The following is a 288,358-nucleotide window of genomic DNA, read 5'->3' as shown; positions in this document are numbered from 1 at the left end:
TCCAACAGATCCATGTCCTTTTTATGTTGAGGACACCAGAACTGTACACAATACTCCAGGTGAGGTCGACCTGTTCTGTAAAGGCTGATGTATGACCTGTTCTGTAAAGGCTCTCAACTTTCCATACAAACTCTAGAGACAAAGTTGGAGCCCATTCATTCCCAGGCCCCTGGAGAACCATCAGAGAATGGCAGGGACTGCTAGAGCATGATTCAGATCTTGGATGGTCTGAGTTGCCCTTGCCTGGCCCCCAGTTCATTCTGGCTTGCAAAGGAATACAAGGTGACCAGGGTCTTTAATTAGTCCATAAGTGCCTTAAGACAAACTAAAGAAGTCTGTTCTTTGACAATTGTGGGTAGGAACAAGCCTACAGATGTGTTACCAAGGTATTTCTTAGGGCTTCTGTAGGGCTCAGTTACAGTAACAGACTTTATAAATCCAAATCCAGTTCCTCTTTTCTTGTTCTGATGCCAGTAACACACAGCAGGAGGGTAGTAATAGAAGTTGCTTAACTGATGGCTAGGGAAAGCAGACAGCCCAGTGCAACCAGAAATCAAATCAGTATGATACACTGGGAAGCATGTCAGACACCACAGTACTGCCAAACCAAACTCATAATAGTGACTAAAAAAAAAAGATTTATAAACCATTTTAATAGTTAAAATTATTATTTTCTTTTTAGTTCCATTTTGGTTTCTGAGCCTTTTATCTGTACAGCCCCTGAGCAGAGTAAAGATTTGAACTGCCACCTGTATGACTTCAAATTTGCATTTGGAAAAGAGTCTTCACTTATCCCATGACTAAAACATCAGGATTTCAGAAAAATAGGTCACAGTGTTGTATTCACGAAGGAGGCCGCCCATGAAGAACACTAGAGCCTTTGGATACACTTTGCTGGATGCATTTTCATGCAGCTAACCTTCCCAGATGTTGAAACAATCTCCACATTCCTGTCAGGCTGCAGTGGGGATACAGATTCGATGGAAAGGTCTTGGGTTGGACTCAATGCTCTTGAAGGTCTTTTCCAACATAAATGATCCTGATTCTGTGGGTAATCAGCTGAGCAAATGACCTGCAGTCTGAGACGAATGCCTTCCACTATCTCTTGAAAAAGCACACTAGCACTGGCTGAGTTAGAGATATGTTTGTACACGTAAATGTACAATCATAACAGAAAGTGGAGGTATGACCTGTTCTGTGGTGGTGGATGGACTGCAGGAGGTCACCTCGTCTGTCCCCCTGCCTAAGGCAGAAGCAGCCAGAAGCCAATGTCTCCTAACGCAGGTTTCTCAGCAGTCTGCAATAGTGACGACCATGATGCCTGCAGGCAGTCTACTCCAAGGCTTTGTGCACTCTGCTGCTCTTTCTGCTTCTGTACTTTCAGCCCTAACTACGGCAGAACAGATTAGTCCTGAGAAAGCACATGACATTTTAAAATATAGGCTTCCAAAAAAGAAACAAAAAAGGGCAGTGAATCATGACACCAGTTTGTTAAAAGTCTGATTTACACTTCAGCAGAGTGGGTGGATTATTTTTGGAGAAAGCTTCCAGCAGTCAGGACCTGCAACCACTTAAAAATTTTTACTGGCGAAACAAATCGACCTGCCAACATTAAGCACAAGGTATTTAACAGCATTAACCACCCCATTATCCATTTTCTCACTTATCATGTTCACTCGTATATAGAGTTTTATTGTGCTTTTGCTTCCAGCTCCATTAAATGATGGTGAAATCACTGTCTTTGAGAAGATAGAAAATGCCATGCTGTTAAGGACACAGGCAAAAGGAACCCAGATTATATTTAACTCACTTACAAATTTGTCATTTAAGCTGCTAAGACCATTAATTTAAAGCCATGATATGCCCATCATTTTAATTTTGGTTCATTTAAGCTATGTGTACATAAAAGAAATAATTCCCAGGCTTTTCTTCGTGTTATCACACAAATGCACTGCAGAACCAGTGCTGAAAGGATACTAGAGCAGGCACCCCTTAACTTTGCTCTAATGTAACAGAGTGATAATTAAACTCAATCTCATAGCATTAACTTGCTCTATGTGATCCAAAATAAATTCTGAAAATAGCGTTACTTTTTAACAAAATAATGGTAAAAGCTTGAAGTCGGCTTTACCACTGGAACAGCCATGCCATGGCACTGACCCTGAGGGAGCAGAAACACCCTCTTTGCTACCCTGTCTGTAATGCCAGGCCAGGAAATCGCCCACTGCCTTCTCTGAAATATGCTCAAAGGTGTTCAGGGTTTACACCACCCCACCATGAGCAATGGGAGCTGGGCTGGTGCTCCTGATGTCCTCTATAGCCCTCCAATAGTTACAACTCCTGGTCATACAACTCATCCATACACCAGTGCATGAAGGGCCACTTCTAGAGAGACTTTAGTGTCAAAGAAGATTCCTTAAAGATGGAGCTGAACTATCCACATCTCAGCTACAAGGAACTTCAGCAGGATGCAAACTCCTCAGGTGAGAAAATCATGAGCCAAAAATGCAAAGAATTACTGCAGAGCACCTTGGTCTCTTCCCAGGGGAAGAACAAATCCTTCCCCACCTGCCTTCACGCTAAAGCATTTCTTTCAGCCAAGACCATAATTTTGTTTTATGTTATATATTCGAGGCCTTTACCACTGGGAAGATGTGCAAGAACAGCTGGCTGTCTCAAGCCCTGGTTGCACAAGAAAGTAAACTTGAGGCACTTCCCCTGCAACCTGGCCAACCTTGATACATCCTTTTTCTCCCTCTTGTCATCCAGTGTGAAGACAAAATCCTCCTCTAATGCTTCTGCTTCCTCTGAACAGCAGACCTTTGAAATGATCCTTCGCATAAGCAATGCTCCAATCATTGTTCATGGGAAACTCTTTCAGTAAAACCATAGCTACAGATACCCTGCAAAATTCTAGGAGAAATATGACAGTTGTTGATCCATTTCTTAACGTCATGTGCTGTCAATACCAGATGCACACTCAGCCCTGACAGACGTTGGAGGCTGCAAACATCAATCACTTCTTACAGCAAACTGCCACTAGCTTTTATTGAAATGAATCCTTTGATCACAGTAAAACTTTTCTCCCTGTGTGGATCATTTTTAAATTAAATTTAAAATAAGGTAATTGCCCACTTCAGTTGTTAAGATTCTCTGGGGGACACTTACAATAATAACCACGATTACCTAACATGGGGATTGCCATATGCAGTGTTCCAGATTGATCCACAATGGGGCACATTAAACATCAAAACCCAAGGAGAGATTACTGTTCCTTTGCCAATTTAACATTTTAAAATGACTGTTTAGAAACTTCTAAAGGCGTAATGAGATGTGCATTATGGCTGATGAAATAAAAGCTAACACAAATTGTTAGATGGGAGGAGTATAAAGTGGTCTGGCAGAAGCAGATGGACCCGTCCCAGCTATCAGGTAGACCAGGCACTAGATATTCAGTTTCTTGATCTCACCTGCCTTTCACCAATGCCTTTCTACCAGATACCAGCAGCTGGTTTCATTTGCCAGCTTTCGTATGAGTACTGCAGTAGTAGTCAGAGCAGCTAGAGCCATCTGCAGTTGCAGTGACTCCAAAACTGGGCTGTTGCAAGCTCAGAGGATCTGGGAATACACAGGGGTTTTGCAAGGAGATAATTTGAACATCCAAACTCCATCTTATCAGGGTGTTATACAAGAGAATTAACTAGAGCCCTTCACAACTTTGCAAGAACCTAGTATCAACAAGCTGTGCCTCCTGCCCCTCTGTTTCAGGTTGCTCTTCAGAACAGATACACCACAAGTGGCTTAATTATTTATTTCCTTGCTATGTGCAATCAATCTGTAGCACCATCATTGATAAAAAGTACGCAGAAAAGTAGGTTTAAGAGTACCAACACTGAGAATGACTACTTAAGAAGTATATACAGCCTCATGTCTTCAGTGCATATCCTTCCTTCCTATTAATGTTACAGTGACGCTAACAGAGATATAATGGAGTTAAATAGTCCTATCACTGGAATCAGGATTTTTGGTGGTAATGAACACAAATATAATACTTCTGCTCTACTTCTGAACACATAACACTTTTGGACAAAGCACTTGAAAACAATATGAAATACAGAAGTTGCCTTCATGTCACCACATCCAATGCCTGTTCTGAACTGGTACCACCCCACTGAAGCCAAGAGCAAGTAACTGAGTGATCTTGAAAGGTTACAGTGGAATAAGGTATACATTCAGTATATCATGTACTATTTGGTATTCACATGAACCTTCTCCAATATGAATCCAGTAATTTTGAAAGGCTTTCCACCAGAGTGCTGAGGCACACTCCTACATGCTGTGATATCTATATGCATGTGCTCACTTCTTCTTGGTTTCTACCTGTGAAAAATCAGCACTCACATGAGGAAGAGCATCTGAAAAACAAAAACCAGGTTCCTAAAGGGGAGAGGTTGTTTGGGTCCCTGACACTTTCTCTGCTCCTCTTGTTACACAATAGAGGTTTGTCCTGGGTTCAGCAATAGCAGTCATTTTTCTCCTTCTCCTTCTTAGTAGCCAGTGCAGTGCTGTGTGGTGTGGCTGCTGTGGAGATGGCAGCCTCTGTAGGGGTTCAAGCTGCTTCGAAAGTGATTGGCACTGAACCACAGCTCCTCCTGGCACCCCAGTTGCCCGTGCTGGGATGGATGTTCAAAGGCAGGGTCTCCCCTACACATCATGCAACCGATGCTACATGGAGTAAGTGGGCTGCACTAATTACACAACACACTGGGGCTTGGCCTATGCTTACAGAGCCCTGTTCAACACTACCCAGCACCTTCAAAGGGAAAAAATGTCTCTGGATCTAATGGCAAAGCAACAGACAATGTAGCTAATCCAATTCCAAGCACAGCAGCTACACCAACCGCAGCAACAAGTACAGCAGCTACCCAAACCCCGACAACAGATACTGCAGCCACTCCAGCCACAGTGATAATCACTGCAGCTAAACCAGAGGACTAATTCATGCCAATATCAATTGCCCCTGTACACAAGCGGAAAAGCGAAAAAGAGACAAGAAAGATGAAGCAAGATGAAGAAACAATGCACTTACTACCCAGGACAACATCAGATCAGGAGTTATTATTACATGAATCAGAGGAAAAAGAAGAAGAGGTGACTTCTCAACCCCGGGCCTCTACTGAGCTACAGACTATGCAAAAAGATTTTACCATCAACCAGGGGAGCACATCATCACCTGGTTGCTCTGATGCTGGGACAATGCAGCCAACAGTCACAGACTAGAAGGTAGGGAAGCCAAGCAGCTGGGATCACTTGCTAGGGAAGGGGGAATTGACAAAGCAATTGCAAAACAGAAACAGTCCCTCAGCCTTTGGAGGTGGCTCTTGGCAGCTGTGAAAGAAAGGTTTCCATACAAGGATAATGTTACAAGTCATTCGGCCAAGTGGCCTGCTTTAGAGAAAGGCATCCAGTCTCTGAGGGAATCAGCCATTGTAGAGATGATCTATCTGATCTACCCAGCTCCCCCACATGTACCAACCCATGTTTCAGCTATTAACAAAAGGCATCCTACTGCTCGAGAGAGCAGATACAGGTGGTATACACCACAGGTCATACTCCGGGATCACGGAGAAGACATGGGCACATGGGATGGAAAACCTACCTCAGCTCTGGAGGAACAGGTATGTGAATTGAAGAGGAGAACAAAGGTCAAGGATGATCATCCCATAAAAGCTGCAGCTTCAGTCTCTGGTGAGCAGGTTCCCAGATGGAGTGGAAGAGCTGGTTTTACTCCACCTCCTGTGATAAAGACCAATCCCTGTCAACAAGGCATAAGTGACCAATGTTGTGATGACTATTGGAGGGCCCCTGCCTCCAGCCAGGTGGAGGTAAGGGATGATTGAATTTACTGGACTGTGTGGATCAGGTAGCCTGGCACATCAGTCCCACAGAAGTATAAGGCTCTAGTAGATACCGGTGCACAGCGTACCCTGATGCCATCAAGCTGCCAAGGGGTGGAACCCATTTATATTTTTGGAGTGACAGGAGGATCCCAAGAGTTGATTGTACTGGAGGCTGAAATCAGCCTGACTGGGAGGGAATGGCAAAAGCACCCTACTGTGACTGGCCCAGAGGCTCCATGTATCCTTGGCATAGACTACCTCAGGAGAGGGTACTTTGAAGACCCAAAAGGGTACTGATGGGCTTTTGGTATTGCTGCTTTGGAGACAGAGGAAATTGAGCAGCTGCCTGCCTTTGCCCCGTGCAAGGATCGAACTTACAGCCTTCAGATTATGAGACTTGAAGGTTTCCATCTCCACTAGAGAGGTCTACACAGATAGCATCAAGCTGTAAGAACCCCTAAGGTATTTAGGGAAGCAACTCTTCCTGCTCCTAATCCTGACAACACCAATTTCAGGTAAAAAAAAAACAAAACATTAACTCAGCAGTTTCTATTGGAATGGATTTAGTTATTATGCTAGCATGTGGGGAGGGAAACAAAAAACAAAGCAGAAAGCTAGCAGGAGGATGCATGTTTTGATTGTGACTCATGGGGTTTTCAGAGGAATAAAGGAAATTATCCCCTCCAAATTCCTTTGGTTGTGTTTTATGTTACAGCACCAGGCTATTAACTGTGTACACAGAAGAACAGAAATGAGCTCTGCCTGTTCTAGGGAACAATTAAATAGGGAAGTCATCACCCAGATTTAGAGCAATGCAGCTAATAAAAATCAGAATGGCACCATGTCTGAATTTCTTCCCCCCCAAAAAAAGAGATGGGAAGCAGTAAGGTATTCCTCAAAGCTCTAAAATCCCTGCAAGCAGCAGAGAAGGTAATGGTATGATACATAAACTTGCTGGTAGAACAAAGAAGCAATATATAGTGTAAGACATTAGGAAGCACCAGAAATAAAGGAATTTTACAAATACTTAACCTGCTCTGTTGGTTTTGCATCAAAATGGGTTTAATTTTGTTGGTTTGTTGGGGTTTTTTTTTTACATTTTAAGGGTTTTTTTAAATTTTCCTTTTCTATTGCCTCCATTTGGAGCATAATCTAAATGTCTTTTGCATTTGGTTGCAGAGACCATCATCAGAACTACAACCTCGCTCTACGTTATCCCTCTGCTCCAGTAAACTGCAAAGCTGCTACGTAATCAGAGAATCACAGAATAGTGAACACATAATAATGAGTTACAGAATTACAGAATAGTTTGGGTTGGAAGCTCACACATTTTCAACCCCCCGCCATGAGCAGGTACACCTTCCACCAGACCAGGTTGCTCCAAGTCCCATCCAATCTGGCCTTGAACGCTGTCAGGGATGGGGCAGCCACAGCTTCTCTGGGCAACCTGTGCCAGTGCCTCACCAACCTCACAGGGAAGTAATCCTCAGCCAATAATTTCTGTGTGTTGATTTGAAAGCGTGGGAAGAGGAATCACTCTCAAAATCTGCTGTCAGTTTTCAAATGTCAGCTGGTTTCATCCCTGTCAAGCTGGAGGGGACCTGCTCACCAAGGCTTGGATCCTCTTGGTGCCCTCTCTGCTACTTGTGAGTGAAAGCACCTCTGTCACCTGCCTAAGGGGAGTGCTTCAGGAAAAAATGTGAATGCCATCACCTACAGAGCAGACGAGAAACCCACTGCACAGACAGCAAGAACAGCTTCTCTTGTGAAACCTGTAGTGGAGAGAATTGCTTAATAAAGAGGTCTCTCCTTCCACAAACGTGCATGTGTTTAACTATAGTCCTGCTGCAATCAACAGCACTTTTTGTGGATGTAAAATTAAATGTTTGTGTTTGTGCCTGTGGAGCCCAAGCACACAAGCATTTATACCATCTGAAAGTTGTATTAATATGGAGATCATTGTGGAAAGCACAAGGGATATTATGCTTTTATTATATCTAACATATGGAAAACATTTTATTATATGAGGCCCAACATAATCATTATAATTGAATACTATCAAATGAAAAATCCCATATGCATCTGAAAACTGTGCACCACTGTAATTACAAATGGAAACTAAGAACATTAAGAATAAAAGGCTGGCAAAAATTATTGGTTTGCTCCATTTTGTTAGCTTTGCAATCCAGGCAACATTCCCTCAGCAAGATAAATTCTTGCTGAAAAAGCAGTTAAGAAGAGCAGCAAGGGAGCAGAAAACGTTTTATACAAGGAGGAATTTTATTTTTTAAACTCCAGATATGTGAGATGACAAGTGGCCCATCAAAACCTTGCTCTTGGAATGAAAATTTACACTGGCAAAGGCCTTGATTATTTTATAATGAACGTAATGGTCTCTTCTGTCCTTGCTCTGTGTGTTCAAAGTGATACAAAAAAATAAGGTGAAATGGGTTTGGATCAAAGGCCTATTCTAATAATAATTTTGTAAAACACGTGTTTCATAAATGCTCAGCCCACCATAGTCTCATACCCACACAGCATAGCGGGAACATGCCCAAGGGTGCTGCAGCTATGGAGTATTCTACTACAAGTGCTGGGGTGGGAGGTGCAGCGGGTACCCAGGCCCTATTCCTGTTCTACCTGCACTAAAACTATACTGGCAGAGCTTTTATCCCTTCTCATGCATGCCAGTGGTAGAGTTGTAAAGGCAGTGAACAAAAGTAGGACAACTGAAATAATGGGAGATGCAGTTAATGGAGAGCTTGGTGACACAGCCAGCATCCTGGCTCTCACAAACAGTGAAAACTGAAGTGAGAACTTACGAGAGTAAGTAACACTAAGGGAGGCAGAATGTAATTGTCATTGTATCCTGCATGAATACAGGGAACAACAAAATCCCCTCAGAAAAGAAATGTGCCATTTAGGACACCAGAGGCTGCCAGGACTGTGAAGCAGGAATTTGAAGCTGGCAGTTTGTTTCACTCTAGACAACCTGGCATTTACATTAAAGTATGATACAAGGTTTTCAACAGCAGGGTTTGTGCCACCTTCAGAGGTTTCTGTCTCCTCATCACTGTACTGTCTTCCTTTTCTTCTCTCAGCATGGTGACCCCAATACATGGGATTTATTCTTCAAGACATATAGGTGGGAAGAAACCAGGACACATCTACAGCAAACTTAAAGTATTCCCCACACTTGTATTTGGCCAAGTGCTGTTAGGAAGCTTGGTTCCAAGCAGCTATGAGGTAGGTCAACAGCGGGGTGATCCAAGGTGAAGTTCAAGATATTTGGAAATCATTACATACACACACCCTCCTCACCCTGTACAGGTGCCTCTGCACTGCCCATGCTGAGGTCACCCTGGCTCCAGGGTAAGTGCACTCTCTCAGATGCTGGCTGAGTTCCTGTCACCTGACTTTTGCTGTTTGGGCTTACGGAATCACAAGTGTCAAGTGACCAGCTTGTCCTGTGCAGGCTCGTCCCAGCATCTTCCCTCTGCACTGGCAGGGGAGGGATCACTGGAGCACCACAGCTACTCCCCAGCTTCACCAGGTACCTACTGCTCAGGCAGACACAGCCTGGGCTTAGCGCAACCTCTGCACTCACAGGCAGGTTGGGTTTTTTCACAAATCAATTGAGTTATAAATTTCATTTCAGTTTGGATACTCTTGATTACTGCTTGCAGTAAAACATAATAATTAATTGCATTAGAGAACTGTCACTCAGGCCCAGTTTTGCTTCACCCAAAGTAAAAAATGACCACTTTAAAGACAAAAAATTGGCAGGCACTTAATCTTCTGTGCTGCTGTCTTTTGCCCTGCTAAAAAAAAAACCAAAAAAAAAAAAAAAACAAAAAACCCAAACAAACAAAAAAAAAAAACTGCTTCTCCACGTAGCCAGGTAATTATGTTTCAAGAGTATTAGCCATTCTAACTCACAGTGATTTATCAGCAGTGATAGAATGTTATCCCGGTTTGATCCTATAAGAAGAGGAGGATGCCACCAAGTCTCTTATGAAATTAATAGCAACAATGTCAGCCCTAAAAGGCCTGTAGACTTTTTCTAAGACTGATCCACATCCAGAATCACTTCAAGACCACTTTTAAAGGGCACATAAAAGCTGTGTTTTTTAATCTTACAGCTAAAGCATCAAGACTTGGAGGGGACAGAGGAGGCTTGTTTGAGTAGATCTTATTCCCAGAAGCAGAGCTTCTTTTAACCCTTCTCAGCAGTAAAGGTCACTTCATTAATGGATTAGCAAAGAAGTAAATTCTTCTGCAGCCTGTGAGCATGGAGATCCACACTAACCTGTTGTGTGGCCACACTGACACTAACCAACTTTAGGCTTCTAAAAATTTTGCACTACACCATTTTCCATGAAGGCTGATGGAAAATTAAAGGAATGATAGTACGCTGATGTCACTAGATTCCACATTTCTCTGCTGGGCACTTCGTACTCTGAAGCAGAAGCTGGGCAATGATACAAGATGAAATGCTTCCAGGATCTGAGAGCTGATTTGCAGCTTTGTATTTGCCACATCCTCCTTGAGGCCAGACATACAGTCACACTTCACTTCATTGTGTCTTCCTGGGGGAAGAACATACTAAATGTGGCTTCCTACCCAAACCAGAATAGTAGAAAATTGAGTTTTACACACAGAATTTGCAGATTCAAATCTCAAAGAAGACCATACCTAAAATAAAAAGCTGGAGACTCATGTTGATTTTGACTCTTGTGACTCTGATGCTAAAACAGCCACTCTTCTTGATGGAACACATACTGTAGGACGTTTCCCAAAGGGAATTGTTTAAGCAGTGGACTTACTGTTAGTCCAGCCCTTTCCCTACAACCAAGGCTTGCAAACATAGAATCACAGAATCATAGAATAGTTGCCATGGGCAAGGACACCTCACACTAAAACATGCCACCCAAGGCTCTGTCCAACCTGGCCTTGAACACTGCCAGGGATGGAGCTTCAACTTCCCTGGGCAACCCATTCCACTGCCTCACCACCCGTACAGTAAAGAACTTCTTCCTTATATCCGATCTAAACTTCCCCTGTTTAAGTTTTAACCCGTTACCCCTTGTGCTGTCACTAAAGTCCCTAAGGAATAATCCATCCCCAGCAAACCCTATAGCCCCCCTTCAGATACCGGAAGGCTGATATTAGGTCTCCAAGCAGCCTTCTCTTCACCACGCTGAACAGCCCCAACTTTCTCAGCCTATCTTCATATGGGAGGTGCTCCAGTCCCCTGATCATCCTCGTGGCCCTCCTCTGCACTTGTTCCAACAGTGCCATGTCCTTTTTATGCTGTGGACACCAGAACTGTACACAGTACTCCAAGTGAGGTCTCACGAGAGCAGAGTAGAGAGGCAGAATCACCTCCTTCAAACTGCTGGTCACACTCCTCTTGATGCAGCCCAGGATACGGTTGGCTTTCTGGGCTGCAAGCGCACACTGAAGCCAGCTCATGTTCATTTTCTTATCGACCAGCACCCCCAAGTCCTTCTCCGCAGGGCTGCTCTGAATCTCTTCTCTGCCCAGCCTGTAGCTGTGTCTGGGATTGCTCCGACCCAGGTGTAGGACCTTGCACTTCGCATGGTTAAACTTCATAAGGTTGGCATCTGCCCATCTCACAAGCGTGTCAAGGTCCCTCTGGATGGTATTCCTTCCCTCCAGCGTACCAACCGAACCACACAGCTTGGTGTCATCGGCAAACTTGCTGAGGGTGCACTCAATCCCACTGTCCATGTTAGCGACAAAGATGTTGAACAAGACCGGTCCCAACACCGATCTGTGAGGGACACCACTTGTTACAGCTCTCCAGCTGGACACTGAGCCATTGACCACAACTCTTTGCGTGCGGCCATCCATAATAGATACCATGGTGGATGTAAGGTCCATTCAGGTCTGTGGGAAGGGGAAGCTTTGCTTGAGTATGCGCTGATTCATCCTTTCTAGGACTGTGAAAGCTCAAATAAAAATAAAGCCACTGTTGCATTTTAATTTGGGAATGGAGGTAGAGTTGGCAAACTTAAAAGTAAGAGAATGTTTCTGAATAACAACATGGCAAGAGACACCAGAATTGCAAATGATTTGTGCTAACTGTAAACATAGGGTGGCTTGAGCAACAGCCTCGGACTTCACTGATTCCCATCACCTCTCCATATATGTCCTGGGGTGAATTATTATTGAGCAGAAAGAATGAAAACAAGTATTAAACTGCAGAAAAAGGTTTATTACCCTCACAGTTGGAAAACCAATACACTTCAGAAAGGCACTTTTAACTTTAGACAGTTTCAAATTAGAATCTTTATTAATCTGTCCATTTTGCAAAGTAACTTCACTCCACAGAAAAAACAGTCCATCTCAAATGCTTCAGGACAACATGAACAACAAGGCAGCCAAAGTTGCTTGCTACCTTCTTGCTGTATGCAGAAGCTTTAGAAAGCCTGTCTGAGAGCACCCCACAGTCTCTTCCTGTAGTAAGCACATAAATTGATCTACATCAAAATTACTCCCTGTTTTATGAAGTGAGGCTGTTCTGAGGATAACATCTATAGGTACTAGTTCCCAAAGGATCCTGTGCTTATTCAGACATGAATTCAAGATTACAGGTTAAAGGATAATTAATATATTGTTTGGAAGAAAGTGAAATGGTGCCTCTATCAAGAGAACAAACCACATGCCTTAAAACAGTGCCATTTTAGAGTGATGCACTGAAGATATTTAATCCAGTATTGCATCACATTTCCTGTTTCACCTGATAAATGAGTCTCCTTCTACTTCTAATCTGCAGGGGAATTAAAAACTTCAGACTATCTGTACTACCACGAATAAATTACATGTTTGTTTAGTGACTTTGAAATTTCTCTCTGAAAAATTCTAAAGGCATAAATAATCTCAGAAGTCTTCCAGGAAGATAAACAGTCATGCTTTAATAATCATAAATTCACAAAGCAAACAATGCTTGGCTTTAAATCAGAATACAGCATCATTCTGCCAAAAGAGGGAAAGAAGGCGTATGACAGTATCCTAAGCACATCAGGTTCAGATGAGTGCTAGGATGTGGAGGATGTACCCTGAGATGTCTGGATATAATTTACGGGTCCCAGAGGAAGATTTTTGGGCAGCTCTCCCTCATGCCATAGCCTCTGCATTGCAGCTCAAGGGGCAGAGCACTGTGGGATGGATTGCACAACCTCATGTCAGAGCCAGCTTGCCAAAAACTAACTTCTCACTAACATGACATGAAGGACTAACTCATAAGGCATCTCTTTTGGGAAATACATCTCCTAAAAAGTGGCCACTCTGTCTTTATCTCATTGTCTCTACCATGAAACAGAAAAGCAGAAATAGCAACTCTTCACTTGGCATCCAGCCCTTCTTTGTGTATGGAAAGATAATTAAGGACAAATGCTGCAAAGGTTCATTATTTTCCTGCATAAGAAGATGTAAAGTAGTGTGCGTACTGGAAGAATCCTGTTTCACCCCTATGTTGGCTGAACAAGGAACAAGGGTCCTAAAACAAGACTGTCTTGATGAGCAAGGGGGAGTCCCTCACAAACCAATCCTGAAGCAATGTTGGCTCTCCTAGATTGAGTACCGTCTACTAGCTGAAGAGGAGAACGTGCTGCAAAGTAATCTATACACAAAGTTCTTTCTTCCTTACCCAGCGTCCTCACAGTAACTCTTTCCTAGTTTTACACTTGAAGGTAAGATCAAAATAGACCTCACCATTTACCCTGAGAGTGGTGAGGCACTGACACAGGTTGCTCAGAGAAGGTGTGGCTGCTCCATCCCTGGCAGCATTCAAGGCCAGGTTGGAGGGGGCTTTGAGCAACCTGGTCTAGTGGAAGGTGTCCCTGCCTGGGGCAGGAGGGGTGGAACTAGATGGGTGGAACTTTAATTTCCCTTCCACCCAAACCATTCTCTGTCTCTATGAAATACACTTAATTCACCTTTCAAAGACACTAAGGCCAAGGTATGGGCAGATGCACAAGGCTTTCAAGCGGTACTGATATTCAACAGAGAGATTGGGGCTGCAGGCTGCTCCTCCTTTCCTTGCACCTACAGCCTCCATGTCCATGGAGTGCAGGGCCTTGCTGCACACCACAAAGTGTTTGTTTGACAGAGAAAAGCATTATCCTGCTCCTGGTTTGCAGGTGATCACTCCACTGCAGTAGTGCTCTTCAGGCAGGGTGAGCTGTCGCCATGTTGCAAACTAATGAGTCACCCAAAACAACTTTTGGAAGCATGGCCCTCTGCTGTTTTGCCAGGAAGGAGCAGGTCTTTCCAATTGTGCTGCCAAGTAAACTTGGGATCTCCAGAGCTGTAAGGGAGGAGCTACTCCTCATTGCTGTAAGAAATCACTGCTTCCTAAATAAGACCAATAACCATACAACTGAAGACACCGAGTAACATGCACAATGCAATCAGGCTTATGAGGGCTGGCCAGGTCAATAATTGTTTCTAGTAGAAACCAGCAGTTTTCAACATCAGTTTTCCCTGGCCATGGTATCAACACCAGACCTCTCTCTCTCTCCCATCGGAAGAGCTAAAATCAACCTTTAGTTTCAGTGAGGAAGAAGTCCAAAATGTGCTAAAAAAACAAGGTTTGCCTTCAAGACCAAATAGAAGCATTCAACTTTCATTGGCAATGAAGTCAATTTAACCAAAGGACAGATTTTTACCAGGTTATTAAATCCAGAACTCACAGTATTGGATAACTCAGTTGCCTTTTATTTCTGGTTTTGAACTATCACATGGCAGAACAGGAAATGAAAACAGCCGTTAAGTCTTCCAAGGACATAATGGTCCATTAAGCAAAATTTTAAACCAACTTGTCTTTAGCTCTCTACTGCTCAAATGCAATTCTGTTGCTTCCCTTCAGGCTGTTATTAACACTTTTGTAATGAGTAACTAAAATAAAACTCAAGTGAATAAATACGCTCAAGGCATTTTGTTATTTCTGCAATTAGAGACAAACTGCCACAGTAAAGCTAAAAGCATTTGAGAAATTATATTCAAGGAAACATTTACCATAACTACAGTAATCCTTGGGCTGCTCTTAGCAACTGCAGCAAATGCTGTGAAGAAGCTGGGTCCCTGTCATTAGCCACTGTTAAAAGACAATTTCTCATCTGCTATGGCACTGTGCAGGATGGCAAAATTCAGCAGTGATGAGGACTGAAGTTCTTCAAAATTTTGTATTGGCACCAATATTTATAAATTGCCATGCAGTTTAAAAAAAGAACCCCAAACTATTTATTCCTCAGAAGACAAGCATTTGCTCTGGTGAGAAGTGGTTCTTAAAGAGAAGAGCCCCTTAACTAGGTCACCTACACTGCCCAAGTACAATCCTCACCACATAAAACACATACTCTGAATAAAACCCAACCTGCCAGTTGTTGGTTAAAGTTCTGACTTGGTTTATTGATTATAAATCTTAAGATAACCAGCAAGAAGATGGCCTAAAGGCTTTTTACATAGAATCATAGAATAGTTAGGGTTGGAAAGGACCTTAAGATCATCAGCTTCCAACCCCCCTGCCATGGGCAGGGGCACCTTACACTAAACCATACCACCCAAGGCTCTGTCCAACCTGGCCTTGAACACTGCCAGGGATGGAGCATTCACAGCTTCCCTGGGCAACCCATTCCAGTGCCTCACCACCCTAACAGGAAAGAATTTCCTCCTTATATGCAATCTAAACTTCCCCTGTCTAAGTTTTAACCCATCACCCATTGCCCTGTCACTAAAGTCCCTAAGGAATAATCCATCCCCAGCAACCCTATAGCGCCCCCTCAGGAAGGCTGCTATTAGGTCTCCAAGCAGCCTTCTCCACATTGAACAGCCCCAACTTTCTCAGCCCATCTTCATACGGGAGGTGCTCCAGTCTCCTGATCATCCTCGTGGCCCTCCTCTGCACTTGTTCCAACAGTTCCATGTCCTTTTTATGTTGAGGACACCAGAACTGCACACAATACTCCAAGTGAGGTCATACTCCAAGTGAGGTTTTGACATGATACTGATCATAAAGACAAGACTGACAAAGCACTCTGACCTCTGGTCTGTGGAGCTCTGAGGGGTCCCAGTACTCAGCATTCTACACGTGGCTTTGAGCAACCATGTCCAGTGGATGGTATCCCTGCCTGTGGCAGGGGAGTTGGGACTAGATGGTCTTTCAGGTCCCTTTCAAGCCTGACTTCTTGGTGACAAGATTTTATACCAGATATCAGAACTCGCTGTGGTGAGTCTTGTACTACATGCCCCCAGGGCACCATGCCAGGCATTGCAGATAACTATTGCATTAACTTAGTAATTATTTATTACAGCAAAACTCCAAGGGGACTTATTCTTGGAAGAAAAGGTGGTAGAAAAAGGAAAATAATTGGCAGGCAGGTTTTACAAAAACCTATTTTTCTTCTGTGACTGGCTAACAGGCTTTCAGAAAACAGAAAACAGTAAATGTCATTTATTTTGACTTTAATAATGCTTCTGAGGCTTTTTGCGTGACATTTCCAAGCAAGCTAGGGAAACATGGTCTACATGAAACAAAGAAGAGGAAGGAAGCCAGAACATCACACTGAGAGATCAGTTATCCATGACCCAGGGGGCATGCTGACTGCGCTTCTGCATTTCTCTCAGTCTGATACTATCTGACATTTCCCTAACAGCTGGCATGAGGGAAAACAGCACATGTGTCATACGCACAGCTGAGACTAACCAGGGGCAGCCTGTAAGTAGCTTGGTCAGCCAGACTGAGGATTCAAAAGAATCATGACAACTGGAAAACAGATTTGTAAAAACACTTAAATTGAAGAATGAGAAGTGGGCAATATTGTGCAAAGCAGTATAAACTGCAGAAGTACAGCCTGGGGAGAAAACGAGCTAGCCCAAAGCTCCTCAGAAAGGGGCTGGGTTTACAGTGGATTGCAAGTAAGCGACAATATTAGCCGTTCTCAGTCATAAGGGAAAAAGGCAAATCTCAGTCTGTGGTACAAGAACAGCAGTCTGCTCAGGGAGGGCTGTGGAGCCATCTTGGTCTCTTCAGCATCTTCCATCTCTGCATGGTATGGCCCCACAGAAGTCTCACTTTCTTTGGCACTGCCTTGCAATCTGTGCCTGCAAACACCTGATTTTCCACCAGAAAATCTTATCAATTTGTCTTAAAAGCTTCTATTCAATGGACATAATCCAGTTATAACTGCTGTATGCAGGTGACTTGTGTTCCTTATTCTGTTTTCAGGAAGACAAGACATCAGGAGCACAGCGCAGTTGAGTCACTGCATTTTTAACACATGTTGATGATGGACTCTGATTGCCTCTATAGTAATTTGGGTTGTTCTTTCATTTTATGGGCTTTACATAAATTTCCTTAGAGCAAACTGCTGTCTGGGAAATAAAAGGGATGATCCTTTTCTCTTTTAGATTCAAATCTTGAGTTCTTAGATTTTGCCTTCTTCTCCTTTTGCCTTTAGCTAATCAAGCATTTTTTCAATTTTGACACTAATTTCTCTTCAAAGGAGAAAGTAATTGATCAGGAAGCCATTTGCAAATGTGTTTCAAACAGAGTGTAATCTAAATGGGAACATCTAACTGCATGGAAGTAGAATAGCAAAAGCTTACCGATAATTCCTGTTTCCCCAGAGCCAGTACAGATGGAGTTTCTGTGTGTGCTAGCCCTCAAGCTGGGTGCCCTCATGGACAGCACTGAGACATCTCACAGCTGATGCACATCTAGAAGGGATTTGACTATTGCTTCACAAGAGCTGGGAACTAAAACTCGTATCCTTCAGCCCCTGGATAACTCCTTAGCACCTTCCCTCTCACAGTGAATACCGTTTGTGGCAGGCACACAGAAGACATGTTTATTATGGCTTTGCATGATGAAATGTCACTCATGGCAGGGTTCCAGTGAGAGGTGTGCTCCAGGGTATTTGGAAGGCATTTCAGCACAGCCACAGCTCAACCCGCCCAATGCCAACCTGAGCACAAAGAGTAGCTTCTCACTCTGACAGTGAAAACAGGAGCAGAAAGGGGAGAACAATGCTGAATGCACGTGACATGACCACAGTCAGGAATGAAAGTTTCAGAGGCTGCAAAAAGCCAGTTAGATAAATCCAAAGAAAAAATAATCCATTAAGATCTGTTAAGCAAAAAAGATGCCATGGCTAATTCAGAAAGTCCCTAAGCCATAACGTGCTGAGCGCTAAGGGAATATACTGCAAAATCATCATTATAGACCGACTGAAGCAAAGATGTCATTAAGAACCTCAGCCTTCTCCAAATCCAGGGTAGCTAGTTCTCCTGAGAGCTTCCTGGGAGGGCCCACGCTGTCCCTAGTCTGTCTTTTATTTGCAAGGTACCTGTAGAATCCCTTCCTGTTACCTTTCACATCCCTAGCCAACTTTAATTCTAAATGGGCCTTAGCTTTCCTAACCTGGTCCCTAGCTTCCCAGACAACAACCCTGTACTCTTCCTAGGCCGCCTGTCCTTGCTTCCACCTTTTATAAGCCTCTTTTTTCCTTTGAATTTTCCTCAGCAGCTGCTTGTCCATCCAAGGAGGTCTCCTCGTCCTTCCTGCTGCACTTCCTTCTAGTTGGGATGCAACACTCCTGAGCTTGTAGCAGGTGGTCCTGGAATATCAACCAAGAGTCTTGGCCCCCCCTGCCCTCTAGGGCTATATCCCATGGAACCTTACTAAGTAGCTTCCTGAAGAGGCCAAAGTCTGCTCTTTTGAATTCCAGGGCAGTGAGCTTGCTGCACGCTCTTCTCACTGTCCTGAGAATCTCAAACTCGACCATCTCGTGATCACTGCATCCAAGGCTGCCCTGGAGCATCACATTTCCAACCCACACGAGGTCAAGCATGGCACCTCTCCTTGTCAGCTCCTCTATTACTTGCAGAAAGAAGTTGTCTTCCACACAGTCAAGGAACCTCCTGGATTGCTTGTGCCAGGCCGTACCATCATTCCAACAGATGTCAGGGTGGTTGAAGTCACCCATGAGAACAAGGGCCTGTGAGCATGAGGCTGTTCCTATCTGTATATAGAGCTCTTCATCCACAGATTCCTCTTGATCAGGTGACCTGTAACAGATCCCCACAGTAATGTCCCCCATAGCTGTTCTCCCTTTAACCCTGAAACACAGACTCTTTGTTAACTGATCACCGGTCCCCAGATAGAGTTCCATAAGCTCCAGCCTATCCCTACCATAAATAGCAAATCCCCCTCCACACCTGCTGGGTCTGTCTTTTCTAAAGAGTCTGTAACCTTCCATTCGAACACTCTAGTCACAGGAGCCATCCCATCATGTTTCTGTGATACCAATGATATCATATCCCCATAAACATGCACACATCTCTAATTCCTCTTGTTTGTTCCCCATGCTACGGGCATTTGTATAGAGGCATCTGAGCCCAGCTCCAAATGAAGCCAGCTCATTGGCTGGAGCGGCTGGAATATCTCTGCATTGCTCCAAGCATTTATTATAGGTGCTGGCAACTGACTGGGTGTGTTAGGATGGAAGGATGCCCCCCTCCCCCAACATATCTAGTTTAAAGAATCCTTGATCTGTCTGGCAAGCCTCCTACCAAAGCTGCTCTTCCCCTTCGCTCAGACCAGCTCCACCAGCCTCCAGTAGACCTGACCTCCTAAATTGAGTCCCATGTTCTAAATACCCAAACCCCTGACTACGGCACCACTGTTCTAACCATTTATTAACCTGGCCAATCCTCCTAGATTTTTTTAGGTTCTCCCCTGTATCCTGGAGAATCAATGAAAACACAATCTGAGCTCCAGAGCCCCTAACCACCTCTCCCAGGGCTCTGTAGTCCTTCTTTATGTTCTCCAGGCTACTGCTATCTACGTCCCTAGCACCCACATATATCACCAGAAGTAGGTAATAGTCCGTGGGACTTACTAGAGCAGGCAGCCTCTCTGCAACATCCCTGATCCATGCCCCTGGTAGGCAACACACCTGCCTTGAGACCAGGTCAGGCTGACAGACGAGTGCTTCTGTCCCTTTCAAAGCAGAGTCCCCTACTGCTATGACCCCCTGCTTTTTCCTGGCAGAACCAGTAGAGATCTTCTTTACCAGTGCATCAGCCGGCTGTTTATGGTGCAAGTGCATTTCCTCATGAGCCCCCTGCAGGACAGCAAAGCGGTTCTGGGTGGGGGCAACAGATTTAGGAGGAATCCCCTTGCTTTTAATTGTTCTTTTCCTCCTTTTTTTTTCTTACTAATTCCCAGCTTCCCGGGTTAACGGCCTCTTTCTTCCCTCCATGAGCTACAGGGGAAGCTTGAGGACTCTGCACAGTTTGGGCAGGGAGCAAGCATTCCTGCTTCCTCTCAGCTACCCTGACATCTTGCAGCCTATTAATAGCATCCTACAGCTCAGGCACCTGCTGCAGGAGGACCTCCACCAGGGAGCACCGAGTGCAGCCCTGCCCATTGTGCACCCTCCCCTCACCAGAGCAGTGCAGACACTCTCTACACCCCGGGCTCTGCACTGCAGCCTCCCCTCTCATCGGCTCTGTCTGGGTGCCTACACTGGCCGCCGCCGGGGCAGCCAGAGCAGAGCTCCCAGACCGGGCCCTGGTCATGAGGCGAGTGCTCACCACCCCGCTCGCCTGCCCGGGCGAGCTCCCCCGACGCGCCCTGTTCGCCGCGCTCCCTGGGGCAGGTTTTTACCCACTCAGGGCTGGTGCCGCTCCTCCTGGCTCCGCCCCCTGTGAGTCCCTGCCCGCGTCAGCTGAGCTGCCGGCTCCTGGGCAGGTCCTGGCGAGCACTTGAGGCTCCCTCGGTGGCTCTCCCCGCTCTGAGGTGAGGCTCCTGAAAGCTGAGCTTCCCCCGCTCAGGTGCTGAAGGCGTCCTCTCTTGAGCTGCTCACCTTAGTAATTGACAGATAGATTACTTATAGCATAGTTCCTTCAGGTATTACTGAAAAATATGCAGAAAATATCTGGATTCATATTCAATCACTCAAAATAGTCATTCCATATAAAAGGCTAGTTTCACTTTAGGCCTTAAACCTACATATATATTATCAGACTATTTCCAGGAATCATGACTTGCTCAGGCTGTAGATGATACGCGCAGAGGCCATGTCTGCTGAAAGCCAATGGCTAATATAAGTCTTGAACACTAAACTCGTCTTTTCCATCATGCTGGGAATGATGCCATTGCCTGTCACCTCCAGGTTTGAACTTGCAATAGGCTGAGGCAAAACCTGATGCAAATAAGTCTAAAAGCATCACACAGACCAAGAAAAGACACAGGAAGAAGGAGCTGAGTCTCTTCCTCCTATTCAGCACCATAGTATGAGACCCTGAGCAAATCCGAGAGGTTCAACCACACCTGTCAGCACAACACCCAGGTTAAAGCAGTTGTCACTGGATTTACTATTTCCGCTAGAGCATGAGGAGTGTAACTTGCCTCTGTCCTTCACTGCAACCAAGTTTGGTTTGCTGCCTGTTTCAGTCTGTCTGCCCTGAACAGTGATGCATGAGGCATGAAAAAGCACTCTCACTTGGGAATTGAAAGTGCTGCTCTGTTAACTGTAAGGTGTTGGAGGGTAAAGGTCCAGTAGGGGCATTCAGCATCTGCTACTCCTGTGGTGGATGTTGCAGAGAGAGATCGAAGGGACAACTCCGTGTAATAGGCAGGATCTGTATTTCCAGGGCTACATTTGCAGGGGGCTCCAGCCTTATGGCTGCAAGTTTGCAGGGAGCCAGTAAAAGGTGTGCCTGGCTGTAGCAGAGACATGCTATTACAGTCTTATGTGATGTGACATATTATCTGACACATTTTATTTGGTATGTCATACCCTCACTTGCAGAGGCTAACAAATGAAATCACAGCTGTCAACCATCCAAATTAAAAATAAATCACTCCGCTGACCCTTGAGCCCAAGCTGACAAGTCATTCCCCCACCCAATGGCATCACGTTCGCTCTCAGTTTCCAATCCTCTGCCATCATCCCTGCCTTGATTTATTTTTCATTTCTAGCCTGGCAAAGCCAGCTCTACCCACCTTTAGCTGCCTGGGTGCAGCCTCCATGCAGTGATCCGCAGCCATGGTGGGGGGACTAATAGGAGGTGGGACAAATGGGATGTGCTGAGACCAGGCTGGGGAGCCCTGGGTCTGGGCACAGCTCCTGCTTGATGTGGGTGTGTTCTTCAGGTGGCAGTTTGGGGAGGAAGAACAAGGGGGATCCATAGAGGCAGCTGAGCCCCAGTCTAGTGCCCGTGGACCCAGTGGATCAAGCCCTGTCTGTCTGGCTTCTCCAGGCAGGTGGAGAACACCGTACAGACAGGCCCTGGTCCTCATGGATCACTTCAAACACTATCTTCCTGAGAGGCACTATGGCTTGGAGAAAGCAATCCATGCCACTTCTAAAGTATATTAAAGATAATTCCTTGATGCAAGTGATCAATGAAATGACCAGGGTAAATGTTCTGTTGGATCTGCTACTCAAACAAGGAAGGGAACTGTCCGATGATGCAATCTTAGATAGTGACCGTGAGAGAATGTGGAGTTCAAGATCCTAAGAACAAAGAAGATAAACAGTGGCAATAGAACTGTGAGCTTCAAGGAAAAATCTCTTCATTGACCTTGGCATCAGAGCTTGGCAGGCTCTGATGAGAATATGCCCCAAGGGGTAGGAGGGAAAACAGCAAAGGGGCTGAGGAGAGCTGGCTAATGTTCATGGCAGCCTCCTTAAAGCATGGGAATGGTTCATTCCAAAGCACCAGAAGTCAAGCAAGTGTGCCAAAAGGCCAGCATGGATAAATGTGAAGCTCCTGACTGAGCTCACATGCAAAGAAATACACAGAATGTGGAAGTGGGGACAGGCTGGTTGGAAGGAAAACTGAAGACACAGGAATGAACTCAGGAAAGCCAAAGCTCATCTGGGGTGGAAATGGGCAGGGCAGGACACAGGCAGCCAGACAGGTTTCTGTAAGTACACCACTAGCAAATGGAAGGCGAAGGAGACCTCGGGCTCACTGCTCAGCAGGCAGGGAGCTAGGGACAAGTGATGGGGGAAGGCTGAGGACTCAACGCCGCCTTTGCCTCAGTTTTCACAGGAAAGGCTTTTCCTCAGGCCTACCAGGTCCCTGTGCCTTCTGTGCGGGAGGCTGTGGGGGAGAAGCAGTACCCAAAGCAGAGAAAGAAAGAGTAGCCAATCATGTAGCCTACTTGGATACACACGGTCCATGGGACTCTCAAGGGCTGCAGCAGCTAGTATAGCCAGCAGACCCAGAGAAGTGATCCTCTGCAGCACTTGGAGCAGCACAACTGGAGTCCTGTGTCCAGCTTTGGGCCCCCTTGTGCAAAAAAGAATACAGACATACCTGCTGCCCAACAACACGTACAGCAAGTTTATTTCTAGTTATTTCACTTATTTGTTTGCCTTTCTGTCCTGTAGACTGATGTTCTGAACCCATAGTCACGTCTCTCCATAAATGAAGGCAACTGAGAAGAACCAATGTTTTTAATAAAACTATTTCAGACTGTATCCACAGAAAATGATATCATGGTTACAGAAGAAAAGTCTGAATGGTTTTCCATTTCAGACACATGCTTTGAGTAAGAAAAGAAACTCCTGTATATTTTAATAGTGAAACTCATCAAGAACTCATGTTTTCAAGTAAACTGTTGCTAGGATGTTTAGCAGCATCAAGAAGACCTTCAAATAGACTATTTAGCAAATAGCCTTGCCTATGAAAGCTGAAAGATTTGGTAACATTTAGTAATTTATGTCCTGCTTTTTCCAGGGGTAGGTGATAAATCAAAGCAGGTATTTTACCTGAAGACATGGAGAGAGAAAGTACTCTTTGCTCTGCACCTTCATTATTTGTCTTCAGCTTCAAAGCATACAGTGGTTTAAAGCTCCAAAAGGGACATATAATGATGCCCCATAATCAGCAGAGTAATCATGAGATGGCTCTTACATTACTCTCTCCAGAATATTAATGGAGTGAGGACATTACAGACTGATGTGCAACAAGAGTTTAAAATGCTTACAAATGGTTTCTTAGTCTGCTGTTTCTGATGCTGTGCTGCTCTGCTGTCAAGCCTGAGAACAGGAGGAGGAAGGCAGCCACATGCTATATGCAGCCTGCTGAGATGCAGTGCAGTCTGTATCTCGTCTCTGCTGCATGTCCCTTCTTCAAAGAGCCACATACACAGACTTAACCTACAAGCAGCATGGCTTTGACCTCCAGGACTGATCCAGCACTTGCTTAGGCTTTAAGCTCCAGCCAAGTAGCTGGAGATGAGAACATCTGTCACAGGGAGTCAAGACATACTCTGCCAGTAGTGAACCTCTGGTCAGCCCTTGCACAAGCATCCACACCACCTTCTGAGCAGACCCTGATGGGCTGGGCCCTGATGTGCCCACCTCCACATGGGGTGGTAATGGTCTGGTCATGATGGCTGCATCCGATTCAAAGTAGATTCTTGGAAGACAGCACTATAGCACTAATCTAATCAGTGCACCCACCTAACCAAAATGATGGTCAAGCTCCAGCTCAGCCAAGTTTGAAAGAAACTAACATCTCTAATTAGCAGGCAAATATGACTGGCTCACGGATCTCACTCCATAACTTATGGGCCCCCCAGGGCCCATGGAGCTCTCCTGCACAGCAGCGACTGCACATCAGGATACCCCCTGGAGGAGGGATGCCTCTCAAGGTTATGCCTCAAAGCTGAGAGATTCCTGACCACAACAGATCCTCAGTAAGTGACTGACAATGTGCTGGACTTTGAAATCTTGGCTAAGTGATATAAAGGATTGGTTGTGCACCTATAATCCTTTGGATGTAAACTGTTGACCACATCTGGGACTAAGTCTGGATCCAGCTTCATTTTGACTGCTCTTTGAGGAGTTTAGAACACAAGGGTGTCCTTTCTGAACCTCATGACTCAACAAAAGGGTCTCCTGACAGTTTAGTCTGACCCTGTCCTCTATGCAGTAAATACTCAAGTGCATCTCACCATCAAATCTTGTTAAACCACTGCTGCATTTACTGACAAACTCTGTTAAACTGCTGTTTTATGTTAATAAACATGTTGCTACTTCTCTCTTACCAGTGAAGTGTGTCGTTCCATCTGTGACACTATCAGGAAATCAGGGCTCTCAGGGACACACTAAAAATAAGGGGGATGATTCTGTGGACAAATTTAAGGTCACTGCCTTCTGCTCAGAAGAACAAGTGGTCTCCCAGAGGACATCGGATATTTTACGCACTGAGCAGATACCCACACATTTCTGCTGGGAGCAGGGGAACCATTCTCAGCACTGGGCAGCATTAGTCAGGGACAGGACAGGAAGGTGACATGACACTTGGTAAAGACAACCAGTCTTTGGCAAAGCATCTTCACAGGTCCAGATCCAAACCACAGCTCATTTGGTATTGTTCAGCTGTACAGTTGGAAATGCAATGGAAAAGCTACTCATTCTGCTTCTATCCCTCCATCAGGAGGAAGAGGATGTACTAATGCTAAGAGCAATAGCTGGATTATCCGTATTGTAAACTTCACCTTCACTACAGAAAACACTAATTTCAAGTTAACTTTACAGGACATAGCAGCTTTTATTTAACAACAGCATACAGAAATCCACTCTAGTTACTGCAGAGCAGCAGCTGTGGTGCAGAACAGCACAGGAAGAGCTGGGACGCATCTTCAATTCTCCTGGTTCTGCCCAGGGCTGCTGCTGTCACACCATGTGCCATGGGGCCATCCATAAGGAGAGGCTCTGCGATGTGAGCAGGGGAGCCAAGACAAACTCACATCTCTGTCCTGACTATTCTTTTTCAATGAAAGCCTATTTTCAAATATAGTATTCAGAAAAAATTATTGTTTTATGCCGAAAGCCCTTATTCCCACAGCATTCCAGCTGGTATTAAAGCCAAAGCACGCCAGCTAGAGCATGTCAAACAAAATACTTTCTATCACAAATGCTGCTCTTGCATCTTAGTGCATCCATTCAAATACATGCTAATGCCACCCCACCTACACATCAATCCCTCATGTGCTATAATGCCTCACATAGAAAGAGATGCCATTAAATCCTAACAAGAGGGACTCACAAAGCAAAATGGAATATTAATCCAACCCAAACCCTGCTCTTAAGAGTCAGCATGACACAACACCCTGGCAGCTTTTCCAGCCTTAGCCAAATGTTTCTGGTTTTCACATTTTGCCAGGAAGTCGAGGTCATCCCTCAACACCTCTTGCAAGAAACTTTTTCAATTTCCCCATTGAAATAATCACAGAAAAAATATATTTTAGAAATTTATTTTTGAAACCTATTTCAAATTAATTTGTCAGGGAAATGAGGTTTGTGGCTTCACTGTGTTCTGGTTATTTCATTCAGTGCCATTCTCTAAAGAAGCCATACTAATAACTTTATAACTTGCCAACTTATTTCCTTCTGTGAGTCCGAACAGGGATGGTGAGCAGAGTAACACAGACTCGCAGGGATGCTCTCTGACCTCTTTTTCTTCACTCCAGCAACATCTCTGACCTCATCTAATTTATTCTCCACAGAGGGATAAAAAAAAAAATATGAAAAAGAGCAAGTCAAACTGCTGGAGAGGCTTCACTTAGCTGAAAACAGCTCCACAGGCTCCCACTAATTGCACCTTGCTGTCGTTGTCTCTTTGCATGCCACTTTGACTCCCTGACAGGAAGGCATTTGCAGAGGTAAGACAGTACAAAAGACAGCCCTGAATGTTGTCTGCATTGCATGTGTTGCATCTCTGTGCCAGCGATGTGGGTGCTGCTGCGGCTGAGTGCTGTGCTGGTGCCCTGCAGCCTGCTGTGCCCACCCAACCCCAGAGTCCCTCAGTGGTGGAGCTTGGAAGGCACCTCTGGAGCTCACGTGGGCCAACCCCTGACTCCAGCACATTCTGCACCAAAATAGATTTCACCAGCTGAGAGCTCACCTCCCCGGCAGTCCCCCAAGCACTTTCAGGCGATTTCAAAGCCTTTAAGTGCATGAGGTGAAGTGGAGCAGAGAATCCATCACAACCTACCACACTGTACTTAGGACACTGCAGCTGAGGTTAACGCTGGCTGCTTGTGTTGATTTTAAAGCCCAATCCTCTGTGGGATGAACACTGTTACATTTCTTCCCCAGGGTGGAAAAGGGTGGGAGGTCAACTCCATGACATACTGTGCCCGGGGAAAGCGTTTACATTAGGATCCACACGAGGAGCGGACACACTTCGTCCCACCTGCCTTGTGCTAAAACAAGTGGGAGAAACAGCTATTTTCTGTTCTCTCCAAGTTGCCTCGTTGCTGCTATCAGCGTTGCTCCTGCAACTACCGCTTGGCACTAAGCGCGACGTGAAATGAAGGCTGTTCTCGCCACCTGGTGCTACTGATGGTAATTACAAGAGAGCAGTTACGGAATGCCCTACTCTGACGCTTCACCTGCCTTCCCAGGGAAGTTGCACATGGGACTGGTCTATTGTAAGTGCCATCAGGAGAGCTAGATGGAGAGAATGGTGTTAGAGCCCTGTTCAGTGCCACAAAGCAACAATGCCGATGACACTCTTTTGAGAGGAAAACAAACAGTTGCTGTTTCTTCCATTTGTATCAGCATTGCAAAGCAGATGGCCTGGGATACGTGGTTTGGCGCAGAGGCATTCCACCGGCTGGGAATCTGATTTGTTTTCCCAGGCAAATCTGCTCATGTGAAGGGAGCTCTGCATCTGAAGGAATGGACCATCTTCTAGATTCCAATACGCTAAATACCTTCCTACCGTTACAGAGTGCTTTTGCTGGAACTTTGTGTGTGTCTGTGTGCCCACCATGTACATTCCCATACCCATTATTGAGAGGAAATAATTTCAAGCCCCTTGAAGCTAGCAGAACACCTCTCACTAATATGAACTGGCTCTGCATCAAGGCTCCAGTAGTTTGACTCTGAATTCCTCTGGGACCACAGGCCAACCCACATCTAGAACTCCTGTCTCCCTCTGCTACACAAGAAAAAACATTCCAGTATTCCTGCATGACACAGGCTCAGTACAGGAACTGGCTACACAGCACTGTGATACACACTGAACTCTTTGCCAGTCTACCACCAAAGCAGGAGAAACTCTAGCAGAGACATAATTTGTATTCGAGTAGCCACTCTCCTCCTGCCTGCATACAGCATAAAGGAGTGAAGCGCTGCTGCCTCATGGCAAAGGACCACACAGCCCTTCCACCCGATACCCTCATGTCTCCTCTCCACCACAGCACTTTCATGCATTCGCTGTTGAAATGGCCCCTTCTGCAACGAACAAATCCCAGAGTGTGATTTGCATGGGAACTTTTACACTGAGACCTCTCAGCATCATCCCTACATGACTTCAGGGTGACAGTGGCATCCTAAGGATTTTATGGATTCTCTGAATTCCAGTGGTTTTAATTTCTTCATTCCAGTGACTGTGTACTCTGTGCCCTGACCACAGATCTGGGAAAGGATCCCAGGGCTACCATCATACACTATTCAGACCACCTGCAGAAAGGCCAATGAGGTGTGAAGACCACAGACAAGGGTGGTCTCAAGGTTGCACCACATGTACTCTCTTCCCCACTGGGGACTCTGGAGCCAAACTGTCCACCAGCAAGCAGGCCGACCAAAACTCAGTGCAGGGAGCAGACCAGAGAGTGGACTTTGGCCTGCAGCTATTAACGACACTGGATTTGACAGGAAAGAAAGCAGCAGACAACCAAGAGGGCAGAATCAGCATCTGGAGCAATTCAATTTGGAATTAATTACATGAATCATGTAATGAGAAAAGATTAGCTAAATTAGTGTTCCTGGGTGAACTCAGAATGCAGATAGCATGACCACAGCCTGTGTCTTGAGTGCACTCTTACTCCGCATTAACACTCTCCCACTACTGCACACAGTATCTCATTTGGTGTATTTGGTGACTGCAATATTTCAAGTTTCAGACAAAGATAAATTGAGGTCTGCAGCATTTGCTCTTTCCCCCTAGTTAAGCTCCTGCCAAGTACCTGATGGCACCCCTGTGACACCAAGACTGTCAGTGCCAGTCACTGCAGAGCTCTAAGTTCAATGCGAGTAAAGCGTCATCTTGAGCTGACACAGCTGCATAATGGCTGACCTTGGGCTGGTTCTGAGGAAAATGAATTAGCTTACAGTGGTAGTCAAGTGGAAAGTGGAAACTATCATTTTCCAAAGATATTCAAGGTAAAAAGCCTCAGGGACAATCTTTTGTCAGTTTCTGACTTGATTAACTGCCTTAATTCCCTATGATTAATGGCTTTCAAATCTCAGGAGACCTGAGTGTCTGTACACATCATAGGGCTGGAGGGTCTTCAAAAAATCCAAAGACCCCTATGAGCTGCTCAAGAGCCACGGTCACCAGTGCCCCCGACAGACCACACAACCGCGTGCCTTCCTCATTGAAGGTTTTCTTCTGCTGCCCTACCCACTTCACACACAGAAGGGATGCAGACAGAGATCACAGTTCACATGATCTGGGAAGAGCTGTTTGCCTCCAAACCTGGACAATAGGAACATCTCTTTTCGCTAGGATCAACTCAGCCAGTACAAATGGCTACATCAGCACCAGTCTCGCCAGGAGAGGAGTTTGCTGGACTTTGGTGGATAACCACAAGACACAGCATACCTCTGTGTATAGGAACCAGGCCTCTTCTATTTTAGGAATGTCAGCTTCTCTTCTGCTCTCCAACAGATATGGCATTAGAGTGTAAGAAAGGTGTTCAGAGTATGTCTGTATTTCCATGTCCCTCTGAGAATCATCAGGTTCTTCAGTGACCTGGTAGGCAGACTGTTGTGATGCCACTCCAATTCTGCTCACATTGATCTTTAGAACCATACATGAAACTTTTGTGTCACAGGTGACACCTGTACAAGAGATCTGTGACACAGAGCAGAATAAATACTAGAAAGAAACCTTAAGAATTATCAAAACTCTACTGAAGAGTTAGCAAAACTCTGCTGATTACAGCTGCTGTCCTCATATGCAATAATGATCAAAACCAATTTCATTCTCTTAAGTGATCACTAGCAGATGCTCCCAAACAGTCAGAAGTGAGGGGAAGCTTTGGCAGTATGTTTCAGCCTTGTGGCCTAAAGTGGTGGCTAAAATACAAAGAGGAGAATATGAAAAGAAAGAAGCATTGGCCTCATCACCTCCTATGACTTGCCATATCAGCATGTGTTCTTCAAATGAATAATGCCTGTTTCACAGTTCATGGTAAACCTAGTGATGTTGAACATTTGGACTTATTATTATAAGCAAGATCAAATGAATATATTGAATAAGTATGAAGTGGTTAAGTACACATGCACCACACAAGCTTTATACAATATGTCAGTAAAACACTGGTAGCTGAATCATTAATCACTTGTCAGAGGTTAAACCAGTAGGGCCTCCAGTAAAAATGCATAGTAACTTATGCAGCACAAGGTCCATAATAGGTAAAAAATTTATCCTGTTTCTGTCCTTGTTAATAGAATGAGAACTGCATCTATGGGATCTATAAATAAACTACCAAGGCTGACTTACTTCTGCTGTACTTAGTGGCAGGAAATTGCACAAAAGAGTTGCCCAGGCAGCCAGTGACCTTGAAAGTTGATGTGAAGAGAATGCACATGGGCTGATGGTGCTCTCCTGAGGTGGGTTTCTGAGCGAGACTATCACAGCAACTGTACAGCAGAGCTGCGATTTTCTCATTTGTGTTACAGAAAGTCAGAATGTAGCTCACATGAACTGAATGGAATTGCACATGGATTGGATTATTACTTTTATTTATATTTGTACAGAAAATGAAAGTGCTGCAGGGATCAATAGAGTTTGTATTCCCAGAGCAAAACACAAAAACATGTTCTGTGGAAACAACTATTGAACTTCATTGAGCACCCATTTGTGCACTCAGTTATTTGTACCATTTTCCACTAAATGTCCCTAATCTTCTATTAAATTAACCCCTGCTGACTAAGGCACAGGGCATATAGCTTTAGTTAACATACAGGCAACAGCTCATCTCTCTAGTAGTGCTTCACTGCTTTGGGCACTTGTTGGACTTTCCCACTATGCCCACACATGTAAAGCAAGCAGAAATCCCAACACACTTGGGAGAAGAGTTTGAGGTTGAATTCATGATCCTTGCCTGGGTGTTACTTGACACAGCCCCACAGTGCCCATGTCTGACCCTGCCCTCCAGCAGGGAAAATATGTGATAAAAGGAGGATACCATTACATCCAAGGAAGTTACTTGCTGCTTCCTGCTACAGTACCTTGTTTTCATTACTTTATACCTCAGATAAGCTTTTGGCATGTCAGTTTACAATTTCTGTGCTCGGTCAGTCCCAAGCTGATCTTTCTGTAACATTTCCACTGCAGCAAGTAAGCTATTTCTAACAATGACAGTAGATTAAAACATGAGGAAGGATGAAGGCCCAAGAGCAGGCTGAGAAGCTGGGAGACTGAGGATGGGAACTAGAAGAGAAAGGAGGGAATGGGGCTGAGAAACCTGGATGGACCAAACTTATTTATAGAAAAGCGCAGGAACTGGAATAATGAGAAAGGATGAGGACGAGCAAAGAGAAGTCTCATCTCATCTCATCTGCTATAACTAAATCACCCACCCCATCCAGCAATTGGTTCACGTGTTCCTTACTCAGTTTATTATTGCTAATCTAGTGGTAGAAGCTTTTCTTGTTGCTTTTGTCAACTCTTGCAAGTCTCAACTCCAGGTAGTATTTGTCTTTTGTGATACCACCCCTATGGCAGTGCTTCTAAATTCCTCCTTTGTAGCCTAGCTCTGCCTCCACCTCCTGTGTGCTGCCTTTCTGACTCCTCTGCTTACCCAAGCTGGTCTTGTCTCCTGATGCATCTCCTTCTCTTTCTGAGATTGAGCCCCTGAGCTTCCAGTTCTTGTGCTTGAAGGGTGCCCTCCTCACAGTCCTGCCAGCTTCCTTAAACTCCTTTGTCCTTCAGAGCTGCCTCCCACAGGATCTCACCTATCAGTTACCCAAAATACAAAAAATCTGCTTTCTTTTAGTCCAGGTTCTGTATTCTGATACTCTGTCACTGATTCTTCCATGACCTTGAATACTTCCTGGTTGGTTTGGACAAGGCTTACACTGATAACCACATCCACATTAGCAGTAGTTGAGCTCTGTAAGACCTTGACCATGTTCTTGACTAGACTGGAACTGCATTCACTAACAGCTTTAATCTTCATAAAGAAATACTCTTTTTTCTTTTGCATAAGGTCGAGACTGTGCAGTGGCAAAGATCTACAAATGAATGCTGTTTCGCTGTACCCTTTGCAAAACCCAGGGATTCAGTGTTGCTAAAACACAAAGCAGAAAATCACAGGAACACAAACCAGAGCTGAAAGAGTTGCAGATTGTAAAATGCCATTGCCTCATGGAACCCAGAGATAAAAGTTAAAAAGTGCACTTTCTCTCTGCTGGCTCCTCAAACTTTGCCTGTATATATCTGCACTCCATACTGCCTGTATGTATCTACTGACTCACGTATCTGCAGGGAACCATGACTGCAAGTCAAATTCTGCTCTGTTTCACTAGCAGATTCTCAGTAGCCTTTGAGAACCCAGAGGAAGCTGACACAGCACCTAATCTCCATTGTTTGCTCCAGAAATGCTATTTCCATCTGCCTTCTGCCCAACCGTGTCTTAGAAAACAGTAACCACAAACACTTTCCGCTGTTCCTACAATGGGAACGTTTCACATCAGCAGGGAAATGGCCCTCTGTGGACACCCAGAAACATAAAGCTGCTTTCCCCTGAAGCCTGCTGCTGACTGCAGCACTGCCTGCAGGCTCCCTGAATTAGTCACAGCAACAACTCCAGCTTCTGCAAGATCTGGTAATCTGCTGCTCTCTCAGGGCACTGTCTAATTTTGGAATGTCAGCTCCAATCCAACAACTATCTCTCAAAACCAGCAACACAAATGTTAACCCTTAGTTAACAGATGCCAACCCTTTGCAAGACAAAGGTTAACCTTTCAACGAGTCTTACCCCTTTAACTTGGAGTGAACCTGGAATGTTCAGAATACTGTGCAAGAGCAAAGAAAAGAAGCATTTAAATATTTTTGGATGTAACCTTCAGTTTCACAGATGCGTGGGAAACAAAGGCATCCCCAAATACTGATAGTCAACATGCAGATGGTCAGTGCAGCATGGTGGGACAGGCATTGATACATGCTGCCACTGGTTAGTTAGATAGTTTTGGGATGGTCACTCTTGTACCCCTAGCTGGGCTCCTCTTTCGGAAGACAGTGGAGAAAAGGATCAGTGACACCGGACTCACTTGCAGCATGCTGGGGGAACTGCAGATGGTAAGCACTGAGCAGGCTCAGGTTTTGCTAATGCAGGGTGCTTCCAACAATGAACTGGTCATTACACTGTGCTGTTACCAAAGTCATGCCTCTTTTTCTAGGCAACACGGATCTCACGGAGACAGAAATGACTGTCCATTTGCAGTTTAGAGTTACCACAGGCTTTTTATGACCACTGTACTGCTTCCCAGTCCTTGCGCTATCATGAGTTTTAGTGTCAGCCCAAATGAAACTCATTTTACAATATGTATTCATTTTCCTGCTTCTTAATAGAACAATTTGGAAACCGACCAGACACTCTGAACAGCACCACTATTTTTTCTTTATGGCAACAAAATGGATGCTTTGCCTTTCTTTTCTCAGGGAGAGAAGGCAGCAAGGGCAACACCCCAGCTTGCACAAGGATGTATTTTTTCACATACTGATTGCACACAAAACACATCAGCATTTTAGCACTTCCAATCTGTCATTTTGTCACACTACTGTCTGTTAATTACATTTATAATTCCTTATATGCTGGGGGGTAGGAATTGAATATCGGGTGAAATTTACTTTGTCTCCCATGTAGTGGGCAAACAAAACTTTGCTTATCGTATTGTAATTTCATCACACAGAGCATGAGCTGGTGTAAAAAAATCCTCAGTAATGTTCCTTATCACTGACATGGAGTGCTGGACTCTTCCTTTAACCTTTGCTATAACCAAGGCTATAGAAAGGCTGAAGAATGCATGGCTAGGAACAGAGAGTCTGTGTCTGGAAAAGCACCAACGATGCTTCGAGATGGAACAGCTTCCACATTGTTCTCCCTTCACTCTTCTCTCTCCATACCTTAAATACGCCTATGTCTATTCTTTCATAATAACTTTTTACAGCTATTTCCCAGTCTTAACTGATAAACCTACTTGTGATACTCTGACGATTTTTTACAGGTATCCCAAACTATCTGGGGAAAGAGAGTACACTGAGATGAAGAGAACACAGGGATGAAATGATCTCCTTATCATGCCAAATGTCACTATGAATAAAGACCTTGGAAGAAAAGCTATCATTAATGCAGCTGAGGTGATGTTGCTTTTGCAGGTGTGCCAGCATCAGGGGCATACACTACAACGAAGGTTGGTTTTCTCTGCTGAGGAAAAAACAGAAAGAGTTGACAAGAGATCTTGTGGAAATTCCAATCAGATCCTTCTCATTTTGTTTCAAAATGGCTCTGTGTCCTCAAGAGTGCTGCACAGCCTGCTACAGTTCAAATGCACAGTTCAAACAAGTCGTAACTCTGGCAGCATAAGTGGATAAACAAAAAACAGAAGGAACTTGTCCCATCATTATTTCACTCCAAAGGATGTTTATTGTCACCAGAGTGATGATTCAGCTCTGACGTCTGTGGCACTGAAGGCTTCAAATACACATAGACAATTTTAATGAACAGGAGTAAGGAAAGTGATTCTTACATTCATTTTACAGGCAGAACTAATACAGGAAGCAAGGAATTATCCAAAAGATACTTGCTTTTATGCATTAGGTTCCTGCCCCTGCCTTACAAGGCTGCTGACATGTATAGTGTGTGTACCAAGCTGTCTGTCTACTCTCACATAAAGTCCTGCCAGTGCAGAGAGCCCAGTCCAAGATTCAGATGTCCCACAACCACCCTGACACTAGTCCCAACCTCCCATTGCTCCAGGCTACACTGCTCCTGAGGACACAATGACGCTTATGAAAAAATGTGAAGGGGCTGTTCTGAATTTCTTATCTAAAAGAACAAGTCAGAACACATTCCCTGTGGACCCAGGAATTCTGCTGGGGCAGAGAAGTGTCTCTTCAAAAGCCAGTCAATTCATGTGTGATGGCACCCAGGAGAGAAGAGTTGCCACAGCTGGATGAAAGGGGACCTGCCCTGGCCATGCTGGGAAGGCCAGGTAGCTGCAGTATCCCTCTCCACAGTTCCCTGTGAAGACTTGTGCCAGATGACAAGTGAGGGCATGGGTCCCAAGCAGCCACCAGCCACGGGCACAAAACAGGGTTTGTCACCTCATCTTCCAGCAGCTGGATCTCATGAATACATCATGGGTTGGACAGTCCCTGGCAGCTCCCCATCTGTGAGGGGTCTAAAATGGCAATGTCATTTAGCAAAGCAAACTTTAGCTTATAGCAAAATTAATGTGAGGCAGCTGTGAAGATATCCCTTAGGAGGATTAGCCACATTCACCACAGTGTTAAATCTTGCTGCCAGTGCACTGTGAAATACGATAAAAATAGATTGGATCTGGTGGCAGCCAGCACTGCCTGCATGAAGCAGTCCTGCCTGCATCCCACATGCTGAGGCTGGTAAGAGAACAAGATGGCATATTTCTGCTTCCTCAGATCTGCTTCTACTGCTCTTCGTGTTTAAGAGGAATACTGCAAGTGAAAGCTGAGCTATATTGAGATTTCAGTGGTTTACAAAGCAATAATTTCAGAGAAAAGCATGTACCATGAAGTTGCAATGTTCTGAAATCCTTCACAGCTGTGAAGGAAGGTAGCTGTTTGCCCAATTTAACTCATCAACCCTGAGGAAAGAGATCTTGCAAGGGATGCTCTCCTCTCAGTAGAAAAACATAGATTTGATCTGTCAGCATCTGTATCAATCAAATGATAGTTCATGCCTTTATTTTGCCAGAAGGGATCACTCTGAGTAACTGAAAAGGCACCACCAGACAAGTTTTAAGCCTTTGTGAAAATGGAGACCTCCTCCTTATTGTAAAAGACACCTCCAAAGAATAAAACTACTTTCAGAAAAAGGATCATTTACCACTTCCTAAAATAGAACCCTTTGGTTCTGCAGCATCTAAAAGACTAAAATTTCAGAATCTCTTTTTATACATTTTGCTAATTCTTTAAAAAGAAGCCAGAGAAATATTCAATAACTTTCTACAGCCAGTCTAATATTTGAATTCTATTCCTTTTTTAAATTTATATTACTTTCTCATAGGCAGAGCTGATTTTGTGTAGTGAAAGGGCGAGAATTAGGAATACTCAAAAGAAATCCAAACCAATGCCACCACGGATTACTTCATGGGATCTAAAGTCTGGAAACACCATTCCAGGCTGGTCAGCACAGGATATACCCACGACCCAGAGAGTGTCCTTTGCACACTCACCCTTACCTGCACTTGAGCACTGTGCCCCAAACTCTCACCTTATATATCACATTTTGCCTGTCTCAGAGTGTGCAACCTCAGCCTAATGTGTTGTTCAGGTAATTGCTGCTTTGTTCTACCTACCTGTCCTGGTTTGGGCTGGGATATTTTCTTCCCAGTAGCTGGTGCAGTGCTGAGTTTTTGCTTCAGTCTGAGAACAATGCTGATAACACACTGATGTTTTAGTTGCTGCTCAGCAGTACTTACCCTGATCAAGGACTTTTCAGTCTCTCATGCTCTGACAGTGAGGAGGAGCACGAAAGCCAGGAGGAAGCAGAGACAGAACACCTGACCCAAAGTAGCCAAATGGGTATTCCATAGTATAGCATGTCATGCCAGTATATAACCGGGGGGAGTCACCAGGAAGTACAGATCACTTCTTGGGCCAGGCTGGGTACTGGTCGGTGGATGGTGAGCAACTGTACTGTGCATCACTTGTGTTTATTGTTCGGTTTTCCTTTTCCCTTTAAGTTTCATATTCTCCCCCCTTTTTATTTCCCTTATCATTACTAGTAGCAGTACATTGTGTTTTAGTTATTAAACAGTTCTTATCTCAACCCACGGGGTTTACATCCTTTTGATTCTACTCCCAATCTGCCCAGGGAGAGGAGAAGGGGAGGTAAGCAAATGGCTGCATGGTGCCGAGTTACCAGATGGGTTTAAACTACATCACTATCTCACAGAATAAACCCCAAATTAACTAATAACCATTACTATGTTGTTCTGAAAAGTACAAGAAACCCTGAAGATCCATAATGTATCAGGCTCTAGCAACGTTTTCACAAAGTATTCAGAATGTATTTTTCTGCATTTACACAGAAAGACCTAATGTTACAAAAACCTAATTTCTACAAAACAGCTCCACAGTAAATAATGCAACAAATTTTTTTTATTTTGTATTAATCCTGTTCATTATACAATTAAGAGCACTACACAAAGGTTTTCTTGTCCCAAATATCTTTCATCTCTGCCCATTTTGCAAACATCTTGGGCTTCTATTCAGTAAACAATAAAACTTGACTAAGGCACATAGATGCACTGCCAAGTCATTATTTCTGTCATTATTAAGGTAGAAAATTGGCACCCTTAGCAAATTTGGAGTACCAAACCCAGTGACTGGTAAACTGTGAGCCATCAATAATTCCTGACTCCTTCCAAGGTTTTTTGCCAGTTGTCTTGAAACCAACAAAAATAATGCAGGATGGTAACGAAGATGTGTCATCTCTGTTGTTGAGATGTGAGCCTTATCTGCCCAGCCAGCTCATCTGTTTCAAAGCAATCATTGCCTCATGGATGGTTTGTATTCCTGTGTCTGCTCCAGGAGCACTGTGTTATTTAGATCCACATTTTGAAGTTTGAAAATAAGCTATCACTGAGCTTCTCAGACATGTAGTGCCTATGCAAGCTGAGGCAGACCAGGCATCCTGCTTTATACCTTCTGACTCGGTATTTCAGGTGCACGAACAGATGAAAACATATAAAAAATACAGAAGAGTTTTCAACAAGTGAGACAAGAAACAGAGAACACAAGAGACCAGGAACAGAAGAGCAGATTGCTGTGGATTCCTGCCAGAAACCCTGGCTCCGACAACATTGACACTGTTCTCAGTCTAGCCAGGATGACCACAGCTTGATCACTTTCTGGTGATCAGTGGCCCCGGAATTAGGTTTCAATCCTTACTCTGCCTGTAAGAGCCCCTCCAGCACAGAGCTGAATGCCCACACTCTGAGGACTGCAGCAGACCTGATGTACCATCCTTTTTACATGGCTCAGTCTTGCACAACAGCCTTCTCATCTAGGTGATATAGAAAGGGACCCAACGTCATTAAACACCATATTTGCATTGAAATGAGCTGTTATGCAGTAGCTCACTGTACAGACCAACCCTAAACAGAACATATGACATTCATAGTATGATACCGTCCCCAAAATCTCTGTAAGTTGGGCTCTGTGAGTAGAGATCTGTGTTAATGACATCTTTTTGACAGGGTGCATTTTCTGTCTACCCATTCCAGTTTTAATACAGTACCATATTACCAGAGCCCTTCCTAGCATTTCGGAACATGGGACTTGTCTAGAGGGTGTAAAAATAATTCTAAGATATTTATAAAAATCCAGACTAGTTCTGAACAAACTTCTCTGCAGAGCAGATTAGCCACTAAAGACCTGAGTGCTAACACAGACATCTTGCAGTGGCAACTGAGTTCTCCCATGCACAGAAAGAAGGTACCAGCCAGACATGGATCTGCATTCCCACAGCAATGCTTATTCCTGCCTATCTCCCCAGAACATGTATGTCACCTGAGCTCCACCTGGCTGGGAGCAGGAACAAAGGAGGGGTGTTTTTGTGGTGCTGTTGCTTCTTCTGGAAACTGAACAACAATTTTAGAAAAAGATTAAAGAGTGTTTTAATCAACTTCAGTCATACAACAGATGTTGGCTTTAATAAAAAAGAGTTACAAAAGAGAAGGGAATAACAAGAATTAATTAGACTTTGCTGAGCAAAGAAATAAAGTCCAGAAATCTGACATTTCCTCACAATTAGTTTAGAGATTAGCATCCCCTAGGACAGGTGGATAATCTTTCCATACTTGTTTTTAATAAAGACAGTATCACATTGCTATTACCAGTATAGAACACGCAGATCATCAGCTCTGCATTTCAGCAATGGAAACACAGCCCCAAAAGTCATCACTCAGCTCCTAGGAGCATCTCTTCCTCAGGCCAAGCACTGTGCCAGCAGCATGCTGAATGTCTCCTGAGCCCCAGTGCACTGGATACAAACTTTACCACAGTGACAGTAAAGGAAAACCAAGTTGCCCACACCAGGCCAGCAGGGGAAAGGGAATACTGGTCCTAGTACCTTGCCCAGCAAGGTATGAGTAATCAGCAGAGAAGAGAAATACTGCCAAATGAATGATGGAACACAGACAGACTGCAGATTTATTTTAAGAACATCTATCAACCCTATTGTAGGTCCCTGAACAACCTCCTCCATACAGTGACTTCCACACGTTAATGGTGAAGAAGGATCAGTGATAGACACCACTGAAATTACAGACTAAGGCACAAACCATTCTCTGCATAAACTGTAGTCAGCTGCAGCAGCGCAGAGCTCTCTCCTCTAACATGGAGAAGCAGTCCAGCACAAAATACTTGAGTGGGAAAATGTTCATAATAAAAGGATATCCAGAAGCATCAGATATAAAAGCAGTACAGAAAGCTAAATTTAGCGCTTTCAAAACACACAGATTTGGAATAGAAGGCAGAATGACTGTAAAATATCATAGAAAGGAAAGTGCTAAGGAGTAATTCAGAATTATTCAATGTCCCAAATTACCTTTACCATAGTCAGGACAGCATGGGATGCCAAAACTTGAGTCAAAGAACCCAAAAGACTTTGTTCAGCCCATTATTTAAGCAAAGTGTCCTGGTGCAGTGGCTAACAGCATTCATGAGTAACAGGCCCAAGGAACACAGGGACTCACCCAGAAGGACTCCAAGGGTATAACCTAAGGGAATCTCTCACCAGAGGGAAACCATATCCTTTTGTACCCCACTCCAACATAGACATCCAAAGTTGAATAATTCCTTGAAAATCCAGGCTCTGATGCTTGTTGGCATGATGTGGCTGGTGACATCAGTGTCACTGGAGCTCTAAGCCTGATGAAAGTGCTCTGCTAAATGAAGGCTACGAACTGAGGTGGGGGAGACAGGGGAAAGAGTAGTGCTGCAGGAATAAGAATAAGGTCTCATACAGCAGAAAAGTCACTGGGGAGGTCCCAATTTGGCCAGAAGCACAGCACTCACCCTGTGCACATTGTTGACCTCTAACCAAGCAAGGATGTTTTCCATCATCAGGAGCAAACACCAGAAGCTAGCCACAACACCAGTCTTTGACAACTGTGGCGAAAAGGACTTAGTTCCCTGAAATATGAGGGTTATAAAGACCTGACCAGTTTTGCCCCTCCTGCCCCAATCATGGCACTGATCAGCAGCAGCCCTGACTCAGAAACCCACCACACACCCTGCTGAACCTCCCCGTCCACCAGTAAGCTGCTCTCTTCGTCTCCATGAGAATCTATCCCAGCAATGAAGGGCACTGCCGTTGTGGATAACATCACCAGCTCCAGATCACCTGCTAGAACCTTACTAGACCCTTACTACACCCATTACTACATGTGTTACTTGGGGAGTCAGGTTATCTCATGGTCACAACACTGTTCCCAGTGACCCTTGCTTTGAAGTAATACAACATGATGGAATGAAGACATCCAAAGGGACACAGGAACAAGATGTACCAAGTAGCCATAGCAACCCATAGTGGCTATCTATTTTCCTTCTTTCTGCATTAGTGCTTTTCTCTTACACCACTGATTTTCTATCACACTGTATGAGCCAGAGGCCCAACTGATCTCCAGCCAGCTGCAATGCTAACATTCTTTGAAAATGATTTTATCAACATTTTCTTCCTGTCATTGTAAAAGTGCTGCAGTGAACTTGAATTTTATCTAAAAAAGAGAGAGAAAGGTAAAAAGATGCCACCAGTGCTTAGCTCACCAGAGAGAAAACTGGTAAAACCGTTTCTGTATGTGCACAGCACCCGATCACAGGCAGCCACAGGCACCTCTGCTGCCCTGTGACCAGCTACTGGCCCTCCTGGAGACAGCAGGAATAATGGTGGAAAGACTGCAGCTACTCATGGGCCAACAGGGCACAGGAGCTCCTTTGGGCAAGTCATACAGGAAATGCAGGACTCAGCCTCTGCATCTCATAGGAGCAACGGAGGCTGCCAGCTCTTTCAAAGCTTTATCCCTTGCACTTGCTGACTTTTTCCTCCTATTTCACTTCTGCAATGCAAAAGGCTCGTATAAAGGTCAGCTTTGATCTGTGGCCCAAACAGATTAACCTAGCGCAAAATTAGGACAAGAGGAAAACTATGCAACTGACACTAAAGTTCACTAAAAATGGGCTGATGAACCTCACCCTTACAAAAGAGGGAGGTCACTGTTGCAAGAATTAGCCGCAGTATCTTAATGACTTATTTATTTACTATTCTTGTTAGTATGTGAGGAAGAGGAAAGGAGTGAAGAAAAACATGAAAAGCATTTGAAATTTATAATAATGTGTATCTGTGCCACACTGCATTAAAGTTCTGCAAGCACTAAATTGGGCTGTTCTGCAAGGTTTAACTAAATGTGAAGAAACTAATGTGTCATTTTTTGATACCTAAGGAGCTGGAACACTTACTGGAGCAAATGGTCTGCTGTCAGCACATGTATTTAACACCAGCTGTGCCCTGATATTGCAGTGAGTCCACATGTGACACTGCAGCAGCAATAGCTACCACCTCCCCATAGTGGAAGTTGCTGCATGTTACCATCGTAACATGAAAGTAACCCCACTTTTTCTAGATAAGACTTTAACTAGAAAGGAAACCTTCCTCCTTCAGAGTAGATTTGGGGTACTTAGGTTTTGGCAAAGAAATTACAACTTCTCCACTACAGAAAGGAAAATTTCTCTGAAAATAAAACAACAGTGCTCATTGATGAATGGGACACACAGGCGTGATGATCCCTTGCAACCTGTGACAACATGTCCAAATCACACATAGAATCATAGAATGGTTTGGGTTGGAAGGGACCCAGCATCACTGTGTGAGGCCATGGCTCAGGCATGTCAAAGGAACAAAGTGTTTCAAGATCTCTGTCAAGCAAAACCTCTAAGTAAGATATCTGAGACAACCATTTTACCATGTCGTGCCTAGAATGGCACTGGCTAACATTTTATAGAGGACAAAATTAGCTAACCTCATCTCCTGAAAGAGGCTGTAAATTAGGTTTGTGAGTCTGTAACTACCTTCTAACTCTTTATGCCTTTAAGGGAGTGGAAGCCTGAAACTTCCTTAAATAGTAACCTGGGGTGACATGAGGGAAAGGGTTACTATCTACCACTACAGAATCACAACGTTGCTGTTACTGAAAGGATGCATGACTGACAACTAGTGAAATTTAATTCCCTTAGATACTTATTACTGATAGTTTTCCTGTGCAGTACCAACAGCAAGCCATCTATGTCACTCTGGGACCCCCAGAAACAAAAATACAAACATATTTACATCTTCTTTGCATAGCTGCTTCATGAAAATAAATTGCCGAAGAGCATATAAATGAATTCATTTTTAAAAGGCTTGTTTGCACTGCTTCCCTAAAGGAATTTGAAAATGTTCTTTCTCCTTTCCCTTTAAATGGCACTTTGGAATTAGTATGCCATTGTGCGGATCAAGGCCATTTGCACAAATATAAAATATTCAATTAATAAGACTCTGGAATATTTAATCATGACATTGAAATGCTAAGGACTGCATTAACATTTATTATTCTCTATAAAGGAATGATGCCCAGCACTCTGCCTGCAACTGCTCTATAATAGCTCTTTGGAGCTCGATGTGGGTTTTTGGTCTCTTTCCTAAACCAATGCTAAAAGGCAGTGTTAATGCAGATTAAGCTAAATTTCATAACCACTAGAGTAACACTCCAAGAGAGAGTGAAATTACTAGCTCTTAATTTAAAAAACTGAGAGAAGCATTTTTTTTTCCCCATTTCCAATTAGTAAAGCTTACTTAGATGGCAGAGAATTATGCTCAGAGAAGTCGTGGCTGCTCCATCCCTGGAAGTGAAGCATACACCTCATGCCTGTGGGACGTTATTTAAATAAAGCTATGCTGAACCCCTAACAGCAGTTATGTGAGCAGGTAACTTGATTCCTCCATCTAACTTTATTAAGTTCCTGTACGGTATTTAGGAGTTCTCTTCTGAGTGACAGCAAAACTGACTCTAGACCCATACAACTGAACTGTACAGTTTCTCCTATGTTGCAAGGGAGTTAAATTCAAACCTGGAACAGGCTTCCTAGAGTGGTGCTGAATGCCCTAACCTTGCCAGTGTTGAAGAGAAATTTGGACAATGCCCTTAACAACATGCTTTAAGTTCTGGCCAGCCCTGAAGTGGCCAGGCAGAAGGAAGGATCCTTGCAGGCCCCTTTCAGCTGAAGTAGTCTATTCTATTCTATTGGAAGTGAAAGATATTACAGATTACTTTAAATACCTTTTTTGGAAGAAAACCCAGATCTTCCTAGTAACAGTAGGGCCCAGATAGTGCACTCACTATGTACCTTCACCAGTGAATCACCAAAACAAAAATTAGCAATAATATTTAAACCTTGGTATTGATAAAAACAAGAGCATGTCAGAGACATGCTTGAAACAAGTGAAGAATTGTAGGCTTCATTCAATTAAAAGGTCTGTAAATACAGCTCTTGATCTCACAAGTTTCTTGTTAAAGCAGCAAACTTAAATCTTGACTGAGGAGTTTGTACCGATTGGTAAAATGAAAAATCTGAAAATGCTAGAGCAAGTTGAAAACCAAGTAGCAGTATTTATATGAGCCCTTTTTGAAAAAGGGTACTAGGAATACAGCATCTACAATTGTTGCTTCGAAAATTGGTGGAAAATATATGGACTGTGTTACATCTTAACGAACGCATAGGGGAATACACGGGAATGTCAGAACTGTCAAAATCAATTGAGTTCAGACCTCAGAAATAGCAGAAAAACACCAGCAAACACATCAGATGAAGCATGGAACTAACCTGAGTTGGGGAAATTTTCCCAGCGAGCTCTGGCCATATATTAATATTAATACTACCATATTGATGCCAGGCTTGATCTTCTAAACTGAACGCTTTAGCAGGATTTATTAGCTTTGGGAACAAGGTCATCCTGCATCTGTCACCAGGCCAGCCAGAGCCGTCTCCTGCTGGATGAGAGATTCCTGCACCACAATCATAACATGACCCAGGCAGACCCTCAAAGAGCTTGCCTCGTTTCAGTCAGAAAAAAAAAAAGAAAAAAAGGCTGTAAGAGGGCATTTTTCCTCAGTGCATTCAGGAGTACAAACATCGGGGAAGGAGAAGTGATGTTAAGACTAAAGGCAAAACTGCTTACACAATACCAAATGGTATAAAATAGTCATAAATCCAGGATGGAAACCTGAAGATTTATAACACCAATGACAGTGAAATTGTGAGACAGCATCTCAGCAGCAGTGGTAGAGATAAAAAACCCTCTGCTGTGGTTTAAGATGCATTTTGCTCAGCCCACAGGGATAATTACATGAGAGGAGCTTGTTAAAAAGGTTGACAAAGACATGCAAACCAGAACTATCTTACATTAATGCTAGTATTACAGAGGTCCCATTGGGATGCCAGGTCAGTACATGGTTACCTGTATGTTTACACGCAGTCCCAATGCAGCAGAATTGCTCACACAGTTGAAGTCAGGCATCTGCTGAAGCCAGATTTATGCCACCACACATAATTCAGCTGGTAATTCAAGCTCACTGCCAGGAGGTTGAGGCCAGGAGGTTGGCTATTTTCTGGATCACCAAACAGCTCTCCACATTTCTACTTCAGTTTTATGGTCTGAATGGAGTTACTGATTGGAAAGGTTTCTTCACTGCCTCCCACTTTCACACCAAGCAACCCCAGACATTAATCACCAATTTTATTCTAGAAAAGGCATGAAAAAACTAGAGTTCGGTTGAGAAGTAGTCACATGGGGAGAAGAGAGGCAGGAGAGACACCCTGTGATCTTGGCCCTACTGTCAGCCTGCCAGCATGTGCTTCTGCTGCTTCCCTGCCCTCTCAGACTGAGCTGTTAAGGGAGCACACCACAGCCCAGGGGTCAATACTTGGGTTAATACTATCCACCACCTTCATGAGTGACCTGGATGGTGGTGCAGGGCACAGCTCAGCAAGCTTGCAGATGATACAAAACTGGGGGGTAGAGATGGGCATGCTGCCATTCAGATGGAGCTAGGCAAGCTGGAGACGAAGGCGAGGCTGGAGAGAAGGCTGAGAAGAACCTTATGGAATTCAACAAAGAAAAGAAAAGTCTCATAACTGGGAAGGAATAACCCCATGCACCAATACATGCTGGTGGCTGACTGGCTAGAAAGCACTTGTCAGGGAAGGACCTGGAGGTCCTGGTGTACAACAACTTGAACATGACCCATCATCAGCATGGCAAAGACGGCCACCAGCCTCCTGGGCTGCATCAGGCAGAGGTTGCCAACAGGTCAAAGAAGGGGGTCACACTGAGGGATCCCAGCAAAGGCCCACCAAGATGAGGAAGGGAGTGCAGCATCTTTCATATGCAGAGAGGCTGAGAGAGCTGGAATTGCTCAGCCTGGAGAGGAGAAGGCTCAGGGGGGATCTCATCAATGTGTATGAGTACATGATGGAGGCTGTAAAGGAGACAGAGGGAGGCCCTTCTCAGGGGCAGCCAAGGAAAGGACAAGAGATAACAGCCATAAACTGAAATACACACAATGTTAGCTAAACATTAAAAAAAAAACAAAAAAAAAACAACCTGGTTTTGAGCCATGGTGATTGAACACTACAACAAGGCTGCCCAGACAGGCTTTGGAATGTTCACCCTCAGAGACAGTGAAAATCGACCTGGACACAACCCTGGGCAACCTGCTCAAACTGACCCTGCTTTGAGCAGGATGTATCTGCAGACATCACTCCAGCCCCAGCTCCTCTGTGATTTAATCAGGTCACGGCTCTAATGCACCATAGAAACTGCACCAGGCTGGACTGCCTGAGCAAAGCAGCCCAAGAACGCACTGCAGTTGCTCAGAGAAGTCCATCTTCCTGCACAGAGAAACTGCATTGTACGAGCTCTCAGACCTGAAAGAAGCTCTTTCCCAGGCAGATGCCTAAGCAAGGCAGTGCATTTGGCAAACACCCAAAGGACTTGTAAAATGATGCACTAAAACTTGGCAACACCAATTTTAAACTCTTTTAAGTGCTCACCTATGAATAATCTGCAGGTAGAAAACATCTACTTTGAAAATGGCTTTATAATTTGTGTTATGTATTAGCACACCGTAAGATTCCTGCATTCTACCTGATCAAAATGGTGACAAAGTGACAAAAAGTGACAAAACCAGAAAGCAGCACTGAAGAACCCATCCCTCAGACAAAAAGACATCACTTTCCTTTCTCTAATGCACAGTGCACATGTATTTTAATTACAATTAACATCCACAAGTATCAATGCTATTGCAATTTGCTATTACTGAAAAGAAGCTGAATATAATTCACAGGCACTTTGCCTTTATTTTTAAATTGTTTAAAGTTTTTAGCACATGCCTTTGCCAAGGGGTCAGCCTGGAACAGTGTGCGAGGAGAGGGAATGCCTCCATCCTTCCTGTGCAGCAAGACGACCAAGATCCATGGTTCAGGGAGCTCCTGTGAGCATCAGCCACAGGCACAAGAGAGCACAGGGGGTGAACAGGCTGAATTAACCCACTCCAGGCCATGCTAGGGTCACTGATGAGAAGCTATAATTACTCCCCAGCTAAGAGGGGCTCAATTGCTGCTCACAGGGGAAGGGAATACCCACTACAATTTGTCCAGTGCCAAGATGAAAGCTGCCTCATGGAGTGCAGGAGTCATGGAGGTTCTATATTTTCCTCCAATGCCAGTATCAAGAAGCTTTTTGTATGCCCACAGCTTCCACCCCACAACCCATGCCCACTAGGGGGCTCACTGCCTCACCAGCAACACCAAGCCTGTGTACTCCAGCAACTAGCATTACATGCTGTTAATTTTGTGGACCCCGCTAGTTTAGTCACAATCTGCAAACATGCTTTTGGATTTCTCTCTTTTCAGCACTACCTGTCAGGCCATGATGGCCTCTGGCTCCTGGGAGCTGTGCTACTCCACACCTCCCAAACTGGGACACTTCCTCTGCTCCCACCTTGGTCTCACCTGCTCCTGCTGTGAGCGGCCCTTACTCTCAGCCCTTTTCCTAATGCTCGCTGCCTCCCCTGGACATATTGCCACATCATACAGACAGATGCAGGTACAGAGGGATGAGGTGCTTGATGTTGCTTTAAGGCAACAGCAGATGCAATGCCAAGTCCCACATGGCTTTCTCAGTTGTAGAAAAAGGCTGATCAATTAGAAAGGGTTCATCAAAGAGCCAGGAGAACCAGTAAAGAATGTTGAAGTTTGTCTTAGATTATGAGACTTCAGGAGTTGATCTATTCTGCTTATAGAAGAAGATTAAGGAAAGACACAATGACAATCTATACAAATCAGCATGTGAATGAAACCTGCAAAGCAAACTCTCCTACGTTAACAGGGCAGGCAAGGACCATAACCTGCGCTGTACAGACAACCAGCTCCCCTGATCCTGACCAGCCCCTTTCTGCCCTCACAAACCATTTAAAAATACAGCCTATTTTTCTTAGGCTCCTTCAGATTCAAAGCCTCAAGGCTGAAATTATACAACTTCAGGATGTCAGTAACTGGAAAATTTTACTAGGGAAAGGGGGTGGCAGGTAGTTGCTGGAGCAGAAGAAGCATGGATGTGATGGCATCAAGAACGTGAGCACTGTCTTGCAGGGTGAACCTTGGCCACCCTTGACCCATCTCTACTTATAGCAACAGGGGAAATACTGTCTGGTGGGGCAGCAAACAGGACCACTTTTTGTTGCCTATCCTCCACCCAGCACCCACCACCACTGAGCCAGGGATATCAGCAGGTTGGCCCTGACAGTTCCAGTTTGGATTGGTCTCCGTCAGCAGTGATTTCAGATTATCCATTCAGAAACACATCTGATCAAAATGGAACAGAGGAACTGACTTCATCACATGAGAGACTGGACTGTGTGATCACACTCACCTCCCTCTGCCCTCATCAGAAGTGAAAATACAGGTCTGTGGTAAGTGCTTCTCAGGGACACTGCAAAGCAATTCCAAGTGGCTCCAGGGCCAAAGCAGAGCAAACACAGCATTGTTGTTACACAGCTCACACATAAGAGCACCTCACACCACAAACCTCTCCTGGGTAAGTATTTCTCAAGTGAAAAGAACAGATTTAAAAACACAAAGCCATGCCATAATCATAATTTTCTCTGAGATTTCTGCCATCTACCTCATGTGCTGCCCTATGACACTAATGCAAACAAAAATGCACTTCAAGAATGGTTCTGGACAGGTAGATGGGTTTGTGCCCTGAGACCATAGCAAAGAAGCATCCCTGCATGCTCCCCTTGGCACTTACTCATCAACTGAGCTATGAGCTACAGTCAGAATAAGGGCACTGCCCTACAAGGACCTCAGCATCAACCCACAGTGAAGCCATTGTGTCGATCTTAAAACACTGGCCTGAGGCCGCTAGCGCTGTCAGTCTCACATCAGTCACTCAAACTGACCTGTGAGATGATGTGAGATCAGTACCTTTCTTCTCTTTGATTCAACAAGGCTGCAAAACCTTGGACCAGGAATTCACTTACTGGTCTTTGTCCAGCATTTAGGACAAATCACCTTTACTAAATACAAGAATCAAAGGTTTGTGTAGCTCAGTGCCTGGCTCTGACACTGGCCTAAGCAGGAATCATGGCAAAAAATACAAACCCAGGAAAAACACCAAGTATTCTGCTCAGAGCAGTGCCTTAGTTTGCACCCTTTTAGGTCAGGGACTTCTTCACAGACACGTAAGTTTCGATATATTTGTTACTTCCCTTCCATGAATGGAAATACTGCAACAAAAATAACTGCTAGGGAATTATTACTGCAGCAAAACTCAGTTTCTGTAAGACAGCACTAATTATGAGCCAAGAGCATTTATCAACTCCTATGTTACCTCTGGATAATTCCTTGCAAAATTCTGGCACAGGATGTGACTCTGTGAAGCCATCTTACCTCTGAGGGAAATAATGTCCAACTCTGTGTCATGGCTTAACCCCAGCCAGCATTGAAGCTCCACGCCGCAGCTCTCTCACTCCCCACAGTGGGACAGGAGAGAGAATTGGAAGGGGGGAATTGAGAACCGTCATGGGTTCAGAAAGGGACAGTTTAATAATGGAAATTAAATAAATAATGTAATAATAATAATAAACTGTAATGAAAATAACAAAAAGAGAAAAAAAAAACCAAGAAAAACAAGTCATGCAGGCGATAAACAATTGCTCAGCAGACACCAACCAATGCCCAGCCTATTGCCGAGCAGTGGCACCTGGCCAGTTTTCCTGCCCCGGGTTCACAGAGCATGATGCCATATGGTCTGTAATATCCCCTGGGTCAGTTGGGATCAGCTGTGCGCCCCTCAACTCCTTGTACACTCCCAGCCCCCTTGCTGGTGGGGTGAGAAGCTGGAAAGATCTTGATGCTGTGTAAGCACTGCCCAGCAACAGCTAAAATACCAGCGTGTTATCAACATTATGCTCAGACTAAAGCCAAAACACAGCATTGGACCAGCTACTAGAAAAAGAAGCAACTCTATCCTAGCCAAAACCAGGATACACTATAATCACAATGTGCTGTTTCCTAATAACAGGCATAATAAATATGTCTCTCCTACATAAAAACCAGACATACTTCCTTGCAATCCATGGAGATCACTGGAAACAATTACATATGAAATTCACACAAAAGGTAAGGAAAGTTACAGACATAAGTAAAAATAAACTCTTACCAATAAGGTAAAGGGCAACAAAGTTGTTTTAAACAATAACAGGGGAAATTATTGTAATAGTTTACATCCATTATAGGGAATGAATACAGTAAATATTACTGTCAGAGAAAGCATTCAACAAATATTTATCTTTTGTGCATGTAAAGACACTGAGTGGGGCATTCCCTTTTTACAGTAATTACAAAATATTTCCTATTCAACAGTGACTGTTTAACTGAGCAGATTATTAACCAGCCACAACCAAAGCTAATCACAACCAATTTTCAAGCAACTTTAAAGCCATTTTTGTGAGCAGTATTTAAAAGCGTTCCTTGCTGATGACAAACGTTTACCAGACCTTGGCCCCCTCAGGAGAGCAGAGGGCTATAGTCAGAGCATTGAAAGGGGCAAACTGAATACCCCCAAACTGTCAACATGATTAATGTGACAGACTGGACAGGTAAAATGAGTCAGCCTAACAGTGATGGAGTTCGGGTGGTAGGATTAATTACCAAGATGTGGCAAATTGATTGGGTTTTATAAAAACTAGACATGAATAAGCCAAATTCTCATGTAAGCTGTTTCAGAAACATCTTACACCAGAACTGCAATATTAACCAAACTGGAAATTCTCCCATTGAACTTGAGGACACGGAGAGAAAGATGTTCCCGGTAAGGACATGAAATTCCTACTTCTGTGCAAACAAAATGCTGCTTTTGTTAGAGAAGAACCGAGTACAGCTCTGATCTTCTGCTCCAAAAACACACACTCAAGAGACAAACTGGTCCAGAAGCAGCAGCAAAGGGACATGACTTAGTGCTTCAAGCGGAGACAAAGGCTGAGACAGATTGTGACTACTCCCTAGAGGTACACAAGGGAGAAAACAATAATGAAAAACAAGAATCCAGTAAGCAAAGCCAGCACAAGAACCAGAAGTTATAAATAAGCTATAAATACACTTAAACTGGAAACAAGAAGACAGCATCTAATCACTACAGAAGAAATACTGAGGAATACACCCTTACAGCAGTATGGCAACAGGAAAAATAAGCAGCTAGTTAAAAAATGTGCTCAGCTTATGACAGCAGTGGGATAAAACTGAAAGCAACTACTCAAGAGTCCTTTACAGTGCATGTTCCTAAGGGAAAGTCATGGCTGAGCCCAAGGGAAGATGCTGAAGGACTAGCTCAGCTGTTTTAAGAAGTGAACCCTGGATGAGCTGAGACTAGGGGGTGGGACAGGCACTGCTGTGCCTAGAGACCATCTTTTATGGTCTAGAGACCATATTTTATGAAAGGGCTGAAGACCCAGGATTCAATCTCCACGTAGCCTTTGTAAAAGGAATGGGAAGATCCGAGATATGGGAAGCCTGTTTCACACAGGGAGATGAGAGAAGCTTTTCATATTTTGCTTATCAGAATGAATAAGCCCACCTGCATGGGCTGAAAGTTTCTGTCATTAGACTACTCTTCAGTCTGGCTAACAAAGGAAGTGCCTGGAAACTAGAGTGAAACCATTTCAGATAGGAGGTGAAGTACACAATCTTAACACTGTGGTGACAGCCATCAGAACAACTTCTGTAAGGGTTATGGCTAGTTTCTTGATCAGAAATCCTTCCACAGAAGGTGCTGAGTTCTCCTACAAGTCAATAGCTCCAACAAATTAACCAGGAAAGTAATTTCGATGGCTACCTGACAGCAAAACTCAGACTGCATAGCCAAAATACTCCTCTTTTGGGGTCTTGGGATCAAGAGCAGAATGGAGAGGGGAGAGGAGGCACAGATTTCCAAATCCAAGACAAACTTGTCTGTGTCCCACATAACGCATTTCCCTGAACTCTCACTCACGTTTGTCTTTCTAAGAATCACAGACGAGAGCAGATTTAAATGCTTAACATCGTAAGCGTTATGTATAACTATGTTTTTAGCAGAACAGGCAGAGCTGTGTGCTGGCCAGGGACAGAGCCGGGCGAAGCAGAGAAGGCAGCTCCTGCCATCTTGTGGACAAGAGCTCTCGGCTGCGCTTCTCCAGCACAATACAGCCGGAACAAAACCCAGGGCTTCTTCAGTGCTGCCGCTGGGATGTGCTTGGCAGTCTGGCCTTTCCACCTGGATGCAGAAAGAAACGTTCTCTCACCTGAAGAACACCCCTACCAGTGCACCTTCCATGTATGGCATCCAGGAGAAACGCGTGCTCTGCATATGGATTCTGGGAAATACCTGGCATCTAGCAGCTGATCCCAAGAGCTCTGCTATTTTTGCCTCCACACCTAAGACAGTGGAACTGTTACGAAAAAATCCAGTTCTGAAAGGTTTTATGAAGCAGATGGTATTTAAGCCTTAAAATGTTTTAAAGACTCTTCTTATACCTTACTTATGCAAAATGTTTCACAGGTCAAGCAGTCATTTTTTGTACATCATTCAAATGTACCTTCATAAAGCAAATTATGAAGTAGCTCATTTTAGAAGTATACAACTAAAATCTTGATAATATTTGAATAACAGCACTAATTTAGTTGTTTTTGGTTTTTTTTAATATGTTTAGCCAAAACAGCACATTAGCAGCTTAATACAGTAGCTGAAGATGTTAAGCTCATTAATGAGATCTCAATGCATGAAACAAAACCGGATCAGAGTCCATACTGGATACTTTTCTATCATGGCAATGAATAGGCCTTGGAAATTCTAACTAGCATACTTAACAAAAGCAATTTTAAGCTTTAAGTGGTTTTGCTTCATCTGTAAGTTACAAATTGCCACACGACCCCCTATCCCCTCCCAAGTCCACTCCTAAGCCAGTAACCCAGAGCTCTCAAGCTGTGGAATCAGCATGTACATCTTCAGATAAGTAGACATTCCCTTATTCCTACTTCCTTCTCCTTTCTGCCTTCCCTGCCTGGTTCTCAACGTCACCTGGGCTAAAACCCACTTATTCTCCAGCACTTTTTGCTGTCACCCATTGGCACTTCACTGGTCCTGCCCTTGGTCCTAATTTCCCTTCTACACAAGACTGGTTTCATTCAGATGCCCGAATTCAGCCACCATTTCTCTATGCTGGTTTGCAGATCAGGCAGTAGATAGGCATCTACCTAATACTACGACAAATGGATCAGATAGGAGTTTTTTCCCTCCTATCTGGTCACTACTGTTTTCCTTCCAAACTTGAGTTTCTCCATCAGCTGTGACTGACACAAGCAAATGAAAACCAAAAATCTTTGACCAGGAGTATAAGAGAGTGATAGATGGAAGAGCAGCACAGCTGTAGAGACACAGCACACCAGCTCATCCTGCTTCCTTATGAAAATAGCCAAAACCCTTTATATCTAGACTGTGGGGAAGGTGAAAGCACTGCTCACCACCCTGACCAATGCTGCCTCACTGCTCTCCTCAGTTCCATCCCATCCACCTACTGTCTTCCATTTTGTAAGTGGCTTATATGCCTCTAGAGCACTTTCATACAAGCGCCTGGCATAAGCAGCCCTGACCATGACTGTAAATTATAAACAGAATTCTAATAATAAACCAAGTCTGCCCTGGATTCCTGAGGAGGCATTTTCTCTTAGCCCTGATTTGCTGAGCAGATGCTCTGAAACAAAAGTATTTACAGATTTTGTAGTTCTTCAGCTTATCAGTCACATAATCAAGCTATCCCAGGCACTCCTCTGGAGGTCACATTTGTTCCTCTATCAGTATTCCTGTGATGATTCACCAGAGAAAACTAGTGAAGCGATACACACCCCACAAGTAACACCAAGTGCAACCACCTGGTAAAAGCAATTCCAAGGCTAAGGGAGAAATATGTTTCTTATCTCAGTGTGACCCTGCCATCAAGTCAGTCTGTGCTACTGCTTGGCTCCAAGATTCATTAAATGGTTTTCCTGTTGGAGCAAGCCAATGCCAGTGATGTGGCTGTAAATGCTCCAGCCAGTGCAGGCTTCCTGTTGGGCACAGGCAGGGAGGAATTCACCTAACTTCAGCCGTCTGCAGCAGACTTTCATACCTACATTGACCATATCTGCATACCCAATGGAAAGAAACAGGTATTCAGAGACCTGCTTTCACACGGCTTCACAGGCTACTCCAGTTACCTCTCCTTTAACTCGAGAGGAAACCTAGGGAAACAGGCTCTGTGAGTGTCCCGCTGACAACTCTTACCTGCAGGGAGAGCCACAGCCTTAGAAAATTCATGCCCTCAGGAGACAAAAGATTCCCTTGATCTGTTCACGGGTAGGGAACAGAAGAGGGAGGAACCCTCTTTGATTGAAGCTGTGTAGACTTGCAAAATGGAACTTTTAGTTTTCTAAAGTAGGCGTTGATGGGAAAGGTGTGAAAGGGTGAAACGGAAGCAATTCAAACACAAATTATCCTATCAGTCAATGAAGGAACATGCTAGGACCATCATACCAAACACAGAAATATAATCCTGATACCACAGTGAAAACTGCTGTTACAAGTTCGATCCCAGTGCCTGGCAAAACAGGGATGTATAGGCCATTCGACACCCTCTGACCTCTAAAACGTGAAAGCAGGAATTAGGAAGGGAAAATGATACAGAACACAGCTGAAAGGAACTGAGAAGAGGAGCAAGGTCTGTATCATCGGAGGACATACAGACAGCTCTCTGACCCTTGCTGTGAACCACAGAGGGACTACTCAAGCTCCTTTTCCATCTTCCCTTCTGCATGCCCCACTCCTACACACCCCATTACTTCTTCCTGCTCTTCCAGCTTTTCTCATCCTGAGACCAGCTGCACTGTGTAGCATTAGCAGAACACAGCAAAAGAGCACAATCTGGGTAGCCTGGGATTTCTTGTCCTAGAGAAGCAGCTAACCATGAGATACAGGCATGTCCCAGATCCGGGAAATGAGTCTCAAACACTGGCTATCATGGCTGGTATCCGTAGGCCCAGAGCATTCAGCTCTGTTGCCACACTTCCTGACAGTATCACCAGAAAGCTGTAATCCTTTTTATCCTCTCTTTTTACTTTTTTTGTAAGTGCTTGTTTCATCAAAGCCCTGAAAGGTAATTATCACTGGAGACTTAAACAGAGGCAACCCCATCTTCCCTGCTAAGAGCTGGCTTGATAGATGAAACTTTTTCTACAAATACCCTTGCTCAGAAGAATGAGGAGTAATTTGATGTATCTGAACACTGACTGCATGTCTGTTCCAATCTGTCTGCAAGGTACTCTATCTGGTCCACTTTTTCTCTTCTGTATCTTAGTTTTATCACAGCTCTTCTCCACTTTTTCAGGTCTTCGATCTATTGACCAATGATGACAGCATCTCAACATCCAGAGCCTATGAGTCTGATGTATAACCTGTGGATGTACCAGAGAACCAAAGGGCTCAGTGTGCCACTCAGCCACCCCCCTCAGTGCCTGCACTTTGCCGCTTTCCTTTCTGCTCAGCACTGTGGGTTTTGTTCCTGGTCAGCCCACCCACTTCACATCAGTCCTTCTGGCTCCTTTGTCTTGGCGTTTACCTTAAAATATAGGTCCTTCAGCCTCCTGACATTCAACCAAGAGCCCTGATCATGCTTCTGTGTTTGATTCAACACACCTTTGGCTCCTCTGGCTTCTTGCTCAGACCTTAGGTCTTAATTTTGCCTTTGGCTATCTTCCTTCTCAGCCTCTAATCTTTGACCTCAACTGCTCTCAGTTCAGCTGGGATTCCCTATTAAGGAACTTCCTCTCCAGGGTTGCAGGGTATCTCACTGGCTTCAGTAAGCCAACCCCAGCCAATCCTCCATAACGTCTTCCAGGAATGCATTAGTTATGTTTCTAGGTTTAAGTTTCCTGAAAAGGGTAACAAATATATCACCAAATGACAGGGACACAGTAGAGGAACTTAAAAAATTAACAGGGGCTATTAAGAGACTCTCATTAAAGAGCAGGTTGCTCAATGAAATAACAATGAAAAGGTTGTGAATGGTAATCAAGGAAGATGGACCCAGCACTGCAACAGGTGATACTGATATGCCAAGCAAAAGAATGGACAGGAACAAAAACGAAAGCCCTAGAGAAAAGCACACAGCACAGAGTTCTGAGCACCATTTCTAAATCAGCAGGAGGAGACTTCACAGAAACCCAATTAACAAGGCCATAACCAGGAAGACCAGAATGTCAATCAGCACATGAAACAGCCAGTGTGAAGATGGAATGTAATACATATCCAACTGCAATGTGAAGTACAGGTAAGCAAAAGGAAAGCATGTGTACTAAGAACAGAAATGGTTGGCTACTCCTGAAGAGTTAAAAATGCTCTGAAATGCTTGAAATGAAAGAAGGAATACAGCAGCAGGGGCATAGCAGTGAGAGCTGTACAAAGCACTTATCACACTAACCACAATCTAACCCGTGACAATTGCACAGACTTAAACAAAGTTCTTGGGATAACTTTTGCAGCAAACTAATTCTTGTGCAGTCCAAGAACATTCCTCAGAGCTCCTGATAGTCTCCCCTTGACTGACAAAGCTTGGCCTGTTCCAGGTCTTTCACCAGTCCTGGCCTCTCTCCAAGCTCTCACAGCAGATAATCCCATGTCATCCTCATGCTCCTACAGGCTTCTCCCACACGTGCCAGAAGACCTAGATATATTTCACATATTAGCTAACCAATTGCTTTGCTTCTAAGCACCTTTCCTCCAGAAGGCAATTCTTTTGATCAAAGGCAGGGATGCAAAATGACCCCCACCCCTCCTAGGCCATATCCTTTCTTACAATAGCAGCACCACCATCAAAACAACAACTGTCTTCACAAAAGAGCAGAACTTTGCTAACAGCACAGTGAGACAGATTCCCGATGGGCACTAATTAATATCACCTTCTCTGCTGATGTTGACATCCTTTCCAGCAGCTCCAGAACTGGTCCAATAGCTTTAAATCTGGTTGCTGATTTTGACAAATAGAGCCAAGCACCACTTCAATCACTAGTCCAACAGCTCCATCCATCTTTCCTGAAGGGTTGAGAACAGAAGCATGTTTCTGAAAGTCATTTTATTTTAAATGTAAATCCAAGTGGTCTGATGGTATGGTGAAAAGATCATAAACATTGCGAGCATTCCATCTGGGAAGTCTTCTGATAAGGCAATACAGAACCAGACCCACTTCCTACTGTTCTTATTATTTCATGACATGCACCTACTGCAGAATACTCCAAAGAACAACATGTTAGCACTTGGTGAATACAGTCCACGTGATTCAAGCTTTCAGTCCATTATTTGCCTGAATATTTCTTCAGTCACAAATAAAACTTTAATATACAGCAAATCTTTCACAGCAAAACAAATTAGTTCACTCACATTCAAACTAAAATGACTAACCATGAACAAGATGAATGCAAATAAATTCACTGTTAATAAAATAAGATTTATACACAAAACAATAAATTCCATATATTCACTGCTGAACAGTACTGCCTGCAAAACTCTTTTATGGTGTCTGCCTAGTGATTTACAGTTGTCAAAATCTCACATCAAGTTTTACTTACCATAAGGCAATACACTGCTCTTAAATGACTGCAACTGCTCCATTAAAATAGTGTTCACAGTAATCTTGCTTAATATTTTACATGAAACAGAAAGAAGGCTACAATAGACACACAGTGACGTACTGCAGCAGGACAACACACCAGTACAAATAGAACAAGGTTGGCTCCAGTGTGGTCTCCACGAGTCGAAAGATTCTGTTTCATGAAGAGCCTGATTCCAGTGGCAGAGTGAGAGCCTGAGAAAGCAGTGTGTAAAGCACCAGCAGAAGTGTTCAGGGTCTCATGGGAAACTTCACCATATCAAACGCACAGCGTGCTGTCGATCACAACACAAAGACACCGATTCTTAAAGCACTTGTCTATCGCAGATCCGCCTGCAAAGAGCAACAATCAAGTTTAATTTCAAAGTAAATCTATGACATTTTCCAAATAAATATGTGGCCAAAGAAAGTCTTTTCAAAAGATTTTCTTCACATCAGCTCCTCTTTTCACCGTTTTAGAGTTCTGTACAATTCGACGTAGCTTGGTGTCATCAGCAAACTTGTTGAGGGCACACTCAATCCCACTGTCCATGTCAGCGACGAAGATGTTAAACAAGACCGGTCCCAACACCGATCCCTGAGTGACACCACTCGTTACTAGGCTCCAGCCGGACATTGAGCCATTGACCACAACTCTTTGTGTGCTGCCATCCAGCCAGCTCTTTATCCACCGAGTGGTCCATTCATCAAATTGGTGTCTCTCCAATTTAGAGACAAAGATGTCATGTGGGACAGTGTCGAACGCTTTGCACAAGTCCAGGTAGATGACATCAACTGCTTTACCCCTGTCCATCAGTTCCGTAGCCCCATCACAGAAGGCCACCAAATTGGTCAGGCAGGATTTCCCCTTAGTGAAGCCATGCTGGCTGTCACCAAGCACCTCGTTGATTTTCATGTACCTTAGCATGCCTTCCAGGAGAATCTGCTCCAAGATTTTGCCAGGCACAGAGGTGAGACTGACTGGTCTGTAATTCCCCAGGTCATCCATTTTCCCTTCTTGAAAATGGGGGTTGTATTTCCCTTTTTCCAGTTGTCGGGAACTTCACCTGACTGCCATAGGAAGATTGGCTGAGAAAGTTGGGACTGTTCAGCCTGGAGAAGAGAAGGCTGCGTGGAGATGTCATATCAGCCTTCCAGTATCTGAAGGGGGCCTGTAGGGATGCTGAGGAGGGACTCTTCATTAGGGAGTGTAGTGATAGGACAAGGGGTAATGGGTTAAAACGTCAACAGGGGAATATTAGATTGGATTAAATTAGATTGGATATAAGGAGGAAATTCTTTCCTGTTAGGGTGGTGAGGCACTGGAATAGGTTGCTCAGGGAGGTTGTGAATGCTCCATCCCTGGCGGTGTTCAAGGCCAGGTTGGATGAGGCCTTGGGTGATACGGTTTAGAGCGAGGTGTCCCTGCCCATGGCAGGGGGGTTGGAACTTGATGATCTTAAGGTCCTTTCCAATCCTAACTATTCTATGATTCTATGATTTCTCAAATATGATGGACAGTGGTTTGCCAGCTCCTTCAGGCCTGTGGATGGATTTCATTAGGTCCCATGGACTTGTGTACATTCAGGTTCTTAAGATGCTCTCAAACCAGATCCTCTCCTACAGTGGGCCCAAGCTCTTCATTCTCACTATCCAGAAAGTCCATTAGAAGAGCAAACAATTGGGAAAACAGAACAACATTAAGAAACTTTGAACTTGAATGATGGAACATTTTTTACATGTGGAAAAGTGGTAAAGAGCGGAAGACCAGAACACAGAGGACATTTAGGAGAAAACCAGAGTGAGGACTTACAGCAAATATTAAGGAATGTTATAGCTGATTTTTCATGGTGAGGAGAGGACAGAAGGGAATTGTAAAACTTCCAGGTAAGAAAAGCTTCATGTTCCTTGCAGAAACCTTCAGCCAAGGACTTTCCTGCACACACAGCTTTACAGGGGCTTACTACACTGCATACACTTGTGCACACCCAAGTTACCCCAGGGCAAGCACAACTGGTTTTACACACATCAGCTGCTCCCCATTGCTGCCTCTGCCTATTCTGACCCCACTCCCTCAACACAGAAGGAACTATAATTTTTCCACTGGATGTGAACATGGTTTTGAGAAGCAAATTGCTCACACTGATTTGCTGCATCAGTTTTTTTTTTAAATGTTAGCACCTGCTCATAAATCCAGTGCTTTTCCAAATGAAATCCAGATGTCTCAAACCTCACAAGTGCACTCCTGGTTAAGGAAAAATCACAAAGCTACATTGGAAATCACAGAACAATCTCTTTTATGCATAAGCTATTTCTGAAAATCACCCAGCTTATTTTGATAAGCAATACGCATTATGACCTCTGCCAGGAAAATCATCCTTCAGCTACATACGAGAATAAGAAAGAGACAACACTGGTTCAAAAGTTTTATTCCAATTCCTACAGGCTTCTGAAAAACTCCTTACAACAAGCAATTCAGGAACCACAGTTACCACACGTAGAAATCACTACATGGTATCAAAAGGTGTATTCAGACTCAAACCACATTAGTCAGTTTTCATGATGTCAGATGCTTGAAGAGTGACATTTTATTTCTTCATCAATTTAATTATTCTTCTGATATCCCTAAACCACAGCCATCTTTTCTATTCCCTCTGAGCTGCCGGCTGAGAACAGAAGTAATATTACAACATTCAGAAGAGGCAAAAGAATAAACTATAAAAATAACAATAACAAAGAAATGAAACCTGATGGCAGCAGCCCATTGTCACCTGAAGACTAGTGTGATGGTGTTCTGTCAGTGACAAGTAGTGCTTTCACTCACAAGTGTTTGTACAGAAAAATCAGTATTTGTTTACTGCTCAAGCTGGCAGACATACAGACTCACAAAAGACATTTCAGCTTTTTCAGTTGATAAAGCACCTGCTGCTGTGAGCAGCTAACACAGTTACTGTTTCCACACCACCTTCATCCTGACAAAGTATCAGTGGAACTTTCCAGACAAATCAATACATGTATTTGAAACTTAGATAATTCCAAACTGTGCTAGACTGAACTAACAAGAAAAAAAAAGTCAAACCAAACTTGTTCGACATTTTGCAAGCACTGAAACTTAAAAAGTAAACTGGATTGTTCTGGTAACAAAATCTGGAACAGCTTCTTCACTTTGGTTCACGCTCCCAGTACTGACGAGCAAGCCTTTCCAGAAGCCCCATTTTAACCAAGCTGAACGTGACCCTGCCAAAGGTAACCACCCTGTCACATGTTATACAAAGCACACTCCTGAAGCTGTTGGGTTTCTTTCTGGCCTTCCTTCGAGGGAACAGTAGTGTTCTATACAAACAAATACAAACAAATTCTATACAAACAAATTCACTGTGTTGAAGAGCATTTAAAAGACTCCAACTGTATGAGAGAGAGTCCCCTCAAGCATATAGCCTACTCACATAGAAGATTTAATCCTCAGTTTTGGAAGGCTCTTCAGAATTTACCCAAAGACATTCTGAGCCTGGCAGGTGGAAAACAATGCTGATGAAGAAATGCTAGAGGAGCTGCTCTATTAGACAGCTAAATATTACTATAGTATAAAAAGAAGAAGGAAGGTATTTACCAAGACCAGTTCTCAGCGTGGATGTTTAAATCTGTGTATTACATTTAGAGCAAGGGCAAGTAAAGAAGCCAATATGTGAGTGCACTTCAATTAATCACCATCTTTTAAGTTGAAATGTCAAATCTGATCTAATTTAGTATGGTTATAGCAAGTCCTTTATCTGGGAAGTCTTGAGCAATATTCAAACTAAGTGGCCATTAGCACATGACAGAGAGGATACAGGCAGGGCTAAGGGTTAGAGAATCAAATGTTCTTATAAATATTTGTTAAATGAGACCTTTAAGTAAAAAAATAAGAGATAAATGCTATAATAATATCCTCAGAACAGTCTCTCCAGTTGCAGGCTTTGCATGGCATCCAAGATCCAACCTTGGACACTTGACCAATGTCCTGCTCTCTACAGAACAGATACACATCTCTCTGACAACCAAAACCTGAAAAAATTCTCATATTCAAGAACAGAAACAACTAAAAATCCTCCAATGCTTTCACAAGTCTTGGACAACCATTACACTGTCTGAAATACAGAGTTCATGCTGCTCTATTTTGATGCCAGCAAAGTCTGACTGAACCAGGCTTCAGCCTGAGACAATGAGACAACTCCAAATACAAATTGGATAAAATTTACCACAGCTTTCCACCTTTCCTTCTAATGGTTTGAGTGGTTAAACTTAACTACCTCAAATAGTCCCATGAATTCATTAATTCTGGGTAGTGCTGAGAAGAGCAGCTGGAATGAGTTTTGTGGAAAGTCAGCTGAGAACACAAAGGTGTTTCTACCTGGGAAAGAAGGAAGAGGAAGTTCCCTGTCTTTGGAAAATGGAGTACAAAATACTAGAGATTTCTCCCAGCAGAGACACATAGACAGACAGGCATGAATGCCTTTGGATCGATCACACTTCTCAAGAACCACAGCAGCAAGCGCAGGGAAATGCAGAACTCACTCCACTGTGCTTCTTTTAGACAGAGTACTTGTGTTTTCTAGTGTTGCTCCTGGAGTTCTTTGAGCATTGAAAGGCTTCAGGCAAACCCTCAGGCTGAAGGGAATCCTCAGTCACAGCAGGATGCCTCCACCAATTGAGGCAACTCCTGTGTTTGTAGAAGCAATGTCCTTTCCCAGCTCAGCCCCTGCAGTACTTGGCCGCCGCAGGACTCAGTGCTTCTCTGCCACAGAAGGGGTAGGTCGGCCACGCATTTTCCAGCACAGCAGGTGGCACATGCTTTTCCTACAGGCAAATGAAATCCAGTGATCAGAATTTCTTCTGGTAATTGCACCAAGTTACTGGCATGGGCTTTCATGTCTCTAAAGTAATCAAACTATTACTCCAAAATTTCCATTAAGGTCACCAAAAGCCATCCCCAGTTCAAGAAGAGAAGACTAAACTGCTATGGCTAAGACCAGAGTGATACAAAGGCTGAACAAATGAGCAGCCAGCTTGAACGGAGACAGCCACACTCCCCAGACACTCCATCCCCGCAGGTCAGCCACATCTATTCACTCCAGCAGGTCTCAAATGTTTGGGACTTTTAATAATCAGGGTCTCAGGAAGCTGAATATCCTCTGTAAGACTGCCCATGAAAAGGTTGCTTTAACACACTCTGAGCTCTGTCAGAAGCAGACACACTAAGTTCTCACAGGGAATACTTCCCTGCCTAACCACAAGACTCATCTGCCTTAAGGTCTCTCTTAATGCACTGAATGCCTTCCAACCCTCTGGAAACCAAGGAAAGCTTAGACAAGGATTCCACAGCTAACAGCTTTATGGTTCACTCAACTGCCTCAAGAGCACCCTATAAAGGAAACAGGAAAATAAAATAAAGGCTAGAAATCAGAGATACAATGAAATCTGTCGGCCATTTGCAGCACGAAAAGGTTAAATAGGTTTAATGATGATTATTGTGCATTTCTGCATTTTAAAGCCAGTAAGAAATCACCCTGTATATACATATATGCAAACATACATGAAATATACAAGTACTTTCTTCTGCCACCACTCCTCCCCCCCAAAAGGGAGCAGTAGGGGTTTCTTTCACCCATAAAAATAGTTGATTTAAGATCACAAAAATCTGAATGAAGGATAAACTGAATGATAAAAGTGTGGAAAACTAAAACAAGCACTGTTTTTCTCCCAGAAATGAGAGTACACCTTTCATAAGACAACGAGCAAAGCACAGTAATGACATTGCCAGAAGGTCCACACTAGTTCCCCAGGCAGATGGGTAGATATGACCAACATAATTGCTAAGCTGCCAGAAAAATAGCTCCAGAAAGGAAAGGCGCAATAAAAGGCTAAGGTCCATCAGATTCGCAGTAACTACAGGAACACAGAGCAGAAAGACCTGAGGACAAGATGACATTTCTTTAATTATCAACAGTATCCTACCTTGACTAAATAGGATTTCAAACACATTTCCCTCCATTTGGAACCTTGTTTTGGGATCACAGAACACTTGGCATTTTCTCATGGGTGCTGCAGATGACAAAGGCCTAACAGAATCTGTTGATCTTCTATTTACTTGGTATCTCTCCAGAACAAAAACATGACACAGAAGAGTGATTGACAGACTGCACTGAGGTTAAAGCATTCGGAGGATTCCAGACATTTATTCTCACAGCTCTATATTGATATGTGTATATAATTTGCAGGATTGTTTCACTGACAGCATCTGTTAAAATGACCCCCTCAAAAAAGAGAAATCCTGAAGTATTTCCTGGCAAAACCAAAGTGAGGAAACATGCACCCCTCAGCCAAGCAGCACGCAAGGTGTGCATTTCGGGTTCTTTCCAGTTTAAACCCACACTACAGATCTGGCTCTGAGGTTACTGGACTTTGCAATCTACAACACACTTGACTTGTAATTTTGCAGCTGCTGCCGAAATAGCTTATATGAGACCCATCAGGAGAACGGCACTTTAGTTCTTCACTGGAAATTAAACAGAGGCAGAAAGTCTGAAAAAAATACCTCGGAAATCCCTTTACAATGCAATCATGATCTGTCCTGTGGTGAATCCTTTTCTCCATGAAGACTGGCATCAGCAGTCTCCAAGAGAACCAACTACCAGAATGCCAGTTTTCAGGTCCTTTCTCATAATTGCTGAGATTTAAATAGATGCATTCTAATTGGCAAAATACCAGGGTCTGCTTTTAAGGCCACAGCACAAACACCAGACAAGGCTACCAGGTAGCCTGCACTTAGAGGTGTGGCTTTAAGCTAGAGAACATGCACCTTCTGCCTCCAGCAGAGTAAGCTCTTCTGCATACACTGCTGCTGCTCCAAGTATCTGATATCATGCTACCCAACAAACACCAAATTAGTTCTTTTTATTTTGAAAACTTTCTGTACTTAGTCTGGATTATTCTTTAACCTCTATATAATCAACATGCTCTTTCTTTTATGGAGCTAAGAATTACCAAAGCAGCTTAAAAATTATCCAAGAAATACTGTTTATGAAGCTCCATTGTTTCTGGTACCATGCACAAAAGGGGACTTGCTTTGCCCTATTAACAAAGATTATAAGAAGTATGGGCATTGACAACTTTCTAAACTACACCCCCAAATCTCACAAACCTCTCATACCAGAAAGAAGGAAGTACCACTTACAAGATTTCTTGAGGATCCCATTTTCCACCCCCTGTGCCCTTCCCCAAAGGGATGCTTGTGCAAGCAACTAGAACAAGACAAATGTTCTTTGCTTTTGATTACTCTGGTGAAAGCTGATAAGTATTTAATATATTATTGTAGCAATAAGATATCATTGGAGATATGGAATAAATGTGGGTTGCTTCTTAAGAAGAACTGAACCATTACACTTCAATGCACACCATTAGAAGCTGCCAGCATTACAGGGCATCAAACCAATTGCTCTTCCTTTGGCCTACCAGCAGTGTGCTGGCTGGGCTGAGACCATGCTGGCTGTAAGGACAGTCAATTTTATACGAACCACCATCAGAAACACAACTAATGCAGAACATAAAACAGAGCCTTTTCTTGGCATTTCCATTTTAATTTTTTCCCCGCTCTTCTTTCGTTTTCCTCTCTGCCACCTTCAGCCTGATTACTTTCCTCAGGAAGCCTAGCTCCACAAATTGCCATGAAAGGACCAGCACAGGAAGCCAGGGCCAGCTGCAGATAGCACAAGAGCTGGTCTATCTTGAAGAGAATCCCTCTGTGACTGAACATCTTGTGGAACACTTGCTCTTGGTCCCCACGCATCCAAACACCACTGTGTAACAGGCAGTATTTGCCCAGCTCATTCACTCACAGATTTCAGTCTCCGTAGCAGACGCTCCTTCCTTTCTTTCATTGGGGAGCATCTCAGAAGAACACAAAGCCCTCACAAAAAGGCTTCAAGGCCACATAACCAACTCTTACAAAACTTTCTGCTAACCGAACTACTTTCTTTACAGCTCAGGACCCCGCTTCTCACCAGAGGCATGCTTACCTTTGGCTCTTAATGCTGACAATGGCTCATCTAGGTTCTTCTCCTCCACATATGAATTCTTAAGATTTGGGTAGCAGCAAGCACAGGATCATTGTCTGATATATAATCTTGGCTACTAAGTAGCATCTGCATTTCCTGTAAGAAGCCCAAACACTTGAATTATCAAAAAAAAAAAAAAAAGTCACAAAGCACCAAAGAAAATCCCAAAATATCCAGCATTACTAGGCTTTTGGATGTAGTTACTTTTTATTCACAGTATCACAGTATGTTAGAGATTGTAAGCGACCTCAAAAGATCATCTAGTCCAATCCCCCTGCCAGAGCAGGAACACCTAGAAAAGGTTACACAGGAACGTGTCCAGGCGGGTTTTGAATGTCTCCAGAGAAGGAGACTCCACAACCTCCCTGGGCAGCCTGTTCCAGTGTTCCGTCACCCTCACTGAGAAGAAGTTTCTTCTCAAGTTTAAGTGGAACCTCTTGTGTTCCAGTTTGTACCCATTTCCCCTTGTCCTATCATTGTTTGCCACTGAGAAGAGCCTGGCTCCATCCTCGTGACACTCCCCCTTTATATATTAACAGGCATTTTGCCAATTACAGCGAACACCAAGATAATTTCTTACGCAAAATTGAATTTCTGCTGAGGCCCTGGCACAGGTTGTCCAGAGAAGCTGTGGCTGCCCCATACCTGGCAGTGCTCAAGGCCAGGCTGGACAGTGCTTTGAGCAGCCTGGTCTAGTGGAAGGTGTCCCTGCCTGTGGGAGGGGGCTAGAACTGGATGAGCTTTAAGGTCCTTTCCAACCCAAACCATTCTGTGATTCAAAACCTACCTACTGGGACTAATCTTCAGTCAGGCTCACCTGACACCACAAGCCATTAACCATGCCTTCTTATTAGCTGGAACAGCCAGGCTGCTTTGATTCATTATGCATTAATACATATATTTTATGTATAATGCAAGTAAATTCCCTCGTTTCCCACTTGAAGTATCTAACTCTACCACTTACTCTTTCTGCCAAGGCAGAGCACAGCTTGTTTTCAGAGCTCTAATTAAACTGAATATACACGGCTATAGACCAGAATCATTGCTGTCTTTTAGAACATCTGCACGTAGTTACAGCTCGGGTCCCTCCGCAGACCAGATCCCAGCAGCGAGCCCGGACTGCGCTCCAACGCGCTCTCACCGTTACCCCTGGCTGGGCTCTGCCCGCTGCCCCATCCCGCCGGGCCCGAAGAACTGGGGCACTCCGCCCCGTCCCGGCCCGCCTGCGCTGCCCGCCGCTCTGCCGCAAGCCCATCGGCTTTCCCAGGCGGGCTCATCCTCCCTACACGGAAGTGGAGCGCATTCTCCACGTGTGCGCGGCAAACAGAGGCCCGCCCAGCTCCCCCTCTTCCCGCCCGCAGCTCAACCCGGCTGCCATCCCCTCCACACGCGAAGACCCGGCCCTAGGGGGCAGCCGCTCCACCCAGGGCCCGCCTCACAGGCCGCACCCATTATGTGGTGCGCACTGAGCGCCCTGCGCAGGGGCAGCTGACACGGGCAGCGCCGCCGCCATCTCCCTCAGTACAGGGCCACTACATCCGGGAAGCGGCGTTTCCCGCCGCCCCGTTCTCGCCGTCCAGCGGGCAGTGACGTTCGGGTCCTCTCCACCAATCAGCGTGCGGCGGCTGCACTCAAATTCTCTAACAGCTAAGGCAGGCTACGCCGCGTGCGCGCGCTTGGCGCCGCCGGCCTCTGGGAAGGAGCATGAGCGTTTGAGGCTGTGAGGGACAGCGGCGGGGCTTCTGCGGCGGGATGATCGTGACCCCAGTCCACAGCACCGGCGGCGGCTCTGCCCGCGGCCGGGGAGAGCTGCCTTTCCGGTCAGTGCCTCTTAGCAGCGTCCCAGATATGCTGACCCCCTTGAAGGAGCTCCTGCGAGGCCAGGGCTCCCACGGAGCCGCCGCGGAGCCGGAGGGCGGCGGGGAGAGCTGCTCGAAGGGGCCGGCGGCCGGCAGCGCCTGCGGCGGAGGGATTCCGGGTGCCAACGAGGTCAGCCCCGGCTCCGGTCCCGTGCGGTGGCTGAAGCGAGCGGCGTGCGAGCCGCCCGCCAGCGAGTCCCCGGCCAAAATCTTCCAGCGGCTGAAAGCCGCGACGCGGCAGCAGAACCGGGACTTGGCGCTGCCCATGGGAAAGGCGCCGCAGAGGGGCTGCATTAGCGACCTGATCCTGACGCCGATGCAGGCGCAGGAAGGCCGGAGGCAAAAGGGATATGCCTCTGGAGAAGACTGGCAGAGGCCCGCCGAGGTGCGCGGTGCGGACATCCAGCCAGAAAAAGGTGCGTCCCATTGCTGTTCCGAGAAAGCTGTCTCCTGTTTAAGCTTTCGTTCGGTATGATCTCTGCATGTAGGTTATGAACCTTCCGGGGGCTGGGAGAAGTACCCAGTGAATGTTTGCAGGTGTAGAAAATATCGGTACCAGTTGCTGTCTTTCCCTCAGATTAAAAAAAGTTTAGATTATGGGCTTCTTAATGCGAAAATGTGCCTGTGGCATAGTTGATTTCACTTCCCCTTTCTTTAATTTTGAAGAATCCCTTTCATGGTATCTTCTCCCTCTTTTAGCTTGACTTTAACTGCTTCCTCTGTTGTGTTTGTGAATGAAAGGGGTCGACCCGTTGCAGTGTCTTGAAAAATAGAGAATTACACTTTGTAAATAAAAAAGGCAAAGCAAGCAGTTACTTCTGCTACTTCTTAAGGCTTTATTAACGTGAAACACATCCCGCCTGTAAGGACCTCCAAACTCCTGTTGATCCATGTGGGTTGGGTTACATCAAGCACACCTGAGGGTGTTTCTGGCATGCAGCTGAGGCAGCGTAACAGCTATAACCCTCTGAAAAAAAGGGAAAGGTGGGATTGATCATCCATTTTAGGAAAGAAAACGTGTTGTATAGTGGAGATTAGTATTTCATGAAGTATTTGTGTTGTTTCCACTGCCCCACGTAAGAAAAGGTTTTGCTCCCCAAATTCAGAAATACATTTTTTTATACTGTTTTCCAGAACTACTTTGCACTCGCATTCCTGAGCACCAGATCACAAAAGCTGTAGACCCTCTTCTGGAAACCCCTCAGAAATTCTTCTTGCGTATAAAGAAGAAGCTGCAGCAGCAAAAAGGTACTTGGTATTGCTCTGAAAACTCTTCAAAATTCCCTTCAGGGTTTCCCTTCTTGCTTATAATCTCTTGTGCACTTTGGCAGAGCATCACTCTTCCTTCGTAGTCTGGGCACAGTGAAAATGGATAAAGAAACTTGCAGATGGCACTGGGTTAGTTTTTGGTTTACCTATGGCTTAGGGATGTGGACTTCTGACCTGAAAGCTTGGCATCATTAGTCCATTTGAGTGCACTGACTCCTCTGACAAAAAAAGCCATCTACCTTCAGGCCCATGATGCGGTTAAGAGTTCTGTAGTGACTAGGTATGATAGATACTTTGTCATTTAAATGAGAAACTTGGTGGAAAAAATCCCAAACCTCTTGTTTGTTGGCTCTGCAAGAAATTCTCCTGGGGTTTTTTTGTTTGTAGTTTTTTTTTTTCCCCCCCATGTTGTTACTTGATAACAACCCTATATATGCTTCTGTCTGGTAATCCAGTTTGGAAAATGCAGATGAAGAAAATTATGCCTGTCAAAGTCTTAGTAGCATTCAAAACTGAATTTATCTGAAAACTCAAACCTGATGCTTGTGGCTCCCAGCCTAGCAGAAGCAGGGTTGCAAGCCCAGATCTTGTATTCTGGGAAGATGAAAATATTTGAGATTTGGGGTTTTGTGAAATGATTTTTTGTTCTGCCAGGAGGTTTTATTAAAGGAAAGATACTAAGAATGGTAGAGATACTATTAATAGATATGGTATGCATTCACCTGGACATGGAACATCTGTAAGTCTTTAACAGCAGGGTATTGGTGTGATGGTGAGGAAAAGGTAGTTTGAACAACTTCAGAGGTGGCTTCAATTGACACAGGCAGTGCTTTCACAGCTGTTGTAGTGATAATCAATACAGGATCCTCTTATTAAAAATGGAGTTAATTTATGACCCTGTTTATTAGTTCTCAAATAACACTACTTTCTTTGTTCCTTTTTTTTTAATGGGCAGATTCAACACCTTCAAGCCCAACCAAGCAGAACATTCCTCCTTCCACAACTACAGAAAAGCCATTAGTCAAATCTGCTTTTCCTGAGCAGCTTGGGAGTGATCCTTCAGAGTACCTGGACACTGATAAGGATAGTGAGGACAATTTCATTATGGAAGCAGTGGATACTGATGATGAAATGTCTCAAGATACAATGATTAATTATGTGAATTTAAACTCTACCCCTTTTAAAAATGGGGATGAGTTAGAAAAAGGGCAGGGAAATAGAGAAGCAAAAGAAACTGAACCTCACCAAGGCAGAAGAGGGTTGCAGGCAAGTAATAAGCAAGCTGCTCATGGAATAGAAATGGTGCTGGAGACTAATTCTCAGAAGCCATCTCAGTGCTTACGCAGTATTACATGCTCTTCTCCTGAAGTCCACGTTCCGCAGAAACAAAAGGCGAAAGAAGGCTCTAAAGTCCCTTTGGATAAACCTCACACAGACCAAGTTGCTGGCAAAGCAGACAAAGAGGTGGGAGAACTTATTACTTCAGGGCAACTGATCTATTCCTGTGGGCTGCCTCTAGCTCTGAGTTGTGATTTATTGATTTAATTTTTTTCCTATGTCAAGAATAATGAGCACTCAGGATTCAGAAGAGAATATATGTTATTGTATTAGATCTTACTGGTTGTGGGTTATTTTTTCCCTTTCTTTTTTGTTTAAAAGAAGCCTTTTTGTTTTAGTGTTCACAAGCTACAGTATGGGCTGAAAGAATTTTCCACCTGAAGGAGCCTCCTACATCATCTCTTTTACATGTGAACTGCTGTGTGTTGGTGTGATGGACATAAAAACAGATCACTCGCCAATACAGCCCCTGGCTATCAATGCAAAGCCAAGGAGGAGAGATCATTGCTGGCTGTAGGCTGAGGATGGTTCTAAGTTAATTGAACCTGTACAGCTGGTGAGGAGGTAAAAGTCTTGGCTTTCCTACAGGATATCCAAACTTTCATTAAATTAAGCAGGAAAAAATTACCTAGGAGACTAGTCTGCAGATCTTATTTTCCATTCAAGACATGCTTGGCAGTATTTACATCTTGCTGACTAAGTCTCAAGGAAAGCAGTGGATTTTGAATCGTGTTGCATCCCTCTGTGACTACCCTAGGAGGCTGGTGGAACTGTACCTTCCCAAGGGCTGTTTCCTTTCTTCCCTGGACAAATCTGTGGAATTGCAGTCTTATTGAAGTTAAGCAGGTTAATTGCTTTGTTCTCCCTCACCTTTGCCAAGCATGTTTGATGTTTCCCTGTATTTTTATTTTTTAAGAGAGTTTTGATTTGGATAAGACACTGGAACAGGTTGTCCAAAGAAGTGATAAATGCTTCACCCCTACAAGTATGGGGGTGTGAATGGGGCTTTGTCCAACCAAGTGTACTGGAAGGTGTCCCTGCTCATGGCAAGGGGGTTTCAACTAGATGATTGTTAAGGTCTTTTCCAGTCCAAACCATTCTATGGTTTGTAGCTAAGTAGATGTTGGAAGAGATGTTATTGGACACAATGGGTCTAAGCATCAGAAGGTGCTGTCTGTAGGGTTAAATCATTGGTAACATCTTCAGTGAGACCAGGGCTGGTGGTACAAGGGCCAATGTAACTCAAGACAAGATCAGGAGTCGATTAACTGAAGTTGTGAGGAGAAATAGTGATGGTTTCAGATGTTAAAAATTTCCAGCGAGCTTTTTTAAAAACAAAGGAGTATGCTTCATGGTTTTCCAAACTGGCTCAAGTACAGCTGGCTTTTTACTGCAAAATGAAGTCTTTGCAGCTGTACATATGTCAGGAGTTTGCAGGATTGGATACAGGCATTTCAATACTGTCTGAAGTTTAGCAATAACATAACTAACAAATACAATTTTTTTTTCTTCATGGATAATTTTGGACTGTAATGGAGGACAGATGCCAAAGTGTAAGAGGTGTGGCATAGTGTTGGTATCTTTTGTGAGGAGCTTTCTGGATTTGCTAGAGGTCTTGGCTAATGACTTTGTATTCTGAAAGTCAACATTAAATTACTCAAAGTTTATACAATTTAAATTCCTATGTTCACTTGTACATTCGACTTCAGCTTGATTATGCTTCAATACTTATGTATATAACTGTGCAGTTTCTCTGGTCCAGAAGATGATGCCTAATATCTCAGGTTATGCATGAGTTAATTTCTATTTTGCTAAAGCCTTGGGGATGTTTCATAGCTCAGTCTAATTAAACAGTGATGTACTTATCATTTTTCGTTTTTTTTTTTTTTTTTAAACAGAAAAACATCTGCCTAACCAGCTGGAGAATTAAAGTGATGGATGGTAACACTGCAATATGTGTTGAAGGAAAACAGAAGTAAGGAATAGTTTTTTCATTTAAATGCAAGGTAAAACATGCTGATGTGCTTTCAGCATCTGGGCTAGAAAGGTTGTGCCACCTTTCCCTGGCTTGAATATCTGCTGGTTTGAGACTTGTATTCTTGGAGTATCTTGCTAACTGTTGGAAGCACTTCCACATGTTTTTGCTGCTTTCCCCCCCCCAGCCACAGGGAACACAGCCCTCTGCTGCATCTGAACCCTTGTGGCAGTGCTTGCAGCTCTTACTCTATCTTATAACCATAGCTGTCTAGCTTCTGGTTGAGCACACTGAACCACTTTGCTCAGATACTGCAGAATGGCAGAGTTGTGCATGGGGGGACGAGTGGCTGTGCAGCTGGATGCTGAGGAGTGCTGGGAGAAGGAGCACGTGGAGCTGTGCCTTCATGGAACTTAGGCTTTGGTAAATACAAAGTGATGTTATCACTTAAACTTCTTTATCAAGGAAGAGACTAATTTCATTTATGGGTGCCAGAGGTAGAGTGCCTATATTCAGGAAACTGTGGGTTAAATAATTATTTCAAAGTCCAGTCCCAAGTCAGTCAGAGAGCTTAAGAGGAATAAATGTGTTTGGTAGATCTCCCAAACTGGTGTTTATTTGGGGTCTTATGAGCTTCTGTTTCATTTCACAAAAACTGTTTTGTGTTTAAGTCAAACTTGGTGAGGACTGCCATCAGCCAGGTATCCCCTCCATATTATTTGTGATGGCACCATTACTCCTACAGCAGCACCTGTTCCATCTGAAAACTGACTCTCTGGGGGGTTTTTGTTATGGTTTTGGTCAGATTGAACTCAAGCAGCTGGAAAACAAGTGTCAACAACGAAGAGTTTTAGCTTGCATCATTCTGCTTCTGCAGCCTAATGCTAAGCCCATTTTCTGTGACTAACATTTGCAGTGGTGGACACATTTGTTCTGTCTCCTGTCCAAGTATTAGACAAGGCCAGAACTGTTTCTCTTCCAAGCTAACAAAAGAAAACCTAGCACAGTGTCTGTATTTCTCATAACATATGTTACATTGCCAGTCTTATGTGGAATATCAATAGTCTAGATTTAAATTATTTCTTCTATAAAAACAATGTTTTATTTCTGTTTTTCATGTTATCTGTCTTAGAGGTACGAAAGATGTGGTTTGGCATAGTGATGCCATTATTGAACGCATAGCACGCAACCAAGTTAAAACATCAACTGGCAGTATCTACTTGCTACAGGGAAAAATTAATTCAGCTTTGATGAGAAAAGAAGGTAAGAAGATGATTGTAACATTACAAACTGAGAAGGGCTTTAGATTTATGACTGAACACACTACTGCAGTAAATGCTTTGTCTTGCCCTGCTGATTGGGCTCGGTGGTAATTCAGCACATGCTGGGAAGTAACTCCACCAACAGAGTTCTGAATGCTATCTACTGTTAATGGTAGCTGGCAGTTTTAGGGTGCTGCAGTTATAGACAGGGTTCTCAGGGCATGAAGTTGACTAATAAGTACATTCTTCTAAAGAAGCTGGTTTTGCTAAGATAAACTTTATGTAATTTTAGTTAATATTTTGGCATTTAAATAGCACTAGGACATTCAAGTAGGGATTTTTATACACTAGTGAGATTACTCTGATGGTTGTATTCTATCTGTGACTTACTAGTCAGTAAATAATGACTAGTTCTGCAATGATACATGGTATTTCTGTTAGCAGGCAGTTCTGATGTCAGTGCTTTATAATTTAGTAAACTGATCCACCTTTAGAGTCTAAGTGGTACGTTGCACCAAATCCAGCTAAGCGTCCTGCTCCAGATTGTTTTGAAGCCTGTGGAATTTTAAAGGAAACTTAATCTATACGTAAGTTAGGTCAGGCTTTATTCTTCTTGCTTCACATGCATCCTCTGTCATGTTCACTAGTAAATGAGCTGCCATGTTAGTGCTTAGAGGCAGCTCTGGCAATGTAAACATTGTCCATCTTATAGATGGAGTAAAGGTGTGCCTTGTGTGTGTGATCACACTCTTTAAAGCAGTGCATATGCACTCTTTGGTCTTCCTGTCCAAGCACAAGGCATCCAGAGATATGTCTGTAGCTTTAATATTTTTCTTCTCACTTTCCTTACTGTGATGCATTCTGATAAATACCTGACTTGGCTGCTCTCTGACTTGGTTTTTTTTATTAGTTCTGCTAAATACTTGTATTTGGTTTTATCCCAATATTTTTGGAAGGAAAAGTGAAAGGAATAGACTTCTGAGCAGAGTGCTCAAGTACCACAGAGATTTCCTAAGCCTAAGTGGTAATCGACTACTGGGTCAGTTCTTCTGATCTTTGGACTTAGTGCAAATTGCCCTTCCTTCTCAGCTTCCCCTTTGTCTCCTAACATACCCAACGCACAAAATCCTACCGTGGGGCTTGTGTGGAAAATACTCTGAACAGATTCAGTATGGCTATATGAATAAAAAGAGAAGTTAAAGACAAGCTAATGTGGGTAGAGAGGAGAAGAAATGTTGCAGCTAAAGCCTAACATGAGGATTTCCCTAAATGGGCAGTGCTGGCAGCCAGGAGAGGCTGGAGGGGGCAGCAGTGGAACCATCAGTCTGTGATCAGAGCTGCACCCGTACAGAGCTTCTTCGTTGTGGTTTGACTGATGTGTGCCGAGATGGCAGGTGACTCTTCAAAGCACTGAAATCATTAATGAAACATGTTGCAGTAACAGCACTGGCTAGGCACTTGCCTACTTCTGCCTCATTATCCAAAGTGCTGTTCGCAATTTGGTGTTCCAGGTGTGCTCCCAAATCTGTCTGCTGGTCACTGTTGATGAAAACATGTGAGGGACAGCACAGGCTATTAGCTGTCCATGCTCTGCTCCAGGAAAGATGTTGTCTATGGCTGATGTCCCACAGTCTGCCCCGCAGCAGGGTTGAGGTACACAACCTTGTGGTACTCACTGCATTCCAGGCTGTACTTCCCTCAATAGCATTTGCTGTGCTTTATCTAAAGCTTGTCCTGATCTTCATGAAACGTTTTATCCAGTCTGTGTAAAGACCAAACCGATGTACTGCTCTTAAGGGGCTGAAGGATGAAATAACTAGCATGTAACACCTCACAGGAAGCCTGCTTTGATACCTGTAGGCCTGAAAGGTGGCTGATACAAAGCTTTTTAAGAAAGTTGTTTCTCAAGTCCCTTGAAATTAAGGAATGTGGCATTTGGCATTTGTATAGGGTAAACCCATAGAAACTAGTATTGTGTGGGGTTGATGGATGTATAGTGAGATACTGAAGCAGACATCTACACAGATCATATGGATGAAGTAATAACTCACAATGGTGAAAGACTACTTTGGCAGGGCCTGTACACTTTGAGTCTCTAGAAAGACTTCTGGGAAGATTAGTGAGGGTAAAAAGTATTGATGTGATGAGAAGGAGGAACTTCTGTGGGTTTAAATAACAATATAAAATGGGAGGAATAAAACAAATCTCATAAGCATGTGGGCTGTGGAGCAGAAAAGAACATGAGCTGGGAAGCAGCAGCTGTCGCCTCATGCTGCTAGGTTTCTCTGGGTGGTAGTGATGAGTGCTGGCCACAAAGCATGTTGTAAGAGCTTTTGAGAGGCCATTCAAATTATGACAGTCAGTCTTGGTAAATGTAAAATGTTGCACGAGGTGGTGGGGAAAGGATATTTTTACATCTGTCACAGAATGGTTTTATAGTTAGATATGGGAGGGAACTTTAAGGATCAATTTAGTCCAAATCCTGTGCAAGTCGAAACAGCTAAGATGTAACTTGAGCCTGGAAGCCTCAGGTTTTCTGTTGGACTTGCGGTACTCTGCCACAAAGCCTTGTGTCAATACAGTGAGATGAACAGGAAAGTGTATGCTCCTGGTTCCTGGAAACTTGAGTGCTGTCTCCAGAGACTGACACTTGTAACTAGTGTAATTAGTCAATTCTCAGTTAACTTTTCTATGCTGTTCTCTGCAGCCTGTGTCTCTAGTGTGTTTAAAGACATGATTTGCTTCTGAGGTACTTACAAAACCATGATTGTACTGGATGTTAGTGCTACCCTTTGTGATTAAAAGTATTGCTCAGCTATTTTTAATGCTGATTTTGTTTCAAACAGGATTTCCTTACCATTTCATCAGAAGATTTACATATGGTTTTTCCCCAAAATGGAAGGAATTCGTGGAGGAATTTCTTGAGGAAAGAAGAAGGTATTTCTTTGGAGATCCTGTTTCACTGCAATGTTCTCTTTAGTATTCATTGAGATTTTGCTTTTTAAGAATACTGTACTAGAGAAGTATAAAAGCTTGTAGATGGGCATGAAGACTATGTTCCAGGCACATACTTGCTGCTTTTTGGAAGGATACCCTTTTACCTTGAAGATGTTTTATTATTTCTTTCCTCCAAATTGTTAGGAAAGAACGAAAACAAAATAGTGCTGAGAATGAAGAAAGTGATTCAGTGGTAGGTGCTGATGTGTTGAAAAATGGAAAAGACTCAGCAGGAGGTGTAAAGACACCTGAAGCCAGGAGTACCGCCTATGAAGTATTACCGAAGAACAGTGAAAATGCTTGTGAGTATTTAATAATCCTTTCTTCAGAAAAAAAGTTGGGGTGCTTTTGAGAGCTGTTGTCCCCATCAGAAGATTATACTGTTAATCAGGCTGTATGGAAGTGTAACAGACTAGTTGGGCGGAGTTTTTTATTTGTGTTCCCTTAGACCACAATGATCAAAAGCACCAACTTCTTATTTCTGGTATGCTGCCGTACACCAAGTGAGTCAGGGCTACCCTCAGGGTTGACCCTGGGAAAGGAGCAGCAGCCTGGTTGGTCTGCAGTAGCTGAAAGCAATGACTTCAGAGCCATTTATCCTGACAGCAAACTTGACTGAATTTTTTTTTCTAGTTGCTATTTTGCATAATGTATTCTTTCCTTAGTCCCTCTGGGGATGCCTGTGGGATTTAATGTCTCTATCACAGCTCCATGCTTGGACTTCTCCCTGCAGTGCTCTTTTCGTCTGGGTTAATTTTAAATCATGAACCTTGAGCAGGTTCATTTTATGGCATCTTAGTGTTTTTGCCACAGTGGAGGCATAGGGAGTGCTAACAGTCAGGTGTGGATGGAATTGATTGTGGAAGAATTCATGGCATTGGCTTTGTTTCCAAGGGAAATGGGTGTAAAGCCATAACCTACTGATCTTCTTGTTTTCTCCTTTGCCTTGTAATGCAGTCTCAGCTTTGTTCTGGGCACAAATAGCTTTCAGATTTAACTTTGACTTGTTTTTAATGTCTTGTCATAGTTCCAGCAAGGCTTTTGCCAAACTTCCTGGTACTATTTGTTAATACTGTAATCAGGTTTTCTTGCTAACACTATATAAGCATTTTTCTTATATTTTTTCTCTCATTGCAGTTAGGGTATGTTCAGTGTGATAACTTTTCTTTATCATTCTACTTCCCTATATGACTTCTACAGTGTTTATAAACTTCTAAACAAAACAAAGTTCACAAGAGTAAATTCTATAATTTGTGAGGGTTATAACTTCAATCATGTTAAGCTGTGCTCAGTGCTAACCTGAGCACTCTTAAAAGGACAACAGAACACTGTCCTAAGTTTTATGTTTTCTATGTAGTCAGTGCAAATGGGTTGGTTTAAATGCAACATTGTTGCTATGATTGGGAAGTCCACAAAGCTGAATTTTCAATGCTGGGGACAAAACTAGATTCCTTGTTTTTCCTTGCAGTTACAACACCAAACCAAAAATCCGTAGTGAGTGACCAAGTGTACACTCGGAGTGGCCGTCTTGTTAAACCACCACTGAGTTTTTGGAGCGGGCAACGCGAGTTTGTTGATCAGGAGCTAAATGTTACTATACAATATGGTGGAACTGATTATTTGAGCATTGTAAGACTCTTTATTGTTTACTTAAATGTATCTTAAATATAATATATTTGGCTAGGATGAGGTAATTGTTGTCTGTAGAATGGGAATCATTGGGAATTACTTTTGCCAAAAGTGTTCTTTTTTGAAAGATAAATTTTTCTGAGAGGAAGTTGCAGATGGACTGGCTTGTATCATCGGGGTTCACAGGTAAAATGTTTTCAGTAGTACCATAATACAAACTCCCTGCCACAGGGTTGTCAGTGCTGCCATGGTGCACCCCTTACCATGTGGCGTTTCACATCTGTTAGGACCAGATATTTCCTCAGTTCATTAACCACCAACTCAAGCAGTTCTAGGTCTTGAGATATTAATTTAGGGTTTAGGATATTTAAATTTAAAGGAATCCTGGCAAAGTTGCTTTGGTTGTATGCATTTGCATAAGCACCTATGTCCTTCACATAGTATTTAATAGATACTAGTCAATGTAAGCGACTTAAATCTTGTAAACATTTGGTGTGTCTTGTAAACATTTGGTGTTTTCAGATTTGGCATCAGTAGGCTTGATATGTAAACTCTTGCAGAAGTTTAGATTAAATTGTTTTATTTTGAAGCTGTATAGTAGTAAAAAATCCCAAAGGAAGACGAGCTCCATCTCAGGGAAGAATAAAAGAAAGAAACTAACGAAGGCCACAGAAGAAATGTCAGAAAGACAAAGTAAAGGTAAAAAATGTTTTGTGGGTTTTTTTTTCTTTTAAAGTTATTGACTAGAATCAGTGGGATTATGAGTTGGGTGCTGGAGTGGTATGGTGATGTCCTGTTAATGCAAAGAGATTATGTTAGTCTTTTAATGTTCATAGAAGCAGCAGTCAACCAATTACCAAAGTAGTGTAAATGCCCAGTTTTACAGCTCCAAATATAAACCATGTTTGTAAATCATGTTATTTACTAATGGGAACAGACTTCTTACCAGAAACTGGAATGAAAGGATTATGAGTGTTCCGAAGTTCCTGCTCCTGTAGTTTGGATGTCTCAGTGTGAGTGTTACGTGTAGCTGCAGAGAACCTGAAGAAAAGCAGAGTTCACTAGTCCTGGGAACTGCTGCTCTTGCTTTACTTTTTAAGTTGGATGAATTTAAAAAAAAAAAAAAAAAGCCTATGTAGGCAAAAAAAGTATATTAACAGAGGTTTAAAACATTTACTTTTAATAGAATTTGGGAAGTAACAGAATCCTGAAAACATTGTAAGATATAAAGCAGAAGTTTCTCTTGTAAAGCAACTGTCATGTTCCCTGCAGAAAAGTTCTGTGTGGCACAAGTAAAGCTTTTGGGATGTCAGTGTTTGCTCAACCCCAGCCACTGCATTTTAGCAACATTTTCTGTTTACTATTGTGTTCTCTATCTCTTCAGTAATTTAACATGGTTTAGTGTGAGGTGTCCCTGCCCATGGCAGGGGGGTTGGAATTAGATGATCTTAAGGTCCTTTCCAACCCTAACTGTTCTATGATTCCCTTTTGAAGCCTTGATAATCCTAATTCTTTCAGTCATCTGGGGGCTATCTGTCATGGAAATGAGCTGGGCAGGTAGAGGATGTCTCCTGTTGGCGAGGAACCCTCCCGCTACTAGTTGCGCTCCCCCTGAGCAGAGGGACACTTGCTCAGTACACATCCAATGCTTATAACCAGTTTTCTGTGATGTGCTCTTTACAAAAGTTGTGTAAATGGCTTTTCACTTCTTGACGTCCATGCAGTGGACTGGCCTGCCTGCTGGGACATGCTGTCATGTCTGTATTGTGTACCTTCTTGTTCCTAAAAAACTGAATCCCAAATACATTGGAGTGTATGTGTGAGGGCAGAGGCCTCTACTCAATCCTTCCAAGATGCGTGTATGGGAAAAGAGGTGTGGTGATTTCAGGAAGCTTCACTAGATGTGGTTTTACTCAGTCATGTTTGATAACATTAGGGGCTACAGTCTGTTATAACAAAGCAGTTGGCAGATCTTAATCAGCGTGTGTTGCCTGGTATCCTGCAACAGGCTAGTCTTTGCTTGCCTGAGAACACACTAATGATATATGTTAAAATGCATGGTGTTATACTGACATCATCTCTTGCAGGGAAAAACAATAAGAAAGGGATGAGTTCCAAAACAGAAGCCAAATCCACTGGAAGCAATAAGGCCAGGCACTTTGTTTCAGATGATGATGCAAGTGATAATGCAGCCAACAGGGCAAAAACTAAACAGCTTTCTGTTAAGCTGACTCCTTTAAAGGCTGGAGCACTAAACAAACATAGTAGCAGAACCCCAGCAACATCAAAGGAAAACAGAGGAGTGGAACATAGAGAATTGACTATGTATCAGTACTCCTTAAGGTCAGCCCAAAGTCAGCAAGATAAGCGCTTAACAGAACCGTCAAGCAAAGATGAGGAAGAGGAATCCAGTGAAGATATCCCACTGTCTGTCAAAAGGAAAACTAAACCTTTATTGAAACCAGAGATTCACAACTCTAAACCTTCCTCTAACTGTAGAAGGTCACAGAATGATGCAAACAAGGTGTCCTGTGAGCAAAGGACAGTAAAACACATGTCTGCCACCTATAATGTGCTGTTGAGGCAAAATGTACCCAAATCCAAGGATGGTTCCGATTTACTCGAAGAAGAAACACCTACTTGGTCTAGAACTTCTCACCTGCCGGATAAGGCAGTGAGGAAAACAAGCAGAATCAACGTGCCAACGTTGATTGAACCTGACGCTGAGTCTGAAAGCAGTGAAGAGGAGTTTCATGTAAAAGAAAAGGGTTTAAAACTATCTGATAGAAAAACAAACTACAAAGTTTCTAACCCTGCCAAGCTTTCAGCAGAAAAATCAAGAGAATCTGAGAGGGAAAAGGTGCAGAAACCTCTACAGCTTTTCCCAAGGGCAGGTGATGCTTGGTCTGAAAAGGAATTACAGAAGCTCTACAGGCAAGTGGTTGTGCTGTCCTCACAGGGCAAAGGTTCTCTTGGGCATTGGGAGGTATATGCTGGGCAGGGGGTTGAGTGATCTCCATTTGGGTTTTTAGGATTCACACTGTAGATGTGTGAGCCTAAACCAGCTCCTTCCACAGTGATCAGTGTGAAGTGAGAGGAACACAGATACTAGGTGAAATTTTGTGAATCTACTCCTCTACCTGTTTTTCAAGAATTGTACTTGTTAAAAGTAATAAGCCTTCCTAGGAGTAAAATTGAGAAAAAAAAGTAGGTGAATAATGCAGTGAAAGTGTTCATATTTGTGATTTAGACTGTATGTCAGAGGGAGTGTATTCTCTCCCCAATGGAATAAAATGTTAAACGTAATGTGTTTATGTGTTTAAGCTTTGTAAAGGAGAGATTAGCTGCCAGAATGTTTAATTAAAATGTCATCCAATTACTTAAACTCTTGGGCAGTATTTAATACATACACCAAGTAGTAAAATGACCAGTTTGAGCTTGTTTCTTTTAGATTAGAAACCTGAAAAGGCATGAGCTCCTGTCTTGTGGGGGGAGAGGCTGCAAATACAGGAGAATGATAGGTAATGGCACCATTACCTTAAATGGTCCCAATAAATCTGCATGCTTTAAAGCATCTGAAGAAGATACCAGAGACATCAGTGTCCTTTCCAGGGAGGGCAGCTGGTCTCCAGATGCTTTCCCTGGCAGTGCTGTGCAGGTCGTGCAGTGTGCTGAAGGCTGTGGCTGTGTTCTCTTGGCAGGGCCATTGCATCACTTCCAAAGCACAGGAATGGCTTTTGGGTGGAGGTCGCCATGGCGGTGGGGTCTCGCTCTGCTGAAGAGTGCCAGCAGAAATACGCAGAACAGCAGGCAACAGGTTCCAAAAAGAAGGCCACAGCTTCAGGAAAATCAGAACAGAAAGGTACTGACCTCTTGGTTTTGGGTATTTTGTCATTTTAAAATAATCTAAAATTCAGTATTTATTATGGAATGACAGATACAGACATAAATGGTCATCAGGGTCTGACAGTGAAGACTTATCTTCTGCAGTGTAAAGCTTTGTTACAGAGCTTGGAGGGCAGCATAAATGACTGCAAAGTAACAAGAAGACAAAAAATATTCTTAGAATTTTTCCAGTTTTTGCATGATGGGAAGTCTTAAACTGGCCTTGGCACCTATGGGAAAACAGCTGTTTGTGCCTTAAGAGGTTCTTGGAGGCCTAGCAGATAATGAACTACTTGTAGAGCTGTCTCTCAACAAAAGATAAGGGGCACTTGGATGCACTAAGGGCAACGCAGAGTAAGAACAGCGAGGTTGCGTACTGGGGCGTCTGGCACTGACATGCCTGTTGCTATTTTGTGTCCAGTTCTGGAGTTAGTAGTTCATGTTTGCAGAGAGCAAGTACACTCCGAAGTGAAAGGTGTAAGATCTTCAATCCAGTTATTTAATGCAGGGAATAAGTGCCTAGGGAAGGAAAGCTGTTTGCTAGCAGCTCCTCTTACTGACAGGATATAAGTGTGTATGCTGAAGCCTGAGATGAGCATTCTGTAAACCTCGTGCTGAGGACACTAAATTGATCTCTGTGCAGCAAAGCCTTTGTCTGAGCACTTTATTCCTCTTGAAACAGGTGACAGGCCTTAGGATCTTTTTCTCTGAAATGCCAATGCATGGATAGTTCTGTTAAAATCATAACAAAATGGCTGAGGTATGACACTTGCAACAGCTATGTAAGGCTCTGGAGTAAGCTTCCACTTAAAATATAGTAGAGAAGTTCTTTTTGAAAGCATAAATTGTTTAAGAACTGAAAGGATCATAAATAAGCCGAGACATTGCCACAGAGGACAGACTGGATTCTTTATCACTAGCACTGATTGTATTTAGTGAATTTTAAAGTGATGTCTTTAGAACAATTACTATTTTGATTTGTGTAGATAAGAAAGAGCCGGTTACAATAACTGCCAAAGTGGCAACATTGAAAAGAAAGCAGCAGATGAGAGATTTCCTGGAGCATTTGCCAAAGGACAACCATGATGATGTTTTCACTGCAACACCCTTTCAAAATAGAAAAGTAAAGGTAAATCTGGGAAAAGAGTGTATATAGGAGTGTGCTTTTTTGGTTGGTGTTTCAAGGGTGTGTTACAAGTCTGATGGTTCAGCTCAATCAACAAAATCTTGTGAATTTGGGGAAAGAAGCTTATTTCCTTAGTTTGTTATTGTAATATTTGAATTGCTGGCAGTGGGAATGTGTGGCTCCTGCAGACAAGCGTTGCTGCTGAATGGATGTTTAAACAGGTCGGGGGGGCGGGGGGCCTCCCTTCTGCCTCTGTGCGAGAGGAACTTGTGCTGCTGGAAGGGTTGACTGTGCAGTGATACCGCTGTCCTCGGAACAGCGGATGCATCCTTGTGCTGCAGAACCAGGGACTTTATAAAGTCAGGCTCATACTCAGCATGAAGTAAGGTAAGATCTTCTTTCTTCCTCTTCTCAGCACATCTAGCATTCAAAAACACTCAATGCTGCCGGGGAGTGGGTTTCTCTGTGGGAGTTCTGTTATGCAGTTGTCCTGGTCCTTGCCTGTTGTTTACTTCCTCCTTCCTGTTTGGGCTGAAGAGCTGCCCTGTTTCCTTGCTTATGTTCAGTTTTAGCATCCAGTGCAGGCTGGGTGCATTTCCACCTGCTCCATGTGCAGCCCCCAACTGCACCAAGCACCCGGTGCCACAGCTGGTGAGTGCTACCGTTTCTTTGTGATAAACCTCCACTTCACTGTGGTGAAGTGTGAGTATCTGCTCTCCCAGAGTAGTAGAATAGAATCAACTAGGTTGGAAAAGACTTGTAAGATCATTAAGTCCAACCACTACCCCAGGACTGCAATGACCACCACTAAACCGTATCGCCGAGGGCCTCATCTACACGTTTTTTGAGCACTTCCAGGGATGATGATTCACCCATTTCCTTGGGCAGCCTGTTCCAATGCCTGATCACTCTCCCTGTGAAGAAATGTTCCTAATACCCAGTCTAAACCTCCCCTGTCACAGCTTGAGGATGTTACCTCTTATCCTGTCACTTGTTACTTGGGAGAAAAGACCAATCCCCACTTCACTACAACCTCCTTTCAGGTAGCTGTAGAGAGCAGTAAGGTTCCCCCTGAGCCTTCTCCAGACTAAACAACCCCGGTTGCCTTAGCCGTTCCTCATAAGACTTGTACTCCAGGCCCTTCACCAGCTTCATTGTCCATCTCTCAGTGTCAGTTAAGCCTGTTTTAATTTGTAAAGAGAAAGTCACCTAATTAGCAAGAGAATTGTTTTTTTTTCCTGTAGGGAATTCTTTATGTATAGTCCATGATGCATCTTTGCTGTTCTCTGCCCAAGCTAGCTCTGCCTATTAAAGCTGGTGCCTCAGCTCCAGACGGACATGACAGCATGTCTGTATCTCCTCATATAGTTGTTTGTTGGTGGATTTTCTTCTTAGCAGCAGTGCATTTCTTATTCTGGAACACATCCATAAGTGGAGTAATACTCATGGGGAAGTTAGACTTTAAGCAGTGGTAATTGCATTGCTTTCCATAAGCAGTGCTGTGGAGAAATCCCCATGATGAGTATGAGTGGGCTGGCCACGAAAAAGGCCATGCATCCTTGTCTAAGACACCCTGGTTCTGCAGAGGGATTCTACAGGAGACTCCTCTTGTGGCAGAATACAACTTCAGCCAGTTGTTCAAGAGTTCCCCCTTTTTTTTTAATCCTTTCCCTCTAAAATTCATTTTTCCTGGCTTGTGCCATGTGTAAAATTAGGAGTCATTTGTGGATGGATTCCTCTTTATGTACAAGGCCAGCTCCTCCTTGAACCTGTACAGCCTCTTTGCACCTGCAATTTCTGGTGCTAAGTTCCAGCAGCTCCTGAGTGGGGGAGTTGTGATTTTTATCATCATGTCTGCTTTTCTCTGAGTCTTTCCAGTTCTCTGTCTTCAAAATTAAAGAAGTTCACTGAGCTATCCTGAAATCCTCCTCCCAGGTAGTGATGGTCAGCTTTGAGCTTGTAATTTTAATCAAAAATTATTTTTGAATGTGTAGTCACAGCCTAAAAGGCCAGGAAAATGTTGGGCATCAATGAGAGGAATATTAAGTGCTGGACAGAGGCATTGTGTGGCCACTCTGTCGAGTCCTTGCATACCTGTGTTCTATCTGCTGTGCACATTGCTGGTTTCTGCATCTCCAGATGTCAAAAAAGCAGCTGAAGTAAGCAAGGAAACAGAGCAACTGCCTGTTGAGGAGAGAATAGAGTCTGGGGCTCTCTGTGAGGAAGAGGGGCACCATCATGGTCCATAGTGTTGTGCAGGGCCCGTGGCCTATGGCTGCTGAGCCAGACCTGTGAGGAGCCTTTTCAGCAGACTTCTGTTACAAAGGGCAGGTCATTGATTGCTCTGCTGTGACTTTGTAGTTGCCAACATTCCGGGGAAGCCAAGAAGATGATGATGATGCTTTTGCACTTACGGACAACCCAATCACACCTTCCTCAGGTGTCCTCCCTACGGCGAAAACTCCTCAGTGTGAGCATATCAGCCCTGGTATGCTGGTACCCATCAACAGGTAGGAGCTCCTACAGCTGGCTATTCCTCTGCTACTCTTCCTTTCGCACTTCCCCCAAGATTGTTTTTTGTCACCCAAGAAGATCACTCTTGGAACTTGGACACCAGTTCACTTTCAGACTTGGAGCACACATAGCAAATCCTGTGGTCCTTGAGGGAATTGTTTAATGAAAGCCCTTTCCTTTGGCAGTGTGTGCCCTTTAAGCTACTCAACTAAGCATGCGCAGCAAAACCTATGTCAACAATTTGTCCTTTTACTCTTGGAGAAGGCAAGTGATTTGGGCTTCAGCCTCAGCAGTGGTTTCTCTGTTCATTTTGAGTCTGACCCTGTTAACCCAGGTGCTTCAGGCTTTTCTGAAACAAACTGAATCATCTTGAAACTTGTTGTGTGAGTGGAGTTTTATCTAATGGACAAGGAATGAACCTCACCTGAGGAGCTGGTGAAGCATTTAGAGATCTAGCATGTGATCTGATCCAATGCTGCTGTGGTGTTACATGCCCAGAGCTGCTGTGATACTTAATTGCCCAATGACTGTTTTTAATGGAAGTGCTGAATTAAGAGTTGTATGTAACATCTTTAACTGTGTCCAGTGGATTCTGTGCTCAGCACACTGGTGAGATTAACTTGCTCAATTACACCTGCAGGAATGATTACGACAAGTACGTGTTCAGAATGCAGAAGAACACACAGGGCAGCAGAGGCACCTGGGCCAATGTCAAGAAGAAGGTAATAAGCCTGGTTTCCTTGAATGCCCCCTAGTTTCACCCTAATAATGCAAGGTTTAGCTAAGCAATAGTCAGGAGAATCCCGGGACCACAGACTGGTGTCTGTGCAAGATGGAAAACAGGAACATTACCCTACTTCCTCCCAAACTGCTGGGTCTTGTATCTGTTTTTCTCAGAGAAAAGCTCTTTTTTGCTATAAAAGAGCTATTTATTGTCAAATGCTTTTCAGGATTTGCAATGGTGATCTATAGGTACGTATGAAGTTCCTGTTCTTTTTTTTACTGTTCTTCTGTACTGTAGGAAACAATTCTAATTTTGTATCAGTTCCTCAATTTATGTACTTACTCCTTCAGTATCCTAAACCTGGTTATTTCTGACTTTTCCGTGAAAAGCTCAGATCCCAGAAGCCAAGAAATGTCAGTGATAGCATTTATGGCAGCTGAACAGTTCAAACCTTTAGTGAAAATGTAGCACAGCAATAGGGTAACTGAATTCCAGCACTGTTCAGAACCTGTGTCAGCCCTTGGGGACTGTGCTGTCCATCCTGTGCTGTGGTCTTACCAGGTCCTTTCTGTCCTTCTGTCAGGCTGGAGGTGTGCTTGATACGCCAGCATCCCGCAGGACCTTCCCAATCCATACAAGTAAGTAGCTGCCATCGTTTCAGGCTCCTTCACCTAACTTTTACATTGCCACTAGCTTGTTGGGTTTCCCCAATCTGTGTTTAATAATTTTTCTGCAGTCTGTTTCTCATAAGCACCTTTGCTTTTTGGACCTTCTGTAACTGCTTATTGAGCTCGGGCACACACACTAATAACCCTGTTTTTCTTACAGAAGTGACACAGCCCTCTCTGTCAGGGAAGCTCTTTGTTATGGATGCAACAGACTTATCAGATGAAGAACAACAGGATGATTCCTCTTTTTCTTTTTGATGAACTTTGTGGATTTCATTAGCTCAACATTTACTGTCCCTCTCATATACAGCAAAGGGTTTGGCCACCCCTCTGCAGCAGCATGCCTGTGATGGTACATGGCCTGCAGTGGTTTTACATGTTTTAGCACCAGGCTTGCCTTACTGCCTCTCTGGCACCATGTGTCATTTCTCAGGTGTACACAGTGTCTCTTCTTTGCCCACGCTCCTCTGTGCCCTGTTCCTCCTAAGGGAGGAAGAGATGTACATGGATACCAATTTCAATTTTTGGTTAGTTGTAAGTTAAAGTATGTTCCTGAAATACAGTTAAAGTATGTTCCTGAAATACAGTTAAAGTATGTTCCTGAAATACAGTTAAAGTATGTTCCTGAAATACAGTTGTACAATAAATGTATAATGGTAACCAACTGGAATTGTTTTTTCATTTCCTCTGCTGAGAGTCTGAATTTTTACATTTCCTTAATGTAATAAAAAGGGACAAGCTGATTTTACTCACATATGACCTGCCCTCCTTTGCACTCCTTGGAATCTTTACAAGCTGCCTGTCAGTCTTGTTTATCTTGTTACCCCAGTCTACAAGTTTTCATTCCCCCCCCCCTTTTTTTTTAATAGGCATGAATGGCTGATAAACAGCCTTCTATTGGTCTGTTAGACCCACACTGGTTATCTACTATTAGGTTATTTATCTTGTTTCATTTCCCTCACTTCTGTACATGCTCCCAAACATGATAAGAAGACAGAAAACAGTTTGCTAAGCAGCCACAGTGTGGCAACAAACTGCCGCCTGTCCCACAGCAGCCAGGCTCCACCTGGGGTGTCTACTTCCATCACCACAGTTATTTTAAAAGGAGTTTTGGAGTGATCAGACCCAGATCTGCTCGGAGCCATGTGTGCGGCACAGCTGGCAAGGGTGGGAGGCAGAAGGGACACAGCCTTCCATGAGGTAACAGTCAGAAGGGGAAGTAGTATGCCAAAAGCCCCTCGTTGTTCTGCAAGGATTTATTTACATATTTTACAGTAAATCAGAACTCAGTAAAGTGCAATTAAAAAAAATGGCCTGGGGCTCCAAAAAGCAAGTTTAATTCCCCTCAGCTCCTGGCAGCTGCACCACTTTCCCTTTGGTGCAGAGGTTCTCTGGTAGCATCTGCATGTCAAAACCACAGTGGAGGTAGCGGTAGATCTCCTCAGCCTTCTGTGGGCTGACCTGAGCCGCGGTGGCAATGTCGGTGGGAGAGCTGTAAGACACCACAGCAGGACATCTCACCTGTGGCTCTGGAGAGCAGCAGGGAATGTCTGAACAAAAGCGGAAACTGCCAGTGGGCAAGAAGCACCCAGTGTGAAGAGAACAGCAGGAATGCTATGTGTTGCTGGCAGTCACCTCTCCCTGCATTTCTGAGGGCTGTGAGCACACCAGGCTAAGGAAGCCAAAGAAAGCTGCAGTGAAAACAGGGAATGCCAGGCAAGGAGAAAGGAAAAGGTACAGCAGTAGGAGGGATAGTGGAAGCACAGCCCCATCCGCTTGGCTCAAAGAGACAGAAAAATGCATAAAGAGCAGGACTGATGCAGGGACAGAAAAATTGGGAGCTCGGGTAGAAACAGAAACACACAGAAAGAATCCACCTAAGCAACTACACCAGCAGGAGGCCCTGGAGGAGAGAGGAGTGAAAGGGAAGTGAGGCCTCAGCACCTGGTGTACATCGTGGCTGTTACCTGTTGGCCATCTTCTTTATGGAGTCAAAGTAATGGCACATACTGAGAGCAGCAGGGTAGCTGAGGTTGGGAATGCTCAAATAGAAGTTAAGTATTTCCTTTTTGTGACCCTCCAGCTCCACTGGCACATGAATGGCAGCGTTTTTCCTTTGCTCCACCAAAGCCAGGTCTTTCAGCAAACTGGCAGTTTCCTCTTGGCAAGAGCTAAAAAGAATTCTGATGCCAGCCTGGACAAAGGCTGAGAGCATGCTGTCATAGTACCGCGTCCTCTGGAAAAATCGGGAGGTTTCTCCTGCAGAGTAAAAATACAAAAACTCAGTGAGATTTAAAGGCTAAATTACTGTGAAAAAAAGAACATTAATTACTTGCAAAGTAAAACAGTTCAAAGGTTTTTTTCAGTGATGTCCAGTGATAGGACAAGGGGCAATGGGTGTAAACTGGAGCATAGGAGGTTCCATGTGAACATCAGGAAAAACTTCTTTACTATGAGAGTGACAGAGCACTGGAACAGGTTGCCCAGGGGGGTTGTGGAGTCTCCTACGTTGGAGATATTCAAAGCCCGCCTGGACAAGTTCCTGTGTGATGTACTCTAGGTTACCCTGTTCTTGCAGGGCAGACTGGACTAGATGATCTTTAGAGGTCCCTTCCAACCCTTGGGATTCTATGATTCTGTGATCCCCTGCCTTGAGAACTCACAACCAAAAACGAGATGGGGAAAAACATCTCAATGAAGCAGTAGGGGGCAAGGAGCAGAATTTATTCAGTTTGCCTGAATAGAGTAGGTAAAGGTACTCTAAAGGTCGAGTTTAGGAAGTAATAATGAAATTGCAAATTAAATGCCATTAGGAGAAACACATGATAGGTGACTGACCAAATTAGAAGAGGTTTAGTAAAGCTACAAACAAGAATGCACAAGAACATTGTCAATAACAAACCAGCAGCACTCTGGAAACTGTGTCATGACAAAAACTGGGCACAACCGATGAAAATGGATAAGATGCCCAGCAATGGGGAAATAAAGCAGATCAAGGGCTCATCTGCAACCCCTCTGAGAAGCTACACCACCAGCGACCAAGTCTATCATTGTTTTCATATGTGAATTAGTGATAAATTGGATTTACGTCACTAAACAGAGCTGCATCCACAACAATTTGATTTCAGGTAGTGGAGTTTTACTCCACTAGAACATCTGTAATTTAATTGGAGCTGTGAGCTCTAGTTCCCTCTTCTGCAAAGCAGGTGCAAGCAAGGCACCTCAGTTATCTTCTACATGGCACTGAGAACAGCAGTGTTAGTAAAATGGTTTGATTCATAATTTGGATTTTAGGATTAAAACAAAGGGCTTGTCTAAACTATACAAATTTAAGAAACAGTCTTGAATTTTCCACAAATGTTTAACCAAGTCAGGAAGTGTCTTTGTAACTCTGTTCTGTGCCTTGCGATGCAAGGTGATAGCTCAGCTGCAGCCTTCCCAAAGTAACTCCTTGTAGGAGTGCTGCTCTTTTCTTCTAAAAACTGATTTCATTCGCTGATTGCCTTTCACTTGCCCAAGCAGCAGCCAGCACGTGGTTTGGTGTGTCCAATTTGGAGGCAGAGTTACTACACTGTGTAGGTGGTGTTCCCACACCAGTTGTCATTCTCACTGGGTATGGACTGTGAGAATGTTCCTTTTCGGTGTGACAGAGGACTCACTTTTCTTGAGTCCACTATTATTTTAGGACAGAGTATGGAAAAAACTGTCCTTCTTCCTTTATTCTGCTGTTCTCATCTTGGCTGAAATCTGTCTTGAAGTTGGGGGTTTTTGGACTTATTAATATGGTCAGTTAATAATGTCTGAATTAACTTGCTTTTCACTGCCTCAGCAACTGGTAAGCAACATATCCAGCTGGATCCAGTGTGCCTCTATTAAATGGCCCTCAAAAGCAAAATGAATTTTAATCTTCAGCTGGTTACCTTATTAATATAATACTGCTACAGAGACTACAATACAGGGTTTCAATCTGCTTTCTGCCTGTGCCATACACAAAGCTAGTGTGGCCAGTGAAAGCCCTGAGCAGACACCGGTGCATCCCCCACCCCTGAACACCTACCTGGTTTTATCCTGTCTGTTTCCACAACCACACACGTTCTCTCAAACATGCTCTGCAGGCACTGGATCCTCTGGGTGACTTTAGTCCTGTTCATAGAGTTCAGTAATTCTGACAAAAACATCCTTTCCACTGCCATGCGGTTGCTCACGATGTAATCGCTGCTGCTCAGAGTGCAAACCTGCACCTTCACAGCATGAACTGCCTTCAAGGAGGAAATCACCTCTGCTCCAGAGGAGATCTCACGACTATCTACCAGAACACAGAGTGAGGGCTTTTTCTCCAGAGGATCTCGTGAAGAGGGGGTTTTGGAAGTAGAACAAGATGGAACTGAAGTGCTTCTACTGCCATTCTTCAAAGAGCTCACCACCTGTAAATGATGCAAAACACACTGTATTTCTCAGAAATCACAGAAACATAACACCAAAGAACAACATGCCCATAAAGAAAATAAGTTTTTCAAATACTGATGCTTAACAGATGCACTTTGTTCCACTTTTTTCTTTTTAATCCAATTATTTAGCAGCTTGAATGACAAAAGCATGCAGCTTTCATAGAGTCATGGAATCATTTAGGTTGGAAAAGACCTTTAAAATCAGTTCAACAAAATCTGATCCTGTAAATGATAGAAGTCAGGCAGAAAAGTGTAAGAGATCAGGAATCCAACCTCAGACTATGAAGGTTGTTCACTTAGGACAGCAAGCAAGTATTTTATAACTACAAAACCCAAATAATTAGTGGACACTTTCTGCAAGTTGAAATAGATCCATATTCCTCCATGATTCTTATTACTGACTACTAAGATACTCTCCAGGTCAACATGTGAGTTCAAATGCTTCCTGTATCACAGAAAAGGGAGACTGTGCAAAGCAGTACAAGCAGAACAGTTCTACTCCTTTACCACACTACTGACAGCCCTCAGAACAGCAGTGCAATACACCAGGGTCCCGCCAAGGTTGCTTTTTTAGCAAACATGAGTTGAGAGGAAGGCCCTTGCATTGAATTAACACCAACCTCACTGGAAGCCTGGAGATTCTCTTTCCCCAAAGCAGAGCTAGTGATGGCTGGTGAAAAGCTCCTGACTTGATGGTCTGGGTGAAAATCCAGCATTTCAGATACTGAAGCTTTCAAGCCAAGAAGCATGTTGCTTTTATCGTCTGTAGAATGATGAACAGTGCTTTCCCTAGCGATTTCTTTGTGCTGCGCAGAAAAGACTGAAGGAAATGACTTGGGTAACTTAGCATTTTCCTGTTGTGCCTCGACACAGTCTGTTTTCATGGGCTTTTCATTTATTACACTTGTTTCTTCCCCACTAGAATCACTGAGAACAACAATTCGGGATAGTTTCTTCTTTTGCATTGGGGCTGAATAGTTCTCTTCCATGCTGGCCTGGTTTACTTTTTGTCTGCGTCGAGTGAGGTACTGTTTTCTTCCATTAGTAAAGTTCTCATTGTTTAGGAAATCAAAATTAATGGATACTTCCTCCTCACTGGATTCACTTTTTTTGCAGGTTTCCTCTTCTTCCTCTACAACACAGAAACTATCTTCTGCATAAGCTTGGTCTTGCTCAGGAATCTGTGGGGAGAAAAAACCCAAACCCAGTAAGCTTTGAAATACTGTAATGATTTTGCTCCTCCTCTCCATAAAGCACATTGCTTATACAATCCATAATGCACACAAGTACTGCGGAGCCTGGGGGCTTCCCCACCTCCCAAAGCCTCCCTTGCTCTGCAGTTCCTGAGCTATTTCCCAGAAGGGCTCAACATACCCTTAGCTAAACCCAGAATGAGCATACGCTCAGATTTTGATCAGGGATTCATCAGCAGAACCTTTTAATGCAAATATTAATTGTAGTATCACCAATGAAGCAAGACTTGCTCACTAGCACTAACACCAAACAAGCTGAATTACAGACAGGAGTATCTCCCTCACACATGTCTGCACAGGGGGAAGGACACTGAGCCACCGCTCCTGCGCAGGAAGTCTGAGAGAACCGGGTTTGTTCAGCCTGGAGAAGAGAAGGATCTGGGGAGATCTTACAGCAGCTTCCTAGTACCTAAAGGGGCTGACAAGAGAGATGAGAGGGGCTTTTCACATGGGCATATAGGAATAGGACAAGGGGGAATAGCTTTAAGATGAAAGAAGGGAGATTTTGATTAGATATTAGGAAGTTCTACCCTGTAAGGGTGGTGAGGCACTGGCACAGGTTGCCCAGAGAAACTGTGGCTGCCCCATCCCTGGCAGTCTTCAAGGCCAGGTTGGACAGGGCTCGGAGAAACCTGGTCTGGTGGAAGGTGTCCCTGCCCATGGCAGGGGGTTGGAACTGGATAGTTCCTTCCAACCCAAACCATTCTGTGTTATTCTATGATCTATTATTTCAGGAGCTAACTTTCTAATTGCTAGACAATTGTTATCTCTTGTCACTACTGCCTGTGCGGCATCAAGAGCACAGGGCAACCTGTCAGACAACCATGTAACATCTGAACTGTTACACCTCCATTTGGGGGTTGCTTGCTTCACCAAACTGGGAAGTTGTGTGACAGCCTCGAAACATCACATGCTGGGTCAGAGGCTTCATCCTTAGGATGTGGCAGTTGGCATCCTTTGTGACAGTGGAAGACAGCGGAGAGGGGAAGATACATTGCCAAACCTGGAAGGACTGTGCTGTCCCACACTGATCAACAATGATCACCTTCAGTGAAAAGACAACTAGGGACTGGGATGCTTTTGCTTCAGGCTGATGGACAGCCTCCCTCCAGCTGAAGAACAGGGTGTGTATGCTTCTATCAAAGCATCAGTGTCTGCACATATTAACTTAAAAACCAAAATGAAGTCAAAACCAAATTAGGTCTTGTGTTAGAACTTTTTATTTATCAACTATAGGCTGCAAACTACACTTCCAAGTAGGATTAGAACCTAAATAGAGTCACACACCATAAGAATTTCACAAGGACAGATGTAATTTTGTTTCATACCTGTGAGAAAATCTCCATGGCATTGAATTCACGATGAACCATTTTGTATCTATTGCCAAGAGCTGGACTACGCACAGATTTCAGGTAAATTCCTTTCATCTCGAAGTCTGCATTAAAACAAGATGATAAAAGAGAATACAGTATTATTAAAGATACATTTTTAATTCATCATTATTACACTCTGTTTTCTACATTAAGTAATTCCTTTATAGTCTTCCACAAACCTGGAGAATTTGCAATTCTCCAGACAACTTTCAAAATCCTGAAGTGAAGGACTAGATCCACCCATGGTGCTGTCATGAGGACTGCCATGGAGAAGGTTTTCTCAGCAGGCAGAGCCTGGGATGGCCATGGCAGGGACAAGGGTGATATCTGCCACAGGAACCCTCAATCATTCAGTTTTCCACAGTGCAAGTCTCTCCCAGAATAAACACAACTTATTTCAGAGACTGTATGGGAAAGTGATGGGTGTTTTGAAATCCACACAGGGTCTTACAGGGAACAATTCACAATTTCAGTGGAGGGGGGAATTTCTTAGCAACATCTGGGAATCTTAAATGGCAAAAAGATAGTTGCATCATGCAAATATCCCAAGGAAAGACAAGGTTCATAAGCACAAGGTAAATAAAGCATCTCAGCCAGAAAGCAGCATTATCTTCTCAGCTCTGTCAGTACCAACACTGTAATGTTATCTATTGTTATTTCATACCATATTTTAGGTTTCTCTTTAACAGAACACCTGAGAGGCTCAGAAATTTCTATGTGAACTGGCAAATTAAGTTCAGTCACAATGGCACAGGAGGAGGTGGTTGAGGTTTAGTGAGGGTAAACTCCTGTCCAACAATCCTCAAAGAACTGATTCCAGCCTGCCCAAAGCTATCACATAGTAGAGATTCCAGTAAAGAACTTACTACATAAGAAACCTATGAGAATAAAAGACAAGGTACAAACATATAATGGAAAACATCTGATTTACCACAGCTGAGGAGGTTACTGCTAATTAGCTGACTGAATGTCCATGCTTATCACACACCACTTTCTAAGCAACACCCCGATCTTAAAAGCATACAGAGCTTTTCTCATTTACCATTTAACACTTGTGTGATTTCCACGTCATCATTCAGGAACTGAACAAGTGAAGAGTTCAGCTCGTTCTCTGCATCATCAGTCTCATCAGAAGAAACACAGTCTGCATCCTGCTGGGACAGCTCAGCTTCTTCATCTAAAAACTGTCTTGCTGCAGTCTAAAAAAGAAAAAAAAAACCAACCAAATTTTAGTTAAAAGCTGGCTCTCAATTAACTAATATTGCCTGTGAGACCTCTGATTAAATCAGCTTATTACTTCACAGCATCAGCTGCTTCGATGCTCACAGATATCAGGCTCCTGTCTTTGAAAAGAGAATCCATCACTGGGAGAGCTGATGTAAAGAACACGAAGTTCGGTGCAACAAAGGACAGCACACAAACATCTGCCTACCAGTGCAGGAGGGTGAAGCTGGTTCTCATTTCAAAGGCCTGGCCAAAGGTAACCACAGTGTGCAGCACTGCCTGCTAGTTAACAGCACAGGCAGTTTACAAATGTAACGTTGTAGCTGAGCTACTCCAAAATACTAATTTATTTTGTGGCTTACAAGTGTGGTTTTACTCATTTTATTTTCTTTCAAGAATCTGATTTGATTTTGAAGTGCTGCATTACTTTGAACCCAGGTCCTCTAAAAACTTCAGATACAGATTTCACACTGGTTTGTTCTTTTCTGTTTATGACCTGGGATTATTTCATAAATACATAAAACAATGCAACTCATTGAAAAATGCTTGTCTTTCAGGGAAGATGAGGCACTTCACATGTGAACTGCAGCCCAGGAGACAGGATATAAACCTTGGTACCTAATTCTATCAAAACTGGAAAACAAAATGTTCAATAGAATGTACACGGAAACAAAACGAATTCAGGAAGATGTTTTGTCAGAGAGACCTTGTCTCAGCTAACTTTTTCTCTTAAGTTTTCAGCTATAAAGTACTAAAGTAAAACTTGAAAACAAAAACCAACCCCAAACCATTATTATCCCAATTACTCCAAAGGAATAATTATTTGCCTTCAAAATACTTTGAATAAAAAGAAAAGGTGTGGATTTTAGTTTAGTACATGGAAGACTGGCATAAACTGTGCTACACCTCTGATTTTCAGTTTTTCCAAGTTTTAATTATTTCCTTACACCAATTAATAAGCCTGAATGACAGGCATTATTACTAGCACCTTTTCTAGAACAGTTTTGACTATTCTGAAACACACTGGAGGTCACCTGTTTACAGGAAAGAACTCTCAATGTTATTGCCAATTAGTCTTAATCCTTCTTACTTGTGAAGGACTACAGAGGGGACAAACCCTGCAGTGTGAAAAGCCCTGTGACACCAGAAAAGCACTGTGACGCCAGAAACTGAGAGTCACGAGTATGATCACACCTGGGAAACAAGTTACCACATTCTTCTATTATTTATTGAACCTCTGAATCCAGTGCCAGTCACTATTTTAGTTACCTTGGGCTTCTCATAATCTCTGTTATTTTAACTGCAGGTCTCTCCTGCATTTACAACTCCATTACCTGAACTTCTGACAGAACACTGTAACTGGTGGTGGACTGATCAGAATGATTTTGATGTCTTGAACCTTCTGTGGATCTGGACTTCTAATATGTTCATCACTGTTGTTTAGGTAAGACAATATGGCCTTCATATATCATCTTACCTAAACATCGGTATGCTTAGGTAAGATGATACGTGAAGGCAGAGTTGAATTTTGTAAGTATACAAGGCTCTTTTTCCATGAAGCTTTTGGTCTCACATTAAAAAATAGGTTTAAATAAAATTACAAAATGGACTTTTCATCTACCTCTTTCTTTGTATTCCAGAACATAAAATATTGATGCTATAGGGAAGTCTCCATAATGAAGATTAGCTTTAAAACATTAAAAATATCCAACATAATGTGCCCCAGAGCCCTGATTATGGTAATTTTTGCCCATCAGAACCACATCTATGTATATTTAAGAGCTATTAAACTTACTACATTATTCTGTCCTACATCCTCTCCTGCATCCAGTCCTGCGGCAGTGACAGATTAAAGTGTAAAGCACTAAGTTAAGGTTTAAGCTTTGGGGTCGAGGGACCATCTCTGTCTTAACGTATCCAAAAGTGAAAACCACTAGAGTAGGTGGCAAATCCATATGAGTAAGTATCCTAATAGCCTAAATCCTGGTCAAGAACCTGAGCTTCCCGAGTTTGACTAATCTTTAAGTTCTACTTGCAATGTAGATTGTTATTTTGCTTGTGATTATTATGCAGATTCTTCTGAAAGTCAGGCAATGGATGTGAGGGTTAAGACCCTTTATCCAGTGTTTCAAGATTTCACATAAAATGTTTGTAAGAAGCTTGTGTAAAACAGCTCTGAGCCTTGATCCCCCTAAATAATGTCTTAAAACCAAACAACTGTCCAACTGCATGCCTACTATGATACAGTTTTATCATGAGATCCTACAAAGGCCAAAAAAATACACAGAAGCTCCATTTTTTAGGCCATAAAATACATATGAGCTCCAGAATGAGTCACCCAATGACATGGGTCACCCAATGACATGGTGAATTTTCATCTTAAGTGTCGCGAAACCAGTGCTCAACATTTCTGTCATTTTCTTTTTTTTTTTTTTTTAAGTTTAAATATAGGCAAATTAGAAAATATTTTCAATTCATTCTTGCAGTTTGGACACCAAGTAGAATTTCACTATGTCTCCTTCTGTCTCTTTTGTTTTGTTTGGTAACATGGAGTGCTGCTCGTGTTCAAAGACCAATTCTTCTGACCTAGACTTTGTAACTTTGCCAACATGCACATACCTCCATACACATACATAAGACAATGCGTAGCCATTATCTACATTGCAATTTAAACACAAACCACTTCAAATACAACCTTCAGCATATTAAGAGAGACTTAATTCCACAGACCTTGTTTGTGAAACTGCTCTTGACCTTTGGCCGTTTTGTACTTCTCAGCTGGTTTTTGTTAGAGGCTGTAGAGTTATTTATGGTCCTGTGTGAGTTCTTGTGAAAATCCATGCTGTCATCACTGGACATGTCTGACTAGAGGAACATTTCACAAACACCTCAGTAAATAAAGACTAAAGCAAGCAATACTTTGATTACACAATCATCCTTTGACAACTGGGGGTTTTAAGCAATACCTAATTTTCATGTGGCTGATCTGCTATGGCAAAATAATGCAATCATGCTAATCACCTTAATAAAGACAAAAGGAACAGAAAAAACAGGTTAATTGGAAGAAAAACCAGGTCAAATGTGACAAGAATTGGTTTTTTTTTTTCCTCAAAGCTTTGCAGCAAAGATTACTTTACTGCCTTCCACAAATGGAGAGGCGCAGCTCTCCTGCCTGTAACAGTATTTCACTGCCAAAAACCACCTACAAAGTCATCTTTGGAGACCTTGAGAAAGAACTGAAGGAAGGAAAGCAATTACATTCTAATACTCCTTAGGTCAAATGGCATAAAATATTTTTATAAGAACACTTGCCTAGTGATTGAGAAAGTAAATGTTTAAATATATACTCCAGAAATGAACTTGCATTACTTCTCGCCCTTACCATGTTACGTGGGTGCCGACGTTTTCTCGCACAAATTGGTGATTCAAAGTCACTGTCATTCATAACCTGTGTAAACAGAAATAAGTAAAATTGCAATGAGGGTTTGGGGTTTGGTGGTTGATTTGGCATCTTGTTTCTCTTTTTATTTTCTTTTTTTTCTTTTGCGAAGACTCACATCAGGAGACTTCAAAACATTCTTTTTTCTCCTGTTTTTTCTCCGGAAAACTAACTCTTCTTCACTCTCACTGCTGATTCCTACAGAAAAAAATAGTAAACAGCATTCACAAGAAAATTCATTGTTCAGAATGTAATATTTCTATAACTGAGCAATCAAAATCAAAATCTGTCTCTCTTATAGAAGTACCTGCAAAGGAGATTACTTATTGATTTATGTGGCAAATATTGTTCTCTTTAGCCTTGGTAATCAAAATAAATAATCTCCAGCTGAGATATACAATAAATCCTGCTTCCCTGGAAAGTCTCTGAGTGAAAGTGATTATCCCAGGCAGTACAAACACAGAAAAAGGTGTCTTGAAAACAAGAGCAAAAGCCCTTTAAAGTCGAGTAAGAGTTGCACTTCTGTAAGCATTTTTTAACACATCTCCCTTTGAGTCCACAGAACAAGACCAGAGCTCCCAGAAAAGTCCTCTTTCCAATTCCTTTTCAAATTATTGCAGCCTCTGTGGTTTTACAAAGGACTGCTTTTATAAAAGCCAAGATCTTCCTTTGTGTACAACAAAGCTCCAGTTCTGTTGGACAGATCCTGGATTTGGTGCAATAGATACACTGCCTGTTTAACATCCTTCCCACCCCAAAGCAGGCTTGATGCTACTTGTGCCTACAGCATTGTCTTATTTTGCCCTCTGTTTCTTTAGGTGTATAGCAAGATAGGGAGCGAAAGAGAGCTGGTTCTGACTGAATCACTCAAAGTTTTAATTTCTTTAAGGAAAAGTACAAAATACCCAAACTTTTCACTTCTACAATAACTTATATAAAAACCAGTAACTATTCATTTCAACAGCATACATTGCCTGGAGAGGTTTTCAAGACCTGACTGCATCAAGCTCTCTAACTCAGTGCCTCCCAGGCCACACCTGGAATACTATGCTCAGTTTTGGTCCCTGCCCTGCCCCCCTACAAAAAAGATGTGGACAGGATGGAGAAGGCCCAGAGAAGGGCCCCAAAGATGTTCCAAGGACTGGAAAACTGTTTGAGGAAGGGCCAAGAGAGGTGGGCTTGTTCAGCTTAGAGAAAACAAGGCTCAGGGAAGATGTGATCACTACATTCCAGTATTTAAAGGGTGGCTACAAAGAGGATGGAAACTTCCTTTTACAAGGAGCCACATGGAAAAGATGAGGGATAATGGGCACAGGTTAGTCCTGGGGATATTCCAACTGGACACAAGAGAAAAATTTTTCACACTGAGAACAATCAGCCATTGGAATAATCTCCCTGGGGAAGCAGTGGATTCCCCAACACTGGACACTGTTAACATTTGACTGGACAGGGTGTTAGGACATCTAGTCTAGGTCATGCTTTGACAGAAAGGTTGGACCAGATTCCAACCTTGAGGTTCCTTCCATCCTGGGGTTTTATGAAACAACCTGATCCAAGTTCACTATTAACCCTGCAACTCTAAAACAGCAATTTGGTTTTTTTTTTTGTAGTTTTGGGGGTTTGTGTGGGTTTGGTTGTTTTAAATTTATTATTCTTGCTTATTAAATCAATTAGAATTTTTTAATTCAGCAAACTAACAGTCATTTGAAGGTGTGATGATGATTCAGGAAGAAAGGTAGCATTAAACAATCAATCAGCTTCAGAAAATACATTATCAGACAAATTCAAAGAGAAGAAGAAAAAAGATGTTTTTAGCATCAAAAGGACTGTTTCTGCTTTGTTTCAATGTCTAAGGACAGTAACAAAGCCAGTCAAAACACCTCAATGTGCCTTATGAATCAGACCAAGTACCATTATGTCTCAATTATTTTGAAAGCAATTCAGGTTTGTTAAGAGAGAAATACAACAAAGGGTGTGAATATGACCTGTAAGTGACCTACAAGTGAAGAATGACAGACGCTTATATATTGGCAATATCTGAATATGTAATACTTTTTTTATGGTATGTTGGTCCTAAACCAGAGAAAGACAAAAGTGGGGGAGAAAAGGGAGGAAATAAAAATAGAATAGAGCCTACGGACAGTCAGTATCTTTAAGACAACCCTAGCTTGTGCTGAAGTTATAATCAGAAAATTTTGAATACAAGTCAGTTGTCAACAAAACAGAAATCAGTAGTTTCGACTCCTCCGGAACAATGATAGGAAAATATGAAGGCATGGATTTGGGGATCAGAGTACAACAGATCCAGGTGATTACAAATCAGACACTGAGAATATTAAGAAACGGCTTTAGAGGCAGCTAAAGTGGAAAGTCTCCCCACTGACCCAACTTCTTGTATTTAGAACAATTTACATTATTCCCTTTCCCTTTCATCCTTCCCACCTTAGTCGTAAAACTAAATTGAGGATCCAAAAACTACTGGATTCTATTAATTTAAACATGAAGGTATTAACTATCTGTACCCTTGAAATCCCTACCTTCAGCAGGAGACACATGTGAACTAGGAATGTTGGTGGGGTCCAGGTTTTCAGTTCTTCCCAAATGGGAATTAAATGCATCCACAGCTGAACTCCCAAAGTTCTGCTTACATAGGCTTTTATTTTCTTTATCTGTAAGAGGCCCCTCTGCAATTTCTTCCCTGGCACTAGAGAAGGCATTCAGAAGAATTCTTCTGTTAGCTTTAATATCCATAACCTTTCTACATGGGGTAGAAAGTGCGGGAGCCGAAGCTTTGGGTGATCCACTTCTTTCACCTCCTGACTCCAGGAAAGGCACCACAGCAGAAGCACCCTCAGCTCCTTCTCTGCCATTCAAGCTCCTACTCTGGAATGGCAATGGTGTGGAAGCATTTCTTTTCTCAAGACCTTTGCAATCCCACTCTGGCGATGTTTCAAGTTTGGAGTTATCATTCAGTAATCTTTTTTTATCTTCAGTGGATTTAACATCTGTATGACTCCATAAGGCACCATTTGATTTTCTGGTATTATTAGTATCTATATTTTCTTCAAAGATTTGATTCTCACACTCTTGAATGGAAAATCCCAAATCAAAATTAACAGAAAATAGTTCTTGAGAACAGTCATAAAGATCATCGTTATTCAGAGACTGCTCAGTCACACTAACATCACCTAGCATTTCCATGGCTGTGGTTTTACTGCTTCTTGGCTGCTCCTCACAGGCTGTATCAGTGCTCCTGCAGCACACCTTGGAAGAAAACCACTCAGAGCCCTGCTCTGCAACTGGCCCAATAGCACTCTCCCCCGAATCTGACCTGACTAAATGCTTATTGCTTGTAGAAAAACTTCTATTATTTGTGTCATAAAGGTGTTCATCTTCAAATAAATGTATACTCTTCTCTTCATCCACTACTACTTTTTTCTTCTCAAGTTCAATATCTTCTTTTTGAGCAAAATATTGATTCTCTTTAATTTCAGTGAATTCTTTGTTGTGAAATAGACTATCAAAGCTGTCATTCCAGTGAAGCTCCTTTTTGGCTTTAACAGTGGTCTCAGAAGACACAGTTTTTGAAAAACTGGTACTTAAAGAGCCACACAATTCACTGGTGACCCTCCCTTCAGGATTTTCAAGGTGCAGCAGTGCATAATCAGCTTCTGAGGGTGCAGGGAAAACACTGTCCTGCAGTCTTGCTGAATAACTATCAGAAATAACTTTTTGAAACGGACGTATTATTTCTTCATTTCTCACCATATTTTCAAAATCATTAACTTTATTCAAAGAGGGAGGAGATTGTGATAAAAGCCTTTTCACATTGGAAAATACTTGTTTCAACCAAGAAGGCTCCTCAAGTGGTCTCACAAGTGCAAATGAATCCACATAGGATTCCGGAAGATAAAATAAGTCAGAGGACACAGGTGATTTCTCAGCTGTGAAGCTGAGATCTGTGTGTTTTGTCTCCAGTGACAAAGCTTTATCTACAGTTTTGTTTTCATTCATTGCTGCACTTTCATCAATTACAGTACTGTCACTGTTGTCACATAGGTCAATAAATCCATTTAAGTCAAATGTCACCTCTAGTTCCTTATCCTCTTGACTGCCCTGGTCAGCATTTTCAACCACAGCAAGCCTTCCTGCTGAGTAAGAAGCGGAAGTATTAGTATCTGTAGTTAACACAGGCATTTCCAGATTAGATCTGGAAGTTCCTTTTGGAGTCTTTGGCTTTCTTATTTTAAATGTGGTGAAGAATTCACTCTCATTATCATCTGTATCAGGTAAAAATGGTTTTACTTTTGATCTGTGTGCCACCTCTTTTTTAGATGAGCATGCCTTCTGATCAGATGTGGAGCTGGTCATGAAGGGGTGATTTTTATTCCTTTGAACATTGACATCTTCAATACGTAAGTGAGGCTGAATCTCCAGTTCATAGTGGCAGTCTCCCTGGTGACAAACACAGTATAATATTTACTATAAACATATACAGGCTTACAGGAAGTCGCCATAAGGATATTTAAAACAAGTGACAAAGGTTTTCTTACTCCTAAAGGTTATTAGAAAGGACGGAGGAAAAAAATAATGTTTTGGTTTTTATTTAAAGTCACAACTTGCAAATAAAACATTTGCTGGCAGTAACTGCAAATCCATGCTTGGGTTGTCAAGCCTAAATGTTTCAGAAAGACTGAAAGACACCATGTGTAAATAAAGATGGCTTTTAACAGAGCACCAAAACGCAATATTCAGTACTGGGTGACTGTGCCGTGCAAGACACCATGTGTAAATAAAGATGGCTTTTAACAGAGCACCAAAACGCAATATTCAGTACTTAAGACACAGTTCTCAGAAAATTAACAGCAAGCAACTTCACTAATGAAATGTGCAAGGTATTGTGTCCTCAGAGAGGCTTTACCAGCTGTACTTCTGGGAGGACTAGCAAATAGAGGAAGGTGCTTTGAGCAGAAGAAACCCTTATTCAAGCACAAGTAAGCCTGGAATTCTCCATTCTCTTTCTACTAGCATTTCTAATTTAGCCATTGCCATTGATGGCCCATTAAGAACTTCTCACTCACATACTCTGAACTTATTTTTCTTCCCCATGCATGCTTATTAATCTTCTGTTCAAAAAGACACTGACTGAGAAGAAACTTCTTCTCAGTGAGGGTGACAGAACACTGGAACAGGCTGCCCAGGGAGGTTGTGGAGTCTCCTTCTCTGGAGACATTCAAAACCCTCCTGGACACGTACCTGTGTAACCTTATCTAGGTGTTCCTGCTCCGGCAGGGGGATTGGACTAGATGATCTTTTGAGGTCCCTTCCAATCTCTAACATACTGTGATACTGTGACCTAGGCAACTAGCTCTTTTCAAAATACACTTGAAAAAAGCACAATAGACTTTGACATCATTCCCAGTTAGGTATCCATACAAGGACTGTCTGGATTGAAAAGCTATTTATTTACTTATTGTCCTTCTCTCTCTTTTAAATTAAGATCTCAAAATGAAGGCATGCAGTAGATAAAGCATACCATCAATTATTAACAGTGTTTTTTCACTCTCAATAATAGTTAAACAAATTGATATTTAAATTTGATCACTAACTTCATACATGCCACCAAAAGGATAATGAGCAGAATAAATAAGGAAGAATGTGTGTATAGGTTGTTTTGGTGTCAAAGATACACCTGGTTCCAAATCCCGTTTACAGCAATGACACTTGTGTCTCAGTGACAATGTGTGCAGTCTGTGTGTGGTCAGCACCACAGTTGTCCAGCAGGGGAAGGAAGTTCAGCTGCTAGAGACTCATCTTTAAAGGGCTCTCAAACACCTACTCCCATATGTCACTATAGAAGATGCTACTCACCTGCTACATACTTAGTGCCTATGCTTAGGCTATCCATTTATAAATGCATCCAAAGTAACTAAAAGTAAAGATTTTTAAAAGAGAGATCTCCAAGGAGACCCTCACAATATACCAGCTGACTGAAGTCAGAAGTCTGAAAACCAAAATAGCAAAGAAAACAATTGCTATAAGAGGTAAAAGGATGAGTTCCATATGTGTGGTTGCTAAATAATTAGTTTCCCTCAAGCTCAGTCAAAATACAGCATCAAGATAGGAAGGCTTTGGAAGAAATCAAAGAGGAGTAACAAACAATAACCAACACAACTTGGTCTAATTAACTTCACAAATGTAATCTGAGGAGATTACACATTTGGTTGACAGGATAACGGCATTAATAATGATATGTAAGTAAGGACTGAATGATGTGCAACATTTCAATTAAAGCATGCAAGCACTGTAAGAATACAATATATATTAAATGGATTAAAGATTGATTAGCTGCCAAACCACTAAACCTTATTAAAAGAGAGTAGGTGATGCTCTTGCCCACCCCATACTTTTAAGAGATACAGTGCAGATTATTCATGGCCCGAAATTGTTCTGCATTTTTTTAAGTAACCCAACATAAAGCAACACAAAACTAATCAAACATGAAGGAAAAGAAGAGGGTTTTGAGTACATAAAAGGACAATTCAAATCACAACTGGACCAGAGGCAGAGCAGATAAGCACAGATCTTATGCTGGGCCTCCCAACATAAAAAGGACATGGACCTGTTGGAGCAAGTCCTGAGGGGGCCATGAAGATGGCTGGAGCACCTTTCCTATGGAGACAGGCTAAGAGAGCTAGGGTTGTTCAGCTTGGAGAAGAGAGGGCCCTGGGGAGAACTTAGAGCAGCTTTCAGCACCTAAAGGGGCTGACAAGAAAGCTGGAGAGTGGCTTTTGACAAGGACATGCAGGGATAGGACAAGGGGGAATGGCTTTAAACTGACAGAGGGGAGATTTACATTAGATATCAGGAAGAAGACAGATTTCTTTAAAGAGACCAGCAAGAAAAAAAAAACATTGAGATGCTCTCATGCATACCATCTTCCAGCTTTCTGACAAGCCTTCAGAAAGTCCCCGCCAAAACCTTTAAAGAAACTTAAGAGAGAGCAAAACAGGATTTCTTGCATGGATAAATAACTGAGTACAACACAGAAAACAAGAGGAATGAGGAGTTCTTCCACTGAAGAATTTCATTAGGCCACTGCATATACCCATGATTACGTTCTAACTTGACAGGGGGAAAGAAAAACAAAAGTCTAGTAGAGCTGCTGTGTGCCAGGACAACAGTCCAGAAGACAAATTTAGCATCTAGGACAAACTTCAGTAACCTGATTTCAAGCTTACACGGAGTTACATAACTGTTCTAGTTCAACTTAGTCATTCAACATAATTTCTCCCAAACAAAATACTTTCTCCCAGTGAGCTTAGTTAATACTGATAGAGTGAAAGGTCAGAATTATAATTATCACATTTTAGCCTGAATGTTATAACTTGCAGAATCTTACATTTCCTGATCAGCTCTTCTATAGCCTAGCAAGCTCCAGTGTGTACCAGCTACTCAGCAACTAGGTCATGCAGGAATAGAAAAACAGGCATCTCTTATGGTACTAAATCAATGACCTTGCTCAGAATTATTGTTCTGCTTAAAAAGCAATAGGGTTTTTTAGTATCAAAAACTAAAAAGGAAAAAGTAAACAAGATATTACAATTTTTATTTTGAATATATTAATATACATATAAATACACACATACAGAAGCATATTCTATTTTCAAGCATCTCAAATTAAGGCATCTACTAAAATTAAAATTAACCTCTCTCCTCATAAGCTGCTTTGCATGTACATTTTCTAATGAGATTCAGATGTCTGCCAAAACCCTGGTGATTTTGCTATTTAGAAATGAAAAGCTAAGTCTATAAACACATACAATATAGATTTTTAACAATCAGAATTTCTTTACTTGAAAGCTTGATTGAAATGGAGGTAAAACTGCTGTGCCTCAAATGTTCGTAGCCATGACCATTCTCCCCTACTCCCCACAAATGCTTTTTTAATGTTTACAAATATCTCCTAGGCTATAGTATTGCTTTTAAAATACTGGATACGTTAACACATACTTGCTAAGGAAGCTAAGCTACACTTCAACTGCAATGGAAGACTTCAGGAGGATAGAGAAATCGAAGTGTGCAGTCCACTTCTAACTCCTCTCACTCCTACAAAGAGAGCTTCTGCCTTTGGAAGAATCTTGCTCACTTGCCTACAAACTGGGTTGTAGTCACTAAAGTACTGTGCTCCTCTGTGAAATGTTTTAACATCAAAGTATGTATTACAAAGTATTTATCAGTGCCCAGTAATAAGACTGAGGCACAAGAATGCAAGATGACAAACACAGCTGCTGGACACAGGCTGCTTTAACCCAGCATGTTTCATCTGACCAAGAATTGAGAAAAGCATAGAAATAATCATAGAATCATAGAATAGTTAGGGTTGGAAAGGACCTTGAGATCATCAAGTTCCAACCCCCCTGCCATGGGCAGGGACACCTTGCTCTAAACCATATTACCCAAGGCCTCGTCCAACCTGGCCTTGAACACTGCCAGGGATGAAGCATTCACAACCTCCCTGGACAACCTATTCCAGTGCCTCACTACCCTAACAGGAAAGAATTTCCTCCTTATATCCAATCTAAACTTCCCCTGTTTAAGTTTTAACCCATTACCCCTTGTCCTGTCACTACAGTCCCTAATGAAGAGTCCATCCCCAGCATCCTTATATGCCCCCTTCAGATACTGGAAGGCTGCTATGAGGTCTCCACGCAGCCTTCTCTTCTCCACGCTGAACAGCCCCAACTTTCTCAGCCAATCTTCATATGGGAGGTGTTCCAGTCCCCTGATCATTCTCGTGACCCTCCTCTGGACTTGTTCCAACAGTTCCATGTCCTTCTTATGTTGAGAACACCAGAACTGCACACAATACTCCAAGTGAGGTCTCACGAGAGCAGAATAAAGGGGCAGGATCACCTCCTTAGACCTGCTGGTCACACTCCTTTTAATGCAGCCCAGGATACGGTTGGCTTTCTGGGCTGCAAGTGGACACTGCTGGCTCATGTTCATTTTCTCATCGACCAGCACCCCCAAGTCCTTCTCCGCAGGGCTGCTCTGAATCTCTTCTCTGCCCACCCTGCAGCTGTGTCTGGGATTGCTCCGACCCAGGTGTAGGACCTTGCACTTGTCATGGTTAAACTTCATAAGGTTGGCATCAGCCCACCTCACAAGCGTGTCAAGGTCCCTCTGGATGGCATTCCTTCCCTCCAGCGTATCAACCGAACCACACAGCTTGATGTCATCGGCAAACTTGCTGAGGGTGCACTCAATCCCACTGTCCATGTCACCAACAAAGATGTTAAACAAGACCGGTCCCGACACTGATCCCTGAGGGACACCACTCGTAACTGGTCTCCAGCCGGATATTGAGCCATTGACCACAACTCTTTGTGTGTGGCCCCCCAGCCAGTTCTTTATCCACCGAGTGGTCCATTCATCAAATTGATGTCTCTCCAGTTTAGAGACAAGAATGTCGTGTGGGACAGTGTCGAACGCTTTAAAGAAAAGACAGAATTCTCCTTCTCCAAAAAATGTCCCTGTGCCCACCTAGGCCACTTCATGTGAACTTACACTGGCTAGATAGACATTTCATCTACACCAATAACCATAAGAGCAATGGATGAGCTTTCACTATACACAAGATATGGGCATACAACATATTGTGGCTCTCATACAATGCTTCCTGATTTATTTTATATTCCTTTCTTACTGACTTCTGAAATTCTAATCAATTTTTTGAGCAACAGTGATCACTAATGTTTGCACAGAAGTACCTAGAACAACTTTTTCTTGGCTAAGGCAGCTTTCTCGTTCCTTCAACTTTGAACTTACTGGGGCAGAATTTAATTCACCAGCTTTTTAGATTTTGCTCACAGGCTAATTCTTTAGAAAGTTTTGTTATCCTTTATGGCCATCTTTTACTATCAAAATAATTTTCCACTCATGTAAAAATTACTACTTCTCCAAACCACTTACAAACAGGTTAAACATTTTGATGCTTATGTGATTTCACTGCTTACCTACCAGCCATCTGAGTACAGGTCACTGTACCTTTCAGGAATGGGTTAATGAACAGAATAATCCATCCATCCTATTCCATGATGGCTTAGTTTCCAGAAGATACTCCAGGAGAAGGAAGACTATCAAATACCTTTTTCGGAAGTTCAAGTGCATTATATTAGATGACATTTCAAAATGTGTGGACTGATTTACAAAAGAAGTTTAGGGCCACAGAAACCACAATTTCCATCTACAAAAGCTGTGATACTTCTCTTCCTAACACATCACATTATTGATGTATCTACTAATTATATTGCTTTTTTGCTTTCAGGCAGTTTGCCTGGAATGAATCACAAACACTCTCATGCAGCCACCCAACACCTTTCTTCAAACCCCAACTCAGTGTCTGACACCTTATACTCCTGCGACACCCAGGCTGATCTCCACAGCTGACAACTCTTGAAGAACCACCATCTGCTCCTGCCTAGCAGCAACTGACTACTATTCCTCTATCTGCTTGTTCTTACTCTGCTGATGCTCTAATTTGAGAGAGTGCCTGGCTATACAGCAAACAGCTACACAACAAAAACACTCAAAGATCCCTGAAGATTTATTAGCAAAACATGGGCTATGTACCCCAGCAATTATACGAATGACTGTCATTAAATGACTGTTATAATGTAAGGAGTGCTTGTTCAAGAGCATCCGAAGTGTCAGAAAATAAATTAATCTATGGTTTAGTAACTGCTTATTTTACAAAAATTCCTGAATAGAAGTGATAACTAGAGAGTACTAGAGGTGTCTAACCTGGTAACTGCAGTTTATTCCGTTATTTGACATTACAGATAGGTGAAAGTTGACATTTCCTATTTGACTTCCTTAGCTTTGGATGTCCCCATGCTAAGGGTTATAAAAATGTACAGAAGGAGGAGGAAACCCACCACATTACAGAGAGATATAGAGCAAGAACCTGGGTACCACTATGTAATTTCCATGAAAAAACGGATAGCAAAACATTCCTGAATTCCAGTGACTATTTCTTAAACTTACTGCATTTCCATGCCAATACTAAAAATACAAGCAGTAACAGCTAGATCCAAACAGATAGCAGGACTGCTGCACATAAAAGCAGTTTTTCAACTACAGTAACAGTTCAGTGTTCTAAATAAACATGATTGTCAACAATGCATTATTATTATTATAATATTAAAAACAATTTTAAAATACTATCCCTCTCTCAAAACATAAAGACATTTGGTGTCAAGTAGCTCCTGCAAGAGTTCCAAGAATATAAAATGCTGGTTTACACGTGACATCCCTATTGTAAAAGCTTTGCCAAATCAGTCTTCTGTAAAAGCTTAAAGAACAACCAGCCAATTACTCTCACCCATAAATATGTTGATGCTTTGTGAAAAGAAGCATACAACTATTTTAAATCCAGAAAACTAAATGCAAAATACCTGTACAAAGGCAGACACACCCAAGTAAATCATATAACAATAGAGCAAAACCAAGAGAAGTCAACAGTAGCACAAACTGATATGTTCTCTGGCTGACTGCAAGGAGGGAGGTGGGGAGTGGACACCTTAGCAATAAAATCCTGCAAAGGCAGGCAGCTGTATATGAGGGTGTTAGATACACCACACCACAGAACCCACACCAAGTTTCTCTTGTCCATAAGGTTTAAGTTGGCAACCCTGTACCCCATACTTAATATTTCCTGTGGTTTCCATAAAATGTAATATTATGATGTTTCCCAGAAAACTGAGATCACTCAGCTTGGGAGGAAGGAGTACTTCTGGCTTGTGTGACTGAACCCTGTGGCACTAGGGCTATTGGAGGCTTTCATGAGGTGCTGTACAGGAACACCAAGTCACCCTTAAACACAGCAGCTACTCAACACAGCTAAGGTCTTCCAGGTGCCACACAATCAGCTCAATGCCCTTGTCCCTTGCACATGGCTGACACCCCAAACTACTTTGCCTAATTACTCTTACTTCTCTGTTCCTGCTGTGAGTACAAAACCCCTACAGGATCATTAAAAACAGAAAGCATCTGCAATTAAAGGTCTGAAAAATCTAACACAGGTCTCAATTAGCATTCAAACTCAAATCATTGGCAACAAGATCAGAAGATCAATACAGCACAAAGAAACTATTTTAATTGGAAAGCTGAGACTTCTGGTCTTTCAGGTTCTCCCTGACAGTCTTGCCATCTAAGAAACATCTCTCATGCTTGGAAGCATGTTCCTGTTGGGTTTTGCTAGAATAAAGAACAAGCTAGGCCACCTCTGCACCACTTTCTTTTGAGAATCCCAAGAGAGAGGATTTGCTTTAATTATCTGCTCTCAGCTGTTTAAGCCAGATTCAGTGTCCCACAGTCCGAGCCAGCAGTTCCACAGATAAATTAGTCCACCTGTCATAAATACCTTACCTAAATGCTATTTCCTGGTTTAAATTACCCCTGAAAAAATGCACTTGCCTTTAATATTTCGTTTTACTTATCCTCAGAAGCCTGCACAAATGTCATTTCAATAACAATTACTTTGCCCTGACCTTGTTTACAAACAGTCTGATTTAATTTTCAAAAATGCCTAAAAGCTATTGAATTATTTTGCAGAAGGACAACTTAATTTGTTACCATGTTACACAGAAAATCCCTGCTCATAGCTAGTACAAAATCCAACCCCATCTGCCCAATTCTTGTTGCTGTAGCAATAAAGCCACACAGGCATTAAAGGCTTTTCTGTCATGGATGTGCTTGTCATGGGGTCCATGTTTGGGATTTCTTGTACTTTTTTTATTTTCTTTTGATTGTGCCAATTTCCAAAAATTACTAAGAAAATATAAATACAATATGTATATAAAAATATGAGCATTTTCACTTTATCTATTTAAAAACATCTAAGCCTTTAAAATTACCTGTTATCTATTATGCAAACACAACTGCATAGGACACTGCTTAGTGTCACTAAATGAGTACAAGGAAAGGGAAGCTGCACAGCAGTGAATTCCTGAGCCTGCTTTTGTAATAGAAAACACCCATAAGGAAAACACAAATACCTCCTGAGTTGGCTCGTATGAAGTTATTATGAATATCTAAATAAGATTCTTCCCAAGAAATAATTAGTTTCATCAGAAACTTCCAGATCATTTGGTTATTCCTAGTAAGACAACTATTTGCCTAATTTTATATTTTTATCCCTCACTAAGAAAATAACCAACAGAACTGTGGTTTGAGGTTCAATATCTTATTTACTTAAAGAAATAGCTTGCATTTGTCTTAAATCCCTCTGCTGTTAAGAACTATAAATTAACATTGGACAGATTAGCATGGTATATTTGGCAATAGAACACTTCTAGCAGGAACCTGGATGCATAGTGCATTTATGCAAATTGTTGGATTCACTGCTAAACCAATTACTGCTTGCAACCACTTATTTTCATATAAGAATGACATTTTAGGAAGTTTTTAGAGGCTTCATTTCTGCTAAAGGTTAATTTTTCAGAGGCTGGAGTTATATCCCCTTACGCTACCCTACTGTTTAATGACGATGCTTTCTACAATTTCAAATCACATCTAAACACTATGATAAGGCAAAGTTTCTGAAAGTTTACACTTCCTAAAGAATTCAATTTCTATAGAAACAACCTTCACCAAGAATTCCTAGGTCAAAGTAGTCTGTAAAACATCAAACCTGAATGAGGACCACCCCAATTTGTGTATATGGAGTACATGTAACTCTCCTAGGGCAACATTAATCCAGCACAGCAGAAGCACACTAAGCTAGGGCAGAGGCAGAAGCAGCCTTTTCCCTGGTCTGCCTGTGCTTTGAGCAAGCACAATGCGTCAGTGGGGTCTCACTGGGAAATGGAGCAGGACACTAAACAGAGTTAAATTAAAATCCAGCAGAAAAACATGACTTGAAACCTCATGGTTTTCACAGTCTTATGCTGAACTACTCATGAAAAGAAAGTGGCAAAAAGCCTGTGGAGCCAGTGTTATATAGCCCTGCATTTGCAAATACAGACAGATCTGGATGTGAATGTGTTGGATTGAAACCAGAGGAGTCCATAAAGATACTCAGAGGGCTGAAGCACATCTCCTACAGAGAGAGGCTGAGAGAGCTGAGGTTGCTCAGCATGGAGATGAGAAGGCTCCAGGGAGACCTTAGAACAGCCTTCCAGTACATAAAGGGGCCAGTGAGAAAGCTGGAGAGGGACTTTTCATAAGGGCATGTAGGATTATGACAAGGGGAATGATTTAAACTGGAAGAAGGGAGATTTAGATTAGATATATGGAAGAAGTTCTTTCCGTGAGGGTGGTGAAGCACTGGCACAGGTTTCCCAGAGATGCTGTGGCTGCCCCATCCCTGGCAGTGTTCAAAGCCAGGTTGGAGAGGGCTTTGAGCACCCTGGTGCAGTGGAAGGTGTCCCTGCCCATGGCAGAGGGGTTGAAACTGGATGATCTCTAAGATCCCTTTGAATCCAAACTATTCTGTGATTCCATGATCTTTCTGTCAGGGGAATTTCATGCTTACAGCTACTCACACGTATACACAGCATCAGACTCAGGAACAGAGTTGAGACATATCCACCTACATAAACATGCCTTAGTATGCATGTGAAAGTCAAAATGTTACGTACAAAACTCCAAGTTCCTTTAATTTTACTCTACTTTTGCATTTTTAATCAATATTTTCTTCTAAGAACAAGCACTTTACAGTATGAAAAAGAATCAGTGTAGTAGTTACTGTTAAAGTAAACTATCCATGCCTCCTCATAGCTGTGGCTATGGGCAATGGAGCATAATGAGGTTTTGGCAAAGCTTGCTTAATTTCAGAAAGATCCTGATGTAAACAATTTTATATGCATTAGTGTTGGGAATACCATATCACAGGGAAAATTAAATGTGTGAAATCAGAATGCTACATGAATGTTTAATGTCTTTGAAATTTAAGTTTAAAGTACAAACTTCAAATCAAACTAGTAAGAACACATTCCAGTTTTCATGAGAATATCCCAAAACCATGCAGAACACATGAGGATCAAGAATTCGAGACTGGATTTTATGAAGATGTAACCAGCTTTGGCAAGAGAAATGCAGTTTACCTTGACTTAAGCAAAGTTTCTGGCACAATCTCATAGCTACACTTGTGAGATGTGGTTAAATAAGTCAACAACTGGCTGGACCTCTGTAATTAAAGTGGTCTGAGGACTAGTATGAAGTCCAGACAGTGGCTGGTTGCTAGAAGTGTTTCTCAGAGGTTTTGAGTGCTTAACCTTTTTATTACTGATAGTGATTATAGTACAGAGTGCACGATAGTGATTATAGTACAGAGTGCACCTCCAGTAAGTTTGCAGATGATACCAGGTGAGGGAAAGCATGGTTGAGGGCAGGGCTGTGGTCCCGAGGGTCCTCAGCAGGAAGACAGAAACCTCACAACAGAGAAACGAGACAGCAGTGTGCCCTTGTGGCAACAAAGATGAGCACACTCAGGTTCCATCAGCAAGACAGCTGCCAGCAGGGCAAGGGAAGGGATTATTTTCCTCTCTTCATCATCTCTGAGACCATACCTGGAGAGCTTAGTCTAGGTTTGGGCTCTCAGTACAGTGTTCAATGCCAAGCTGGACAGAGCCTTGGGCAACACGGTATAGGTGAGGTGTCCCTGCTCATGAATGGGAGTTAGAACTAGATGATCTTAAGGTCCTTTCTAATCCTAACTACTCTATGATTCTATGAAATATCTTGGACTGAATCAAGTCCAGCAGAAGCAGCCAAAACTGCCACAGGGCTGGAGCACAAGGATGTCCAAGGAAGACAAAGGAACTCTGTTCAGTCATAAGAAGAGAAGATCTTACTACCAGCTACATCTTGTTTAAGAGCAGAGTGAAGGCAGAGCCAGACTTCTCAGAGGTATGCTGAGTTAAGGCACACAACACAAAACAAGAGAAATTTCCATCAGATATTAGGAGAAATTTTTCCGCCATGTGGGTGATCAAATGCTGAACCAGGAGTCCAGAGAAGTGGTGGGATTCCAGCCCTGGAGATCCCAAAGACTTAACCTGTCAAGGTCACAGCTGCCTGATCTACACAGGTCCTGGACTAGATCATAGCTCTCAGGTCCAAACTGAACTGCTCTGTGGTAATAGTGATGCCCCTCAAATACCATTGACTAACAGAAATATTTTAGAAGAGATTTTTTTAGAAAAGAAGATATTTTATAACGAAAGTTTCTATGGTCTGATTCAGTCTATAATTATACTCATTTTTCTCTATATGCCTTTTCTGATTCACCAGAATTGAAGCTGTAAGAAGAGTGAATTAAGACATGACTGGTGGTTACAGGAAACCAAAGCCACTTCCCCACACTCACACATGCTCTCCCATTAGCAGTATGGAAGATTATTCTCTGCCAAACTGCAGGGCAACAAGTTTTTGCTGGTGCAATCTATATGATGAGTAAGGACTGCCACTGCACATCGACTGCTCCAATTACACTGTAAAAATAACATATATCATTCACTTTCGTTCCCTTTGGTGCATTTCAGTGGGAACATATCTTGCCTTGGGATTTCCAAGAAGTCAAGGATGACTTAAGAAAATATTAATGACATTTGCAAACAAGAAATCCCTTGTCCGTGCTGACAAAATAGATGAAGACATGTTGCATCTCTGTTCTTTGTGAAACAATTATAATGAAACTCTGATGTCCTTGCACCTTGACAATTTTTATTTAGATAAGAAAGAAGCAAACAACTGAAGTTTAAAAAGTGGGTGCCAGTGCCGATTACAGCTTCTATCTTGTCAACTATGTCAGATTACTGATAGTGCTCTGTTTTTCCCTGGAAGCATTCAACAGGCTGGAGTGATGTGTCATGCTGCAACCTCTCCTATTCATTGGAGTTATTACAAGGTGATTGTGGTATGCCAGTGACATCCCAATTACGATTTCTCTAGCAGATGAAAAAGTTCAGCATCTCCACCTATGACTAGTTAAGACAGACCAGGGAAAGCTGGCAGGAAATCAATCCAGATAATGCCTGAAACTGAGCTGGGAGGCAGCGGAACAAAAATAACAGGCAGTCCCAGTCTTTCGACTGTGAGAGCATTACCTACAATATATCACAATTAAATTGACATTTAGCTGTTACATTAGAAATAGTGAAATGCAACTGCTTATCACTTGTTATCAATTAATAGGTGTACCCCTTCTTTTCTGACACAGATCTTCCAGCAGTTTGCATTGCTGTTTGAAAGCTCTCTGCAGCACTGCAGCAGGCTATAAGCAGGACTGCCCTACAGTACTCAGGGTGAGACCTCATGTGCTACTGTGGCACATCAGAAATTCTGAGCAAAGAGCTACACAGAGAACACAGCACCAACACGTCCTGCTTGTGCTTGGTCGCCATTATTGAAGCTAAGCAAAAAGTGAAGTGATGACCACAATGTGAAAAGCCATAGTTTTGGGGTGGAACCACCTCTATTCACAGCACAGCAGAGAGTAAAGGTAGGCGAGTTGAACTGTCTCACTCCCATGAGGGACAGTAGGTAGACCTACCTCTGTAAAAGTTCTGTAAATGCTTCCTTGTGAAAGTAAGCATTTGATATTCTGCTTTGCTTATAATTAATGGCACTTACTTCGGCAGAGTTTGGGGGGAGAAGACTTGCTTGGTGACTAATATATTTGCTCTGTAAATTATTTTAAGGGTGATGGATGTTGGTTTAGCATCTATAACCCTGAAGGTGCTTGGGAACCTGAACAGACTTCTGATATTAATGCAGTTTCACAAAAGGAACTTAAGTCACAAACACTTCAAGTGCCTGATTTGGTGGTGGGGAGGGAAATTCTCAATTAGAAGAGCATTTCTATATTTTGTAATGATTTCTTTACCTCTTGACTTTTCAGTTCTCCATAGCTGAACTGTCCCCAAAGTCCTTGCTCTGGCAGTATGTTCTTGACCCTATCTTGGGAACACAGACTCTCAAAGAGGTCAAGAATGCCACTGTTCTGTGATGAAGCAGAGAAGCTTATCTTAGCTCTGAAAGTTTTATTTACAACCTTCCATTAATACACTTCCCTAGCAAGAAGTACAACTACAATGTCGCTATTCTCTTCCTTGATTAGTCTTGTTATTCAGGAAACTGGCAGCTTAGCAACAGCTCCTGATGACCTAGAAAACTTCTACGCACTAAAAAGCGGTATTTGTGGCACATAGAAGAGACAAACTGGGGAAAGAAAAGGGTGGGGTGAACAACTAAAGTCTTCAGGCACTGTCAACAGATCCAACCCTCTACTCACATTTTCTTGTCTGTATCTTTCACTACAAAGGCATATCTGCTATCTGTAACTGTTAGTAAACAAAATTCTCATCTCCCACATGGTTTTAATCCATGTTTGTTTGACTACCCTCCTCTTATCCTTTAATTCTTAGAAGCAATTAGGTTTTTAACTAAAGCTTTCAAAGAAAACAAACCAAAAAGCATCAAACCACAACTACGTTCAAACATACAATACACTCCTGAAATATTTTAATGGAGTGTATATGATGTACATACAGGACACAGAATTATTTCCAATTCCTATTACACTCTAGAATAGTTTTAATAGCCTTTGTGACTTCCTTCCTTGACATATGTAGTTTTTTTATTTAATGTCCTTTATAAAAAGTTGATACTTGGATCCATTAAAGAAGGGATGATGTGGGGTTTTTACTGTGTAGGGAAACACTGTTTTGAAATAACTTCTGTGGAAAAAATTAGGAATAACAGAATACTAGTGGGAGATATTTCAAGCCAAAATTAAATACACATTATTCATTTCACAATGACTAACTTGGTCCCACACAAATACTTCCCCACTTTTTGTTTCAGCTGACTAGACAGAACTAGAGCATTCATTTCTTAAGTATTCTAATTGTGCATTAAAGACCGCTGCATGTTTACAGCCAGTCAAATGTAAACCCCTTACCTGTTCATGTCTCATCAGTTCTATCATTTCCATAACACTGATAAAATGGTAACAACGATCCGAATGATCAACCACACATATAGGAAAAGGACGACTCTGCCAAATTCTCCATTCAGATAAGGAAAGTTCACGCGTAGCCTCCTCTTTGTGCTTCTGCAGTTTGAAATTAAGATGGGTTAGGAGATTTTAATCAGGAAGTTGTTTCACAAAACTATTTCCACTTCTCTGAATCAGAAAAGAGCTTGTAAAGCTTGAGGTTTTCTTTCAGTAACTCTTCCACAATTCAATAAACAAGGGAATGAAAAATTGTTGATACAATACCATCACAAATACAGCATCCTGCATGAAATTAATAAAAAAAGGAACAAAAGTTTAATGGATACTGAAAGAGTTCTTAATGTATTTTTTTTTAATCTACAGATCTAACCTCAAAACCTCATTTCAAACATTTAATCCTAAATTTTTAACTGCAAAAATTTACATATAATTCTCAAAATTACTTTTTAATATAGACCTCCTTCAGCTTCAGGGTTAATTCTGTTACATAGAGTATCCATTAGGCTTCATGTCAAAGGAAACACCACATTTCAGTTAAACTCACTGGTATTTCTTCCAGGTTTTCTAAGGTTTCAAACTGAACTTGAGGTAAGACCGGTTCCTTTATTCCATCACTTTCCTTAATCCTGTAAAGTCTGTCCCATATTTCAAATTCCTCAGATGACAGAGACCAATTCTTATCACAATGCATTTGCTTTTGTCCTATGGGAGGGGAAAATAACAAAAGGAAAATGTTACCTGCTTTAAGAAAAAGGGTACACAGAATAAAAAGAACTTTGTATGATAGCAGTCAAAAGAAAAAAATACCTTTTCTGTACCACAAGCAAAACCAGATACAGAGAATCTGCTGTCAGAAACAAGTATCAACACAGTGTTGCATGTTTTATGTGTTATAATTTGGATAAATTTATCTATTAAATTATTGTTTGGGGGGCAGGCATCATATAAGCAAAGATCTAGACAGACAGATTTAAATAGATATGTCAAATACATAGGCCCTTAAGACCACGTAGAAGACACGTAAAACACATGGCTTGAATTTCTAAATGTTTAGACAGGAAAGCAACATTAATTTGTTGTGGCAAAAACATTTGTTAGTCATTAGGGCAGAAACAAAAAGAGGACCAAAATTCCCCAGGAGCAGGGAAAGAAGAAAACAAACCTCATGAGCTTTACTTAGACAAGTGGGAGTGGTATTTAGGCAAGTGGGAGTATAGGTAAAACCAAGATAAGTGATCATATGGCAGCTGCAGACAACAGAATCCTGAGAGTTCAGAGTACTAGGTTTAAGTGCTGTTCAAAAAAAGTCTTTCACTGCAGGAAAAAACTAACCAACACTGAAGTTCTATTAAGGCCATCATTAAATAAACAACAACAAAAACCAAACACTAAAAAAAACAAACAAACCCAGAAGATCAATATTGCTATTAAGATAAATTTGACTCAAGTCTAGGACATGGTACACTCCTTTATAGCTAACACACTGTTCAAGGACCCGGTAGAGAAAAAAGAGACATGAAGAAAATAAAAATTAAGAATGCTTATCAGAAAATAGCCTTTCATATTGTTTGTAAGAACAGTTAAGTATTAGGTCTGCTCCAGCAGTTAATATTCAGCACCCACACACCAAGACAGAGTATGTCAATCTTGGATTAGCCTGGAAATCTGGACAGTATTACCTGGACAAGGTAGAAAGTAAAGGCCAAAAGAAGTCCACAGTTGTAAACAAAAACTAACACCCTTGTCCAGTTCAAAGTGACTTCTGCTGCCCCACTTAAGACTTATCTTCACAACCAAGAAGCAAAAAGATGGCTTCCTACCAAGGAACCAAAAGATGGCCTTCCTACCAAGGAACCAACAATGTATTTTCAAACAGCAAGTTTTTAGGTAGGAAAAAACAGAGAGTAGAGGAAAAACTTTTGAGAAAAACAGGTCTGATTTGGGTTCTGTCTTGCTCTTAAGGACAGATGGTAATCCAGACAGTGTATCAAAACTTTCCCAAACAGCTCAGGTGGTGAACTGCTGCCATCCAGACATGTTCAAGGAAACACCAAGAACAACACATAGCTTCAGTTCCCTGTGTTACAGCTCTAGAGGACAAGAACTTTTAACAACAACAAGGAGATCCTAGGATAGCCACAGTGCAACACCATACAGGCATGAATACCTCCAGCAGCTGGCAAAATTCAGTAACAGGTATTTCTCAAAAGCTCTGGGCTTTCTGCTTCTTTTTTTGAGCCAAGCAAGTGTTTCTGGCTGTCAAGAAAAAAGACGGTACATGAAGAAAACACAACAGATCTCCCTGAGGGGAATGGAAAGAAATCCCCCTGGCTGGTAAAGCAGACAAGCAATGTGATCAAGAAGGTTAATGCCTAAATTACGGGTTGCTCAACTTTTCCCTTCACTAGAAACAGTAATTTCTTGCAGTGCAGAGAAAGATACCTGGCTAAAATAAGAAAGCAGGGACTGAACTCTACTTTCAAATTCTTTTTCAGTCACACAACCTAGTTGCTGTTACACAGGGAGGGAAACTAAAGCAGATCTCACACTGAAGGAAAATGACCTTTCAGCAAACTATTCTGCAAGTTCTCACTTCTGCATTTTAACTTTTTTAACCCTCGCCATTGTTGTTGTATTCAAATGAGGAAACGCATTATAAGGTCTGACAGGACTGAGGTTGTACATCAAGTGAAACCTAACAAAAAAGAAAAGAAACAGGGACCAGAGACTGGCAGAGAACTTACAATAACGCTAAAAATGATTATCCAGACTTCCAGCACTTCCACCTTTTCAATTATACTGTGGGATTGTTGTTCTCATTTTATAAAGAAAAGCATAAAAACCATGTCCTATCTCCAAAGATACTTGACCAGAGATTTTTCCTCCAGTGAGTACAAGCCATTTTAAGAACAAAAATATTCTCTCAAGTGCTTTTTGATTTTACTGCACTTACTAAATATGCTCCATTTTAGCAAGCTCTTTAGAAAAACAGAGAGTAAAGAATCTCAGTTTAGAAGAAACAATGTAAGATGTAATGCCAAGTAATGGGATTTTTGCTCTTGTTGCTGTACTCTTCGCAGAAAAGCTCCTACGAGTGAAGAACACACTGGGTTAGTGATGGGGCAAGACAAGAATAATGTGTCCTTCTGGTACTGAAAACAGATACAATTTATGAAAGGGGGTTTGAAGTGGAAGGATAATGTACAATTAACAGAAAAGAAATTCAAATCAAGAAAAACAGGAGACATTTAATTTTAACTAGAAAAGAGGAAAAACACTTGAGATTGCTACAATACTTCTGCCCATGGCACTACAATATCTGTGCAGATGTATTCTTTCAAGGACAAACCTGAAGATCAGCTGAACCTCAGCTGAACAAGTGAAATGTAAGATGGCATAAATAAAAACATACGCAGCTTATTCAGTACCACTACTTCAATTTTCTAATGTGGAAAAGGGCACTGAAATAAGGAGAGAAAAAATGCAAAAAAAATAATAAAAAGAGATCTTTCTCTTTTTTTTTTTTTTGAGATTTATCTCAAATATCATTAAAATCAGAAACAGACCCTTCATACACTAATGAAGGGGACTTCAACACGAAGCTGGTGCTTAATGATTTACACTCACATAACACGTTCGCAAGATGGGCAGTTGATAGTGTTCACCTTTGGCAGCTGATAGATCTCCACACACGATATGCACTTCTGCTGTGCAGCTGCCAGCCTCTTTCACACAAAAAGAACCTGGTAATTACAGGCTTGGAAATGCTCAGCAGGAAACATGCTCAGCATATTATTTTCTTTATGTACTTACTGCCTCTCATTTCTGTTTTCTAGGACAGGCTTATTTTAATTCCACGTTTTCCTTTGCTTGTTTTCTTGCAAGTTGTGTCTGTTTATTCCACCACTAATTTTCCTCACTGGCCTCCATCTGGGTTGTGCAAAAAACCCAGATAAACATGAAGGCACCAGAGGCATATCAGGAGACAGCATGGGCAGGGTCACCATCACAACCGTGCCACAGCTGTGGCTCCATACATGCATACCTACAAAGAACTTGGGCTGAAGATGGCATGAACAGATTGACTTATCAACACTAACTCTTCCCCATTACATTTCTACCCTGCAAAATGGGAGATAGCATGAACCATTCTGGAGTCCAAAGGGGAAGTGGATTTTTTTCTGCACGATTTTGTAGCTTGCTTCCCCTTTTTATGTTTTGATCAGAAGCATTTTAAAAACCAGGAACTCTAAAGTCGAACTACTCAGATACCAAAATACAAAGTTTCCCAGGGCTTTCAGGAGTTTCAAGAGGTTGCTATTGGTCTTTACAGAAAACACATAACCAAGGAGATCTGGCATGTGGACTTCTAAGCATCTAAAAAACTTAGCTCTTTCTTGCTATCTTTTAATTTTGTTCCATTTACTGAGCATTTCAGTGCCATGCAACTGCATTAGCAAAAGAACCATTTCTCTTTTTAGATTAATTTTCCTCCAAGGATGTGTGCAATTCATAAATATCCTACCCTCAATTTCTCCTTTTCCTCCCCTTAAAAATCTTTTAATTTTCAAGCATTTCTGCTTTGTTGTGATTTACAAAGGTATAAGACATATTTTTCCTGCATTAAAAGACCCCCAAACATTAAATCTAACAGTTAAAGCTCAAAACCAGGTTTGGTATATAGTTATCACAAAATATTCAAGAGACAATGATACCACCTGGCATAGATATAGCAGAAGGCTTCAGAAGACATCATTTACATTTGCCTCTTCTGTTTGTAGCTAGTTTCTGACCTTCAGTCATTGACTCCATGAGCAGCTCAATAAAGATAAAACATGTCTGATTTGAAGTACAGGTATTTAAGGACTGAACTGTGATTTTAGGATGTTAAAGGATGAGGAACTGAAGCAGCAGCCAGCACACTATCACAGTTGAAAGGCCACAGCTGACAAAAACATTGCTAGAGAACCAAAACTCACATGAGCACACAGGTTTGATATAATGACATGACATAGCAGCTTACGCAGTACTTAGGAAAGCGTCATAATCCTCTTACCAATGACACAGGAAAAGAGAGCAGATTTATGCTGGAGGGAACTAGATCTTCTCTCTTTGGAAAACACTCTTGAATTGCTTGGTTCGTATTTTTCAGCGGTAATAAACATTTTATGCATCTTTGGATTTATGCCTTCTGGAATCATACGTGGGCTATGCTGGTAGAAACGAAGCATTTTGTTCCCTGAAATAGCTTTGTCGATGCTCCTTTTGTTCGACTGGCTTTGATTGTAAGTCTGTAAAAGAGAAGACAAATCATATGTTGTGTGACTGTTTTTTCACATGACTTAAAAGTAAAAGAACACCTGAGTGTCTGTGGGGCATCTCATTACTTTATGTTCCCTCATCAAGATGGTTTTTGGTTTTGATTTTGTTTGGGTTTGTTTGTTGTTTTGGTTTTTTTTTTATTCTCTTCCCTAAACACAACTAAATAAAATAAAATGCAAGGCCCCGGGAGCCAACAGTACAGTTGCTTCTTCTGTGAATATCATCAGTTAGGTCAGCATAACGGCTGGTTTAAGTTCTTGAACTTGAAGTTTAAGACCTGCTGGATGCCTCCACATTATGGTAACCAAAGCAGAGAGGGGAAAATAACTGAAGGATATAGAACAAAACAACAAGGCAATGAGGTTGGATTGAAAAAAATTGGCAACAAATACATTAAAATATAGCTACTCATTTTCTTTTTTTTTTTTTTGTTCCTTTTTCTTTTTGAAGAGCTTCCAGTCAAATTCCATTTGAATTATCACTGTTTTGTGCCTAGGGAAAACAATGACAGCAAATGTAGAAAAAAGCGAGGAAGTACCAAAGAACAGTGACTGTTACTTAAGTTCCAAACAACACAAAGTATAAAACAACAGACAGCTTTTCATACTCTGTAAATAGATCAAAAGTAGCCACAGCACCTGAGAGAAAGGAAACACAGCCCTTGCCTTGGGGAATGTACACTCTGCATCAGATATAGGGATGATGTAAATTAAATTACATAAGAAACAAGGAAAGGAGGTCAAGGAAGAAAAGGTGTAATATTATTTGTTAATGTCATATGTGCTCCAAATCCTTTCAATTACACTCTATTTTTATTGCACAACAGAAACACCAAGAAAAAGATGGAGAAACTAGGGGAAGAAACTGGTCCCCCCTCAGAAAGAGAGTCTCCCCACACCATCCTGGGTATTTCTTGTCTTAATACTCTTCTCAAAGTCTCTCTGACATGTCTCCAATGGGGACGGTATGCCCAGTCAGTCTGCCTAAGTGCTCTGAGTATGACATTATGGCAGCTATGTTCTTTAGAGAGATGATCTTTGGAAGCTGGAATCAGAGGAGGACATAAAAAGATGCTCTCTGACTAAAACTAAAAGAGGTTAACAGCTAGCTCTAATGAACCATCCCTCAGGCGTTCCAATAGATGTCTTTTTAGTCCTAGAACAGGCAAAAAGGTCTTTATTTTTTTTTCGGGGGGGGGGGGGGGGGATATGTATTACCCAGTGCATTACTTAACAGAACTGCTACTGTGCTGTACAGACAATATGTTTCTGTTTTGTTTGTTTCAGGGAATGTCAGCTGGTCCCAAGAGCAGCCTGAGAGGCTGTGAGGTTCCTATGCCTCTGAGCCCTTCCCTTCCTATCAGTTCAAATCAGCAGCTAACAGCTCCCTTCCAGGCTCATGTACATACACCTGGGCTTTCCAAAGATGTAAAAACACCCGAATCAAATGCAGCATATCTTAGAATACAGCCGAGATAGAAGGTTCATAAGCTGACAGCTCAGGGAAGCAGGGTGCCACCGTGTGATGTGCAGTGCGCGGCTGAGACACAATGCACTTCCACACAGGATGGCTGAACCAGGTGCAGAAATACAGAGACCAGAGCAGAGTAATAAACACTTCTGTAACAGAAATTCTTGTCAAGCCTCAAACTTCCAGACCTGCATTTGCCAAATTTTCCCAATAAAATGTCTTCAAAAGCTTTATAACTGAAGTGGTTTGATTTAAAACAAACAAATTCACATGAATTAACATGAGACCATTAATTACTTAGCTGCAAATCACATGATGGGGAAGAATCTCCACATTGATAGATCTGAAAGATGACTCCATCAAATAAACAAACAAACAAAAAGAAAAAATAAAAACCACCAAAAAACCCCAATCACAAACCTCCCCCAAAACTCAAGCAAAACCAACCAACCAAAAAAAAAAAAAAACAAAAAAAAACCCAAACAAAAAACAAACCACAAAAACTTCCACCAAGCCTAAAATTACTATCCTACCTAGGAGAAGGTACTACTTCAAAGATTTCTGAGAAAATCTGAAGAGCCCAGTAATCCAACTACTTAAGTCAAACTCCAAGGAATTTAAGGGGCTGTTTTAATATCCCAGTACAGGGCAGAGCTTTCAGTAGCAACCTGTCTTTATCAGCAGCATCAGAAAACACCTATTTACAAATACCATTCACTTCTTTTGACTTTTCGTCCCTTCAAAGCAACTTTTGCCCCCCCCCTCCCCCCCCGCAGGGATTCTTTGGACAGTCATTTAGAATTAAATCCCTGCTGCCTACAAAATTAAACCACAGGCAAACAGCAACTGGAATAAATGAAATAAAAGCAAGACTCTGAAATCTGGGGTTTACAGCTAGGTTACACAGACCTCAGACTTCTCTGTAATGAAACCTGATCCAACTCAGAACCGACCTCACTAGTAAAAACCAGCAAAGAACAAAATCAGTTTGCAGCCAGAACAGTGAGCTGCACTCTAAAAATGCCTTGCATTCAAACAGGCATTGCATGATGAAGCTGTAAAGACGCAGGTTCTTTTTCCTCTGCAATCACCCTCCCTAGAGTGATGTCAGCAGGGATTGCCTCCTCCTACCTAAACCCTGCCCTGTCTGCTTCCGTGGGTCAGGCTTTGAAGTGAAACGGGGCAGCAGCCTGGTACAGCTCAAGATCGGTTCCCGCAGCTCACAATCCAAGGCTTAGACTTCCACTGGTACATTGATTTCCCAAGGGGCAGCCTGCACTCAGAGATGATTAATTATACTCCGAGTTGAGTGCTGAGGTTCAGGAATTTAGCAAAAGTAGATTTCAACTTAAGCTGATCTCTTCAGACCTCAGACGCAAGTCTGCTACCTCTGAGTACTTGTCTAAAAGCATAGCATCATCAGGAGTTCAGGGCAAAATGCTTCCAGCCCTCCTGTGCTCAAAGCTCATCTCTATCTCTTCCACATATCGCACTGCACCCTTGGCAAAACCCCTGTATATATTCCGAGTTTCATTTTATCATTTACAAAATGAGTGTTACTAAGAGGAAAGGCTTGAAACCCTTCATGTTGAGAAAGTGCACATGTTTTTAGAACAGTGTGGACTATTACTTCCCTATAGGACAGTTCAAATGTTGCTAGGAGTAGTCAGGATTGCTGTGGGGCTTAATCCACAGAGTAGATTTTCCTGGAACAGGCTATTTTGTTTTCCCAGTGAGAAGCAAGCTACACACTCACCCGTTCCTCCCGTCCCTCAGCGAGGATGACCACAATCCTGCCTTGCCGCCTGCGCCCCGTTCGGCCCATCCTCTGCACGAGGCGGACTGGGCTTTTCTGAGCGTCAAAGCAAATGATGAGATCAACTTCTCCAATGTCTAAGCCTTCTTCCCCAACACAGGTAGAGACCAGAGTGTTATACCCACCTTCACGAAAGCGTTTCACCACCTGAATAAACAATTTAAATTAGATTTAGCAGAAGAGACAGAAAGCCCTTTATACAAACTTTGCAATCATAGAGTCAGTATTTCTAGCTTAAGACAGAAGCTTAAAAAATTAACTTATATTTTAAAACTGCAAAGCTTGGCGTTTCTGGATTTGTCGCATGCTGATGTTAACATCAACATATCAGTTCTTCAATTCTAAAATAAAGGGAAAAAAGGCACACCTTATTCTGACTCCAACCATGGCATCCTTCTAAAATTGATCTTCCCAGCTTTGCAATTAAATATTTGGGTTGATTGGTTTTTCTTTGGTTATTGGGGCTTTTGTTTTTTGTTGTTGTTGTTTTTTTTTTTTACTTTTCTAGATCAGAATTTATGGATGTATCTTATTTTTTCTACCTACAAAAAAAAAAAAATAATCCCTAAGTATTTGAATATTTCTCTAGCTTCTCAAATACATGAAAGTTAGCAGTTGCTAATACAATGTAATACAGAAAGTATTTCTATTTCTACATTCTGTTCAGTGAGTATAATTTTGGAAACTCTGAAGGCAACTAAACTACACAGAAAGTCACTAATAGAATCATAGAATAGTTAGGGTTGGAAAGGACCTTAAGATCATCAAGTTCCAACCCCCTGCCATGGGCAGGGATACCTCGCTCTAAACCGTATCACCCAAGGCCTCGTCCAACCTGGCCTTGAACACTGCCAGGGACGGAGCATTAACAACCTCCCTGGGCAACCTATTCCAGTGCCTCACTACCCTAACAGGAAAGAATTTCCTCCTTATATCCAATCTAAACTTCCCCTGTTGAAGTTTTAACCCATTACGCCTTGTCCTATCACTATTCCCTAATGAATAGTCCCTCCCCAGCATCCCTATAGGCCCCCTTCAGATACTGGAAGGCTGCTGTGAGGTCTCCACACAGCCTTCTCTTCTCCAGGCTGAACAGCCCCAACTTTCTCAGCCTATCTTCATGTGGGAGGTGCTCCAGTCACCTGATCATTCGCATGGCCCTCCTCTGGACTTGTTCCAACAGATCCATGTCCTTTTTATGTTGAGGACACCAGAACTGCACACAATACTCAAAGTGAGGTCTCACGAGTTCAGTCGCTGCCATACTATCTCTATTGATAGTAATGTAGTAATTTAGACATTTAATATTTAATATATGTATCTTTATCACTATTTCCTAATACAAGTCTCATCTTTTCTTTACCTCAAGTTGTTCCTTCTGTGTGAAGCCTTTTGTGCTCTTGCCTGTGGAGTGGCCAAGAAACGTCATCACTCGAACCACCGGAGAGAGCCGGGAAAGCATTTCTGCAATTTCTTGCACACTGTCCCGAAATGATGAGAAGATCATCACTCTGGTACCCACAGCGTCCACAGATGGGCTTCCAGTCATCACTTGGTCTAGTTCATTTAAAAAAGCCAGAAAAGCCTTTTTATGCACAATTTTAAAATAATAACCAATGAAACCTTAAGAACAGGTAATCCCACAAGCTACATATACAGAGCTCTCACCTCGCTTACTGGGAAGGTTTTTTCCAACTATACAGCATTCTGATCTTGTCAAATAAATTTGACTTTAAAAGAAATTTCATTAAAAATATATAAAATACAATACATTAATAATAATAAACAAATAAATAAACCCAGTAAAGACAACTGACTATCAGGAGCCTCTCAGACTGTTTAGACCAAACCCCTAGAAAATGCTCTGAGATACACCTGCTCGAACAATTCCAGTATCATAGTTTTGGAGAATTTACACCAACTATGGCAAGAGTGTCTTACATCTGAGGTACCATTTCTACTGTTACTTTGAAAAGCTCAGGTTTGAGGGCAAGTGTGTTGTTGAGGGCAAGTTTAAGATACCTTCTTCCAAAGAGCCTACAATGTCGCTTTTAAATCTGCTACTTAACTGCCCATATACTCAGCTGAGGTCAGCAATATATACAAATAAAACCACTGTTACCATTAGTCTAGGATACAGCATAGTGGAATATAAGAGATCTGCATCAACTTTGTATGATTTACTACAGCAAGTTTCCTCTAGTTTTACAGCTTAGGATCCTCACGAGAGCAGAAATATGAGAAAACTTCTCTTAATACAATAATCTGTTGGTTTTGAATGATCTGTCATAGCAACTGGTTATATCTGTCACTTCAGTAGAAAAGATTACTTTCCCTTTTCAAAGAAAGGGGGGAAATAATTGCATTGATATGCAGTTTCTTTACAAGGTGCTTTTGACCAAAACCACGATTCTTATGTTATACCATCATGGATTTTGTCTTCTGGGTACTCAACTTGCTTTTTCTTCTTCTTTTTTAAACATATAAGGATCTGCCCTCATGAGTACAAACAAAAGCTAAGCAACACACAAGTTTTGAGCAGTCATCTTCTGTTTATCCTTTCCAAATGCTAAAACAAGACACACATTACTGCATGCAGCAAAGTCAAACCAGAGTATCTTACAAAGGGGAATCTCAAAAAAGATACAGTGAACAACTGAAATTGGCACAGTGTGCATGCCTTACTTAGACATAGCCCTCAGATGAAATCAAATAGATTCCTAGGGATAAAGGTCTCCTCTTTTATACAACTCTTCACAAAACAGCTTTATGCCATTGAAAGAAAGGTTAGATAAGGAATTAACATTCTCAAGACTGAATGTAAGCTGTTTCCCTGAAATATAAAGAGCAGGCACTTGGTGCTTGACAACAGTTGTACATTATGCCTTTAATTCCAGCATCAAGCCGTTTCTTGATGTTAAAGCATTAAGTGTAACAAATAAGTGCGTGTGTACATATATCTTTCCGACCAACTATCAGAAAACCCAATATAGTTTTCAGTTGTGAGTATCTATGACATGCAGAAACGCTTTCAGTATCTCAACTCAAAAAGGAAAAGCTGAAAAGAACCATTTTTCCACATTTCTTCTTAAGATGAGCACTTAATTCACAGGTAGATCATGAAGGTGGCTTCCTCCAGTCAAAACAGATTTCACTCTTGAGGCTGACAGCCAAAGACATTAGATGGGGATCTCCAGAGGTCTCTTCCAACTAGTGTGAATTACTCTATGATATACTACTACAACACTGATAGAATGTATTCTGCATAATTTGCCATCCTGAGCAGACTAACAAGCTAAATATTCCAAAATAAGTGCAGGCTGGATATATATTACTCACATGAGTTCATATGATTATTATCATTACCCCTTGTCCTTTCATTGTTTGCCATTTCAGTGGCAAACAATGAAAGGACAAGGGGTAATGGGTACAAATTGGAGCACAAGAGGTTCCACTTAAACCTGAGAAGAAACTTCTTCTCAGTGAGGGTGACGGAACACTGGAACAGGCTGCCCAGGGGGGTTGTGGAATCTCCTTCTTTGGAGACATTCAAGACCTGCCTGGACACGTTCCTGTGTAACCTTATCTAGGTGTTCCTGCTCCGGCAGGGGGATTGGACTAGATGATCTTTTGAGGTCCCTTCCAATCTAACCTACTGTGATACTGTGATACTGTGATATGATTCTCCTCTTCTGAATTTGTTCTGAACAACATTTATTCTATACCTACTTTTAGCGCATTCTCATGACATGAATAGCAATAATGCTCACTATTATCTGCCCCTGTGCTATAAGAAAAATACATGTTATGCTAATGCCATTACCTCCTTGACCATATCCAAACACAGACTTACAAAATTCAAGACATTAGCAGCCCATAATCAATCTGACAAGTATTCCAGGTATTGAAGATTAGCTGGAAGAAGCTCATTATGCTGAGCCAATATTTCTTAAGGTCTGGCCAGAACATTCACCTGAATTGCTGGTAAGTGCACCTTGCAAAGCAAGGGTAATAGCTATATTGTCAGGAAGCTCAGACTTAACCTGGTTTATCACCAGTTAGAAACAGTTCAGTTTGACCAAGCAACTTGGCACTACAGCCAGATGTTCTCATCTGAGAGGGTGCATTTCAAATGAAGAGCTGCTGCTGTTCCTGATATAGCTAACAACTTAGGTTACTAATAGTCCCTTTTCCATCTCAAATGCCAGGCTTTTCAAGGAAAATGCTTTACAGAGTAGTTATTAATTAAACAAACAAACAAACAAAAACCCCAAACAAACAAACAACCAACAAAAAAAAAACACACAGGCATTCACAAAGTAAATCAAGATTTGGAGTAGTTCAACAATGTATAACCGGAAAAAAGCACAATTAAGTTCAGGGAGTTCGTTTGCTTTTGTTTGTTTTCCTTAGAGACAACACACACTTGCATGAGTTCCTGAAACAAATGCTCAATGTATTTTCCACTGCTTACCAAAATGATTTAGGCTTTTTTTTTAGAGCCTTCTAATGGAGCAAAGATACATGTGATTATGTTTGGAATCTTAATAAATATTAAGGCTTTTATTGACAGACTTGTAACAAATTCTTGTCTGGAGGAGGGAGAAATCAGGACATGGGTTGTACTCTATTCCATCAGAATCCAAACCTGGCATTTAGGGTACAGTTACTTGTGTATGTGTAAATTTAGAGTTTACCTGCAAGAAACAGGGAGCAAGGGTAGAATCATAGAATAGTTACAGTTGGAAAGGACCTTAAGATCATCAAGTTCCAACTCCCCTGCCATGGGCAGGGACACCTCACACTAAACCATACCACCCAAGGATTCGTCAAACCTGGCCTTGAACACCACCAGGGATGGAGCATTCACAACCTCCCTGGGTAGCCCATTCCAGTGCCTCACCATCCTAATAGGAAAGAACTGCTTCCTTATATCCAATCTAAACTTCCCCTGTCTAAATTTTAACCCGTTACCCCTTGTTCTATCACTACAGTCCCTAATGAAGAGTCCCTCCTCAGCATCCCTACAGGCCCCCTTCAGATACTGGAAGGCTGCTATGAGGTCTTCACGCAGTCTTCTCTTCTCCACGCTGAACAGCCCCAACTTTCTCAGCCTGTCTTCATATGGGAGGTGCTCCAGTCCCCTGATCATTCTCGTGGCCCTTCTCTGGACTTGTTCCAACAGTTCCATGTCCTTCTTATGTTGAGAACACCAGAACTGCACACAATACTCCAAGTGAGGTCTCACGAGACCAGAACAGAGGAGCAGGATCACCTCCTTCAACCTGCTGGTCACACTCCTTTCAATGCAGCCCAGGATACGGTTGGCTTTCTGGGCTGCGAGTGCACACTGAAGCCGGCTCATGTTCATTTTCTCATTGACCAGCACCCCCAAGTCCTTCTCCGCAGGGCTGCTCTGAATCTCTTCTCTGCCCACCCTGCAGCTGTGTCTGGGATTGCTCCAACCCAGGTGTAGGACCTTGCACTTGGCATGGTTAAGCTGCATAAGGTTGGCATTAGCCCACCTCACAAGCGTGTCAAGGTCCCTCTGGATGGCATTCCTTCCCTCCAGTGTATCAACCGAACCACACAGCTTGGTGTCATCGGCAAACTTGCTGAGGGCGCACTCAATCCCACTGTCCATGTCACTGACAAAGATGTTGAACAAGACCGGTCCCAACACCGATCCCTGAGGGACACCACTCGTTACTGGTCTCCAGCTGGACACTGAGCCATTGACCACAACTCTTTGTGTGCGGCCACCCAGCCAGTTCTTTATCCACCGAGAGGTCCACATATCAAATTGATGTCTCTCAAATTTAGAGACAAGCATGCTTTCCAGGAGAATCTGCTCCAAGATTTTGCCAGGCACAGAGGTGAGACTGACTGGTCTGTAATTCCCTGGGTCATCCATTTTCCCCTTCTTGAAAATGGGGGTTATATTTCCCTTTTTCCAGTCATCAGGAACTTCACCTGACTGCCACGACTTTTCAAATATGATGGCCAGCAGCTTAGCAACTTCATTTTCCAGCTCCTTCAGGACCCGCGGATGGATTTCATCAGGTCCCATGGACTTGTGTACATTCAGGTTTTTAAGATGGTCTCGAACCAGATCCTCTCCTACAGTAGGCCCAAGGTCTTCATTCTCACAGTCCCTGCATCTGCCTTCCAAGACTTGGGTGGTGCAGTCAGAGCCTTTGCCAGTGAACACTGAGGCAAAGAAGTCATTCAGAACCCCAGCCTTCTCCAAATTCAGGGTAGCCAGTTCTCCTGATAGCTTCTGGAGGGGGCCTATATTGTCCCTAGTCTGTTTTTTATTCGCTACGTACCTATAGAATCTCTTCCTTAACATCCCTAGACAAGTTTATTTCTAACTGGGCCTTAGCTTTCCTAACCTAGTCCCTAGCTCCCTGGACAACATCCCTGTATTCTTTCCAGGCTGCCTGTCCTTGTTTCCACCTTTTATAAGCCTCTTTTTTCCTTTGAATTTTTCTCATCAGCTCCTTATCCATCCAAGGAGGTCTCCTGGCCCTCCTGCTGCACTTCCTTCTAGTTGGGAATCATAGAAACACAGAATCATAGAACAGTTAGGGTTGGAAAGGACCTTAAGATCGTCTAGCCCCCACCTCGCTGCCATGGGCAGGGACACCTTCCACAGACTGGGTTGCTGAAAGCCCTGCCCAACCTGGCCTTGAACACTGCCAGGGATGGAGCATTCACAACCTCCCTGGGTAGCCCATTCCAGTGTCTCACCACTCTAACAGCAAAGAATTTCCTCCTTATATCCAATCTAAACTTCCCTTGTTGAAGTTTTAACCCGTTACCCCTTGTCCTGTCACTACAGTCCCTAATGAAGAGTCCCATCCCAGCATCCCTATAGGCCTCCTTCAGAAACTGGAAGGCTGCTATGAGGTCTCCACGCAGCCTTCTCTTCTCCACGCTGAACAGCCCCAACTTTCTCAGCCTGTCTTCATATGGGAGGTGCTCCAGTCCCCTGATCATCCTCATGGCTCTCCTCTGGACTTGTTCCAACAGTTCCATGTCCTTTTTATGTTGAGGACACCAGAACTGCACACAATACTCCAGGTGACATCTCACGAGAGCAGAGTAGAGAGGCAGGATCACCTCCTTTGACCTACTGGTCATGCTGCTGCTGATGTGGCCAAAGACATGGTTGGCTTTCTGGGCTTTGAGCATACACTGCTGGCTAATGTTGAGCTTCCCATTGACCAACACCCTTAAGTCCTTCTCCGCAGGGCTGCTCTGAATCACTTCTCCACCCAACCTGCAGCTTTGCCTGGGTTGGGCACAAAAGTACAGGTTTTGCTCAAACGGTATCATCAGAGACGCTATGACAGTGAATAAGAAGGCAAACAGAGAAGTTCACAGTGCCTCACTATTTCTGTCTGGTGCCCAGTGTATTTGGGTTGAAGATGCATAAGCTTAGTGACTAGAATCATAGAATCATAGAATAGTTAGGATTGGAAAGGACCTTAAGATCATCAAGTTCCAACCCCCCTGCCATGGGCAGGGACACCTCGCTCTAAACCATGTTACCCAAGGCCTCATCCAACCTGGCCTTGAACACCGCCAGGGACGGAGCATTCACAACCTCCCTGGGCAACCCATTCCAGTGCCTCACCACTCTAACAGGAAAGAATTTCCTCCTTATATCCAATCTAAACTTCCCCTGTTGGAGTTTTAACCCATTACCCCTTGTCCTGTCACTACAGTCCTAATGAAGAGTCCCTCCTCAGCATCCCTACAGGCCCCCTTCAGATACTGGAAGGCTGCTATGACATCTCCACGCAGCCTTCTCTTCTCCAGGCTGAACAGTCCCAACTTTCTCAGCCAATCTTCCTATGGGAGGTGCTCCAGTCCCCTGATCATCCTCGTGGCCCTCCTCTGGACTTGCTCCAACAGATCCATATCCTTTTTATGTTGAGGACACCAGAACTGCACACAATACTCCAAGTGAGGTCTCATGAGAGCAGAATAAAGGGGCAGGACCACCTCCTTCGACCTGCTGGTCACACTCCTTTTGATGCAGCTCAGGATACGGTTGGCTTTCTGGGCTGCACAACTCTGATCTGACTGTGAATTGTAAAGTGCTTTCCGGCCTTGCTTTAGACACAGAGATGTCAGGACTGTTTGTTTGTGTTTGCTTTAAATTTAACTGCATACATCTAGAAAACTGTGGTCAGAACGTTGCCTTGTATTCCCTATAGCCTTGCCTTGCATATTAGTTATGAGGATAAAAGAGGTTACAGGGATCAGAAAGAAGAAAAAAAACCTGACGTACCTAGCTCAAGGTATGACTCAATACGCTACCATAGCTCACCCATTATGCTATAAAATTTGATGTATTTCTTCTTGCAGTTACTGTAATTTTGTATTTAGAACAGTAAAGATTTATAGTCCATGCCTACTCACATCTGAGGTTCATGCATACAGACACAAAAACAAATTTGAAATATTTGTAATTTATTACCTGTTAATAATACTAAGAGACATGTCTGACCAACACTGCAAGGAAAAACCGTATCTAATGGGATTCCATGACAGAAAAATCCATGCTACCAAAAGAAGATAGAAGAGTATTAAATATGAAAATCAGTTAAAGTAACTCCAGCACAGAACACAGAATTTGAGGCAATAGCTTAGAAACATGTTAGAGGAAACAAGACAGAGGTGTGGAGGGAGGTAGGAGGGAGGGAGGTAGGGAAGACAGAAGTATGAATGGGAAGAAAGGATGGGGGAGAAGAAAGTAATTGGTTTAAATACATTTGGACATATTCTAAGATAACAAAAGCAGAAATGAGGAAACTTGAAGCTGTGTACTAGAAAGAAGAAGTCATTTAAAGTGTATTCTAACAATCAAGCATCTGAGATGGGGGGGGGAACAGAAGAAAACCAAAACAAACACACACACAACCCTCACAAAACAAACAAACACCAAAACCAAACCAACAAATAAAAAATCCCAGCCCCAAGAAAAGCAGAAGGGTGGGTCAGAAATTACCACAACTTCACAGAGCACAACAATCCAAACAAAGGAAAAAGTGAAGAAGTCGCAAAACAAATTTATAGGTACTACTGTCATCATTCCACAAGCAACAGCTGGATCAAGAAGCTGAAAAGAAGTTTCAGCAACAGCTGAAACTTTCTAAAACCACAGACATCTGAATGATTCTAATTCTTTTCTTCATAATCTCATACTAAGGTATGACGTGCTTTTGTTCTCCCTTTCAGTTAAGATGAACAAAAATGAAAAACAGACAAATGTAATCAAAGGTTTTAAACTTCAAATGAGTGCCTCAGTTTGTTATGCTTGGCAACAAGGCTGGATATCAGAACTTCTATCCTTAAGATCTATAAACATGTTGCATCATAACTTTTCAGGAGGCGTAGCAGCACTGCACTGAGCAATGTTTCCAGAACAAATTAAATGATTATGGAAATCATGAGACATAGTAGCATTAGGAATGAGTTTACGACATAGTAGCATTAGGAATGAGTTTACTATCACTGTTTTACTAAGCTGCTAGAACAGTTTATATGAAATGAATAGTGATAACTTACAGAACATTTTTCTTAAAGAAATGTCATGGTATAATTCTTCTCAAGAGAACTTCACACAGAAGATATACAAACATACAAAACAATATAGAAGCACTTGAAAAAATGAGAAAATAAATCAGTAGAAAATTACTAGTTTTCATCCACAGGTTCAAATGTTCAGATGCTTTTTCCCTGAGTTGTTGGTACTTACCAGAACATCCCTTTTTCCAGGACTTGAAGTGTTCTATTACAATTTCCTCCAATTTCTTCAGTTTTGGATGGCTATAGATAAATTCCTTTTTATTTTCAAACACTGAAAAGGAAATAAAGCCATTAAAGATGTAACTAAACCTGCAACAAGTATGAAGGTTTAGTGAACTTCATTTCTTCCCATAATTATCTGAGTCAGACATACAAATCCCTGCCACTAGTTCATATTGCATTCCCTAAGCATATTAGTAAACTACTCATAAAACACATCTGTTAAACCCATTTTCTGAGAAAGTGTGGCTATTCTTGTTATAGTCACACTGCAAAAGATGCACTGTCAAACAGTACTGTTTTAACCTTTCATCTTAAATCAAATTTAAAACTTCAAACATAATAAACTTGTTTTAAGGGAGCTAAAACCACCAAAAGAAGATGGATACATGGATGGACAAATGGATACATGGATACAAGTCTGGAGAAAACAATCTAGAATATAGAATACTAGCTGAAAAATATCATAGCAAATGCATTCCTCCATCTACAAACTATGTAGAGGTATCTACTGTTTCATTTAAACAGAATGTAAATAGTCTCCCTTTGAAAGGGAAATACTGACCTGTTTTATTCTTGTGAATATTTCCATTCACTGAAGATTTGTCTGAAAACATGTCTCTGAGCTGCTGATAAAGCTTCATGAAGTCCTCATTATGACCAAGTTCATTCTTCGTGCGGGTTAACCCTTTGTAAAAGGTTGAAATAATTTAGTATTTAATCTCTAGAGTGAATATATTTTTTCTATCCAAAAGAGAAGCTTTCTCAGAAGCAGCAAGCTCCTTTCATGTTAAATTTAGAAAATAACATTGTTTGGCACCAAATTATTATTATGTTTTTTTCAAAGAAGACACCAGTACAGAATTTAAGCATGAAAACGTTAACTTGAGCATGAAAAATGTAGGTAAAGACAGAAGCCTGGTCCTACTACTGGGACCAGGTAAACTAAAAAGTGTTACATCAATCATTTAGCAGTAGAAAAATCATACAATCCACAGTGAGGGTAGTGATACACTGACACAGGTTGCCCAGAGAAGCTGTTGCTGGCCCATCCCTGGCACTGACTGTTCAAGGCCAAGTTGGACGGAGCTTGGAGCAAACTGATCTAATGGTAAGTGAGCTTGCCCATCACAGGCAGGTTGCAACTAGATCATCATCGAAGTCCCGTCCAAGCTGAATCATCTTTTGAGACTATGAAATGCTGCCAGATACACAAAGAGCTTAGCTTACCCAAAGCTTAAATTCAGAAGTTTCTTGATTGATTTTATGTCAATGCTAAAAAGAATTTAATCCTGCTTAGATCAGAAATGAAACTTAGTAGGACACCAGTACAGAAGACCTACTTATTAGAACTATTTTCCATCAGTCATCTTTTAGTAGCAGACAACGATTTTAAGGAATCTCAGAAACTATAAAATTTGTTGTAGGCAAATCACCTTTTTTAAGTTACCACACAGTTACATAGTGAAGTATAAATCAAAATGAAGCAAGAAATCAGACAGCCACAGCATGGGCTAATCTAAGTAGCTGGAACATCCCACACTCAGTGTTTAAAAGAAACTTGCAGTTGGACTGACATTGCCATGTTGAAATTTATCCACTCAAAAAAGGTATCAGTACCAAACCAGGTCTTCCAGGGAGCAATGACAACCCAACAGGTCTAAAAAGGACTGTGCAGAGTTGCAACTCACAATAGTCAGTGACAGAATTAGGAAAATAAACTGAGGCCAGAACATAAAGTATCTTTGCATCACTGTATGAATTCATGCTGTACCCACATCTGGAATAGTACACAGTTTTCGTTTGAGAAAATAAGAAGAGGTACAGAGAAAGATCACAACAACTTTATTTTTAGCTTAGTGAGCATGGAAGATGTTGCACATCTGAGACAGAAATATCTGGTGTGATGTGACTAAATCTGTAGTCTTCTGGCAGAGATGCTTAAAACTCATGCATACATGAGTTTTGCTGCAGGGAGACGAATTGCTTTACAAGACCAAACAATTTCTCAGTTTAAATTGTTTAATGGTTATTCTGTGTCTCGCCAGAGATATTACTGGCACTTCCTCCAAGTTCAGTTTGTGGCTTTTTTTTTTTTTTAGAACTACTGCCATAAAAATACATTCACTCTATCAAATGTACTCTGACATTGTGCTAACACATTTCCCATGGGTATGAATGGGAACAAAATACCAATCACACTGGCAACCCCGTTACGTAAGCTGTTTTGTGCAAACCTAGCCATGCAGATGAGGTAAATTAAATGAGAAGGACTGGAAACAAAAGAAAGGATGTTTCTAAAGACATCTCACCTTTTGATCCATCCATAATTCCACAAAGGTAGATAAATAATGACCGTAATCCCATTTGTAGTAGCAGCTCATAACCATGATATAAACTGATACAAAGTGCAAAGTCTCCTTCAATTATGCCTTGATGTACTCCCTGTGAAAACAAAACAGACTCATCATTAAATTAGGAAGTTAATAAGCAGTAGAAATCATACCACAATTCTCCTAAAAAAGATGACTGACATCTGAGAAATAGAGCCAAAGCACAAACTAATGCAGAGAACAGTCATAGAATCATAAAATGGTTTTGATTGGAGGGGAACTTAAATATCACCTAGCTCCAACCCCCTGCCACAGGCCGGGACACCTTCCACTAGACCAGGTTGCTTCAAGCCCTGTCCAACCTGGCCTTGAACACTGCCAGGGATGGGGCAGCCACAGTTTCTCTGAGCAACCTGTGCCAGGGCCTCACCACCCTCACAGAAAGAATTTTTCCCTAATGCCTAACCTAAATCTACACTCTTTCAGTTTAAAGATACTCCAAAACCTTCAGGAAACACATTACACAATTCTTTATAATCAATGAATACAATCTTTTCCCACCTCCAAAATGATCTCCAAAATACCTGTATTATCTTCCAAGACTAGCTCATTACTTTTCAGTGCAGCACCACTGAAAATCTGACAGCTGAACCACCCATCAGTATTTGGCAAAAACAGAAATTTCTGACAGAACTACCAAGGCTACAGAATTTCAGTCAGAAAAGCTGGCTTGCCTACTTCAAAGTATATTTCCCAATGTTCTTTTCCAAGCACTCTTTTTTTCTTTTTTACTTTTATTTATTTTTTAAATAATACTCTTTAAGTTTAAAAAATCTAAACACTATTGAACACACAATTTACAGAAAAATGGGAGCAGCAATGTAGTTTTGTGTGAAAAAGTTTAAACTTGGCAGTCAGTAATGACTTAAGAAAGTAATTACTTACGTTCTCAAAACAATTTCAGTTTGGAAATGGAGTTCACCTTTTCCTTAACTCCCTTGAATTAGCATCAAGAAATGTAGAAAAAGTAGATATATTTTGTTGTATATTTTATTTGAGGGCTAAAACCAGAATGTTACACAGGAAACCTAACTTAAAACTAGCATGAAAATTTGTACACTATGGAGTATTACTATTTATTCATTACTTTAGTAACATGAAATAAAGACATTTACCGCACTTTGTGAAGAAGGGTTTTTTCTGTATTGATCTCTTGCTAGAATTATCTGGTACTTCGTAAGGCTGGGAATATCCCGCCTTGATAAAACTCCTATTCTAATCAGGCGTCCAGCAAATGTTTCCAATACCTGCAAACAAAACACGGAAGAACACAAAAGATATAAAGGAATGACTATTTAGCTCATTGAAGGAGTTTTATTTTTAAAGATCTTACACAATAGAACACAAGCAGCAGCTCATTTATTTTATTTAAAACACAGAGGTTTTCAAAACAAACTGTACTGGTTTGCGAAAAATGTGTTACTGTACCAGATGACACTTGGGGTCCCTGTACCTCACTGTAACATTATCCAGTACCAGGAGGTTTCTAGGATAGTTTACAAAATCTTTCTAAGGGCCGTAGAACTATTACAGCTCAGTTCCCTAAATAAAGATTTGTGCCCTCTACTCTACAGATAAACATGCTCCTGCCCCTAAGATAACCCTGCATCAATCAAATAACTGAGAATTGGAAGCACACGCTGTGCTTTTGTAATCACACAAGTACCAACAACGCAGAGAGGCACCAAAATGGGATGGGCAGCCAGCTACTGAGCTCCTGCTGCAGGTGGCTCTTAGACTGGTAACCCTAACTACAATGGCACTGGTGTCAAGAAAACCTGCATCGAGCTTTAAGAAGTTTAAATTATCACAGGCAAAGGACTAGTCAACAGATTAGAAAGTTGTGTGGGTAAGGAACAGGAGTCAGGAGAGGTGAGCAGAGAGGAATAAGCACCCAACAGCAGCAAACCCTGTTTCCTTCAGAAACCACACCAAAAGACAATTTGCTTTTATACATCACATGTACCCACTTTCCACATGGGTGAAACAAGGAAACTGACCTGCACTAATTCATCTTAATCCTGTTTTTCCTATTTGTTTCTCCACCTTAGGTGGTCAGGATTTTTTTCACAGACTTAGTTTTGCATGACTGCTAACTCTGTAATAATTGGAGTAATCAGATTTGTTCTATAAAAATTGCTTACAATCTGTTGGCCCACTTGGCTAGTAGCCCCAAAAACATCTTAGTGCACAACAAGCTTTTTCAAAGGCAGTCTTGACATAGTTTGACAGCAGATGGCTCCCAATAGCTGCTTACATCCAATGCATTTCCCAAGTTTTCTGGGTATTTTAATACTGGTTCAGCTGAACTGCGCAAAAGCTATAGCATAACAGATGCCTAATCTGTTTACTGCTGTTCTTCCAGCCCACTGACAACCAAGTCCAACTGAAGCAATAAGAACAGGTCTAACCTTCAGGCCTCAATACTGATCTCAGGAGGTCTTCAGCTTGCAAAGACAAAATACTCTAACAGGAAAATAAAGCCAACTGTGAAAGTGCAGTGTGTGTTTATACACGAAGTGACAACATTCTGTTTGTCCTCTTCCCACATATGCTGGGTTATTAGAGCCTGTCAGGATGCAGACATTACTAATAACCACATTCTACCCATACCCTCTCAGTGCAGTGGCAGCTTAGTTTAACACATTCTCTCTGCTTGCTTTGATTATTTTTATAGTTTGATATTCCTTTAGCTTCTTACTTTGCATCCAGTGCCTATGTGGCATTAAGTGGCAAATACTGTGAAAAGGGTGGGGAGAGGGGATAATTGCCATCATCAATTACCCCAGCATTAATGCCCCAAAGAACCAAAAAGCAAAGTGAACTTTGGAATGGTGAAAGAAAACTTGTGAAAGCACCGGCCAAACTGGGGAAACAATGTGCTGGGGAATTTCCACAATGCCCCCAGCTCCATGCCAGCAGGACTTTGGAAAACAGCTAGCTGAAGTCAGCAGGCTAAGCCGATTATAACAGATAAAGGCTGACGAGAAATAACAGAAATAAAGCCTAAATTATGAATGCTTTGGTGTGTCTCAGGTTGCTCCTCTACTCTGGGCCTTCTGACTGGCAGCTTCCTGCTTTTGCTGAGAGGAGCCCAGCTCAGCTCATTGCTCCTGGCTGAAGGGGATGGGAGATGCCCACAGGAGCAACGTCAAAGGCAGGATGGTGCTGAGGATCACTGCCCACCCCATGCATCCCGGGACAGACCTGCTGCAGGGGCTGAACATCCATCTGCAGCTTAAGAGCCCCAGGGCACTCCCAACCACCTTGATCCCCAGGAAGCCTGGTGATGGCCTCAGGCAGCTCCCCAGGAAAAGCAAAGCAGTCCCCAAGCACCCCTTCTAATTAAGACTAATGGATTACTTAGATCAAATAAAGCACCTGTACCACCACCAATAAGCAGACACAAATTGGAAACCACAATATTGCTGGGAATTTCAAGAGGAAAAAAAAAAAAAAAGAAAAAAGAAAAAAGAAAAAAGAATAGGATGTCTTTTCTTAAAATAGCCAAAAAACTTTCATTGAGCCACTTGGAAATCTAAACGCACAATAACTAAATTTCTCATATTTGGTTTAGTGTTAAGAGTTTGAAATTCAAAAGTTCATCTTTTACCAGTTTGTTATTGTTATGTTGTTTTTAAATCTGGCCTGTATCTGAAAAGTCATTTTAAAAAGCCAGAGACAGAAATATCTATGCCAGCTTATAAAAAAAAGAGTCATTGAATATAAACAAAAAAAGGTTAACCATGCAAGGGGATAACTTAGTGCTCTTTATTTTAATGGGATACCACTGACATAGCTTTCTAACCTCCCATCAAACCCTAAAGAGCTAGACATGAGCACAATTGAAATGCTGAAGATGAAGCTTAAACTATGCCTCAAGTAGTGGAAATGGAGTCAGTCTCCGAACACAAAGATGTTTCTCTAGAAAAGAAATTAATGTTTTCATTGAAAAGTAATGGCCACATAGGTATAATGCTCCAGACCTGGTTTATTATTTCTTGTACTTGTTGCATAGCTTTTTTAAAAAAAGAAATTTCCATTACATGTACTTTTCTGTTTCATCCCTTGACCTAGTTTATAATATGTAAGAAAATTACATTGTCACTGTTCACTCAGTGTACAGCCCTGTCTGATTTAATCATCTTCTGCAAAACAAACCAAGGAAGACTATTATGAAAGACAGCAGGATCCAGTCACCTGGAGCTTCAAAACTAATAAGGAACAGTAAACATAACCTACTTAGAGGAGATACAGAAACAAACGCTGCTCAGAGTGATTACATTTATCTTGCCTCCATACCTTTATTTTTAATTAAAAAGATAATACTTCTGGAAAGTCTGCTCACTTTTTCCAAAACATTCAAGTCTTATGTTACCTATTTGAAAACAGAACTGTAGAATCCATTTAAATTAATTGCTTAGTAGGACTCAAGGCTTACCTCTAGTTCACAGAGTTCAAAAAACTGACAGATTTACTACCAATATATAAAAGACACCTGGTAAAGTTATCCCATACTGCACTAAACTTGCAAGAAAATAAGGGGGTTTGCTGAATATCTTCCACAGCAAAACACACAGTTTTTTTGAAACTTGTACCTGAGATTAGCTTAGGACCTGCTGTTTGGAGCTACATTAGCTGAGGAACAACACCATGTGCATTACAAGCACAACTAGCAGGGCAAAGAACTGTTGCTGTTTCAGCTACGCCTCACCAAAAACTGCTGTTAATTGGCACAATAAAAAACAAAGGCTCTAAACAAATGACCCAGACTAATTATTTCACTGCAGGTTTGCAAGCATTCTGTACCAAAGAGGAACAAGAAATTTGCCAGGCATAAACAACTGTTTTATTTCAAAGTGGGGGAGCAGGTTGAGAGAAAACAGCCTCTACATAGACTGTTCCTTTGCAAAACAAAGACTCAGAAGGTTCGCTTCTGTCCACAGGAAAGGCAAAGTGCCAGGAAACTTTCTGAGTGCTCCCAGCCTTGACTGGCAGATCTGACCGGGGTTCATACAGTCACACTGTACATAAAAAGAGCTGCCATTTCCTTCACCTCCTTCCCCCGCTCTCCCAGCCAACCCAGCTCCAGTGTTTTCAATGCCCAAATAGGTCGCAGACCCCTTCCAAATGAGCTGGACAAGGTGCAGAATTGGTGTGGAAGAAAATCATAGAATTGCCGACTGTTCTGTATTGGAAGGGACCCTAAAACTCATCTAGTGCCAACCCCTGGCCATGGACAGACACCTTCCACTAGACCAGGTTGCCCAAAGCCCTGTCCAACCTGGCCTTGAACACTGCCAGGGTTGAGGCAGCCACAGCTTCTCTGGGAAACTTGTGCCAGGGCCTTGCCACCCTCACAGGGAAGAAATTCTTCCTGGTATCTAATGCAAATATCCCTTCTTTCATCTTAAAGCCATTACTCCTTGTCCTGTCACTATAGGCCCTTGTAAAAAGCCACTTTACAGATTTCCTGTTGCACCCTTTAGGTACTGGAAGGATGCTAAAATGGAACTGGTCTGTGTGTTGGTGAGGTAAGGTCACACCTATAGCTATATGGAAACATCAACGCACCCACTTTTCTGACTTAACAGAGGACCATTAAAACCAGGACTAGGGAAATACTTTCCTCAGAAGGGAAGAACTTCTTCCTTATACCTGAACTTCCCCTGTTTAAGTCTGAACTCATTACCCCTTGCCCTAGCATTATAGTCCCTCATGAAGAGTCCCTCTCTGGCATCTTTAAACTCACTTTAAACAACAGAGAGGAAAGTGCTGTTTTGTGTGAGCATTCGTTCTATTGACACTTTCTTACCTTTCCAACAACAAAAATAAAGTATCAGGGACACAGCAGGGTACACCAGTTTTAAGCAGATACTGGAACTCTCCCAAACCAATACTGATCAACCTAGTAATGATCTCTGTGCCTTTGAAAGTTCTGTTCCTAAATTTATATTCACTTCTTCATCCTTCACAGTCTTCCCACTCCCCAGGGAGCTGTTCACACTGAAGATACATGGTTCTTCCCTAGAAGCTGGCACTTATCAAAAAGATACGATAGTTTGGCTTCTTCTAGCATCTGCTTTCTCCTATTACAGCATTTTTCACTTCTTAGAAGTTACAGAAAAAGCAGGCCTGCACTTTTTACCTTTCAACTAATTTCATTGAGAATATTTTTACTCTTTAGCTTGCAAAGTTATAAGAAGGAAGCGTTTTTTTCTACATCCATCTGCCACTCAGAATATGTCATCACTTTGCACAGCACAGAAAGCATCGTACTGAAGCATCGTACTGAGGATGTATCATATCCTCAATTTGCAAGGCTGAGCATTTGTTTTTCTTTATGTTCAGCAACAGAACCTGCCAGGAAAGCACAAAGAATACCAAACTACCAAAATCATATTATGTCAAGAGTGACTATGAGCCAACAGTCACCCATGAAATTACAACAGCAAATGGCTTTGTTCAACTCCTGTAACAGTTATTCTGTTATCTAAGCTGAGAGCAATGTCTTCTTCAGTACTCTATCAAACACAGCCCTTTTCCTGTAATTACTAAGGACATCACAAACCAAAGGCAAACAAAATACACACAGAGTAATCTGTGCCAGTAGATCTTTAAAGCATGATCTGAAGCTCCCACTGATCTCTTTCTCACAGGTAGCCAGTCAAAACTCAGTGGCATTTCTCACAAATAGAGAAATTTACCTGTGATTTTAGACAATTCTTCTGGTTGTTGTTTTTTTTCCCCCGAGTTTTTTTCCTGATCTCCACAACAATGCTTAGCAATCCTCTCAACAGAAATAATTAGCAACTATCCATTTGCATAATTACTGCTTGAACAAACGAGTTGAGACTGTTTTCTATGAGAAAGTGCCAGAATTATTTCTGCAGAACAGGCAGAAGAAGAGCCTCTAGCAGGTTGGCCTCAAAAGGTCAGCTCTTCTCAAAAATCAGTTTCCTGGAAGAAATCACCCAGAGCCAGGGTGCCCTCACTGAGTAGTAATAATCCAACTTCCAAAATTGCATGAAAAATACCTTTCCCACAAAAGTGAAGCCACTGTTTGCACTATACTAACATGTGATTAGACATTACCTGTGACATGGATTGATACCCATTGTGCCTTCCTTCAAGGTATCTACCCATGGCCATGTAGCTGCCCCATAAGGGAAGTTCAAGAAACTTCCTTTTGCGAGAAAAACCAGGTAACTGCCAGAAAATACAGTGCTTCAGCATGATTTCAATGAATCCTGCAATTCTGTATACTAGGTAGTTGATCTTGAAATCAAATCATAACCCAACCAAACCCTAAAGCATTATTGCCAGCATTTGGCAAGGATTTGCCTTCTCAGTGAATTTTAAACAAAGAAGAGCCTGTGATGCTGACACACTGCCCACAACTAAGAAGCCAAGCATCCTTGCAGTAGAACTATCTGCTTCACTTGCTACACCCATTGCATCCCGCGTGCTAAATCCACTAGATCAAGACTGTTCTCTGAGAATGTTCCCACTGGTAGTTGTTCCTATATTTCTCAAAGAAACAACAGTCATTTGCTGGAGAGCTTTGACTAACAGAAGAAACACTTTATAGGAATGACAGGATTTCAACCTGTATTGTCAGAAGTGCGCAGTCAGGACTTGCACAACTCTGTCTTCTGGGGCAATTAACACTTCATTTTCACACCAGGATTGTGCTCTGGGGAACCTCAGCTTAAAGATACTGGTCAGAAAAGAAAATAAAAGTGGAGGTGAAGAGATTAAGCATCACATCACGGAGTCAACAGTTACACCCCTAACCCTTGGTATCCTCTTGCAAGCATCTCACTAGTGGACATGAGAAGACTATTTTCCTATTATTCTAAAATTCTAAAAGCTCAGAGGTTCCCCTTTCCTGCCTGCCCACTTACTTCACATTAAAGTTGCAATGAAAGACAACTACAAATATAATTACAGACTCCACATAGAGCCCTGATTCAAATTCAGATCCTACTTTAATTGTCATAGCCATCCACAGGACAGGTCTGCTCATGCCCCTCTTTCTCAGAGAGGCTTGCCTCAGCAATGGCAAAATCATGTAGCTGTCAACTTCCAAAGATGGACTTTCAATAATGAAATGACCCATGGTTTTTGCACTCCAGAATGGAGCCAGTTTGGAATGACCTCACAGACACTCCCAAAGTGAAAAACATGTATTTCAAGCTTTATTTGAAAACATTAAAAGAAAGTCACAATAAAGGACTAACAGAACCTGAAGAGCAGCAGGGAGAAAGAGATGGTGAAGAAAATAGCTAAAAAGACTTAATAGCGAAAAAATATACGAAGCAAACTTCAAGACCTACACTGCTTGGTTCCTACACCAAGGGCGAAGCTACAGAGCATCGGGCTGGCTGGCAAAGTCCTGCTGGCAGTGCCGTGCTCTGCCAGCCCGCGCGGGAGGGCAGTGGGGGGCCAGCGCGCCTCCCTCCGTCCATCCCTCCCTCGGCGGGGGCCGCCCCAGCGTATGTCAGTGCTCACCCCCCCGCCCGCAAATCCCCGGGCAGGGAGAGCCCTTCATAAGGCGGCACGGCGGCGGCAGCGCGCCCAGGCCAGCCCGGACCAGCCCAGCTCGCTCCGCTCCCCTCCTGGCCGGGCGCGATGGAGACAGGAGGGTGCCGCATGGGCAGCGCGGAGCCGGGCGCCCCAGCGATGATCACGCTGGAGGACCTGGACGGGATGGCGGAGGAGAGCGCCGACTCGGCGTACCACAGCAACGGCAGCAGCCCGGACGAGGAGGCGGCAGAGCGCATGGAGGACGAGGAGCAGGAGCGGCTGCTGAGCTACTGGCAGAGTGTGGGCAGGGGGCACCAGGTGGACGTGCCCCGCGGTAAGAGCCGTCCGGGCAGCGCCGCGCTCGGGCTGGGCTAAACCGCTTACGCCCGCAGCAGCCGGCGGGGTTTTACGGGTATTAGGGAGGCGGGATTTCTGAGTTTACCGGCCGACACCGTAACCTTCCCGGCTATTCCTGACCTTCAGCCTCTGGGTGCCCCCCTCCAGCCCCGTGCGAAACGCTCCTCGGCGGCAGCCCCACGGCCGTTGCGCGGGGCACCGGGCGGCAGTGGCAGAGCCCGGGCCAGCCTCTCCCGTCACCACAGACTAGAGGAAGCTTGTCCTCGGGGCCGGCACCCTGCTGGTGGCCCCAGAGAGCTGTGGGGAAGGGCCGGGGGCAGCGGCGGGCGGCCGGGCACGGCTGGTACAGGGGGATGCGCGATCCCGCCGGGGAGGGCCAGGAGTAAGGGCGATGACTATCCCACCGCAGGTCTGTACGCTTCCGAGGCATAAAGTCTGAGCAAAGCTTTGCGCGGGGCAATTTGAGAGGCTTTTCTGAGAGAAGTAGATGTAGTAGGGGACTGACCTATTTACACTTAAAAGAACTGAATATTTAAATGACTACCTACAAAACCATTCTTCTTAATATTTAATTACTACCCGAAAAAAAAACATTAATTATTAAATTGACTACATGCAAAAGCATTCTTACGAGTAGCTCCTGTATCTCTCCAGAAAGTTAGTTCCAAAAGTTAGTTGGACCAGTTGATCTTTGAGGTCCTTTCCAATCTCAATCTATGATTTTATGATTACTGAGTTCTTTAAAGATGGTTGAACTGAAAGACAGTGCAGAGTAAACAAGTAAAAGGATTGACCTAGCTTTCTGACAGTAAGCCTCCCAGGCTTGTCTAATTGGGAAATGGTTTACTTTCAATTTAAGAAAAACTTAAGAATCTGAAAGCCTGTAACCACTCAGATAACAACAAGCAGAGTAACTGGAAACTTAGCTCGCTGGGAGACTTGTGAGTTTGAAAGTTACTTTGTGTCCTACACAGAAGCAGAGGTCGGTCTTCAGCATCTCCCCTGTTCAACTTCTCAGAGGTCAGGAGGCAGTAAAGCCTCGAGCAAATACTACTTATGACCACCCTGAAACAACTGCTACTTAAAAAGTTTTCTATATCCCAACATAACAAAAAGGGTACAGCCTCCTCTTCAGTCATGCCTAAAAGCCTTATCTTCTCTTTCTAATGTTTTAACAATGAAAATTAACACCCCATCAGGTACTAAAAGAAAGTCTGAACAGAGTTCTCAGGCTTGCCCTGCTCTCCCTGCCCCCTGAGGAGGGGTCTTGGGCTGTCCCACAACAGCGGTGTCATCCCATGGAGTTCAATACACACCCCAACAGCTGTGGGTTTGCATGTGACCAGTGCATCAAACCTGACAGCTTCACCTTCTAGGAAAGAAGAGGGGATCCCAATTTAATGCACAGATAGGCACTAAGCTGCTCCTCAAGAGGAGCTTTGTGCATAAGAAAACCAGATTCCTTCCCACAGAATGATCTGGTATTCCAATACATGAAACGAGGGATTGAAATTCCCAGTATCTATTAGACAAGCTCTCAACTCTAGAAAACACATCAGAAGTAGTATTTTATCACATTTAGTTACTGTATTATAAAAGGTTTACTTTGTAATGCTAAGCAATCTCTAAAAAAATCTAAATAGATTTTCCTTCAGCCTCTGTTCAGGGCTGCATGTCAGGAGCTGGTTACATCTCAAGTGAAACTGATCTGGCAAACCCTTAGGCTGTTCACATGGTCCATTCAAAGTTCAAGTCATTTGTTAATATCTGTTTAGCATCCAGTCAGCTGTAGTGTACTTGAGCCTCAGGGAACAGAGAGGCAATAGAGAGGACTTTTCAGGGGAGAAATCCTCCCTGGCAATCAGGAGCAGGCAGCCACTCTGGACTAGTGTGTCCCAATCAAGCTGCTGGCCTCACAATAAGAAAATACAAGAAATTTACTTGGCTGACTACTGACTGCCAGTCTGGTAACTGCAGACACACATCCTGTTGTTAAGGTCTCAAGTGCTGCATCTCCTGTAGTCTACTGGTGAGGTCTGCAAAACAGGAACACTGCCAACCCTCTCATCAAATAGTTACACACTGCCACAAGCTTTTACACCCATTTCATTCAACAGCATACCTTTTAAAAAGGTGACTTGCTTTGTGGCTTGTTAGCACCTTTTACAGTTAACAGCAACACTGCAAGCATTCTAAAAAATTAAAAACCTAAGCCTTTGGGAGATGTGAACAAGAAGAATCTATATGGCTGCCACTGCAATTTATCTCTGCTAACAGGATCTTAATCCTACAGACTGACTGACTGACCAACCTATACCAAACCTTGCAATAAAAAGGTAAAAGAAAACAAAGGGTGCAGAAAGGTATAACCTAACTTTCTTGGCTTGAAAACTCCATTTTATGTGTGTAGAGTACGCAGAAAACATACTACAGTGGTTACTTTTAAATTCCTTAACTCTAGTTTCTATACAAGAACGTTCATTAACAAACAAGCTCAGGGAAGTTGCCGCAGGAAACGTGCAGGGAAGGAGCAGAGTCTCCACCCCTGGGTCACTGCACTGAAATCCAGCAGCAAGCCTGCTGCCAAGGTGGGGCTCGCACACATCTCTTTCTCTCCAAGGTGCAGTTCTAGCAGTTCTCTTCAGCATGAAGATTTTGGTTCCCTGCATTACAAAGGCTGTCTCCTCCTCCAGAATCACAAAGTTCTGCGTGAACTTTGTACATTATGTACACTATGAAGGGCACATCTGACAAGTACATCCCACATCAGTCAGACTCCCAGCAGGTCCAATTAGACACCAATTAAGATATTAATTTAAATACTGCTCCGTCTTGCTGCTATGAACGTGTCTTGTCAAGCATGCCTCATTTACGTAAATCCCTTTGTAAACATTTGCCTCATTCGTAATACCCATAGTAGCAACTGTCATTAGAAGTTTGAAATGTAATTAAATCAAGCCTTTACCTACCTACATGGCTACAACTCCCCTTTGCCTTTTTAGTCACACCAGTATTCAAGTTCAGAAGCGGGGACAGACAGATGACATGTAACCAAGCAGCTCATTTGCTTTTAGGCAGTATAATCTCAAGTATTTTGCAGGTTAAAATATTTCTAATCCGAATATTATACTGTCATGCCTAACAGACATGGATTCACCAACTGAAGAATAAAACTCCTGAAAGGACTTTAATTAATTGTAATCCCCCTATCCCATGCATTAATATGGAAGAAAAAAGGAAAAATATAACACCTCCCCATATTTATTGGTAAAGGAATATGAAAATAGAGTTAATTGTTCTAGAATCCTAAAGTGTTTACTAGTTCTCTGCAGAAAATTCACTGATGAAGTCTAGCCTACTTTCAATTTTCTCTCAGTTACTACTTACATTTTAGTCAGTTATTACTTACATTTTAAAACTTTCCCAATGACTTAAAAAAAAAAAAAAATTAACATTAATTGAAGTGCAGCTTTCTCCCCTTTATTAAAAGGATCTTTACTACTCCAAATAGTCTTAAAGCTAAAACCCCTGCACTGGATGCCAGGGGATGTAGGTTTGATTCCCAGCTCAGCTACAAATATACTAAGCAACCATGTTAATTCTACTGCATCTTAATTCTCTTCTCTGAAACATGGATAAGGCTCTCTTCCTCCAACATCCTGCTTTTTCCACTGAAAACACCGAGGCAGTTAAAACTCCCAAGAGAAAGGCTCTTATTTCATTGAAACTCTTCATATGTATGTCCAATATATATAACAGAAATTCACATCCAGACTTTCAAACACTACACATGAAGATACAAATTTCTAATCCTCTATCAAAGTACACAAACGTCTGGATTACTTCAACTTTGAAAAGCAAGGGACTAACTCTTCTAGAAGAGAGGCTTTCCATTCTTAAGTCTAACCTTATATTTAGAGTTTCAAAGCCTGTCTGTTAGGGATCACCTTTTAAGCAGAATTTGTTTCTGAACAGCAGCTAAAATTGATGTCAGGGCAACCAGAGTTGCAAATATACCTAACCCACTCATATTTAAATGACAAAACTAGAAGTACTAGAATATGCTAGTATTACCTATGCAAGTATAATATACTTGCTCCTTCTATCCACGTGAGCTTGGCTGGGAAATGTAACGGTTAACACAGACAGAAGGATTGCTATCATGACTACACGTGGGAACAGGAGAGGTTTGCTCCTTCATTTCTTATAAAGCGTGACAATCTTTCAAAAAGTCACTGCACTTTTCAGCTCCATCACAGAAGTGCGCATGCAGGTGCTTAGAGTTCTTCAGTAACAGTCACCTATTAACACTCTCCTTTACCTAATGATCCGCCACCAAAATGTGCGCACTCAGACCATAGGTGACAATACATGTCAGACTCTGCTCTTGAGTCCTTCTTGTTCCAAGGAGCAAGACACCAGGCAACAGCAAGCATAAGCAGCATGCAAAACAGTGTCCCTATGAGCCAAATAATCTTGCATCCCATTTTATCTTTACCAATGCTTAATGGTGACTGTGACTATTTGAGAATTTTGAACCGCTCTATGTTCTTCTGTTATGTGCAATGGAACCTGACAAAAAGAACACTGAAACTTGTTTTGCTCTATTCCCACCTTTATACAAGTTATGCTTCAATTTTTCTAGAATGTTAATATTTATTCTAAGTCAACAGTCTTCTGTCCCTTCCAAACAGAAATAAAACCTTTCATCTAATGTATTTGGTGTCTACTCAGACACTATGTAGGCATAAAACTAATATGCAACAAAAAGCAATTAACACAAATCTACATTCTAATTTTTTTGTTAAGCATTCACATACCTTTAAGATACAGTTCTTCAATGAAGTATACATTGAGGAATTTTAACAGAACACTTCTCCCCTCCTTCATCTACAGTTTCTGCACTTCAACCCACCCCCCCCACACACCCTACCTTCACTTCCTCCCCTCCAGTGTGAGCACATCAGGTATTCCCAGCCGCTCCCATACTTCATCCTGCCCTAACCAGATGAGTGGCCCTCCACTGAAGTAATACCAGGTGACTAGTAATGAAATGTGCATAATACCAAATGCTGAAGTAAAATACTGGGCATAAAACACAATCTGGAAATGCAAAGTCTCCACAGTAGTATTTCTTTGCAACGTGTGACTGAGAGCAGCAAACTCAGTTTATTTCCTCATGTGGATACACATGAATCCAACACTGAAAGAGTTTCTGAAATGGGCAGCATCATCTGCACAGATTCAGAAAACCAGTCACTGCCAAAAGCTTTCCATGGATGCCTGTATAATTGCAATAAATGAGGAGTGAGTGAATCTGTTCCTAACAGCACAGAGACAGAAGCCAGTTAACCTTTTCTGTCAATATTGAAGAGTTGAACTGAAATTGTTACAAAGTCTCCTGAAGTTTAGCTAAGAGAAAGAATGGAATGCATTTCATCCTATTTCTCCCGCCTGATGACTAAAACCAGAAATGTTATTTTGTTGCAGAAATGGCAGAGCCAATTCAGCAGCTGACTAGAAATAACAATCCCCAGGAGAGACAGACTATCCCATTTACTCTGATCCAGCGCAAAGAAAAGGTATTGCTTCCCTCCCCAGCAGAGGTTTTGACAGCGTTTTCAGTATGCATATCTAGCTTCCAAAAGTATATTTCTTTATAAAGTTACTTTAGCCATTTAGGATGTTTAACATCATAAGTGCAAAGCATTCTAACTCTCAGGAAAGTCAGAAGATAGCCAGGAATTACAGTACTTGTGACATTTTCTAAATAATTGAACCAAAAGACACCTAATTTTTTATATTCCTGTTTCCTTCATTTAAATCAATGCATTTGCTTTTTTACGCATTCATTAGCGTATTCATTAGCAAAAAAGTACTTGAAAAAGATAAATATCTGAGTTTAAAACCAAGCATGTACTTTTGCATGATGGGTTATAACCAAATAAAGCAGCAATTTGTCAACCCATCTTACCAAAACAATCTTATCCTCTAATGAAAACAGAAACCCAGCAAATTTTTTACCTCTCAGGAAGTATGCAAACATCCTTAAATACATGACAAAACAAGAAAACCTTTACTAACCATATATCAAGTTTTCTTGTCACATTTATTTTAAATAAATCCATGTAATGCAAATTTATAAATATCTCTATTTGATTGAGTGTATTTCATCTAAACAGTTTGGGACTCCTGACTGATGCAATTAAATTCGTGCAGGACAACACTGTAAGTCCAAAAGATGACAGTTCCTTATTTTAAAGGAGAATTGCCTAGAAGTCTGTTGAAATAAATTCTGGACCAAAATCAGCAGCATCTCCCCTCTCAATTTGTACGAGGAAAGGCTTAAAATTCACATCTTCCTTTCAAGATCATTTCACTGACAACTGAAAAAAGATGCAGTTACTCTTGTAAGAGACATACACTGCATTGGTTTTGGATGCACACTTATGCCAGCTTGTAGATTGAAATGAAGCACATGCAAACTAGGTGTTAAAAAGTATGCTCTTAACGTAGAGGCTAGCATAGACTTAAAATCATTCTCATGCTGGTCATACACCTAGAGAAGCGGATGTCTTGATGCTGTAAGTAAAGCACTGAAATACTGGTTGATTTTTATTTGCTCAGGGGTTTAGATAATTAACTTCAATTAAAAATTATCTTACTGTGTTTGCAGCTTGGAGATCTGCTTTATGAAAAACGTCAGTATGGAAAAGCCAAATGGGCTTGTATAAAAATGAAAGAAAAACAGTACGAACAGAGCATATGCCTTGGATTCATGAAGCTGATGAGATATATTTGTGAGCAGAATTCCTCAGGTAACTAGTACCACAATTCTACATTAATGTTAAAATGTTATGTTTATGCACTACCTCCTCCTAATCTGGGAGACTTTTATTTGCTTTTTCTAAATACCCCATCCTGTTTATTGGGACAGTTCCCTGTAACAGCCTCTGCAGCAGAGTCTGAACCACAGGGCTGCTCCCTCTGCGTACAGGCAAGAAGCAAACATATGCGGGAAACCATCCCTGTTTCTAGGGTGTTGTCACCACCACAACTGTCTGGGAATTGTCACTGGCTATTTCTGTAGGCTGTCAGCTATAAATTAGGTCTTTGTTACAGAATTTTAGTGGGTTAGTTTTCCCAGCAGTGCTGAAATCGCCTATTCTAAGAACATATTCAGAGCATAAGACAAAAGAGACCATAATATTTTGCATCCTTCATTTTGCTTTATGATTCTCCAACTGTGTGTGTCTGAGTGGACACCGAAAAAGCATGTGGTTGCAGCCTGTTTTCCAGAAAAATAACCCAGTTTTAACTCAAGTACTTTAAAACAACAGCAAGTCCACCATGTCTTTGATAGCTTGTGCCCACATAACAAATGTGCACCTAGTTTCCTATCTATCTTAATCTGGTTTCAGCTTCCATACATCACTTTATTCCCCATTCTCCAGTCGATTCAGAAGTTTTGCAACACACAGCGGTTTGTTCTGTAGTAGTACATGTGCTGTAATCAAGTCAACCCTTTATCTTCCTTCCAAGAAACCAGAAATACTGATCACACAAGCTCTTCCTTAGTTAGGTATTTCCCCCACTCTCCCCATTCTTTTAACACTTTGATATGGATTAAAAGCAATTTTGGCAACAGAACATTGCAGTTTTGTTTTCAAACTGCGCACAGAAGCAAAGTTCTCACTCCTAGTCATCACTGCTACTGCACAGGCAAAATAGCCAACCTTCTCCTACAGCTTTGCAAAAATACAGCAACATTTTTAGGTAACTGCAAATCCTAAATGAATTCACAATGCAGCTCCCTTATCTTACTTCCTATGTTGTTCTTTGTTCATAAATATTTAAAATGCAACACAAGGTTAGTTTACAAGATAAACACAACCATCTCCTGAGGGAAAAACAGGTCAAACTCCCTGACTTACACAAAGACAGAAGAGCTCACAAAATACTACTTTCTATACACACAGCACCCATATTTGCACATGTAGGTTTTTTACATATATATACACACACATACACACAAACTACAAAGCATAATAGAATGCTTGTTTCAAGTTAGAATACACAACTTCATTTTCTAAAACATCCTACTGAATTCCTGTCTGTCTCCTCAGGACTGTACTTGGGGATAACAATACCCATTGTGACCATAGTCCATACAAACGAATCTCAATCTGAGATGAGACAGTCAGTGACAGTAGCATACTACCTGCCTGAACTGCTGCAGGATGAGCCACCTCATCCTTTTGACTCTGACATTATCATTGAAGAATGGCCTTCTACTATCGTTTATAGTAGGTAAGCAACATTTTAATTTTGTTATAGTAAAATCAGTAAAGAGATGCAGTTTTCAGTTTGGGCACATTACATCTTCTCAGTCAAGTTCTAAAAGATAACAAACAGTAAAACTTGGCTTTCAGTAATTGTTAAAAGCTGCCTGCTTTATGAAACAGGGATATTCAGGAATTAATGGTTACCAGCTTACTTGGTAAAACAATGCATACGCAAATGTCAGCTATAACAGCATGTTAAAACACAGGCTACTCTGCATAACTGGGAACAAAGCACCTAAGATATCACTAAAATTTTAAGAAAAAGCTGTTTGCTGTTCAAGATCAGTAACAGTTAAGTAGTATCATGTGTGAAACATGACTAATTTAGAACAGACATTCCTATACTCTGGAAAAAACCATGGATTTTAAAAAGAATTTGATATCCAGTTGATTGTTACAGGAGCTTCAGAGGAATCACCAATGAAGACTCTATAATGAGAGAAATAAACCTGTTGGCAGAAATTCTGGAGAGCCCTGAGTTATGCTTGCAGGATACATTCATCATTGCAGGATACACAAATCCAGCTGCTGCCAATCGGCACAATGAGATATGGTTCCTTCAGAGACCATAGCTTCCCATTCCTCACGCTTGTCAGTCACAAAGTTCAGCTCTGATTTACTGGCAGAATCTTACAGGTGAATTACAGGAGACTAAATACCAAACCCCCAAAGATTTTATAAAGTGTTTTTTAGCCAGGTTAGCAAGGTAATCACTCCAACCTGATAATTCAACAGAGGTAAACACCCAAAACACACACACTTTCCCATGTCTGCTTTTACAGTTTTTACACTATTTTTATGGAGATCTGTAGCACTTTAGAAGCTAGTTCACCTTTTTTTTTTTTTTCTTAACAAGATTAAGGGAGGCAGAGACCTCTCTTCTTATCAATTTCTAGTATCCCTAGACTGCTTGTGGCTTGGGACAGCCCTCAGGAGCCCCTGGCCTGCTGTGGGCACCTGGTACTGCACCAGCTGCACAGAGACCCTGCTGGGGCTGCCCATGGGACACATGAAAGCCACCTCACATGTGTAGGCTCTGCTTTGGAAAAAGAGCATTCAGGTCTTCATTTCAGAAGAGAACTACCAGGTTTAGACCACTGGGATTAAATCAAGGACTAAGAGTAGGTCAGTGCTGACTGCTTTGAATGTCTTCATCCGTGAAGCAGATACTCTTAATGCTTACCTCACAAAGCATTCAACCAAAGTACTTTTAACTTTGAGAAGAGGCTGAGGTAGCAGAATAGACCTAATGCTCATTAAAGATTTGATAGCAAAGGTTACCTTAATCACACACTCAGAGTAATCTCACTACCGTATCTGGCATTCTTAAATAGAAAGTGGTTATTCCTATCACTTCTGTTTTCTGAACACTTTCTTCTTGCAGTTTTGCTGAATGTTAAAACACTGCAGCTGAAGTAATTTGTTCCATACATTTTGTGCTCTTCTAGCCATTACACACTATTAATGTTATAAATAGCATAGTATTTCACAGAATCACACGTGAAATTCCCAGTCATTGACCTGATCCAGCCCTCTGCTGAAGAGAGGCCAGTGCTGCTAGCACAGCAGGTTGCCCAGGGCCTCACAATTTGATTTTGAGTATCTGCAGGGAAAAGGAGCCCATAACCCCCCTGGGCCCTGTGTTCCAGTATTTGACCACCCTCACTGTGAGACTTTTTATTTCTGATAGCTAAATTTTTTCTGTCACAGCTTGTTTCTTTTACCCTTCATCCATATGGTAATTCTCCAAGTAGACAACTGCTAGTCTAGCATGCTATGATTGAGAGACAAGCTCACAAAGTCCTACACACATCAGATGGTCTGAAAGGAGCATTTGTGCTTTGCTGTTTACTACTTCTACTACTTTACTACTAGCTTCAGTTACAGAACACCTCTCAAACTTTAGAATCAGGGTAAGAGTGTTCTCTCAGAAAACCTTTCTTAATGTCTCCCCTTGCAGATACGATGGTAGAGTTTAATCTTCACACTTCACAAAAGTAAACATCTTTTTATATAAAAAAGTTCGCATAGCATCAGCATTATTTGCCAATTACAGGATTTAGGCTTTAAATAGAGCTTTTGTGTTCTTCAGTTACAACATACAAAACAGCAACCAGAGCCAGTGTCTGCCAGCCTATGGTAGAGTTAATTGGAAAACAAACTGGATTTATGTAGTCCATTATGAGGAAGGTCTCAACAACTTTAAGCCTCCTGGTTCCAAAAGGCACTCTGCTGCACAAAACTGGCTTTATGCTTAACCTAAACCCACTGGCAGAGCAGCAGGATCATAGAGTGCTGGCTGGCCCTGGCTGAGCAACCCCAAGCCTGATCAAGGTTCCCTCCAGTGGCTGCTGCCCACAGAGTCCTCAGGGAGACAACAAGAAGGGAGGGCATGGACTGGGATGGATAGAGAGAAGAGCCTTAGTTTTAATGCAAACAAACTGAAAGTCTTTGTGGGGAGGGAAAATTATTTGTAAAAAGCAATCATCACAACCTTCTTCTTAAGGTCTGCTATCCCTGACTGTCCAGATGCCCTGTACTAGCCCAGCACAAACACTTGTATGGCCACAAATGATAAACTGATGGGGGGAGGGGATCACAAAAATATTTGTGGGTTTGGGACCTTTCTTATTCCAAACAGAAAGCACTCAAATCTGGTCTGCCAGATGACAGCACAAATGCTGTGCCAGTTGTGGCCACAACTAGGAATCACTTTGTCTGATGTGCCAATTTAAATGCATGTAAAAGTATTTCTTTCTTAAGGACAAGGCAATGAAGGTATCTGTCATGTCTTTTATCCCTCTCAATTTATCCAAGATACAGGATAATAGCTGGGGGAGGGGAAAAAAGATAACAAAACAAAACAAAAACAAACAAACAAAAAAACCCACCAAAAAAAAAAAAAACAAACAAAAACCAAACACCCCCCTCCCCAAAACCCCCCCAAAACCCAGACTTCTTTTTCACTATCTTGAATTATTTCCTGCTTCATTTTTATTTATTTTTTTATTTTTAACATTTCCTCAGATTGTTGGAAATACCAGACAGTATTGACATAAAAGCTAGTAAGTTAACGGAAAACAACAAGTTTTTTTAAAACTGATTTGCATAGAGAGTCCAAGGAGCCATCAAATAACAAGTTTTGTTTTGCCCTTGGCCCCCTCACCCCAAGGATTTTTTATTAGAGCAAATTAAAACTATTTTCACCTTTGACAATATTTTATGGCAAATTAAAGAGTTTCTGCAATTCGATTGCTTTCGCCAGTTAGAGAAATCATTTTAATGCTTTGGCACAGCAAACATCAAATAGTCATTGAAGTAGTTGAATCACCTCTCACACTGATACAGTACATACATGCAGTACTAGGTTGTATCTAGTTTACATTTTAAGCATGTACCACAAAAAGCATTTGCTGTATTTTATGTCTCTTTCCATAGTCAATCTTCACCTAAATACTGCTTTGACTCAGCTAGTTGTGGGTATGTCACAGATACACTTTTGTTAGTAAAATATAAAAATAAGGTATTTATCTGAATGTGCTGATATCCTAACTGCAGCAAAGTGTTCAATGTTGTTTTATGTAAAACTGTGAATTTCAAGATAGTATTTATTTTGACTTACGTTAGATGGCTTCTGCTGATGATAAAGAACCAATTAATCTCAAGTTTGAAGATACACTTTATGGACATGAAACATTGTACCAGCTTCTGTAACTGGCCCTCACAAGCACAGGCAGAGCGACTTGCCATTTCTAACTGACACACAATAAAGTTTACTTAACAGTTAATCCAGTGACTGCCAAGGAAAATTTACTATTACTCAAAACCAACATTTCAGAAAGTTTAAAAATGTCATATCAAGCACGATTACCTAACTCCTATTATCAGTATAGGTCTTGTTACCCACCTGTGGCTCTACTTTGTAAGCCATTAGTTACTGGATTGTCATTTTTAATTTGAAGTTATTAGATTGCCACCATTTAAAAGAGATAATAAAACAGAATTCACCCATATTTTTTTTAAGACTAAATGATATAGCCTTAATAAACAAATGTTGTCCTGCATACTGTGTATTTTTCAAACAAGCTTAGTGCCTAAAAAGTTTATTCCAGCTATTGTGATACTCAGGGCCTTGCTTATTGTATGTATACAAATATAAATTGTGTTTTTTTTTCTGGCATCGTTGCATTGTGCTGTTTTACACTGTCCTCCTTTTTCACTGGAATGTCATCTTGTTTACTGTTACTGTTTGTCAAAATTAAAGATAATCTTATTGTGCAGATTACACCTGGCTTTCATTTTTGTAACAGACACACAAGTATACACCTTTCCTTTGAATAGCAGCAGTCATAAATTGCTACTTTGATTTTACAAAGGCTGTTTAAGCCCCAAATTTGAAAAGGTCACTCTAAGTTCCCCCTCCCCCCCCCAAATTAACTAACTTTAAAACCCTCATGCATTCTTTGAAATAAAGATGTACAGTTGGAGCTATGCATTTACATGCTGTAGTTTGCAGGTCTGCTAGGAAACTTGCTACTCCTCACTGCAGAAGCCGTCTGCAACCCCATTTTGGTCACGCATCAAGCACAGCCTCCCACAGTCCTTACCTCAGCACAGACTAGGGTAGGACTGGTTTCAGAATCACACAGAAACAAAGCAGTACTGAAAGAGTGATGTACATGTTTGAGTTTCCTCCCAGATCCTGATCCCATTCAGAACATGCTTCACAGCTGATTCTATTGTCAAGGGACAAGGATAGTGCAACATGTACTTGATGAATATGTAACTTAAGTGCAGGGCATCGCCCATGTCCATTGCTGTGCTGCAGGAAACTGCACAACTATAGAAACTGAAGAAGCCACATTGCTGAGGTCTCTAAGACTAAGGCCTGGCTTACCCTCAAAAACTGGAAAAGGCTGGGCCACCATCCTTTGACATCCTCTGTGCTGTCACAAGTTGTATTTTCTAGGTAAAGCAGTAGCAATACAAATGTAAATATCAGACCAAAGAAAGGAAATAGAAACCACTGAAGCCACAATGACAATTTAGTCAGCATCTGTCTGTGCTCTTCAATTACACCAGCTTAGCCAAACCTACCTGCTTATTTCAGCATAAATCTCACAGCGTAAAACACCTCAAATGAAATCCCTGCACTCAATACAAGCATTCAGAGGCACCTATAGTAATAAAAACTATCTTTAAAGGTTTTGCTATCTTAACAGTGGAACTTCCTCATTTAAATGACTGGTTTGAAAACAGCTGACCTAAATCAGTCTAGAAAATGAACAAACAAGTTTGCCTTCCAATGATCTTCACAAACAACACCAAAATCATTTAACTTTAACCAAAAGCATACTCCAAGGTCGCTGTCTGATACTAACCCAATCCTACTTTTTTAATGTTTCTTACAAAAAAAAAAAAACACCAAAAAACCAAACAAACAAAAACCCAAACATAAGTTTTGAACTTTTCAAAGTAGTATCTTATGTAGCACCATCTGTTTACCAATACCTTACCAAGATGACAAGGACCATTAAGTCATCATTGACTGGCCAACAGTTCTAGCCCCTGCTAATCTGTCCTAAAGCTGGACATTACCTACTGATAAAAAGAAAAAAATTAATCTCAAGAGAAAAATAAATAAAACCACAAGACCAAAACAAACAAAAAATCAAGGAGAACTAGGTACCCTTACAGGTGAATTAAAGACCTACAGAATATTCTTAAACCGAGAAAATGCTTCCGTCAATATAGAGTTTTCACAAGGCTACTCTCAACATCTTAATCCTACTAACCTCAATCAAATTGAGAAACCCCCAGTTTAGGTTTCATTTTAATTTTGAAAGGACTCCTGAAAGAGGATCAGAAAGCTAATTCTACTGTAAGTTTTCCACGAGGGCTTTTTAAGTTATTGCCAGGTAATAGGTATCACTGGTACAAAGTGGAACAGCAGCTGCTATAGTTGAAATCATGGATTTTTTTTCTTTACCTTATAGTCAAAGGTGAATTGCCTAAGAAAGTATTAGTTTTAAAAGTTATTGCTAGTCTAAACAGAGATGTTAAAATAGGAAGGGAGATTATATATTTAAAGACACTGCCCATTTAACAACAAAAGAAGTGCAACAACTCACCTGGATGTAAGCATTCCGAATTCCTACCAATTCTTCACCAAGTGGAACAACAATTTTCTCAACTTGCCGCTCATGAGAATAAGGCTGAATCTCTGGAGAATCTTCAGCACAAAGCTCTATCTGAGCAATGAGTAAGTTGGAAATAACTTGCTGCACAGCCTATTTGGGAAGCCACAAAAAAAAAAAAAATACCATATTTACTAAACATTCCAACAATGCATGTTAGTATTGCAGGAAAGCAATTACTGCCATATCTTAGTAGGCCTTGAATACAATTGTAAGGAAAAGGTAGCTCCTACCTACAGATGGAAATATGAAAGACTCTCCACTTAAAGATCTTGAACAGTACACAAAAAGCCAATATGGCAAGTTCATAAATGCAAAAAGGATGCTATGGCACGAGGGCTGGAGGGACAGACCTCTCTCTTTGGCTTCAGGTGCATCATAAAACACCTGATGAAAAATAACCTGGAACTAGAAGCTTGAACTCAATTTGGATGACCATCTGCCTTTGACTGAAAACCTAACCTTCACATTTATTTTTACCCAATATATCTCACCAAACGGAATACAAAAGCCATTTTGCATTGAGAGTGTGTTATTTTGGTTCAACTAGGTTTGTATGCTTAAAAAGGTATTATTCCTTTTTAGAAAGGTCAGGAAATAAATAAAGCCTATAATATGAAAAGGTGAACCCTTAACAACTAACAGCTTGTAAAGAGATTAAGTTTTTATGTGGAATTCTAACAGACTTCCACATCCCAGTTTAATACCAAACTGGTATTAGACACAGCTTCTACTGAAACTTTTTTATTTCAACAATGCAAGTAGGTCTGACTCACCTTTGTGTCACTGCCTGGTGTGGCACTTAGGGCCAAGATCCGAAACTGATTTGTGTATTTGCTCAGTTCCCTTACAACCTAAGAAAGGGAAAGTTGCTGTCAATATCCTTGGAGGAGATTACTGGCCTATACAAACTACACCAATGAAAACACCCATAAACTAGAAAAAAATTTAATAAAATATTCTGAATAGTGTACATCTAAAGTCAAATGGGAAGCACAAAGTGTTCAGTTTATAACTATTTTATCCAAGAACACTTAATCTTGATGAAGCGTGTTACCTCAGTCCCATTCTGCAGAACAACCTTGGTAACAGGAAATTATTTTTCACTTATTTCACAAAAAGATTAACAGCATACTGACTCAAGAGGGCTGCCAAAAGTAAATCATGGATGATTAGTTCCGGCAAATCCAAACCGAGACTGGATGGCAACCACCATGCCAACCAGCATTCAGTTGAGTCTCACTTGAAAATGTTGCATTAGCAGCTGGGAAAATGGTTAAATATTCCTTAGACTTCCCATGTTCTTGCTTTATAATCCTCCCCAAGACCAGACCTGGGACAAGTACAATAGCTGCTGAGCATTCAACAAAAAGTATTTCCTTCCCATTTCATGTTCCCATACAGCTGAACTCTGTTGGTGCCATTAGTGAACAGTGTGCCCCCGACCAGCCACCATGTGTGGCACAGGTTGTGGAAAACCCAAAGAGTTACAAATAATAGAACACAGCATAAAATATACAAAGAAGTGAACAGGGACTAAAGAGGAATTCAATTTGTGCTGATAGTTCTGCTGAAAATCATGTGAACACACAGAGAAAGCAGAGAACAAAGCCTGCCAACTTCATAGCCATAGGGACTGACATGGGGGGACAGAAGATATAAGCAAGACAGCACAGAAGTTAATGAATAGAAGTCTTGGCTTTGTATTAGAGGACGATTCACATAACAGTAAAATATTTTAATAAAAGATTTTTATCCAGTATTTTGAAGAAAGAAAACCTATAAACTTAAATTATTTGAAAATTAAAAAGCCATAGTCCTGAAAAACAATATAAGAAAATTGCAACGCTGCCAAACACAAAATTTTCCACCATGCAAAGTTAGACAAGCACTAAAAACCTACATTACCTGACAGTAGGCGTGATTTCCAAGGGCTTTGTGAGCTTCATCAATAACTAAACATTTAATCTCTACAGCAGGACATGTCCCACGAGAAAGATCATTCACCATTATTTGAGGCGTAAGGAAAAAGACTCTCTTGGCAGTCCATAGATCCCTCCGACTGAGAGCCTGCGTACCTCCTGGAAATTAAAGAAATAACGTTAGCAACAGTTCTGCTGAGAACACGCCATGGCCTGAGAGGACAGCAGAGGGTTGACAGACACATGTCAGCTTTGGAAAATGAGTGCTTTTAAAAATAGCAAGCACCTTGATGCTAGTCCTATTTTCTGGGGAAAAAAAAAAAAAAAAAAAAGATGGATACAATGACTAGGATTTTTATTTTTATTTTTTTTTAACTACTAAAGTCAGAATCACAGAAAACAAGGCGAGGAAGCTCCAGACACCCCGCAGTCACCTGCAGCCTTATACCTAATCTACACCAACTTTGAGAAAGGTTTGCGCTTAACAATAGGTTATTTTAAGCCATTAAGGTGATTACCTCACTAAGCAATAAACTGCAGTGTATGGTCCTTACAAAAACTTTAAGGAAAAAAAAAAAAAAAAGAAAAAAAGCGCCATTCTTTCTGGCTTCATAGAAAGCGTATTTCCTGCGCATTCACACCTCTGTGCAAGGCACTGTGAACCACAGGGCGGCACACAAGAGCTCCAGAAAACACGTTCTAACACTTCATCATGCTGGTAATAGTAACCTGAGGCTTTAACTGTTGCAAAACCTGAAGTTAATGCCTTAAAAATCTTCTTAACTAAAAAAAAAAAAAAAAAAAAAAAAAAGACCTCTTTTCCCCCACTAGGGCTTTTCACGCTCTTTGCCATGGCCTCTAAGCCTCGATGTCTCCGGCCTCTCCGAGGACGTAGCTCCCCGGCGCAAGCCCGTCCCGGTCCCTGCTACCGCCCTACCTGTCATCTCGGCCATGTGCCGGGCCGGGATGCCCATAACGCGGACGCAGGCCTCCATCTGCTGAGCCACCAACGGCTTCGTAGGGGCGAGAAACAGCACCTTGCCGGAGGGGAACCAGCGGTAGAAGTTGTACATGACGACGGCGGCCACGAAGGTCTTACCCAGCCCGGTAGGCAGACAGACCAGCGTGTTCCCCAGCAAGGCGGCGCGGGCCATGCGCACCTGGTAGCTGCGCACTGGATAGTTAGTGGGATAGATCCAAATGGACCCCGCGGCTGCACAGAAACCCGCCACAGGGCTCGTGTCCGGGTCTGCCGCCGCAGCCGCCGCCAACAGCAGGTCATCGTCTGCTTCTGCTGATTCCTCCTCTTCCTTCTTCTTATTCGGCGCCTTCCTGCCCGCCGCCCACCAGGCCCGAGGTAAAGTGCACTGCCGCCCTCCGCTCATTCTTCTTCAGGGCGCCGCCGCTCGGAGCGGCTCCCGCCTGCTCTGAGGTAACGCTCGCTGAGGTACAATACCCGCCATCTTCTCAGCGCCACCGCTTAAAAACCCCGCGGGAGCCACCACAGGAACAAGCAGGGGGAATGGAGAGCGGAGAACTAGGGGTTAAGACTCCTCCCGGTCCCGTCTCCGTCTCCGTCTCCCGCCAGTGGGGCCGCTCCCGCGGGGCTGACGGGAAGGTTGGGCGGTGCTTGAGGGGGAGGTGGTGGCTGGCGGGAAAATGGCGGCGACGGCGGGTCCGGCGCAGCCCTGGAGCACTGAGGAGCTGCGGAGCGAGTCGCTGCCTAAGAAGGATATTATCAAGTTCCTTCAGGAGCATGCAGCCCAGGCGGTAAGGGCGAGAAAGGGGGGTTGGTGGTGATGTGTGTGTGTGTGTAGAGAGGGGTGCCTCTCCGTTGTTCACCGGCGTATCTTGCAGTTCCTGGCCGAGCACAAGTTGCTGGGGCAGGTGAAGAACGTGGCGAAGACGGCGAATAAGGAGCAGCTCATCGCGGCCTACACGCAGCTTTTCAACACTCAGGTACGGAGCCGCGGCGGCGGGACTGGGGGCCAGGACTCGGGCGGTGGGTGACGGTTGCCGCCCCTCTTCATCCCTAGCGGTTCAAGGGCACGGACGGTGCGGAGAAGGCGACTGAAAAGGCAAAGCCCACTAAGGCGGAGGAGGCCAAGGGGAAAGCAGCGAAGCCTGAAGAGGCCGTGGAAGAGGTCGGTGCTGCACCTCTGCTTTGTGTTGGTTTGGGGATTGCGTGGGGCAGCCAAATCATCTAGGTCTTAAAAAACTTTGTTACAGCAAGAAGTCTGGTGTTTATATCAAACCTTAGCCTTGTAAACCTTCTGTGGCTTACATTAGCAATGGGCCCTTCTCCCAGATGTACATTTCTCCTACAGCCTCAGTCTTTGCTGAAAACTGCATCAATGCTGCTATATTTGTGCCCAAGTATGACTGCCCCACAGTAGTACGTGAACATGCCATTTGCTGACATTGCATGTGTTCATTTGGTGCTTCAGCTAAGTGGGGTTCAGTCTTGAGTGTGGTTGGGCCGAGCCTCGTTAATGCAGCAGTCATAACTCTGTTTTTATAAACTTAGGGGCCTCCAAAGTATACAAAATCAATTTTAAAGAAGGGTGATAAGACGAACTTTCCAAAGAAAGGAGACACTGTTCACTGCTGGTATACAGGAAAGCTGCAGGATGGAACAGTCTTCGATACCAATATTCAAACAAGTAAGGTCATATATATACTGTTTGGCTTTTGTTGTAAATGCATGCAGAGGAAATTAGCCATTAGTGTGTGGTGGGAGTCCTGATGAACTGCTTTTGCCATCAGGCGGTTGAGCTGAGGGGGCTGTCCCTGCAGCCACTCCTGATTTTCCATGAGGCAATGCAGGGCAGTATTTTGGGACTGGCTGGTGTCAAGTGACACTGGTGTATCTTGCCAGACCTCACGCTTGGCATTCTCCAGGCCACAGATAATGTGAAATGCATAGATATAATCAGAAGAAAGATGGCTCCTGCTTGGGAATTTCCCTTACCTATGGAACTTGACCACCATCAGTATAGTTACCTTCTCTAAATAGCCACATCATAGTGTACTCCTATAATAAACCTTTAAACATGGAGGCACTGTAACAAGAGCGATACAAGACAGTACAGTGATTTGAAGTAGTCTGTGGAGAAGTCTGCTGGTATTTTTGTAGCAGTTTGTAGATCAGAGGATTAAGGGATATGAAATCCTGCAGTACTAGAAGCGCTTTTCCAGCAGTGATACACAACACTGAGTGGAACAGCAGGGCTATCACTGAATACTGAGTCATTGCACATGCTGTATGATGTTGTACGTTCCCTATAGAGTTATATTTGCTTCACTAATGTGTTTATGACTTGTATCATCAATTTCAGAAATTCACAAATGAGTCTTTGATGTTCGCTGGATCAGTATCCAAAACATACTCAACAGCTTCAGATCTTGGTGCAACTTCAACATTTAATGTTTCTGGTGCACAGCACTACATTTCCCCCTAAGTATCTGATAGTGGGCTAAAAATAATATTATAATTAGATATTTGTATAAAGCATGATCCTAACTCTGATTTTAGACAGTAGAGTGTTTGCTGGTGCGATGTTAAAGCAAATGGTTGTAAAACTTGTCTTTCAGGTTCAAAGAAGAAAAAAGCAGCTAAACCTTTAAGTTTCAAGGTTGGCGTAGGAAAAGTAATCAGAGGTGTAAGTAAAACATTAATAACTCCCTCAGAATTCTGCAAGATTTATGATCAGGCTGCATGATTTGAGCTGCTGTCCTTGATTCTTCTGGAGGTAAATGGCAAGTTGAAAGCATTGCTGACCACAGGATGTAATATTTATTGCTTATAGGTGCTTTCATCCATCAGCAGTGTCACTCCTCTCACAAAGTGGTGTGTGGGGAACAGTGTAACAACTGAATGTTCTCAGGACAAGCAGAGTCTCTTGCACATGCCTGCAGAGCTTTGCACAACAGAAAAGTTTGTACGTTCCTGGGTGTCCCATCGATCACTATGCAGTCATAGAGTCATAGAATCATAGAAATGTTTGAGTTGGAAGGTACTTTAAAGATCATCCAGTTCCAACCCCCTGCCATGGGCAGGGACACCTTCCACCATACCAGGTTGCTCAAAGCCCCTTCTAACCTGGCCTTGAACACTGCCAGGGATGGGGCAGCTTCTCTGGGCAACCGGTGCCAGGGCCTCGACACCCCCCATAGTAAAGAACTTCTTCCTAATATCTGATCTAACTCTCCCCTCCGTCAGTTTAAAGCCATTCTTCCATGTCCTGTCCCTAAAGGCCCTTGTAAAAAGCTCCTCTCCAGATTTCCTGGCAGCCTCTTTAGACACTGGAAGTTGCTCCAGTGTCTCCCCAGAGCCTTTTCCAGGCTGAACCCCAGATCTCTGCCTTTCTCATTGTGTGCTTTAGTCTGTCAGAACATTGTTTCTTCTCACCGTTTTTCTTTTTTGTATTTGCCTCAGGGCCTCTTCACAGTTGGTTCAGTTCATCCCTTAACTCTGAACAGAATTCTGAAAGTCCAAACTCTAGTTGCTGTTGTGCACTGAAATGAGTTGCAGTTTTGATGCTGCAACTCCTCTGCCGCAGCCAGCAGTAAGTGCTAAGGCAGCGCAGGTAGAAGCTGCATGAGGAGTGGTATCTAGGTAGACCAAAAGCACTCAGTAGAAGAGTGTTTTGCACACCCTGTTAGTTTACAACTTGAAGACATGGACACTGGTGTGAACTTAAAAGTGTCCAGGAGGTTCTGACTTATGTGCAAAGCAAATGAGGTGCTTAAATCTGGCAGCAGCTGCTGCTGTGTGGTGAAATCAGTGTCTGCCTGTACAAGGTAAGGACATAGGAAGGATCTTATACTTACCCAACTTTAAGAACAAAACAAATCCAACCCAACATCATCTTCCATGTTGCTGCTGGGCAGGGAAGAGGCCTTTATGGGTGACAGGAGTGTACTGGGAGGGGAAAATGTCCCTGGGCCTTGTGGCCAGCACTGCAGCAGCAGTTGCCTGGGTTTTGCTTCAGTCCTTTGGCATAGCACTTGTGTCTGTGTGGGTGCCAGGTACCTTCTTTCAGCTGTTACCAGACATGGGCAGCAACTGTTTGTTGTGAAATGCTGATATGGTGCCACTCTGAATACAGGCTTTAGGCAGCACGAATGGGTCACAAGAGAGACAAGCATAGAAATGAAATCAGTCTTTATGCATCAGCCTTAAATAAACAGTTGATGCAGCAGAATGGTGTGGAAACATGGGGCACAGAGACAAGCCCCTTGGTATTGTGTGTGTGGTGGTCTGCTGGGAAATGCATTCTGAAACTGGAAATACTTCCCTAGCAACAAGCATCATCATGACAGTGTAAAGGCATGAATAAATAGAATGTGAAACTGCCCAACATGCACACTGGGGTGGGCTAGGGGGTTGCAGAGAACAGTGTGGGCTGCACAAGTATGTGTGAGCATGGAATATGGTGGTTCTGTGGTTGGTCTGAGCTTGTTCTGGTTTTGTTTTTCAGTGGGATGAAGCCCTCTTAACAATGAGTAAAGGAGAGAAGGCTCAGCTGGAGATTGAACCCGAGTGGGCATATGGCAAGAAAGGCCAGCCTGATGCCAAGTATCCTTCCACAGCTGATTACCCATTGAGTAATTTGGGAATGCTTGTTGCAGTCAGGTACTTTACAGAGAGAGATACAATCAGCAGCATTCACTTGTTACTTGTAGCAGGCTTAGAAGGTTAACAGCCTGAAGAAACTCAAGTGCACTTAATAGATGGGGAAGGAACAGGCCTGTAGGGAGCCCTGCAGTGGAGAAATGAAGACAACACTCAGGCAGCTCAGGTGAGACTCAGCTGCTCCTCTTCTGAGGAACAGGAATAAGGAGCAGCACAGCCTCATGAACTGGGACTGCACATCCCATAACAGCTCACATCAGACAGCAGCTGTGGTTCTGTAAGGATTCCACATTAGAATTTACCATGAGGTGGCAAGTCATTCACCAGTGAGTGATGCCTATAGAGGGGGCAGGGTGTGAGGTTGTTTTTAAGCTTCCTTAATGTGTGCAAACAGGATTCCACCAAACGCAAAACTTTTCTTTGAGGTGGAACTGGTGGATATTGAATGAAATAAAGCATTTCCTTTGCTGCTGGGAATCTGTTTACGATCAAGAAAGCTTCTGTCAATGCTCTTGCAACTCCTGGATACAGTTACAGCTGTGGCCTTGTACTTGAAATTGTTTGTTGTCCCTGCCCCCAATGCTGTACAGTAACATAGCACTAAAGAAAACATAGTTTGTACATGCACCACGTCCCTTCACGGTTTTGTCTGTATGTTCACCTCGTAACTTCCTTCTGTTACTTGGGAGGGGAGAATTGCGCAGACCTCCAGCAAACTGTTACAGGATGAGCATTCCCACCTCAAACTGCCACCTGTGGTTTTATTTTCCCTCCTAGGGCTGAGCAGGCTGTTACAGAGCAGCATGTGCTTCAACACCCTGCTCAGGCCTTCAGCCATACACTTCCTGTCACCTTTGGTGAAGCTGCTACATTTTACAGAAGCACTTGACCAACAATTTTAGTTAACCTAAATAAGAAGGAAACATTTACATTTATATCCCAGGCATTTGTTTGAACAGGAGAGGGGTGGAACTGAGACTCCAGCATTCTTACTCCTGGCTTGAATGAGGCAATCCAAGAAAGCTCAGAGGACTACTGAATTCCTTGCTTTTATTATAAAAATGGGAATGATCACTTTGATCAAAATGAAAAAAAGTTTGCTCACACTGTGTACATGAAAAACTCTAAATACAAAAATCATCCCAAACACAGTTTGTGCTTTTTAAAAAAGAATGCAACATCATTTTGCACTGCATTTTAATTGTTGACCCCCACATGGAATAGAAAATACGTACCGCAGCTTGCAAAGGCTGCCAGTGTCATCAAAGTTTCAATCTTTACACCACAAAGCAGTCTGGGTTGGCTCATGGGCACAGAGAAGATGTTGTGATAGAAGTAGGTCATTACATACAGCTGGAGAGCAGAGCAGGAGAGGAGTGCTGTGCACCTGAGTTGCTGCATCCTGCGGCAGCTGGCATGGCACAACAGCCTTGGGGGAAACCCAACCAAAGCAAAACCCCTAGAGCTTTACTGGTTAAATCCACAGCATCAGCCTGAGACCAAAAAAATTCTTCAGATACCTCCATAAATTAGTGCAGGGAATTAAAAAAACAAAACAAATGCATTTATGGTAAACTAGAGTTGTACAGAGATACCATTTATCGGTTACCAGCACACAGATCTTGCTTCACACATACCCTGGGAACACCAGCTCACTTCACATGCAGAAGACCAAAAAGCAGGTATTACAACAGTTCTTCCACATCCCTAATTTAGAAAAATATAACTTCTTTGTATTCCATCTTTGTTGAAACTGCGGCACTCACTCTTCGGATCAAGTTGCATGATAGTACTGTCCGTAATTCCATGCATTCTGGTAATTGTACTGGAAAAAAACCCCAAGAACAGGATACTGTAAGTCAGATTGCCCATGCTCCACATGGAATCCCCAATGAGCAGCTGGCTGCCATTCCAGAAAGGAATGTTATATTGCAGTGGCCAGCATGGTCACCATGTTACAGCCACCATAGTGAGGTCTCTGTACAGAGAGGTCCTGCATGCAGCTGGTGCCTCAGGTCGACATGGAAGGCAGAAGAACACCCAGGGGTGCTCTCCTGCAGCACAAGGCCCATCAACTCCCAACCACCCTGACCCCCTGCTGCAAGGCATCTTTGTGAAACAAGCGGCTGCAGTCACAAGGCCAGGGCCAGACTTGTACCAAGGGCCAGCATGCAGGGAGTACTGCTGTCCCTCATGGTTTGAGTCACTTAATAAAGACTCAAATGATGAGTCTTCCAGTATAGGAGAAGTCAGGGGCCCCCTCTTGTTCCTCAGATACCCCCTTGGTACTTGCTCTGCAGCTCCCTGTCACTTCCCTGTCAACAAGACTTAAAAGGCAGGGAAAAAGAGGGAGCAGGTGGCGAGGGACGCAGGAACAGCCTGTGTTCTAGCTTCATGTCCCCCATCATAGCATGTCCCTCGGAGTGGGAGCGGCTGAAGTGCCCCAACACCACTCCCTCACACTGAACCCAGCTGTCTGCTGCCAGCAGAGACTGTCACCAAGACGGTTCCCATGGCTACACTGCCATGAGCTGTGCCCAGGCAGCAAAGCCTTCTGGGGACAGCAAGAACACATGCCTCTGCTATTCTCAAGCAGACTGTAAAATGCACAGCAGGCAGACAGTGATGAAGTTACTGTCTCAACCACAGGACGCAGATCACCAGCACTATCAGCCTGCCACTCCCACCATTCTGAATCTGGAAACATGCAGCATTTTTCCCGGCCCAGTGCTGGGCAGAGTCTTCCCATGCTGAGGGCGTGAGGCACCTTTCACTGCCTGACTTGGAAAGAACACTTAACCTTGACACAGGCAATTTTAAATCACAGTTACACAATGGCTGTGTCACGTCCCACCTGCAAATGCTTTTCTCACTGGCTTGGCAGGCTCCTTACAGCCTGAACAACAGTTTTCATTAAAATGCTTGAGGAAAAGCTTCAGCCAGACTCTTAGTTACTCATAACTCAAAAGAATTAACACTACAAGCCTGCATTGCTCTCATCTCAGCTGAGAGGGCACCAACAGCACCCACCTTTACCTTGCACAGAAAGACAAGGCTCTACAGCCTGCCCCTTGGAGAAAACCACACCATCAGTCTAGAAGGAAGCAGGACACATGCTGGAGGTTGCTGCTGTCACAAAAGGAGGAAATCAAGGTGTGGTATTACCAATTCCCTCTTTAAGCCCCTCAAGGGGACAAAACAATGCCATGCACTAGCAGACCCACGGGCCAAGCTGTTGAATGGGCCGATTCTGCATGGACACCATACGAGTGCAATGGAACCCATACCGAGATGTTATGGGAACCACTAGTTAGAGAAGTTAACTCCCAAAACACACAGTATACTGGAATCCCAAAGTGAGTTTCCTGGGCAAAGCATTTTGCCTTCAGCCAGCAACGTCTCAAACAGCTGTAATGCACCCCTTCACGTGAAGAGCTGGCACCAAACTGCTCCTCCGGCTGCACAAGGACAAATACCTTACACTTGCGTAACAGGCTACAGGGGAATCAACAAAACCAGAAGCTAAATTTCTACTCCAAGCTTCTGATGCTGGGCCACAGTCACGGGGAAAAGCACAACGTGTGCATACAGAACATGCACGCTGAGCGCAGCACCACAAGTGTGCACCCACCTGGTACCAGGCATTGTAGTTGTATGCTGCCTGATTGACTTGCATGTCTCCATCCATCATCTGTGCTGATGAAAGTGTTGGGTCATCTGTTAGCATTTTCTTTTCATCTGGCTCCTCTGACCTGTGAAGTTAACACACGCTTGTAAATGGTACCTTAGATTAAATGCCGAGCTTCTGGGTGAGAAATGTTGTAACGGATGAAATTAAGCAGTATTTTCAGATGTGGTGCCCTGTCCAAACAGGGAAGCAGAATTTGATTTAGAGAAAGACAGTAGTATATTGTGCTTCAGAACAATAGTTTGGGTTTTTAACTGTTCTGGTGAATCCAATGGGACAGCAGAAGCATATTTCTGCTTAAAGATTGAGTTATTTTTCCCAGTATTGTTTAGCTGTCCTGAGAAACAATTCAGAAAGTTACTTTCCAATAAATCCATTTCCAAATATTGAAGCCAACAGTACAGCCCTGTTTAGTGTATTTTAAGTGATTAAAAAAACATAGTGGTTTTGCTCTAGCAAGCAGTAGCTTTAAAGCTAAAAAAAAAAAGTGGTATATATATCATAGACTAAAGAAAAATACAGTTTCCAAGACTGTTCTCTGAACTATTTTTCAGTCATCTCCAAAGTGCTTTGTATCAGCTACAGCTCAGTGTAGTCTATGTCCCAGCTACCCTGGACTGCATCAGCCATTGATCCAGCTTACTCCCCAGGTGAGCAGGCTGCCTACCCGTTCTCCGCTCTCCTTTTCAAAGAATCCTGCTCCTTGAGAAGGGCCTGATGTTCATCATAAGCATCCAGAAGCCTGATGAGGCAAAAAGGAACAGAGCTTTGCTCACTATTTTCATGCAAACATTTAAACCATTCTAAAACATCTACTTGAAGCTGTAAAAATGCAAAACAATTCTAAATCAAACTGAATCATAATCAATTCTTTATCAGTGATCCACCACAGAGATGGAAAAGCCAAAAAACTTAATTTGGCTCCCCAGTGCATAGTGAAGTATTTTCTGTTAGCTCAGGAATCCCCAACTTGCTCGTCTTTTATCATGCTTCATGTGGTTTTTATAAAGTTCCCCTTTATGATGTTTTCCTAAACTTATTTCTGATATGGCTGCTCCTTCCAGCACCTGCATTCCTCAGGTGCATGCTGATGCCATCCACAGCAGCACCGAGATTTAGCAATCAACACTTCTTTAAATACTGGAAATTAGTATTACACAAAATTATTACAATTCTAAAGCAGCACCTATAGCCTTTTGCCAAACAACATGGGAAGAATGTGTATTCTGTGCAGCACAAGAGTGCTAGCTAAAATTCCCACTAATAGCAAAGTATTATTTCCCAAAATAGGAAACACAATTTCAGCTGCTGCAGACCAGTTTATGAAAACTGCTGCTTCTGTTCGTACTGCTCTTGGTGGAAACAGTTTTTTGTGTTTATTCTGTGTTCTACTATTATTTGGGAATTGAAAACTTCACTTTGTTTTGTCTACCCAGGATCCCAGGCTGGCAGCACTTGGCTGCCATGCCAGTTAGAATGGTCAGAGTCAGCAGGAACTAAGGATAGCTATTGTTAAAAGCATACAAAGCAGAAAAACTAACTCGTGGTTAGCTCTTCCAGGTTATTCAGCAGCAATGTGTAAATAAAAACAAGAGCTTGTTTTGCAATAGTGAATTAAGAGGAAAAAGGTGTATCTAGTATTAAATTTAAAGGTTGGACTTCTAGTACCTGATCCCCCACATAAGCACATAGCATTGTTAATACTTCCGAACACAGAACAATCACATCAATGTGGTTTTGGAAACCTCAAGCAGCAGCTCACAGGGTGTAGAACATCAAATCACACCCTTGTCATAAAACATGTTCCCTTGGAAGAGCATCCTCCTCTAAGACTTAGCAAAACCACAGCAGAAAGTTACAGGCTTTACTATATCTCAGGGAAAAAAAAAAAAAAAAAAAAAGGATAATTTTCTGAAAAGAGATTCCAATTTAAAAAAAGGAATTTCGTTTTGCAAAGCAGCTATCCCTCAAGAAAGAGATGATAGCACACAGGAACCACCTAAAGGATACCACTGACCCAACCCGTCCCTACCCCTTCCACAAGTGCTCTTTGGGTGACCCTAATTCGGCTGTTGCACAGATCACATCTTACTTCTTTACATCGGAACCAAAATCTTCAAGGAATTCCACTTTTCGCTGAGAAAACGTAATCCTCATTTTTATAGACAAGGCGCCATTGACAGCTTTATCAAAGCAGCTCAAGATGTTTTCTTCATTCTGCTTGAGATCGCCGCTGTACTCCATTTCAAGCAAGTTGAGGTACAGCTTTGTATTTTCCTGTGCAAAAAATGCATTAGAAGTTGCAGAGCTGTCAGACTTGGTATTTGACACTGTATCTACGTCTACCAGATGCAGAGCAGAATGCTTAAACCACAAATGTAAGCCAGAATAGTCAACAAGTTTTTCTTTTTACATTGGTCATCTTTGACCTGGTTTGTTTCACAAACAGAAGTGACACTTCAGAGACATGTTTCATAGCGTGACACTACAAAGACAGATGTCACACTTTGCTGAGAGTAAGCTAATAGTATTCAGAGTGCCAAACGTTTCTGTGATTACACAAAACGGCCTGCAAGTACTGCCTACATGATCCATTCAGTTCACCTTAAGGTGTGAACATGCCTATATTTGAGACTGTGGAAAGGAAAACTGAAAGTATGAAGCACACAATGCTTCTGATTAAAAAAACCTGCAAACTTCCAGATCTGCAAGCTGCAAGTATGGCAACATCAGGTTAGAGGGACTGTTGTCTCCATGTAGTAAGGGAACACCACATCCAGGTACAAACTCCTGTCATCATTGTTGCCATGGTTTAGAAAGAGAGAAAAAAAACACAGTCTATTTTTTGGGGGTGTTTTTAAGATAGCAAAGAGGAAACACATACTTTGTCCACTTCTATGGCTTCTGACAGCACTTTTCTTGCCTTTGGAAGATTTTTCTGTACTTTGAAGAGGTGTCGAGCTAATTTGATGGCATAAAATGATGATTCACTAACTGATTTGGCATTTCTAACAGCTTCTTCAAGCAGGTGTTCAGCATCTTCCATGTTTCCATGTCTGCGTTCTAAGCTCACTCTTCGCAAGCGGATCATTGCTAGCCCTAGAATACACTCTTCGAAGGTTTTCAAGATTCTTCTTGCTTCGTCGATGTTGCCTAAAACACCGGTAAAGACGCTTTCAGATATGAGACATCCACAGCCTCTTAAAAACAGAATCCCTCCCAGGAAAAATGACTGCTGCTCTCACCTTGCTGTTCCTCAAAGGCAGCCCACAGCATATGAACCATTGGTTTCTTAGGAAGATGTATAGTGCAAGCCCTGCTGTAGACATGCCTCACGCCTTCAATACTATGATTCTCCATGTATTTGGCATACTATAGTTGAAAACAGAGCAGAGATTGGAAAATTTAAAGCTTATAGTTGTCTTAAAAACATGACAGAACGATAAAATTCTTTTGTTTAAACCCATTCAGCACCTTTATGGAACCACTAGACTAGTTTCTGTAAGGAAGGACGTAGAGAGGCAACGAAGTTGGCATATGCAGCAGTCAAATCTGGTTGCAAGCAGACCATCTCCTAATGCAACAGATATAGTTATATATGAACAACGTTCCACAAGAGTACAAAAGGTTAGTCACTAGATCAATGTATGCCATTGGCAGGAGATGGGTGGTAAACCCCTTCCCTTACCTTAATCCAGAAGTCCTCATAGAGGGCACATGAAATAACACATCTTTCAAAGAGGACCACAACTCTCTCATGAGTGCCATTTTCTATCTCAAATTCTAAGTACTCTTTCCAGTTTTTCAGCTGAATTTTCTCCAGAGGTTTTACGTGAAAGTAAGGCCTCTTTATCTGCAAGAGTCACAGCATGGCAACTTGTGACTAATAAGCACACCACCGAGTTGTGTTAAAAAAAACCAAAACAAACAGCCACAATACCATTCAAGTAATGCCATTTAAATAAACGGGACATCATTATCTATTCACACAAGTCTGCTGGGGTTACCCAAGTACTGATCAAGATATTTTGCCAACAATTATACTCTATGCTTGTACCTTGGTTTTTCTAGGAAGATTTTTGAGTGCAAGCATGTACAGAACTGAGGAAGAACTCACCACAGTTCAGTCCTTGCAAACCTGTGGTGACAACAATTGCTATTGGTCACATATACACATACATACAATTGAAGTACTTACTGTTGTACTAGCGCATAGCCTACAAATTAAATGCAAAATTTGGTTGAGACAAAGAGAAGACAGAGCATTGAACTGAACTTCACATTAATTATGTACATGAAACTGGTTATTCTAAGATTGTGCATTTTCTGATGCCCACAAGAGAAGCTGGGTGGGACAGAGTTCAGCATAGCAAAGCAAAACACTGCTTTGAAATAACCACAGCAAAGCATCTTTCCAGAGATCTTGTGATTTTTCTCTTCTTCACCTTTAATTTTACCTGATCATTTCTCTCCTGTACTGCAGTATCTCCGATACAAATAAATGAGAATGGATAAAGAAGGTAATCAAGGAATAACATCCAATTCTTCAAGGCCAACTGAAATTTAAAGCCGATCACCCCCACCACACTCCTCACCGACCTCTGTAAGGGAGCCCAATACTCTTTTTCCACTTTGGCAGATTCACAGGCACATTGTTCCCACTAAAATAAAACTGGTCTAAGTGGCCTCCATCACTTATGCGATATCCTGTTGCTTAATAACCTCATTTCTGTCCATTACAAAGACTTCTTTAACTTTGTATTTTAAACTCCTCCTGGATCCAGCACACTGGTATCTAACGACCAGATAAACTCTCTTGATAGAGAAAGTACTGATTCTGGCCAGCAGAAAAGAGGACACCCTCTTTCTGGCATATTTTCTGCAACATGTCCACAGTTTCATAATTCTTCTATATGCCAACCATCTGTAGCTAGTTTCTCTTAGTCAAGAAGACCTTACTCACATAACCACTTTCCACACATATGCATACCTGAGCCTTACATACTCCAGGGACACACTCTGCTGCCTCCGGAGACACAAAGGGCTGTAACAGCCCTTCAGGCTGCTGTGGGACAGGAAGGGCAAACTGCCACCACCCCCACCAAGGCACGCCTTGTCCTCCACTACAGTACTGCTACTGGTCACGTACCATGCTTTCAAGTTTACATCAGATACTGGTAAGATCTGGCTGGACAGAGTGGTGAGACACTTATTAAGCCTATGTCATGCTTTGCTAGAAAAGCTGGACCTGATGATCCTTGAGGTCCCTTCCATGACACCTGTGGTTTACAAGGCATCTGTACAATGTACTCTTTAAAACAAAAGTGAACTTAAAACAAGAACCATGTTATGCAACATGATATTTGCCAGGAAGAAAAAAATCAAAAAAGGCTGAGAACGAAAAACTCAGACTGATTTTCGAAAGTAACCAAACTTCATCCTACATAGAAAAAATTCTGTATGTAAAGTGATCAAACAATTAATTACTGTTAACACATTACACACAGGAGCTGCACATTATGATTGCTAATTTTGGAAAACCTAACTGATTTCAGGTTTAAGACTGCAATGTTAAAATAGAAAACCACACAAACTTCGTTCTCCTTTTAAAACAGGCTTACCTTTTCAATGAGAATCATCTTCTTGACCTTAATCTGTATCACCCCAGATCCATAAAGCAGCACTCAATCAACACAATTTTTCATGCAAGGCCACTTACTAATCACCACACCACCCTGTCTCTCTCCATATACCTCTTAAAGACTTTTTAAGCCATCACATGACAGAGTTGACCTCACAAGTTGCCTTTTCACAAGAAAAATGGCAGAGAAGTGAAACTTGGTCTTTGTTCAAAGCCCACAAGAGTTTAAATTGTGTGACCCGTTACTCAAAAATTCCTAGCTCCCAGGCCTCTGTTCAGAGCTCTTGTGCACGCTGCCTTACACAGGAAAAACAAACTTACCGCTTCTTCAAATGTCCACCTCTTACTGACTTCATGTTCATTGTGGTTAAACATTTCTTGATGAATCTCAATGATCCTGTGCCTCATGTTTTCTATCTCAGTGATCAGCTAAAACATAATTTTTAAAAAGATAACTCAGGTAGACACCATATAACCTTTGTAAATGCATTTCATGATGACAGAAATACGCAGAAATTAAAACTATCACAGATGCATTACACTCTACCCTGAAGATCCAGGGGACAGGATGGGACACTGCTCCCAGCACAGCCCTGCTGAACAGGGTTTCTATCCGAAGCTTTGCTCCTATGCCACAGATGATTGAGATCAGAGATTAATTTGGACCCCCGTCAAACTTAGTGTCAGTATGTATTTGTTTTCAGTCAGCAATTCCTTTGGATAGTCAAGTTTTCATATGCCCATGAAGGCTCTGACCTGCAGAGAACATTGCTGATGAGGAGGTTTCTTAGACCACAGTTTCTAACCTCTTAATCTGGAAGAATTAATTAATTCCAAAAGTTCTGCACATCACTTATTTCACTTCTAAATTCCATTTCTTTAATGCCTATGAAAACACCGGAAAGGTGAATCCTGTAGACAGTAGTTATCACACAAGCCAAAGAGCAATGATAAGCAGAACTATGAAAACACCTCAGCTACAGATATGCTAAACTCTTGGCAAACAAACTTGTCTTTCAGGCACAGAGTAAGGAACAGAATACCAATGAACACCCCCTGCACCTGTACCTTGGCAGGGTCAGTTATGTCTTCAGCACCAGAAGGCAGGTCATCATCAGGCTGCGCGTCCTCCCCGCTGTGGCCGTTCACAGACGCTAATTCTCTGCGCAGCTGAACAAACTGCTCAGTAGTCAGAAAGTCTCGAGGCAAGTTGTTCTGTATGTGTTCTTTAAACCTAAGAACAGTTAGAAACAAATCAAGTTTCATGCTGCAACATTCTGCTTAAGCAGAGCACAATAACAAGTCCCTGTGGGATCCTGCATTACTTTATCAATCTAGAGCCACACCAAGAATGCAACTTCTGACAACATATACACATAAAATGCAACTTCTACCACTATCAGACTTCAAAATTCAAAGAGAAATGGAAGGATGATGAACTGCAGTGACAAAGACAAATCACTTGCCATGTAAAATTAATGGCTAAGGACAAACCAGATATAATTCACTTTCAAACACAAAAGATCTGTGGCAACTTTGGGAAAGACTAGTGTGTAATATAACTAAGGTTTCTCGTTTCCTCTTAACCAGTCCATTAATAATGCAGAATTCCCGTCTAAAACTTAACCAAGTATTTCTCTCTTGTCAATTAGTTTCAGGAGAGCACTGCATAAAGAATTGAATTTCAAAACTGCTCATTCTGATTTTTCAACCACATCCTCTGCTCTTCCTCACAATTCCAAAGCCTTCCTTTATTCCACAGCAGAATTTGTGAACTTATCTAAAACCTAATTCCTACAATGTGGATGAGTACTTTGAAGCACTTAAAAAAGTACATAAACTTAAGTAACTATTTCAAGTTCCTGTTCCGAGTGAGCATTTCCACGCTTACAGAAGTAGATTAGTGTGTACTTAAGAAATGCACAGCATTAAATCTTCCTTTTCTCTTTACCTCTGGAAGTGATGACTGTACAGCTGCGTTGGAATTCCAAGGATGCGGTCATAGATGGATGTAACTTCCCTTAAGTTTCCCTGTTCATTTTCCCAGTTTATATACATTTCCCACAGTCTGTCAGAACGGAAGTCTGTCCCAGCAGCTAAGACTGCATGTTCATAGGCGCTGAAAAACAAAATAATTTTACAGTTTCTGGATGCAGTGACAGAACAAGGAGGAAAACTTCTGGCTCTTCCTTGAAGATTATGAGCAGCATCCTCTTTTACTTGCAACCACACTTATAGTCATTATTTAAATTATTCAAAGTATTTTCTAGACATCGGTAGCAAGATCTCTGCAAAGTTTACACTCACTGCTTTTTAACTCCAGCACTACCACAACAGAAAAAATACAGGCAACACAAAAAGCTACTTGCAGGAATGCAAGACATTAGGGAAATACACAACCTTTACCACTTTTGTCTAAAGAGTCTAAAGGCCTTACTTGAGTTTAACACTCAAAAGTCATATATCAATCATGTTGCTAGAAGCTTCAGTTAAAGCTCAAATAAGGTTTGGGATCAAACTTCAGTCCATCTTACTCTAACAAGGACCACTGCCAGCAACAGGTGAGGTCAGACACATTCTAGCCATACCTTGAAAACCTCCAAGAAACTGAATTCCAAAAATTCTATGGAGAACCTGCTCCAGATCCCCATAGAATAATGCACAAAGCATTTCCTAATGACTAGTCTGAAACTCTCAAGTCACAACTTCTGACCCTGGTACCACATTGTATCGTCCACCCATTCTTAGGGAATATGGCTTCATCGTCTCCTAAAAGTCCTTACAGTAACTGCAGTAACTACCTTGCCCCTCATCTTAAACATATTAATCTGATTATACTGCTATATAACGTACATACAGGCTTTCTATATCACTCAGTCTGTGTTCAACTTACCCTCGAATTGTACTGCTCGTTTCAGGATCAGCAGGGTCCAAAGTCTCCTTTAAGAAGTTTATATAATGTATCCAAAGATCGACACTAAGAGGAATTGCCTGAAGCCCTCTGCGATAAACCTATGAAGAGAACATGAACTGTACTTCAAATACATAATGGTGTCCTAATAGAGAGGCAACACTGTGTTATCCGGTGAACCTTAGAAATACTAATTACTGGAATTTTGTTTAAATAATCTACCATTACCATTCGGGTGGAGGTTGGATAGAACATGGCAATGTTCTGATCTCCACGTGCAGAGTCTTGATCTTCAAAGCGCAGCGGTCCCTGCATTCTGACCAGGTTGTGTGGGCAGGCTTTGGGGTACAGACCATAGGGCACAGACCCATTAGAGCATCATTGACAGCGTCTGACCAAAAATGCAATAAGATGCAGCAATTGTGACCAGCAAACCAACTATATTGTTTCGAAAATGAATAATAAATGTAAGTGACAGAAAAGCCCTGCCCTACTTGTTAAGCTGCAGTGTAATACAGAGGCTTGCACTGCAAAGCTTGACAAACTGTAGAGGTTTAACGCACCTGCCAACAAAGAGAGAAAACATTAGCTACAAATGCCACAGATGTGACAAGTGCAAACAAAATCCCTACAAACCTGGCCACAGATGGCAGGTACTGGCAGCCAAATGACTTGCGGTAGGTTAGTCATTGTTTGGCTAACAGGACCAATGGCAATAGCTGCATCCAGCTACCTACATACCTCGTCAGACTGCTTAACGTTGTCATGTCGCTTCTCAAGGTCTGCATACTTCTTCCAATATCCATAGCAATATGGATAATGTGTGAAAAATCTGTCAAATGCTTTCCTGGCAGCTGGTAAGTGGTTCTGCAAGAAATGCACAATAAAAGCAATGAATCCATTCCTTTAAAAACCCTTCATGTTATTTTGAAAACAATTACTACTTTAACATTTTCTTAAAAGCAATAGTTTTTATTGTGTGATCTCTTCTGGCAACACTGACAAGGGCAACTTCTTCAAACAGTACCCATGAACACCTGATGTACAGTTCTAGACTGGTCACTGGAATATCCGTGACTTGTTTGGGTTTTCTTTGTTTATTTCTCGAAAGCTAAGGAGAATAGGGTGCTGTACTAACCTCCTGCTCTACGTACTGTAGTAGATATACCCATCCTGTGAAATCCTGGGGATTGTCCTCTACTACTTTCCAGAACTTGTCAAAATCTGGAGGAAAGCCAGCCTCAGTATCTGTTGCCTGTAAACTTTCGATAGCAGGAATTTCACTCTCTTGCATGCTGTCTGCATTCAGGCCAGGGGAACTATCAGGTGATTGTTCCATCTCAGTGACACCTATAATTTCTGTACTGAAGTCCATCAGCTGTTCTTCTGTTGCTGTTTCGGTGCTATTGTCTGTGTTCTCGTTGCTTACAGTTGGCTTCTCCTCCTCTGTATTTTCTGTGTTGTTCTCCATAGCTGACATTACTGCTGTTTTGTAGTACTAGATCCTGTAGAAACAAAAAGATTCAGTATTCCTGCAGCAAAGGTTCAAGTAGAACATGGGTTTGAATTATCACCTGAGACTCTCCCAAGTGCTTCAGGCATTCATGTATTTCACCACAAACCCCCAGCAACTGGATCTGCTTCTCACATGAGCCTTATTCACAAATAAGATAATTTACAAATAATAGCAATCCTACATTTTAACATCTGCACATACAAATCATTGTGGCTTTTCTAAAAACCTGTCACAAGTTGCTATGGAGGTATAAAAGTGAACCAACACAGCTTTCCTATGCAAGTTGAACAGTTTATTCCATATAAAGGATTACATTCAAATTTATTCAATTATCCTACTTAATACAAATTAATAATTTCTTTGCAAAAGAAATATATGTTTAGCTGTTCTCTCAAAGCCAAGCTGAACCAGATTACATGGTAACTCTGCAAAGAAAACAATTCTTGTCCTCACTCAGTCCATATGTAAGATGCCTAGATAAGCTAACCAGCAGAGGGCTAACCACACATAGCGTCCAGGGTAGCCCCTGACACTAGCTACTCACCCCTATGCAACACTCACTCATCAAGTGCTTCCTCCTGCCCCTCAGGACAGACTCCATCTTCCTCCCACTCTTTATTTTGATCTTCCTGCCAAACGCTGCTGCCCAGCCTTCCCCTCCTCCGCAAACACCAGTCCAGCCTCACTGCCCAAAGCCTGGCCACAAGGCACTCCACTGGACCTTCTCCACATTCGAGCCAGACCATAATGACCTACGGGTTAAAGGTAATGCAGCACCTGCATAGAATACAGCAGCTTTGAGCTTTGAGCTGTGTGAATCTATTCTGGATGAACAGCGTTGAGACTATCAGCCTCAACCACACTGTAGCAACTGCCACTCCTATTTCCCTTCAGTTTCCAGAGCAGAAGCAGGTAAGTTTGACATTTAAAAAAGTCCCCACCCCACTCCGCATTGCCAGAAATCTTTCTCACTGAAAGCCTAAAAAGAGACTAAAACGTTTGCTTTCACTTCAGCAAGTACAATGATAGGTCATCAGTAATGTAACAGGAGCAAAATTCTTGACAGGAAGGAAAAATCTCTCTATCCTATCTTTAGCAGCTTCAGTGCATGAGACAGAGTTCATGCTTCCAAGCCAAGTACCTTGGTGTAGTATTAAAAAGTCCACATGGTCCACTCTGAAAGTTTTCTAATAATTGGTTTTTTAAAGTAATTATTTCTGTTCTCCATGGTATGTATCACCTGGTAATCCTAAACACATAATTTCTTTCCTTTAACATAAACAGTTCATAAGTTTGCAACTTTATGTGGTAACTGCAGATCTGCATCATTGAAAACAGCCGCTACCATTCAGAGCTCATCTGTAAAGATGATAAAATCAGGGTGTCAGAAGCATGTGCTATACAAACAGCAGCCCCAACACCTGAAAAAATATAAAGGATGTTTAGAGCTCTAAATTTTTGAGAAAAACACAATTGTTTTAAAATATGCAATAACGCACAACCTAAAATTATTCTAGTATTTGACAGACGTTTTCTCCCTCTAGCTGATTCAGATGTATTCCAGCTTAAAAACCTACCCCCCCAAATCCATCTTGTCTTCACATTAGGGGGAGAGTAAAAAAAAAAGACGGAGGATGGTACTAGACTACCTCTGCATATGAGGCTTCAAACAAAATCTTAACGTCTGCTTTGCAGTTTGCTTCCAACTCAAGGTGCTCTAAACCCATCCCCAGAAACCAAGACATCCCCCAAACTCACTAAGGGTTATAGCTGCCGTGAACAACTGGTTCCTGGAACCAGATGAATGCCCTTGCTCCAGGCAGTTGCGAAGGCAGCAGGCACAAAGCCAACACACACCAAACACAGACAACCACGGAGCAGAGTAACTCAATTCCAGTTTTTACATCACTCAAGCTAAATAACTAAATAGGCATATCAAATAACAACATATCTAATTTTAAATCTTTTATGCCAACATATATTATTTAGCCTGTTTCAATCAAACGTTTATTCTTTGCAATACTGGCGTTTATAAACATGAATTAATACAAAAACATCCCGGAAAGCCCACAAACTGGCAACCACAAGGAGTTTCCGGCCTCAGCTTACACCTCCGCTCAGACCAGTGCCACAGCACTGATAAGGGAGCCGCCTGGAAGCTGCTGGCGCTGGCCTGCGCTGCACTGGCACTGCTGGCCCGGACCATTCTGCCCAACCTCTAACGTTTCGGTGGCCAAAATCATAGTCACAGCATCACAGAACGGTTTGGGTTGGAAGGACCTTAAAGCTCATCCACTTCCAACCCTCTGCCACGGGCAGGGACACCTTCTACTAGACCTGGTTGCTCCAAGCCCAGTCCAACCTGGTCTTGAACACTGTCAGGAATGGGGCAGCCACAGCTTCTCTGGGCAATCTGCGCCAGCGCCTCAGCACCCTCGCAGGGAAAAAAAAATATATATATAAAAAAAAATAAAAGCTAAAGAAATACAGTGGCAATGTAACAAACCGTGAAGCACTTAAAGACTTTGGGCTGGTCTAATGTTTGTCCAGAGATCTCGCAGCTGTTACAGCACATAAGGATCACACAGGTTTCTCTACTCACAACATTCGTTCCGTTAAGCGCCAGCTGCGGGCTGATTTACTCCGAGTGCTCGGCAGCCGCTGGCGAGGGGAACGGCTGAGGCGGCAGCGGGTGCCGCACGTCTGGCGCGGCCTCGACAGCGGCTTTGGCCCGGCCCGGCCCAGGCCCCCGACGCCCGACTCAGCTTCCCACCGGGTTGGACGGAAGCCAACCCACCAGAGCAGAAAGCGGGGACCCGGCCTACCACTTCCCTTCCCCCTTGCAAGTCGGGCGCTTCCCGCAACTGCTCCATTCCCGGTCCCACATTCCCGGTACCTGCCACAAGACTGGTAACCGTCAAGCCGCCGCACGTTTGCCACCGCTAGGCCTCAGGAAGAGCGCAGTGCGCGTGCGCCGCGCATGCGCCCAACCTGCCCCGTCCGCCCTTCCTCCGGCAAAATGGCGGTGGTCTGTCCGCTGCCGTTGGCGCTTCCCCCCTCGGGCACGGAGGCGGCGCCCGGAGGCGGCGCCCGGAGCGCTACAGAAATAAATTCTTTTATTTGAAGCAGGTTCCCTGTAAAACGCGACAGTAACGGCGCTGGGGGACGGCTACCACGGTCTCCGCTCTACCACTGCTTCCCGAGAAAAGGGAAAGGCTCGTTTTCCTCATAGCGGTGCCGTGCTGTCCGTACCAATGTGCATGCACAGCCAGCAAGCAACGTCACAGTACCGTACCAGCAGCCACAGCACGCTAATACCACACACCTGCAGACAGAGGCTATAAAAATACATGTTCACAACTGCCACACCAAACCCTGTTGTGCTATTTAACTGCCTCCAGGATTTTCTTTCATTTACCGATGTAAAGCTCAGTGCTAAAACCAAGTCAAAACGTGTCAGATGTATTTATTCATTAAGTCTATCACTAGACCTAGGGTGCTGTGCTGTGGTCTCTAAAGAAACACACAGATTAGGGGTGACTTCTTTCGTCCATGCTCTCCCAGCGACGACCCTTCTCCACTAGAGACACCAGCACAACAAAAGAACGGGATGGCGTGGCATGTTTCCATATAAACAGCAGTCCATCTGCACGCATAGGGATCGTTACTTTAGCTTTCTGTCTTTAAAAGTTCTTCTAAAGTCTTCATGATATGTGGTGACTGAGCTGCAGCGCGAGTTAAGAGTCTTGGTCCCATATGTGCAAAAAGTGCTTTTGACAGTTTTGCTGTGGCTGTCCGCATGTTCCCTCCGGTTCCAGGTATAGAGCCACTGTTCGTCACGTTTCCCAGGAGGTGCCAAAGGACAACTAGAACTTTCTGCTCCACACTCTTTGGCTTCCGAGGATATAACTCCATCACAATATCTGCAAGAAAGACAGCAGGTCATCAGTCGGTGTTTGAAGACTATCTTTAAAGCACAACTCAGAAGTGATGCCCTGCTTTGAGAAGTGTTTAAAATCACTTTATGTCAAATCATCTTCTCAAGCACTAATGAAGGAATGCTGACTGTACACAAGAGCTTCTCTGTTGCAACACCATCAGCACTCTGATTAAAAATACCAGCTTTGCCTACAAACGCCCCTTTTAGCCTCTCTTAGGAGTTCACACAGTCGTACTTGTACTGCTGATAATTACACTTTTCCATTCTTACAATTGAAACAAGAACTTGTTTTCAGGTTTGGTTCTTTTTTTGGTTTTACAGTGGCTTTTTTTTTTTTTTTGGTTGATTGGTTGGGTTTTTTTAAGTTAGGATTATAATAGGGACCTGTATTTCTCTCAGGAGCGCTGTGTAGCATCTCGTATTTTATGATTTCCCCTCTGTCTATGAAATACTTAGTAGGTTTTTGAGTTTAAGGAACAAAGTAGCCTTATACTAAAGCATTTCCCTACTTAGACCATTGCATCAGGAATTGTTTCGTTTGCAAATGTTTGTCTTTTTGCTAGAATGGACTCCTCTGATATACAATACAAACTACTCCCCAAAAATACCAGCAAGAGATGGACTGTTTAAAAGCTGGTTTCACATATAGAAAGCAGAAATTTAGGAATATTTCAAGAACAGCCTGTCTGTTATGTTTAATTCAATTTCACAGCCACTATTACAGAACTACTCTGAAACTAAGCCAAATATACTGTTCGAGTCAAGCCCATTTCCCATAAAGATATCTCTTGTTCGCTTAAAACAGCAAAAGGAAATTCAGCACTTCTGCTAGTAATAATCCCCAATATTAAAATGTGTATATAAATTTTAATCCAAATTTGCCTTTAATTTTTGAGTAAATTTGTTCTTAAGCTTTAGGAACATGACCATTCTGAAGTCTGCCATCTTTGTGGTGACTGCAGCTCAGCTTGTGTCCTTTATGGCTCAAAGCCAGTACGTATTACTAAAAGCCTTAAAATGAGAAAAAGAGCAACTGCAAAAAGCAAAAAAGGTACAGAACTGAAACTCAGGAGTTAGTAGGAGCCAGCCTTAGAGAACAGTGTATTTTCTGTGCTGGAAAACCCCAGAAAAAGCGGATGCTCATTCTTCAAGGCCAGGCTGGACAGGGCTTTGAGCAACCTGGTCTAGTGGAAGGTGTCTCTGCCCATGGGTTATGTGGGAACTAGGTGATCTTTAAGGTCCCTTCCAACCCAGTGTGATTCTACGATTCCTAGTAAGCTTATGTGGATGTGAGTACTGCTCCTCAGTCAGCTCCATGCCTCCTGCCCTACACAGGAAGAGGTGCTTGCTGACCAGGCAGAGGGCGGCTTGTGGGTACCCAAGTCTTGATACTGACATAGTGAAACTCATTACAAAACAAACCTCATTCTCTCTGATTCCATACTAAATTATAAGCTTAAGGTATTTATAAATATCTTCCGGGTATTTACACATCTTCCATCTGACTCCATAATAATAAGCTATTGTTTGATCAGCAGTAACTCCAGTTTGCATTGGAAGGAGCGAAATTTGACAACCACTACATCGTTAATGCCCACAATCTATTGTGATAGAAGGGAAGATGTATAACCATCACCATCCCACAATGAATTTGCCTAATAAGGATAGTACACAAATAAATATCCAAAGTAAAACATCACTTTACCAGCAAGCTTTTCTGTTATGTCTTGTTTGGCTTTTCCAGTCAGAAACTGGGCTTTTGTGCAGAATGGCTGAAGGAGCAAGTAGTTGTCTAAATGCAGAGAACAAAATGTGTTACAATTGTTAAACAGAAAATTAAACAGTCTGGAAATAAACAGAATATTCAGAAACGTAAATAAGAACCTTACTTATATCAGCTTCAAAAACCACAGTGATAGATTTAAAGGCATAAAAGCATAAAAGCGTAATCTTTTAACAAGGCCTAACTCCTAGAATCTGGTAGAGCATAGCATATTCTTTTACTGAAAATACTGAGATTCTGCTCCAAAGCTGAAACAGTTGAGGAAGGAAAATGGTCCTGGCATACACAAATCAGCAAGAATCTAGTTCTTTGACCTCTTGGAGATTAAGCAGTGTGACAATGTTCTGCATAATGAAACACAGAATCACAAGAAATGGTTGAAGTCGGTGAAGGACCTCTGGAGATCATCTGGTCCAACCACCTGCTCAAGCAGAACCCTCTGCAGCTGGTTGCCCAGGACTGTGTACAGGCAGTTTTTGAGTATCTCCAAGGGTGGAGACTCCACAGCCACCCTGTGCAACCTGTGCCAGTGCTCTGTCACCCTCACAGCCAAAACCATCTGCTATGGAAAAAAACAGCAAGTTGTATTTCTGTATTGGACCACCAAAATACTGAGATGATCTGTATGGTGTAGAAAGTGCGAGAATAAAGCCAGTGATTTGTTACACAATGTAATGATTGGGTGGAAACTTGGAAAGAATGATTCTTTAAGTTTAGAATTTAATACAATTAAAACTCTTTAAAATTAAGAGGGAGTAAATTACTGACCTAGGTGTTGACACAGAGCCTGAATACCATTTTTGGCAGCTGCATAAATCCCCGGGTTTCTGGAGTTCAGGTTGTTGTCGACCATAGCGGGAATTAACATGTTGATCACAGGTGATAGATTGTCTTTCAGCAACGGAATTATCTGGTGCATCGTCTCCAAAGCAATCCGATTTACTTTGCCGTTTAAGTCATTTAAGCGACACTTGAAAGCATCAAAAATCTGAAAAAGCATCCAAACAGCATTCATCAAAATTAACAATTCATGTTTGAGGTAGATACTACCTTTCCTGCTTTATTGTTATACCTTGATTGTCCATCTTAGCAAAAGATGGCTCTGATGTGCAAATACCCGAGATACTTTTTTGAGCAAGTAAAGCAACATTTGATATCTCTGTACTCCGTATTATTCAACTATGCCTCACCTCATCTCAATTTGCATCATTCCTGTACAACGTAAAGAAGGCAAACTAGCCATCTGTAACTTTTGGTATGACTAGTATTTTCTGAAAGCAAGTATTTTTAGCAAGACACAGCGGTATTTAGTAGAAAGTATGTTTTAAAGATTTCAAAACCATTCACATTTAATATACGGTGAAGGTCCACAGAAGTACTTCATAGTTCCACAGCAAAGATGCTATACTGTTGGAAGACAATCGTGGTTTTCCTTTCATTGTATCTGTCTCTAGTTTACAACTCTTGGACCTCATCACAGTATTTTTCCCCTACAGAAACTCCTTTCCTAATACAAAGGATACTTCCTGTAAGCTTTATCATAACAAAGACCTTTCCTCACATTCTCCTAGGCAAAGCAAGCAGGCAGAATTTGCAGCTGTGTTTCAGACAGTTTTTCAGATCTTGATTAATCCTTGCTGTTCTTTCTGTAAGCTGTTCCAATAGTTTGATATTTACTCAGCCATGGCATGAAAACTGGCCTGCAGTATGCCAGGAATAAAGAGTGCTTTCTCTAAGTGAAAACTTCCAGCTTCTTCGTCCTATTTACTTCCTTTACTACCTTTGTAGCTCGCACAGCTCACCCTGGAGCATATCTCACCTACTCCTCACTATTTTCCTGTTAATCAGACATTCTTATTGAATGAGTGAGCAAAGATTTTTATCCAAAAACAGCTTTAAAGACCCTTGAAATAAAATATTTTCATACACTTACCTTCAGGATGTTTGCAACAACAAAGCCTTGATTATTCTGTGCATCAAATAACAGCTGCTTAATGCCACGTATTCGATCACGGAAGTCCTTTGCGTTCAATAAACCTATGATGTCTTTAACATATTCTTCATTTTCTACTAAATTACGAGGAGCTGCTTTTCTTATGACTCCATAGGCCTCTGTAGTCTCTCTGTTGGAAAGGAAGAAGTTACTTAGTGAACACATAAGCACGCTGAAATAGGAGTTTTAACCTCAAAAATGTCAGTGTTTTCAGTAAAAGAATATGTTATCCTCTACCAGATTCTAGGAGTTAGGGCTTGTTAAAAGAATATATTTTTACGGTTTTATGCCTTTAAACCTATCACTGTGTTTTCTGAATATATGATAAGTAAGGTTCTTATTCACGCTTCTGAATATTGTGTGTATTTCCAGACCGTTTCATTTTCTGTTTAAAATTTTAACATTTTGTTCTCTGCATTTGGACAACTAAAAAGCAACACAGTATCATCTAAAACCTTCAGCATCCCCGGTTAGGATCTAAATACCTGCTGTCCAGGAAAGTGCATGGATAATCTGCATTGGGGCTACCACTAGAGATGTTTTTTCTATAGAGTGTGAACAGCAGTATCTTTAACTGATGACAACATGGACTTACTATGAAATCCAAGTGGTTTGTCCACTGTGTGTATATTTCATAGGCAGTCGATAGGCAAATTAACTTCAAAGTGCAAAAAGCTATTTTAATATTACCAATTACCCCATTTCAAAGAGCTTAGCTGGGACATGTCAAATTTTTCCATTTCCTGAAGGTACGTTTACTTTTCACAACCCTGTTGTCAATGCTTGTGTGCTCTCTGCTTGCAGTGAGGCTACTATCCTAGAGTGTAAGTTGCTAGCAAGTTAAAACAGTGAAGATGATTACCTGTCAGTGCCATTGGTATTATCTTTCAAATGTCCAACGCTACTAGTATGGGAATGTCTTCTTTTTGATAAGAGTTTATCTGATGGCAGCCCATCCAAACCCTGCACAGAGGAACAACTGTTAATTAACATGGCTGGTACAGTTCTGCTCTGCTAGAGAAAAAAAAAGCTATAAAAAGCAGTAAAGTACATCCCCTTCAGTGTATCTGCAAGCAGTAAAAGCATGAAGAGGGCAGCTAACAAGCAGCACCTTGCCATGCTGCAGTGACTTGATTACCTGGCTTGCTTTGAATGCTCTGCCCTCCTTCACTTTAGGTTCATTGTCTACCTCTAACTGCCACTAGTACGCGTTTACATTTCTCAGCTGTTAAACAAGAGCTTTTCCACATACCTTTTTACGTAGGTTGGTAATAGCTTCCCTAATATAAGGCAAATCCTTGGTTAACACATACTTCTCAATTGTTTTATCAAAATCAGGATGAGTCATCATACTGAAGAGCATCTTTCGACCATAATACCTGAAGGGCAACAGACCACAATATCTACAGCTGTAAACAGGGATTTGCTTTGTATCTCTATTGATAATTATAGATGTGTAATTCCAGAATACTGAAGTACAGATAGATTGCTATCCATAGATACAGAGACACATTTCTTTCTCCCACAAAAAAAACCTGTGCTCAAGAATCACTATTTAATCAACAACTGAGCAAATTAATGAAAACAGTCTTCCATTTCAGATGTCTTTAAATAGGATGGTCAAGCCTTATCAGTCAGACAGCGTGGATCCCAGTGCCAGCAATCCCTCTGTGTCCTGCATCTCATCTGTGCCCAACAGAGTATGTTCTTTGAGTCCCTGTACCATGTGTGCTTGCAGCCCAGAAAGCCAACCATATGCTCGGATGCATCACCAGCAGCGTGGCCAGCAGGTCGTTAGAAGGGATTCATCCCCTCTACACTCTGGTGAGACACCACTTGCAGCACTGCATGCAGCACTAGGGCCCCCAACATAAGGAGGGCATGGACCTATTACAGCAAGACCAGAAGAGGCCAAGGAAGATGCTCTGAGGGCTGAAGCACCTCTCTTATGGAGACAGGCTGAGAGAGCTGGAGTTGTTCAGCCTGGAGAAGAGAAAGCTCTGGAGAGACCTTACAGCAGCTTCTAGTACCTAAAGTGACTGGTGAGAAAGCTGGAGAGGCACTTGTGACATGGGCATGTAGGGGTAGGACAAGGGAGAATGGCTTTAAATTGAAAGAGTGTGGATTTAGATTAGATGTTAGGAAGAAGCGCTTCACTGTCAGGGTGGTGAGGCACTGGCACAGGTTGCCCAGAGAAACTGTGGGTGCCCCATCCCTGGCAGTGTTCAAGGCCAGGTTTGACAGGGCTTGGAGTAACCTGGTTTAGTGGAAAGTGTCCCTGCCCATGGCAGGGAGGTGGAACTACATAACCTTTAAGGTCCCTTCCAACCCAAACCATTCCATGATCCTGTGACTCTATGATTCAGCCACCTGGAATGTGCTTAACTATTAAACTTACTAACCTTGTTTGTTGTGAACTGTCCTGTGTAAACCTGACTATTGCAGGGAAAAGCCGATCAGCATCACCTTTGGTTCCAGACAGAATCCGGTCCGGGCCCATACGTTCTACAGTGTCTGACAGGTGCTGAGCTGTGCATCTTCTCACAGCTGAATTCAGGTGGCTAAAGAAAACACAGCTGCTTAGTAAAAACTCCTCACAGGAGTCAAACAGCAATATTTATGTGCTCTACCAAATAGATTATACAAGTTTTCTTTTCTTTTTTCATCTTTAGCATAATCTGCAAGTACTATACTGGTGAAATGAGATCCTTATTCTGGTCATATAGAGATGTGGAGCACAGATAACTTTATTTAAAAGCGTAATCCATTTGATTAAATTTCACTTAAAATCTCAAACACCTATGCTGATGAAAATGAGAGAAAAGCTGGAATTAAGTTTCAAACTTGTGTAGCAAACTAACCTTTCATATAAGTTCTGCTATACCTACTGTTCCCACACGTCAGGGTACACAATTCTGCAAATTCAAACTTTTCCAATTTTATTTTTATCTTTGGATTAAAAACTCTTTTTTGAGGTCAGTATCATCACACAAGTCAATGAGACATTTGTATGGTGCATCAGGAGATACAGGTTTGAAGGAGAGCTAAGGCACATAATTGCCTTTGAAGCCACATCAGTGTCTCCCAGCTTTTCGGTTTGACATGAATGTCCAGTGCTCTTCCTGAATAACTGTGTTCCCATTTCACCAATATTTCACTTTCTCTGGTTCCGCAAATTACCACGGCCTTACTGGATCTAAAACTATCACTAGATTATACTGCACAAAGCAGCCATCCTCTCAGCTGCTGCTGCGCTACCAAGTTTAAGACTAGCTTAAGACTAGTTTTGGCTCATGCTTAGTACATGCAGTTATGTCTATATAGCAGCCACATGTCTCAGGAGAAGGGAAACGGTAACAGACTTAACTCCTGCTGCATGCACCAAATGGAAAACAAGAACCATGAGGTGCAAAGCCCTCACTCCACAGAAGCAAACAAGCCCCTGTTCCCCATGAACGCCTGCTGCTCATGCAGAATAGTTAGAAATCTTTTTGCATGCACGTAAGACCTTAGAATTAAACTGAGTTCCTACAGGTAAGAAACACGATTTTAAAATTTCTGAAATACAATCATTTTGAGATTAGTCTCGCAATCATGCTCTTGGATCAAGCACCTGTTTGTAAATATGAGTTTACAGCAATAGTCCAGTATCTTTACAGCAAAAATTGCCCAATTTAGAAAATATATCCTTTGTGTAATTGCAGTTGTGTCCAACAGAACCTTTCCACCTCATACTGAAGACACATAATTTTTCTCCCGGATTTCCCCTTTGAAAGGTAATTCTCACATTCACTGTTACAGCCTCTGGAGGCAACGGCTCTGAATGTGCTGCATGGGCTTCGTTGCTCATACGGCCAGAGTATCATGAGGCCAATACTAGAAAAGCTGTAACTCACAGTGCTAGTTAGGCCATCCACTGATAACACATTAAAAACATCCTGTACTCCACAATTTAGACACCGCTTTGACTCAAGTCTTCTTAGCTGTGAAGAATTTAATCCCTGCTTTAAATGCTGTATTTGCGCTCACCGCTCAGGTAATTTTGATGCCTTAGATGCCTGAGTTCACAAATTGGATGGGTCAAACCTTTATAAGTCTAGAAAATTCTTAAGGGTAGCTCAGTGTATTTAAATCTGCCACTGAAAATGGGGAGATCAAGATGTAGCCAATTATGATCATAAGTATTGCTTGTCCAAGGATTTCTGAAGACAATATGAAAGTACCTGAACAGACCACTTTATATGGCTTCTGAACTAAAGCAGTGTGCAGTAACTGCCTGCTGCTCTTAAATTCACCAAAAAATCCAAACCAACCCTACATACAGGCATGACTGATAACTAATTTAAGTCCTGAGGCTGCTATTTGCCTCTCAGCAGTTTGAAGTTCAGGTAATTGCAGTATGGTTCCCACTGGCTTTCAGGAGACAGAATCAACATACCCCACAACAACCAACTTCCCAGGAAACGAAATAGGAAACAAACCATTTTGAATCAAGGCTAAGTCTTAGATTTTCTGCACAGCTACAAATCTTAAGGATTGATTAATAATGTGGCATCTGAAATACTTAATGGAAGGGATGAGAACTGTAGCCTATTAAATGTCATCTAAGTGATGACAGAGAGATAAAAGATCAAGTACAATTAGATACATATATATCTAACATACTGGAATGCTTGATTAAGTGGATATATGAGGATATAAAAGAAAAAGAACAACATACTTTACAGGGAAAGTGAAAGAAAGGAAGTCAACTTCTACTACAGACTGAGGCAAGCTAATGGTCAAAATCAAAGCATGCAATTGGAAACAGGGGCTTGTTGTGTTTCAGGTACTGAAGAAAATAATGGCCACCACCACTGTAAAGGTAATTAAAATGCAGACAAAAAGACTATTAATCAGTTAAGGGTAAAGAACAGGAAATCAACCAAGACAGCTGCAGCTAAAGAACTGTAAGTTATAAATCATCTTTCTGAATAAAACTTAGGGCTGAAAACTGAAAAGACAGTCGTGTTTTTGCAGAGCAAATGCAAAAAGAATGCGATGTGAGCTTTAATAGCGTATGTATGTAGTAATGTATGTATGTAATGTATGTAATGTAGTGTATGAGCTTTACTAAAAGCAAATAAAATTACTTCAGTGTTGCAAAATTACAAGAAAATATAGCAAGCTCCAAAAATCAACAGCTAACTTTTAACATAATGTATAGAAAGAGAAGGTTGGGGGTCTACATTTTACTTCTACACCAACAAACACTGCCCTGGGGAGAAGTTTTGCAGAGCTGACTTATATATTTTCAAATTTCTGCCTATTCTATTTTTATTTTTCTTTTAAAAAGACTATATTAGGTAAACTTAACCTATTCACAACTTTTTTCTATATAAAGTCTATAAGAATTACCTTTGCCCTCCATCTATAAGAGAAGAAAGTGCACGTGCTGGAGTCACATTATTAACCACAGCCTTCAGTGCTTTGTCTACCTCTTCCCTTAAAAATGTGTTGGATTCACCAGCTTTGTGCAAAAGGACTTTTACTGTATAATCTAGTTCTTGATCCATGCTCTTTTTCAGGTAGGTGAACAAATCCCCTAAACAGATCACAGCAGCTCGAGAAACACCTGAGCGTAAATTCTTGACCTGCACACAGGAAAAACCCAAACAAACAATGATGAATGTTTATAAAATAGACTTTAAAATAAATACAACTTAATATTTCCCTTCGTAATTTTTAACTAACATTAAAAGCAACTGAGAAATATATGTCTAACTTGATGCACAATGTGTGAGAATTAAAATACATACACATGAAAAACAGCATTGTTATCTAAATATTTTCAGTCTTTTAGCAAATCAGATCAAGTGTTGGTATCTGAAGTATGAGCTCCTTTGCTGAACACAAACTCATCCTTACCAGATTTCAGCTTATCTGAGAGCTATACAATACATACACCCCCACAGTCAGTGAAATACTCTGATAGTAAAGTATAACCTCTTGAGCCACAGCCATGCTTGTTTCATGTAGCTTTGCAGTCAGAGTAGTCGTGTGGTAGGCAGACAAACGTCTAATGAAGTTCAGACCTTCAATCTTCTTCTCCCTATGGAAAAAAAAAATCAAATGCAATTAAGTAATTCAATTTGCATTTTTTTTGTAAAAATATTAAACCTTAGAATGCCAAGAAACAAAACGGCAAACAAATTAGATTGTAAAATTAAGCAATGGCATATAATGTACAAAATTCTTTCAATGCAAGTTTTTCTTTTAATGTAGTAGCAGGAGTATTTTAGCATACCAGTCTCTCAATTCTTTCCTACAGTTCTGTTCACAGCTTGCACCAGTGGCAATTAAAGCATTACTTTCCTTCCCCGAGTTGAAAAGGTAGCAGCACTGTAGCCCCATTTCACCAGTCAGAGCCCACTGAAGAGACAGACACTGAAGAGCCCACATTCAACAGGAAGAGACAGGAAGATATTGATGGGGCCCCTCTCCAGATCAATGCTTAAACTTACATAGGTCCACAAGCCTCTGAAAGCTTATCTATCAGCCTCAATTTACAATAGTCACTGTTTAATCTAGGTTTAGATTAAAAAAAGCACCTTTTTTTTTTCTTTTTTTCTCATATATGACTGCAATCCTTCTCACTACTTTTTATGTTATGCCCTTTTTGCTGTTTTATTTTGGGGGTTTTGTTTGTTCGTTTTTAAAGTTATCAAAATAAATGCCTTCTACATTACATCCAGGTTGCAGACAGATGTTTACACCTACCAGTCATCATTAGCTAGAAGTGTCAAGGCTTCTGTCAGTGCCGTTTCCGGCTTTGAAAAGGGACGCAGTTCCGATTTGTCCATTGCTCCTGTGACTGATGGCCTCTTGCCTGTATAGTTTCCTTGTGCCCTAAGAGGAACTTCATCTGCAAAGTCATGAAGCATAAGAAATAATTAGCATAATCTGAAAAAACTAATTCATTCTAAGAAAGGAAATATAAGAAGTTTAAGCTATAGACTGCTGCTACTAAGGGACCAGGTTTTCAAATGGACAGCTTTCCCAGTTACAACCTTGATCACTCACTAGTTCATTCATGTGAATGAATGTTTTTTCAAATAGTCACCACATTAAGGAGTCACAAGCACAAATATAGTGGATTGTTTAGTGCAAAACTAAATGCACATGGTTATGAATTCAAATCCCCTTCACCACCACCCCAAAATTACTAACCTTCTGGAGCACCTCAGGACTGTCTGTTGTACAAATAACTCATAATAAACCCAAGAGTATTTTGGAACTGCTCCACTCCACATGTCCAAATATTTTAATAGTATTTAGTTAACTTAAAACAACTTACCACATTGTAGCAAGGCTGGATGTTTTGTCTTCTTGAAGTTGGATGTTATTTTTACTGAAGGATTCACGGCCACATCTTCTAATGACAAGGATGCATTTCATAGAATCATAGAATAGTTAGGGTTGGAAAGGACCTTAAGATAGGTCATCAAGTTCCAACCCCCCTGCCATGGGCAGGGACACCTCGCTCTAAACCCTATCACTCAAGGCCTCGTCCAACCTGGCCTTGAACACTGGCTGGGATGGAGCATTCACAGCTTACCTGGGCAACCCATTCCATAATAATAAGATAATTTTGGTTTTGTAATACCCTTACCAGCAATTACAACTGCATCTTCAGATGGGACACTTTGTGAGATGAAATCTAGATTGTTTGTCTGTGGAAAAGTAGATGCTGGCTCCGCAAGACCTTAAAAAAAATAAATCACATAATATAAATAATGTAGTTTACACTTTGGTACATGTTTTATTCTTCTAAAACGTTATACACTGACATCTGAAGTTATCGCTTTAATGAATCAGTATATTTGCAAGTTCCTGAAGAGGAATTATTAAATATTTATATCCCCAAAACCATGGAAAGCATGTATCAAACAGAATTGCTGCTAAAAGATCATAAAGAAAACCAGTGTTTGCAAGAGGATTTTTAAGCCAACTTATTCCACTGAAAAAAAAACCAACTAAACAACCAGAAGTTCCTAACGCACTTACTGGAAGGATAGCACTGTTTCTTACATGATTCAGCACAACTGAAGCATAACAGAATTTGCAATGTATTTTCCCCCAAGCAGCACTTAATGCTGTTTCCCACCTAAATTAGCAGTCCCTCAAACTGTTCACCAAAGTGGATGACATATATGATATACTTCTGTATTGGCTGCACTAGTTGCAAGTAAAAATTATAGTTTGTGACAAAAGAAGGGCACAATTTACTTTTGCTATTTAATCTGGTTCATCTGAAATTTCTCAACAGATGATTTAGCAGAACTTGATTACTTACACTTTCTACCAGAATGTGCAAAAATGAAGTCAGGGGACTACTGAACCATCTCAGCTGAGAAGTATTCTGGTAAACTTCGAGCCCACCACCTACATCTGTGGCTGCTGCAAAATGTCCTTTACCAGGCAAGCCACAGCATCTCAACAACTTGGGGCTCTTGACAACTCTGTTGCGCTTTACACTCTCATCTCAGGCTTTAGTTTGCCAAAAATAGTCACAGGTAAGAGTCTGGCAGATAGCTCTTTACTTTACAAATTATCTGATTCCACAGTTTTAATTTTGGAGCTCTTTTCTATGCTTTATGAGAAGAAAGTTCTGCACTGATGGCTGTCACTGTCACCGCACCCACATCCTCATGAGATAAACAGCCATACTGAAATCTTTAAGAAGACTTCTTGTGTTTTCTTCTTCAGCTGAGAACTCAGATCAGAGCAGGGTTTTTTTGTTCTGCTAGGGAATATTTTGCTTTGGGATACCCAAGATGGTGATGCTCTTCCAGCAAGGAATGCTATGGACGGTGATGAAGGGACAGGAGCTCATTGAACAAATAAGAACAGACACATCAAGTGAACATTCTCCTACATAGAATCATAGAATAGTTAAGAATGGAAAGGACCTTAAGATCATCCAGTTCCAAACCCCCTACCATGGACAGGGACACCTCACACTAAACCATGCCACCCAAGGCTCTGTCCAACCTGGCCTTGAACACCACCAGGGATGGATCATTCACAGCCTGCCTGGGCAACCCATTCCAGTGCCTCATCACCCTTACAGTAAAGAACATCCTCCTTATATCCAGTCTAAACTTCCCCCGTTTAAGTTTTAACCTGTTGCCCCTTTGTGAAGAGTCCATCCCCAGCATCCTTAGAATCCCCCTTCAGATACTGGAAGGCTGCTATGAGGTCTCCACGCAGCCTTCTCTTCTCTAGGCTGAACAGCCCCAACTTTCTCAGCCTGCCTTCATATGGGAGGTGCTCCAGTCCCCTGATCATCCTCGTGGCCCTCCTCTGGACTTGTTCCAACAGTTTCATGTCCTTTTTATGTTGAGAACACCAGAACTGCACACAATAATCCAAGTGAGGTCTCACGAGAGCAGAGATCACCTCCTTCAACCTTTTCACGCTCCTTTTGATGCAGCCCAGGATATGGTTGGCTTTCTGGGCTGTGAGAACACACTGCTGGCTCACCTTAAGTTTCTCATTGACCAACACCCCCAAGTCCTTCTCTGCAGAAGGAAGCAAGTTACTTCACATCAGTGAAGCAAGGTTTATTTTGAAAGGCACAACGCTATACCTGTGCTGGTGTTATGTTCTTCCACATTAGGGTCTCTGTTTCTTGCAGAAAATGTTCTTGCAGTCTGTGATTTTTTGCCAAGTAGTAGAAGATTGTCTGACCTGTTAAAATAGAAAACACATCTGTATAGGTACAATGCCACACCCTCGTCAGAGTCCAGATAAATAACACCATGTAGCAAAACCAACAGATTTCAGTCTCTCCTCCCCAGTGTAGCTTATGGACAAATATTTCCAGTATGCTTCCACAAATGTTCACTTGAGTAGACAAAGAAAATTAACTCAGTAGAGATTATTTGATGAGCAGGTCCATTACAAAGAACACGATAAAGACAATCCTTGACAGTAAACTTTACACCGGGATTAAATTTAGCATACACTCAAAAAAACTAAGACTTGTTTGGCCTTGGGGCTGAAAATGCTGGTTCTGTCTAGCAAAGCATGGCAAATCAGAGTGACCAAATCCATTAGCCTTTCACTTCTAGAAATTAGCTTGTTTCAGCTCAGTGTCTAGCAGACAGACATTCACCAGAAAAATGCTGTTATTTACCAGACAATCTTGATACTTCTTGTTTAAAATGATGTGACTGAGTGTTAAAGCTGACTGGAAAAGCCCTGCGCTGTTAAGTACTGTGCCTAACTACATAATAGTCACATGGAAACAGCAGCTCTTCCACTCTCTGCTAGGACTGAAATACACAACTAGAAGGCTTGCTTTTAAGACCCTGAGGAAAGCCCATGCTCCAGAAACATCACTAATACTAGTGCCAAGCTCCCATTTCTCACGGCAGTTTACCAGTAGATAAACCGATCCTTCGAACGGTAAATGCACAAAAAAAGCCCACATTACTGTTGCCAGATTTTGTTCTGGAATATATTTTGTCACTTTTACAAATTCAGTCTTAGTGCCAGATGTCCCCTCTTTTCCTTGTTAGTTCAGAATTCCTCTGTCTGTGAATCCTGTAAAACTTTCAGTCTGTGTGTCACTGAATAATGGAAAAGGCATGTTGGTTAGAGTTATGCCCTCGGCCAAAACCCTGCCTGGAAGAACATTATACACAGAAGCTTATAGTCATGGCTTTTTAGGTATTCTAGCATTTTAATATTTTAAAACTTATTCTTAAAACTGTGATTCTGCAGTAAAGCATATTACTACATATATGTAGTAATACATATAAATTAGTTCTGAGATCACAGAACTGTGCAAACCTTCTGTTTCTGAATCCTTCCAGTCTCTTTGTCTTAAAACCCTTTTGTTTGCATATTCCCTCTTTTCCTTCCTATTTTGTTAAGACAGTTTTATACCAGCAATAAAAAGATGCACTTAGTACACCAAAAAAAACCCAGAAAAATATCTTCAGAGCAGAGCTACAAGCAGCTTTATCATGGGCTCCAAGAGCAGAAAAGGAGATTCTGTACTGCAAAATTTGAAAAATCCTTCAAAACCTTTTTTATTTCATTAAAAAATAGTTTATACTGCTCATAACCAACTGGGTCATTGTTCTTTAAAGTCAGAGGAGGATGTGTCATCATACAATTTCTTTTTAGAAGAGCTCTGTGAAGGCATTTTAAATTAACAATAGCCTGTCAGGAATAAAATGGAAACAGTTCATGATTTGCAGTAATAAGAAACACGTCTGCATTGTCTTCCTCTTATCATAAAAAATCAACCCATTCCTTCTTAAATTTCCAGGCTATAATAAGCAAACTATATCCTTCCTATTAACTCATTCTCCTTCTTACTCATTTGTTTAGGCTATGGTTCACATACCTTCTAAGGGAGACTAAAGTCTTAATAAAATATTCACTACTGCAGGCAGCACTTCACTGCACTGTGTTACTATGGCTGCACCGGGAAACTCTTGCAAATTAAAAGCCAGCACAAACTAGAATAACATAATTAAGCAGCTGCCCTGTACAGCAGCATATTTTCAGATAGGAAAATAATTCACCTATAAAAATCAAGCTATTAAGCAAAGCAATCTTATATACAAACTTATTACAGGTTTCACTCCCTTTCCTATTTAACTAACACCAGCAGAGACTATGTGTTAGAATTTCAGAGTAAACACACGCGTTCAACTCACATTCTTCTCCTTCTGTGGGGGACTGTGGACATGGGTGAAGTTACAGAGTCCTGGCTGTAAACACCGCTTTCGCTGTAGACATCCACACTTGGGCAGGACACATGGGAGGGGGAACCCCCAGACAGATCAAGTTTAAGAGCAGAATTAGGACTTTCAAGACCTGAAATGTTGCTGCTTAACACTGCCCTTTTCTTAGCGGCACTGTTTCGTAGAGATCTTAATGAATTCTTCATCTAAAAAGGATTGAAAACAAAATGACAGGGTTTATTCAGTGCACAGGAAAAAAAATAAGCTTCTGTAAACAGAAGAAAGTATGTTTGTGAGTGTTCAGTTCAATTCACAGGAGTGCACATGCCCCTGTTGGGCAATGTGACCAACCATTTACACAGGTCATGCAATATTATAACGATCTCTTTCATTGTTTTACTTCACAAGAGTAATTATCCTGCAAGTAAATGCAAAGTCACAGTGACACTGTATCCTAGCTTCATTCTGCAAAACACAGGAAGAGATTCCTGAAGAAATACCTCAACTCTTATCTTTTTTTAATAGACTAAAGGAAGCCTTTGATAGCTGCAAGTACAGGCAACTGGAATCTCAGGCTTTTCACAACAGAACTGCACAAAGCTGCAAAATACACAGAAGTGAATCCTGAAAATGGTGCCTAGTAAGCAAAGCTCCTACTCAAATAAGCAGGAAAATCTGTAATCACTAGAGAATCATGTTACTGAATATTCTACACTCTTTTTGCTGAATATATTTGATATTAAAAAAATTCTTCCCATCTGTTTACCAACGCAAGTTACTTTCAGAAGTGACTAGAGTATGGAAGATAAAGGCAGTAAGGCAAAGACATTAAATCCTACTGCAAATGCTGTCAGATCCACAGGTGCTAAAGACAGGACCTGAGATTCAGACAATCTATGAACTGTGACAGAAATTAAGGATGTGGCATTGGAGCATGTGGGTAAGACCATAGCAAAATCCAGTCATGGTGATCCCTATGCTTCTTGTGTAATTGATGCTGTAATAGTTTAGATGTGTACTGATGTGGATGCTGGGGATACAGCTCCACCTCCCCTCCATCCCCGGAAATAACCATAGGATCACAGAATGGTTTGGGTTGGAAAGGACCTTAAAATTCATCCAGTTTCACCCCCCTTACCACGGGCAGGGACACCTTCCACTAGACCAGGTTGCTCCAAGCCTTGTTCAACCTGGCCTTGAGCACTGCCAGGGATCGGGCAGCCACAGCTTCTCTGGGCAACCTGTGCCAGTGCCTCACCACCCTTACAGGAAAGCACTTCTTCCTCATATCTAATCTAAATCTTTTCCTGTCCCTACAGGCCCTTGACAACTTTCTTGCTGGCCACTTTAGGCACTGGGAGCTGCTCTAAAGTCTCGCCAGATCTTTCTCTTCTCCAGGCTGAAGAACTCCAGCTCTCTCAGCCTGTCTCTAGAGCAGAGGTGCTCCAGCTTTGTGGAGAGCATCTTCGTGGCCTCATCTGGACGTGTTCCAACAGATCCATGTCCTTATACTGGGGTCCCTGAAGTCACAATAGTGAGAACAGAGGCTGTATAAAGACCTACAGTTTAGCACTGGTACTACAGCAACTGAAAATAGTACGACTTCAGCTCTGAGAAAAGCAAGGGAAATTAAGATGTCTGGAACACGAGAAGTGTGCTTCCACATCAGTTTTTGTTGCTTTATTTAGCAGCTATCAGACACCCAATGGTATCTCATGGAAATCTGCTTACTGATGACAGTGTCACAAAACTTAAGTCAGAAACATTATTTTCTGGCTCTTGACTGGAAAAAAAACCTCCACAATTTATATGCTATATATTTAAACTAACCTCTTCCTGGTCCACTTCCTCACCATCCACATTCAAGGCTGAAAGATCAGCTGCTGCAAGCTTCCTGTCTGTTTTATTCAGCCTCATGTTCTTGCACTCTTCATTTCTGCACTTTGTCAAATTTAACTTTATCTTATCTGGCAGCAGGCGGGGAATGGGAGGGATGGGTTTTGTCCCATTTAGGCCTCTGCAGGGGACTTGTTGCCTCGCCAGGGTGGGTTTCAGCTGCAGAGGAGCATGTTTCTCCTGCAAATTCTCCCCTGGAAGAGAGACACAAGCAGATGTCAGTCCATTGTAGGGGTGGGCAGGATTACAGCACACACCAGAATAAACCTGATGTGTCGTTTCTATATGACACCAGAAAACGCCCTTTACAATGAGATGAGCATTAAAAAAAACCATACACAATTTAATTTACTATTATAAATACATTTCAACAACATCTTGTTTGGTACCTTTAAAAAGTACTTAGCTTCCTTAGTTAAGAAAAAAGAATAGTGCCCTGACAAACTGTCCTATAAGCTGTTGTAATGACAATAAAGTTACTCCAAAGAAACAGGAAAAAAACACAAACAAAATGCATATGGACAACATACACAAAATCAGCAAGTGATGAGCACACACGCTATTTTTAATCTTAGATTGCCTTTAGTAAGTATTTGAAAGAAATCAGCTAAATTGGTAAAGCAACTGTAATTAAGTCAACACCATTTCAGGTTAACCAAAATCTACACGAGGTCTTCAAAGACAGTAAATCACACCACAAACAGCAGTCTCTACCACTAGCTGTCAGTATAAATTGGGATGAAATCAGCACAGATTCTACTTATTAGAGACATAGTTGTTTGTAAGCAGCTTTTAAAGAGCTCGTCTGAGTGTGGAGAATTCCATGTTTACATTTCCAAATGCAAATAAAGAGGCAAGAAGGCCAAATGAAATGAGTAATATTCTTCTTGCACAGGTATTAGAATATTAGAAGTAACAGGTATTTCTATATTGGCATTAGGACCTTGGAAGGGCGTCGTATTCTCTGCTTGATTGTAAAAACTTCTCTGGGTCGTGTTGGAAAAATTTAGGCTGGTACAACCTGAGCAAAGAGAAAGAAAATAGTATTTGTGGTAATTAGCCTCTTTGACAGCTCTTGTAATAAAAGAACACACCATCTTCACAGTCAAAAACTGAATGTCAGCATTCTATCCACACAAACAAACAAATCAGCTAACTTTATTTTGCAAATTGCATTGTCCCCCAAAACATCAATTTCCTTTTTTGCACTTGATCCCATGAGTTTATGACTAAGCTGTTTCCCAGTCATTTTTAAAGAGCTAGATTTTGAAAAACAGATTACGCAAGAGGATTGAACAGTTCTGTTGCATGCTGCTCCATATCCCAAGGCTGCATCGCATAAAATCTGCAACCACCACTCTCAAAACTCAGTGATACAAGAGTACAAATAAAGCACAAACGTTATAAATTCTACTTCCTTAAAAAAACAAACAAACAAACAAACAAACTATAGTTGGGTTTTTTTTCCCAAAAACCAGTAGAACAACAATAGAAAGATAAGTGTAGATGTGGAACAATACCATTTTAATTGTTTCCCATAAAAAACAGACACATGTTCCCCCACATGCAAGTAAAAATCAGGACAAGTTTTATCAAAGTTCCTGACGGCCTCTGGAAGCGCTGGGCCACCTCAGCTGTCGTGCTGAGAGAACTGCCCTGCAAACAATTCCACTGGCACAACCAGAAGAATGGAAAAGCATAGCCTGCGAGTGAGAGCAAATGACAATGTCAGTCGCACTCAGAGAGCCTCTTAGTCATCTGTGTCACTCCAAAGCAAATCATTCTATTGTGCTTTTAGTTACAGCACACAAAAAAAAAAAAAAAAAAAATCTCTTTGTGAATCAGATCGTTATAAGGTATCTGTCTCCTGCTGCTTTCCAAAGCTACAGCATCCCAGTGCTCTCCAGGTATCCTGAGGCAGCAAAACTAAGCTAAGTCAGGTGTGGGTTGCACTACTGAAGAAAGGCTCAGTTAACAGCAATATCTGGCACAAAAGTGTTTGCAGAGAAATAAATCAGCAAGTGTGGGCAAAGTACCTGACAGCCTTCTGAAGACCAAGGCTAAGAGAATAGAACATTAACTACAGTTACAGAGGCAAAACACAAGGAAGAAATTTCTCCTTTCTTCCCGTAGGCAGAGAAAAACAGTGTCTAGAGCCCATCAGTGGCTAGCAGCAAATGAAGTGTCTACATATCTTCCGCCAAGGCTGTCAGCTCTACCCCCTGTACAACACATCTGGACCACTCAAAGCATCTTTGTCCATAGATTTGGTATCATTACCATAGACTCATAGAATCACAGTGTGGTTTGGATTGGAAGGGACCTTAAAGCTCACCTGGTTTCAGCCCCGTGCCATACACACGGATGCCTTCCACTAGAGCAGTCTCAGTTCCCTAGTCTCACTTTTGTAGCTAGCAGCAAAACCCACCTAACACAACAGCACCCTGGTTATGTGTCTAGTGAAAACGATAGAGAGACGACCACAAATTAAAAGAATTAACAGCTTTGCATGCACCAACACAGTGTTTCTGCAGCACACCAAGCTCATTTTCCCGTACCTGCTGTGCCCAGCAGAAAGGAGTACCCTGTGCCTCCTCCTGAACAAGTTTCTGCTGAGACACCCTGCCTGCGCCCACACCTCAGAGGGGACCAAAGGGGGTATATTAACCAGGGCAAGGCTCAGCCCTGACTCCTGCTGTTAAACAGTTGGGGCTGATCTGACTATAACAGCAAGAGAACTCTAAAAATCAGTTCTTCAAAAAAAGTTCCGATTCTGTTACAGTGCCACTTTCTGTACAGCACCCTGACATAGGCAGATATCAGAGATGTGAGTTGCAAATTAAAACCACAAATGAAAAGTACTACATGGGAGGGAGGCACAATTTGTCTGAATAGGGATGGAACAATGTTTTAGCAATAGGTTGGTTTTTTTCCTTAAGGCAGCATAGAAGTAGAGACTTTTCCAAAGCAACATGCACTGACTTACGATACAGTTAGAACTCATATACCTTTGTCTCGCTGACTGTTACTTAATCCTAAAAATTGTAGTTCAGATTCTATGCTACCACTCTTCTCGCGTGTCTGCGTGTGTCCAAGTGTTCCACATTTCCCTGATATTTGTGGCTGATGAGAGCCCACAGGACCTGTCAAAAGAAAAACGCAAGTAACTAGATAAATACTTAATATATGGTACTCAACAAAAAACAGTCAATAATATTTAATAATGCATTAAGACTCTTTGTCTAACTTTCAGTGTAAAATACAACTATTTTAAAAGTACTTAATTCAAGAGTTTCTAAGCAACCTCATAATACTGTTCATAAGCACAAACTGGAAAAATGGCTGGCCATTCTTCCAGGACACTTTTCCAACTGCGAATTGCAGGGGTCAAAAGAAAAATCCTGAACAATGCCCCCCCTTAAGACAACACCTTAAAACCCCAAAACACAAAGAGTTTCTTTAGACTTCACTCACAGCATAACAGTGAGCAAACTTGGCATGCCACAAATGTGCATGCACCTCAGAAAAAGCTGAGAATACAACCTCCTGCCAAGTGAAGAGAGTAAGTCAGGTCCGGTCTTGCCCAGTCCTTTCACGTGCCTTTTGGCCATTAAAATACAAATCACTGAGCCCATGCTTCTAGTGTAAATGGAACACTATACTGACAATCTTCCACAGACCTGTTTTTTAAAACCATGATATTTTCCTTTAAGACAGTCTTTAGAGCTCACTCTAAAAAGTCTGGGTCTCCTTTTAATTTACGTCTTTATCTGCAATTCATATGGTATTTTACAGTGTGAAAGAACATTGACTGCATTACTCTGTTGCTTACCTATACGGTACATCTTTTTCCTAATTTTGCAAATGCTGCAGCAAGCTCAGGCCTTTTGTAGTTAGAGAGGCAAAAAACAAGGAAGGCCTTTTGTTCCCCTAGCCACACTATTTGTTTTTGTACTTGCCATCTGCAAAACCCCTGATCTATACACTCTTTGGATCTATCTAAACTAGTGGATATCTGTGTGTGTACAGCAGGACTGGAAGAGAACATTCTAATTTTTGAGATGGCATACACTTCTCCAGGAGCACAGATGAGACCACTGCTTCTTGCTTCATCTGGAGGCATAGCCCTGTGCCTGGTACTCAACTCTTCATAGTAAATGAAAATAAATAACAGAACAAATAATAAACAAATGATAAATCATGCTTATGAAGCTACAAATTTATACTCTGCTTCTTCTAAATCTGTTTTGCAAATGGCAGATGGAACACATTTCTGTGTTAATACTTACCAGCACAGACAGAAGAATGCTCCGACTTAAAATCTACGCTATTCTGAATGAAATTCCCTGAAGTTCTTTTTCTACTAAAATGTAACTCATCACTGACTGGTACTCCTTGACAGGGCCTTAACTCTGGAAAATGAGGTAAATCACTGGATGTAGGGAACTGTAGGAAAAAGGAAAATAATAATAAAAAAAAAGCATTCATGTGTGTGAAATGACTGTAGAAACCTTTTCTGTATTAGCAGCAGATTGACCCGCATAACTTTGTCACTGAGACCCCACCACAGCCCAGACCAGCCTCACAAACCACTGTCAGCCCAGACAGCTACACAAACCACTGTCAATAGGTGTAGTAGGGAGAGAGAGTTCACGCAAAATAAAGGGGTTTCCTCCCTATAACTTAGACAATGAAAAGCAGGAAAGTGTGCACATGAGCCTTTTCTGCCACCCACAGAAGCCAGTGGGATGCCTGCATATATTCACAAAGAAAGCACAATGAACCAAGGGGGAAAAAGCCAAAAAGGCTTCTACAGAAAACCAAAGCAGACATCGAGAATGGTGCCACTGGGCCAGACCAGAAGCTCCCAGCTCCAGCTGTCCCAACCCTCCTGTGCGTTTATTGCCTGTGCACTGCAAGGCAGGTGGACAGGAACGGCAAAATGCACTGAAATGACAGCCCATGGACAGAAACCACTTGAGTACAGGCACATGCTCTAGCAGCCTTATTCCATAGCACCCTGGAATGCTGGCTGCAAGGATGGCATGAGAACACAGAGGAGAGGAGGTCTGTCCCCACTGCCCTGGGCACTGATCAGGGCTGGGACATGGCTGTGCGCCTTCCACCTCATCCTCTCACAGCCACATTGAGGCAGGCAACTGCCTAAACCCAAAGCACTACTCAAGTTTAAAAAAATAACCTAATTCTATTTTCCAGCGTTAAACAGTCTTGCCCAACCCTTTATTGCAAGATCGGTAATATAAGATGGGAAGCCTTTCACTGCCGTGAAACTAAGCATTAGGTTTGCTGCAGTGTGGCCAGGTCAGCAGTTCAAAAATTCAGATCTTTCACACAAAAAAGACACACTGGAATTTTCTTAAACCTTAAAATTTAGCACTGAGCACCATGGTTCTTCAATGCAAACTGCTGAGACTCCCTTTGTTAATAAAAGGCAGTTGATTTTTAAATGCAAAACATTTGGATGAAAGCTTTCCCAGCTATGCAATAGTTTATGTATTTTAAGCATTCTATAGTTGGTTTCTATGTCTTACTGTAATACAGGCTGACACTACTCACACAGAGGGGAAGAAGAAAATAAAATCCAGCAACAAAAACTGGTAGAGAATTGCACTAGTTGTCACCTTTAAAAATTAAACATGAACATTCTGAATTATGTACATTAGCTGTGTAAGCATTTAAATAGCAGCTATTTGAGGCATGAAAACAGCATGCCTCAGATTTAGTGTAAAAGCTGTACCTGGTAATATTAGTACCTCATAATGAGAACCTGTTATAGGTGAAGTCTGAGTAACATAAAAACTTAGCAAAGAAAAGTTCATGTTTTAAATAAAGGTGTATTGCTTTCTGATTTAATTAGTAAAAATCAGTAATTTAAATCATTTCCAGGCTATGTTAACTCTGGTCTCCTCTTTTACAGACAAGGCTCCACACAGAGGCCAAAAGAGAAGACTGAACAGAAATGGAAATATTTATGCAGCGCTGGAAAGAACAGCATCACCTGAAGTCTAAAAAACTCCTTTCCTCAATATACTGGTTGTGCGAGTGGAGAATTTGTAGTCTAGCACATACACAGTGCATTCATTTACAAAAATATGTACATGCATTTCGCAGGCTTCAAGTTCAGCAGACAGGATTAAAGTCATCCCCGTAACAAGTCCTGAGTTTGAAGCATTTCAAGCAAATCCACCAAAATGCTCAAAAGCTTAAAACTTTACATAAAAATCTTCCTCCCTGAAAGCTGGTGCTAATGCAGGACTAGACTTTGTAATCAGGCATGAGGGATTAGACTCTCACTTAGAGTATTTGCAGACAACTGCTTAAAGTACAAGGCAGCAAGGGAGAATTTAAGGAGCCTTGACACAAAATGGATCAGTTTGAATCCCATTTTTACTGGAAGATGGCAGAAGGAGTCCAGCAGGTATGAAATGATTTCGTAAGAGCAGAACAGGGAATATGAAGTTTTGAAAAGAGTTAAGAAACAAGTTCTGATGGCTATACAGCAAGAAAAATGGCTTCAATCACAGCAGCTGTACCTGTCAACATTGAGCACTGCTGTCTTTCTATAACCTGAGTGACACCAGTTTTACTGTACAAATGAGAAAAAAAAAAGAACAGCAGGTTCCAGGTTAATACAAGTCAGGATAAAAGAGGAGATGAGAACTCAGCATTCTGCTTCTGCCATTAGCCAGCTAGAAAACGCCATTTTCAATCTACGTATCTTTCACTCCACTAATAAGTGTTACTTGTACAAATTCCTTACACCCCATTTCTCCATACAGACAAAACCAGATCTGCAGAAGAAGCAAACTACACAATGCTGACATGATTGCACAGCTTTGCTCAGTTGTTCCAATTCTAGCTACAGGAATAAAAACTGTCTGCTTTCTTGTATGCAGATTCTAGTTACAGCGGTTATAAATTTGCTAAAAACAGGTATGCAGGCTGGTGGCAAATAAAAGCAAACCCAAACTGCCAGATTTTTCACTGAGGTAGATGACAGAACCTGGCAAAAGGATTTCTTTAAAGGTTTCGGTTCATTTAAATCCCAATAGTACCACCAATGTAAAAAAATATTTGAATCTCTCCACTAAAACAACTATTAACTTGGTTACCAAAGCACAGCCCTTGTAAGGGACCCATCCCTGACAAACACTCTGTTCTTACATTCTCTTCACAGCTGAGCAGAGGCACTTGCTGAAACAAAAGGTGCTCCTAATTAAAACACACTACCAAGAAGAGAGCAACAATAGAACCAATATGGAATCATGTACCTCCAAAATACTCTCCCAGCCTCCACAAAAAACACAGCTCAAATCCCACTTCAGCTTGCAATGAAAGGAAGCTTTATCAGACAAACAAACAGGCCAACTTCCATGTCCCTTTAATTCTTGTTATCACTGTGTAAAAGAGAGAGCATTTGTTTCCTAAAACTAATCTCACAGATCATTTGAACAGTCACTCAGGTCTTCATAAAGTCCAGCTATTAAGTTCTCTCTCTGGTTAGCAGATCAGTATGTAAATGGAGAAGAATTCCACACATATTGCCAAGCAGGGCAGTTTTGGGAAATTCCATCAGTGGATGCTTCATAACATAGCTTAAAATATCATTAGAATGTTCAAAAGCTTTTGCTTCCCTCCAAAGTCCAGGAGGAAGATGCACTATTTTCAACAATGGGTACAGGGACCCACAGTGTATGTATTTCACAGGGAACATGATACTAGTCAGAAATAAGACCCGCTGATCTAATAAAGACTGGTATAAATGCTATATACCCCACAAGTGCCACATTGTGGTAAGTGCACCTCAAGGCAGAGCACCGCTGAGCTGTGCCACTGGTGCTGGCTGGCTCCCTTTCCAGCAAACCTCTACGCCTGCATGCCTTATTCCAAGTTAGCCATAGCAGTGGGGCAAGGAAGTTCCTCAGGTGACCAAACAGCCCTCTCTAGGCCTTTGATAGCCCTCTGGCTCTGAAAGAGGTTGAACACAAGCTACAGTCTCATGCAGATCTAACAAATAAAGAGGAACTGTGCTGGCACCTCTGGTGTCCAGCTCGCCACCAATAGCTGGTGATACCACCACTGCTCGAGGTGGCAGCCATGTGTCACCACAGTCACAAATGGACTTTGTGTGTGCTGTGCAGAAACCTACCATGCAGGATGGACTCACAACTCTTGGTTGTGTTTGTCAGTGTCAAATTGCCCTTCTGAATCCTGCATCATAGCTGGGAACTGTCAGTTTGCAGATGGGAACAAAACAAAATCACTTTCAAAGGACTTCAGGGATTACAGAGAAATATTTCATTTAACTTCTCTGACAGAAGCTGCATTTAGACAAACCTTTGAAGGCAGTGTGCTTTAACTACAGTATATTTGTAGTACACATTAACTTACACATGTTCTACTTCACATCTTATCTGATCAGGGAAGTCTAGACATGGCCTTGGGCAATCACTGTGGATTGTGACCCTAAAAATACTAGTAGAAAAAAAACTTTAAACATTAAGCTCATTTCATGCATCCTTTCAGACACAGAATTTTTAAGCAAATTCACTTCAAAGGAATGTCTGAATTATTATTTTTTTTATATTTACACAAACAACTTGAACACCCGAATTTTATGCAGGATATACCTTCCTGAAAATAGTTCTGAAGAGACACAGGGCTAACTTACTCTCTCCCCCCCATTTTAAATGCTAAATGCCCCGAGGAAAATATCTTTATTTCTGGAGCTTACAGCAACTTCTTTCAGTTAAGAAGGAGTATATTCAAGTACAGGAAACACTGTACAAGTTTACTTGTCCCAGCGTGCCTTAGGTGAAAACACAGTTCACTTACTGGCACTGCAGATACAGACACACCACACGATAAAAGCAGTTTCATGGCACAGATGTAACAAAACAAGCACCATCAAGAAGCTAGCAAACACTGTACCAAAAATCACAAAGCCAAATAAAAAGTATGTCCCCTGCCCTGGAGAGCTTTATAATCTGTTCAGACAGATGTAACTGTAAGGTAAGACAACTAATCAGGATGTGAAGACAGGGCAACAAAGCTGTCAACCTGCAGCAATCGCACAAATATTTCAGTACTTGAACCACAACGTTGTTTAAATTTCCTTTACAGTAAATGTGGAACTAGCCCCTAGGACTCAAAGTCTCAAAACCAGAGAAGCCATGGCTGCCCCATCCCTGGCAGTGTTACAGGCCAGTTGGCCTGGAACAACCTTGTCTCGTGGAAGGTGTCCCTGTCCATAGCAAGGGGGTTGGAACTGGATGTGCTTTAAGGTCCTTTCCAGCCAAACCATTCTGTGATTCTATGATATAATCCAAAACTCATTTATCATATTACTACCAAGGATGTTCCCTACTAAACAGGGTACCTCATCATCACTGAATTGAAGCCATGAGTATGTAGTTACTTCCCCAGGTCAAATTTAAGTTCGTATCTTTTGTAAATGCACTTTACATACACAGCAAAACAGAACCCATAAATTAATTGCTTTCTCTCCCTCTTTTCACAGTTGGAAACTTCCACTTACAGGGATAAATACATATTAATAACTATTATTTCTAGAGGTTGCATTAGTTAATACTGAAAGGCTGTTTCAAAAAGAAAACCCTTCTCACTCTATAGAGATGTTTTCTATATAACTTGTTTTCCAGACCCCATTTGGATTGTAGATGGCCCAAGAGAACTTAATTGTCTGATTCATCAACTGAAGGGGATACAGATGACTTCAGGAGTTTGAATAAAGGCAATATATACACCAAAGGAGGAAAAGAGCACCTATGCATACATGAACTTCAAGGTTTTTTACACTACAATAGTGTTCACTCACATTTCTTTTTATTAAGAAACTGTATTAACAGCTAGGCTTCACAAAGTAGCACTGTTTGAGACCTCAACCGACACAGAAACAAGTTACTAAGCAACTAAGAATTAAGTTCCAAATATGTAAACGTGATAGTGAGGAATTCTACTCTACGCAGCTTTCGATCTTATAAAAAGATCTACTCACTTAAACTCCCTCACTGGAGATCAAGTTATGATAAATGAAACCTGTCCAATTAAAAAAACAACAACAAAACAACAAAAAAAAACCAAACCACCCAACAGAAAACCCAGCACACACAGATGCACTCCCAGATCTTATAACGCACGGATGGTATCCAAAACAGATGCCACAGAACAGAAAGCCAAAGTAAAAAGGTTCCTTCCCTTTGCAGCTGCTGATATGGTCAGTGATAAAAATCAAAGCTCAGGTCAGTCAGAACTGCTATTTCAGCCTGACCTACATTCTTCCTAGTTAAATCAGACTGAAACAACAGACATTTGGCAATTTTCTGGTTTAGTTTCAGGTCTGGATGCTGCCAGGAAGTGCTGGCCTCACCACACTCCAGAGCTGCGCCTTCAAAGCCCAAGCTGAACTGTCAGTTTTCCTCCAAACAGCTTTTGTATTTAGGAAAGGTTTTGCAGTCAGGAACCTTCAAATGCAAATATACAGACAGAAGCTCTAAAATAGCTTCCCCACTTCTGTACTCATTCCCTGGGTTTTATCTGGCCATTGTAAGCAACAAGTCACTAGAGTTAGATGCCAGGAGTGCCTCATGAAGTTCAGCTAACTGCAGAAAAAGATTTTTTTTTTTCTAAGTGGTAAGTTATCTGATCTGTACTAGTTTTAAATACAACATAAGGAGTTATCAAACCTTCCCAGGTTGATGTATGTATAAAAATCTTCACACATAAAATATCAGAGCCATACCAGTCAGTTAACAAACCTTTGACAATTTTCACATCTCCCTTTGAAACACGCCTTAGGACATAGGAGTCCAGTGAGGTATAGGTACATACCTGCTCCACACCCTGTGTGACAGGCATCTTGACTCCTGCACCAACTTCCTTGTATTCAGCATGCTTGTTTTCCCAAGGCAGTTTGTTTTCTCCTTTATATGCATTCAAGACTTTTCTTGAACATGCTATTTGATTGGCATCTGCACTGTGAGAACTGGAGTGCTGCAGAGCATCAACCCTCGCCTCATACCCACAGTAGCTGTGTGCACTCCGAGTCCTGTCACACATCAAGAGCCAGTCTGTATCTGCTCCTGGGGGTAAACAGGACGCCCTGTTATGACAAGATGATGGCAAGGGCACAGCATACTCTACAAACCCTTGGTCAGCAAGCTTTGGCAAAATCTTCCTGGCCAGCCTAGCTTGCACTGCATGCATCAACCCATCCCCGTTGTCCTTCAGTTCCATAGCATCCACTGCCTTGAAGAGAAGGGTGGTTTTGCCTGGGCCCATGGCAGACGCCAGCACAGCAAAAGCTTCCATGGCAGCATGCCGGACCCTGTGCTTGTTGTCCACCAGTGCTGGAGCGAGCTTAAACGCCAGCTTGGCCAGGTCCAGCTCCTCACTCGGGTAAGTGAGGAGGGCCACAATGCACATGTTGATCACCTCCTCACGGACTTTGGAATTTTTGTTCTGCTGGTACTCCTGCTGCAGCAGCAAGTCCAGCACCTGCTGAGGACCCACTGCCTTCATGAGCCACCGGAGCAGGCGCCTGTAACCCTGCCGGATGGCCAGCTTGCTGTCCCCCAGGACTTTAGTAGCAGCAGAGAACAGAGGTGTCAGGAAGGCCTTGACCTGATTGTCCAGGCGCAGAGCCAGCAGATAGATCACCTCCAATGCTCTGAGCACCACCTTGAAGTTGAAGTCACCAAGCAGAGTGCAGAGAAGGCTGATGAACCCCAGGATGCTGGGGGCAGGCACGGAGGTCACCGCGGCCTGGCTAGCATCTTCAACCACCCTCTTCAGCTCCTCCACAGCTTGCATACGGTTCTTGTAGTCCTGGTCCAGGAGGCGAGTGTGCAGCTCCGGCGCCAGCAGCCCGAACTTGAGGCCGGTGCCGCCGTGATCAGCGGAGGGCAGCGGCGCCGCGTCCTTACCAAGCGGCTGCTGACTGCCGGTGGGTGGCAAAGGCTCAGCTCCAGACTCTTCATCCCGCCTTCCGGGGGTCACGGGGCCACCCAGCTGAGGGGCCAGGATGGGGTCGAGCTCACCGGCACAGCGACAGGCAACGGGCGGGCAGGGGAAGCAGCCGCTCCCGCGGCGCCGCTCCCGTTGGGCTTTTCTACATAGCACCGGCCGCAGCCCCCACGGCAGCTCCACGGCGGGGACAGCAGCAGCATCAACAGCAGCAGCAGCATTCCCCTCACTCATCCTCCCGGAGCGCTTGTGGCCGAGTCTTGACGGGATCCCAGGGTCTGGGGGCTCCTCCATAACACGGGAGCACAGCGACAGCGCAGAGGCCGCGACCATGCGCAGCACCGTACTAAGCCACCCTGGCAACGGCGCACGCTAGAACGCTGCCGTTACTAAGAGCCGGCCAGCGCCACGCCCACTCGGCACCGACCAAGGCGCGGCGGGCGGGGGAGGGCTGGCACACCCCTCGCCACAGCCACACACCCAACCCGCCGCCGGCCCTGGGGAAAGCGTGTGCGCCGCGCGGAAGTCGATAGCCGTGAAGTGTAGCGGTCGGTGACAGGCTGCGCCGCCTGGCGCTACTGAAGCAGAGCCACCATTCCCCCCCCTCCGCGACGTGAGGAGTGGCACCGCCCGTGCCTCTGGGGTTGTGGGGGCGCAGAACTTCCCCGCCGCTGACTGGCAGAGAGCGCGGGGCGGTGGAGCCCGGAAGTGACGTTTGCCGCTGCCTGTGCTACCGTACGAGCGGAGGCGACCGAGGCAGTGGTGATCGCGGGCCGGGCCTCACTGCGGCCTGCGCTCCCTCCCACCCGCAGGTGAGCCCGGCCCCGCTCCGGAGCGGGCCCTGTGCAGAGGCGCCTCCGGCTTGGCCCGGCTTGGCCGAGGCCGCCGCGGCGTTGGTAGCGTTCCCGCAACCTGTTTGCAGTGCGGTGGGGAGTGCTGTTTACTGAGTTGATCTGTGGAGTGAAGGCGGGAGGGAGCGCTTGCAGGTATAGGGAGGGGAGAGAGGCCCCGCCTGACCTGGGGAGGCACTTGTACCAGGAGAACGGCGACAAGAGGGTGACGGCTCCGTCTCAGAGCTGTCGGCAGGGTGGCTGGTGCACAGACGCCGGGTGGCCACGTCCCGCCGGCTTCCTAGAGGGGCGGCGGAGACGTGCTGCTGGCTGTTGAAGCTTTGTGCTCGTCCGGCCGCTGCTCTTCATCCCTCTACCGCGTGAAACTGGCTGGGGTAGGAGCTTGGGCATGAAGGTGAAACGCAGTAGTGTGGGGAGCACGAAATTTCTTATGAAATGCAAACCAGTTTCTCCTTGTACGTTATACTTTGCTTCTTTTTTTGTCATGCAGTAAGTGGTTTTGTGTGGTATGTCTGGTGTTTAGAACCCAAGTTAGCTCTGTGCTTTGGGCGGGTGCTGCTGAGGTTTTAAGCTCTGCTGTAACAAACCCAGGCAAGTCGCTTGCTGGCCCCAGTCATTCTGTAGTCTAAATAAGGAACTGGCGAGCACTTAAACATTACCTTGGAACAGAAAAGTGCCTGCAGCTTTTCCTGCTGTTTTCCCATACAGAAAATGCTGTGTTCTGTGTCTTACCAGGCATCATCACATACTGTGGTTTTTAGAGGAATAAAAGCACTTCAGTAAGCGAGCTTGGGTGTTTACATTTCTGGTTAAACTTTTAATGTCCAATAAGTCTTCCCCTGCTATTCAGACAAGTTTTATTGGCAGACTGTGAACAAGATCTGATAGCCCAGTGCTAAAGGACAGCCACTTGATTTGTGTGGTGATCAGACATTGTTGGACTAGCATATGTTCTCTGGGGCTGGTAATGTTCCCGCTTCTGATTTCTTGTTCAGCAGTATAATAAATGTATGCAAATATGAGGTGTGGGTGAGCATTGCCATTCAGGAGATGCACATCAGTAGGCATCTCTGTCAGGTTTGTACAAAAAGTTTTATTTCTGTGGAATAACGTAGCTGTCATTATTTATAACTGCTCTTACAGGCTTTGGCATCTGAACTGTAACTGTTCCTTTTTCCTTCCATGTGGTGTTACCTTGTGTTTTGTGATTTCTGTGTATATGTGCAATCAAGTTACATACTGAGCGTGAACACAAAAGGAAAACAAAGTGGTTTAGCTTCTGAACTGTTCCTCTTTTCCCCCCTCTGTGCCTTCTAATATAATTTATGCTGCATATATATTGTTAGGTGGAAAATGTTATTGTATGGTACCTTGCCTTAATGCAGATACACTTTAAATACTTTCTTTTAGATACATTTGTTTTTTTTTTTTCCAGTATAGAGTTGTAATAGGACAGGGAGGAGCTTACTTATCTTTAATGGGTAAGAGGTTTTCTGCCTCTAGCTTTAAGCCCTTACTTCTTTGTCAGTGCTATTATGTTCTATATTTAAATGTTGGCAACAAATTTTATTCTTTCAGATTAAGCACTTTCTAAGTAGGCTCACTGCAAATTAGATGTCAGTTAAGGAGCTATAAAAATGATGAACTCATTATTAAGATAAAAGTAGTGAGATCTTGAAGTGTAGTCATTTAGCAAATCAAAATTAAATCAGGTTTTCAGTTCAGAAATTGAATTGTTGCAGAACAATAGTTATATTTCCTCGTGGTCCAGGATCCTGACACATCCAATACCCTCCGCCCTCTCACTGCTATAATAATTCAGTCAGAATAAAGACCTGCTGCGCCAACAGGTAGTGGTGGGCAGCACTGTTTGAATTTTAATGATGCTGAAATTAGAGCAGGTATCCTTAATGCCTGCTCTAAGTGCTTTTAACCGTCATGATGCAAACTGAAACTCTTGGAAAGAAGAGTTTGTGGGTTTTGTGGAGCTGTAGGTGGGAATGAGGATCCTTTTCTCTGCCCTTACTGGTGATGTTGGGAAGCATGGGTAGCTGCTGGTGCTGTGCGGACATGGAAATAGTGATAGCATTTCTGTCCGCTCAGCATGTGTAACTAGGACCCATGTGGTTGCTTTCCCTGGGAAGCACCTCCTCACCAGCTCCCACCTCTTGTCTCTTGATGGTGGAAGTAGGCCTAGCTCCTGGTCTTCATCATGATCATTGGGCCACGAGGATGACCAGGGGACTGAAGCACCTCCCATATGCAGACAGGCTGAGAAAGTTGGGGCTGTTCAGCATGGAGAAAAGAAGGCTGCATGGAAACCTCATAGCAGCCTCCCAGTATCTGAAGGGGGCCTACAAGGATGCTGGGGAGAGACTCTTCATTAGGGACTGTAGTGATAGGACAAGGGGTAATGGGTCCAAAATTTAACAGGGGAAGTTTAGACTGGATATAAGGAAGAAGTTCTCTATTGTAAGGGTGATGAGGCACTGGAATGTGTTGCTCAGGGAAGCTGTGAATGTTCCATCCTCGGTGGTGTTCAAGGCCAGGTTGAACAGAGCCTTGGGTGATATGGTTTAGTGTGAGGTGTCCCTGCCTGTGTAGGGGAGTTGGAACTAGATGATCTTAAGGTCCTTTCCAACCCCAACTATCTATGCTTCTATGATTGAATCATAATGTGGTTGGGTTGGAAGAGACCCTAAAGATTATGTAGTTACGCCACCCCTCATGCCACAGGCAGGGACGCTTTCCACTAAACCAGGTTGCTCCAAGCCCTGTCCAGCCTGGCCCTGAATACTGACAGAGATGGGACAGCCACAGCTTCTCTGGACAATCTGTGCCAGTGCCTCACCATCCTCACAGTCTTCCACAGGTCTGACCTCTCCAGAGGGTGAGGGCACGTCCACTAGGCATTTCCTGTCACAGTGGAAGCCCCTCAAGAGGTGAGGCAAGGATCTCCTTCTCCTGTCTTCCTGTTGCTGTTCAGAGTGCAGTAACCTCTGTTCTAGCACCTCTTTCCCTGCAGCATAGGGCTCCAGTGGCTCTGTGAGTCTTTTTTGCCTCTTTGTGCAATGAGGGATTCTCTTCTCTTGGATAGGGAATGTGGCCCTGCTGACTGGTAGGCGCTACCCAGAGCACAAGTCGGGGGGGAAGCACAGCAGGGCTTAGCTGCACCACAGAAGCACTGAGTAGGCTGCAAGGCAAGTAGCACAAAGTAGTTAAAGAACTTTTGAAAACTTTGTCTTAAGTAAGCCAGTTCTATTCTTTATCCATCTCTATTTTTGTTTCAGTCACTGTTAAGTTGTCTTAAATATCTGATATACAGTCCTGTTATGTATTCAAAGCTTCATATGATACACATTTTATTCCAGGACAGAAAAATAAAAAGTGGTGCTTCTTTTGTTGGGTTTTAAGTCATAGGTGAATAGAACATGCACTATTAATAAACATTTGATTGTCCTGGATTTAACTTGCATGAAAAATCGTAGCACATAAGGATTGGAAAAGTAAATTGAGAAGTAATAAACGCAATTAAGATAAAAGCAAAACTGGAAAATATTTTGTGAATGTTATGTGTGGCATGTCTAAGTAACATGACTAATGAAACTGTTGAAATGAAGCCCTGAGTAATGCCTTAAAAATTCTGTTTGTCACAGATGGACCAGTCGTCTCCAACCTACATGCTTGCCAACTTAACCCACTTGCATTCGGAACAGCTTCTACAAGGCCTGAACCTCCTTCGCCAGCATCACGAGCTCTGTGACATTATCCTTAGAGTTGGTGATGTCAAGATTCATGCCCACAAAGTGGTGCTTGCCAGCATCAGTCCATACTTCAAAGCTATGTTTACTGGGAACCTTTCTGAAAAGGAGAACTCGGAGGTGGAGTTCCAGTGCATCGATGAGGCAGCGCTGCAGGCCATCGTGGAGTATGCCTACACAGGAACCGTGTTTATCTCGCAAGACACAGTAGAGTCACTTCTCCCAGCTGCAAATCTTCTCCAGATCAAACTGGTAGTGAAGGAGTGCTGTGCGTTTCTCGAAAGCCAGCTTGACCCTGGTAATTGCATTGGGATTTCTCGTTTTGCAGAGACCTATGGATGTCATGACCTCTACCTGGCTGCTAACAAGTACATTTGTCAAAATTTCGAAGATGTTTGTCAGACAGAAGAATTTTTTGAGCTTACGCATTCTGAATTGGATGAAATAGTTTCCAATGACTGCTTGAATGTTGTGACAGAAGAAACTGTTTTTTATGCACTAGAGTCCTGGATCAAATATGATGTGCAGGAGCGGCAGAAATACTTGGCACAGCTGCTACATTGCGTTCGGTTGCCGCTGCTGAGTGTGAAGTTTCTTACGAGGTTATATGAAGCAAACCATCTCATTCGCGATGACCATACTTGTAAACACCTGCTGAATGAAGCCCTAAAATATCACTTTATGCCTGAACACAGACTTTCCCACCAGACCATGCTGATGACACGACCTCGCTGTGCTCCTAAAGTTCTTTGTGCTGTAGGAGGAAAAGCTGGACTGTTTGCCTGTTTGGAAAGGTAAGTAATAGTAAAGTCATTGCACTGAATTCAAAATAGATTTTGATTTAATGAGTAATCTTCAAAATTGCAGGGTTTTGTTTGTGCCAACAGAAATAGCTAAAAATCTTATAATTTTAATTCTGTTGATTTGAGAATTTGGTTAATAAAAGTGGTTAATAAAAAGTTTGTATGTTACAACTTTGTTGTTCTAGGTCTTTTCATTTTACGTATTTTTTGCCTGATCTCTTATTTTTCCAGACAATAAAATCTTAAATTTAACCTAACACATGACAAATAGGCTTCCTTGAAAACTTGAAAGTCCTTGGGATTAAGATAGACTTAATCAGAGAAGAGTGAAGAGGTAATTCTTAGAAATGACATGTTCTTGATCATAAAGTAATCATGACTTCAGGCTCTGCTGCTGAGTAGCTATCCACATCTAACAGGCTGGGAGAGCTGTGTTTGTCCACCCTGGAGAAGAGAAGGTTTGAGGGAGATCTTAGAGCAGCTCCCACTGCCTAAATGGGTCAACAAAAAGGCTGGAGAGGGGCTTTTTCAAGGGCGTGTTGTGATAGGACAAGAGGAAATGGCTTTGGACTGGCAGAGGGGAGATTTAGATTAGATACTGAAAGAAGTGGGGGTGTGAGGCTGGTGAGACACTGGCACAGGTTGCCCAAAGAAGGCCAGGTTGAATAGGGCATGGAGCAACCTGGTCTAGTGGAAGGTGTCCCTGCTTGTCGCAGAAGGGGATTGGAACTGGATAGTCTTAAAGGTCCCTTCTAACACAAACTATTCTACAAAATACAGTCTGTGGAGTAATCTTAAGACTTGTCTTTGATGCTCATTTGCACTTCACAGAGCTTCAGGAGGTTAGGTATACTCACGTAATCTTTGTTTTTCTATTTCAGTGTTGAAATGTATTTTCCCCAGAATGACTCCTGGATAGGCCTGGCACCTCTTAGCATTCCCCGCTATGAATTTGGAATATGTGTCCTAGACCAGAAAATATACGTTGTAGGAGGGATTGCAACCCATGTGTGTCAAGGCATCAGTTATCGAAAGCATGAGAATTCAGTGGAGTGCTGGGACTCTGATACGAACACTTGGACGTCTCTTGAAAGGATGTTTGAGAGCCGGAGTACTCTGGGAGTGGTGGTTCTAGCAGGAGAGCTCTATGCCTTAGGTGGCTATGATGGGCAGTCTTACTTACAAACTGTAGAGAAATACATCCCTAAAGTGAAGGAATGGCAGTTAGTGGCCCCGATGAACAAAACAAGAAGTTGTTTTGCTGCAGCTGTCTTGGACGGCATGATATATGCTATTGGTGGTTATGGTCCTGCCCATATGAACAGGTACGTACTTTTGCTGTGTGTAGCTCAATGTTATAAACTGGAAATCAGCAAAACTCCCTGTTAAGCTTGTGTTTGGCAGCCAGTTAAAGATAATTCTAAAATAGATCGGCAATCCACAGTGGACCTCATTAATCCTTGTTCTGCAGCATCAGTCTAATAATTCAACTGGGAAGTCTTTTAACTTACCTTTATATGTTCCAGCTCAGAGTATGTGTGTTTGGGGCTTGTTTTTTTTTTTGGGTATTTTTAATCCTTAAGAAGGGAAAATGGTAAAGACAAAGACATACATGTGTATTACTAAGCAAGGTGGTACAAGACACATGACCTTGTAGATACACAAGCTGGTTAACTTAGCAGGTTGGTATTGAGAGAGCTTATTTGCTCAGACCTTGATGTAGTGCACTTGTAACAATGTGGTGGTGCTACAACTTGGTTACTGAGCTCTCAGGAGAGGGCTTGCTTAGCACTGTACCAGTGCTGTGTGAATCCTTGTATCTCAAGCCTGCAAAACACTAGGATGCTGCTTAGCTTTACCATTGAAAACACTGATTGGAAACAAATAGGGGCTTAATATACAGAAAATAAATATATACCTCAGATGGAATCTTAAAGTAGTCTTAAAGTAGTAGTGAAGAACAGGGGCACTTAGTTGTGCAAAGAAATCATTTGCCCTCTATTAAAATAGGAACAAATTGGCCATTAGTCCCTTCAGGAAGCAACTTAAAAAACTACAAGTGTAAGTAACTAAATGAAGAATGGAAACAAAAGAATGGAAACAAAAACCTTGCTTACAGGAAGGGATACACTGGTTGTTTAACAGTGTAGTATAACATCATAACACTAGTCGTTAATGATACTTACTTTTTATACTTGATACGTTTTTATCTAAAACAGTTTGTGAAGCAAAGGATTGGTTTCCAAATAGGAAAGTGTAGAGAAGTATTTTTATCTGGAAAATGCAAACAATTTTTTAAAATCACTAAAATACAAAACAGCAATGTTAAACTCAATTGTAACAGGGTTTCATGAAATTTAGTGGCATTATTCTAATTTCTTATATTTTAGATCATGAGCTGTAGTAGCAGTTGAAATACTTAACAGACCAACAGACCATATCTAAAAGATTCTGTTGGCTCTAGGATTTCTTCACATTGGCATTTGACCTGGAATAATTAAGCTGCAGTGTTGTCCGTGTGGTCACTCTTAGCTCTGTACTGCCTTTGGACCGTACATTGGTTTTAGGAGTAGCTTAAAGCAGAGTTGGTGGCAGAGTAGAGCAGGTTCTGGGAGTTGCTGTGGGACCTGTGGGATGCTCATTTAACTGCAGCCGTTTCACAGACTAACAAAAGGAAGATAATCAAGACCTCACTCTTGCCCAAAGTGGTCCCTAGAACTTGAATGCTTAGTGTGGTCACACAGGCCTTTGGAAGGTAAACTCAGTAACTGCCTTTCAGAAAATGAAAGATTTAGCACTGGAGCAATAGGAAATGTCTTTATCAAGTGGGTACCTTTAGAGGGAAAGCTCTTAACTTTAAAATTCACCACTAGCTTCAGTCAGAAAGTAACTGCTAGCAGCTCCTGGAGAAGAAGTTGATATTTCATTATTTGCCTTTTTTAAAATTACTTTACTTTTTATTGAATAATTTTGGTTTAATTATTCAAGAATGCACCTTTTCTCCAGCTACTCTGTAGTGCTGCTGATTTTGTCATCCCCTTTTTTCTGCCGCCTCGTGCTACTGAAGCTACACTTGGACAGGGAACGGCTACATGCTGTGCGAATGTTAATGACTGACCATCTGTACAGCTCCAGTGATTAAAAAGTAATAATGACAATTGTAATTAATTTCCATTTTATCCTGAAGATCTATTCTACCCTTAGTATTTTGATCAAGCCTCTTTACTGCTTTTCCTGGGGAATATGCTCTCCATGTTTTTTTTCCCCTCTCTGTTATTTTCAGGCAAGCCTAAAGGAAGTTTTTAATTCAGTATGTTACCCAAATAGATGCACTTCAGATCCGCGTTGTGTTCAGTGGTTCACGAGTTGCCTTTTTGTATAAATAGCATCAGTCATTCTTGAAGGAGCTTTCAGTTCTTAGGCCAGCTTTGAAGAATCTTGCTTTGTTTCCATATGTAACCTGCAGATCAGGGTAGTGGCATAAGGACATTGGAGAAGTGGCAAAACTGCAGTTGATGAGTCAGGATGAAATATGTTAAAACTGCTTTTTAGCATCATTCTTTTTGAGAACCTCCACCTGTATGTGTTGCCAAAGGGCCCTACGATGCAGTTGATGCTTATGAGGTGATAACACCAGTTTTAGTGTCTTGTGTCACTGGGTAGTACAAAGCAGAATTTTCCATTAGCTAAAGCATTTTTTGTTGCCTTGCAAAATTCCTGTGTATGGTAATAGCGGTTGCCAGAACTAGATGTACTTCTGACAAATGCAGATTTCTTGTGGAATGAAATTTCAATGTCACTAAAATCCAAGCCTCACAAGTTGTTTGTTGTATTTGCAGCATGGAGCGTTATGATCCAAGTAAAAACTCGTGGGAGACAGTAGCTTCAATGGCTGATAAACGAATAAACTTTGGTGTCGGTGTCATGCTGGGCTTCATTTTTGTAGTGGGGGGACACAATGGTGTGTCTCACTTATCAAGCATTGAGAGATATGATCCTCATCAAAATCAGTGGACTGTATGTCGACCCATGAAGGAACCCAGAACAGGTAGGGACGTACAAAATTCTCAGCAGTTAACTTGGATATTCTTTCAGAAATAAACTGCAGTTTGACCTGATAGAAGCTGCAATAAAGTTGCAGTGACTTGTCTGCAGAGCATTGCACTTCATCTGTGAATGAAGATCATTTAATTAGCTCTGTGAAAGAATGTTTCGTAGAATCCTAGAATCCCAGGTTGGAAGGGACCTCAAAGATGATCTGGTCCAACATTTCTAGGCAAAGCGTGACCTAGACTAGATGCCCCAGCACCCTGTCCAGCTGAATCTTAAGTTTCCAGTGTTGAGGAATCCATCACCTCCAATGGCTGATTGTTCTCACTGTAAAAAATCTTGTGTCTAGTCGGAATCTCCCCAAGTCTAACTTGTGCCCATCACCCCTCAGCTTTCTCATGGGACTCCTTATAAAAAGGAAGTCTTCGTCATGGCCACCTTTTAAATACTGGATCATGGTGATCAGATCTTCCCTGAGCCTTTTTTTCTGTAGGCTGAACAGACCCAGCTCTCTCAGCCTTTCCTCACATGGCTTTGCAGTCCTTGGATCATCCTTCTAGGTGATCCTTCTAGTCACCCTTCTCTAGACCCTCTCCAGCCTGTCTACATCTTTTATTTATCTATTTTTAATTACAGTCTAATTTATTAATACTGAGCTGTAATAAAAATAATCTGAAGTAATATTTCTACTCTATTTTTTACTAACTTTATTGATTTTTGAGTGAGTTTCGGCAGTTCTGTGGTTGCTGTTCTATTGTTATTTTATTTTACATCGCGACTCAGTAGTGCATATTCTCTTCTGTATTTCCGACAAAGAGTACTGGGACAGAAGAGCATTGCTTTGCCATAGGGAAGGGTGTGAGAACAGTAAAAATGAGTGTAAGACCTGAACAAGGAGGGACTCTTCATTTAACACCCATTTTCTTTAAAGGAGAGTCTGGGGGAACTTGTCTGTTCAGCCTTTAGGAGATGGGGAGAGTCTGGTTCCAATTAGGAACAAAAATACTTACTTCCACACTCTGACTTGATGGTGATGCATTCTTTTATTTTCTTTCCAACAGGAGTTGGTGCAGCTGTAATCGATAACTACCTTTATGTAGTTGGAGGTCATTCAGGCTCATCCTACCTGAACACTGTACAGAAGTATGATCCCATCTCAGATACCTGGCTGGACTCTGCTGGGATGATGTACTGTCGATGCAATTTTGGTTTGACTGCACTTTGATGTAAAGCAGGACTTTACAGGCCCAATGCAAAGATTGAGCTTAATCTGCTTGAAAGAACCCCTGTTGTTGGAGACCATAAGCTGCATTTTCTGAAGCTGGAAAATTGGAATAATGTGATGTTGGGATTGAAATGAGGAAGGATTTGTTTTCTTCCGGCAATTGGACTTTGTTACGTTGGTGACACAGGCAGGAGGAGTAAAAAGCTTATTTACCAGCGGGGTTTAGATAGCATCCTATTAAGGGCAGTGAATTTTAGAGAGTACTGTACATGCCTGGGATACAGTTAGAAAACTCGCTGTATATCTAACCCTTTCACTTTCTAGAGCTCGTCTCTCTCCTGCCTACTATGAAATACGAAGTTTACTGTGCTTGGGGTGAAAGATGTGTGAATGTGTTTTACGGCTGGACACTTTGCTGATAATTGTCTGGTTGTGTCTTCATATTAAGAAACGCCAGTGCTTCATAATTTTTTTTTTATGAACAGTAACTAAAGGGCTGCCTTGTTTCTGTATCTCAAGGTTTGTAAATAATAAATGCCATAGTATGTTGCCTGTACACTCTCCTTTATCACCTGCTTACTGGTAGGAGGGCCAGGATGATAATTATTAACTACTTAGAGATTTACAAGGCAAATCTATTGCCTCTTAACGAAGTTTTTTGATCTGATGAAATCACATTTTTAACTTTCCCTTATTTTCGTTTTGTGGATAAATGACTGCTAGATTAAATGACTTAATCTTGCAATCCTGCTGTGTGTTTTCAACTGTCATGCAAGGAAAAATGACAACAGTAATGCCACAGCAGCATTCATAGCATGATATAAGATAAATACTAAAAAATTAATCCGTCCCATCCTTCTCCCAAGCGTGCTTGCGTTCATACTCCATACAACTTCCTTTTAAAAGAATGTATGATTGCTTTCTCAGAGTGTTCAGACCTAAAAATGGTGCTAAATGTAGGACATAATGATAAAGCTGTTACTGATTTTAGTGCAGTATGCATAAAGCATGATTGTTTTGATTGTTCTAGTGTTTTTGTTTGTTATTTGCTCGATACATTCGTGCCTATGAAAACTGTCAAGCATAACAAAATGCACAGCATGAGCTCATTTGTTACATTGTTTTTGTATTTTGTTTTTACAGAAGTCCTAAGCTTATTGTTCCTATTCTCACAAGTACATAAATAGGGAGTGAATAGTGAGATCCTGTCTCTGGTTCTTCAGACAGCCTTGCATGTAACACAGGATGGAGTGAGTGGATAGGGTTGCTCATCCCAAGCATGTGTCCTGTATAATGGAACACTGAAGGTCTGTTCCAGTGACTAACTAGAATCTCAAGAGTTAGAACTTTCTGGTAGGCCTAAACTTAGTGAAAACTTGGGCAGATAACTAGAAAGCAATGCTGTGGGTCATAACTGTTATTTAAAATAGATGAGTGAATAAATAGTCATTAATTTAAAATGTTCTGGTTTGTTTTCTGATTTTTAACTAGGAATCATGGTTATCTTGAATTTTTGTTTTGACATCTGCATATGTGTTGCCAGGCCTGGTACTGAAGAATTTTTCTGCCTCCAGAGTTACTTTATCCTTGTTTTAATGTTTTACATTGGTGTTTGTTACCCTTTGTTTTTCAAGCTCATATAGTATTATTTTTGAAGGTGCAATAATATTTGAAGTAGTTGCTTTAAAAGCCATTTCTTTAAAAGTGTGCGTAGTGGAGGAGTTTGAGTGTATTTGATTTATTCTGAGTTCCTGCAAAGCAAATTGCAGCCAGGCAAGCAGTGGTGTTCTTTGTTCTTCCATACACTAACATTCAGATTTTAAACAGTCAAGGAGGCGAGGATGTTTTCACCATAAGACATTATTCATAGATAACAGGTGTTTGCACAGGTTATAAAATCCTGCATGTATTCTTCAGATTTGGTAGAATGAAGCAGGACTTTATAAGGTAATAAAGGGTAACAATAAATAAAAGTAACAATTCCAGTGTTTTCAATGCAATTAATTTGACCCACTAAGGATTCTAGTTTTATAGCAATAATAGCATAATTATCCCAGTGAATCTATTGATAGGACACAAGTAGCTACGTGCTTGTACGTGGCATGTTTGTGTATGGGGAGGAGAAAGAAGGGGAGGCAGGTTGGGGATTGGGGAATTAACGTAGTTATTTCAGCCCATTGCAGAGATTCCCTTCTCATTCTGTCCAGGTGAATGCACAAGCTGAATGTTTTTGTGTGCTGTTTCACTTCTTGGTCTGTTTCACAGAGATGCCATTATCATATTTTCCAATATACACTGGAGGTAAAGATGCTTAAACTAATATTGAAATAAGAAAAATTCCTCACATAAAAGAGAAGTTTATGCCTTTTTCTGATAGGACTCTTTCCAGACAGTTCAGTATATACTGTGCTTTTTAAGAGTTTAACACCGATAGAATTCATGAATGAAGATGCTCACAAACCTGTTCTGATTAGAAGTACTAGTAAACACTGTTTTCAGTTAGTAGAAAGTGGTGTGCAAGGTGTAGAAATGGTCTTGACTTCAACAAAAAAATCCATAGGGCAGGATGGTGGTTTTTCACTATTTACATAAACATCTTTCATTGATGGAAGTCAAAGCACTTAAAACTGCAAAATGTGTTACTCAGTCTACCTAGGCAGTGGCAATGTTAAATCGGGGCGTAGAGATGGACCCCAGATTGTGTAATGTGGCACTGCTAAATTTAAGGTAGCAGCATAAACAATTTTTTTTTAGTAAGCAAGCTTGGTATGAAGAATGGGAAAAATGCCTAATGAAATACAGTGAAGATCAGGTGATCTGTTTAGCTAAAATGGATCAAACTGGGTATCAGTTATGGGATCATGTAACTTAAAATCATGCCATCTTTGTTTTCTGTTCTGGGTACTTGTCCTGTTCACTGAAGTGCTTGGTTTTAGAAACATCAGACACAACAGTTGGTTTAAATTTGCATCTGAAGAACAATGCTCTCATTGTAATGTCTGTTTTGCAGTGTAAGAATTAAGGACCTTAAAATGTCATACAACTGCAAATTATCATCCAGTTCTATTTCTTAGTCACTCAAAATTGTCTGTAAAGCACTTAAAAGTGGGTATGTGTTTATATGTGTACGTACAGTTCCTGAATTTCAGATTTTTCCTTTTTAGAGCTACTCATTTGTAAGCTTCTTGACAGTCTCTCCTACTAGCAATGCTTCTCTTTCAGAAAGTCTAGTTGAAATCTCTAGAGGGCCAAATGTGTCCAGTATGCGTGACACTTAACTCTTTTTTTCTGGGAGACAGCGTGTTGCTTTTGTCAGTTTGCCATCTGTAAGTCCCCATTCACTATATGAAACAATGCAAAATGTCCTATCTTGCCTTAAATTCTTGATATTGAACTGAAATACAAAGAACTGGATGATAATTCCTATTTTTTTGCCTTATGCCCTGTCCTGTATTTTAAAACCAAGGATAACTATTATTTTTAGCAGGATTTAATAATTCTACAGAGAATACCAAATTGTACTTGGGCTTGACCAGAGTGCTTTGGTTGAGAGTATAAAATGATATATGTAGTTTTGTGTACGTAGAGTGTTTTTACATGTACATCTTTTCTAGCTGCAATGTTCTGGTTTTGTTACTGTTTACAGAAGTGGCATTTGAGTTCAACAGAAAATAACTGTAACCTGCATTCTCGGTCTTTATTAGTGTTCTCAATGTGTTTGCTCTTGTGATAATGCTCTGTAAGTATTGTAAGTTTCATTGAATGTAAAACAGTTTAGTAAATAAACTTGGGGAAAAACTTATTTTTACACTTCTGTTGGATGGTGAATATGAATACACTGTAGCTTTTGTCTTCTCATGCTGCAGAAGGAGTTTGCAGCTAAACAATTTTAATTTACTGTTAGACAACCCTTCACACCTGTGTTTTAGGTGAGGATTTCACTTCACGTGGTGGATTACATGAAGTAACAACAGGCACTCCTCTCTGCCTCCATTAGTGAAATAGAAATTTAAGGTTTGGCAGTTCTGCATTGTAATTTTTTTTTCTTGGCTTTAATCTAAATACAGGCAGAAATAACTTATTTATTTACGTAGTTAAGAGCAGAGATTAGTATGTTGAGCTTACTTTCTTGCCCAAGTGAGAATTCAGCTTGTGGTTGCTGCTGTAGGAGATGCTATCTACCTCTGGTACTCACGGGTATTCAACAATACCATCATAAAGCACAGTTCTGTAACCTGTGAATTCTGGCTGCAAAATGCTGACTTTATAGTCTTAGTCATGCTGAAGCTGGCACAAAAGGAAAAAACTCAAATTATTTTCTTGGGGGGGAGGGTGTAATTTACTACATTAATAAAAGACTTTTGGATAATATTCATCCAGGAGTTAATTTCCACTTTCCCTACGTTTAAAGGTGGTTATTACACTGATGTAGCACTTCACGTGACAGACTAGGCAGGTGAGGATTTTTTCCAATTTATTTTACCATAAAGTTACCCATTTTAAAAAAGAATATGATTGTGTCAGAAATACCAACACCTTGCATGGCATTTGGCTTCAAATTGCATAGACAGTACAACATAAAATGGCTGTAGTCATCCACTTTCTTTGGATCTCAAGTATACTTAATACACAGACCTTAATTTTAGGAATGATCAGGAACATAATGGTAAAAGGAACAAAATTTAGGAGGTTTTAGCTGTCTAAATTAAACTATTAGGGTGAACCCCCCCAACCTCTGCTTCAGTAAATATAATATAGAAAAAAGACATTTCTAAGCCCACTGTAGGTGAATGCAGTAAGCATTAATTTGAGAACTGCAGTGCTTTTCTTTACTGAAGAGCAAGGCACCTTCTAATAAAAGTTGGAAAATAAAAAGTCAGGGGGATAGCATCATCATCCAGTGCAGGCATCTGCTGGTGGAATACATGCCTGACAGGCAGCTGCTCTCACCAGCAAATCCCTGAATCCAGCTCTCACAGAGATCTGTCTTCCTGTGGCTGACATGCAAGAGGCAGGTTCTGACACTGCCTCCTCTCTGAAGCTGATAAACCCCGGGGTGAAGATACTTGTTACAGCTGGTGAGCAAAGGGACATCAGGGCTGGGGAGGATGGAAGGGGAAAAGGGAAGAGCTTTGGTTTCAAAACCTAGTTTTTCAGAATAGGTAGAACAGTGATTAACTTGAAGGGAAATAGCCTTTACCCTTTGATTCTTTATAGGAGAGAAAAAAGTCCACACTTTCTTTTTTTCCCCTCTCTGACAGAGGCATGTGGCTGGTTGTGTTCTTAGGTGGTGCTATTAACAATTCAAGTCCTGTGCATTTTGAAGTAGAAAAATTATATTGCTTTTGATGATGTTACTTGAGAGCTAGAGCTGAGTGCATGCTTGATTGCTTTATTTAATTGGAGACAAAATTCAAATACCAATAGCTTTGAGCTGCAAATTTGAGTACATGTTTTAGTCCTAAAATCTCAAGGCTGTGCAGTGGGTGGTTGACCCATTATAAATGTTGATTCATCAGGTATGTCATTCTCATGTGAACCGGGGTTTACTGTGCAGAATCCCTCCATGCTTGTTGAACAATGAAGAGAGATCACATTCTGTGTTATTAATAGTTATATTCCTATTAATTCCCATGACTAAATACAATTGTCTGTACGTATCTGTGGGAAACAGCAACAGTCAAAAGCAGAAGCAATCCCCTGCTGAAGACAAAACTAATTCAGGAAAGAGCCTGGGTAACAGCCTGATCTGCTCCTCTGCCCATGGGAGCTATTGCAGCTCTTTGTTGCTGGTGAGCAGAGTGTGGGGGACATGAGTGTTGCTGAGCAGCCTCCTTCAGTGCTGCTTAGGAGGAGGGTAAAAACGGGAAAAGAAAACTCTCTGCCCAGGTTACTGCTGTTGGACCAAATAAGCCCACTGATGCTGAGAGCATCCCTGGGGGTGGGTAAGGGGTTGGGGACCTTCCTGCCTAACCTGTCAGGGAAGTTTGGCCTCAAGCAAAACACAAATGGATTGGTGAGTTTCTTATAGATGGGAAGCATCAGCTTGGCTGCTCCTTGAAGAAAGCTGTATATTGATGACCTTTCCTGTGATGGCTGCCAGGACTGCCAGCACTGTGGGATGAGCAGGGCTGCTGGAGATGGGGAAAACTGAAGGGATGAGCTGCTTAACTGCCCTCCCTCTGGGCATGGCACAGCCCTGCAAAGAAAGGCAGCCCAGGCTATTTCCCCTGTATGACTGTCATAAACCATGTTGTGACAGGTTTCAATAAAAAGCTTTCAGTAACCTGGAGCTATGTTTGGATGTACTACTCCTTTTGGAGATGTCTTCTGGGGTTTTGTTGAGAGAAAGGAATGGGGGGCACATAGCTCAGCCCCCAAGCCCTTCCCCATGCCTGGGTTGTGTGGAGAAACATGGCCTCCCTGCATGTACCTCCAAGAGCAAGGACTTTGACTATGACTGCTTCCCTTGTGTTGGGTGCTGGCACTCCAGATCTCAGTCAGTGCCATGGAAGGTGCTCAGGGCCTCAATGGTCCAACCTCTGGGGGTACCCATGGAGCCATCCTGTCACCCGCTGCTGGCACCAGCACCCTAAAGGTACAACATGCTTTGTTTCCTTCAGGAAAAGTATTTGAAGAAGCAAGCTGTGTTCAGTTTTGGTCCCCGCTGTACAAAAAAAGATGTGGACAGGCTGGGGAGGGTCCAGAGAAGGGCCACAAAGGTGATCCAAGGACCAGAAAGCCTTGTGAGGCAGGGCTGAGAGAGCTGCATCTGTTCAGCCTACAGAAATGAAGGCTCAGGGGAGACCTGGTCACTATGTTCCAGTATTTAAAGGGTGGCTACAAAGAAGACAAAACCTCCCTTTTTCCAAGGAGCCACATGGAAAAGACGAGAGGTAATGGGCACAAGTTAGACCTGGGGAGATTCTGACTGGACACAAGAAGAACATTTTTTTATAGTGAGAACAACCAGCCATGGGAATAATCTCCCTGGGGGAGGGGTGTATTCCCAAACACTGGACACTTAAAATTCAGCTGGACAGAGTGCTGGACCATGTAGTCTATGCTTTGCCTAGAAAGGTTGGACCAGATGAGCCTTGAGGTCCTTTCTAGCCTGGGATTCTGTGATTCTATGAATCAAAGGGTTTGAAAACCTTTTCCCAAGTGCCCCAGCCTCTGGCTGCACCAGTGAGTAAAGCACTGCAGGGGCTGCTTTGGTTTTACTAACAGGGCTGCATGTGTATGACCTTGTGCTCCGAGGGTCACTGCTTCAGTGTGTTGGGTTATAAACCTCCCCCAAAGCTTTGATCTGAGCAGCACTTTAAAGCAGAGTCTCTGTACACTGCATGCTCTCCTTCACACCCGTGCAGCCAGCATCCTTTAGATCCATTTGTGATACAGCAGCTCTCCAAGTAATTTTTTAGATGAAGCTTTCCTCCATCTCAGTTGCAGATACCAGGGAATGGCTTGAATAATGCACAGGTCATTCAGGCAAATGCTGCTGCAAAGTCAGCAACAGCATGGAAATAATACAGTGTCAGGCATGAGTCCTTCTGCAAGCAGAGGAGGCTGAGCAGAGGCAAACACAGCCTCCTCAGCAGAAGTGCAGATCTGCTGCCTTGTATCCAGCTGCAGCGATGAACCGGAGCCACAGCAGTGAGCTGAAGGTAAGAGCCAGGCTGTGGGTGGGAGCGAAGGCTCAGAGCAGGTAATAAACACCAACCCCTGCAACCGCTAGTGCGTGGTCCTGCCTACAGAACAGATGCTGCATCTTGAAAGGGAGGTAATGGAAGGCTCCTCGCAGCAGCTGCTTCCAGCTGAGTCTTGGCTTTGCAGGACTTGGTTGCCCTTCACTGCCTGCGCTGCCTGTGAGAATAATGCATGCACACATGTACTGCATGCCACGGAGAGCTGTGTGAAGGTGTCTCAGAACATTAAAAGACCAAAGCAAGATTTACCCATTGCTGCTTCTGACAGTAGGGGAGTGTTATATCTGTTATGACATGATTGATGCCTACACTAATGTCTCTGCCGGCAGGCAGGGCTCAGAGAGCATGTGAGCAGTGGGTCCCGGTCCTCTCAGCTGACATTACTCTGTCCTGTAGGAGAAGCCTGGGGATGAGAAATCCTTGTGGCTGTCCCCACTGGAGCTGAGTGCCTCCCCTCTGCACCCAGCGAGACCCCTGATCTGAGCGGGGGGACAGCTCGGGGAAGAGACCCCACAGCATTCTCAGAGGGAAGGGGTGTATGGCCAGGGCTGCAAAACTCCATGTGCCACCATGGAGGAGCCTCAAAGCATGGATGCAGCTGAGGTGCAGCTTGGTTTTTTTTTTTTTCCCTTATTAGTCTTTAAAGCTGCACGTCCTCTGTCAGGTTGCTTTTTCTCCAGGGAGCCTTACTCTCCAGCATGGCAAAGCCAGCCTGGCTGGGTATGACCCAGCAAGGTAGAGCCAAGAACCCAGGTTTCTCCACCCTGCTTGTCCCTGCTTCCCAGCCTGTCTCCCTCTCCTGCCCTGCCACTCTCACCCTTTCCTCCTGCAGGCTTTTTAATATTGTTACTGCTAAAAGTAGCATGAGCAGTAGAAAATACATTTGATGTGATGCCATTCATGCTTTATGTCTTTCCGAGTGTTATCATCGCTGAATTTTAAAATCAGGCTCCCTGCAGTTGCGCTGTGCCTCCTGCCGTATCGCTGATGAGATGGTCTGCCTTGCTGCTGGGCTGCCCCAGGCACCGGCTGCCCATGCCAGCTGGGATGGCACCCTGTGCCATGCACCAGGGTGGCACACATTGGCTTGTGCCTCCGCCATGCTGCTGGTCCTTCTACCAGGTCCAGCAGTGTTCACACAGACAAAAGCTTTCAAGCTTCAAGCCGCAAAGGTCAAGGTTTCCCGGAAGACAAACTAATTTAATTTTACAAGCAGAGAAAGGGCAAGACAAGGAGGTAAAACAAATCGGAAATAAAGGCTGGCTGCAGACAGCTCAGCCTGTCCGTCATGGGGGGACACGTGTGCTGCCCACACTGTGCAAGACTGTGGGTCCCTGAGAGAGACACTGATAGCAGAGGATGCCCAGGCAGAGTCAGGCTCTTTGGGAACACCCCATTCACCTGGATTTGGATTTCTAGAGAGCTGCAAACCTGTTGCTGCTCCATGGACAACTGCAGCAGGCACAGGGACTGCATGATTTTACACTCAGCCAACAACAAACTTAATGATAATACTCATTACAGTTACAACACAAAACACAGAAACGGACAGTACTGATCCCTGAATGCTGGCCTGTGGGCCAGTTCAAGTCTTTTTCATACATCAGAATGTTGTTGGGTGCCAGGCAGGCGGGATGTATGGGGTGGTGTGGGAACTGGGCTGGGTGAGGGTGCCTGCGTGCCTTGCTGAAGGGCAATGCCAGACCATGCCAGGGAGGAGCAGGAAAGGAGTGGCTGAAATCTGTGTCAGGGGTTCCCCCATCAGTGACTGCTGCTTACTGGTCACATATCCAATCACCTCCATTCCCTTGTTCAACCAGCTGCCTTTGCTAACAAACTGGTGTGCAATTTCCATCTTGAAATAATTTCAGCACAACAGAAACAGTATATACTTGTCAAGGACAGACTAAACCTGTATTTTGCAAGTTTTCTTACTTTAAAAGGGGTAAACCTGAAAATGCCAAGAGCAAGAAGTACAAGTTTAAAATCTGACCATCACTCCCTGGGTAATTCTGACTCAAGACAGTGGTGATTCCTGCCTGGACCTTGCCGTGAAGCAGCAGCACTGGAAATATCCTTCCTCAGAAGCCAGGGGGATTTCCATGTAATTCCAGCTCTTGGAAAGGACTTGGATTAACTAAATTTACTTTTAGACTAATTCCCTTCTAAATTTTGTTGCAATTAAAATCAACGCTGAGCATAGCATGGCGATGTTTGGCATGGCAGGGTACTGGTGGGTGCTCTGGGTGCGCATCATGCTGGGGGCTCCCAGCACAGGGTGATACCCAAGGCTGTTTGTTTTGGATCATTGTTTGTGCTGAGCATCATCAGATTGGGTTAACTGGTGAGAGGCAGGCATGCTGAGCCCTGTTGTATGGTTAAAAATATGCACCTGAGGCTTCAGCCATCCCTTCCGGTCTGTCTGAGGAATGAACAGATGGATGTGTTTCTCTAAATACCCTAAATAAAAAGTTAGTATCTTCATCTAATATGTACATTGCCAGGAAAAATACAATGAAAGTGTTTGCTTTCCTCTGCTCCCAGCACACACAAATGTTTGAGTCACCAAGGGATGCTGAAAGCCCCAAACTGTCAGCTCCAAAATGCCCATTGTATGCAAGCGGGCACACGGGGGCTTACAAACACTGCTGTATTAGCCCAGGAAGGGTGGTTCTGGCTTGCCCACAGCACAGCAAGAGGGGAGGTGGAATGAGTCTGTTTTATACTCACATTTATACTTTTTGTACTCTTATATTCTCAGATGCCAAAACATGCCATGCTCCAGGCTGAAGTCTATTACATGAAAGATGTTATGAGGAATGCTGCTCTGCTGCATGAAGCATGCTGCAACAGCTTCAGCGCTGTGGCTGCATCAGAGACACTGCAAAAGCCAATGCCCCAGTGCCATCAGGTTCAGAATGTGCAACAGCCCCACAGGCTCAGGGATGTGTTTTTGGGGCAAGAAGGAGAGTTCATCGCCTTTATCCCCAGGTGAAGGATGCTGTGCAGAGGCTCATGCTGCTCCCCTGCCTTTACAACTCAAGGACCACCTAGGCTTTAGGGATAGAAAGGCTCCCCTGTCCCTGCCCAGGGATCTGACTGCAGGAATGAGAGACAACAGACGGTGGGGGGATTTACATGGCATCTCAGTGCTGAGGTGGGTGTCAGAGGGTGCTGTAGCCTGCTGGCAGCTTTAATTCATTATGCTTAGAAAGACTGGAGAAAACGTGAGCGTTTCCGAAGGAACCGCCTTTCAAAGGGTGGCTTCAGGAAAACGAAAAGCCTTTTTGAGGGCGGATGTGGTGGTTGGAGTTCCGAGCTCTTTCTCTGCGCTGTGGTGGGGAGCACAGACCTGCAGTGGGGCTGGCCGGTCACTGGATGTCAGTGTTGACTCACGCAGGGACAGGCACAGTTCTGCCTGCCCGCCCCACTCCGAGACCCCAGTTCCCGGGAGCGGCCACCGGCGGTTCCAATAAACCCAATCAACTCTGCGCTCGCGGCGCGGCTGTTGTTGGAGGCCACGGGCATGGCTGTTGCGGTGTCCTTGTTCCCACCATCGCTGTGCGATGCTGCCAGGGCTTCCCGGGGGCCTCCCGTGAGGTCCAGGGGTGAGCCCTGCTTGCGTTTCACCCCCCATTAGCAGTCCCCCAGCCCACAGCATTGCTTGTCCCCAGGCATGCCTTCTGTGCGGCCCATTCCCATGCGGGAGCTGCCATCCCTGCAGCTGCAAGGCCGGGTGTGCCTGGGAAAGGTGGGCAAGTGGGTCCTCAGCAGCCAATCCTCAGTAGCAGGACCACTGGCCAGCAGTGATCTGGGGAGTGCTGGCAGCCCCTCTCAGTCAGCAAGTGCTCCTGGGCCTCAGGGAGATGGGAATGTGCTTGCAGGAGCTGGGCACTGCTGGGACTCCTTACCCCCGGGATGCTGCGAGCCAAGCCCTGTCCGGGTGGCACAGCAGCAGTCAGGCAGTGCTGGGCTGGACGACGTCTCTGCAGAGCTCAGCTGTGAGGCTGCCCTGTAAAGGCTGAAAAGAAGCCTGAAACAGCATGCAAGGCTCAGAGCAGGACCCTGCAGCATCAGCCCCCAGACCCAGAGACCACTGTGGGGATGGAGACATGAAAAGCACTTCCTCTTGACCTGTGGTGAAAGGAGGAGGAAGAATTGGGTCCTGCTGTGAGAGCAGGGCACTGGAGAGCTGCAGTGAGGGCCAGTGCCTCTGCTCTTCCAGGCTGCAGCATCCCAGTACTACCGCTGGGAGAAGTGCTGGGACAGGGGCTGTGAGGGGGTTCACCCCGCTGCAGACTGCCCCTCTCTCCCGCAGAGCCCACCCCCAGACTGCGGCCCTGCTGGGTGCCCCAAAGCGGCTGATGCTGGATTGTGGGTGAGGGAGATGCTGTCTGCTGGCTTTTAGCGGGAATTAAAGGTATTAATGAACCACCGATCTCCTGCTGCAAAGCCTTCCACTGTGGCAGAGGGATTACGAGGAGGTTTTTCTCCCCCTTCTCCTACTTACCCGCAGAACATACTTGAATGAACCAGGCTCTTCCCAGCTGGAGTCTGGGCTCCCTCCTCACATCCCCAAAGATCTCCTAAGCCACTCTCGTGGGCACCAGCGATTCCCTTCCACAGATCCCCGCTCCTCTCACTTGTGCCTGGGCTGGTGTGTGGTGTCTGTGCGAAGATCGAAGTTTTGCAGTGAATGCAAAGGAAGGGAGATGGCGCTGGAGAAGGCACACCTGGGAACTGCAATTCTCCCGGCCTCTCCTACTGCCACGGTTAATATTTGCTGTGCTCCTCGTAGCTTCCAGCACATGCTATCTGCTGCTTTATTCCCATTGCTGAAGCTCTTCCATCCCAGATTTACCATGTCAGAGAGGTGGTAAATCTGGAGGCAGAGACTGGGATTAACGGGAAATAATTCCAGGGATAAAATGAAACAGGCTGGTGATATTTCATCCTTTGAGCCGCTTGCCTTCCTGGCAGCTTCTGTGGAAGTTTACAGCTGATAGCTGCGCTTTCCCCTGCTGAAGGGTCCTGCGCTCCAGTAATGTGATCTGTACAGCAGATAGATGAGGGGTCTCTGCTTCTGCTTTATGTGATACTCAGGGCCTGTGGATCCTGAGGTATTTTTGTCTTCACTGATGGTGTTGACTCATGCCAGCTTTACCCCATGTTCCTTAAACCCTCTAGTCAGGTGTAAGGCTGAAGGGGGCAACATCAGCACAGTGTAGGTTTATGGTTTGGCACTAAGTTTGCCACTACCATTTTCACTTATGATTCAAAACTGGATTTTCCAAAACCATCCAAAACTGTTGGATAAGCAACTAATTAGGTGAGTGGGAAAGGTTTGGATGCTCTTTTCTATTAATGTGGTCATCCCCATGTTCCAAGTCCTCATGAAGGCTGGTAATGGCTTGCTGAAGAGCAAAAAATGCTGATAGTGATGGAGAAGTGTTTATCACCTGCTCTGATGGTGGGCATTGTGCTGGCAGAACCTCCATGCCCTCTGTCCCCCAGCCCCTCAGCCTCACCACTCCTGGCTGGCATGTCTTTTGCACAGGGACCCCCAAATACTGACCCCACGGAGGCCATGCTATAAGTATTTGAAAACATCAAGGTCTGATCTGTGTTATGCTACTAAAAAGCTGTCAGGAAGCTATAGAGTTGAAAAGCCCATGGTTAATCCTCGGAGGCACCCGGGTATCTGGCTTTTGGTCCCTTTCCTCCTTCTGGTGTCTTCTTTTTTCCTAGCGGTATCGCATTTTATCTGCATTCAGACTATTGCAGGATAAAAACCAGCCTGGCTGGTTTAATTTAAAGTGACAGACCTTATCACACATTGTCATCCTGTATTTCCAAGAGGAAAAGGATAAATAGAGTGAGAAAATGGAAAAAAATCATTTTAATACTCTCTGGAGATGCTGTAAGATGAGCTGTGACATGAGGGTAATTTGGGAGACATGGAGCCAGCACCGGGCTCTGCCCAGTGTCAACAAGCCCCTGAGCAGCCTGTTTCAGGAATGGGGTAGTACTGCTTTGCAGGAATTCAGGCTGGGAAAGACCAGGAGGGACCTGGTAGGGGGAGTCCATGCAATGAGACTGCTGAAGGCCCCTGCTTGTCTTCATCAGGGGTTTGCTTTGCTTTGATACCGGCATGTTTGTGCTCCATGGTTTCTGGTTAGTGTCCCTTCAGACACACCACCTCCAGGTGTCATGTCAAAGTCACCTGGGCATAACTGAAGGGGTTTGATGCATTGATCCCATAGCAAGGGCAGGATCTGGGGTGGGCACAGAAAACCCCCTGGCAGGGTGAAGGGCACACCGCATGGGGGTCACTGTCCTCTACAGGCGGATGAGCCCCAAGGCCAGCTGAGCCTGGCTGGCATCCTGTGAACCAGCAGCATGGCTTAGCTGAGGTGTAAATGCAGGTGTGAGTAGAGGGTACTGGAGCTGTGTGAAGAGCAACAGCAGAGACCTGAAGGGATCTGGGGTGTTTTCTAGCAACCCCTGAGAGAATACACGGCATTAAACCCCAAAAATATCTTATGTGGGAATGAAATGAGGATTTGCCTTACAGGTAAGGAGGACTTTGTACACGGTGTTTTCATGTGAGAGGAAGATAAAATAAATCTCTTGCTATCTTCTGGCATTAAAGAGGGTGAGCTCTTTGGGGCTGGCCACACTGGGTGGATGGGGAAGAAAGTGGGTTCTGGCAGCATCAACCAAAGCTAGGGGGCCAGTCTGGAGGGATACATGGAGAGCCCTCCCTACCTGCCAGCTGAGCTGTTTGCTTACCAATGAGACTGTCATGATTTTAAACCAATTTGGACAAAAGGATTTTAAGCTCTGAAGGGATCTTACATGTATCCCTGTGACATTTGACATGCTAATCTTATGGAAATAGATTAATTACAAATGCTATTTCTGTAGGTTTAACTTACTACCATAAGGTCATTGCTAAAGGATAAAAGCTGACGAGATTGTACTGAATAATAATGCAAGCCACCGGATTTCTCTGAATGATCAAGCAGTGAACTACAAGTTTCACAGGAGGAGGACGGGGCTGGAACTAGCAGGGAGCTGCAGCTCCTCCTGCCTCCTATGTCCAGACATTTTGGAGCAGCTCCAGAAAGCCCGTGTACAGGGTCAGCTTCTTGCCTGTGATGCTGTGATATGTGGGGAAGATTGGTCTCCATCATGAGGGGCATGGGAGCCTGCCAGGCTGGTTGGGGTGCTTGCCCCGAGGAGCACTCCTGGTGCTGGTGGTGGGGATGCTAAGGGCAGGCTGAGCCTCGCTGCCCATGGCTGGGACCCTGCTTGAGTTCAGCATCACTGGCCTCAGCAACCTGGTGCAGTGGACAGGAGACGAGCAGAAAGGACAAGCGATTTTCAGTTGAAGCTGAGGACAGTTGCATTCAATAAGTGCACACTTGCTCTGTGGATTTTTCTCTCCGTCTCTACTTACCTATCTAATTCCAGGGGAATAATGCAGGCAGATGGGCCCTGATATTGTCTCTGTCACTGGAGCAGATGATGGAATTTGCTTTTAGTCATTTCCATTTCAGTTTATCCGGTGTCTGTGCTGCATCAGCGTGTTGCCATGGGAATTGCCATGTGGAGGCAGGCATCAGGCATCAGGCATCAGGCACATGAGGGGCACTGCACAACCACAAGGGCAGTGGGCACAGAGGGGCAGCCAGGGACCCTCTAGTTGGTGCTTGCCAGGACCCAGCACCTCGTGGTGTTGTCCTCATCTCTGCACCAGGAAAACTCCTTGTTGCAAGCACTAGCCTGGGATATTTGCCGTCCTCCCTTGACATCACCCCATGCCCCAAATCTTCTGGTTGATTTGGAGATGAATGGAGTCATTGGGGCTGCCCAGGTGGTACCACCCTGCTGCCTGGTCCATTACAGCACTGATGTGGGGTTGAGTGACTCCATGTAATGAGGTCTGTCCTGTGCTGCACAGGAACTGTGCGTTTGGCAGGAAATCTTGTGAAAGATGTCCATGGCTCCCAGAAACTGTACTGTTCCCCTGCACTTACTCTTGCTGGGTGTCAGTCACTCAGAGACATGAAGCAAAATGCATGTGGCTGGGACAGTCTGTCTCATAAAGAGGTGTTGGTGGTGCTGCCACAGTGGCATCTTGGCTGAGAAATGCTGATGCTCTTTTAGGAAACTGGAGTATACAGAAAGCACAGGTACCTGTGCAGCACTATGTGCTCAAGGAGCAGGAAAACAGGGCAGAGATGGGTGGATGCATTCCCACCTTGCTTTCAGAAACCTGCCTGCCATCAGATATGTCTGGTCCTTGCAGCAATGGGAACAAGAAGTGCTGGGTGGGCTTGCTGGAATGTGACATCTCCTTGGAGATGGCCCCTTGCCCTGTGCCAGGGGCTGTATGCTGGTACCAGGGCCACAGCAGTCCTGGAGCTGGAGGATTTCTTTTAATAAGGGACAGAGTGAAAAGTATTTATTACATGCTGTGTGTTGGCACTGGTGTTTGTTTAATGAGGCATCAGTAAAGCACTTCTTTTAATTCTTAGTGCTTCTGTCTAATTAAAAACAGGTCAAAGGGGTGTGTGATGGTGGTGGGCCATTCATGTAGCCCTCTGCTGGGAGAGTGACTTATGTGAGGCTTGGGTTTGCCTTTGAGAATTAGGCCAAGGGACAGGTAAAGCTTTCCTTCATCTGGCCTCAGGCTCCCAGGCCTCAGAAATGCGGAGCAGCTCGGAGGTGCCCTGCAGATGGTAGCAAAGCTCTGCTGCAGCCCATCGGCCTAGGAGCAGCCTGCAGAGCAGCGCTCTGTGCCTTGAGATAACCTGCTCCAAAGGCACGTCTTGCGCATCTTTCTAGAAAGGAAAAAGGTGCCTTGGCTTGGTCTCACCCAGAGACATGTTCTCAGTCTTGCTGCAAGCCCAGGTGGGACTGAGGAAGAAGGTCGATGGTGTGGACCCTGGGACTGATGGCACTGACTGCTGATGGGCAGCGAGGATTTGCCTGGAGGGGTCACTCCAGGTAAACTACAGGGGGTTATGCATCAACTCCTGAACTCCCTTACACCTAGCCAAAGCAAATTTACAGCTGAGCACTGGCAAGCTGTGTCGGTGCCCTCTCCCAACCTGCCTTTTATTTCCCAACCCTGCCCAAGTGATACCCATCAGTGGGGACGGGGATAGGTGCACCTGGGGTGGGATGGCTGATTTGGGCAGACAGATAACAACACAAGAGCTAAGGGCTAAATGGAAAACCATGTACCACTAGCCTGACCACAGTCCTGGGCAAGATCCAACTCAAATCCACTTCCTACGGTTGGGACGTGACTGTGGGTCACTGATCTCACTCCATCACCGGTGGCAGCCCATGGCCTGTGGAATTCTCCTGCACAGCAGTGGCTGCACACCAAGATCCCCGCTGGAGCAGGGATGTCTCCTGAGGCTGCTCCCAAAAGCTGAGAGATTCCTGGCCTTAACAGATCCTCAATAAGACACTGACAATGTGCTGGACTTTAAAATCTTAGCTAAGTGATATAAAGAATTGATTGTGCACATGTAACCCTTTAGACGTAAACCACTGACCAAATCTGGGACTAAGTCTGGATCAAGCTGTACCTCAGCTCCTCTCTCAGTAGGAGTTAAGAACATAAGGGTTCCTTTCTGAACCTCATGACCCAATGGGAGGCTGTCCCTGACAGTTTTGTCTGTTTCTGCCCTCTGTGCAGTAACCACTCGAGTACACCTCACCATAGAATCTTGTTAAACCATTGCCATATATACTGACAAAGTTTGTCAATCATTGTTTTGTATCAATAAACATGTTGCTACTTTTTTCTTACAAGTGAAGTGCACCACTCCATCCAGGACGTAAGTAGCTTCTGCAGCAAGAAGTGCTGTGACATGAAAAGACATGAAAAGTCTTTTTAAACTAACATTAGGTACGAGGTTATTTGTTAGTTGATACCATGGTGCTTGCAGGAAGCTACACAGAACAGGGCTAACTGCTGTGGGGATTAGGATTTGAGGCAGCATGTACAGATGAAAATCACTGGCAAACTCAGCTAGCCCTGTTTTTATCCATAACACTCCCACGGGGAGCATTGCTGCCAGGCCCAGGGTCATGCAGATGTTCAAGCAGAAACCTCCTGCTGTGAGGGAAAGCTGAGAGCCAAGCTGGGGCCATGAAACCTCCTACTGGGGTATTGGTGGGAGACAGGTATTTAGATTGGATATTAGGAAATTTTTCTTCACTGAGAGGATGCTCAGGCATTGGAACAGGCTGCCCAGGGAAGTGGTGGAATCAGCATCCCTGAAAGTGTTCAAAAGCTGTGTAGATGAGGCTCTCAGTGACATGGCTTAGTGGTGGACTTGGCAGTCCTGAGGTAAAGGTTGGACTTGATCTTAAAGGTATTTTCCAACCTAGTTGATTCTATGGGGCTGCCCCTTAGAGTGGGCAGAGTGTCTCACCAGCTGTGTTCCTCCTTCGTTCTCACTGGGGCACCCATGGAAGCTGAGCTACATACAAGGCTAAGCTCAGCGCTGCTGGCCCATGTCTGTGTCAGGAACAAGGGTACTGGTTTCAGCTTGAATTGCAAAGATGTGATTTTCCTCATAGCAAAAAAAAATAAGCTAATGGAAGAGGATCTCATTTGGGAGGAAGGATGCTATTAGTTTAGAAGAAGGTTCTAACAAGAATAGAAAAAATAACCACTTCCAGTGGTAATAATTACAGATACTTTATTTTTCTTCATTTGAGCATTTTAATGACTTTTAAAGCAGAATAAGGTTGTTTTTTGTTGGTTGTTCTTTCAGGTTTTTTTTTCCCCAGAACATTTGAAAAGTCAAAAGGTCATTTCTCCCAGTCTTTCATTTTCTTAGGGAAAAAGAAAAAGGAAAATACAAACCGAAAAGTGGAAATAACATTTCTGGAAAAGTGCTAGTGAGAAGCCAGAGCTGGGCATTCCCTTGCCCCATCCCCAGTGCCTTTTAACCCCTTGGAAATATCAGCTCAGATTTTGTTCCAGTAAAAAGTGTGTGATGCAGGGTGAGATAAATACTTCCAATTACCTGATAACAAAGGACTGATTGATAGGAGAAAACCATGAGGCAAAGGAGCTTCTATTAGTGTGACATTTCAACCCTATTAGTCAGATTAAAAATCAGCAAGCTGCTGAGCAAGTCTGTGTCAGGGACTCAGTGCATAAATTTACCTGGGAGAGTGTAAAACCAATGTATTGAAGAAACATACTGAATATGAGGACCAGTGTAGGGAAGAAAGGGGCACCCATATGTACCTGGGCCCCAAACACGGCACTGGAAATGTGTGTGTTCGTACCACAGAAGGAGTGAGAGTCTAATGTAGTCATGCTTTTCTGGATCTGGCCTTTGAAATGAGAGAGAGCCCATATTTTCAGATAAAGCTGCCAAGCCTCATGTTGCTCCCAGCATCCTCATGCCATGTGCAGAATTTCATGGTCTCTGCGTTCTGCCTCTACCCTGCTTTTGGGTGGACAACTGGATATGGTTTCTGGATGCATGCCATGCTGTGACCGAGTGCTTATGGACTGTCTGTGGGTGCACATCAGCCGTGCACAGACCAGCATCCCAGGGTGCAGGGTCCCTGAGTGAAGGGGTGACGGAAGCATAACTGGGCTTCCTCCATTGGGTGTCTGCATGGCCAATGCCCACAGGCAGTCATATAGTTCCTACCCCACATATGGTGAGGATGGGCTGTTTACAAACAGGTTAACACTGATCAGCCACAAAAAGTGCTCCAGAAGTGGCTGGTTCATGCAGCCCGTGGGAGGGGGTGTTTGTTCTCCTGACACTCTGCATCCTTCCCTGGGAACATCTGCACCCACTGCCCTTATCTGGAAGCAAGGCATGGGCAGAATTCACCTTGCCATGTACTGTGTGTGAGGTGGCAGGAGAGAAAATAAGATTGACTTGCTCGAGAGTTAGGATTTGATCACTAACAAATTGGCCCCTTCACTGCCTTTTTATGGGAGCCAGGTTTACAAGATCATGTATATTAATAAACTCTGATCTCTCCAAAATGTGATTACAAAACCTGTGTTTGCAATTCATTTTATGCAGTATAATATGACATTCTCTGTGCAGAAGCATCATTAAGGATTGTGTATTTCAGACATAGGGTTTAGATGAAAAACTTCCCAGGTCCTTTGGCAGCTGGCTGTGACCTTCAGATTTCCATCAGGCCACAGATTGCTGCCATGGCCAACCATGATGTGCTAATAATAGCCTTTTATCTGGCCCCAAAAGGTTCATGATTATATTTGCGTGTCCATAAGCCAGCAGGGCTGCAGCCACCTGCCTATCCCTTTTATATCTGAGTGCCCTGGGACTTTCCTCCAGCTCTCATGGGTGGGAACAACCTAGAAAAAATTCCAAAAAAGGGCAGAAAATGGGCATTTTTGCTGCCAGAGCAGTTGGTGGGATGAGAGCTGGGGATGTCCCTGGGGCCATGGACATGGTGGAGGACACAGAACTCAGAGGTGCCAGCAGCTGACATGTTGCAATGTCAAGTCTTGGCTTTCATTGCATTGTGGAAGTTGATGAACATGAGCTTATTCCCAGGCCTGCAGCACCATTCTGCAGCCCCGAGCCTTCCTGACCTTGTATAATGAGGTGGAGAACAGCCATGGGAAGATGCTCTTGTGACTTAGATCACCAACATTTGTTTCCTGAACTGAGAAACAAATAGCTGCCTGGCCATCAAACTGAAGAGACTTATTTGGTGTTTTTTTTCTAGTTTCCTGCAGATTTCTTACAGAAGTGGTGACACTGATTACTTGTTCCGTCATTAATATTTAACAACTTGCTATAATAAAATATTTAAACTCAGATATATTGATTTCTAGCACTTTAATACAGTTGCAGCAGAAACAGGATTAGCAAGGTCTCATATGCAGTTCTTTAATTAAATCCATAAACCACACTTTTTTAATAAGCTGGCACACACAACTTAGCTTTAAATAGATGATTTAAAATAGGGAGGATATTCAGGTGAAAAGGACAGGCAAGACCTGTGGGATTTATGGTTGACCTGAGCATGACTCAAGCTTGCTAGTGGGGAATCCTACCCATCATGGGACCTTGGTTGAGATTTTGGCTCCCTCCAAGCAGTTATCTCAATGCTGCCCTCAAAAAAGGAATTATAAGAGGTTTAGCTAGAAATAATGAGAGTTTAAGCTGAGGTTCTGTGTTTTGCTGCCTTGTATTAAAAAGTCCTCACTGATCCCTACACAGGGGCTGATCAATGCTGAAGCACAAGGGCAATTATTTTTTTTTCCTAGTATTTACTACTGACAGTAATGCCAAGCATCTCTGCAGCCCCCAGACCTTCATGGGCTATGAAGGGCTGTTGTGAAGGACTCTGGCAACTCTGTTATCTCCATATAATGGCTTGGGTAGGCTGTAGAAAACAACGTGAAGGACAGCAAAAGAGCAAAATAACAAAGCAAAGTCCCACCACATTATATTCTTCTTTTGAAAGTATGCATGCAAAGTCTATTTGCAATGCCAGTCTCTGTCTCTCCAGAGGCTCCTCAGGTAACTGTTTTGATTGGCACAAGCTTTGAAGCTGATTACAGGTTGTGGAAGGCTTTTTACATTGCTTGCTTGGTTTCTGTAGGAAGGGAAGCTGCAAACAGCAGTGGATACATCCCATGGGGCTGAGATGGGTGACACATTAGTGATTTGCCTACTGGGGAAACCGGTCTTAGAAAATAATTTAATAGCATTGCTGGAAAAGCCTGATTAAAAGAGACAAGCCGTTATTCTTTCAACAAAAAGGCTTGATATGGACCCTTTTGGTTCAGACTTGTTGAAAGCAGAATTAAATGGTTAAATGGTTAGAATGAAAGCCCAACAGATCATCCCTGTCTCGGTATATGCTGCTTGTGGGTGCCCAGCTGTGTGTGCAAGGGAGAGGGGTTCTCCCCCGCCAAAACCCCGTGAGTGCCAAGGCCTAAGGGGATGCTCTGCCCCAAGACTGAGATTTAATAGTCAGCAATTTGAGGAAGTGTTGGTGTATTTTTTCCTTGCAAAATATTATTTACAGAAGATGAAAATAACATTTGTATATGATTATAATGTTACATAATCAATGCACATGTTTATATACACATCTAGTTATACAGTTATGTTATCACTTTGTAGAAGATGGCACGTATTTCCTGCTTATCATCTCTTTCTTGTCACATTGTGGCCGTGCCTGGCTGGTGTGGCCCGGTGGGAATGGCAGTGCCATTGAATTATAGAATAGTTAGGGTTGGAAAGGACCTTAAGATCATCAAGTTCCAACCCCCTTCCATGGGCAGGGACACCTCACAGTAAACCATGTCACCCAAGGCTCTGTCCAACCTGGCCTTGAACACTGCCAGGGATGGAGCATTCACAACTTCTTTGGGCAACCTTTTATAAGCCTATTTTTTCCCTTGAAGTTTCCTCAGCAGCTCCTTATCTATCCAAGGAGGTCTTCTGGCCCTCCTGCTGCACTTCCTTCTAGTCGGGATGCAACATTCCTGAGCTTGTAAAAAGTGCCACTGGCATCTTATTGTGGGTATCACTTGTGCATGCTGGAGCTGGGTGTTGAGTGGGTGGGTGGGGACATTGCATGTGCAGTACCCATTAACATCACCTTGTGGCACTCCACAGCTGCTGCTGTGTTGCAGTAAACTCCCTAGACTGGGTGGTCACACATGAGAACTGGCCTAAAGTAAAGGTAAAAAAGGTTGTGGGTACATCGGATAACCCCACTGGAGATCTGGGGGAGAGGGAAAGGTTCCCTGGGCAGGGATGGTGGAAAAGAGGGGTCATCCTCTGCCTCCCAGGAAAGAGAAGAGGATCGGCAGGGAAGCAGAGACTGAGACTGAAGCTCTTCCTTTCCTTGAGACGCTGATGTGCTTTGGGCCATGTCCGAGTAGCAAGCGGTGGCTGGGGGAGTGCTTTGGCTTTCAGGGCAAAGTGCTTATATCAAGATGGAGCCAGGGGATGCCACCCGGACATGCTTCCTTGGGTCATTAGCATTTTCCTTATTTATGTATTTCACATAGCAAAGACTTCGGCTTCCTACTTGCCTGTGCACTGAGCTTCAGTTCTGTTTAAGTCACAATTTAGGACACCATTTCCCTTGAGCATCTTGGTGTCCTGCCAAGCAGCCCTATGAGCAGAGGCTCCCTTTGGACTGTCAAAGGGGAGATGAAATACATTTCAAGTGTAACTGGAAGAGCTCATTACAAATTTAAAGGCAGTCTGGACCGGGGCCTCTTGAGCTGCTCCCACTCATGGCTTTATGGCATGGTGTGGGATTTGCCAGACATTCAGCAGAGGCTGGTGGCAGCTCACTCTTCCCCAAAGGATGGATCCCACAGCCTCAGGATGAAGTGCCTCAGTGCTGTCCTACTGGTCCAGCTGCCCCAGGGGAGATGCTCAAATATTTTTCTATAAGTCCTAGTTTTCCATGGCAATGTAGCAAAAGCATCATTTGCTTGGCATTTTCCCTGGGAGCACCCAGAGAAGAGGCACTGAAACTCATCAAAACAACTAGTTTTATATGCAGATGTAGGTCACTCCTGAAACAGAGGTGGCCAAAGGGCAAGTGGGACTGGGTCAGTGGCTGTAGTTGCCCGTGGGCATGGGTGGTATTGGTGTTTGATATCAGGTGCTGTGTTGGCTCTGGCTGACCTGGCTGGAAGGTGTGGGCTTGGGACCACCCAGGATTTAGGTGTTGCTCCAGCTTCCCTCCTTCCTCCTTCAGCCTCAAGCAAACAGGGCTCAGTGGGAATATTTGTTGTTGCTGTGTTTGTTTATTTTTGCCTTTGCACTTCTGCAACTTAAAAATGCTGGAACTAATTTAGCCTCCTGCATTTATTTTTATGAAGTTCCTGTGTGCCCAGACTGCTTTGCCAATTACCTTTGGCTCAGGGGCGTATTTTCCTGCTTAATTAAAGGAAACAACAACAGAGCAACCTGAGGCAGCCTGGACTGGAGCAGTGTGAGTGGGGCTGGGGCAGTCCAGACTCACTGCCCCTTCCTGCCGGCCTGGAGGCTACAAGGGTTGGACCAGAGCCCACTGGAGTCTGAGAACCTGCTCCAGGGCCCAGTTACCAAGGTGATCCTGCCTGAAGGATGCTCGTGGGAGGGGTTTCAGATTTTGCTCAGTGTGACCTAAGGACTGGCTTGTACCCATGGCTTAAGCTCCCAAAGCCCTTCCTGGATGCTGCAATTTTCTTTTAGCATTTTCTATTCCAACTGTGGATACCTTGGAGGAATTCCTAGCCAGCACTTTGAACCCCACTAATATCTTCCCAAATTGCATCATTATATTATTAGAAAAATGATCTTCTAACATAACCAAGTGGCTTAACATCTGCATGGATGCCCCAGGCTGAGTCCCCTGGCCATTTCTAATAAATTACACTTTGGTTTCCTCTTTGCTTTGCAGTGCTTAGCTTTGTACAACAGCCAGCTAGGAGGGAGGAAAAAAGGGAAAAAAAGAAGCAAAACTTTATTGTCACTGTTCATCAAGTTCTTACAACTTCTTTTTACCATAAGAATTATGTTTCTATTGGAAATGAAGTGATATGGTAGTTGCTGGCAGGAGGAAAAGAGCGGGTTCATGGCTTGTTTGAGGCTGAGCAGGAAACACAAGAACTTGCACACCTGTGGTGTGACTGCCTGTATGGTGCTGTATTCTGAGTTATGCAGTAGCAGTCATTTTTTCTCCTTCTTAGTAGCTGGTGCAGTGCTGTGTTTTTACTTTCAGCCTGGGAACAGTGCTGATAACACCAATGTTTTTAGTTACTGCTCAGTAATGTTTACTCTGACCAAGGACTTTGTGAGTCTCATGCTCTGGCAGGGAAGAGGGGAAGACGGGAGGAAGCAGTGACAGGACACCTGACCCAAACTGACCAAACAGGTATTCCATACCACAGCACGTCATGCCCAGTATATAAACTGAGGGCAGTTACCTGGAAGGGCTAGCTCACTGCTTGGTTGGTCTGGGTATCGGTCAGCAGATGGTGAGCAGTTGTATTCTCTTCCCTTGTTATTTCCTGTGTCATTATTATTATCAGTGGCAGCAGCAGTGGTTTGTGTTATACCTTAGTTACTGGACTGTTCTTATCTCAACCCGTGGGAGCTACATTCTTTCGATTCTCCCCCCCATTCCTCTGGGAGGTGGGGGAACAAGGGGAGCATGGAGTGAGTGAGCAGCTACATGGTTCTGGGTTGCTGGCTGGGCTTAAATCGTGACATGCTGCAAGGATAGGAAGGTCAGACCCTTTGGAGAACAGACATCCCAAGCCTCTGCACAGCACAAGGCAGATAGAAATGATCCACAACAAAATAGAAACATAGAGTCATAGAATGGTTTGGCCTGGAAGGGACTTTTAAAGGCCATCTAGTCCAACCCTGTGCCATGGGCAGGGACACCTTCTACTAGACCAGGTTGCTCCAAGCCTTGAACACTGCCAGAGATGGAGCAGCCACAGCTTCTCTGGGCAACCTGTGCCAGGGCCTCACCAACCTTACAGTGAAGAACTTCTTCCTGATATGTAATCTAAATCTCCCCTTTGTCAGTTTAAATCCATTCCCTCTTGTTCTATCTCTACAGGCCCTTGTAAAAAGTCACTCTCCAGGTTTCTTGTTGGCCCCTTTAGGCACTGGAAGCTGCTCTAAGGTCTCCCCAGAGCCTTCTCCTCTCCAGGCTGAACAACCCCAGCTGTCTCAGTTTGTTTCCATAGAAGAGGTGCTCCAGCCCTTAGAGAGTCTTTGTGGCCTCCTCTGGACTTGCTCCAACAGGTCCACATTCTTCTTGTGCTGAGGACTCCAGAATTGGATGCCGTACTCCTGGTGGGGTCTCACCGCAATACAGTGTGTGTCCAGTTAGCAATCTGTGTTTGGACAAATATGCTATGTTTATATCACGTAACTTGATTTGGGAATATACAAAGTTGTCTGTTCACCAAAAAAAATATATTTCCTTTATTATTATCGTCTAAATGAAGATAAGTGAAGCCGAGATATACAAACCCAGAGGCAGCTTCACATCTCATATTGGTGGAAGCAGTTTAAAGATAAGTGTTTCACATGAAGTGCAGTTGTTGAGATTCACTTATCCTTTCTCTATGCAACCAGGAAATGCAGATTCCAACATATTTATCATAAGCAAGCTTTAAATTAAGTGCAGAGAAGAGCACAAGAAGGGTGCAATGGGTGCTTCCCTTTTATAGTCTAAGCTTTTATTTCTGCAGGTCTTTCAGTATCTAATTCTGATAAAGTACCAGACTATCTTTTGCATATGACTTTAGGCAAGTTATGTTTGCCATGGCCATGCTCCATGGAGTGACTGTGGAAATATGCAAAATAAATGTTATGAAAGCAATATGATTAAATTTTCTGACAGTGGTTGCCACGATGTTCAGAAATGCGCGAAATGAATGAGAATTGTTCACTGCTTTGTTATCTATGCCAGGTTGCCAGGGAGAAAAAAAAAATAAAAATTGCTGAAAATTAAAATAATTTTTCAATATGCTAGATAAATATTAGTACTTTTGAAGAGGTGTTTCAGAAACATTTCAATTTAAATAAATGAAAAGCTTAATCAAATGGGTGTGCACAGGGCTGGCAGGGGAGGCTGCCTTGCTACTGGTGTCCCACCAGATGTGGAGGGAGCAGTTCATCTTATCCAGGAAGAAACATCCCAAACTAGCTTGGGCTCCTGTAACTTCAAGATTTTAAACCAAAAAACCCTACTTCTTTTGCTGCATCTCCATCAAAGAGTGGGGTGCTTGTACTTCAGCTGTTAATAGGGGGACCTACATGGAAACCATGGAGAAGCAGGGGAAACCAACTAAAGCTCAGACTGCTATTTTGTGCTAAGCACATGCTGCTCATCTGTATTATTTCTTTCCCCATGAATAACCAGGGAAGCCTCAAATGCATTAAAATTGAAAGTGAATGCTGAATGCAGACCAATATTTTATATGCAGTCCTGTATCGTGTGTAATTTGAGTAGCCTGCAGCAGAGAAATAGCTTTTGTTGACTGCAACGAAAATAAGGAAAACATAATGCCATGATTTTTTCTTTAACCTGGATAATGGATGTTAAGCTAGCTAGAAACCCATGGTTTAACCATCTTCAGGAGCTGAGCCAGAGGTCTGAAAAGCCCCAGGTGCTCTGCTGGTATGGGAATAGCATACAGTCCCTGGGGAGGATGCGGCATTGTCTGTACCAGCTTTAGGCAGAATCCTGAGAGGACCCTGGTCTCACAGGAGTGAGATGCTTTAGAAGCTTAAAATGTTGATAAGTAATGCAGGAGGAGGGAACAACAGCAAAGAGAAGAAAGTAACAGATCTAGCTCTGACTGCCATGTATTTGGTGGCTGCCTCATTTTTCCTCATTAAACAGCACCCAGCACTTGACAGTACATGCTTTTTCCACATGCAAGTTTTAGTAATTAATGAAGACTTTTTTGCTAGGATATGAATAAATCAAAGCAGCATGTCCCCTGGCTCTGTCAGGGTAACACAAACCAAACCAGCACACTGTTTGCTTTGGTTGGCTTTGCATACAGCAAACATGGTTTATATCAACCTTTCATGGCTCTCAAGCTGTTTTTGAATCTCTTCTTGAAAGTATTCCATGCCCCAAATGTATCCTACACTCTGTAGAGTCCTGTGAAGGAAGGGATGGCTGAGGACCGTGCTGCTGCTCAGTGCAGCATCAGCAGTAAGCAGGCTTCTCCCTGGAGAATATATGTCACATCCCTGGAAGTGTTCAAGGCCAGGCTAGATGGGGCTTGGGGTAACCTGGTCTAGTGGAAGGTGTCCCTGCTTGTGGAACTAGATTTTTAAGGTCCCTTCCAACCCAAACCATTCTATGAGTCCATGAGTCCTCTCACCTGCACTTGCCTGTGCTGGGCAGTATGTTCTAATTCACTTTTAATGCAATAATTGGGAGTGAAAGAGCTGATGGGGCTGTGCTACAGAAGCCAGGGCTATGGAAGCTGGGCTGTGAGGCAGCAAGGTGCATGTGGAGGAAGAAAGTTGTTTCTTTTGGTGAGACAGGGTTGTGTTCCTGCCCTGGCACAGGCTGTGCAAAAAAGCCTTGCTTATTACTGGAAGCGGATTTGTTTTGTGCAGAGGTACTGATATATCTGTCTGATTTCCTGCTGCGCTCCAGGCAGTTGTTAATGGGCATAAGCTTATTTGTTATGACTGTGGTAGTGTGTGACATTTTTTAATGACTCCTATAAAAGATTTAAGGAGAATGAAGATGAGAAAGGGAAAGCATATTGGCCTCAGATGCAAATCTCAGGCCTTGTGGATTTCTGATATTGTTTTCCCTTTGGAGGGGAAATCATGATTGAACATCCTCTGCAGCTTACTGTGATTCTGCAATGAGTTTGAATCTGCTCTTTTTTTTTTTTTCTTCTATTTCTTCATGCACAGTTTCACTTTACAAATGCAGTAAAATATCATTTGTCTTTTCCTTTCTTCTGCCCTCTGCTCTGAAGTGGGAAAGACCAGGGGTGTGCAGGGATGGACCAGGGCTTGGAACCATGCTGAGTCCAGTGCAGTTCACCCCTAATAACTCAGTATGCATTTTATTCCTGCTTCCCTCTGATTCAGGGAACTGCTTTCCCTTGAGTACTCATCTGGCTATGCAGATTGGTAATGAGCTCTTGTTCTCATTTGTAGCTTGCCAACAGCGAGGGAATTCATGCAAATAGGTCAAATATCACATACAGATCTGTAAATGGGTCAAATATCACTTGCAGATCTGGAAGTGAGGGACATAATTCTGTGTTGGGAAGCAAAACCTTTTAAGGTTATGGAAATGTCTCACCATGTGACTGTGAGCTTCTTTGCTCTGGTGTTGCTGCTGTGAGGATCCCACTTTGCTTGCTTTCTGCCTCCCTCCACCTCCATCAGGGGATGCTTCCCTCATTTTTTTAAGAGACAAATGGTTTACTTTTGCCAGAGCAATTTTTTATTGAAGTAGAATATCCAGGTAATAAATTATGAAAATCTCGAGCAAGCTTTTTCCTTCCAGTGTGATACTTGAGCATTTAGGATAAAAGCTTAACTTGCAAAGTTACCTTGACATTTTAATTTTTGCATACCTAATAAACCATGGCCTCTTCAACTAAAAAGAAGGGTTTTTTCCTGGAATAGTAGTTTTTCCTTTTCATTACTGCATACATCTTCAATTTAATTTGTCATGGGACACATCAACCTTGGCTTTGGAGACAAGGTTAGACGCTGCAGAGGATGAAAATTAGTTCATTTAAACACTTTTTTTTTTTTTTTTTGGTCATTTGCTGCTCTACTGGGTGTAGGTTTTGAAAGAACACGGAAGCAGGAGCTGTATCTTACATGCTTTGCCATGGAATTATTAAAGGAGATGGAATTTCTGCCTCTGACGATGTGTTCTCCCCCAGCCTGATCTTTATTTCCCTTAACCCTGATCAAGTGATAACCACCAGTGGGGCTGCTAATGGATGTGTCTGGTTGTGATGGCTGCATCCAACTTGGATTTGGGAGAGACAGGTAACAACATAATAGCCAAGGGCTAATGTGAGCAACAACACACTCCCCTACCCATAATGCTCAAGGTCTGACTCAAGCCAAGTTTGGAAGAAAATAACATCTCTAATTGGTATGTAAATATGACAGTGAGTCAATTATCTTACTCCACCACCAGTGGCAGCCCAGGTCCGTGGAGCTCTCCTGGATCCAGGATCTTCCCTGGATCAGGGATGCCTCTCAGCATTTCTCATTGAGGCTGAGAGAATCCTTATTCTGTCAGATATTTGGTAAGTGAATTTGGAATGTGTGCTGAAACTTTGAAATCTTAGCTAAGTGATATAAAGGATTGATTGTACACATGTAACCCTTTAGACATAAAATGTTGGACCAAGTCTCACCTAAGTCTGGATCCAGCCACACCTCAGCTCCTCTCTGAAAAGGAGTTTAGAAGACAAGGACATCCTTCCTGAATCTCATGACCCAACGGGAGGGTCTTTCTGACAGTTATATCTGACCCTGTCCTCTATGGAATAAATACTCAAGTGCACCTCACCATCAAATCATGTTAAATCACTGTCACATTTACTACCAACTTTGTTAAGTCACTATTTTATACCAATAAACATTTTGCTACTTCTCTATTATGAGTGAAGTGCTTCTCTCCATTCGTGACAAACTGACTCAGTCGGAGGACGGCCAGTCATGTCACCAGTTACTTACGGAGGCACTGAGCGAATCCAAGCCCCAGCTCACCATAAGAATGGGCTTGAGACAACTGGCATGATTGGGAAGCCATTGGGGAGCACCTGAAAGTAACTAGTGGCTGCACAAAGGATGGAAAAGAGGAAGGAATTAGCTGTGAGATGCCAGGAGATAATGCCCAAAATGCTCATAAATAACTACCTAAATAAGTGGAATTCCCACACCGTGGATCACAGGCTGCAGTCATGACACAGGCTGGGAATGCACCAGCTGGAAAATCAAACTGGCGCCCTGGGGATGGGATCATGAAGTAACAGATGTGAAACAGAAAAACAGCAACTAGATCAAAACTGAAGAAGTTTAAAGCCCTGTGAACAGAATGTCAAAAGTGTGGCATGACAGACAGAGGAGTGTGAGCATTGTGTGCTTCTTTGATTCCAGCCCAGGGCGGATCAGGGGCTGCAGTTCGGGTGCACCAAGCACCACTGCCACCCGAAAACCACCAATGTTCTGCAACGGACAATCCCTGCTGTGGCTCAGGATGGGGTGTCTGAAGTCACAGCTGATGTGTAGAAGCAACAGATACTCTCCAGGACCTGCTCCCCACACAACCCATCAGTCTGGCCAGCTTGGAAACCATGTGGGAGGTGGCAATTAACAATTGATTATCCATTGATTAGCAATTGATTATTGGCACCTGAATGCAGATACAATGTGAATTTAACATGTTCTTTGCCAGAAGCTGTGCACTCATGGGTGATGGCGGTAGGTGTAAAAGCTGTGTTCTTTATGATTCCCTTGAAGAAGGAGGACAAAGAGAAGTTTGCTTTTGCTTGGGAGGGAATACACATACTTTTAACATACTAGTATGCATGATCAGAATGATGCACAGCTGGGATCACTGCAGACTGATCATGGTAACAGCTTTACATGAGAAAATACCCTGTGCAGGACATTTATAACAAAAGTCCCTCAAAAGATATATTCTCAGAGAAGAGCAGTAAAATTGTTCAGGAAAAAGCTATGAAGAAAAAAAAAACAAAAGAGATTTTTCCTCTAGATTTTCTTCACAGCTGCTTGGATTTTAAAGGCAGTCATATCATGCTTAATACCCATCAGTAGATCTATTTTTCCTGAGTTTGTCTAGACCTCTTGAAACGACTTATAATTTGGTTTCTGCAATAGACTGTGGGGGAGTGAATTCCACGACTTAATTATGTACTACGTGATTAACTCCCCCTTAAGCTTTATCTTCAGCTAATGCCTAATAATGTCACACGATAACCCATAACCTGCATAATGAAAAATTGCTCTTGCTGTCTGTGTGTCCCAAGCCCCAGAGCTTATCTTCCCATTCTGTGACATCACATTGCCAGAGCATTTATTTCCCAGGCTGAACAAAACTGGTCTGTTTGGGCAGAAGCTATACACTGTAGCTGAGCATCTCTGATGTACCTCTCCGTACATCTTTGCCTCCCTTGCCTCCTCTCTGGGGCACCAGACACATGCCAGTGGTCTGGAGACCCATGCTTTTCTCACGTGCATTGTTTAGGCTGATGAACACTGACTCCCCTCAGCTTTACTCTTGGCAAGTTGTTATGTTCTGAGGCATTCCTTCCCTCCAGCGTATCAACCGAACCACACAGCTTGGTGTCATCGGCAAACTTGCTGAGGGCGCACTCAATCCCACTGTCTATGTCAGCAATGAAGATGTTAAACAAGACCGGTCCCAACACCAATCCCTGAGGGACACCACTCGTTACTGGTCTCCAACTGGACATTGAGCCATTGACCACAACTCTTTGTGTGCGGCCATACAGCCAGTTCTTTATCCACCAACTGGTCCATCCATCAAATTGATGTCTCTCCAATTTAGAGACAAGAATGTTGTGTGGGACAGTGTCGAACACTTTACACAAATCCAGGTAGATGACATCAACTACTCTACTGCTGTCCATCAGGTCCCTAACCCCATCATAGAAGGCCACCAAATTGGTCAGGCAGGATTTCCCCTTAGTGAAGCCATGCTGGCTGTCACCAAGCACCTCGTTGATTTTCATGTACCTTAGCATGCCTTCCAGGAGAATCTGCTCCAAGATTTTGCCAGGCACAGAGGTGAGACTGACTGGTCTGTAATTCCCTGGGTCATCCATTTTCCCCTTCTTGAAAATGGGGGTTATATTTCCCTTTTTCCAGTCATCAGGAACTTCACCTGACTGCCATGATTTTTCAAATATGATGGCCAGCGGCTTAGCAACTTCATTTGCCAGCTCCTTCAGGACCCGCGGATGGATTTCATCAGGACCCATGGACTTGTGCACATTCAGATTTTTAAGATGGTCTCGAACCAGTTCCTCTCCTACAGTGGGCCCAAGGTCTTCATTCTCACAGTCCCTGCGTCTGCCTTCCAAGACTTGGGTGGTGCGGTCAGAGCCTTTGCCAGTGAAGACCGAGGCAAAGAAGTCATTCAGAACCTCAGCCTTCTCCAAATCCTGTGTAGCCAGTTCTCCCGAGAGCTTCCTGAGGGGGCCTACGTTCTCCCTAGTCTGTTTTTTATTTGCTATGTACCTGTAGAATCCCTTCCTGTTATCCTTAATATCCCTAGCCAAGTTTAATTCTAACTGGGCCTTAGCTTTCCTAACCTGGTCCCTAGCTTCCCGGACAACATCCCTGTACTCTTCCCAGGCTGCCTGTCCTTGCTTCCACTTTCTATAAAACTCTTTTTTCATTTGAATTTTCCTCAGCAGCTCCTTATCCATCCAAGGAGGTCTCCTGGCCCTCCTGCTGCACTTCCTTCTAGTTGGGATGCAACACTCCTGAGCTTGTAGCAGGTGATCCTTGAATATCAACCAAGAGTCTTGGGCCCCCCTGCCCTCTAGGGCTGTATCCCATGGAACCTTACTGAGCAGGTTCCTGAAGAAGCCAGAGTCTGTTCTCTTGAAGTCCAGGGCAGTGAGCTTGCTGCACGCTCTTCTCACTGTCCTGAGCATCTCACATTCGACCATCTCGTGATCGCTGCACCCAAGGCTGCCCTGGAGTGACACATTTCCAATGAGCCCTTCCCTCTTGGTGAGCAGGAGGTCAAGCATGGCACCTCTCCTTGTCGGCTCCTCTATTACTTGCAGAAGGAAGTTGTCTTCCACACAATCGAGGAACTTCCTGGATTGCTTGTGCCAGGCTGTACCGTCATTCCAACAGATGTCAGGGTGGTTGAAGTCACCCATGAGAATGAGGGCCTGTGAGTGTGAGGCTTTTCCTATCTGTCTACAGAGTGTTTCTTCCCCAGGTTCTCCTTGATCAGGCAGTCTGTAACAGATCCCCACAGTAATGTCTCCCATCGCTGTTTCCCTTTAATCCTGACCCACAAACTCTCTATTGACTGCTCCCCTGTCCCCAGACAGTTCCATACTCTCCAGCCTATCCCTAACATAAAGGGCAACTCCCCCTCCGCGCCTGCCAGGCCTGTCTTTTCTAAAGAGTCTGTAACCTTCCATTCCAACACTCCAGTCATAGGAGCCATCCCACCATGTTTCTGTGATGCCTATAATATCATACCCCTGTAGACGAGCACACATCTCTAATTCCTCTTGTTTGTTCCCCATGCTACGGGCATTTGTATAGAGGCATCTGAGCCGAGCTCCAAATGAAGCCGGCTCATTGGCTGGAGCAGCCGGAATATCTCTGCATTGGTCCAAGCATTTATTATAGGTGCTGGCAACTGACTGGGAGTGTTGGGATGGAATGATGCCCCCCTCCCCCAACACATCTAGTTTAAAGCCTCCTTAACCAGTCTGGCAAGCCTCCTACCAAAACTGCCCTTCCCCTTCTTTATCGGACCAGCTCCACCAGCCCCCGCTAGACCTGGCCTACAAACTTGGGTCCCATGTTCAAGACACCCAAACCCCTGACTGTGACACCACCCTTTTAACCATTTATTAACCTGGCTAATCCTCCTAGCTTTTTTTAGGTCCTCCCCTGTATCCTGGAGAATAGATGAAAAGACTGTCTGAGCTCCAGAGCCCTTAACCACCTCTCCCAGGGCTCTGTAGTCCTTCTTTATGTTCCCCAGGCTACTATTATCTATATCCCTAGCACCCACATGTATCACCAGAAGTGGGTAATAGTCCGTGGGGCTTACCAGAGCAGGCAGCCTCTCTGCTACATCCATGATCCATGCCCCTGGTAGGCAACACAACTTCCTTGAGACCGGGTCAGGCCGACAGACGAGTGCTTCTGTCCCTTTCAAAGTAGAATCCCCTACCACTAGGACTCGCCACTTTTTCCTGGCAGCACCAGTAGAAATCATCTTTACCAGTGTATCAGCCTGCTGTTTCTGGCAGAAGCGCGTTTCCTCATTAGCCCCCTGCAGGACAGCAAATTGGCTCTGTGTGGGGGTAACAGGTTCAGGAGGAAGTCCCTTGCTTTTAATTGTCCTCTTCCTCCTTTTTTTTGTTGTTTTTTTTTTTGTCACCAGTTCCCAGCTTCGAGAGCTAACAACCTCCTTCTTTCCTCCATGAGCTACAGGGGAAGCTTCAGAACTCTGCACACTTTGGGAAGGGAGCAAGCATTCCTGCTTCCTCTCAGCTACCCTGACACCTTGCAGCCTATTAATAGCTTCCTGCAGCTCAGCCACCTGTTGCAGGAGGACCTCCACCAGGGAGCACCGAGTGCAGCCCTGCCCATTGTGCACCCTCCCCTCACCAGAGCAGTGCAGACACTCTCTACACCCCGAGCTCTGCACTGCAGCCTCCCCTCTCATCGGCTCTGTCTGGGTGCCTACGGTGACCATCGCCGGGGCAGCCAGAGCAGACTGCAGACCGGGCCCTGGTCATGAGGCGAGTGCTCACCATCCCGCTGCCCGGGCGAGCTGCCTCGACGCGCCCTGTTCGCCGCGCTCCCCGGGGCAGGTTTTTACCCAGTCAGGGCTGGTGCCGCTCCTTCTGGCTCCGCCCCCTGTGAGTCCCTGCTCATGTCAGCTGAGCTGCCGGCTCCTGGGCAGGTCCTGTCGAGGACTTGAGGCTCCCTCGGTGGCTCTCCCCGCTCTGAGGTGAGGCTCCTGGATGCTGATCTCCGCCCCTCTCAGGTGCTGAAGGCGTCCTCTCGAGCTGCTCACCTCAAAAAAAATGACCCAGGAGAAAATCTTTTCTCTTGTCCTACAACAGGTTCTTTTCTTCAAAGCTGTTGTTGAAAAATGTTTTTAGTGCCCCTTATGTTACAATGACCAACCCAGCTTTATGCACAGAGATGTTGGCTTCATTAAGAGGCTACAACAGACTTTTGAGGTATGACTTTAGCTATGAACTTACTCATTTTAGCCTCTTTTTTTAACAGTTCTTCTTGGTTCATTTTCCCCACCTTCCTTATTTGCCAGCAGTTTACCCACTGCTGTTTGGCTTATGTCAGCTATGGAAGTAAAATTTTACAAATCAGATTAATTATCTCTCATGTCTTTTTAGCCTTGGATTGGTTCTTTTACAACATGAGATCTGCAATTGCTCTGACTGAGAACTTGCTCTTACTTAAAGCCTATCTCGATACATTTTTGAGTTTTCTAATGGATGCACCTCAGGCCCTGATTTTGTTGACTTCAGTGAGGTTAGAATTAGGTCAGGAGGTATTTTCTCAAGCTGTTTCAAGATAAAAGCAGTTAGTTCATATCTGTCCTCTTTTTTTTCCATACACAATTTGCAGTGTTTCGCAAATACAACACAGAGCTCAGCTGTGGCCTCCTACATTATACTTGTAATTGGATTCACAAATCCAATTATAGCAGTTTATGGTGAGCACAAATTGAGCACAGATTTCTCTTTTTCATAATTTTTCCACTTTCCATCCTCCACATCCCACAGTCTGAGACTGTTGGATGAGGGGCACAAGTAGAAAGACAAAGCAGATGACAAGCTGCTTCGCTGAGATGTTATCTCTTGAAGGAATGCACTGATTTCTACAAGCAGGCTTCCTCACACAACCCAGACCTTGCAACTGGAACAAGCTGGGAGTATGGTACTAAGTGTTCGTGAAGCTTTTTCCTCTGAAGGTGTATAATGTATAGGGGCCAGATGACAGTTTAGGAGCACACATCCATCCTGTAAGCAGATATCTGAGTTTTACATATATGCAACAGCCTGGATGCCAGAGACAACTTCTGTGAATACATCAGAGCACAAAGCCGATGGAGACCAGTGTGCATGAGCAGATTGATACCCATCCTCAGGTAAGTTGCATCCTGGACTGCCCACAGAAACAATGGCTGCAAATGTTACTGACTCCAACGTGATGTCCACATCAGCTCCACTGGAAATCATAGAATAGTTCGGGTTGGAAAGGACCTTAAGATCATCTAGTTCTAACTCCTGCCACGGGCAGGGATGCCCCACAGTAAACCATGTCACCAAAGGCTCTGTCCAACCTGGCCTTGAACACCGCCAGGGATGGAGCATTCACAACCTCCCTGGGCAACACATTCCAGTGCCTCACCGTCCTTACAGTAAAGAACTTCTTCCTTATATCCAATCTAAACTTCCCCTGTTTAAGTTTTGACCCATTACCCCTTATCTTATCACTACAGTCCCTAATGAAGAGTCCCTTTCCAGCATCCTTAGAGGCCCCCTTCAGACACTGTAAGGCTGCTCTGAGGTCTTCACGCAGCCTTCTCTTCTCCAGGCTGAACAGCCCCAACTTTCTCAGCCTGTTTTCATACAGGAGGTGCTCCAGTCCCCTGATCATCCTCGTGTCCCTCCTCTGGACTTGTTCCAACAGATCCATGTCCTTTTTATGTTGAGGACACCAGAACTGCACACAATACTCCAAGTGAGGTCTCACAAGAGCAGAGTAGAGGGACAGGACCACCTCCTTTGACCTGCTGGTCACGCCCCTTTTGATGCAGCCCAGGATACGGTTGGCTTTCCAGGCTGCGAGCACACACTGAAGCTGGCTCATGTTCAGTTTCTCATTGACCAACACCCCCAAGGCCTTCTCCACAGGGCTGCTCTGAATAAATGGTCTTGGTGGTGAAATTTCCAGAAAAGCATAGGAATTAGAAAGATGTCCCCAAGAGGAATGGATGCACCCAGCCTTGGATATTGTCTACCTTGTGATGAGCCCATTTCAATGCAGTAAAGCTGAAATACTTGGGAGTTTTTGTTAGAGACAGAACTGCTAGAAATAGCATGCCTATGGGCAATGCAGAAGTGATTTCCAGGTGAAAATTGAGAGGGGTTTTTTGTGTTATGAGCAATGGGTCTGTTGGAACAGATCAAATCTGGGTACCTAAATCACATACAATAAGGGCCTAAAGTGGCAAAGAGATGTTTGTGTGTATTCTTATTTCAGTATAAATATTGACATCTTCTGTCTCCCACAGAACACCATGCAGGTCACTCCTGTGGCCCTGCATTGCTTTGGTGTTTCTGTTGAGCCTGAGCCTACGCATGTGGCTTGTTTCCTCTCCTTGTGTTGTTAGTGCTGCTGCGTTGCACCAGTCAAACAGTTTGTGTTGTACTGAGGAATCTTCCTTTTGCTGAAATGGTTGGTGCAGCTACTTGAGGGATTGACTTGCAATTTTTCTTATGGATTTTCATCTTGTTTAATTGAAATCCAAAATAATGACCAAAACCAAAGTAGAGTAATGGAAAAGTTAGGTTTGGAAAGGACCTTAAGGTCATCTAGTTCCAGTCCCCCTGCCATGGAAAGGGACACTTCACACTAGATTTACTTCATAATATATAATGATGATACTCCATATGCAGTCCTAAGACTGTTTTCAGATGTGTTTATAAAATATGTTATGTAAAAATTCCAAACCCAACCAAGCTAACCATCCAAACAACCTCAAAAAGATCCTAGTAATCCCTGTACCTGTGCATTTTTACTGTGTTTGTTGAAGTAAGAATCCATGTGGCTACTTCCAACATTAAATTTTACTTTCTTGGCAGGGAATTATGATGATATTTGACAACTATATTTTGACAACCCTTGGAATTATTTCCTAAGTAGATGAGAAAAAATTATATTGTTGTTGGCCAGTCAAGTGAAGGGGAAATTTTGTCCCAGTAAAAAAAACCAAAAAACCCAACCCATTTTAACCCACGATATCCTTAATGTTATGATATAACTTGGTGTATTTTTCCCTAATTTCCCCCATTTTCCCACAGCCTACTTTCAAGGAACAATATGTCAAAGTGATTGATAGGTACTTTATATATATATACACACACATATATATCTGTATATACAGAGCTATCTAGCTCTAACAGTAATAACTCAAAGGAGAAGAGAAAGAGAGAAGATGAAAGAATTCTCTTTATTTTGTTCTTTTTCTACTGGGAGAAAATACAACCTCAGGACTATAGTCCCCAGCAAAAGCACTTCTGAATTCCCTAGCTGAGGAATGGAGATTTAGTACTCAGCAAGCACAAACAAATTTCCACAAAATGTCAAACAAGGAGATGATCTCTCTCCCCAAAGGACTACTTCTGAAATATAAAACAAGAGACAGAGGACAAATATATGTGCAGACAGTGAAAGAAGTACAGAGTTCAGAAGTACACAGCTGCTGTGTACTTCTGTGACCTGAGCACATCAGCAAGCTGCTGGGAAGCCTTTCCTTTTCTTTAACTTCCCCATCTGTATATGTCTTTAATCCTATCATTCCACAATCAGAAGATCAGAATCACAGAACAGTTTGAGTTGGAAGGGACCTTAAAGCTCATCCAGTTCCAACCCCCTGCCATGGGCAGGGACACCTTCTGCTAGACCAGGTTGCTCCAAGCCCTGTCCAACCTGGCCTTGAGCACTGCCAGGGATGGGGCAGCCACAGTTTCTCTGGGCAACCTGTGCCAGTGCCTCACCACCCTCACAGGAAAGAACTTCCTCCTAGTATCTAATTGAAATCTATCCTAGTTTGCTGCAGTCTGTTCTGAAACAGGAATTTTGGGCTTTGCCATGGCTTTTGCTGTGGCATCCAAGGGCTGCACAGGCAGCTGTGCGGAGCCAACTTTAAAGTGATAAAAAGATTTGCCATGTATTTACTCCACGGTCAATTCTTCACAAGAATTTGAGTCCCTCAGGGAGTAATAGAATCTTGCAGAGGAAAGAGAAAAGCACACATTTTCCTCCAGCACCACTTTTGAAAACATTTTATCTTTCACATGCTACCTTTCAAGCTGTATAAACCTACAGCATTGTTATTGCAATGGTCTTGGACCTTCAAGCAGGTTGGTATTGTTGCACTGAGAGGATTTACCATCAGAGGTGAAATACCGCTGGGTTGCTGCTCAGGTGACCTCCTGCACAGCCGAACGTAGTTGCATCTTCTGGGGCACTGGAAAGAAATAGAATTTGTTGCAAGGAAATTAAAAAAGCCCTTCATGTGGGGTTTTGAGGAAAAATACTGATTACAAACACCACCTTTCTATGGACATGAATTGCATCTTGGGTAAGTCTGTTCCCCACTCCAGGTGGCATATGGTAAACTCTCACTTGGGAAACAACTAAGCTGCAGAAAAAGTGGCTGTTATCTACTAGTGTTCTGAGAACAGATCATAGAATGGATAATTCAGTTGCTATTAGTCTGGATTTCACATGTCATCTGAGCACTCTGAAGTTAGATGATTGTACCTGGGTGAAAATAGAGAGAGGAAGAATACAGTTGGGTCCCAGTGGACAGGGCAGCACCCTTGGGTGTGCATCTCGGGCAGTGCTGGTGGGGTGATGGCACTCATGGGGAGGATGAGTACAGTAGCCCAGCTCCAGTTCTGGCTCCACACACCTCTGCAGTTAATGTGTCCGCAGGATGTTGTGTCTCTCTGGCTGCAAGGTGAAGGTGGCAGTGGAGGAAATCCCCCTCCCATGCCCCTCATGCAAACACATGGCTGTAACAGCGGGCAGCATGAGGGAATTTACCTGTTTGCTGGGGCTGGTGCCTCCACCATGCAGCTGTTGGGGTGGTGTGCTCTGATCCTGCAGCTGGTCAGGAAAGCAGAGCTGCTTTCATCAGCAGGGACTAAAACACTTCTTCTTCTGCCTTTGCTTTCTGTGTGGTGCTTGAGGCCTTTGCAGATCCATCGGGAAGAGTGAGGGTAGAGCAGAGCTGTCTCTGCCACTGCTTATTGATTCCAGTACATTATATCTAGGCCTGGTCCTGACACTCCTGGCAGGGCTTCTGGACATTGTCAAGTTTATGTTGGGTGCATATAACAAGGGCTATAGCCTGGAGTTTTCACCTCTACATTTCAAGGTTTCATTTGCTTCATTGGACATTCTTTTTTTTTTTTTCTTTTTTCAGTAATTTAGCCTTCTTATATTGTTAATTCACTAAAAAACCCCTTTTCTAACCAGTGGTTCCATTATACCTCTACACATACATGCTGATTTAGAATTAATAAAACCTTGATTATGTACCATGAACTAGGAATGGGGTTTTGTTTGTACTGAGATTTGGGTGGAAATTTGTTTCTGTACTTCTTTTATCCAAATTATTTTTTTCTTTCTCCTTACTGCCATAAAAGATGCTATGTGCTGTGTGAGCAGTAATATTTAACTATGACAGAGCAAATTAAACAGGGATTTTCAGCTGTACATACAGCACAAATGAGGCACACAGTTCATCTACATCCTTGCAGGCAGCCACAGGGTTCTTAATATTTTTGGTTTAAATTATGCAAGTAAGAGTGCAAGACTGTTAAAGAGCAGTATTGGCTCATGAATTACAGTTTCCCTGTTAGCTGCAGATTGTGAGGAGCCATCTCTGCCCAAGTGCTCCAAAGCAGACGTTTCTCCAGAGTAAGCTGAGGAAAACAAACAAGCCGGGCAATGAGCAGGTTTATAAAACCTGCATGGATTTTGTAATTAAACATAAACAAGAAAAAGAAATGACAGGTTATTAATGAATGTTTTGGGAAAGCAGCACAGCTGGGAGCAGGGAACAGATTGCAGGGAGAAATGCAGGGGAAGACTGGGGGCAAGAGGGGAGAAAATCAGTGGGTGCATGTGCAGTGGCGTAGGCGCCATGGAGAAGCAAGTTGTGGGGTGGGGTTGGCAGGCTGGGGGGTCGGCTGGGGACAGCAGTGGGGTGGTGTAGGGGTACAAGCTGGGGCAGCTATGGGGTTGTGAGGGAACAGTCTGGGGATAGTAGTGGGGCTGTGGCTGGGTGGTGAACTCACTGTGGTGGGGCTTCTGGAGGCAAGGATGGGCAGAGGAATGCTCCTGCCTCACTTCAGCACCTGCCCTGCCCCATAACAGAACCAGCTATTCCACAAGCCCCTGCCATGGGCAGGTGGTAGACACTGTGCTCCAGGAGGATCTAGTGGGAAATGAGGCATGAGTCCCTGACCTGGACACCTTAAGTGGATTCAAGGGAGCCTGTCCTGGCACTTTGTGGGGCTGCAGAGGAGGGTCCTGCCTGCATCACCTCTCAGATCATCAATGAGGTGGCAAACAGGAGTCAGCAGGCACATCTAGTTTGGAGCAAGAGGGCTCTGGCACAAATCCTGAAGTCTGCTCAAAAATCTAAGATCAGCATTAATACAGAGAATAAATCAGTAAATGGGGTAGAAAGACAAATTTTAGATGTATGCCCTGAAACAACAAAGAGGTGGCCAACAAGACAGGTATCACGTCATGGCAGGAATAAACCCACATGAAAAAAAATAATAATTGAAATGAAAGAGAAAACCAGCTCTATATAGTCACTGAATTTATCCTCATTATCTTTGATTGCAATTCAGAGCCCTGTTTTCCTGGGCACGGATGCTTGCTCTGCAGTGGTAGTGGGGTTTACACTTTGGCAACTCCTCACTGTGGATTGCAAACTGGAGAAGCTTCACCAATATCCAATATCTGGAGCTACTGGCTCCTTGTCTCCTGAAATGGCCCCACTTGTCCTTCAACCTCTCTGTTTTCATATAAATGGTGAGAAGAGTGCTTTCTTTTCTCTTGTGCCTTGCTCAGATGATGAAAACTTCAGAAAAGCAGCTGTCTGTCTCCCTGTGCATGTACAACGGTGAAAGTGAAGGTCTTCTAAACCTGGCAGAGGCCTTCAGCTAAATCAGAAAATGCCTTGAACTCTTATTCTGCTGGGGATATTTTCCTTCCAGACCAGACTCCAGCATCCTCTCCTCTGCTGGCAGCTGGGGTAGGTTTTCACTTTGTGAAGCAGACAGAATGAGATTGGGTAAGCTCAGCACAGCTAGGAATTGATAACGTAACCTCAAAGCAAAGCCTGGCTTGGCACATCTCCCGCTAAAACCAGAAAAGTAATACAGAGCTGGACTTACAGTAGGCATGAACAATGCGGGTAGGCAATATAAAATCCATTCTACTCCATATTATTCAATTCCATTCTATATAAAAGGTGCCTTTTGCTTCCTGTCCATTACCCCTGTGCTGCCCATCCAGGTTACACTGACCTATCTGCACCGCCCTGGAAGGCATCTGGAGGAATGTGGGGCTCCCTGCTGCTTGCTTTGGTTTCTCCTACGTGGCTCTATCTGCAGTGTTGCAGAATTTACTTTTTTCCTAAAGCACCAGCTCACCAGTTCTTAAGATGTTGTGAGCTTTTCACTCCACAGTGCTGCTTTTCAAAGGTTGCTCTAAATCCAAAGCAAACCTTCCACTTGTAGCATGAAGCTTTAAAACACAAATCCAAAGGACTTAGATTTCAGAAAGAAAACACTAAATCCCAAGAGTTACTATTGTTTTTTTAGATCCCATGACTTCAAGCCAATTTAATGAACACTGGCAGTCTTTTGACCTAATTTCATACACTTAGATGTGGTTTTATTTCTGACTTTATTTCTGAAGAGCTACGCAGTGCTTTTAGTTTCCTACCTTCAACCTGGATTTTTATATTTTTATGGATTTTAAAGGGAATTTACAGCAGCATTAAGCTAGTGCTTTTTTGAAGTGGGGGATTGAAGGAGAAGTGAGCACAAAAATATAGGTTGTGTTGGAAACTGCATCCTACTTTAAAATGAAAGTCCATTTTATGTTTTGAAGTTCTACAAAAAAGCAAATGTTAGGAACCTGTAGCATGGCATGAAAGTAACTAGAAATGTATACAAATTTAAAATAGAAATTACAAATATAAAAGACAAAAGTATCTCTTAATGAGGGCTCCCAGTATCCCTGGGTTACTGCCAGCCTTCCAGATATGCTGTGAGCTGCCACTGCTACACCCTTATCTTCCAGCTGAGAGTTCTCTTTATAAGGCAGTTTTCACCAGCTATTGACCAATTTTTGAGGCTTTGGGGGGGCCATTTGTGTGTTGGAGGCAGTGCCTCTGTCCATCTCCCATAAAATCATCTTGTTTTCAAGCAGTGATGTTGTCTAAGCAGCATGCTGTGCACTCATTACCCCAAATACTGGTGTGGAATAATCTTGTGGGGTCTGCAATAAAGCTGAATGTACAGAGCGTTAATGCTCTTTCTGGAGATGGGAAGCAACACAAGCAGTTGGCTGCTCACTGCAGTGTGAAGAGCTCAGCCATCATGTCCCTCAGCTCAACAGACATTTGCTGCCTGGACTTTCGCTGTTTTCCAGCTTTTCCAGCTTTTTCAAGCCTTTGGAAACCACCAGCTCACCTGCACAGACACTGAAGGGGCAGTTGCTGCATCGCGTTGGACAAAGACCTTCCAGTCCAGCTGCAGTGAAGCAAAATGGTGAAGTCCCCACATGCTGGAGCTTCTTTGAGCCGGTGGTTGCTCTTTGAGGCTGCCCTGAACTGGTGGGTGTCATAGCCAATACTGATGGACAAACGTAGTCAGGGAAGAAGTTTGGCATCATCTTGTCACACCTGTTTGTCACTATTAAAGCTGATGCGACCGTGATAGAAGGGTAAATGAGCTGGATTCCAGCCTGCTCATCAACTCTAAAAGTTCATTATTTCTAGAATTAGGAGCTCCAGAGAGTTCCTTGCAGACAGGTTTCTTTAGGAAGGCAATGCCATCTGCTAGTTTGCATTGTAGCCACTGGAAAAACATATGGCCACATGTTTTAAAAAGGCCATGTAATTTTTATAATCTTACTTCTCTGTGCCTTATCTTGTGTGTAAAATGGTTTCAATAAATCTTTTAAAAGACTTTGGTCTAGTTAAGACTTCATAATTGTAATTTAATGTCCTACACTGTTTCAGGTAAAGACTGGCAAAAAGCCAGCCAGCTGCCAGGCACCATGCAGACGACCCCTTCTCCTGCAGCTGGTTGGGATATTTCCTGATAATTGACATTCAAAGCAAGAAATTCAGTCTCAACCAAATAGAGTTGGATTAAAGTTTCTATGACATTAGTCCTTTCAGCTGGCAGTGGAAACACATTAATAGGCAATGCAGCAGATTTTGATAGAGTCCTGTGAGAGGACTCTCTCACAGCTGAAATCTAGTGCAGGGCCTCCAGATGAAGTTAAATGGGAATGAAAGCAGATTTACTGAGATTTCTGCAAAAGAAAAGATGCTGCATCAGCTTGCTTGGCTATCAGAAATACTAAAGATACAGGATGGGGACCTCTCTTCCTGCCTGGTCTTAACAAATGCCATTTGAGAACACCCTACCTCTTCTGAGCATCTCTCCCAATCCCTTTGAGTTGTGCTTCTACAACAGGTAAGAAGAGGTGCTTGATATGGCATACTCCAAATGAGCAGCAGGCTTATGATGGCAGCGGACTTGCTTCTGCTTGAGAGTGTGAGCTGTTTGATGCTGGCCAGGAGCTGAATATTAATGTTGGCATGGATAAAAGAAATATGTATTCCAGCTTCAGAATTTGGTATTAGTAATTCTGTTTGTAAACTCTCAGGTTAGTGAGGAGTTTAAATGACTTTATGTGGTTGGAATGGTATGATATTACCCCTTTAGAACAGCTTTAAAAAATCATTTTCTTTCCAAAAGTGCAATGGGGACATGTTTCTGAAAGGTTCCTCATTTTATTAAATCTGTCTTATAATAATTGTTGGGCTTGTACTGAACAAACAAACCAAAGAAACCACAAATTACTTGTTAGTAATTACAGTAGAAACTCTGTGTTCCTTCTTTTGCTTATTTGAGCTCAGAAAAATGTTTCCTGACGAGACCTAATGAGCATGGTATGACAGAAGACATGGTGAAGTGTTTTGGAAATGTGCTTTACCAGGTGGAGCTAGGAAAAGGGACTAAAGATGTCGCCCTTAAGTAAATCAATGTGGAGAACGCTCCTGTTGTAGGAAATCAGTTAACCTGTAGACATGGGCAAAACACGGTGCAAAGGATGTAGCAGGGAGGAAGCAGCCAGAGAAATGGGGGTGAGAATGGAGGAGTAAAATCTCTGTCCCTTCAGGTCTCCAAACTAAAAAAAGAAAGGAGTTTAACTCTACTTTGATGGGGCACTGTTTGCATTTATCTCTGTTATCTTCATGGGATATTCAAAGGAATGGGAATGACCTCTCCATGTTTCCTTGAAAATTATGGCTCATTCAGCTGCAAGTCAAACCTTCATAGAGATGTAGCAAAATAGCAATTTGTTCTGCAGAGTAAGGTTTTACAGTTTGTGGTCATTGGCACATGAAGGTGTAACAGAAAGACACCCAGCTTTTGCGAATTTATCTGGCTCTTGCAATTTTTCTCCTGCAAGCTGATTGTTAAAGCAGTGCAGTGGTACCTTCATTAGCTACCTTTGAATTTTCCTGGGTGGATGTGAGAAAGCAATCATCACATGTGTTGGGAGCAGGGGAAAGGGGTTTTGTTTTCATATTATTTCAGGCAGTAACCTACAAATGAGGATGGGAATTGCTTTTTTCCCCTCCTATCACTGAACACAGACCAAATGCAAGATCCTGAATGCACCTGCAAATCCTAAATTTCCATGTCCAATTGCCACTGGAACAATATGTAGGGAAAGATCTTGGTACATCTGCAATGACTGTGCAATGCTCTGCAGGAAAAGGAAGATAGAAACAATCCTCTTGGAAGGTCTGAAAAAGACCAGACCAAACTATTGGTCTGTGTAAGGGCTTGATAAATTGTCACTGCTTTCTCCTCAAATTTACCAGCTCTGCTCCAGGTTTTGCATTCTGCCTAAATGAGATCTGTGCCTTCAAACTGAAATTTCTTTCTAGTTCATTGTACTCTCCAAACAAAGCATCTTGTAGAGCTGCTGTCCTAATGAGGCAATGCCTGTGTAGTGCCCGAGGAGAGAGCTGGTGAGCTGTTTGCCTGAAATGATGGAGTTACCTTGCCAGCGAGCACTGTGCTTTGGTAAACTGGACTTATTGCAGCCTAAACAGCAGCTGGACTCATGCAGGCAGAAGCTCCACTGGGTGGCAAGAGTGCTATTGGACAAAATGCAGAGACTGGGTGAACAGAAATCTCTGCATTGGGCACTAACAGAGGATGGTCCAGAATCTCTGCAGTGCACTGAAGTGTTATGCTCATCAAGGTTGTTGAATAATTTAGGCAGATTTGTTTTGTGCTTTGTCTTACCATGACTTTTCATCTTCCCACCTCAGTTCTTGACCAAGGATGAGACAATTAATTGTAGAGTGCAGGAGGTACAGGCAAAGCCCAGAGACTGCACTGAGGCTGGGGCTCTTCTGTACTAATGGCTGCTGCTGGGGTGTCCCCAGCTCTGTTATTGATCCCCATGTGGAATCATGGGGATCACAAATCTATTTATTAATCTGTTATTAATCCTGATGTGGGAGACATCAGAATTAATAAATAGTGCAGCTGAAGCCAAGATGGGTGCCCAACCTTTTCTTTACGTGTTTTTCATATTTATTTTCTGTGTTGCCAGAGAAACAGTTCACCATCATCTGCAGATTACAGCCTCACTTCAGTGTGCCTGTGGTGTCCTTGTTTCCCATTTCCTTCTCCCAGTCCTTGTACCCCACACCAAGTATTAGAGGAGCAGCAGTTGGGTGCAGGGATCAGCAGCTGCTGTTTTCAGGGCAACGTGGGCCATCTGCAAGGAGAGTGTTGAGCAAAGAAGGGAGAGAGGTTTGTTTCCTTCCAATCTGTAGTGCTGGTGGTGCTTACAGTCTGCTGAGAGCACTCCCACTCCTAGTGCAGCAATTAGCTCAGTATTTCCTTATGCTCACCACTGTGAACCATATGTTGAGCACTGCTGTATAATGAGCAACATTCTGCATACAACAAACTGCTGGAGAGTTTCGAAAGGTGTAGGGGAGAGGGCTCTTCCAGGGAAGGGTTTACTGGTGTCCATGGCATCTTGGTGGCTGGGGAAGCTCAGCCCAGGGCTTCTGGTGGGTAGATGCTGTGGCACATACAAGCCCAATGCCCCAGACTGAAAGGTTGAAGCATCTGACTCACAAGCATGTTCCTGCACATGCTGGTGTTGCAGTGACCCCCAGCCACCCTACCTTCAGGGGTGCATACCTCTAGTGCTGCTCTTCTTGCTTTCCTTGAGACTTGATGGGCTCTGGGAGACAATTTGCCATTGGTGAGTGCAAGTGTCTGGCAGCCCAGAGCAACAGCCGCTAAAGCAGCTGAGCTGGGGTTCGAGCACATGCTGCAAAGAAGGTGCACCTAAACCCTGGGACTCTCAACCCAGAAACTGGTTGTAGTGTTTCAGCAAAGCAACTTCAAACAGCCTTTTTTCTGATCTGTCAGTAAAAAGCTTTTATTAAAAATGTGCTTTTCTAACTTGTTCAGGAGTCCCCAATCTCACCAGCAGCATTGCTGAACAGGCAGTGCATGACAGAAAGCCTATCACGTTGGTCTCAGCTCTGCTTTTTATGCTGGCTGTCAGCCCTGGGGAGGTTACAGGCAAAATGCTGCCTTTGGGGTGCAGGGCAGGTGTTCTAGTGCTGACCCTCACCAAAGGTACCAACCTTGTTATTTCTGTTCACTGAAACGTTATTTGCATTCTTTGGTGCCCTACCTCTTGCTATATGACAGCCATTATGTGCACTGCATGCTAGTTGCTTGTCGTGGCTTGACCACATGGTGTAAAGCAGTGGTCTAAGGGGCTCTTCCTCTCTGCTGACCTCCTGGTATCAGCTCCTTCTCTGTGTTTATGTGGGCAAGATTTAAAACTGTACCTGGCATCCTGCCCCCTTTAACTCTGCAGACGTAAATCCCACTCTTTATGCAGCTCATGAATGCAGCCAAGTGTCATTTTGTAGTTGGAAAGCTTCTACCCGTATTTGTTAAATAGTTTTAAAGGGTATTTATCTGTAGCACTAGAATGAGTAATTAAACTGCAGAGAAGATCCTACCTGCTGGTCCCCAGAGGCAAGCGTCTCTTAACAGGATACAATCCTTGCATGCAAAGTCTGCATCTGCTGGTGCTTGTAAAGGCATGAACTGGCTGTGGGCCTAACCCAGAACCCCTGAAATGGGAGGGAGGTATTGCAAAGCCTCCTGAAATCAAGAGGTCTGGCTCCAACAACTGCTTGGTACATGCAGGGTGCTTCAGCATGAAGGCAAAAGGGACGAGCGAAAGTGGGAGTGAGCCAGCAGTGTGAGGAACCCCAGTGACATTTATGGAGATAGAGGAGTTCCAGAGGAATCTGGCTGGCTTACCCAGGCACTGTGAGCCTGCTTTACTGAGGAGGCCCTTTGCTGCAGCACAGAGGAGCAGAAGCCAGCTCCCATGGCTGAGGACTGCACCCCTTCAGGGATGCTCACCTGGGAGCATGAGCAGGGAGTGGGGCCACATGCCTGAAAGGCTGTGGAAAACTTTCTTGAGGGGAGAAAAAAACCCAACTTCACTGAGAAATCACATTGTGGATTCAGTAAGAGTTGGAAGTTTAAAACTGCTTCTTCAAAACCCTTTTGTCCTGGCTGTCAAGCAGGTGGCAGATAACCTGAGCCCTTGCTGCCACCGTCAGCATTATAAAGGTGATCTTTACACAGGGATAAAGTGTTTTTCAGCAGTTTTGCTAGAGTATCAGGCACAAACAGACTGTTCAATACACAGCGTGGATGCTTTTGAATATATTTTGGTCTTGAATAAATGACTAGTTGTGGTTTCTGCTGCAAGAGGCTCTGAGCTCCTTAAAAATAAAAAGCTGTTATATAGCATATTTTATTAACAGTGTGTCAAAGTGTTTGGCAAGTAATAAATTACACGCCGCTGTGTTACCACAATGTAGTTACTGTGATGAAAGTTCACGGATGGTTTCAACTGTCTTTGGAGTTCTGTTGTTTGCCAGCCTCTGCCTGTGATGTTGGAGTGCCTTTTGCCTGCTGGTCCCCTGCCCAAGGGTTGATGTCCCCTCTGTGCTTCTGCAGGAAATAGGAAGTTCAGAAGGTTGGGATCATCAATAGGGCATCTGGCTGGAGAGGACACAGCTTGTAAGAAACAAAATAAAATTCAAATGCAATTGGGGGATTGCTTTATCTAAGTATTTGCAGGCAAGTGATGGTTTTAGGAAAGGTCTTGCTGGTGGTTAGAAAGGGGACAGGGTGTCAGCTCACCAGTTCGTAGCAGTCACCCACCCCACTGCTGTTTTGTACTAAAATCTGTTCCTGACACAAGCTGTTGTTGACTGGACTCCGCTCCACAAAGTAAGTGGCTTGTGCAGATGGTGGAAAGACTGAGACCTTTTCTGTAGATGAGTGGGCAGATACATCGCTTTACTCTTACACCTGCATGGTTCTTGAGGATTTCTTGGCTTGTCTGGATTATAACTCACCGTGGTTATGAGTATGCCCAATGATAAGATAATAAATACCCATTTACCTCCTCCTTAGGAAGATGCAAATACAATGTTTGCAGCAGAGGCAGGCTGAGGAGCAATGATTTTCAAGTCTCATGGTGGATTTGCTGGAGACAGAAACTGGCTGTCTGCTTCCCAAGTCCCAGACCAGTGCCTCTGACGAATTACTCTTCCCCCAAGCTTCATTTCTGGGTAGCGAAAATAACAAAAATGCTGAAAGCTTACTAGGGATGGATATATTAAAATATCTCTACCAGATATTTCTGACCCCAAATTCCTGCTGGCTAGGGCATGCGGAGATGTACCTGGTTTCTCCCTGCCATGCTGTGAATATCCACTTATTCATCGTAGCCAATTTCAGCTGTAGCCTCGTCTGCAATAACTGGCTGAATGCTGAAGGAAAAAGGAAGCTGACTGTCTTTGGCATTTTAGAATAAAGTACCTTTCTTCATCTTGCCTAATTTAACGTGTGGTTCAGATGTTCTGTCTGAGAGCTGTGATAGATCTTGCCTGTGCTGTGTAAGTGCTATACAGTCTGTGTGGCTCTGAAGAGCACCTTGTAGCAATTCAAGCCTTGAAATAAAATATAAGTATGTTTAAATTCTCCCCTTTACATTTTGCAGAGCAGTTATTAGTGAAACCAATATATTTTTTGGCAGTCTTCGCTATTACTTTATGACTATTTGTATTTAACTAATAGCCTTTCTTTTTCCCCAAAGTTCTTCTTATATTCTGAGGCTTCAACAATACTCAAACCAGCAGTTTTTTGCAATGGCATGGCCTCATTAGGTTGATACATTTCAGCATACATACTAATAAGGCTGTCATAAGAGGGATACTTTATTTTGTTCTTCTCTGGGGTTGCCACTTGAAGTAAGACCAATTGCCAGTAGTGGGTGATGCGTTTCAGAGGGAGCCAGTGGAGGAGAGGAGCAAAGGTACTGGGGGCTTATGGAGCTCTGGAGAAGGTGGAGCAGTGCTTCTTCGTTGTCTGCTGTCATGCTTTAACCCCAGCCAGCAACCCCACTGCCACTCACATCCCACACAGCCCCACACAGCCACTCACACCCTCCTCGTGGATGAGGAGAGAATTGAGAGGGTAAAAGTAAGAAAACTTGTGGGTTGAGATAAGGACAGTTTAATAGGTAAAGCAAAAGCCACATGTGCAAACAAAGCCAAATGGGGAATTCATTTACCACTCCCATAGCAGGCAAGTGTTCAGCCATCTCCAGGGCAGCAGGGCTCCATCACATGTAATGGTGACTTGGGAAGACAAATGCCATCACTTTGAACATCCTCCTTTCCTGCTCCTTCTGCCTAGGTTTATTGCTAAGCATGATGCCATATGGTATGGAGCAGCCTTGGGGTCAATTGAGGTCATCTGTCCCTGCTGTGTGTCCCCCAACTCCTTGTGCACCCTCAGCCTTACTCATAGGATGAATTCAGGAGCAGAACAGCCCTTAACTCTGTGTAAGCACTGCTCATCAGTAATGAAAACATCCCTGTGAAACCAACTGTTTTCAGCACAGATCCAAAACACAGTCTCAGATCAGCTACTATGGGAAAAATTAACTCTACCCCAGCCAAATACAGCACATCTACCTATCTAACCATTTGTTCTGCATAAAAGGGTATTTCTCAAGCATATTCCTAAATTCGTAATTAACTTTAAGTAAGTCCATAATTTCCAAGTGTGGGTAGATGAGCTGCTGCTCAGCACAGTGAGCACTAAAAATAGATCTGCAGAGAAACCCCATGCCAGCTCATGAGGTCTGTTACATTAAATGTTTAATTAACAAAATTTTACTGCATTACTTATGGCTTATGCATTAAGTGTGCTAAATACTTATGCATTCTTCAATCTGTCTCTGTTTCATGAGTGATACTAATAAGTGTGTGCTTGTCATGTTTGTCATAAACCTTGAATTAGATTTATTTTATTTTTTTTGTAGAGTGGACTACATTGATTTTTTTTTAATATTTTCTTCTTTTTTTTTGTCATATGCTCTGGAAAAGTTTTTTCTTCCTTTCTCATTTGAGTGAAGCCATCTATTTCTTTTAAGGCATTGACTGTCTGAATCTAAAAGCTCTCACAATGCCTCATTTCAGCTTTAACAGTCATCCTGATTTTTTTGTTTAGGAAATATGAGTGATGTAAAATTGCAATTACATCAAGTGTGTGTGAGTGGTGTCACAAGCCCCTCTCAGCGTTGGCTCAGACATCAAGAAATTCCTTAGCTGAAGCCCATTGCTTTTGGAAGGCAGGCTTTGGGTTGCATTTTTGGATGTGAACAGAGTAAAATGAGGAGCTGAGAAGAAAGAAAGTTTCAGTTGTGTTGTGTTTGGGTGAATCTGGATATATGTTGGTACCTGGCCCATTAGGCCTCCTCTTTTTTTCTGCTGTTCCATTTTTTTCCCCTGAAAATATAGAGGACTCCTGCATATAGGTAAAGGACATTTGCTCACTAGTGATAAATGCACCCCTTAAGAGAGGCTGATCTTATATCAATACCTAGCTGTGCTACACCTACCTGGCATCCTGGAGGCACCAAATTCCTTGCAGCCCTGCCCACAAATGTAGCTGTGGCACAGTTGGGGTGAATGTCCATCTGCCCTGGCTCCCCCAGAGCTGTTCTGCAAGACGGAGGAGAGATGTTGGAAATCTCCGTGGAAAGGTCCTAGTGTAGCTTGGAGCTGGCTGCAGGAACTCCTTCCTCTTTTCACAGTGGTCTGGGTCAGGTCCTGCAGCTTTGGTTTCTTTTCCCTTTGCCCAGGCCTCATGTTCCTTGGCTGGCTGCCTGCTCTCTGATGCAGCTAAGAGGTTAGCAGCTCAGCTGGGTATTTTTTTAAGAAAGGAATGTTTTGCTGTTGATCCTCCCTCTAATGGGTTTTTATTTGCAGGTAAGAGGAGCTTGAAATCTCCTGCGTGACAGGCTAAGAGCTGTGTTTGCTTTTGAACTTGGAAATGCATTTCTGCCTCCTAAGGTCATTCTCCACATACTGTAGGTTTTCTCCCCATTGCAGTGATTTTTGGCTTCATGTACTAATCATGTGGTTTAGGGGCACTACTTAAGCATCATTGTTTGGAGTGGCAGGAATGAAACTGCTGTCCATTCGTTATTCTGCAGAATTCAATTCAGTCCATTTCTTTTTAATTAGCTCTCTCTGTTCTATTTATTTTTATTTTTATTTATTAGATCAATTGGTATAGCAGGAAGAAATAGGGAAATGTCATCAGTTAAAGAGATGACTTCCCACTTACCTACTTGCATACTTGCCTACTTGCCTCTCTTGTGCGATGAAAATGGTTATGTACTCTGTTTCCCATAGCATTATCATCTTAAATGGAGTGCAGCTTCAGTGGGGACTTGCCTTAATGCACAACAATCAGTTTGTTTTTTTTTTTTTTTTAATTGCCTCATTTCTGGCTGTGTTATGTACTGTCCATAACCTGCTTGGAGCGTATAATCTCTTTTTTTTTTCCTGATTGGCATTATTATGTTGGTCTTCAACATTGAATTGAAGCTGAGCTTCTCTAGGTTGTGATGCTTGAGTACTTGTGCCTGTTCCTGTAAAGGTTTCAATTACAGGCATCAGTCTTTGCAGGCCTTTAGGTGCACATTACAAGAAATGCGTGAATGCCTTCTCCAGTCTGAGTCACACAGGTTTAGACAGATAGTTGAGGCTACTGGGCACAATGGGGTTAGCCCTAAATATCTGATGAGAAGGAGATGAGCATGCTGCTTACAGTTGGCTGCTGCATGACTCTCTTGGTCCTGTTTTGCATTCCAAGACATCCAAAAGCCATGAGCACCCTCATGGCATGCAGTGTCCACGCAGTCTGTGTGGAAGCCATGGAGATGTGGCATGTGAACCGGTCTCAATTCAACAAGACAAGCAGTACCTCAGCACCCGTGCAGCTGGCAGGTGCTGCACTTCCAGCTGGACATGCAGCATGGTGGACACCCATCGCTGAATTTGTGTATAATCATGAACTGTGTGTGTTTAAGCCCAGTAACACGCAGTTTTACCATTTGTAGGCACCATTCCTGAAAAACCCAAGACAACATCCTAGGACATGACATATCACTTTGACAGCAGAGTTCTCTCTTCCATGTAGAATGAAGATGGGGCTTTGGTAGACACTATCTCCACTTCTGTCTCTGTGCTAGTCAAGATCAATTTTATGGAAGATGTGCTGACATGTGTGTGGCTGGTGCTGCCAGTGAAGCTCTGTGATGGGGAGCAGCTGGCTGCACACTGGTATTGGCTGGTGTTGGTGTCAGGGTGTCATGGGGCAAGCAGGGAGCTGGAGAAGCTGGAGGAAGGGCTGCAGGCAGTGGGCAGCCTCTTCACAAAGCCACCCCTGCCTAGTACCTCTACTAGATGCTGTGACACTAACTAATATGTGAACTATATTAATGAAATACGCCCTCACTATTCACAACTGGTGTCACAGCTCTTGTCCCTGATGGATGTGGCCACAGCACAACACTCGCCCTGGCAAAGGCATGTTTCTGCCACTGCCTGTACCGTATTTTCCTTCCTCATTGAGGGAATCAAACAGCAAACACAGATGTGCTCAGCAATCCTGTGGTAGGTCTGCTTCCCCCGATGCACCCTGGCCACCAGTTTGCAGATAACACCGGTTTGCAGATCACACCAGTTTGCAGATCACACCAGTTTGCAGATAACACCAGTTTGCAGATCAAACACAGCATCAGCTTTGCTGATGAGCCTTCGAGCAGCTTTAAAGATGATGAAAACCTGTGGATTTGATCCATCTTTTTTTGTTACATCTCATCAAACTTCTGTGCCAGAGCAGAATTGGAAGCATGATGAGACTGTAGGGACTGGATGGGGAAGGACACCAGCTCCTGTGATCAGGTGGGTTGGGGGGTGGGCAGGTAGTGGATAAGCTGAAGAAATCTTAGAAGAAAACACATCAAGGTTATTAAATATTATATGAAGGGTTTAAAACACTATATAAAGTGTAAAGCTGAATGGTAAACCTGGTTTAATTTAAATTTCAGTCCTGGAGTGATTAAGTAATACAAATTATGATACTTGGCAATTTCCATCTTTAAAGCCCTTTACAGACAAAACCAGATTTTTTTCTCATGGCATCCTCATGAGGAAAAAAGCTCTACTGTGAGGAAACTGAAGAAGCAATTATTAAGTACTTCACTGAGGTGGAGGAGGACCCATGCCAGCCCAGCTGGCTGCAGACACTTCCAGGACGTCTCAGGTGGCTTCAGCGTGATCTGTGGCCTTGAAAACTGTTACTGCTTCTGGTGTCTGTAGTAGCTGCTGATACAGCTGCAGGGGGGTAGGAAGATGTGTGAGCAGTGCTTGGGGTGCTCCTAGGATGCTGGGCACATTGGTGGTGGCTGCACGCCATTAAGAAACTGGTGCTGGTCTCTAAATGACCAGCCAGGAGTGTGGGAGAGTGGCAAACTCAGTTTTAGTGTGAGTTCCTGGTTGCTTTGTTGCAGCAATGTCAGTGGAGATTGCCAAAGCAATCGCAGGCAAAGCAGAAATGTCAGGGGCAATGGGTCACCCCAGGCTGTGAGGTCTGAAGGGTCAGTGGTGTTTGGCCTCCAAAGAATGGCTGTTTTTTCTTGAAGACATCACCAAACACATGGTGTGCAGCCTGTCTGTGCTGGGGCAGTGGAGGTGGAGTGCTGTAGGCACAATGGGGATGGGTCGGATGAGATCCAGGGGCAGAGACCTGAGAAAAATTAATTTGCTGGACAAGAAAGCAGGTGAGTGCTGGACAAGGTGATGGCATGAAGGAGTCTTATCAATGTGCAGGGGATGCAGTGGCTCCTTTGTTGGGTGGCATTCCAGCCATGCAGGTGTTGAAAGAGTTTTTCCTATTATTTCACATTTTAGAGTATATATTGCTTTAAACTACACACTGCATTATAATGTGGTGGGTATTTCAGGTTGTGTTACAGATGCATTTTGTGATAAGATTGATTCCTACAAGTTAAAAAACCCCATTAATCCGTCATTGCTACAAGAGGGCTGTGATATGTCCTCTTTCCTCTGTACAGAGGATACTGATTTATTTTTCTCTGGACTTGTTCCAGCTGCTTTGAATCCCTATGGTATAAAAAGAAAATCTACTTTATTCTCTTCCTACTTGTGCAGCATATCCTGGGGGAAGTAGCATGCCAGGGACTGCTGATAAGAGACCATTTTATATATAACTGACCATGGTGGTGTAGTTTGGGCAGCTTTCTGCTGCTCTGAACTCCTCAGGGGCCAGCAAAGCCCTGGGGTCAGAAACACAGGGAAATGGGTTGGTGTCTAAGGACAGGTTGTCTAGATCATCACACCTGAGGTAGTATCACAGAACTGGGGCACCAGTCTTAGGCTGTATTTTTATTCACCTTATAGAAGTAATCGCATGTTTTAATGAGTTGTCAGATGATAAAAGAGTCTGAATTTGGCACCAGGGCTCCTGCCTTGACTCGTGGCTGTCGTGCGGGGCTCTGGGTGAGCTGCAGCCACTGTCTGGTGCATGTGAAATGAAGAGCTGATCCCTATCAGCCTCCCACCGTTGGGAAGGATAATTAACATCCTCAAGCTTTTTTTAAGCTCTTCAGATGAAAGACAGTGGAAGAAAGGAGTCAGCTACTTATTCCACTGCTTCTTTCATTGAGCACCCCTGAATGATGTTGCCATGACAGTAACACTGAAGAGAGACTTTATGTACTTCGGAGAAACCACCTGGCCTGTCCACATCTCTCCTCTGCAACCAGGTCCTGTTGGCAGGACTGGGGCTGCCATGTCCTGCTTGCCGTTGCCAAATTTGCCAGCCTGCATCCTCAGGGGACACCAGCCTGTTTGGCTGTGCAGGAGAGAGTGTGGCACATCACATTGTCAGTGTGCTCACCAGTGATGCACTGTAAGGTAACTGGCGCATGTGACGTACATACTAACTGCTTGAAGCCTTTGTTAACAGCAAAGAGAATCAGAGCAAACTTGAAATTGAAACTTGGATTACTTCATTGTTCTGCACTCCCTTGCAAAAGGTGACAGGTAAAATGCCATCTCTAATTCAAAGTGCATTCTTTTTTGGGGTCTCCAGGTCTGTGTTAATCCTTGGTGCTGAGGCTGTTTTTCTCAGCGAGTGCCTCTAGGAGCTTGTCAGCTGGTGAAGTTTATTTTCAATGATAATACCTTTTTTTCCACTGTGAGAAGGTATAGGCTTTATTCATAGGCTTTCTTCAGTAAAATGCTCACAGATTACTATTTTAAGTGCTCTCAGCCAGGATCCTTGTGCTTATTTTGGCTTATATGCACATGTATTCTGCAGATAACACAGAAGACTTCAGCTTGTTTCATTAGAAGTGAAAGGAAGGAGCCTTGGAGAGGCACAGTCTGCACTCAGAAGTAATGATTTTGGTGCGAGCAAGGACAGCTTGTTCCCTCCTGAGTTATTTATTTATTTACTTGTTTGCACAACAGCAGATGGTCCTCACTTGGAGTATTGTGTGCAGTTCTGGTGTCCTCAACATAAAAAGGACATGGATCTGTCGGAACAAGTCCAGAGGAGGGTCACGAGGATGATCAGGGGACTGGAACACCTCCCATATGAAGACTGGCTGAGAAACTTGGGGCTGTTCAGCCTGGAGAAGAGAAGGCTGCGTGGAGACCTCATAGCAGCCTTCTAGTATCTGAAGGGGGCCTATAGGGATGCTGGGGATGGACTCTTCATTAGGAACTTGTAGTGGTAGGACAAGGGCTAATGGGTTAAAACTTAAACAGGGGAAGTTTAGATTGGATATAAGGAGGAAATTCTTTCCTGTTAGGGTGGTGAGGCAGTGGAATGGGTTGCCCAAGGAGGTTGTGAATGCTCCATCCCTGGCAGTGTTCAAGGCCAGGTTGGACGAGGCCTTGGGTAATATGGTTTAGAGTGAGGTGTCCCTGCCTATGGCAGGGGGGTTGGAACTTGATGATCTTGGGGTCCTTTCCAACCCTAACTATTCTATGATTCTATGATTCTATCAGAAGGTGCTGGGCTCTGTTTTGCAGGGAGGTGCAGAAGCCATCAAACACTGCTAAACCAGGGCAAGCAAGGGTGGAGTTGTGTAGGTGTGGAAGAATGCGAGGTCCCAGGTCCTGAGCTAGGAGGAGGTTGAGCTCTGGGCCTAAGTATCCTAATCGTGTCCAGTAAAAATTAACTCTAAAACAAGTTCAGATGGAGAGCTTCTCCCCTAGAATGAGGCTAAAAGGATGACTTGATTAGATGACCAAAGCAGGAAGAGTATATGATTGCCTCTGAGAAATACACTGAGGGCTGGACACCAGGAGGGAAGTGAAACTTTTATCTGGAAGGACAGTGCAGGCACAACGACAAGTGAATTTAAAATTTCCATGGATAAGTTTAGGCTGGAAAGTAGAAGAAAGTTTCTGGCATGCGAAAAAATAAGTTATAGAATAGTTCCCAACAGGAAAAGAGGAAAAAAAGGGATGTATCATTTTAAGATGAAGTTTAGCTGTTTATGAAAACACTTATGTGATATGATCCCATTGGAATACATTAAATGTTCTTGATGGGTCCTATATCTTTGCACAGATGACTGACTGGGTATTTACCATGATGGTCATGGGGGCCTAGGGAAATTATAATCCATCATAATTACCCTTTATGATCCAAGTTAGCAAATTTTCCCGGAGACAATATTTTAGCGAGTAATTATTCTCAAATGTATCTTACAGTACATATAAAATATACTCAGTGCTCTTCAATATTACACTTTCTTCTTCCTGTGCTTATTTTCCCATACATGAACTTTATTCTTTGAAAAGTAAATATTCTTTGCTGTACACAGACAGTGAAATTGCCATATGAAAAGAGTGAATGTTTAACTGAAGTTTAAACTTGTCATTCAATGACCTGATAATAAATGCCATAAGTTATTCAACATTAAAATTAAATCCCTGAGCAAATGTTTTGAAAGAAGGTTCTGATTTGTCCATGTGTGCCACTTTATTTGCTGAAAAATTTCAATAACTAAGTCATAGCACTGCTGCAAAAAAACCCACAACCCAGTATATCAAGATTTTCCATTGACAAGTTGATCTAGTAATACAGGTTGATGAAGATGGTCTGGTATCTTGAATATTGAGTTATTTCCCAGTGTTCTGCCTTTTTCACTTTGAAATTGTCTCTGCCAACTTTCTAAAAAGCCATTTTTATTGTGGTGGGATTTTATTTTCACATAATTTTGCAGGTTATTTACTGTGAATGAGAAAAGAATGAGTTTTAAAGCAGTGTGATGCACAAATGATGTATACCTCTCCTGCTTGCTATTTTTCTCTTCGTTATAGGTACTAAATTCCTTCTTCTAAGGCAAAGAAATCATACAGCAAGGAAAAAAATCCCAAGAACCCTTCCCTGAGAATCGCTCAACGCAGCAGCACCTACAGGCAAGAGGAACATGTGGGCTGTAGATATCAGGCCAGTTCTGCATTCACATCTTCTGCACACAATTTTTTGGTGGGAAAACATTTGTGACTTCTTTCTCAGCTTAGAGGAAGGGAACAGAGATCCACTGAAGTTAACTGCAAATGTTAAATAAGGATCTCTTTTAAGTCAGAGCCAAGTTTTAGAAGGCTGCAGAAGCCCAGTAAACAGCGGTGGATTGCCTTTTCTGACCCACTGCTCACCAACCCCTTTTATCTGCTCAGTCTCACATGTCCTGGATCAAGGAGGCAATTTCCTTTACAGCAGCCCGGGATGTACAAGCCTCAATAAGCCAGCAATCATCTTCATTTTCAGGATCAGTGGACTACAAAGGGAGAAGAAAGAGAACAATTTAATAACATTTCTTTTCCACAGGAGGCTAAGCCTGGGCACACTTTCTGTTCCTCAGCACGCACGGCTTATCCCATCGGACGTGGGGAATCTTCTGAGCAAAAAGGTGAGTCTAGATATGAAAGCACTGAAAGGAAACCTAAAAAGAGAAAAAGTTCTCCCTTTACCCCCTCTAAAATTCATAAGAAATGTGCTCAAAGCAATTAATTGTTGTCTAGCTTGCTGTGTTGTTAGGAGGCTTGTACCACCCTAGTGTTACTCTTATTTCTAGCCTGTATGTCACAGAATTTAAAAGACCGTCTATGGGGAGGAGGTGGGGGAAACAGTAGAAAGACCACTTGCAGCCTTAAACCTTGCTTTCTATTCAGCGTGTTATAGCACTGAACACTTCTTATCTCTTTTTTTGCTGTGACAGCAAAAAAAACCTTGGCAGTACTTTTTCTCCCTGGAATTAATATTCCAGCCCTGGAGCTGCTCTGGAGCAGATAAAGCATCACATGTTCCCCACGCCCCGTGGAAGGACCCATCCTGATTGCACAAGGCTTGCAGCAGTTGTCAGCTTTCTTTCTTAGCCCAGAACTACTGTTGTCTGCTGCTCACACTGTATTTTGGTGGGACAGTCTGTATGCTGCAGCTGGAACCTGGGGAGCATCCCTGTCCATCACTGCTCCAGAACAAGGGCAGCTCAGCCTCGGCTGTCACCTTTAGCAAGCTCTGAAGACATTTCACAGCCACTATTCTTACCGTCATTGAGATTTTTCCTCTTCTGATGTTGCTTCCACATATGAAGCACCAAGCTGATGTGTCTGAGAGTTTGAGACAAGCCTTATCCTCCTTCCACACCACTGAATTCAGAACATCAGTTTAGGGGCCTTCCCAAAACTGCAGATATTTAATTTCTTCTTCAAATAACTTGTGGGTTTTTAGAGTTTGATGAGGCTTGACTTGGAAGATAGGCATGCGTCCACCTCACTGGCTGAAGGCACCCTTCTCCACAGCTCTGGCGCTGGCATATGCTGCTGCCCTTGTCCCGCACTGTCACTTCCCAATAACTTTTCCAAAGCTGGAGAAAATAGCTGATTCTCAAATGCCTCAGCAAAGTAAAAATCAAACTAAGCACAGCACCAGTAAATAGAAAATTGATTTCAGATTTCTCTGCTCTGGGGCTGTTGGGTTTCACTTCACACACGTAAGAGAAGGGGACTTAGATGAACTGATGGCACAGGGCACCAAAGCAAGATGTGATCAAGTCTGCTTGACGAAAGGTCACCAGGCCTAGTGAGGGTGCAACTACCCAGCAGGCAAAAGAGTTATGAAGGAAAATTCTATGGCTTGGATGCTTCAAGTAGCAATATTTGGAAAATAGAACCAGAACAGTTTCAGCAGCTTTGTACTTGCAGACAGATGTGGCAAATGACAGGTCCTCTGATCTCAGCAGTCAAAAAGAGTCTGTCCAGCAAGATGGTTGCAGGGTCAAGAGATAACCATGTATCAGCTTCTGTCTCCATGGGTTGCAAGCACAAAAGCCACATGTTATGGAACATGCTGGAGTCTGCTTTTCTGAGAACTGTAAGACAAACAATAACAAACATTTTAAACAACTTATTGCACTTATGCATGTGGCAGGAAAAATAGCCTGTTTAGTGAGTAAATACAGGCAGTTAAGGAAGAGATATATTTTCATTCTAATATGCACCCTTC

The 288,358-nt window shown here is 42.9% G+C and overlaps 7 protein-coding genes and 1 non-coding gene across 14 annotated transcripts; 4 read left to right on the top strand and 4 right to left on the bottom strand.

The window, feature by feature from the left end:
* The first annotated feature begins 67,338 nt into the window (after positions 1–67,338).
* Positions 67,339–87,299, top strand: MIS18BP1 (MIS18 binding protein 1). The gene is made up of 16 exons (XM_061354585.1): positions 67,339–67,861; positions 68,580–68,693; positions 69,670–70,178; positions 71,951–72,027; positions 73,160–73,290; positions 76,136–76,226; positions 76,431–76,588; positions 77,755–77,915; positions 78,506–78,614; positions 80,003–80,849; positions 81,617–81,777; positions 82,787–82,929; positions 85,288–85,436; positions 86,081–86,162; positions 86,748–86,802; positions 86,993–87,299. The coding sequence occupies exons 1-16, from the start codon at positions 67,339–67,341 to the stop codon at positions 87,088–87,090; spliced, it is 3,408 nt and encodes a 1,135-aa protein (XP_061210569.1). The 3' UTR covers positions 87,091–87,299.
* Positions 87,300–88,073: 774 nt separating this feature from the next.
* FANCM (FA complementation group M) lies at positions 88,074–165,291 on the bottom strand. 2 transcript variants are annotated; one of them, XM_061354583.1, is made up of 23 exons: positions 164,707–165,291; positions 163,756–163,928; positions 162,624–162,701; positions 161,782–161,940; positions 139,535–139,666; positions 138,339–138,471; positions 136,592–136,714; positions 135,977–136,078; positions 127,568–127,761; positions 126,145–126,351; positions 122,653–122,887; positions 118,141–118,298; positions 117,540–117,692; positions 101,107–103,024; positions 98,688–98,767; positions 98,513–98,578; positions 97,861–97,995; positions 94,949–95,105; positions 93,862–93,968; positions 91,901–92,461; positions 90,890–91,256; positions 88,800–89,091; positions 88,074–88,324 (listed from the first exon to the last, which is right to left on the bottom strand). In XM_061354583.1, exons 1-23 carry the CDS (start codon positions 165,152–165,154, stop codon positions 88,168–88,170), a joined length of 6,135 nt encoding a protein of 2,044 aa, XP_061210567.1. In that variant the 5' UTR covers positions 165,155–165,291; the 3' UTR covers positions 88,074–88,167. The 2 variants fall into 2 exon arrangements, with proteins under 2 accessions (XP_061210567.1, XP_061210568.1); XM_061354584.1 differs by lacking the exons at positions 88,074–88,324; positions 88,800–89,091; positions 90,890–91,256; ... (7 more) ...; positions 117,540–117,692; positions 118,141–118,298 and adding an exon at positions 121,004–121,057.
* Positions 146,861–157,499, top strand: LOC133212805 (heme-binding protein 2-like). Its single transcript, XM_061354582.1, has 5 exons — positions 146,861–147,282; positions 152,796–152,887; positions 153,982–154,123; positions 155,432–155,615; positions 156,051–157,499. The coding sequence occupies exons 1-5, from the start codon at positions 147,054–147,056 to the stop codon at positions 156,220–156,222; spliced, it is 819 nt and encodes a 272-aa protein (XP_061210566.1). The 5' UTR covers positions 146,861–147,053; the 3' UTR covers positions 156,223–157,499.
* A 112-nt stretch (positions 165,292–165,403) lies between the features above and the next one.
* Positions 165,404–170,034, top strand: FKBP3 (FKBP prolyl isomerase 3). Its single transcript, XM_061354581.1, has 7 exons — positions 165,404–165,539; positions 165,627–165,728; positions 165,806–165,913; positions 166,297–166,432; positions 167,364–167,431; positions 169,253–169,350; positions 169,802–170,034. The coding sequence occupies exons 1-7, from the start codon at positions 165,429–165,431 to the stop codon at positions 169,854–169,856; spliced, it is 678 nt and encodes a 225-aa protein (XP_061210565.1). The 5' UTR covers positions 165,404–165,428; the 3' UTR covers positions 169,857–170,034.
* Positions 170,035–170,443: 409 nt separating this feature from the next.
* Positions 170,444–186,081, bottom strand: PRPF39 (pre-mRNA processing factor 39). 5 transcript variants are annotated; one of them, XM_061354577.1, is made up of 14 exons: positions 186,060–186,081; positions 182,786–183,152; positions 182,389–182,514; positions 181,630–181,748; positions 180,688–180,855; positions 179,805–179,970; positions 179,058–179,165; positions 176,784–176,948; positions 176,341–176,467; positions 175,980–176,248; positions 175,188–175,372; positions 173,763–173,837; positions 173,039–173,159; positions 170,444–171,232 (listed from the first exon to the last, which is right to left on the bottom strand). In XM_061354577.1, exons 2-14 carry the CDS (start codon positions 183,125–183,127, stop codon positions 171,182–171,184), a joined length of 2,022 nt encoding a protein of 673 aa, XP_061210561.1. In that variant the 5' UTR covers positions 183,128–183,152; positions 186,060–186,081; the 3' UTR covers positions 170,444–171,181. The 5 variants fall into 5 exon arrangements, with proteins under 5 accessions (XP_061210561.1, XP_061210560.1, XP_061210562.1 ...); XM_061354576.1 differs by lacking the exon at positions 186,060–186,081 and adding an exon at positions 185,670–185,817; XM_061354578.1 differs by lacking the exon at positions 186,060–186,081 and adding an exon at positions 181,876–182,038 and having other exon boundaries at positions 182,142–182,514; positions 182,786–182,808.
* Positions 175,817–175,903, bottom strand: LOC133212840 (small nucleolar RNA SNORD127). Its single transcript, XR_009725621.1, has one exon. It is a non-coding gene; the product is annotated as a small nucleolar RNA SNORD127 (small nucleolar RNA).
* A 736-nt stretch (positions 186,082–186,817) lies between the features above and the next one.
* On the bottom strand, positions 186,818–217,993 carry TOGARAM1 (TOG array regulator of axonemal microtubules 1). The gene is made up of 21 exons (XM_061354634.1): positions 217,964–217,993; positions 217,265–217,478; positions 215,392–216,881; positions 208,809–208,965; positions 207,528–207,662; positions 205,455–205,540; positions 204,454–204,786; positions 202,597–202,829; positions 200,511–200,611; positions 198,525–198,623; positions 198,216–198,308; positions 197,639–197,783; positions 196,865–196,970; positions 196,277–196,512; positions 193,282–193,440; positions 192,132–192,258; positions 191,742–191,842; positions 190,820–191,009; positions 189,655–189,874; positions 188,809–188,895; positions 186,818–187,086 (listed from the first exon to the last, which is right to left on the bottom strand). The coding sequence occupies exons 1-21, from the start codon at positions 217,991–217,993 to the stop codon at positions 186,833–186,835; spliced, it is 4,596 nt and encodes a 1,531-aa protein (XP_061210618.1). The 3' UTR covers positions 186,818–186,832.
* Positions 217,208–231,017, top strand: KLHL28 (kelch like family member 28). 2 transcript variants are annotated; one of them, XM_061354574.1, is made up of 6 exons: positions 217,266–217,337; positions 218,812–218,857; positions 221,033–221,931; positions 222,822–223,265; positions 225,780–225,988; positions 227,052–231,017. In XM_061354574.1, exons 3-6 carry the CDS (start codon positions 221,033–221,035, stop codon positions 227,213–227,215), a joined length of 1,716 nt encoding a protein of 571 aa, XP_061210558.1. In that variant the 5' UTR covers positions 217,266–217,337; positions 218,812–218,857; the 3' UTR covers positions 227,216–231,017. The 2 variants fall into 2 exon arrangements, with proteins under 2 accessions (XP_061210559.1, XP_061210558.1); XM_061354575.1 differs by lacking the exon at positions 218,812–218,857 and having other exon boundaries at positions 217,208–217,337.
* The last annotated feature ends 57,341 nt before the right edge of the window (positions 231,018–288,358 follow it).

Source organism: Neopsephotus bourkii, unplaced genomic scaffold (assembly GCF_033783945.1).
Source record: "Neopsephotus bourkii isolate Nb327-2 ecotype Australia unplaced genomic scaffold, CSIRO-AGI_Nbou_v1 NB_740, whole genome shotgun sequence".
NCBI lineage: Eukaryota > Metazoa > Chordata > Aves > Psittaciformes > Psittacidae > Neopsephotus > Neopsephotus bourkii.
Note: the sequence above shows the minus strand (reverse complement) of the source record. Positions and strands in the feature narration are given on the sequence as shown.

Bases quoted from the DNA above. Each gene is read 5' to 3' on its own strand.
- PRPF39 (XM_061354577.1), bottom strand. From the start codon at position 183,127: ATGTCAGCTATGGAGAACAACACAGAAAATACAGAGGAGGAGAAGCCA. The intron at 180,856-181,629 runs GTAAGTTGAACA...TTTGTTTTTCAG, and splicing joins ACGAGCAGTACAATTCGAGG to CGCCTATGAACATGCAGTCT. The intron at 171,233-173,038 runs GTGGGTGCACAC...GTTTTTTTCCAG, and splicing joins ACTACAATGCCTGGTACCAG to TACAATTACCAGAATGCATG.
- MIS18BP1 (XM_061354585.1), top strand. From the start codon at position 67,339: ATGATCGTGACCCCAGTCCACAGCACCGGCGGCGGCTCTGCCCGCGGC. The intron at 70,179-71,950 runs GTGGGAGAACTT...TTTTTTAAACAG, and splicing joins CTGGCAAAGCAGACAAAGAG to AAAAACATCTGCCTAACCAG. The intron at 78,615-80,002 runs GTAAAAAATGTT...CATCTCTTGCAG, and splicing joins GTCAGAAAGACAAAGTAAAG to GGAAAAACAATAAGAAAGGG.
- LOC133212805 (XM_061354582.1), top strand. From the start codon at position 147,054: ATGGAGACAGGAGGGTGCCGCATGGGCAGCGCGGAGCCGGGCGCCCCA. The intron at 147,283-152,795 runs GTAAGAGCCGTC...ATTTTGTTGCAG, and splicing joins CCAGGTGGACGTGCCCCGCG to AAATGGCAGAGCCAATTCAG. The intron at 152,888-153,981 runs GTATTGCTTCCC...CTGTGTTTGCAG, and splicing joins TGATCCAGCGCAAAGAAAAG to CTTGGAGATCTGCTTTATGA.
- KLHL28 (XM_061354575.1), top strand. From the start codon at position 221,033: ATGGACCAGTCGTCTCCAACCTACATGCTTGCCAACTTAACCCACTTG. The intron at 221,932-222,821 runs GTAAGTAATAGT...TTTCTATTTCAG, and splicing joins CTGTTTGCCTGTTTGGAAAG to TGTTGAAATGTATTTTCCCC. The intron at 225,989-227,051 runs GTAGGGACGTAC...TCTTTCCAACAG, and splicing joins CATGAAGGAACCCAGAACAG to GAGTTGGTGCAGCTGTAATC.
- FKBP3 (XM_061354581.1), top strand. From the start codon at position 165,429: ATGGCGGCGACGGCGGGTCCGGCGCAGCCCTGGAGCACTGAGGAGCTG. The intron at 165,914-166,296 runs GTCGGTGCTGCA...TTATAAACTTAG, and splicing joins CTGAAGAGGCCGTGGAAGAG to GGGCCTCCAAAGTATACAAA. The intron at 166,433-167,363 runs GTAAGGTCATAT...CTTGTCTTTCAG, and splicing joins CGATACCAATATTCAAACAA to GTTCAAAGAAGAAAAAAGCA.
- TOGARAM1 (XM_061354634.1), bottom strand. From the start codon at position 217,993: ATGACTGGGGCCAGCAAGCGACTTGCCTGG. The intron at 193,441-196,276 runs GTAATTCTTATA...TGTTTTCTTTAG, and splicing joins CTTATAGATGGAGGGCAAAG to CCACCTGAATTCAGCTGTGA. The intron at 189,875-190,819 runs GTAAGTGTATGA...ATGCTTTTTCAG, and splicing joins TTGTTGCAAACATCCTGAAG to ATTTTTGATGCTTTCAAGTG.
- FANCM (XM_061354583.1), bottom strand. From the start codon at position 165,154: ATGAGCGGAGGGCGGCAGTGCACTTTACCTCGGGCCTGGTGGGCGGCG. The intron at 98,579-98,687 runs GTGAGTCTTCGC...CTGTTTACACAG, and splicing joins ATGTTTTGAAGTCTCCTGAT to GTTATGAATGACAGTGACTT. The intron at 95,106-97,860 runs GTCTGTGGAATT...TTTCTTTTTTAG, and splicing joins AGAGCAGTTTCACAAACAAG to ACTGCAGCAAGACAGTTTTT.